Here is a 243,793-nt window from a genome sequence, read left to right as displayed (position 1 = left end):
TGATTACCTATGTGTTACTGTGTTCTTTTTTTATATACCTTTTTTTCCTTTTGGATATTTTTTATTGTCTTATCTATAGATCACTAATACAGTCTTTTTCCACATCCAGTATGCCATTAAGCACACCTAGTGATTTCTTGATTTCACAGGTGGTATTTTTTAGTTCTGGAATGTTCCTTTGATTTTTTAAAATATAATCCAATTTTCTGCAAAAGTTTATCTTTTCATCTATTATCTAGATATGATGCTTTGTTTTCTTGTACATATTATATCACTTAAAGTCTGTATCTTATAAATACACTTGAATCCTATGTTGGAGATGTTTATTGTTTCCCCCTGCCACCCAACTTAATTTTGAGAGAGAGAGAGCGAGCGAGAGAGAGAGAGAGAGAGAGCGTGTGTGTGTGCGTGCGTGTTAGCAGGTCTCATAATTTTTGTTTGTTTGTTTGTTTGTTTTTTGAGACAGAGTCTTGCTCTGTCACCCAGGCTGGAGTGCAGTGGCTCAATCTCGGCTCACTGCAAACTCCGCCTACCAGGTTCACATCCTTCTCCTGCCTCAGCCTTCCGAAAAGCTGGGACTGCAGGCTCCCGCCACCACGTCCAACTAATTTTTTTTTTTTTTTGTATTTTTAGTAGTGACAGGGTTTCACTGTGTTAGCCAGCAGGTTTCATAATTTTTAAACTGATGCTACATGTGTCTGAAATAGTGTGGAGGCTCTGGATGATGTTATTTTTATCTAAATTAGAATAAACTGTCTTCAGAAGACAAATAGAATCTAGAATATTCATTTGATCTTATCGAAGCTTGTTTTTAGGCTTTGTTAGGGCATATTTCAGATTTGTCCTTATTCCAAGACATGTTCACCTAGAGCCTTGGCTTTTGTTTTTTGTTTTTTGTTTTTTGTTTTTTTCTTAAATCCTGACATGTTTACTAGACCCTTTCTCCATGGCAGGGCTTTGGCTCCAACCTGTGGCTTCTCAGCACCATACAGCTTATTTGCCTCCTACCTGCTGTTTTCTGCCATTTCTTTTAGTGATTGGGAAGTGTCTTATATTCCATAAGCAACTGATGGATCAGCCAGTGAACTGAGGGAAATTTGTATGTAGATACATGGGTTCCTTCCCTGCAGGTCACTCCTTTATGGGGTTTTGTCTCTTAAATTCCATCTACTTTGACAACCCTGAACTACTCCTGCCTCTTAACTCCTCATAGGACTGCCACTGCATTCCTTCATTCTTGGGTTCCATTTTCTTATGTCACAATTTGGAAAATTCCCTCAGGAAAAAAGCAAGGATGTCTGTTGTGCACATTCTTTCTCTTGAGGATTGAAACCTGCAAGACCTGCCTGTATTGGTTGCTTTCATCACACAGGGAAACAGCTACTGCATCTAGGCCTGAAGAGAAGTATAGAGGAGTAAGTACTAGAATCTTGAAAGGTCATAAAAGGCAACTTTGAGAGGAGTTTCATCTTTGGTCAAGTGATACAGCTATTCCAAAGTAATCTTACATTCACCTCTTACCAGGAATCCCCTGTGGTCAAACTCAGCTAGAAACCAGAAGGCAAGAAAATACATTAATGTATTCCACACAATTTGACTTAGCAGGATGAAGATCAGGATGGAAAAGGATATAGAGTTGTTTTTGAGGGAAAAGTGGAAGATACACAGGTCACACCTTCATTCCTCAGCATGTGCTCTCTTCCTTCCTTTGGGAAGAAAGTTTATACTCCTAGCAAAGGAGACACATGAAATCTCATCAGTTATTGTATCATTATAGGGTAATGTCAATTCAGCAATATTTTTCCTGTAATCTAAAATGTTAGGTATCACCCGTGTTCTTCACATAAAGAATAAGAGATGATGTCAAGTCCAACTTGTACTTTTAGTAAAGTACAAAAATGGAGAAAAGCAAAACTGCTCAAGTCTCTTTTCTGCCTCAGTAGCTAGTCATGAAAGTTGGTTAGTACAGCTGCATTCTTCCACTACCCTTTGCATGTTCCCTTTTACCCTCTGCTATTACTTTGGTTGGGTGGCATTATTTACCTGGTAGTATACTCCGTATCTCACTTCTGTGAAATCTGAGTCTTTGATATTCTTGAATTTTAAAGATTGTTACAGTTTTCCATTGACCAATACTACTAAGGATAGAAAGCTAAGAGATGCCCCACTGAATTTCCTGAGTTCCAAATATAGTGTTACCTATTGTGTAGTCATTGACTGGTTCTATAGAAGGCACTGAATTTCCCCCTTTTCATCAAAATCAGTCACCCTGCTCAATATGGTCCTTTACGTGCTTGTTGGTTCAGCTATATGAAGAACCCCTAAATGACCAAAAGGTAATCTCAGCCATTTCATCAGTTTTCTGGTAGAAGTCAAGGCACCTGGTAGAAGAATGCCTCATTGAGCACTAAGGCCTTAAAACTGCCCAAGATAAGATTTAATGGATGAGATGTGAAAAAAAAAAAAATCTTCCAAGTGAGGTATTTAATGAGAAGGGTCCCTTTTACTTCTACTCCTTGGCAGTTTTGAAGAGAGGAACGACTCCTTCAAAGCTGCTGAAGAGGCATTCTGGTTGCCCATGTATGTTTTTAATTGTATGTTGATAACTTTTTTCCCCTTTGTTCTCTGTCTGGGGTCATCATCATCAAAAGAATCTAGGTAATCATAATTTTTATAACTGTTGTTTCTGTGGCAACTAAGTGCCACAGCCATTTGACCTCACAACATCTTGCCCTCCATCTGCATTTCATCCCATGCTACTATTGATGATAAGTTGAGTAATCATGATGCTACTACATCCCATAGATTTCCCATTTCCTATTATCCTTGTGTTCCTTGAATATATGGACAACCAGTCCCAGAATCCTATTTTGAGGGTCTCTTTTCTGGGACTATTTCTGATACAATTACTGTATCTGAGTCCCAGCAGGAAACAGATGGCATACTCAATTAAAAGGAGGATTTAATAAAAGGACTATTTAAAAAGCTATGGTCAGAGTACAGGGAAACTGCAAGGGGTGGTAAAAGTACCCTGGAGTTGCTAACAGCACACGTACCACCCTCCCTAGGCTTAAAGAGAGAAGTGGAAGGGAAGATTACCAGAATCACTTAGAAGGAAAAAGTATACAGAGTGCCACCTTGAGGTAATCTGGGTTCTTTGGTTGAGAGGCACAGCCATCCTGGGTCTACTCCACAAGGAGGGAGTCAGAGGAATCTCTTATGTTCCTCAGAGTTCCTACCAGCGCTCCCCAATGGCAGGACCCAATGGAAAGCCAAAGGGCAGGGAAGACCTTTGATATAGGCCATACAGGTGAGCCTCCTCATGGCACTGGGCAAGTTGTAAGATAATGGAGAATTCGTAGCCGCACCAAATCTGTGAAGAGTTTCAAGAATGTTTGTGTTTGGCATTTTGTTTAAGAAGAAGGAAAATATAATCTGCTAAGAGATATTCTCAGACCAGAACTAAGGGTCTGATCAGCCCTTGAAAGGACAAAGCAAGGGCCTTTGAGAAGTCTACATCTCTATTCTACATATTTCTTCAGAGGAAGAGTGACTTTTGTAAGCATCTTAGCCATACTGCAGTTCACACAAGTAACTAAGAAATATTTAAATGCTTACTCTGTGCTGTTTCCAAAATAACAAATATCCAGGCTTGTTTATATTTATCAAATTTACTAAATAGTTTTATTAACCAATCTACATATATATTATATTCAACATTCAACATAATATAAATATTTTGGGATAAATAATTTAAGTGAAACCATTTTAGAGCCCTTAGGGCTTACAAAAAGAATCTTAAAAGATCCATGTTTATAATCTTAAGATTAAGAATAATAGTTACAATAGGTAGCAAACCATACATTCAACAATAAATATAAAATTTAAATATTTAAATAAATAGAAGGCCTGGTATGTTTTAAGTGGGAAGCACTTAATTATCAGGTCAGTGTTGAGATGATGCTTTGACAAAAGGTAATCCATCTGTTCAGAAATTCTACAATGGTTGCTGTCTCATCAGCATATTCACACATCAGTGTTGTTTCAGATCCCTATAAAAGAAACATGTTAATTTTTTAAAGTACAGAGTAGTTTACCTTATATATAGTTATTCCCAATTGAAGTCTTATAGGCCTATTGCCTTTATTTTCAAGCTTACCAAACATATTAATTATTCACATTTTCTTGAAATGATCAAAATGAATGCCAAAATTACATATTTTGTTATGATACCAAATGATAGTAACATGGAAGCTGAGATTTTCCTCATTTGTTAATTCAGTCAATGCACACAAAATTTTTTTCCCTGAATTGGGTGCAAATAAACATTTAAATAAAAACAGATCTAGACAAATATTAAATGCTGGATGTGAAATAAACTTGATCGCTTTTCCTCTGAATATGTACCTATATTTGTTTAAGTTAAATGTATGAATTGATATGCACATTATACTTCTTTTCTAAATCTTGATTAGAGTCTCCTGTTTTTCTACTTAAGTGAATCTCCTTATATTTTCCCCAAAGCAGAATAGAACTAGCCTAGAGTAAGCGAGGACATGCTTCTGTTTGGGAGAAATTTGTGTGAAGAACATCTTCATAAATACTTATACCTACCCCTACCCTATAATAGTATCAATACAGGTGAATTTAACAACTTTTGAAAGTTTAAACATTGGAAATTTTGTTCTGTGGACTGGCTTTTTAGAAACTAGGCTCCTCTGCTGAAAGAAGCGATTTAAACGCTTCCTCTAGTTGATAAGCTAAGGAGGAAATATTTTGATATAAAGTAATACTTAAAAGACAGCTTTTCAAATTTGAAGTTATTCCTACCCTGGGAACAAAAAGCAAGTGAGATAGAGTGTTCCCTTTAAATAAGTATTCTCTTTAAATAAACTGTTACAGTGTTCTGTAGCCTCTTAAGCATAATTATTTAAATATTGTAATATCTTGGGTTTTTTTTATTTTAAAAAGTGTTTGGCTTTTGAAACACAGTTTTCAGATTTTTGCATGGTTTTGTCTTAAATTTGTATCAAGAGTTAAGAATGAGTTTTCTGATGTTAACTATTTTAGAGTAAAACTCTTGCCATAGATAAGGAACTGAATCTGTCAGTGTCTAGATGACATTGATCTCAATGTATTTTTTTAATTCAACTGAAACAGTCCACTAATAAGTGATTCATTTGGACACAACTGGAGTTACTTTTAGAAATGTCTTTCTATTATTATACTTATGCTGCTTATTTAGGATAGCTATTAACTCATGAATTTTATACCTTAACAGATGGGATATAAAAAGAGAGAAGGGAATGTCTTTTACATCACCTGAGTCCCTTGCATATTTTATGCTTCCTGTGCATTTAAAAATACTTGATTCTGAAAGTGGGATTGCCTCTAAAAAGGTTGTTGTTTGTTTAGTCCACTGGCCATTGTAATGGCTCCAGGTTTTTGTTTTTAAGACAAATCTCTTATGGGTAGTCCTTCTATCAAATGATAAGGAAACACCATTTGAAAAGCATTTCAGGTAATCAGTATTGACTATTCCAGTAAATGATCTGAAGGAATTGAAAAATATATAATAAAATCTGCCTGCTTTCTGTGAAACTCAATTCAGTACCTTCTCTCACTCCCAGTTTTGTGTTAATGTGAAAAGTGATGGAGTTTGGGATGAGGCTTGTCCATTAGTAGATGGTAGGTGCAAACTCTGTAGCTTATACTTCCCAGTTAGTTTATCATCTAACATTAGAAACGATTCACGTTCACAGTGTACTTAAAATGTAGGCTAATTACATGCATGGGTACGTTACAAATACCAAAAATGTTATGTCACTTTGAAATGTGGTACTTTTCCCCTTCCATTTTTTTTTTTTTTTAATTTCCAGGAGAGCAAATAAAGTAATGCCTTACCTTTAGTTCCAGAACTATTACGTTGATATTGCTGATTAAGTCCTTGGTATCTCTTAAGTGAAAGTTTTTGCTTTGAGCTAAATTTAGCACTTCCTCCAGAGGTTTGAGTTCTTCTTCTAGACACTGAAGATGTTTCAATTCTGTGGCCTAGAATAATAATTATCATCAGCTCAGTTTCCACAGAGGTCAGAATCAGAAATTAATTTCTAATTTATTTTATTTGGAGTAGCAGTATGTAGTTTTTACCATTCTCTCTGTTCTCAGTATCACTGTAAAGATGGACCAGTAGAGTTTACATTATAAAACTGGAAAAACTGGGGCTCAAGTACCTATGACTAGGGTTAAGTGATAGTTGACTCACTGGTTTTAGCTTAATTTGGCTTTGCAAAATGTTAGCATTTCTGCATCTAAATGCAAATTACAGATGTAGGCTGATTACTTTTCCAGTCTGCATAGAAAATCATTAGAACCAGATCAGTTAGAATGTGGAAATATAAAAATCACATTCTATGATTATAATATTTGATAATCTAAGAGTTAAGAATCACAGAATGTTAAGAGACAGAAGGAACTATTGGATGCCATCTATCACAATCCTGACATTTTACACTAGGTAACAATAATCATGTAGTAGTGGCTCTCGATATAGCCTGGAGCAAGACACATTTAAGTGTGTCTAAATTTTTACTTTTCTACAATCACTACATTAAGATGCATTTCAAAAATATTTGTCCCAATAAAATAAAAGATTATAGTACTTTGGAAGGACTTTTGAACAGGCCTCCTGGTTCTATATTATATATAATATTTCATATTTCTATGGTATATTATAATTTAAAAGAATTTTCTCCAAAATAGGCCCATTTACGTCTCACTTCATCTTTTGAAGTAGGCAGTGAGGGATCATCTCCATTTTTAAAATAAGGATGCCAAATCTCAGAATTTGACCACATAAGTAGGTAGAGCCAGAATTAGATTTCAGTTCTTTCTCATTATAGCATTAACATAGCATCCTTGGAATCAAATATTTTTATTAGTTTCTAAAATTTTTTGTAAATGTGCAATGAGGGTTAAACAAATGAATAGAGTTTATCATTACTTTTGTTTTCAAACTGTTAGATTTCAGTGAATTCTACCACCCCCTAAATTATGCACATAATATCATCTTTCTAACAATCTTTAGTGGGAAAGGTAGGACAAGACAATACCGATCCCCTGATATGTCCATCTATTGTGCTTTCAATTCGTCACTACAAATTCTACAAATTCGGGGTTAAGTTTTTGGCATGAACAATGAGGAGAAATTTTCTTCAGGAAACAGCATCTAGTGTCTTTATGTTGCTGGAGTTGCATTACGTGGCTCTGTTTAAACTAGAGTAACATCTGTAAGCTGTCTCCTTTACATCTTTCAGAAGAGTAGTTTGAAGCAGATTTCCCTTGAATTAATAGAATTTGAGTCAATGGGATTGCATCTGTGTCCCCTTAAATCCTGTTATTTTCTGGGCTTGGATTCACCCTGGCACAAGCCCTTTCTGGCACCAAATTTTGTTCATTCTCTCTTAACTGGCACAGCTACTAGGTAGCTTTGCATACCTAATGTAACCTAGGAACTTGGATGATTATGCTTATGCTGTATCTGAATCCAAAAACCACCTAATGAAGCTTTTAATCTTCGGAAATAAGTCATATAACATTATAAGTCTCAAGTTCTATTGGTAAAAAGATAAAAATCCAAAATTTCACTTTGTATTTCTCAGTAAGAATTTTATCTTTAATACTACTAATAATAGCTAATGCTTATATGGTATTTACCTTATGCCAGACACGGTTCTGAGTGCTTTACATTTACTTACTAATTCTCACAAAAGTGTATTAAGTATATACAGTTATTCATTTAAGTAGACATGAAACTGAATCACAAAGAGAGCAGGTAATTTGCCAAAGGTCATGAAAGCTAGGACATGGCAGAGCTGAGATTTCACTTGAGATATCTGGCCCCAGAGTCTGTGCTATTAGTTAGTGTTATGCTGCCTCTTACTTAGGAACCTTTCCTAAAACAAGAAAAGATTTTTTAAGTTGGGCTTCTTGGAAATAGATTTTGGTATTTTACATACTAAAGTGGCATAATCAAATATTTTAGAGTTTTACATTTTTAAATGAAACCATAAGTCAACATTTTTGTTTAAAATTGTCTTATCAATAAAGTGAGAATATTATTTTTATGTTTTCTTCCCACCCCCACCAATACACAAATATATGTAAAAAATATAGGTAAAACTATTTTAATAGAGGCTTCATTATCAAACTTGGGTTTTCAAAAAAACAAATTATCTGTGCAATTTTTCATATTACTTTGAATTTTATTAAAACAGAAATTGAACATAAAAAATTGTACTTACCTTCTTGGGCATGTAAAACTTAAATGTGAGCATCCTGGTGAGTTTGGGATTCTTGTAATTCTAAGAAAGTATAATACATTGTTAATTAAGAAATGATCTCCAGCTAGATTACTAAATGTAATAATTTTAGTAAGAAAGAAATATACTTACATTAATTCCATTCAAAATCATCTGTAAATCCAGCAGTAAATGCTCCAGTTGTAGCTGTGTTTTCTTTGTAGAACTTGAAGTAGGTGCACTGTTTGTGACAAGTGCAAGACTTAGTGCAATGCAAGACAGGAGTTGCATCCTGTACATTGTGGCAGCAGTTGAGGTTACTGTGAGTAGTGATTAAAGAGAGTGATAGGGAACTCTTGAACAAGAGATGCAATTTATACTGTTAATTCTGGAAAAATATTATGGGGGTGTCAAAATGTTTTACATATTACACATATTTTCAAAGACTTTACCTGTCTGAAAAAACATTACCTTCATTTTTCCTCTTCTGATGACTCTTTGGAATTTCTTTAAACCCCCAAAGACTGACTGAATGGATGTAGGTGAAATCCCTCATGGTTACATTAGCCCACACTTAGGTGATAGCTCTAATTCATGCAATTAACGCCTTCTGTATGAAACAGATTTTCCTCCTTTCTTTAAGGGGGTGGGGATACAAAAGTAACTCATGAAAATTTTCTCTTTGTCATAAAACTGCACTGAACATGTGAGTAGCATATTGTGGTGGACAAGAGCAAGAATAAATAGATGAAAAGAATAAATGTTTAGATTTGTTGATTAAACAGGAAGTATATTGGTTTCCTGTTTCAGAATGGTTTTACCTTTTTATCCACACAATGAGCTAATTGTATACAATAAGATAGATTGCTTCTTACATGTCAGCTAGAGAAATACTAAGATTAGAATACATAAAATGCTTATTGAGCTTGAGGTACTATTTTACGCTGTTTTAATTTTAAAATGTTTATATATCTGTTTAAGTGTTTTAATGTCTATTGTACGTTTTTTAAAGGGTGCAATTGTTAAATACTCAGAAAAAGGTTTGCATTCAAGAATACTGATGCTAGTTTTATAATAGACTTTGTATGTGTTATGTGTAAACCAGTCCATGTTTCTCATTTTTATGTCTTTACCTCTTTAATGGATTTTTATTTATTCTCTAAATCACCTGGGACACTATGAATGTAACCATAATAGTTATGATCTTTTTTTTAGTCAGATTGGGATATTTAGGGTAGGAGTTCATTCATCCTCAGTAGCATGCACAAACTGTCTGAACAATTGTATGGGTATATACTTGTAATTTAACCTGGGGACACTTGAGGAGATCCTCTCTCAGAGAGAGTCCTTGTAAAGCTTCCATTCTACTGCCTTATTTATTTCTTACCCGACCTTTTTTTTTTTTAAAGATGGTATTGTCTGTGTTTTTGTTTGTTTGTTTAAGACAATATTGTCTGGTATTTAAACAGACATTTATCTAGCACCTATAATGCCTTCAGGTATATAGAAAGAGAGAAAAGAGAACAGTGTACAGGCAGGCATTTAGTCTAATTTAAGTCTTACAAACTTGTGAAGTGATGGCTCCTATTTTGCAGATTAGAAAACTGAGGCTCAGAGAAGTTAAGTAATTTGCTCTAGGTCACTCAGCCCTTATTGCCAGTAAGGGGCAGAACAAGGATTTGAAAAGAGAATGCTCTGACTCCAAAAATCCACTCTCTTACCATTTGTATTTTCTCAAAGAACCTGATTTGTAATAGGGAAGATATATGCATACACAAGTGTAGTCCTGGGTGATAAGTGATTGCTGCCCCAAGGGAGGTGGATATAAGGAATTTCGAATAAGGAACAATTAATTTAAACTGGATTTTGAGGAGGGTGCATAGGCAGGAATGATTAAAGCAGTCTAAGGAACAGTCAATTGTAATCTTTTACAAAGAACAGAGAAAAATGGTTCAATAAGTTTTCTATGCATTAGGTAATGTTCAGAGAATATAAAACAAAAATAAAGATTGTAGTCCCTCAAGTAGAAAAAAAATGAAGAAAAGGTCAGATTAGGGCCAAATCTCATAAACTCTTTATTACGAAAAAATGCAAAATGTCTCTCCACATTTCAGATCAAAATCACATTAACACTGTTATAAGGGGAAGGCTATTTGGTAGTTGTGTGTCATTTATTTAATATAATAAAGTACAGCTTTATTATACTTGTTTTGCTTCTCTAAAGAGTTTCAGTGTCTAATCCCAGCATCATCACTCAGGCCTTTACCCTTCCAGAATGGAAGAATTCAGGCCCACACATTTTCCTATGTGGGGGCTTTTCCAATGAGGTCTTTGATGTTCTCCAGTCTTGATATTTATATTTCTCTGGCTATTTCCATTAGAGAATGAGGCAATATATGGCTATATTTCTGGGACCCTGTAGAAAACTGAGTTCTTAGACCCCTAGTATATCTCTACTAATGCACAGTAGGCACCATTATAGAAGTTGGCTTTTTCATTTCTTTCTTGAAATACTTGGGGGAAAAACTACATTCACTGTGACATACTTTCGCTTTCTCACATCTGACATATCAGCTGGCTTTCCTGGTTATAGTGGCAATAGTCAGTAGTAGACTGCTAACTACCACGTGTGTCATACCTCCTGCTTCTCCTTTTACTATGCAGAATTTTACTATTAAACAAGAAGCTATTTTTAGTTGCTTAGTATTGTTTGTGACAGCCTCTTAGACTCAAGAGTGGCCCAAGTCCTTTCAAAAGGGCAGCCCCTGTCCCTGAAGCTGCCTACCTAAGAGGTTGCTCAATGTGTTGCACATATTGTCAGTCCATCAAAGCTGACTTTCAAGGAGTCTGCTTCCCATAAATTTCTTCTTACCCTCTTTCACAGTTTTGTAAAACTTTAATTTGGTCTGTAGCTTGATGCCTATGTTAATTCATCTCTTGTCCGTTTCTATAAAGGCCTCTTGGTGCTTCAAGATTCAGTTTTGTTCCTTTCAAATTAGGAATATATTGTTGGACAATTTCCATACCATCCAGAGATAATTCAGCTAGAAGCTCTGTGTTTCCTAGGAAAATCTGAATGACCTCGGACATAGGTTGGTGATGCATTTGTCTTTATCAGCCCTATGGCCCTCCGTAATGAAATACCACTTTTGTAAATCTGTTTATGATCACAGTTATGTCTCTGTGGTGTGTGCTCTTCCATGTGGCAAATTTTAGTAATGTTCACAACCTTTTGGGATTGAAGAATTATTTCCCTGGTACTTTCAATTTTGCAAAGTATTTTCAAATTTATTGTCTCACATAGTCACATTTTACTGATAAGAAATTTGACATTGACAGAGGTTAAAGTGGCTTACCCAAGATCACATTCTTAATTAGTGTGAAGTTAGAGCAAAAACTCAAAGCCTCCCTGACCCCTCATAATCTCATCTTTTTCCAGTGTAAAATAGTGATGCTAAATTCTGGACCCATTAGGCTACATAGAGTAGGATGAATGATATTGTGCCCACTATTCCATCTCACTTCACTCTATCAGTGGCAGCTGATGATTCAGGGAAGGCATCATCCATCTTCACCTAAACAACCCTTTGAGTAGCCTTAGGACTTCTAAGAACTTGGAGCAGCTGAATTCACACAGAGCTACAAATGCTGAGCTTTGCTCATGTTTTTGAATCTCTTTCTGGGGTCTTTTAAAAACACCAGAACACTTGATGTTTTCTAACATTTCTCAATATCTGAAGTTAGACAATGATTGTATCCACTGTGGATTTAAGCTGCACTGTGCTTTTCAGAGTGCAGTGTTATAAGGCTAACATGGAAATACCACACTAAGCAGTTGTCTGCATTGGCAGCCAAGAGATACCTTACTACTTACATGTGATGAGAAGGGAAGAATCTTCAAAACCTTTGGAAATTTACTTTTTGTGTAAATATGAGACCCCTATGACAAGTCACACAGCAGTTACTAGAGGTAGAATATGATAGTCTTCTGACAGTAACAGTATTGGATTTGCAAAGCACTTCAAGTTTATAAAGCACATTCACAACTATTTATCTCATTTCACATCTTTTAATTTACCACAAAATAGTTAAGGAGAGAAACGTGTGTTTCATATGGCTAGTATGTTTTTTCTTCGTACATTAAGAATTAAGCCTTACAACTGATAAATACTAGCTTTCTCCTCTGCCAAGATAAATGGTTTTATTAAAATTTTGTGAAAATAAAGTTATTTATATCTGCATCTAATTGTTTTTCCTATCTTATTTCTAAGTTCTCTGTTAACAGTTTGTTCTTTTCTTCTATAGTGGCTTTGGGTGTACCATTGACAGAGAGTCTGTTGTTCGTTATTCCTAAATCGTATACATATTTTAAAGATTCTGATCTGATTTTTTTTTAATTTTAAAATTTATAACATTGTCTAGTTAGGAAATAATACGTATTGATTATAGAAAATGTGGGTGATACACAGAATCTAAAAAAAAAATCAAAAAACAAAAATCAACTGTAATCTAATCTGCTAGAGATAACCATTGTTAACATATTTCATTTCACACTTCTACAGATCAAGGGTGAACAATTTACTATAAAAAACAATAATGCTAGAGAATAGGAGGAAGTCAAGCAAATCAACACATCTATAGGACCCATTCATGTAACCCATGGATATAAGGGGAGGGGCCAGCCTCTGCAAATGAGATGCATCTATAGTTCTCGTTACTGGGAAGAGAGGGAAAGCTTTCCATCACCTCATGGTAACTGTGCATTTTTACTGGTAGAGCTTCTAGAAGTTGTTACATAGGTGGCTAATTTTAGAGTCATTTGCCTCATATATAATATTTTTAAATGTGTGAATATGCACCTCATTCTTAATTCTCTTCTCTGTCCTTGACCTGTATCAGGCTAGTCCCACAGTATTGGACAAACAGCTCTGGACTTCTCACTGGATGATATTAGGATTCCTATAGAGTTCATTTCACCTCTTAGCCCAAGTTTGTTGGCAGACTAACCCGCACAGCCTTCTGTCCCTTATAGGGTTGGATCTTCTGTTTCCTATAGTTTAGACTAATAGGGTAGACTATACTTGGATTATCTGACATCATTTCTCAATGAGGATAACTTGGGAGTATAGCTTACAACTTGTAAGAGCTGAGGTAATATAATGCTTTCCTGCCAGCAGTCCCTGCACTCTAGAATAGAGAACAACCAATTAATCAGAAAAAAAAAAAAAAAAGAAAGAACAAGCTCCACATTCATCCCAGGCTTATCTAAGTCCATTGGTACAGGGGCAGCTATGAGATACTGAATTACTTTGGAACTTCCTAAATACCTAACTCTCTTTAGTCCCAAAGATGTTTTTTTAAAAGTTACCCCCTTATTCCTGCTGTAGAGAATGCTGATTTCCTCTTAATATCTATCCCTCCTTTCTACTTATAATAAGAATCCTGATTTTTAGCTGGACATATTGCTGCTCCCCAGTAAAGACCATATTCTCTGTAGTTTCACTTGGCAGTGAGGTGTGGCCCTGCAGATTTAATGGCTAGAGCTCTAGTGGCTTTTCAGTACCTTGAGGACAGGGGACTGTTCTGGGGATGGTAGGGCTGAGAGCTGGGATACAGATAAATTCGGTGAGCTGCCAAATCAACTCTGATTGCCTAGTTTTGAATTATTTTATGTGAGAGAAACAAGCATACCTTATTTAAGCCACTGTTATTTTGGGTTTCTCATATGCAACTAACAGCACTCTGAGTATATTGTGCCAAAATAATTTTTAGAAAGTTCTATTTGTATTGTAAATGCAAAATAAGGAGCCTTATTAAATATGATTATGGGCTATGGGAGATACAAAATGTGTAGCTATAGTTTACAGAATTTTATATTTGAGTAAGAAAAACAGACATATATGCAATGCTCCAATGTAAGACAGTGACTATAAGGGATTGGATGAGGAGTTAATTCTCAAGTGTAAGATACATTTATGGCCAATTGGTTTTTAACAAGGGTGCCAAGACGATTCAATGGGAGAAGAAAAGTCTTTTCAACAGTTGATGCTTGGGATAACTGGATATCTACATGCAAAAGTGTGAGGTTGGACCCTTACTTTATACCGTATACAAACATTAACTCAAAATGAATCACAGACCTAAGTGTAAGAGCTAAAATTATATAAAATTATATTAGGTTGGAAAAAACTGCAATACTTTTGTACCAACCTAATAAAACTTTTACAATAAAACATATAAGCAAATATTCTTGACCTTGAATGAGGCGATGACTACTTAGATATGTCACCAAAAGCAAAACTAACAAAAGAAAAATAAATTGGAGCTCATCAAAGTTAGAAACTTTTATACTTCAAAGGACACCATGAAGAAAGATAATCCCAGAGTGGGAGAAAATATTTGCAAATCATGTATTTTATATGAGGTTTGTATTCAGAACATACAAATAATTCTTGCAACTTAACAGTAAAAATACAAATAGCCCAATTTAAAAATGACCAAACAATTTGAACAGACATTTCTCCAAAAAAGATGTGCATATGACCAAAAAGCACATGAAAAGATGCTCAACATTGTTAATAGTTAGGGAAAACCGAACCAAAACCACAATGAGATGCCTCTTCACACCCATTAGAATAACTAAAATAATAACACATTTTTAAAAGGACAATAACAAATATTGATAAAAATATGAAAAAAATTAGAACCATCATGCATTGCTGGTGGAAATGTAAAATAGTATAGCTGCTTTGGAAACATTGGCAATTCCTCAAAATATTAAACATAGAATTACCATGTGACCCAGCAATTCCACTCCTGGTTATATACCCAAGAGAAATGAGAACATATCTGCACACAAAGACTTGTACACAAATATTCATAGCAGCATTATTCATAAAAATCAAAAAGTGGAAGCAACCCAAGTGTCCAACAACTGATATTGGATAAATTAAATGTGGTATATCCATACAATGGAATCTTATTTAACAATAAAAATTGAAATACTGTTACATTCTACAACATGGGTGAACATTGAAAATATTATGCTAAGTGAAAGAAGCAATCACAACAGGTCAAATATTGTATGATTCCATTTATATGAAATGTCCTGAATAAACATATGCATAGTGACAGAAAGCAGATTCGTGGTTTCCAGGGGCTGCAGGGAAGGGAGAATGGAGAGTGACTGCTAATGAGTATGAGGTTTCTTTTTTGGATGATGAAAATGTTCTGAAATTAGATAGTGGTGATGGTTGTAAAACTCTTGTGAATATATAAAAACCACTGAACTTTACACTATGGTATGTAAATTATATATCAAAGCTGCTAAAAAATAATTCCTAGCTTCACAATTGTGGTTGAAACAGATGCAGTATGATTTTGGTTTTTGACCATACTGAATAATGTCCCAGAATGAAACTAAATTTATCTCTAAGAATTGGGTATATAACCAGTGTATGTAAAACAAGTATAAAGAAAATGAAATGAACAAGTTAAAATTTTAAATTGTCTCTATTGTTAAATCGTAAAATATACTATATGGTATTCAATCACTATTCTCATTGCTGATTATTGTCACCTAATTAAGTCCCAAATATCAAAAAAGTGGTAATACATTTTCTTTGATTATTAAATGACATATTTTAATACATCAGTATATGTAAATGTTTGAAAAATAAGTATATTAATAAACACTGCAGAAATATGGGAATAATTCAAGAAAACCTGGAAGCTAAAATATGGTATATGATGTTTATAAACAACCAGACCTAACTTTAGGTAACAAGTACACCTGTTCTTGTAGCCAAATGTTTGACTACTCCAACCCTTAACTGGTGTACTAAGCAGCAGAACACTTTATGAAAAGCAGAAACCCGTAGGTCAGAAGATGCAGATTGTGACTTAAATGTATTTAGCCCTCATAATGTTTGTTTCATATTTTAAGCCAACATTTAAAAATTGATAGAGGATGCAGATTGTGACTTAAATGTACTTAGCCCTCATAGTGTTTATTTGTTTTGTATTTTAATTAATACAACATTTTAAAATTTTATCATTTAACTTAAAAGTCTGGATTGGAGCTTGTGTTTAGAGTTTAAACTCTCAAGATAAGCAAAAACAAAAAAAAAACAAAAAAAAACACCTCTGAAGACATGGCAGCACTGGTAGTCATTTGCTGAAGCTGGAAGCTACTCCCTCCTTAAATACCCTCATGCAGTGGTTACCAGTGCTCTTCCAACTGGCCACTTTGCTCATTATATCATGTGATGTAGTTTGGCTGTGTCCCCACCCAGATATCATCTTAAATTGTAGCTCCCATAATCCCCATAAGTCATGGGAGGGACCCAGTGGGAAGTAATTGAATCATGGGGGTGGGTTTTTCCTGTGCTGTTCTGGTGATAGTGTATAAGTCTCACCATATCTGATGGTTTTATAAAGGGCAGTTCCCCTGCACACATTGTCTTGCCTACTTCCATGTAAGATGTTCCTTTGCCCCTTGCCTTCTGCCATAATTGTGAGGTCTCCCCAGGCATGTGGAACTGTGAGTCCATTAAACCTCTTTTTCTTTATAAATTACCCAGTCTCGGGCATGTCTTTATTAGCAGTGTGAGAACAGACTAATACACCATGGATCTAGCTTTGTAGACATTTGAGTTTGCAGTCCTAAACCTAGGGAGAAGTCTAACCTGCTTTGTGACCTTAGGCATGATGCTTCCTATTTATAAGTCTTATTTAGCTTCTATTAAATGGGTCAAAGAATACCTGTCCTTCCTCTGTTCCTCATAGTACTGTTATAAAGATTTAACAAAATGATGTATTGAATGTACTTTTACAACTAAGAAGTCCTTACTTTTGGTCTTCTCTGTGAAATGTATGATGTCAGTCTGACCATTGAACCAAAGAGATTATTTTTCCCTCAGCTTTATGGAAGTACAATAAAAAATAAATAAAAACTGTATTTAAGGTATACAACTTGATGTTTTGATATATGTGTACATTGTGAAATAATTGCCAAAATCAAACTACAGGCATACCTCATTTTATGGAGCTTTGACTTTTTGCACTACACAGACATTGCTTTTTTGTTGTTCTCTCTTTTAATAAATGAAAGGGCCAGGCGTGGTGGCTCATGCCTGTAATCCCAGCACTTTGGGAGGCCGAGGCGGGCAGATCACAAGGTCGGGAGATCGAGACCATACTGACTAACACGGTGAGACCCTGTCTCTACTAAAAATACAAAAAATTAGCCGGGCGTGGTGGCGGGCACCTGTAGTCCCAGTTACTCGGGAGGCTGAAGCAGGAGAATGGTGTGAACCTGGGAAGCGGAGCTTGCTGTGAGCCGAGATCACGCCACTGCACTCCAGCCTGGGCGACAGAGCGAGACTCCGTCTCAAAAAAAAAAAAAAAAAAAAAAAAAAAAAAAAAAAACCCGAAAGGTTTGTGGTAATTCTGTATGGAGCAAATCTAGCAGCACCATTTCGCTAATGGCATGGGCACATTTTGTGCCTCTGTCACATTTTGTTCTCACACAATTTTTCAAACTTTTTCATTATTATTATTCTGTTATAGTGCTCTGTGATTAGTGATCTTTGATGTTATTGTTGTAATTATTTTTGAGTCCCAGAAACTATCATGATATAAGACCACAAATTTATCGATATATGTTGTGTGTATTCTGACTATTCCACTGACTGGCCATTCCCCTATCTCTCTCCCTTTCCCCAGGCCTTCCTATTCCCAAAACACAACAATATTGAAATTGGACCAACTAGTGATTGGACCAACCTACAATGGGTTCTAAGTGTTCAAGTGAAAGGAGGAGTCACATGGCTCTCACTTTAATAAAAAACTAGGAATGATTAAACTTAGTGAGGAAGTCATGTTGAAAACCAAGGTAGGCTAGAAGCTAGGCCTCTTGTGCCAAACAGCCAAGTTGTAAATGCGAAGGAAAAGTTCTTAAAGGAAATTTAAAATGCTAATCCAATGAACACACGAATAATAAGAGAGCAAAACAGCCTTATTATTGATATGGAGAATGTCTGAGTGGTCTGGATAGAAGATCAAACCAGCCACAACATTTCCTTAAGTCAGTGCCTAAGTCAGAGCAAGAACTTAACTCGTTCAGTGCTGTTAAGGCTGAGAGGTGAGGATGTTGCAGAAGAAAAGTTAGAAGCTAGGAGATGTTGGCTCATGAGGTTTAAGGAAAGAAGCTGTCTCCATGACATAAAAGTGCAAGTTGAAGCAGCAAATGCTGATGTAGAAGCTGCAGCAAGTTATCCAGAGATCTAGCTAAGTTAGTTGATGAAAGTAGTTAACACTAAACAACAGATTTTCAACATAGACAAAACAGCCTTCTATGGAAGTAGATGCCATCTAGGACTTTCATAGCTAGAGAAGAGAAGTCGATGTCTAGCTTCAAATCTTCAAAGGACAAGCTGACCCTCTTGTTAGGACCTAATGCAGCTGGTGACTTTAAGTGGAAGTCGATGCTCATTTACGATTCTGAAAATACTAGGACCCTTAAATCTACTGTGCTCTATCAATGGAACAACACAGCTTGGATGACAGCACATTTTTTTCTAGCATGGCTGACTGAATATTTTAAGCTGACTGTTGAGACCTACTACTCAGGAGAAAAGACTTCTTTCAAAATACTACTGCTCATTGACAGTGCATCTAGTCATTCAAGAGCCCTGATGGAGGGATTAACTTTTTTTTAAATGCCTACTAACACAACATTTGTTCTGCAGCTCATGGATCAAGGAGTAATTTTGACTCTCAAGTCTTATAATTTAAGAAAGACATTTTGTAAGACTATAGCTGCCATAGACAGTGATTCCTCCAATGGATCTTGGCAAAGTAAGTTGAAAACCTTCTGGAAAAGATTCATCATTCTAGATGTCATTAATTAAGAACATTTTGATTCATGAGAGGAAGTCAAAATATCAACATTACTAGGATTTTGGAAGAAGTTGGTTCCAATTCCCATGGATGACCTTGAGGGATTCAAGTCTACAATAGAGGAAGTAACTGCTTTCTCCACTATAGTCTTGAATAGAGAGTTGAGATGGAAATAGCAAGAGAACTAGAATAAAAGTGGTGGACGCCTGTTATCCCAGCTACTTGGGAGGCTGAAGCAGGAGAATCGCTTGAACCCAGGAAGAGGAGGTTGCAGTGAGCTGAGATGGTGTCACTGCACTCCAGCCTGGGTGATAGAGCGAGACTCCATCTCAAATAAATAAATAAAAATAAATAAGTAAATAAAAGTGGAGCCTGAAGATGGGACTGAATTGTTGCAATCTCATGATAAAATTTGAATGGACAAGGAGTTACTTTCTGTGGCGGAGCAAACAAAGTGGTTTCTTGAGATGGAATTTATTCTGAGTGAAGAAACAACGTAAACATTGTTGAAATGACAAGGATTTAAAATAATAAACTTAATGAAACTGGGGTTTGAGGAGACTGTCTCCAATTTTGGAAGACATTCTACTGTGGATAAAATATTATCAAACAGTGTCACATGCTACAGAGAACGATTTCATGAAAGGAAGAATCAATTCATGTGGCAAACATCATTATTTTCTTATTTAAGAAAATTGCCACAGCCACACCAACTGTCAGTTGTCAGTTATAGTATAAACATAACTTTTATGCACTGGAAACCAAAAAGAATTCATGTGACTCACTTTTATTGAAATGGTTACTTTGTTGTGCTCATCTAGAGCCTAATCCTAATATCTCTCAGGTATGCCTATAATTAGCATATCCATCATCTCACGTAATTGTGATTTTGTGTCTGTGTGTTGGTGGGGTGTTGGCCATGAGAATATTTAACATCTACCCTCTTAGCAAATTTCAAGTATAGAGTATTGTTAACTATAGTCATCATGCTGTACACTAGATCTCCAGAACTTATGCATCTTGCATAACTGAAACTTTATATCTTTTGACCAACATCTCCCCATTTCACCTTCTCCCCAGTCCCTGGCAACCACCATTCTATATGATGTTTCTATGAGTTTATTTTAGATTCCATACTTAAGTGAGATAATACAGTATTCCTATATCTGTGTCTGACTAATTTCATTCAGCATAATGTCCTCCAGGTTCACACATGTCACAAATAGCAGGATTTTCTTCTTTTTAAAGGCTGAATAGTGTCCATTGTGCATGTGTGTGTGTGCACCAATCACATTTTCTTTAACCATTCATTCAAAGATGGATATTTATCTTGACTATTGTGAATAATACTAAAATGAACATGAAGTGCAGATATCTCTTTCAGATCTTGATTTCATTTCCTTTCTATATATACCCAGAAGTAGGATCAGTAGGTTATGTGGTAGTTCTAGTTTTAATTTTTTGAAGAACATCCATACTGTCTTCCAAAATGGCTGTACCAATTTACATTCCCACCAACAGTGTACAAATGTTCTACTATCTCCACAACCTCACCAACACTTGTTATCTTTTGTCTTTTTGATAATAGCCATTCTAACAGGTGTGAGGTGATATCTCCTTGTGATTTTGATTTGCATTTCTCTCATGGTTAGTGATGCTGAACACCTTTTCATATACCTGTTGGCCATTTGTATATCTTCTTTGGAGAAATGTCTATTCACATCCTTTGCCCATTTTTTAATTGGGCTATTTGTTTTTTGCTATTGAGTTGTATGAATTTCTTACAAATTTTAGAAACTTACTTCTTCTTGGATATATGGTTCGCAAGTATTTCTCCCATTCCATGAATTGCCTTTTAACTCTGTTAATTATTTCCTTTGCTGTGCAGAAACTTTTTAGCTTGATGGAACACCACTTACTGATTTTTACTTTTGTTGCCTATGCTTTTGGTGTCACAGCCAAGAAAATTGTTGCTAAGACCAATTTCAAAAAACTTTTTACCCTGCTTTTTTCTAGTAGCTTTACAGGTTCAGATCTTATATTTAAGTCTTTAATCCATTTTAAGTTTATTTTTATGTATGGTGTCAGATAAAGACCCAATTTCATTTTTCTGTGGATATCCAGTTTTCTCTATACCATTTGTTTATTTATTTTTAACTCCTGTTTTCAGTTCAAGAGTTCATGTGCAGGTTTGTTATATAGATAAATTGCATGTCATGGGGATTATGGTGTACAGATTATCACCCAGGTAATAAACATAGTGTCCAATAGGTAGTTTTTCAGTCCTCTCTCTCCTCCCACCCTCCACTCTCAAGTAGGCCCCAGTGTCTCTTATTCTCTTCTTTGTGTCTATTCATTCTGAATAACTCACTTATAAGTGAAAACATGGTATTTGGTTTTCTGTTTCTGTATTAGTTCACTTAGGATAATGGTCTCCAGCTCTATCTATGTCACTGTAAAGAGCATGATCTCATTCTTTTTTATGGCTGCATAGTATTCTATGGTTCAACACCATTTATTAAAAAGGCTATCATTTCTCCATCATGTGTTCTTGGTACTCTTGGTGACAATCAGTTGACCATAAGTGAATGGATTCATGTCTGGTCCCTCTATTCAGTTTCATTGATCTATATATCTATTAATTATTATTTCAGTATTATACTGTTTTGACTACTGTAACTTTGTAATATATTTTGAAATCTGGATGTGTGATGCCTCCATCTTTCTTTTTCTTGTTCAAGGTTGCTTTGGCAATTCAGGGTTCTTTTTGTGGTTCCATATGAATTTTCTACTTTTTTTCTATTTCTGTAAATAATATTGAAATTTTGATAGGGATTTCATTAAATCTGCAAACTGCTTTGGGTAGTGTAGACATTTTAACAATATTAATTCTTCCAGTCCATGAACACAGGATGTCTTTCTATTCATTTCTTCTTCATTATCTCATCAATGTTGTATAGTTTTCAGTGTACACATCTCTCACTTCCTTGGCTAAATTTACTCCTATTTTATATATCTATGTATTTATTTCTGGTGCTATTATAAATAAGATTATTTCCTTAATTTCCTTTTTCCATCATTTGTTGGTGGTATAGGAACACAACTGAGTTTTGTATGTTGATTTGTATATTGCAGCATAGTTCCAACAGCATTTTTTGAGTAGTATTTAGCATTTTCTACATCTACTAGAAATACTACTTCTAGATATAGATTATATCATCTACAAACAGAGATACTTTTACTTCTTCTTTCCAAATTTAATGGCTTTTATTTCTTTGTATTGCTTTATTGCTCTGACTAGGACTTCTAGTACCAGATTGAAGAGGTGAGAGTAGTCATCCTTGCCTTGTTACACATTATTGATTATGATATTAGCTGTGGGCTTTTCATGTATGGCTTTATTGTGTTGAGGTAAGTTCCTTCTGTACCTAATTTATTGAGAGTTTTTATCATGAAGGGGTGTTAATTTTTGCCAAATGCTTTTTCTGCTTTTATTGAGATGATCATGGGATTTTCATTCTTTAATCTGTTAGTGTGGTATATCACATTGATTGATTTGCAAATGCTGAACCATCCTTTCATTCCCGGGATAAATTTTGCTTGGTCATTGTACATAAACTGTGTCATTTTATTATTTCCTTATATCTGCTAACTTTGGGCATACTTTGTTCTTTTTTTTGTTGTTGTTGTAGTTCTTTGAAGTATAACATTAGGTTGTTTATTTGAGATCTTTCTTCTTCTTCTTCTTCTTTTTTTTTTTTTTTTAAACAGAGTCTCACTTTGTCACTCAGGCTGGAGTACAGTGGCATGATCTCGGCTAACTGCAGCCTCCCACTCCCAGGTTCAAGTGATTCTCCTGCCCCACCCTCCTGCATAGCTGGGATTACAAGCCCCCATCAGCCACCATGTCTGGCTAATTTTTGTATTTTTAGTAGAGACACGGTTTCGTCATGTTGGCCAGGCTGGTCACGAACTCCTGACCTCAAGTGATCCACCCACCTGGGCCTCCCAAAGTGCTGGGATTACAAGCATGAGCCAGTGTGCCTGGCCTTTTCTTCACTTTTTGATGTAGGCATTTATCTCCCAAAGTGCTGGGATTTCAGGTGTGAGCCACTGTGCCTGGCCTTTTCTTCATTTTTTGATGTAGGCATTTATTTCTATAAACTTCTCTCTTCTTACTGTTTTTGTTCTGTCCTATAAGTTTTGATATGCATGTTTTTGTCTTCATTTTTCTCAAGATTTTTATAATTTCCCTTTGATTTCTTCATTGACCCACAATGGTTATTCAAAAGTGTATTGTTTAATTAGTATGTATTTGTGAGTTTTACCATTTTCCCTTTGTTATAGATTTCTACTTTCATTCCATTGTGGTCAGAAAAGAAACTTGGGATGATTTCAATCTTCTTAATTTGTTAAGACTTGTTTTGTGACCTAACGAGTGATCTTTCCTGGAGAATGTTTCATGTGCGTTTGAGAAGACTGCATGCTGCTGCAGTGGTTCTGTATATGTCTATTAGGTTGATTTGGGCTATAGTACTGTTCCAGTCTAATGTTTCCTATTTATTTTTTTATCTGGATGACCTATTGATTATTGAAAGTGGGTACTGAAGTCTCTTACTATTATTTTATTGCTGTCTGTTTCTCCCGTCCTGTCAATTTTTAAATATATATTTAGGTGCTCTGATGATGTTAGGTGCATATATATATTTACAATTATTATAAGCTCTTGATGAATTGACACACTTATTGTTATGTAATGACCTTTTCCTGTCTCTTATAACCTCTTTTTACTTAAAAAGTCTATTTTGGGCTGGACATGGTGGCTCACACCTGTAATCCCAGCATTTTGGGAGGCCGAGGTGGTGGATCACCTGGAGTCAGTAGTTCAAGACCAGGCTGACCAACATAGTGAAACCCTGTCTCTACTAAAAATACAAAAATTAGCTGAGCATGATGGTGGGCACCTGTAATCTCAGCTACTCAGGAGGCTGAGGCAGGAGAATCACTTGAACCCAGGAGGCAGAGATTGCAGTGAGTTGAGATTGTGCCATAGCACTCCAGCCTAGGCGACAGAGTGAGACTCCATCTCAAAAAATAAATAAATAAAACAAATTTTTAAAAATTAAGTCTATTTTGTCTGATGTAAGTACAGCTACCTTTGTTTGCTTTTGGTTACCATTTGCATGGTATATCTTTTTTCATCTCTTTACTCTCAGCCTATATGTCTATAAATCTAAAATGAGTCTCTTACAGGCAGGATATAGTTGGATTTTTTTTTTTAATTTATGTAGCCACTATGTGTCTTTTGATTGGTGAATTTAATCTGTTTGCATTTAAAGTAATTACATATTGGTAAGGACTTTCTACTGCCATTAGTAGTTTTCTGGCTGTTTTATAGTTCCTTTGTTCCATTCTTTTACTCTTCCTGTTATCCTTTGTGATTTTGTGATTTTTTTTTATAGTGGTATGCTTTGATTCCTTTCACTTTATCTTTTGTGTATTTACTACAGGTTTTTTTTTTTTGTTTTATTTGGGATTACTTACTGTGAGGTTTATGATTATATAAAACACTTTATAACAGTCTATTTTAAGCCAATAACCACTTAACTTTGACCACAAACAAAAACTACACTTTAACTTCTCCTCTCCCAACATCTTATGTACATTTTTTAATTTTATGTATCTTATTTACATCTTTTAATATTATGTATCCATTACCAAATTATTGTAGCTATATTTTAACATTTATAATAGAGTTAAAAAGTATTTACACACCATCATTACAGCATTAGAATATTCTAAATTTGGCTGTATTCTAACCTTCACAGTGAGTTTTATACTTCTATATGTTTTCACGTTGTTAGTTAACATCTTTTCATTTAAGATTGAAGAATTTCCATTAGTACTTCTGGTAAAGCAGATCTAAAAGTATCAAATCACATTATAAAAGAATTCCTTTGGGTGCCTTTAGCATGAGTGTCCTTATAAGACCTTACAGATCAGCTGAGTTATCTATATTTATGGAAGAAGAAATATGCATATGTGCAATTGAGCTTCATGCCCCTTCGTGAGTGGCATGCCCCTTCAACTAGCCTGATTCACAGGTGGAGTTTTCAGTCCTTTGACATCAAAAGGTGAAGCAAAGGACATGAAAGCCCTCCCTGGGCATCCTCTATAGACAGGCCAGAACCACTCTGTGGTCAGTAGTCTCTTATCAGGAAGGAATGCTGGTTTGCTGCTGTGTCAAAACCAAAAAAGGAAGGGGGCAGTGTCAGGACAGTGAAGTCTTTTCAAAGGACTGGTTTCTGTTTAACCACAGGGAAGAGAGGCTAATGGTGGTGAGCGAGGAAGGAGGTATAATGAGATGTGTCTGACCTCCCATTCTGTCATGGTTAGAAATTTAGTTTTTAAGGTTTCTCTGGGGTCCCCTTGGTGAAGAGGTGGGGCATTCAGTCAGCTGGGGGGCTTGGAATTTTATTTTTATTTCTCAGGTGTCTAAATCTCTCTGGTGTGCCATGAGTTTGTGGCTTTATCTTTTTTTTTTTTTTCCTAATTAGATCTCATACTGATTTAAAATTGGGAAGAATGTTTCTTTTTCTGAGAAAGTGAATCTCTCTGAGGAGGAACCCTTAGGTAAGGGGAATTGAGTTTGCTCCCAAGCTCACTAATGCCAATTCCCCACCAACCCCCAGCCTTCCTGTTGTCTATCTGGAAAAATAGAAGAAATATTAAGTTGAATAATTTGGATTGAATAGTAAAGTAAAATTTGAGACAGTGGGAGAATAACCATTTTCGACTTACTTTAATAAATTTAAGGCTTTTCCTACTGTTTCTAGTTACTGACTTATTTATGACATGGATACTAATTTTAAGCCCAATTTATATGGTCAAGCAACACTAAAATCCAGGGGAATGGTTAGGGGATGAATATTTGGAGAAATGTAAAAGATTTTTAATACAGTGATTTTCTTGCTAAAATGCTACAAGACACTCAGATAAAAGTGGATAATAAAAGATTTCTTTACCTATTTTGAAGAAATGGAGATAGCATTTCAACCTGGAAATAGACTATTCCACAGAAATGGGAAAGTCATAAATAAAATTTATCTCTGTAGCTGTCATTCTTGTGGGTAACTGCAGGCTTACATAACTTGAGTAATCAATTTAAAAATAGGTGTTTCTCAATAATGTCAATTCAGCCTTAAATTAACCATTACTTCCCTAATCCATGAATCCAGTCTTATAGTCCCAATCTGGAATTTGTCTTTTAGGAAATTAAAAATAATTTCCATAATATTTAAAGTATAAACTCCCTGAATCATAAGAACAGAAAGTGAAATGTATATTTATACTAGGACAGATAAGGTTTGAATTTCACAATTACAGTTACCATTTAATGTGACATAGAGTCCATTCCGTAACTTTGTACTTTATATTAATCTATATTGCTAGTTTTCTGGCTAAGAAGAACTGAAAGAGCTCATTTTAAAATCAGATAACTAAGTGAATGACTATTGTTTCTGTCCTGCTGAGCAAATAATAGTCAAAGGAAAACCTCTTATATAGTCATCTCATTTGTGAGCTTTCTCCTTGGGCTTACTTTTATACCTGTATAAGGTAAGTATAATTATAGAGAACCTTAGTTCTAAGAGGACAGTCTCTGATTAGTGGCCATAAGGGACTTTAGTGGCTTACATGTTTAAGCAAAATGAGAACATCAAAAATTTTTAAATGACATATACTAGTGTTATGAGTAGCCTGAAAAATTATCTTGACTACATTACAGAGCAAAAATCTGACTTAAAATAGTTAAGATTTCTCATACATTCATAACTGCCTGTTTTGGATTCCATGCAGGATTAACAATGAAGGTTGCTCCATTTTGTATTCTAATAGTTAAAATTCCTGATCAGCAAATTGCTGGGCAAGATGTCAGAGTCCTGGCATTGGAAAGTGGTTGACTCATGGGTTGGTAAGAAGAATTTACAGACAACAAACAGTACAGGTTTAAAAAGGAAAGTTTTATTAGAAAGAAAGAATGCTGCAGAAGAGTGCAGGAGGAAGCCTCAGCAAGAAAGGACTGACTACACCGGATGGATTTTCCTTAGGTGCATTTGTGGACATTAAAGTGGGAGCTTAAGGGAAACTTGGACCATACTAGCCACGTAGGTGATAATAAATTATTACATTTGTAGACATTTTGGTGCCTTAATGTCAGCAAGGGTTGCACAATGAGTTCTGGCTTGCATGCATTCTGGAGATTTATAGAAATTCTAGTTACTTATAAATGTTTTGAAAAGAGGCCTGGAACCAGATGCTGGCTTTAGATAATAGGGGAGTCTAATTACTTCTAAATTCCTCAGATGAGTTTTGTCTCCAGATGGCTTTTTGATGATCACCAAGTAATCTTTGCTCACCGCAGGAATCAGTCCCTTTCGGTTTGATATTTGTGTGACTTTGCAACTTATTGATCCTCTTTCCATCCATGGACAACTTTTGATTTCTTGTCTCCTGTCTGTGGCAGCACACAGGGATTTGGGGCCTTTGTGTGTAGACAGTCAGCTGGGAAACAAAGTCTAGAGAGTATGGCTGGACAGAAATGTAAAGTTGTACTATATTTGTTGCTAGTGAAACCTTATTTGAGCTATCTTTGGGGTGGTTGTAGATCTTGTGAGGACCACTTTGAACCTCTTTAGAGTTGCCTTGTGTATTCTTGCTTAAGTCATAATCTTGGTTAAGGCTTATTGTTTTCACTTGGGAGAATACCTTTGGTAAATAAGTTCAAAAGCCAGAAATAAGAGCTCTTTGAACTAGCTAAAATATGATGATAAGAAACCTTAAAGGGTATTTATATAAATATATACAAATTATGTGTGTCTGTGTCTGTGTATAAATATATATAAAAGGCTTTTATGCTTTTTCTCCTTTTGGATTTTGTTTGGGGAATTTTTTTCAGTTGACTGAAACCATTTTTTTTTAATTATGTGCTTGGTCCCTCCATTTGCTTCTACTCATCCCTACTCCTCTTTTAACCACACAGCGAGTTCACCTTGCCCACTGCCTAGACAAAGCTGATTTAACAAGACAGGGGAATTGCAATACAGAAAAAGTAATTCTCGCAGAGCTGGCTGTGCGAGAGACCAGAGTTGTATTATTGCTCAAATCAATCTCTCCAAGCATTCAGGGATTAGAGTTTTTAAAGATAATTTGGTGTGTTGGGTAGTGGGGGCAGTGGATCAGGAATGCTAATTCGTTGGGTTGAAGATGAAATTATAGGAAGTCAAAGTTGTCCTCTTGACCCCACCATCCTGGGTGGGAGCCACAGGATCAGATGAGCCAGTTTATCAATCTAGGTGGTGCCAGCTAGTCCATCAAGTGCAGAGTCTGCAAAATATCTCAAGCACTGATCTTAGTGTCCCAGGAGCAACTTGGGGAGGGTCAGAATCTTGTTGCTTCGAGCTGCATGACTCCTAAACCATAATTTCTAATCTTGTGGCTAATTTGTTAGTCCTACAAATGCAGTCTAGTCCCCAGGAAAGACAGGGATTTGTTTTGGGAAAGGGCTGTTATCATTTTTGTTTCAAAACTAAGTTTCTCCCAAAGTTAATTCTGACTACACGCAGGAGTGAACAAGGACAGCTTGGAGGTTAGAAGCAAGATGGAGTTAGTTAGGTCAGGTCTCTTTCACTGCCTTAGTTACAATTTTGCAGTAGTGGTGTCAGTCCCTCCCTTTGAGTTTTATAACACCTTATTCTTACGATGTGGTCTATGAAGATGGGAAAAGGCTGACCACTGCTCTGGCTTTTTCTTCCTGGCAGGGGCCACAGTGGGAATAGGAGATGACCCCAAGGTGAGAAGAGTGGAACTGCTTTCCCAGATGTCTGAGTGTACTCAGTGTCGGCTGGGCTGAGGTTCCAAGGCTTGCATGATAAAGGCATTAGTATTCTCATCTTTAGTTTTAGTACAGCATTTAAGCAAGCAGCGTACTATCGGGTAAATAATGAGTCCTCGGATAAGGAGTGCAATTCCCAGTTTTAAAAATAAAGATTTGAAAGCATTAGTTTGGGGACTTGTAGTCCACAAAGAATTTAAGATTTAGTTCAAATTGTAGAAAATAATAAACACTCAAGAATAGGTAACAACAGTTGTACTATAGTTTTTGAAACAATTTTCTCTCTTCAGTGCCCATTTTTATTAAAGATACATCATTATAGGACAAATTTACTTGTTAAATAAGTTATATTTTTATTATGATTGAGCTGATTATTTGCATAAAGTGCAGTAGGAATAGTTTTTTTTGCCATATAGGCTCTTTTTTTAAATTGACTTTGCTGAAACTTTCTTCTGTAAGGAATCTCAAATTGTACCTTTTAGAGCCTTGAAACTGAGCCACGGATTTTCTTTGCCTGCAAATACCAGTATGAGTTGGGTGAATTTTCTTCCTCTTAATGTCCCCAAGATAACTTGGGGTTCCTGGGCCTGTCAGAAAGTGACATTCTTTACTTACCACGAGTCAGGAACCCTGAACAGGGAATGTGTAAACAAAGTATGAGGCCAACTTTCCCAAGGGACTTTTATTGGCTCTATAAGTCAACCTTGATCTTTAAAGAAAGTATGCCATTCCAGTCAAAAACTTGGTAAAATAACTAGTTTCTCCAATTGTGCCTTGTTACTAAAGACAACAGATTCTTATTGTACTCATGCAAATAACTATACTGCCATAAGTTGAGAATACTCACAAATAGTTTTCATATTAGGGAGAAATCACATAGAGAGAAAGCAATATGCTCCACATTTTCCTCCCAAGAGTATACTTTACTCAGTTGCTAAAAGTTTTAAATAGCTAAAAAGAGAAAAGTTTTCTTGACTCTGAGAAACAAAAGAATTAGCAATATTTAACACATCAGTTCTCCTTGAGAGTCCTAGAAGTTTGTTTTTTTCCTCTGTTCCAATAGCACAATTTCTAAGGTTATCAGAGACCTGCATTCAAGAGTACCCATCAGAGTCCTATATCTGATTATAAATTGCATTCTGAAAAGGATCAAAACAAGACAACAATTGTCCATGGATGACAGAAGTCTCAAGACAGCCGTAAAGATGCAATCAACAAGAAAATCTGTCATCTCTGTGACACATAACAAATTAACATAAGAATTATAGTTTTTGCTGATAACATATATTGAGACATATCAAGATTATAGGAATCTTATATAATTTCATAACACATACCAATACATATTTATGTAACTATAACCCAAAGAAAGTTAAATAACATTTTATATTTGACAATGCTCCCTTCATTATTTTAATACATCAAATAAGCCAAATGTGTCCTTTTTGGACTTGAGGACCTAATTTTTTTCTTTTTTTAACTTAACTTAGAATTTGATCTTAGAAGGTTTTACAAATATTAAAGGTTTAAAACACTGGATATCACAAAATAGAATCACACGTTATTCATTTAGCTGAAATGTTCAATTTATGGAAAAACTAAATAATACCTCTTTAGCTTTAGCCAATATGTTTACACACAGAATTTCTTTTATAAAATTAACCTTTCACAAACCTTTCACAACCTGCTCAAACCTTTTATATTCTATCTAACTTAAAACAATCCAATCCTTTAATCCTCAAAACTAGGCAAAACCCAAATTCCCATGCCTTTTTATAATCTTTTACCAAAAACACATTCTGTTTTCCTTACACTAACCTGGCATGTAAAACTGTTTCCCCGGTAGTCTTAATTACATGTAACAATGTTACTTTTAGCAACTTATATTTTTGGTAAAAATCTGGCAAGGAAATTTTATTTATGTACCAGGTGTGGAACCTAGAACACCAGAGAGAAGTGCAGATAAAGTTTGACTCTTTCCAGCATAGTTTGGGAGCATGGCTAACTCCACATGTCCCCAGGCCTTACCTCAAAGTCAAAGAAGCGGTTTATGACATTAAAGCATTTAGCAAATCTAATCTCTGACTTACTTTAAATGTCTAAATTTGTCAAATGCCTAAATATTTTCAAACGTTTACGTTTTATAGAGATTTTTATTTTACCAATAGTCTTAAAACCATCCTTATTTCCCAGAGATTGCTAAAGTCACATAAACTAAAAGGCATTAAAGTTTCTGTTTTTCTGACAAAACGTTTGATTTAAGCACTTATTATTTCTTAAGCCAATTAAACAGAGCACTTTTCTAAACATCACACACAACACATAAAAATACAGACAGAAGAAGATCCAGTAGTTGTGAGATTTTTTTCATTTGCCAATTTCTTAACTGGATTCCTGGCTTCAGGGTGGAGCCCTTCAAGCAACAGGGCCAGGACTAGGGCCCAATAAGCAGACATAGCTGAAAGGCAAAAACAGATCCCCAACATTTAGGGTTCCATTTTTATACAGGATCTTGGATCTTCCCTATAATGGGATTGCTGGGTTGAATGGTATTTCTGTCTTTACCTATTTGAGGAATCACCACACTGCTTTCCACAGTGGTTGAACTAATTTACCCTCCCACCAACAGTGTATAAATGTCTCCTTTTTGCTGCAACCTCACCAGCATCTGTTATTTTTTGACTTTTTAGTAATATCCATTCTGACTGGTGTGAGATGGTATCTCAGGGTGGGTTTGATTTGCATTTCTCTAATCAGTAATATTGAGCTTTGTTCATAGGTTTGTTTTCCACATGTATGTTTTCTTTTGAAAAGTGTCTGTTCATGTCATTTGCCCACTTTTCAATGGTTTTTTTTCCTTATAAATTTGTTTAAGTTCTTTATAAATGCTGGATATTAGACCTTTGTCAGATGCATTGTTTGCAAAAATTTTTCTCCCATTCTGTAGGTTGTCTCTTTACTCTGTTGATAGTTTCCTTGTGCTGTGCAGAAGCTCTTAAATTTAATTAGATCTCTTTTGTCAATTTTTGCTTTTGTTGCAATTGCTGTTAGTGTCTTTGTCATGAAATCTTTGCCATTTCTATGTCCAGAATGGTATTGCCTAGGTTATCTTCCAGGGTTTTCATAGTTTGGGGTTTTACATTTAAGTCTTCAATCCATCTTGAGTTGACTTTTGTATATAGTGTAAGGAAGGCTCATTTTCAATCTTCTGCATATGGCTAACCAGTTATCCCAGTATCATTTATTGAATACAGAGTCGTTTCCCCATAGCTTACTTTTGCCAGCTTTGTTGAAGATCACATGGTTGTAGGTGTGTGGCCTTATTTCTGCACTCTCTATTCTGTTTCATTGGTCTATGTCTCTGTTTTTATACCAGTATCATGCTGTTTTGGTTACCATAGCCCTGTAACATAGTTTGAAGCTGGGTAGGACAATGCCTCCTGCTTTGTTCTTTTTGCTTAGGATTTCCCTGTCTCTTCAGGTTGTTTTTTGGTTTCATGCAAACTTTAAAGTAGTTTTTCTAGTTCTGTGAAGAATGTCATTTGTAGTTTGATAGGAATATCATGGAATCTGTAAATTACTTTAGTCAGTATGGCCGTTTTAATGATTAATTCTTTCTATCCATGAGCATAGAATGTTTTCCCATTTGTTTATGTCCTCTCTGATTTCTTTGAGCAGTATTTTGTAATTCTCATTGTAGAGATCTTTCACCTTCCTGGTTAGCTGTATTCCTAGGCATTTATTCTTTTCATGGCAATTGTGAATGGGATTGTGTTTCCGATTTGGCTCTTGGCTTGACTGTTGATTTTTGTGATTTTTGTATGTTGCTAGTGATTTTTGTATGTTGATTTTGTATCCTGAAATTTTGCTGATGTTCTTTATCAGCTTAAGGAGTTTTTGGGCCAAGAATATGATTTTCTAGATATAGATTCCTGTGTCTGCAAATAGGGATAGTTTGACTTCCTCTCTTCCTATTTGGATGCCTTTATTTCTTTTGCCTGATTGTTCTGGCCAGGACTTCCAATACTATATTGAATAAGAGTGGTGAGAGAGGGCATCCTTGTCTTGTGACAGTTTTCAAGGGGAATTCTTCTGGCTTTTTCCCATTTAGTATGATATTTGCTGTGGGTTTGTTATAAAAGCTTTATTATTTTGAAGTATGTTTCTTCAGTACCCAGTTTATTGAGAGTTTTTAACATGAAGGGATGTTGAATGTTATCAAAAGCCTTTTCTTCATCTATTGAGATAAACATGTGGTTTTGGCTTTAGTTCTGCTTATGTGATGAATTACATTTATTGATTTGTGTATACTGAACCAACCTTGGGTCGGTTTTTTGTTGTTATCCATTCAGCCATTATATACTTTTTAATTGAGGAATTTAGTTCATTTACATTTAAGTTTACTATGGATAAGCGAAGACTTACTCCTGCCATTTTGTTAATAGCTTTCTGGTTATTTTGGTTATTTTGTATAGCTTTTGTTTCTTCTTCCCTTATTGTATATCTTTGTGGTTTGGAGGTTTTCTATAGTAGTAAGGTTTGATTAATTCCTTTTTCTCACTTGTGTATCTGCTGGGTTTTGTTTTTTTTTTCTGGTTACTGTGGGGCTTACATTAAAAATCTTATATTTAGGCTGAGGACAGTGGCTCACACCTGTAATCCTAGCACCATTGGAGGCTGAGGCAGGAGAATTGCTTGGACCCAGGAGTTTGAGACCAGCCTGGGCAACATGGCAAGACCCCAACTTTACAAAAAGTAAAAACAAATTTTGTTGAACCTCGTAGTGTGTATTTGTGGTCCCAGCTACTTGGGAGGCTGAGACAGGAGGATTGATAGAACCCAGGAGTTTGAGACTGCAGTAAACCATGTTCATGCCACTGAACTCCAACCTGGGTGAAAGAGTAAGACCCTGTCTCAACAACAACAACAAAAAAACTTGTGTTTATTACAGACTATTTTAAGCTGATAACAACTTAACTTTGGTCATATACAAATACTTTTTATTTTACCCTCCCCACACAATCTGCAATTTTGTGGCCATAATTTTTTTTTTTTTTTTTGAGATGGAGTCTGGCTCTGTGGCCCAGGCTGGAGTGCAGTGGCGCAATATTGGCTCACAGCAAGCTCCGCCTCCCGGGTTCATGCCATTCTCCTGCCTCAGCCTCCTGAGTAGCTGGGACTGCAGGCGCCCGCCACCGCACCCGGCTAAGTTTTTGTATTTTCTAGTAGAGACGGGGTTACACTGTGTTAGCCAGGATGGTCTCAATCTCCTGACCTTGTGATCCACCCGCCTCGGCCTCCCAAAGTGCTGGGATTACAGGCATGAGCCACCACGCCCAGCCTGTGGCCATAATTTTAATGTGTTCTACTTGTAGCTGTAATTTTCATTGACCATTCTGACTTTTAACCTTTATATGAGAGATTTAAAAGATATGCCACCATTACATTATTGGGGTATTCTGAGTTTGATAGTGAATTTACTCTACTAGTACTGAATTTGATTTTGAGTTTATGTGTATGAGTGACTTTTATACTTTCATGTGTTTTCATCCTTTCACATCCAGTTGTAGCACTCCCATGAACATTTCTTGTAAGGCTGCTCTAGTGGTGATGAATTCCTCCAGCTTATGCTTGTCTGGGAGACTTTATTTCTCTTTCTTTTCTGAAGGTTAGCTTTGTTGAGCATAGTATTCTTGGTTGACATGAGTTTTCTTTCCTTTTGGCACTTTGAATATATCATCTTACTCTCTCCTTGCCTTCAAGGCTTCTGCTGAGAAATCTGCTGGTAGTCTAATGAACATTCCCTTATATATAACTTGACCTTATATGTGACTTAATGCTTTTCTCTTGCTATCTTTAGAATTATCTGTCTTTGACTTTTGACAGTTTGACCATAATATGCCTTAGACAGGACTTTTTGGGTTGACTGTATTTGTGGACTTTGAGCTTCCTGGATTTGGATGTTCGTGTCTTTTTCAAGACTCGGGAAGTTTTCATTTATTGTTTCATTAAATAGGTTTTTCTATCCATTTTCCCATGTCTTTCCCTTCTTTAAAAAACCCCATAATTTGAATATTTGTTCACTTAATGGTGTCCCATAAGTTCTGTAGGCTTTCTTTATTCTTTTTCTTCTTTTTTTCCCCAAAAGAAAGTGTTATTTCAAAGGCCTGTCTTGCTTAATCTAGTCTGTTGTTGAAGCTCTTGATTGTATTTTTATTTTATTCTTGTATTCTTCAGCTTTCTGTTCCATTTTCTTAATTATTATTATGTCTATCTCTTTGCTTAATTATTCCTTCAGATTGTGAATTATTTTCCAGATTTTGTTGAATCATCATCCTGTATTCTCTTATATCTTACTGAGTTTCCTGGAGATCATAGTTTTGAATTTCTTTTCAGGCATTTCACAGATTTTCTTCTCTTTGGGGGTCTCTTACTTGAGAATTATTTTGTTCCTTTTGAGGTTTCATATTTCCTTGCCTCTTCATGTTTCTTGTGTCCCTGTATATATATATCTGCACAGCTGGAGGAACATTCTCCTCTTCCAGCTTTATCAAGTAGCTTTCACAGGGAAATATATTCCTGTAGATGGGTCCTAGATGCCAACTGGGTAGGATGTTTGATATTGGTTTGGGTAGATGCAGTAGTGTAGTCTTCATGTAGTTTCTTTAGCTACGATCAATGTTAGCAGTTTCAGCATATGCCTCCATGGTTTAGGATTTGAGTGTTTATGGAGGTGGTAGCATGGCTTTGCAGGGCCTGGTGCCATTAGGGGCGGTAGTCTTCAGCCCTGGAAGGATGTGCATAAGGCAGAGAGTGACTCCACCCATCATGGGGCAGAGTTGCTGGGTACAGTGCCACCAAGTGGGCTATTTCTCAGACCCTGGGGGGTCACAAAGTGCAGTGGCTTTGTTCACAGGAGTGATCACAGAGGAGAACTCCCTGCTGTACAGAACCACCTGTTCCTTGGGGTGCAGGATGCTGCATAAACTTTGTCACCCCGGATCACAACTATCCCCCTGGATCTAGGTTCTGAGTAGTTAGGGTCAAGGCATTGCTGCCACACTTGTTTGAGCATGGTTGAATAACAATAAGGCCTCAGGGATGAGGAGATACACTGGCTTTTGGTCCCTGGAGCAGGGCATACTTTAGTAGTGGCTCTGGCCTCAAGATGGTGTCATGGGTCACAAGAGCAACTTGGGTCGCAGGAAGTAGTGGGGGCACAATATGTGCTTATTCTCTGGAACAATTCAGCCATATGGTCTCTGAGAATCACCCTAAACTGGGCTTAGAGCTTGTGTGAAGCACCCTAAACTGGGCCCAGGGAGCCACAACACTCACCTGTAGCAAGGACTGCAGATGTTTGCAACAGTACACTATTAGAGCTGCTAGAGATCTGCCTACCTTTTCCCCACAGTGAGAAGTCTCTCCTAGTTGTGAGCCATTCCCAGAGGTTACAGAGGTAGGGTGTTTAACTTCCCTCTCTATTCTGCCACCATGAGAGTCTGTGCTTCACAGGGTTTCCATCACTTTCTTGCTATATTCGCATTTAAACACTCTACTCAAATTGTGCTTATTTACTGCATTGGTCCTTTATTTGTGGAGGTCAGTGGGGAAACAAGAGTTAGGCATATCTAGTCAGCTATCTTGCTGACATCACTAGAGTGTTCTCGGTTTTAAAATACATCTCTAGTTCCCTGAATAAACTATCAGCTGCTCAGGAATGATTCTTCGGGAGCTACAAGGGAAAAAGGGAAGGAAACTTTGCAAGTTATTTAGCTTATTTCACTGTCTCCAGAAAGAGCCTGACCCAGATTCCTTCACACAAATGGACCTCTGAATTCTATGTATCCAGCAATAAAGAGTATAGAGCTTTTGTTTTTCAGGTCATATGTTTTTCTTTTTTTCTCCCAATTAGAGCATACTGCATGTTCATTGTAGAGATTTTGGAAAATAGAAAAAAATTGGAAAAAAGAAAAAAATCATCTACAGTCTCATATGCCCAGCAACAATTACTCCTAACAATTTGATGCATTTCTTTCTATTTCTTCTCTCTCTATATTTACATGCTTTACTTAATTGGGATGATAACCATACACATGATTTTGTATTCTGCTTTTTTCATCCTACATTATATCATAGCTATTTTCTCAGGCAAATTAATATTTTTTGAAACACTCCTAACAATGCTTTGGGAATATTTTATTGAATGAATGTATCATACATAGTTTATTTAATCATTCTCTTGATAATAACCTGTTTTTTCTAAACAAGTTTTATTTTATTTTATTTTATGTTTCAGGATACATATGCGGGTTTGTTACATAGGTAAACGTGTGTTGTGGTGGTTTGCTGCACCTCTCAATCCATCACCTAGGTATTAAGCACCACATGCATTAGCTATTTATCCTGATGCTCTCCCTCCCATTATCCCCCAACAGGACCCAATGAGTGTTGTTCCCCTTTCTGTGTTCTCATGTGTTCTCATTCTGAACAAGTTTTTTTTAAAAAATTACCTTGCCTAAAATGTCACTGAACAAGTTTTAACATTATTTATAATGCCTTCCTATGGAAGCTAGATTAAAATTAAGACTTTTAATAACACCCATGAAATATGCAATGCCCTATGCTACATGCTGTAAATCATAGGAAAAACTTTAAGTCCAGTTCTCTATTCTAAAGAGATTTTAGGTGGGGCGTGGTGGCTCACGCCTGTAATCCTAGCATTTTGGGAGGCCAAGGTGGATGGATCCCATGAGGCCAGGGGTTCGAGACTAGCCTGGACAACATGGTGAAACCCCGTCTCTACTTAAAATACAAAAATTAGCCAGGCATGGTGGCAGACGCCTGTAATCCCAGCTACTCAGGAGGCTGAGGCAAGAGAATCACTTGAACCTAGGAGGCAGAGGTTACAGTGAGCCAAGATAGCACCACTGCGCTCCAGCCTGGATGACAGAGTGAGACTTTGTTTCAAAAAAAAAAAAGAAGAAACAAAAAAGAAGAGATTTTAGGTTCATTATGGTATGTTTTATTAAAAATAAAGAGTTGTATATAGCTTAATACTTAAAACATATAGCTTACAATTTAGTACTTTAATTATTTTTAAATTATATTTATTTTATATTATTTTTAATTTCTAAAACCATATGAGGCAACTTACAATAAAATAAACTGCTAAAATAAGAGTGAAGACCATTATGAGAAAAGGAAAAAGCGCAGAGTCTAGCCATAAAGGGTAAAAGAAGGAAGGAAGAAGAGACCAATGAAACCAGAAAACCTAACTTAAGAAGAAGACTGCAGTGAGCTGAGAGGTATGCAGCTTTTTATTATCTAAAGGTCATTTATTCAATTATCTATTTATTCTTCCAGTCCACGAATATTTATTGAGCACTTCCTATGTGCCAGGCACTAGGTTAGGGGCTGGGAAACAATGATGACCAACATAGACATGTTCTTTTGGAACCTATATTTCACAAAGAGAGATAAACTTTTTCCTATCTCTGAAGGATAGTGTCGTCAATGGAACAGAGATGGTCTACAACTCTTCATTTGTCTTACAAATCCCAGAAGAAGCAATAGATAGTATGTTAAGTGAAAGAATTCAGTGTAAGGTTTAAAAATAAAGTCCATTAATGTCAAAGTTTCAATAGAGATAATGAAGTTTGGATAATAAATATGAATTTATTATTCAATAGAAATATGAATGATTAATACGTTCTTTGTGAATTCTATATGTACGTTAACTGTATTAGCTAGTGTTTTGATAATAATAATGCATTTGGCCATTTTAAAATATTTCTTTTTTAAAATTAAGAAATATGAGCACATTTCTAACATTTTGAAAATGAGAGAAGAAAACTTCCCTTTAAGACCTTGACCTGACCTAATGATTATTAACATTTACATCTCATTCTAGTTTTTTAAATTGGTGTACTTTACATACTGTAATCATACCTTACATAAAATTGTTATTAAATTGTTTTTACAAAGCATTACATCATAAACATTTTTCATGATATATGGTTTTCATAAGCATAATTTATTTAGCTATCTCATTAAACTTTTTGTTATTTCCAGTTTTTTCTTCTTACAAATAACACCAGGGTGGACATGATCATCATATAACTATTTCTCTGTTTTTAAACTCTTTGTTTGGAATAGCTCCCCAAGAAGGGTTTCTTTTAGTTTGAGGGCTGAGATGTATAAGTTTCCTAGGGCTGCCATAACAAAATACTACACACTGAGTGGCTTAAAATAACAGAAATTTATTCTCTCATGGTTCTGGAGGCTAGAAGTCTGAAATCAAGGATTTGGTAGAGTTGGTTCCTTCTGGGTACTCTGAGGAGGAGTTTGATCTGTGCCTCCCTTCTAGCTTCTGGTGGTTACCAAAAATCCTTGGGGTTCCTTGGCTTATAGATGCATCACTTCAGTCTTTGTGTCTTCACATAATGTTCCCTTTTATGCATCTTTACATAAGGACATCAGTCACAGGAATTAGGGATCACTCTAATCCTGTATGACCTTATCTGAACCAATTATATCTTCAAAATCCTATTTCCAAATAACATCGCTTTCACAGATATCAGGGATTAAGATTCCAACATACCATTTAAGGGGACACAATTCAACCAATAGTAGGCATCTGGTTATTGCTGACAAATATTGTCAAAATTGCTCTCTAAAAGACCTGTACTTATTTGAAATATGCCAGAAGAGTATGAGAGTGGTTTTATTTTGTGTATTTTATATGCTTAAAATAGTTACGGTGAAATGATCCTTTTATCATCTTGTAGTGACTCCCTTCCTCTCAAGTAATGTTTTGCATTTGGGACTAACTGCTAACAGTATTCTCATAGTGAGATAATGTACAGGTTTTCACAGGCTATTCAGAGTGTAGGGGAAACTGGCAGAAAGGCACTGCATTATTTGAGTTCTTACAAGTTACAAAGAACATGTGTCAGTTACCTAAGGAGAAAAGGAATTCTTATAAGAACATGTGGCACATCTGGAGCACTCAGACACAGCAGTCTCTTGAAGACTGGTTCAAGAGAACCAGTGTTTCATTCTGGAAACAACTGCCATTACTCAGTCAGACATCCAGAAGAACAGGCACAGCAAGCTCATTCAGGATATAGTGCTGCTGCAGTGGCTGCTAATTTTATTTTATTTTTTCTAAGTAGCAGGTGTTGGCTGCTCCCTACTAGACTCTTCCACCATTGTGGGGACTCAGCTGCATCTTGTTGGTGCTTTCATTACTTTTGCTGCTAACAATAATTGACCCTAATTTCCTTACAGCTTTTGTTTACTCATGGCTTCAACTCTACTATGGCTTCTGTTATCTGCCTCCTGTTTGTGTCTCTTGGCTTCTGTCCACATTGTTGGCTGCTGATACTGATGCTGAGTGTTCTCCCTTCAAACTCCCCAAGAGAGCTGGCTCAGCCTAGATTGGGCCATACTTACCCCTGCTGAACATACTGGTAGATTAAGTAGAGCTGCTCATATGATAGGCCTCATGGGTAGGGGATAGTCTGTTGTCGGCTGTATTTGAATCTGGTGGCTCTCCCTGATGCAATCAACTATAACCATGGTGGTGGTCCTGTGTTAATACATATGGCAACTCAGGCTAATAGTCCTCTCTGAGTATGGTGGCAAAAACTCTGAGGCTTTCCCAAGTGGGTCAAGTGCATCTGGCAGGCATCTGGCGTGGTCTTCCCATCGCCAACACTTGGCTCAACCCTGAGAAGACTACCAGGAGGAGATGCTAATAGTGTCTTGAAGGGCAGTAAGAGTTGATTAAGGAGGGAGGAGAATACCAAGCAGAGGTTACAGCTTGAATGAAGGCACAGATACATGAAACATGATGGCATGTGTGCGAAACAAGTAGTTCAGTGTTACTAGAGTATAAATGTTGAGGCAAAACAGTGTAGGATATGTAGGAACCAGTTTATGAAAGTTTGGGCTTTTGGTAAATGGAAGTCGCTGCAACGTTTTTGTTTTAAGTTGAGAAAGAGAATAATCTCTAATTCAAGTACAAAACATAGGCTTAAAGGGAGCAGAACTACAGCATATTAACTGGTTGGGAAGCTATTAAAATAGCCATAAAAGAGATAGTGAGGAAAGTAGCAAGAGAGATGGAGAACAGGGGACATATTTGAGAAATATTTGGAAGATAAACTGGCAAAACTTGATAAAAGAACTGCTGTAGACAGTGATTGTCCAGTGAGTTCAGAATGACTCCCAGGATTCTGGAATGGGCAATGGATGAGTGGTGCCCCTTTAACTGAAGTTTAAGAGCATAGGACAAAAGACAGCCTTGGAGGAAAGGGTACGAATTCCGTTTGGGACATGTTGAGTTTCACATACCCCAAGTGCACACATTTGGATATATGCATTTAAGTTCAGGTGTCATTACACCTGTCATTACACATCTAACATATGTAGAGCTGACAGTTCTGGAAAATAAAGTGCTGTGTTGTGCAATCACACAATAAATGAGCTCTGGGTTGCCAGATTTAGCTATTTAAAATATAGCATGGTTAGTTAAAATTGAGTTTTAATTAAATAACGAATGCTTCTTTAGTATAAGTATGTCCAAAATACTGTATGGAATATAGTTATATGGCCCTAAATAAGTGATATTTGATTCACAATCATGTTACCACCAAAGTCCAACTGTTTCTATGTTGCCACTAAGATGGAATGACACTCCTATCCTGAAAGTCTTTGGGGGAATAATACCAGCTCTAATCCTCTTCATTACTACAAGTTGTTGTTTTATTTAGTTTCATGTTGTGTTGTTTTTAAATTCCTGCTTTGATGAAAAATAGGTCTGTTTATCCTGACTTATAAACAGATATTTCTAAAGGTTGACATTTTCACATGGTAGAAAACTTTGGGGCAGAGAGGTCTGGTAAAACCTTGAGCCAGCAACCTATTCCAAAAGTGGTGTTGGAGTTTTTCAAGGATGCCTACCTCCAAATGTAGAGGTAAACTAAAACTACTTAGACTTTCTCCAGTTTCAGAGGCAGGAAAATGAGTTAAAGGACTCTCCCTGGGTAGAAAGGCTCCCCACCCACTTCTGTGGTATTTTGAGCCACTCAGGAACTGTGGCCCCTATCAGATGACTATGTACGTCAAAGACAATGCTTTATAGTTTATGAGTTTCCTCACGGATGTTCTGAATTGTTCTGGAAACAAGATAACAATGTGGTTCTAGCAATTTTCATGAGCAATCTTTAGGGCTGTCCTGTGTGGTTAATCTGATCCGTGGAGCTGCTGCGTTATGGGTAGTTTTGAAACACAGGTTTGCTTATCTGTCTATCTGCCCAAGGTGACAACATTTAGGCACTGGTTCAAGTACCAGGCTTTGCTTGAGGGACTTAGAAAGGTTATTTCTCTCTCTCTCTCTCCATATGTATGTATTTATATGGAGACACAAGTAAGCTGTTTCCTAAAACATTAATAGTGATTTTCTAAATGGTGTGATTTGGAAATAATTTTTACTTTTCCTTTATATCTTTTTATATTTTCCTGAATTTTTGACATAAATAGTATTGCTACTTCTGTAATAACAACAATAATGACTATTTTCTTTTTGAGAGATAAAAAGTTTCAGCCTTCCCTTCGGGGACCGTGGTTGTCTTTATATCTGATACTCTTCTATTTCTTCTTCCTATTCTTCACTTATAACAGAAAGATAAAAGAGAAATAAGATAAGAATAGAATCTTCTAAAAGTTTATTTTCAATAAAGAGGCAAAAATAAAAATGAAAATGAAAAACAGCCCTTTAAAAAGCAAAATATAATACTGGTCAAAATCATCACAAAAAGAAATGTCCTTTGGTTTAAATTATAACCAGTGAAAACATGTAAGCTCAGTATTTGATATACAGACTCTTTGCAGAGAAATTTGCAAGCAAATGTTCTCAAAGGTTGACATTTCCACATGGAAGAAAATTTTGGGAATACAGAGCACCTGCTAGAACCTTGAGGCTCAGGCATTAATACTCATTACCGTAGATGAGACAAAGCAATTATCATCATTCAGTTCCTAATGTTTGATTCTTACCCAACAATATATGCCCACTTTCCAGATTAATTTCTCCTCCCTGCAGCACCCAAGCAGCTGCTATCATTTCTAAGAATTCCTGTCAAATAGTCTTTGAAACATTTATTTATAGAAAACAAATAGAATACAGAAGGCCTGGTGGGGTTCCAGAGAACAAACATTTCAACTTCAACTGTATTTTAGGCTTTGTGTCCCCAGCCCAGACTGGGGTACACACAAGTAGAGTCCCAGTAACAGTAACAGAAAACAGTATTTCTCTTGTGCTTCTACCTGCTTGCAGAAATTCCTTGCAGTTAATTCTGACAGGCCGGGTAAGAGGTCATGTGTGCTTGCTAACTCACTCTCTGCTTCTTCTTAGTACTTTCCATTTCTGTTCTCTTTGGCTCACTGTGGTGATGCCCTGAAGCTGTGGATATTGTCAAGGCCCTGTTGCTTCCACCAAAGCATTCAATGTCAGACAAAACTATCCTCTCCTGCTTTTTCTCTGGAAAACATTGCCTTAGGTTTCTTAAGGTCTACCAAGTTGGGTAAAACAACTCTCTTAGCTTTTATTCACACTTTATTGTAGCCCATCCTGCCTGCTGCCCTGGAATTAAATCCATGGAGGTTGGACTGAAGGGCATTCTGAGTGGCAGACCCTTTAGTCTACTCCCTCCCTTGACCTTCCACCTTTATCCTTTGTTTTGTTTTTGTTTTTTGTTTGTTTGTTTAAGACAGTCTCATTACATTGCCTCAGCTGATCTCCAACTCTGGGCTTCAAGCAATCCTCCCTCCTGCCTCAGTGTTGGGATTATGGACATGAGCCCCCACACATAGTCTAATCTTTTGTTCCTGAACCAAACTTGAGGATGTGGAATTGTGTATGTTTGGATGAGGTCTTTCTTCCCAGAAGGCTTTTCAGTCCTTTAGGCAAATAAGCCCATTTCAGGCCACCTGTTGGCCTTCAAGACAGGATTAGACATACCTGAATTCCAAGATGAATGTATTGTAAGGCCAAATCCACTTGGCTTTACATGAATTTAGATTTGGTGTTCTAGGTATAACAAAATGCTTAATGAGATAGAGATGTAGGAACTTCAGGCAGCACTTGAAGCAGCCAACACTTCTCTGGCATAGGTGGGCACAAGGGATTGTTTTTTCTTCAAAATAGCCATTCGCATGAACTCCACATAGTTGCGCAAACAAAAGGTACATAGGCACCCATTACCCCAGCAGACGGGTGAAACAAAATCTTAATGTGACATGACCATGAGACTCTCCCAGCAACTCCTGATGTACATAGCTGGTTGCTTGAGCAGAAGTAGGTAAGTTTGCATAAATGCCTCCTGGGAGAGCAACCTCCTGGGAGAGGTTTTGTTAAATTTGGTGTCATTAGACCCGTTCTGGTGCATTGGGATGATTCTGGCTGAGATTTTCTTGCAATTTGAAGGAATAACAACGGAGAAAGGAGCACATTATAAGAGGTGAGGAGCCTACTCTGATAGGTTCATGGGGCAAGGAGGAGATCTGTACCATGTGGCTAAGGCTGAACAGCCTTCCCAGTGAGCCCCTCTGACCTTGAGCTCACCCTTTGGAATGTCTGTGAACATGTGAACCGGCCACCTCTCTCCTTGTCTTAGTCTGTTTTCTGCTGCTATAGCAGAATGCCTGAGACTGGGTAATTTTAAAAGAACATAAATGTATTTCTCACAGGACTGGAGGCTGACAATCCAAGATCAGAGAACCAGCAGGTTCAGGGTCTGGAGAATGCCCAGTCTCTGCTTCCAAGGTGGCTCTTTGAATGCTGCATCCTCCAGAGGGAAGGAACGCTGTGTCCTCACATGGCCGAAGGCAGAAGGACAAAAAGGAACAAATTCTCTGTCAAGCCCTTTTATAATGGCATTAATCTATTCCTGAGGGTAGAGCCCTCATGACGTAAATACCTCCTAAAAGTCTCCACCTCCCAACACTGTTGCAGTGGAGATTAAGTGTCCAACACATGAATTATGGGGAATGCATTCAGATTGTAGTACTCCTTAAAGCCCCATGTGGCAATACTGTGGCCTGGGCAGGGTCTAGAAAGCAAGAGCATCCGCCCAGCAGGAAACAGTGTCTGTTGGCCTGTGAGGGACCGATGGCAACAACCAAAACAAGAATCTCTGCTACGTGGTGCTTGGAATCAAGACACTGTTTTTGAACTGAGTAGTCACTTGACTTCCTTGGCAATTCACATGAGCTAGGGACTTGGGAAGTGGAAGAGGCTCAAGGTTGAGTCATTGGACTTGCTGAAAACTTGAAGGTAAAAGGCTAAAACAATTAACTGCTAAAATAGGAGCACTATGACTGCTTTTGAGCCCCTAAACTGATAAAGCCAATCATATGGGTTATATGGGAACAAAGAAAGGGCTCAGTCACCTTTTGGAGTTTTAAGATTATTGCCCACTATAATTTAAGGCTCAAAGGAGGTTGTAGATTCATATTTTTGTCTTTAATTTCTAAAATGTTACATAATTCTGGGTTTCAGGAGTTAATATAGTTGTGTGCCCTCCCGTGGTCTCTTTAATAAACCAAACCCATCCACTCAGATCTTTGGAATTAGCCCAGCTCATCTCCTCTTTGTCTGGGGTGTCACTCACCAGTTCTTGCCCTGTGATTCTTGTTTCTTTGATCTGAGTCCATCTTCAGACCTCTCCCTATTTTCCCAGCCTACCTGGACTGACCATCTGTTCTGGGCTGGATTTTCTAGCCACACAGAGATACTCTTTTTCCAGCCAGGCCTTTGGTAAATGCCCAGCTTTTTCCTGCCTTCAGCACCCTCCTTGTTAGTGTGTGGGCATCAGCCAGAACACTGGGAATCAGAAGGCAAAGTATTCACACCGGCAATATGAATGCCTGTATGCAGGCTAGTCTTCTTGAGCTATTTCAAACTCTGTTTTTTCGCCTGTGAAATGTGGATAGTGAACTGTATGGTTCCACTATATGTTATGAATTAAGAAACAAACATTATTTTGGTGCTGCATAGTATTTGTAACAATATTGAGATACACAAACAAAAAAGTTGCCTTCAAATCAAATGTGAATTTTTGCCCTGGAGCATTTCTAGAGCATTCAAAGTTCTCAGTTTTTGACAGGTCCATAATGATGTGGAATTTTCAAAAAGTTGAAACCCCTGAAAAAAATGGAAAACTTTAACCAGTTACACAGCATTGTCGCAAACATCAGTACGTATTTTCCCTTCCAAACAGGGAAAGATGAAGGGTGATTATAGAGTTGAGATAATGGAAAGACATGCTACAATCCTGGCATGAATATTACCTTAAAAGACTGGAGTTTTTATTCACATCAAGTTGAAAATATAAGCAAAAGCAATGGAGAAATTTGCCCAAGACTTGGTCTTCCCACCTTTATTCAAATTATCCTCTTTCTTACTTTCCATATCTTAACAAGGGAAAAACTGAAAGTAAGGGAGGTGTGCGCATCAGTGATTGCAGTCATACCTTCCACCACCGAAAATGAGAATGAGCAAGCAATTTGTTTTTCCATATTCAGAAATTGTATTTTTTTAAAAAGCTCAATTTTTAATGGCATTAAGATTGAAAGCAATCAACAAAGGCAACGAAATTTACTGTGAAGGAAATGAAATTCCTTCTTAAATGACAAACCCAAGAAAACATAGTGTAATAATTTGATCATATCAGGAATCCCCTGCCCATACTCAAAAACAATCTTTTTTCCTGGTAACACGTCTTTTTAGTCAGGCAAAGAATCATCTCATACACACAATCATGAAGAGATTTTTTAAAAATCAAATTCTTAAGAGGTTTCTTAAGTTGGGGTTGTTTGTATCTTTCTCAGAGGCTCTTGTGACAAGAATTATCAAACTGCAAAAACTTTCTAAGATTTCAAACCTGAAAAGATTAAAGAAAAAAAATTTTTTTTGGTTAGTCAGTAAATACAGGTCTACTTTTTATCTGTAGTGAAATCTCGATGAGTAAACTGAAAGGAAGATTGGGTTGGGGATTATGCAAACATGGTTTCTTCCTCTCTGCTCCTCTACCCTGCCCTGTCTGCAGAGAGATGAACTTTTGCATATCTGTATTTCAGTCCTTCATTTCCAGAGCATTGCTAATTCAGTCCTGGGCAATTCTAGCATTTAATTGTATAAAGTCTTCAATTGAGTGAACATGATCAAGGTTTCTTAGAGTCAACCTGTAAAAGCAGAGTCTCCAAACTGAAAAATATTATAATACTCACTGGTCATTCTAACAGGAATCATTGGGGGGTATGTGGCCCTAACTACCAAGAAATATTTTTCAGGCACCCATTTACATATAAAACTGAACTCAATAAAATAGTGAATAGCATAGGCACAGAGCATATGTGCCTATGCATAGTGAATAGCATAGGCACAGTCTTAACCCTAGGAGGCACAGTTAATAGCAATAGTGATGATAATAGCAACTAACACTTAGCAGGTACTTACCATATGCCAGGCGTTTGTATTCTCATTTAATCCTTGTAGCCACCCTCATAATTAGATGTTACTATGGTCATTTTATAAACAAACAAACAGAAAAACCATTAAGCAATTTGCCCAAGAAGACTAAGTGAAGGTTGAGTGTGTAAGACTAGAGACACCTTCCCCACCTGTCTGCTTGATTTTAACTATGTAAGTGAATGGTGTGCTTGGATGGAGGGCAAAATGGAGAAAGTAATAGAATCTGTGCTCTAGATGGTCCAGAATACAGTCTCCTGGAATAGCTCCCTAGAAGTGGTAAGGAGGAAGCAGATACTAAAGGAATCATTAAATGTCTATATGGTTGGGTCGTTTTATTTGTAGGACAGATAGAAATATATCCTAGTTAAAAATTCAAGCAGGGCAATGTATGTATGTAAGCAAGGCTTATATATGTATAAGCATATAAAAAAGAGTCCAATCAGAGAAGATTGCTGTTAATGGTTTATGTGTATTCTAGATTTTTCCCACATATTAATACATTATCATTTTAAAATGGGATTATAAAATACACACATACATTTCATCTAATAATATGCTACTTTTTTCCATGACTCCTTAGTATCTCATATGGCTTTACCATAATTTATTAAATATTTCTATTGTCTTGAACATTTAAATTTGTTTTTAAGTTTTCATTATTACAAATAAGCTACAATAAATACTTTTATGCACACATTTTTGCAGTGTGTAAAACAAATCCCTGGAAGTGGAATCATCACATTTTTTAAAAAGGCATATTAAAAATTATAAGTGGCTGTTGTCAAATGCCCTACAAAAAGGTTGTACCATTTTATATTTCCACCATCATGTACAAGATCATCTGTTCTCCTACACCTTTCCTAACACTGGATATTATTGATATTTTTAACAATTGCTGATACGATGGGCAAAAATTGTATCTTGTTATTTTGGTTTGAATTTTTTTCTTTTTTGTGTGTGTGTTTTTGTTTTGTTTTGTTTTTTTCTTTTTTTGAGACAGGGTCTCACTCTGCTGCCTAAGTTAGAATCCAGTGCTGTGATCACAGCTTGCTATAGCCTCAAACTCCTGGGTTCAAGCCATCCTGCTGCCTCAGCCTTGTGAGTAGCTGAGACTATAGGGGGACTCCACCATGCCCAGCTAAATTTTAGATTTTTTTGTAGAGACAGGGTCTCGCTTTGATGCCTGTGAATTTTTTTCACTGTTAGGGAGTTAAAATGTCATTTTATATGTTTATTTGGAACTTGTGTTTTTTGTCTACGAATTCTTAAGTCTACATTTTCTATTGTGAATTTAATCATTTTCTTGTGAATTATTTTACTGAGTTTTCTTCTTTATTAGAGATAGTTGAGCATTTGTCTACTACATGTACTGTACATTTTTTTTTCCTAATTTGTCTTTAGGCTTCCTCCTCTTCTTTTTCCTCCTCCCTTTCCTACTTCTCTCTCTCTTTTTCTGTGTCTTTTGCTATTTATATTTTTAAATTTTTATGGATTTTGGACTTCATATATTAGAAAGATTTTATCTCCCAAGAGTATGCAAATAGCAACTCATGACTTTCTTCTGGTACTTTAATGTTTTTTTTTTTCATATTTACATATTTGATCTAACTTGCATTCATTTCCAAAAAAAGCTAGAAATCCAGGTTTTCATATGAAATCTTCTGTTTGGAAATGTCTGCTTTTTAAATATAATTTTAAAGAATAAGCCAAATAAAATAAATGTGATGGTCGGATTTAGCCATGGACTGCTGGTTTGTGACTTCTAGTTATAAAGATTCCACATAAGAGATTAAACAAGACTATACTGTTTCTATTAAAAAGTTAAACAGACCATATTGTTTCTATTATATTACTGATGCATGAAAGGAGTACATAGAGTGTATAATTAAATGCAGGAAAAATTGTACAGCTACCTGCTTGAAGATAGTAACATTTTAGCTTTATCTCTTGAGGAAAATTACTTAACCTCTCTCTGTTTTCCCATCTGCAAATTGGAGGTAATACCTTTGGGGGAACATTAATTGTGTTTTGGGCTTGTATGGGGGTCTAGCCAATGAAATAAATCATTAAGTGTAGCTATTATGAGGAGTTTTAGGGAATTATAAATGTGATATCTACCACTTGCAGCCACACTCGCAGCCATCTCTCTCACCCAGGCTGGAGTACAGTGGCATGATCTCGGCTCACTGCAACCTTTGCCTCCTGGATTCAAGCGATTGTCCTGCCTCAGCTTCCTGAGTAGCTGGGATTACAGACACCTGCCCACCACCATGCCTGGCTAATTTTTGTATTTTTATAGAGACAGGGTTTCACCATGTTGGCCAGGCTGGTCTTGAGCTCCTGACCTCAGGTGATCTGCCCTCCTCAGCCTCCCAAAGTGCTGGGATTACAGGTGTGAGCCACCGCGCCCATCACAGCCATATTTGTGGCATGTTCTAGGGTCGTTTCAGAAAGAACTGACTCAAGTGGAGATTCTATTCAAGTCAAATTCCCAGTTTGTCTGTGATTTACTAATGGATTCAATGGGAGTTAGAAGAATCCCAGAACCAATAAACATAGTTTTTACACTTAGGAAGTCTCCAGTTTTGTTGAAAAAATTAAATTTTCATAAAATACAAGTAAAGATGCTGCAATTAAGTACCTATTTGACATAGACAAGATGTGTTTTAGCTCAAGAAGATAAAGTTATAAAGGTGCTTTTCTTTAGGAATTGAAGGCCGTGATGAATGGGTAGGATTTGGTTAGTGCCAAGTAAATGGCATTTCAGGCTTGGAAAACAGGGTGACAAAAGGCATAACATGTCATTGTGTGCTACTGCAGATGATGGGGAGAGTGAGAGAGGGAGTGTGAATGGTGCTGCGAGGCTGGAACAGAGAGAAAGGGGCATGGTCAGGGCAGAATTGTGGGAGGTATGCTGGGCAGCCACATTGAACTCAATAAAGAGAGGGTTACAACTCTGAGCAGATTTTAGAGGGAGAGGCACAGGACCTGCGACAGTGCAACGATTGGTGACAAAGGCTGATCAGTAATTAGGTGCTATTGTTATTTTCGTTTTCTAATGAGAACATTGAGATGCACAGACTTGCTCAAGAAGAGAAATATGTCCCCCATTACACTAACAGGGCTGCTACTTTGGGATCTTCTTTAGGTTAGAAGTAAAGCAATTTTTATAAAAAATCAATCCAGTGGCCACATGTCAAAAGATAAATGCCAAGCCGTCATCCTCTTTTGAAGGTACCTTGGGATGCAGATCAATAGGCAAGATGAGGACGGGGTCATAGTGTATTTACCCTCACCATGTGATATGTCCAACAAAATTTCATAGGAGTCAAAATTGGAGAGACAATAAAGCTTGCAGAGCAGAGAAAGTCCATTCAGGTGAAAAATGGTTCATTTTTGACTCATTGATTTTCTGTACTATTGAGTCATGATTGCTTCATGGTTGTCAGGTGCTTCAGTAATTCCCTTCTTCCTTTTTTGACTATTAGGTACTTTCTCTCACTTTTCCTTTTCAGTTTTGGGGATTTTTCAGATTTTAATTTGCTACGAAGCAACTGAGGGAGAGAGAATAATTGATTTTTATAACTATTTAACATTTAGGTAAATGAAGTCATAGAATAATCAAGAATCTTGTCCAGGACAACAAAGTTAATCTCTGTCAGCAATAGGACTAAAATGTCTTAACATTCCTCTTTGGATTATTATTATTCAAGCACATTTTAAAGCATCAGCTTCTAGGATACTGTGCTACTTTCCTTCCTGAGAACTGATAAATGCAGCTTTTATTTCACAAGTCCCTAAAAGCTAGTCAACTAATTATCTTGATACTTGTATGTTAGCTGAATATGTCAGGTAAAAAGTGGAGAAGACAGGAATTGTGACGCATAATTTGTCCTGATGTTAAGTTTACCTCATCAAAAGGCAATTATGGGCAGGTTCTTTCATATGACGAAAGGAAATCCATTTTCCTGGTATACCAACTCACAAATCTAATGTTGCCTTCAGTGCTACTATCTAGGGCTAAACTAAATCTAGTGTTTAATAATGTGAACCCAGAATGAGCCTGGGACCCATTGTTCTACACCAAGGAATAGCAGAGCACACTCTGTGATTGTGAGTTCACTCTTCTTTTCATTCATGTTTTTAGAACAGATGATGGCAGATGTTCCAAATCTGCAATATGAATGGCCACTAGCCACCAACACAAACAGAAATTCTACTACATATTAATTCCCATGTGTCCAAAGGGGAACTGTTTTGAATTTTTGTTATTCGTTTTTGTGTAATAAAGGAATAGTTTGAGATTTGATTGTTGTCAACAAGCTTGACTTCGGCTTAGTGATATAAAAAACTAAAACATGCCTGTATATCATTTGAGACACTGGTCTCTAGGCTAAAATGTTAAAATGCTCTGATTAATCGACATGTACTTTCACTGGTAATATTTCAGTGATCTGTATTTGGTTACAAAGGGACTGTCACAAACTCAAGTGTGTTCAGAAGAAACAAGATGAAGGAATGTCTAGAAATTATGGCATTTCCATAGGGATCCACAGAGGAGGAACAGAAGATGAGGATTTTAATGTCAGCTGCAGATAGAATTATGAAAAAATGAAATAAGATGGACATCAAAGTGCTGTTATATAGAAGAGATTTAAATGTATTCAGAATTGTTCCAGAAGGAGAACTAAGGTCAGAACAACTTATTCAGATCATCATAAAGGAGGACTTTCATAGTTGTCCAAAAATAAAACAAGCCTCCTTGTGAGGAACTAAGCTTTTGTCATGACGAATGTTCAGACAAGGTTAATTATGTTTTCAAAAATATTAGTGTGGGCTGGGCGCAGGGGCTCATACCTGTAATCCCTGCACTTTCGGAGGCTGAGGTAGGCAGATTGCTTGAGCCCGGGAGTTTGAGCCCAGCCTGGGCAACATGGCAAATCTTGTCTCTACAAAAACTACAAAAATTAGCTGGGTGTGGTGGTGTACACCTGTAGTCCCAGTTACTCAGGAGGCTGAGGTGGGAGGATGGATGGAGACCAGGAGGTTGAGGCTACAGTGAGCGGTGATTGTAACACTGTGCTCCAGCCTGGGTGACAGAGCAAGACCTTGTCTCAAAAATATATGTATATATTTTTATAGTGTGTGTGTATATATATATATTTTATAGTATATATATATTTTATAGTATATAGTTTATAGTATATATATTTATAGTATAAATATACTATAAAATGCATAGTATATGACATACTATGATTTATAACTCACTATAAGATTATTCACAAATATATATATATTAGTTGTATTGTATATACAAATATATATTAGCGAATAATCTTATACATAGTGACTTATAAATCATAGATACTCAATTTATGTTTGGTAAATCAATGAGTGTATTACTATACAAGGTTGGATCAAATGACCCGAGAAGTCTGGAAGATGGCTAATACTCTTTGATTTGTCTAGTATCTACCCCGCCCCATGTGGGAGATACAGAAGGAAAACAGGCCTTGTTCCTTACTTTAAAAGTAGCTGAAAAGGTAAAGGAAATTCTTGAAACAATGAGAAATTGTAATGAATTGTTCTAACAGGGGATTTTAGAGAAAGTAAAAACCCTGAGTTGATGTAAAACTTTTCTTAACAGAAGAGTTGTACGAGTTGGTCTTCAAAATATTAAGAAAAATACAATAAAGAAGATGTGGCATTTTAGAGAATTAGTACAAAGTTCTGGAGATAAAATAGAGCATGGTGTGAGAGACTGAGCAGACAGATTAGTTGGAGTGGTATGTTTCCCCTGGGGCAGGAAGAAATGAGGCAGCAAGCACATACAAACTCAATTGGGGAGTTTGAGCTTGATGCAGGGGATGCATGGAAGTTTTGTAGATTATTAAGCAAAGGAAAGGCATAATTAACACATGTGTAAGAAACAGTCACCTAACAGATACATACTGCTCGAAATGGAGCTGTGCTTCTCAAACTGAGATGTACACTCCCCTCATATTCACACACCAAAATGTTCACAGAGCATAAATTGTACTTGAAGATTATGGGAAATGCTAACTTTCTTATAAGTAATCGAAGATATTATTTTATATCAAACAAATACAATAAAACTTTATACTTCAGAGAAATGACATTCTTGTGCTGAATGGCTGTAGGCTGTGCTCCGGAGGCCTGTGAGCTCTCTTGGGCTCTCTGCGGCCCTGAGGTCCACAGACAGGGAAGTGTGAGAAACCTGTGAGAGAAAGCCAAAGAGCAGGAGTGTCTTATTACTACACACTGAAAGCATGCTGTGCTAGGTGCTGTGCTTAAAACTGGAGGTAGAAAGATGAAGACAGCGGCACCCTGGAGAAGTTATTCGTCCGTTGGGGAGATAGATTTATAAACAGATAACTTCAATAAATTTTCGAAACCGATAAAAACCATTTATGCACATAGTGGGGTCCAGCATAAATTAGAGGACACAACTAGAGAATATAGTGGGAAATGGAATGCTAAAGGAGAAGAAAGAAAGGCCAGACTAGGATTTCTATTCTGGGAGGCCTGAAGAATGAAGCTGCTGCTAAGAAAAAAGGTAGATATGTGATTATGTGCACAAAATGGGTGTTGTTACTAAACATCATCTACACAACTGAGAACCCATGCTAGGGAGGAAAACAAGTACATGAAAAAGGCAGACACCCACTTAGAGAACTTGTTTACACCCACACTGTCTTACCTCATTCTGGAGCTCTCCCACCTATCACCACCTAAACTCATCCCTATCAGTAGTTCTGAGACACAAGTTCTGATATTTTCCAATTTTTACTTACCCTGCCTATTGAGAGTAAAACCAGTCAAAAACTTCAGATTAACCTTAAAACAAGAACTCAGAATCCTACAGCTCTTGATAAAAATTAAAATAAAGATCTAACTGGTAAAAATGGAATAGACCTTGATGAGGATGATACTTGAACTATACACATGACTTGGATTTTCAGCTTTTGCAAAGAAAATAGAATTGCAGCAAATTCAAAATACATAGTTTCTACCTTTCTTTTAGAGTAGTGGGTTTTCTTCGTAGTGTTGAATTGAATTGAATACCAGTGGAATACAGATAAATGAAGTTATTAGTTATTAACAATAGTTTTTAAATAATAGTCGTAAGTAATTAGCAATTGCTACTAGCTACGATTTTTTGAATGTTTAGTACATGCTTAGACACTGTTTTATCTCAGTGATTTTAACTGATGGTACAAAAGATAAATTCATTTAATTTTCACACAGCCAAATTTGGTGTATATCGTTATCATCTATATTTTATAAAATGAAGCAGGAGAGGTGAAGATATTTGTCCTAACTTAAAATTAGGAAGTGACATAAACTGGATTCTTTAAGAACTCCAGAGCCCAAGTACTTAAATACAGTACTTTGCTCAAACAACACTAATAATCACTACAAATGATCTATGGTTATCTCTGTATGCTTCTCTCAGTAGACGTTCCCTTGATCAGAAGGGCGAGGGAAAGAAAGAGCAGGCTGCAATGAGAACACCAGGAGTTGTACCCACCTTAGGAAAACCCATGAGAGTATATGATGAACAGGTATATCATCTGGCATGTGTATCTCAGTGAAAAAAAAAAAATTCTCAGAATTCTGCCATAGAGAATGGGGTGATGTTCAGATAAATTCTACTCCAAGTAGCATGTGAGAAAACTCAGTGAGCAACCTTTTGTGTATTACCAATAAAAAGGAACATAGCATATATTTTCTCAAAAACATATCACATTTGGCCTTATAAAATGAGTTTGGAAGTATTCCCTCTTCCTCAATTTTCTGTAAGATATTTTATTGACTGTTTAATAGAATTCTCCAGTGAAGAAATTGAGCCTGGAATTTTCTTTATGAAAAGGCTGACAATTATGAATTGAATTTCTTTACTAGATATGGAATTATTTAGTTCCCTGTTTTTTCTTGCAAACCTTTTAGTAATTTGTGTCTTTTAAAGAATTTGTGCATTTTATCTGATTATCAAATTTTTTGGCATAAAGTTGTTTGTAATATTTCCTGATTACCCTTTTAATATCTGTAAGATCTGTGTTGGTATCTCCTTTTTCATTCCTGACTTGGTAAATTAGATTTTCTTTATTTTTTGTCTTGATCATTTTAAGCTAGAGGTTTATTAATTTTATTGATTTTTCAAAGAATCAACTTTTGATTTTATTTATCTATAGTTTATATTTTTTATATTTTGTTAATTTCTGCTCTTTATTATTTTCATTCTTCCTTCTACTTACTAGCCATTGAGGAAACAGTTTTCAAGAGGAAGACTAGTGGATTTATTTGCATCTCTGAGGACAGTCCTCTAAGCTGGACTTCATACTACTTGGGCTTTAATGATTAAAAAAAAAAATAGTTCAGTTCTTTCAAAATAAACTAAGAAATTACTTACTGATGATTTGAGGAACTAGTGTTCTGATAACTTTAAGGGCCATATGAATGTCGTTTTCTGATGACTAAGTGATTTAAATGTTGACATTAGAGGAAATGAGAAAAAATACCGTGGGAAGGAGGGAGATTTGGGCAATGAACTTTTAATGAAAATTAGGACTCTTAACTTTTTTTTCTTAAGTCCTCAACAAAATGAAAGATTTAAGTTTGGAGAGAGGTATAAATTATATTCCAGCTAGAAGTCCTGTGTAAGAGGAAAGATCCTAGGTCACTTACACTTGTATTGTTATTTTTAGAATAATTTGACTTGACTAAAACCGTTTTTCCCCAATTTTCTCCACATGGTTTTATTGAATGAATCCATTCCTTTTTCATTGATTTAAGATATGGGAGCTTTTGTTTTATTTTTGTGAGTACACTGCATTTGTATATATTTACAGGGTACATGAGATGTTTTGATACAGGCATGCAATGTGAAATTAGCCTATCATGGAAAATGGGGTATTCATCCATTCAATCATTTATCCTTTGTGTTACAAACGATCCAATTAGATTATTTAAGTTATTTTAAAATATGCAATTCAGTTATTATTGACTATGGTCACCCTATTTTGTGCTATCAAATAATAGGTCTTATCCTTTTTTTTTTTTTTTAATCCATTAACCATCCCCACCTCCCCCTCAACTCCCCACTATCCTTCCAAGCCTCTGGTAACCGTATTTCTACTCTCTGTGTCCATGACTTCAATTGATTTAATTTTTAGATCCCACAAGTAAGTGAGAACATGTGATGTCTATCTTTCTGTGCCTGGCTTATTTCATTTAACATAATGATTTTCAGTTCCATCGATGTTGTCACACATAACTGGATCTCATTCTCTTTTATGCCTGAATAGTACACCATTGTATATATGTACCACATTTTCCTTTCATATATATAGAAAATCTATTCATCTGTTGATGGACACTTAGATTGCTTCCAAATCTTAGCTATTGTAAACTATTGAGAAATGTCTATTCAAATCTTTTGCCCATCTTTTCATTGGATTATTGAATCCAATAATAACTCTTCTTTCCTGTAGAGTTGAGTTCCTTATGTGTTCTAGTTATTAATCTCTTATCATAGGGGTAGTTTGCAAATATTTTCTCCCATTCTGTGGATTGTCTCTTCATTTTGTTGGTTGTTTTATATACAGTGCAGAAGCTTTGTAACTTAATATTATTACATTTATCCATGTTTGCTTTGGTTGCCTGTGCTTGTAGGTTATTGCTCAATAAGTCTTTGCCCAGTCCAATGTCCTGGAGAGTTGCCCCAGTGTTTTCTTTTAGTACTTTCATAGTTTAAGGTCTTAGATTTAAATCTTTAATACATTTTTATTTGATTTTTGTATATGACAAGAGATTTGATATGGTTTGGCTATGTCCCCACCGAAATCTCATCTTTAATTCCCACATGTTGTAGGAGAAACCCGGTGGGAGGTAATTGAATCATGGTGGCAGGTCTTTCCTGTGCTGTTCTCGTGATAGTGAATACATCTCATAAGATCCAATGGCTTCATAAGGTTGAGTTTCCCTGCACAAGATCTCTGTCTTTGCCTGTCATCATCTATGTAAGATGTAACTTGCTCCTCTCTGCCTTCCATTATGATTGCAAGGCCTCCCCAGCCATGAGGAACTGTAAGTTCTTTAAACCTCTTTATTTTGTAAATTGCCCAGTCTCAGGTATGTCCTTATTAGCAGTATGAAAATGGACTAAGACAGAGGTCTAGGTACATTCTTTTACATATGGATATCCAGTCTTCCAGGCATCATTTATTGAAGAGACTATCTTTTCCCCTATATATGTTCTTGGAACCTTTGTCAAAAATGAATTCACTGTAGGTGTGTGGATTTATTTCTGGGGTCTCTACTCTGTTCCATTGGTCTGTGTGTCTGTTTTTATGCCAGTACCATGTTGTTTTGTTTACTACAGCTCTGCAGTATAATTTGAAGTCAGGTAATGTGATTTCTCCAGTTTTATTCTTTTTACTTAGGATAGCTTTGGCTATTCTGGGTCTTTTGCAGTTCCATGTAAATTTTAAAATTGTTTTTCTATTTCTGTGAAGAATGTCATTGGTATTTTGGTGGGGATTGCATTCAATCTGTAGATTGCTTTGGGTAGTATGCACATTTTAACACTATTGATTTTTTCAATACATAAACATGGAATATTTTTCCACTTTTTTTGTCATCTTCAGTTTCATTCATCAATGTTTTATAGTTTTAATTATAGACATCTTTTAACTCTGGTTAATTCCTAAGTATTTAATTTTATGTGTTGCTACTGTATATGGTATTACTATTCTATTTCTTTTCCACGTTGTTCACAGTTGACATATAGAAATACTACTGATTTTTGTTTGCTGATTTGTATCCTGCAATTTTACTGAATCTGTTTATCAATTCTAATAGTTTTCTTGTGGAGTCTTTAGGTTTTTCCAAATATAAGATCATATCATGAGTAAATCAGGATAATTTGGCTTCTTCCTTTCCAATTTGGATGCCCTTTATACCTTTCTCTTGTCTTATTACTGTAGCTAGGAATTCTAGTACTACTAATACGTTGAATAACAGTGGTGACACTGGGCACCCTTGTTGTGTTCCAGATCTTAATGGAAAGACTTTCAACTTTTCCCCATTCAGTATGATACTAGCTGTGGGTCTGTCATATATGGCTTATATTATGTTGAGGTATGTTCATTCTATACCCAGTTTTTTGAGGGTTTTATCATGAAGGGGTGTTAAATTTTATCAAATGCTTTTCAGCATCAATTAAAATGATCATGTGGGTTTTATCCTTTGTTCTGTTGATATGATGTATCACATTGATTGATTGGTGTATGTTGAGCCATTCTTGTATCCCAGGGATAAATCTCACTTTGTCATGATGAATAATCTTTCTAATGTGTTGCTGAATTTTGTTTGTAGTATTTTGTTGAGGATTTTTGCATCAATATTCACTAGTGATATTGGCCTGTAGTTTTCCTTTTTTGATGTGTCTTTGTCTGGTTTTGGCATAAGGGTAATATCGGCGTCATAGAATGAGTTTGGAAGTATTCCTTTCTCCCCTACTTTTTAGAATTGTTTGAGTAGAATTAGTATTAGTTCTTTAAATGTTTGGTAGAATTCAGCAGTGAACCCATCAGGCCCAGGTCCTGGGCTTTTCTTTACTGGAAGACATTTTATTAGGGGCTTCAATCTCATTACTCCTTTTTTTTTTTTTTTTTTTTTTTAGACAGGGGTCTCACTTTTTCACCCAAGTTGGAGTGCAGCAGTGCAATCTTGGCTCACTGCAGCCTTGACCTCCCAGGTTCAAACTATCCTGCTGCCTCAGCCCCCGACGTAGCTGAGACTACAGGCATATGCCACCATGCCCAGCTAATTATTTTGTAATTTTTTGTAGAGACAAGGTTTCACCATGTTACCCAGGCTGGTCTCGGACTCCTGAGGTCAAGCAATCTGCTCTCCTTGGCCTTCCAAAGTGCTAGGATTACAGGCATGAACCAACCACCACCCCCTGCCTCATTAATTCTTATTAGTCTCTTTAGGTCTTAGATTTCTTCCTGGTCCAATCTTCGTAAGTTTTATGTAACTAGGAATTTGTCCATTTCGTCTAGATTTTCTAATTTATTGGCATATAGTTGCTCAGTAGCCACTAATGATCCTTTTAAATTCTGCAGCATCGGTTGTAATGTCTCCTTTTTCATTTCTGATTTTATTTATTTGGATCTTCTCTCTTCTTTTATTAGTGAGGCTGGTTAAAGGTTTGTCAATTTGTTTAACTTTTCAAAAAAACAACATTTTGTTTCACTGATCTTTTTTTCATTTCAGTATTATTTATTTCTGATCTGATCTTTGTTATTGATTTTCTTCTAATAATTTTAGGCTTGGTTTGCTCTAGCTTTTCCAGTTCTTTAAGAAGCATCAGGCTGGGTGCGGTGGCTCATGCCTCTAATCCCAGCACTTTGGGAGGCTGAGGTGGGTGGATCACGAGGTCAAGAGATCAAGACCATCCTGGCTAACACAATGAAACCCCTTCTTTACTAAAAATACAAAAAATTAGCCAGACGTGGTGACGGGCACCTGTAGTCCCAGCTACTCTGGAGTCTGAGGCAGGAGAATGGTGTGAACCCAGGAGGTAGAGCTTGCAGCGAGCCGAGATTGTGCCACTGCACTCCAGCCTGGGTGACACAGTGAGACTGTCTCAAAAAAAAAAAAAAAAAAAAAAAAAGCATCATTATATTGTTTATTGAAGTTTTTCATCTTTTTTGATGTCATCACCAATAGCTATAAACTTCCTTCTTACTACTGCTTTTGCTGTATCCCATAGGTTTTGGTATATTGTGTTTCCATTTATCATTTATTTCAAGAAATTTTCTAATTTCCTTCTTAATTTTTTCATTAATCCACTGGTCATTCAGAAGCATATTGTTTAATTTCTATGTATTTGTATAGTTTCCAAAATTTCTCTCATTATTAATTTCTAGTTTTATTCCATTGTGGTCAGAGAAGATGTTTGATATTATTTCAGGTTTTTAAAAATGTTTTAAGACTTGTTTTGAGACCCAATATATGGTCTATTCTTGAGAATGATCCATGTGTTGAGAAAAAGAATGTTTATTCCGCAGCTCTTAGATGAAATGTTCTGCAAATATCTATTAAATTCATTTAGTCTACATTATAGATTAAGTCTGATGTTTCTTTGTTGATTTTCTGTCTGGAAGATCTGTCCAATGCTAAAAGTGGGGTGTTGAAGTCTCTAGCTGTTATTGTATTGACATCCGTCTCTCTCTTCAGCTCTCATCATATTTCCTTTATATATCTGGTTGCTCCCATGTTGGGTGCATATATATTTAAAATTGTCATATTCTCTTGCTGAAATTGATGCCTTTATCAGTATACTGGCCTTATTTTTCTTTTATAGTTTTTGTCTTGAAACTTATTTTGTCTGATACAAGTATAGCAACTCATGCTCTTTTTTGGTTTCCATTGGCATGGAATATCTTTTTCCATCCTTTTATTTTCAGCCTATGTGGGTCTCTATAGGTAAAATACAGTTCTTGTGCAACAGACCAATGGGTCTTGTTTTTTCATCCATTCAGGAGTCTGTGTGTTTTGATTGGAGAGTTTAGTCCATTTACATTCAGTGTTATTATTAGTAAGTAATTACTTACTCCTGACATTTTATTATTTATTTTCTAGTTGTTTTGTTGTCTTCTTTCTTTCATTCCTGTCTTCCTCTAGTGAAGATGATTTTCTCTGGTGATATGGTTTAGTTTCCTACTTTTATTGTGTATTCATTGTATGTTTTTTGAAATGAGGTCACCATGAGGCTTGTAAATATTACCTTATAACCCATTATTTTAACCTGATAGCAACCTAACACTATTTGCGTAAGTAAACAAAAAGAAAACTAATAAAAATTTGCCTTAACTTCATTCCCCCACTTTTTAACTTTTTGTTGTTTCTATTTATCTCTTGTTGTACTATATCTTGAAAAGTTGTTGTAGTTATTATTTTTAATTGGTTCATCATTTAGTCTTTCTACTTAGGATAAGAGTAGTTTACACACCAGTTACAGTGTTATAATGTTTTGTGTTTTTCTGTGTACTCAGTATTACTAATAAGTTTTCTACGTTCAGGTGACAATTTATTGTTCATTAATGTCCTTTTTTGTCTGACTGAAGTACTCCCTTTAACATTTCTTGTTGGAGAGGTCTAGTATTGATGAAATCCCTCAGCTTTTGTTTCTCTGGGAAAGTCTTTATTTCCCCTTCATGTTTGAAGGATATTTTCGCCAGGTATACTATTCTAGGCTAGAAGTTTTTTTCTTCAGCACTTTAAATATGTCATGCCATTCTCTCCTGGCCTATAAGGTATCCATTGAAAAGTCTGCTGGAAGACATATTGGAACTCCATTGTACATTATTTGTTTCTTTTCTCTTGCCACTTTAGGATACTTTTTTTTATCCTTGACCTTTGTGAGTTTTATTATTAAATGCCTTGAGTAGTCTTCTTTGGGTTAAATCTGCTTGGTGTTCTATAACCCTCTTGTACTTGGATATTAATATATTTCTTTAGGTTTGGAAAGTTCTCTGTTATTATCTACTTGAATAACCTTTCTACCACTTTCTCTACTTCCTCTTTATGGGCAATAACTTGCTCCTTTGGGGTTATTTTTTAAACCCTGCAGGTATGCTTCATTTTTTTTTCTTTTTTCCTTTGTCTCCTCTGACTGTGTGTTTTCAAATAGCCTATTTTCATGCTCACTAATTCCTTCTTCTACTTGATCTATTCTGCTGTTGAAGGACTCTGATGCATTCTTCAGTATCCCAATTGCATTTCTCAGCTCCAGAACTTCTGCTTGATTCTTTTTAATTATTTCAATCTTTCTGTTAAATTTATCTGATAGAATTCTGAGTTCCTTTTCTGTGTTATCTTGAATTTCTTTGAACCCCCTCAACACAGCTATTTTGAATTCTCTGTCTGAAAGGTAGAACATGAGAAGAATGAGAATGAGAAGACTAGTGAAATTGAATGCCTACTAAATTGTTACTTAATCTATATAAGTACAATGGAAAACTTCTAGGTCAAGTGAACAAAAGCCTAACCAGAACTATAAAAATGGAGAGTTGTGGTCCCTCAATCGTTTCCCAGACCTGGGCCTCTTTTTTGTTGTTGTTGAGACAGTCTTGCTGTGTCACCCAGGCTGCAGTGCAGTGGTGCAGTATCTGCTCACTGCAACTTCTGCCTCCTGGATCAAGCGATTCTCATTCCTCAGTCTCCTGAGTAGCTGGGATTACAAGTATGCACCACCATGCCCAGCTATATGGACTAGTTGCACTGCTCAAAGTTCTGCTCACTTGGAGTATTTCCTTTTATCACTGTACTTCAGGGTGTCTCAGAAATGGGCTGTAGTGCTGCACCTGTCTACTTTTGGGTGTTGCCTGCACATGGTACAGAACCCTCTGTAAACCAAGCACTAGTCTTCTCATTCTCTGTCAACTGATCATAGGGTACTCCCCGTGAGGCCATAGGTGCAGGTTGGATGATAGAAGGCATTGTAGCAGGAACAGGGACCATGGGCATTTGGGCCACTTCTTCATGTAACTTGCTGTGTCTTCAGGACCTGCTTGGACCCACTCATGTATGTGCCACTTAAATTTGATAATAGAATGCTGCTATGCATGCCCAACTTTATGGCTTGGTGAGTCAAATAGTACCGAGTTCATGATGGGAAGCTCAGCTCACATGGTAAATAGAACTTGATAGCGTATGGTTAAGTGTTCAGTCTCTACTAAGGCCCAGTAGTAAGCCAAACACCATTTCTCAAAAAAAGGGAGTAGTTCTCTGAAGATGATAGTAGGACTTCACTACAAAATCGTAAAGGCCTGTGCTACAATTCACCAATAGGAACCTGCCAAAGGCTCCAAAAAGCATCCCTATCTGCTGCTGCCACTTGAAACACCATGGAATCTGGTGGCCCAGAGAAGTTTGCATAGCAGCCTGGACCTGTTGCAGAGCCTTCTCTTGTTCCAACCCCTACACAAAACTAATCAGCTTTCTTGTTCACTTAGTAAATGGACCAGAATAACACACCCAAATGAGGGAAATGTTATCTCCAAAATCCAAAGAGGCCCACCAGGTGGTGTGTCTCTTTTTTGCTTGTAGGAGGGGCCAGATGCATCAAGTTACCTTTCACCTTAGAAATAATATCTTGGCATGCCCCACACCACTAGATCCCTCAAAATTTAACTGAGGCAGAAGGCCCCTGAATTTTTGTTGGGTTTATTTTCTGACATGAAAATATCTGACACCCTCTGACATGAAAATATCTCACCAATAAATCTAGAGTAGAACTTTTTGCTCACTAGGCGCAGTTCACATAATGTCATCAGTGTAATAGATCAGTGTGGTATCTTGTCAAAGGGAAAGGTGATCAAGATCTTATAAGCTAAATCATGATACAGTGCTTGATAGTTGATATATCCCTGAGCTCATGTTGTGAAGGTTTGTCTTATCAGCTGAAAGACAATGGTTTTTTGTGGGCCTTACTGACAAGCTAGAGAAAATGGCATTTGCCAGATTGTCAACTACCTACTGTGTATCAGGGAATGTATTAAGCAATAAAACCACATCCTGTATAGCAACTGAAATTGGAGTTACCACATGGTTAAGCTTACAATAATCCACTTTCATTCTTTAAGATTCATCTGTCTTCTGCACAGACCAAATAGGCAAGTTGAATGGGGATGTGGGAATCACCACCCCTGTGTCTTTCAAGTCTTTCATAGTGACAAAAACTAATCTCTGTGATTCCCTCCAGAAATGCAGTATTGCTTTTGGGATATAAATAAATATATACATATATTAGGTAGGGGTCGTTCTGTGGCTTCCACATGGCCTTTCCCATCACAATAGCCCTCGTTCCACAGGTCAGGGAACCAGTGGGGGGCTCTGCAAGCTTCTGAGTATATCTATTCCAATTATGCATTCCAGAACTGGGGAAATAACCACAGGACGGGTTCGGAGACCCACTGAGTCCACTGTGAGACAGATCTGAATTAAAACTCCACTGATGGCTGGACACAGTGGCTAATGTCTATATTCCCAGCACTTTGGGATTCAGGGTGGGTGGATCACTTGAGGCCGCGAGTTAAGACCAGTCTGGCCAACATAGTGAAACCCTGTCTCTACTAAAAATACAAAAATTAGCTCGGTGGTGGTATGTACTTGTAATCCCAACTACTCAGGAGAGTGAGACTTGAGAATCGCTTGAATCCAGGAGGCAGAAGTTGCAGTGAGCAGAGATTGCACCACTGCACTGCAGCCTGGGTGACACAGTGAGACTGTCTCAACAACAGCCAAAAAGAGGCTCAGGTCTGGGAAACGATTAAGGAACTATGACTCTCCATTTTTATAATTCAGGTTAGGCATTTGTTCACTTGACCTAGAAGTTTTCTATTGTACTTATATAGATCAAATAACAATTTAGTAGGCATTCGATTTCACTTCTAAGAACACCATGACCAACTAGCCAATGTCATAGGTCTACATAAGTCAGACTATTCTGACTGCTGCTTTGGCTCTGCTGTCCATTATGGAAATCATTCCCACGTTAATGGTTGCGTGCTCCCACTTGGCACCTAACACCCCAGGATCTGATTAGTCCCATTGCATTTAGGTTTTCCAGTTCAGTGACTGCAGTTCCCACTGTGAGGTCTGGCCCACAGAGAAGAGCAATCACAGATCTCTTAAGGATGCCAAACCTACCCTCAGAAATTTACTTCTAATAGTTGTGGTAAAAGGTATGATACTCTCCCAGTGGAAGTGAATAGGTCTTAAATGACAAATCCACTCCAGCAATTCAGTCTCCCTAAGCCTTTGAATCCCTTCCTCTACAATAAACCAAGTCAGGTCCAGAATTTCCAACTTACTTAACTGTGGACCACCTACAAGTCTGTGTTTCAGCCAACCAACCAAATTATTAGAGCCCTTTCTAACTTCCTGAGCTGCAACTTCCTGCTCTGCCAACAAAGTTCATGCAAAATCTCATCTTATTGAACCTGTATCAATAAATTCAGCTCAAACAAACTTTATGTTCCTTCCACCATTATCTCATACTCTTAATATCCATTCCCACACATGTTCTTAGATTTGTATCTGTTTAAGTTAGAAAACCAACTAGTTCTTTTGAAGTGTAATGTACTTCCTTATGGGTCATACTTTGTGCATCTTTGGGGGCCTGCTGGAACTCGAGTCTAGTTGTAGGTCTAGAAGCAAAGAGGAATTGTAAGGTGGATCCTGAGGAGACTCAGCATTGTCTTAGCAACTGTTTCAGTGGGGGGCCATCATAGTTTCCTCAGATAATGCAGGGCTAATCCCCTCAGATAGGAATATAGAGGCTGCTCCTGCTGGGAGTGGAGAGGCTGTGCTATTGCAAGTGGGAAGGACTCTTCCACTGGCAAAAATATTTACCAGAATTTAGGAGCTCAAAATACCCAGCTTCGTAAAGGTCTTCCCACACATACCTATTTCAACTTTCAGGATCCAGTTTTTCCCAGTCAATGCACTTACTTTAACAATAGTCATGCTGTGAGGCTGGAAGTTCAACTTGCATTGCAGTTCTGCCAGTCACAGGATGAGATTCCACATTTGATTTTCAGCAATCTCAGCACTATAGTTATAGGAGATAAGGGTCTGCTTGAGGGCATAGAAGCTTTCAGGTTATTTATGCAGTGCTTGATTTGGAATTCAAATCCCTGAGCTCATACTTTTCTTTCTACACTTTGTCCTGAAATAACAAGAGTGATCAGACAATTTCATTATATTCATTAATTTGCCAAAAATATTTGAAAATATCATATACACACTCAGATTCTTGCTTCTTATAAGTGATTAATTGGGAGTACCCAATGGTGATATTTTGCATATTTCCACTGCCAGATCACACCGTGGACTATCAATGCTCTCTTTACTACTAGAAATAGGGTAATTAGCATCTTTAGATCTAAGCACACATTAGAACAAATTCTTGAATCCCCAGAACCAATTCAGAATACTCATTCTTAAAATTCTCTTCCTCTAGAACCACTGTCAGTACCAAAACCTGTATTTGTCAGGGTTCTCTAAAGAAATAGAACCAATGGGATCTGCATGTGTGTAAATGTATGAGAGAGAGAGAGAGAGAGAGAGAGAGAAGAGAGAAAGAAAGAAAGAAAGAGAGAGAGAGAAAGAAAGGAAGGAAGGAAGGAAGGAAGGAAGGAAGGAAGGAAGGAAGGAAGGAAGGAAGGAAGGAGAGGAAGAGAAAGAAAGAAAGATTTATTAAAAGGAATTGGGTCCCATGAAGGATGACAAGTCCCAAGATCTGCAGTTGGTAATCTGGAGATGCAGAAAAGCTGATGTGTGAGTTCCAGTTCAAGACACTAAAAGCAGCACTATTTCAGCCCAAGTTCAAAAGCTGAAAAAGACCAATGTCCAGCTCAAATAATCAGATAGGAGGAGCCCCCTCTTATTCAGGTTTTTGTTCTACTCAGGTCTTCAGTTGATTGAATGAAGCCCACCTGTACTAGAGAGCCAATCTACTTTACTCTGTCTACCAATTCAGATGTTAATCTCATTCAGAAACACTCTCACAGACACACCTAGAATAATATTTGACCAAATGTCTGGGCACCCTGAGGCACAGTCAAGTTGACACATAAAATTAACCATCATGGCCATTTCATTATTTTCAAAAATATTTTCTATATTTGTAGAATAGATTTGATTCAGGTTCTCATCATTTCTCACCTAAATTAATGGAATAGACTTACAAGTAATCTCATGATCTCCAGCTTCTCCTTTCTTGCATTCATCTCCTAAGCTACCACTAATAGTACAGATTAATAGTGTTTTTCACCCTTACCCTTTATCCTGAACACTGTGGAAATCTCCAATGATTCTCCTAGGCCTTGGGATCCAACCTAATCTCAGTAGCATAGCCACAAGGATGCCTTCTTAACATCTTCATCTCCACCTCTCTGCATCAGGAATGCCTGCTTATCATTCTGATACTAGACCATTGCAACACAGTATAGTAACTATTAAGTTGAACCATATGAAACTGCCATTTTTGTAAGTTAAAAAAAAAAAAAAAGGCAAATTGGTGGAACATGATTCCTTTTAACCCAATAATATAAAACAAGAAATACACTTGCAACTTGTCAAGAACAGAGCCCTTGTTTCATTCATTTCAGTTTACCTAGTAGCTAACATGATTTTTTGCACACTATAGGCCTTAAGGAAATGTTTACTGAATCAATAAATCATTTATATATTAAAGAATACTCAAAAAGTAAAAGCGTTAGAATATGTCATAAATTTTCATTATCTTCAGTTTTGCTTTGACTTTATACAAATGACTTTATCTTTTATTTTTTAGAATTATTTCAAAGATTCAAGTTAAATATCAATTATTCTTTGAGTTAAGAAGTATTTTTAGTTTTTCTAGACATTCAAAAATGTTTTTAATCTGAATGGAGAAGAAATAAACAATACATTTAACTTAAGCCACATTTTACTTCACTTGAAAAGTATTCCACCACTTGTGGCCAAAAACTATCTTCTGAAAACTAGCAGTTTGGGGTTTTTGGGATTTTTGGGTGACTCCTTTTCTGGCTTCAGAAAAATGCTAAAAATATCACCTATTGAACTCATGGGAAAAGTGAGCCACCATGATCAGATAGAGCCTGTTCAATCCATGAATGCACTGGAAACATTTTTGATTTTGACAGGAAATAGAAAGTTTTGCAGTGGAGGATCTGTCAGGGCTAATTATAATCTTACATAATTGCAGGGCTAGCAGGGAGTTTAAGAGATCAATTTATCTACTCTGTTTTTTCCAGGAGTATAATGTTTAAACCATACTCAACAAGTAAGAATCCCTATTATGTTATTTTGTATTTATTTATTTTTAAAGATCTTAACTGACTTTATTTGCAGTTCTAGAAGCAGGCAACACCTCATTCTATAAAATAAAATGAGTGTTCCCTATCCTATTTTAAAGAAATCTGTAAAACAGTGGCAATTTTAAATCATAAAGCCTCTTGTGGATGTAAATAAACAGGATGTCTCCCATAGGGATTGTCAGTACTGCAATTATCTAACACATAAAGAAGTGAAAATCAGACTCATTTTAAAGATTTGTGTATATACAGAACTACTCTTAATTCCTCCTTACCACTGTTTTGGGATGAATTCAGCATACCACAATGCGACACAGTAGAACTTGGCACACTTCTGTCATGCAGACTATGATGGCATAACTGTGGGTCTCTCATGAGCAAAGTTTCTCAACAGAGTACATACTGGCATTTTGAGTGAGGCAATTCACTGTGCAGTATTCCTGGCTCCATCCCACGAAATGCTAGCAGTGCCCCCTAGTTACTGTGACAACCAAAATAGGCCATCACCCATCTCCAAATATTACTGAGCAGAGTGGTATTACCCCAGCTTGAGAATCAATGGGCTAGTCTATGGACTTGTTATGAATGGCCAATACTATTTGTAGGCATAAGTTTATTTATTTACACATGCAAATGTATAAACAGTTTATTCAATGTAGAATACAAATGAGGTAATAGCTTTTATTTTTCAGAGATTTACTCAGTCAAATGGGGATCTGTTCATCCCACTGGGTTTCTATTCAAGCATAGTGTGACCCAGTTTGAAGGAATGTGCTTGTCCACTGTTCAGAGATGCTCATGCTGGTCCAGGGCCAGCTCTGTCACACTATCTCCTCTTGCTGAGCCACAATTTACAATGGACAAAGAAAGTAAAGCATCTGGCCTGTGACCCATTCATTTCCTTTACCAAGGGCCAACTTCTGAAAGAAAGAAAAGAGGGCAAGTGACCCAATCTGATTTTCTTATCAATTGGACCTCTAAGTAAATAGATTAATGATGTTTGTTAGCAGGAAGAGATTTCATCTGTTGAATACCATTGACTTAGTGTCAATAAATCTATGATATATGGCAACATAAGGCACAGCTCCCTGGAAAATGTAATTCTTTGAGATATAAAATGGAGATATTTTATGACTCAAATGCTCATCCTTCTGCATGAGAAAAAAAATCTTTAAATGTCACTAGAAGATCCTCATTTATTATTCGGGGCCAGGGAGTAAATGTTTGACATGAAAAGATAGGACCCAAGGAACCACCCTCAATGTCTCAGATCCCTCTTTGCTTCATTTGAGTCTCTTGATTGCCTGTATCTTGAAATTTTTGTAAAAGCTCTATATTAGGTAAAGGTTTGGATTTAGGTGAGTCTGATTTGACCAGCTATTTTTTTCTGTTATCTCATTTCCTAAATCCTCTTTTGTCTCTGGTGTAAGAGCCCAAAGGTACTCCAGCACTAGTCCCAAGACTATGCTCACAGCAACTCTCACTCATGACCATCCTCATGAGCCTTTCCTTGACCCCAGATAGCCATCCTAGACTTTACCTTTCTCAAAATAATTTCATTTCAAAGGCCTTAATTCCTTTCCGTATCTCCTGGTCTGGATTATTTCCCACAGGCTTTGAGCTCTTTAAAAACTTTATCCGTTACCAAAAAAAAAAAAAAAAAAAATGAGAGTAGACTGGGTTCAATACTAGTCACAGTGGGGTCTTGCAGAGATGTTTCAGTGAGCTGAAATACATGAAAAGTTACTTAAGATAATTGCTAATTATAAAAAGCCATGCAGGTATTTGGCAATACTCTCATTCTGAAATGAGATAAGCTGAGAATATTTTAAATATGTTATAGATAAGTTAACTTCCTTTTAAGCCAGGAAAGTAAAATTATAATAAATTCTGATTTTGAATAAAATGTGGAAAATTCAAAGAAACAAATATAATCTACCTCCTCTCCAGTGACAGGCATCTTAGGAAATGATAACACTGATTGAGTAAGTCATCATCATCAAAAAATAATAATGCCTTGTTGTATTCTAATCCATGATAACTGGTGTCTATGCTTGGGAGACAATAGAATATAGTGAGTGATAGCAAAGGCTTTAGAGCCAGACTCCTTAGGTTTAAATCCCAGCTTACCTACTTGCTGCCCAAGATATTGGGCAGGATATTTGGTCCTTTAAGTCTTAATTTTTTCATCTACAAATTGGGAAGAATAATAATATCTACTTCATAGGATTTGTTTAAGAAATGAATTAATACAGGTAAATAGCATAAAATGGTATTTGTGGTACCTGGGAATACTTGGGAGATTATAAGTCATCAATAGTTATTGACTGTAATTATTATTTGCATAATTAAGATGGTCAGAAAAAAATAAGCATATTTCCTGAAACTAAGAGAAACTAGTTTCTCTTAATTAAAAAAAAAAATAGTGTTTCTACCTATCTATGTAATTATTGTGTAACTGGATGATACACATGGTATACTGGAAAACATGTGATCAATAGAGACTTCAGAAGATGTTGGTTTAAATTCTATCTCTCCTAAATGTCTTCTTAAAATGGGTACATCTATACAAACCTACCTCGCAGGAGAACTGTTGTGCAGATTAAATACCTTGTTTGTAAAATGTTTTGTACAGTGCTTGTCCATTGCGAGTCCTTCACAAATAGTTCCTATTGCTAGTACTAGGATTCAGCATAGCATTCAACACATGCTTGCACAAAGAGTAAATAATGAATGTGTAGTACTATGCAGTCAATTTGTGAAGTGATAAGCATGACTCTACAGGGAAGGCCACATTTCTTACACAGTTCCTACAAAAGCTGGATATTCACAAATCAAGAATGTGAAAGTAGATATTCCTTCATTTGAACAGAGAGAGAACTGTATAATGGATAACAGACTGAGCTAATGCTCTGAATCACCTAGGGAGCCTTCTAAAAATACAGTTTCTGGAGCTCCAAGTCAGACCTAGAAAATCAGTATCTCCGGGGGTGGGGAGAAGAGAGAAGGAATCTTATATTTTTAAAAAGCAACAAAAAACAACCTGAGGTGATTCCCATGGTAAGTCAGTGAGATGACCTCTCTATTCCCTTCAAGATTTAAATTCTATGATTCTAATGACACCTTCTAAGTGAGTCAGAGCCCAGAATTATCAGGCAAAATGAGGTAATTTGTGGTTTCCTGTCTTTTTGATTATGGTAGAGGGACGTATCACATAATGTGCATTGTCTAAGTTGCTGTAACAGAAAAGTGAAAAATTGCCTGATTTATAAACCCTTCCGTTTTAAATCCCTAATATTCTGACTAATAAAATTAGCAAAGCAGACTACATTTTAACACTGTAGATATATTCTGCACCAATAAATAAATAAATAAATAAATAACCCTGACAAAAAGAAAAAACACCCAGGGAATACCCAAACAAGCTGCAGACATGGGAGTGATGGTGAATTAAGCTGAAGGTAATAACAGACAGGGAGACACCTCATTTTACCTTACAGTTGAACAACTGCAGTCTTGAGGCTGAATCAATAAAGAAAAAGAATAAGTCCTCAGGGGACTGGAGTGATATTCTATATAGAATTATAGGGCAAGATTGCTATCTGAAACCCATATGGTCAAGAGAAATGTTGATAAATAAGAGTTCACAAACATAGTTGATTCAATCAAAGAAAGAAATCTCATACCAATTTTGCAAGATGTCATAGACTGATGCAGCAGATTGTGACCCCCATGATAAATCGCTCTTCTCTGGAGTAAGAGCAAACTTTTATATTTCCAGCACAGGATCTGGCTTCCAGAAAGAAAGGTTTTTTTATGGCTGTCAGTTTCTAGCAAGCAGATGGATTCTCAGTGAAAGTCTAACTCTGGAAAGGAAGCAGCAAGGGTTGCCTTTCACTCCTGAGTTGCTACAGGCAAAACTAAGTCATGAACAATTGATGATGCCACTCTCAGAAACATTTGCCTACTGCACGTACATACATGGAGTCAGTGCCCTTGCACATGGGGTGGACTGGTCACACTGCACTAATCTTGGAAATAAACAGGTACCTTGAAGGCCTCAAATCTTAGCAAAACAGTGGAACCATACTATGCTTCCAACTAGGTGTGTAATTTTTAAAAAATTTCTCATTGATGTATACGATCTTAGGTTCCCATCAACAATGGTGTTAGCACACTTTGCAGAGAGCAAGTACCCATGTAGCTTTCTCTAGGACCCTGATCAGAAAAAGCCAGTCAGTCACAAGATGGAGAGGGATGTGATTCTTGAGTGTCTTACTGTGGCTAGAGCTCTTATTAAGGGTTTTCTGGCTTTACAACTGATAGGGACAGGAGGCAGGAAAATTCTGGGCAGAAGAGGGTGGGTCCTTGGCAAGGGCCCCACCCTCAAGCCTGGAACCACTGTCTAAACTTAGAACTTCACATCCCTATTTTCCTGCTCAAATGTTGTCTTTTCCAAAACTACCCATAGCCCACCCTGTCCCTAATCCTCTGCCCATAAAATCCCCAGCAGAGGGAGGAGAGGAAGAGAATAGGAGAAGCCGCTAGCAGAGGGAGGTGAGAAAGAAAAGGGGAGGAGGAGCTGGACGTCAGGGGCTATGGTTTGATGTTGGAAAGAAGCAGCTTGACTTCAGAGGGACAGCTTGATGGCATGGCTTTGGAGAGGAATCCTGCCATCCCTGGGGAAGATCACCTTCCCGCTCTATCCTCTGTCCAGCTCCCCTTCCCACTGAGAGCCACTTTCATCAGCAATAAATTCCTCCACATTCACCACCCTTCAATTCGTTCATGCCACCTGATTTTTCCTGGACATCGAACGTGAGCTTGGGTATCATGGGTGCAGATGCAAAAGGCTATCACACTGACCCTCCACTGAACTATTAACACTTAAGCCATCCATGGATGGCAAAGCTAAAAGAGCACTGACTGTAACACTTCTGGGACTTCAGGGGTCGTGAGTACTCCCCGAGAGATGCTGCTGTGGGGCCCACACGAAGTTTTGCTCCTGCCAGCACCCAAAAGCACTCACCCCATCTCCTGTACCTGCTCACCTGCATTCTCCCTTCCACAGGGGGTTGAAGGCAATGGGGTCGAGTGACTGGAGTTTGCCCCTGCCAGCACCAAAGCAGCTGGCTAGCTCCAGCACCTGCACTCCACTTCCCGCCCCATGAAGGGGTCAGGGAACATTTCCTGCTTCACAACCACACACCATCTCGTAACTAGAAAACTCTGTCCTGTCACTTGCTAATCTGCATCATGATGAACCTTTTCAGGGTTGATAAAGTTGAGGTCCGAGGCTAACATTGACTTCTCTACAGGAAAGAGTTTTCAAGAGCTCTACAGTCTGTCCTGTTTTTAACTCTCTGAAATGTACTAACCTATTCACCCCTTGCATAGATGACACAGAAAAGGAAATGATCAAGTTTTATAACTATTTATAACTTTCTGATTCATTCTCAGCCTCAGAGATATGTGGGTGTTTACTATAGCTTAGCAACTTTCTTTCATAAAGAAATGCCCAGTAAACCTCTTTTTGGACCACAGCCAGGTAAAAATGGTCTCATAGTCCTGTTTTGTGTAAGTGCTCTTGATTGCCTTCAAAGAAGGTGAGGACCCAGCAAAGAGAAATTCCTCTTGGGAGCTAACTAACCATCTTGGGAGCTTATCAAGAAAAGGATTCTTGATTACTAACACATATTTTCAATTACAACTCCTAGATTCAGGGTTGTATTTCAAGAGGCACGCTTAACGGAAGAATTTAAGTCTAGTTGTAGAGTCATTTGGGGGAAAACATACAAGGCTGTTTGCCTTCCCTGAATGTTAACTCTGGCAACAAGGGAAGAGAGTAAACCTGGCTTCCTCAGAGACGTGTCTTTGAAACAAGGCATTCAGTTTTAAAGTATTCCCAAAGTGCTTGAATCAGCACTTCTAGCAGTATTTCCTCTCTATGAATTTAAGACAGATTGTCTTGTAGGCTTTTCTCACTTTCTCTTTCTCTCTCACGCTTACACTGTACCCCCTTGTTTCCCTGCATTTCCATTATTTGCTTTTTACCCTCATTCCCTCTTTCTTATCCTTTAAAAACTTCTCAGACAGGGTGTGGGTGGGGATGGTGGGAAAAACTTGCTTATCTGACTTAAAGAACTATATAGGAAACAGCCAAATAAAGTCAAGGATTTCTGTTTGTTTTGTACATTCAAAACTTCTAAAAACCTCTAAACATGTTAGAGATCATGGTTATGAGATCCTAGTTAGATCAGCTGCACTACCCAGAAGTTGTCCTGACGAACTTTTTTTTTTTTTTTCCCCCCAGAGAGAGAGTTTCTCTCTGTTGCCCAGGCTGGAGTGTAGTGGCATGATCATAGCTCACTGCAGCCTCTAACTCCTGGCCTTCCAAAGTAGCTGCAACTACAGGCACATGCCACCATGCCTGACTAAGTTTTTAATTTTTTGTAGTGATGGAGTCTCACTATGTTGCCCAGGAGGGTCTCAAATTCCTGGCATCAAGCAATCCTCCTGCGTTAGCCTCCCAAAGTACTAGAATTTCAGGTATGAGCCACTATGCCAGGCCTTCTAATAAACTCTTTGATATTGTCTTCCAAAGTCTGCTTTTGGTTTGAGATCACTTTGGGGAAGTGCTTGGAGGCTGGCTGGCGTTATCTAAATGCCTAAATGTCTAAATAGGGGGCCTGGCAGATTGAATGGTAAAGATCTTGGCAGGCAAGAGAGTCCCCAAGGTGGTGTTGCATGAACCTGTGAAAATCCAATCTTTTTCATACAAATAAAAGAAGAATTGGTTGGAAACAATCTATTAGATTTCCCCAGCATACATGAGAATTTCAGTGAAAGTTGAGTTTTGACTGTTGGCAAATGGTACAGAATTCTCAGTTTCAAAACAAGAATCCTAAAATGGCTTGTGACATGACTTACTGCCTGAGGAATAAATTTATTGTGTCTTTCAGTGTTTGAATTATAACATCACATTGAACGGATTGACCCAGGTCTTGGGCCCTGCTAAGCCGGGTAACACTCTCTGCTTTTGTCTCACACCCTCCCCACCCTCAGCAGTAGTTTTTGCATCCACTTAAAAGCAAGAGAATTTTGAAGAGAGGAGAGAAGAGTGTTCTAGGGTCTGGGTCACAGCAAAAGAAAGAAATTGTGACAAATGGAGTGGGAAGAATATCTGTTCCCTGTCTGCTTCCTTGAACTGGTTTCAAACCTAGGTAATGAAGTAGAGATGGCACTTGTCCTCTGTTACCCTTTGGACTGAGAGAGACGAGAAACCTGGGGTCAAAAGGAGCTGTTTTTTGGATAGGCTGAGTGACAAAATGTGTACCAAGTTATAAAGAAGCCTGGTCCCCTTCTCAAGCCCAGTATGACTGTGGTGCCCTTAGGATCATCAGCTTTGGGAGCACTAGAGAAGCACCCTCGGCATAGACCTTTGTGCTTTTATGAGAGACTGTAGTGATGCTCCTTCTAGTGGCCCTCTAGACTGTGGAAGAGTGTGATAGAGCCAAGACAGACACATGTGAAGTACACCCTTTGCACTGATACAATTAACTGTGAAAGATTTTTAGGGCAAGTTGAAACCCTGCAATAAACAATAAGGACATAGTAATTTGGAAATTTCTGATGTAGCCTGATACATGCCTATTAGGTAGTAACTGAGAAAGTAACTATCTGAGAGGGTGTCCCATGTATTGAGTCCAGGGAATCCTTCAGACATTCCAAACCCTAAATGAGTCTTCACTGAGGCAAGTTCAGAGCACTCCTATGGATTTCATTTCAGAGCCCAGGAATAAGCCCAAGAATAACAAGATTTAAAACATTCTTTCATTCATTCAGTATACCTTCACTGAGCACATACTGTGTATGTAAGTCTCAATGGTGACTTTCGGGGAAATAGAATGATGTTTAAATTTTATTTCCTGCTCTTAAGGAGTCTTTTATAAGGACATAAGACATATATACACTTTAATATAGGTAAAAATAGTGTTATTACAGGTGTCCTTTTTTAAGACTGGAAGGTGCTACAGAATATTATTGATTTGAAGAGAATGTCAGAGTAGAAGGAATGATGAAAGAGTCAAGACAAAAAATTTTTTTGAGAAAATGATTTTCCTGAAGTGAAATGTGGTAGGATCAATTTTGCAGAGGGCTTAGGAAAGAGACATTAAAAGAAAGATGAGTTTGGGTGGTGAGAAATACTGAGAAAATATAACTTGAAAAAGGAAAATATAAAAGATTTATATTGAGTGGTCTTGGTTTATTTTAAATTGTATGGGAAACTATTCAGTGAATATTCAGCAGTGATTTGGAGGCTTGATTGAGGAAACATTTAGAATAAGTATCCTTAGACCTGTAATGGGGCACAACCATTAAAGAGAAAGCAAATGTAAAAATTAGCTGGGTGTGGTGGTGCATGTCTACAGTCCTAGCTGCTAGGGAGGCTGAGACCGGAGGATGGCTTGAGCCTAGGAGTTTAAGGCTGCCGTGAGCTATTGTTATACCACTGCACTCCAGCCTGGGCAACAGAGCAAGACTGATCTCAAAAAAAAAAAAAAAAAAAAAAAAAAAAAAAAAGATTTAATTTAATTTAAAAAATAAAAATAAAGAAAGCACATTATCAAGCAGGGAGGGCCAAACTAGGTAATGTAACTTGGTTTTGTTTCCGCCCAGGTTTGTAACTTTATTCTGTGCTTAAACACAGACACAGAAAGAATGGATTGAAGAATACAGCTAACTGGAGTTTGCCAAGAAGGCATAGGTAAAGAAGAGAGGGTAAGGAACTGATGCCTTCTCTGACCCTATCATATAATTTCTACCTGGTAATCTCCACTCTTTGCCTTGCCTGTGAATCTCCTCAAATCTAAGGATCTTCAGTGGGAGAAGAGGTGATTGTGTGTGGTGACAGGGCCCCAGAGGACAGAATATTAATAATGCAGTTGGTAACCTTCAACACAATTAGGGTTGCTGTGGGTATAATTCATGGAAATAAAAATGCTTGCATACTTTCCCATTAAATTTTTTAAAATGTAAATAAACAATGAAGAGCAAAACTATACATCTATATAAGTCATATGGTTAAAAATACAGAAAGATGATAATAAAAACAGGAACAACTAGGTACTTTGCAAATTCTTAGCGGTCATTAATCATTATTTAATCTTGCCCTGTGTTCATTGGGTTTACATAGATTTCTTTGTTTCTTTTCGCCTTGAATCTTTATACTTAATTGAAAACCATTCCAGAATTGAAAAAGCTACCCCAGAAATCAATATATCTTTGGCCTTTATTTTGCTATAGACTTTAGTTTCCCTGAAATGGGGATTTTTCTTTTTTCTCTGTTGTTTCTTTCTTTGTGTTCTAAAAAGAAGAAACCACTCTTCTCCATTGAAAGGGAATATGTTAAATGACTTCTGAAAGGGGATGTGTTAAGTGACTAAGTAAAACCCTGTCTTCTCCTCAGTCAAGATTTTCTAGCTACTTTTTTCTTCTTGGGAAGGACTCACTTCTGTTCCTGTCCCCCAGCCAACATCCTTTAGTGATTATTCCCTTTAGGACAGCTATATCTCCACTGGGTGAATTCTAACACAGAGTTTTGGTTATAAAGTTAGAGCCCCTAGAACATGACTTTTAAGGTGAGAATTCACCAAGCTTTTAAGGCAGAGCTTAAATCTCAGGTAGACCTGTGCTGATGGTGGAATCATTTTCACAGCCTTGGGCCACTGGGGAATCAAAGTCTATGAGACCACCTAGGACAAAACTTACAAGGTATTGTCCTTGGTCCTAACTACTTTTGGCTTATTTTATAATAATGTCTGCCCATCGCCCAGGTTCTGCTTTAGCGGTTTTGCCATGCCAGCCCTCACTGAGATCTCTGTTGCACACTCATTGCTCAGGTTCATCGATTATGTGGGTGACATTTAAAGGAAAAGAGTCTCTTTGAAAAAAGTCAATAAAAGGGATCACAACTGAATCAATGACTTTTCCCTGGAAACACTAGACAGCCCCAAGTTTGAAACCCGGTTTCCTCACTCACTCTATGAACCTATGCTGAGTACCAGGCTCATGGGAAGTCCCAGCTCTGCAGTAGCACATTATCTTTTCTTCTCAGGTCTACCTTTGGAGGAAAAACTGAGTGAAGCACTGTGAATTCCAGCTTTGTAAAGTGAAATCAATTTGGAAGGAGGGTGGCAAGGAAGAAATTTTTGCCCCTCTCCCTTGTTCTTATCTTTTGTTCTCAGAGTAGGAGTCACCCACTGTGGGGTCCCCTCCCTGGTGGATGGGATTAATATTGTTGTAAAGCCTCCTCCAAAAGGTGGCTGGCCTTCCCCAAGGTGCTGACCTTGGACCTGTTGAATTTGGGTTGAGGAGGCAGCACTAGAGGAGTAGAGTTGTGTTTCAGGTTCAACTTCAGGACAGGAAAGGTATGAAATAGAAATGGTGGAAGCCTGCAGTGTGTCCAGAGCAATGCCTCAAACTATCTGCTCTTTAGAATAAAAGGGGCTTTTGAAAAAATGCCAATGGCTGGGGTCATTTCAGATTAATTGAATTAGTATCTCTGAGAGTGGAGTCCAGGCATGGTATTTTTTGAAAAGTTCTCCAGGTGTTTCTAATACATAGGCATGTTTGAGAGTCACTGGTTGAGAGCTTGTTTTCCAGTCCCTCTTTCTTATCTTTGAGTCCTTCAGCTTACTGACCTTTCTCTCCCAAGATGCCTCAGAGGAAGTTAATCCATGTTTGCAGTGTAGCCACTGATGCCACAGATGTTCTTGAGATGATTTATCTTTGTTTCATTGTGAGCCTCAGTCCATCAGCTATCTATGGGTCATCTGGTGAATTGTTTAGTTTTCACAAAATAGTATATTGTTTATTTAGAGGAAGAATGTGTCATAGTTAAGGGCACAGGCTCTGAAATCAACCTGCCTAGTTCTAATTCCAACTTTGCCACTTATTAGCTTTGTGATCGTGAGTAATTTTTAATCTCTAGCACTTAAGTAACTGTTATATTGGGTAATAATAGCATCTTCTGTGTGTGTGTGTGTGTGTGTGTGTGTGTGTGTGTGTGTGTGAAAGAATATTTCAAGTGCCTAGAGTAGCGTTTGACAGTAATTGTTCAACAAATGGTAGTAGTGTGTTTTTTAAATTATGGATCTCTTTCCTACCAAGACTCACTGATTAGCAGCAAGAGCCCACATTTACTGACAACATTATCTTATTGACAACATTATCTTATTGACAACATTATCTTACCCAGGGAAGCATTACAACTAAACACCTCTGTGTCTTACATCTGCTAGAGTAATTCGTCTTACAAATGCTGGAGTTTTCATCAATTATGCACACCAAACAATGTATCTTAAGCCCATCCATTGTAACAACCTAAATCCACATACATCCTGTATGATTTTAATATCCTAGAGTGGTTTTCAAGGCAAACAAAATAGGGCAAGATAACTTGGCACAAGGAAGTAGCCAGGCTGATGTGGCTCAGTGTAGATAAGCACGGGACGTGTAATCCCAAGTAGTATGGATTGCATGCAATGTGTCTGAGCCTCAGTACTTCAGAATGTGTCCTTATTTGGAAATAGCATTGTTGCCAATGTGACTAGTTAAGGTGAGATCATACTGGAGTAAGGTTTGTCCCTAATCCAATATGACTAGTGTCTTTATGAGAAGATAGCCCTGTGAAGACAGAGATACATGGGAAGAACACACATGATGGTGAAGGCAAAGACTGGAGTTATGTAGCTGCAAAACAAGGAATGCCAAAGAATGACAGCAAACTACCAAAACCAAGGAAGAGGCAATGTGGTATTCTTCTGCAGGTTTCAGAGTGAGCATGGCCCTGCCAACACCTGGATTCTGGACTTCTCGCCTTTAGAAATGTGAGATAATAAATTTCTATTGCTTTAAGCCACCTCCCAGTTTGTAGTGCTTTGTTACAGAAGCCCTAGGATCTGATACACCAAGGAATACAGAAGTGAAACAGAAGGCAATACAAACCTAGCATGAAAAAAAGAGGAGGAGGGTCTGCACAGCACCTGGGCAGGTACTACCCAGCCACTTGCGGCAAGTGTTTTATTGGTGAGGACTTAACACCAGAACAACACTGCATTAGTACCTACGTATTATCCTTGTTCTGGATATATGTATAGCTATGTACATATGAGTAGAACTGTAAACAATTTTCATTCAAAATATAATTTTGTGGATTCTCAATGCAGCCTTTGGTGTAGGTACTATTATTATCTCCATTTTACAAGTAAGAAAACTGAAGTGCTGTGAGGTTAAGTAAATTTGCATGGCTAATAAGTGGCAGAGCTGAGAGTCAAGTTCCAGAGTTCATGATCCTAATCACAGCTCTTTTAACATCAGCTAAAAGGGCAACTTTGAAAGGAAAGAAGAAATCACCCAAATTGCTTGTTCGTAGTTGGGCAGGGACGGTCCATCTCGTACTTCCTAGGCGTGGGAGGCAAAGATACCACACTCAAGGAAGACATTGCCCTGTACAAGTTTCCAGTGACACGATCCCCATCAATTCTCCACTGGCTGTGAGAGATTCAGATTCAAAAGGAAAGTAATAGAGGTAAAAGCAGTTCCCAATGACAACCACTTTTGGGTTTTGAAAATTTTGCTCTATTGAGAAAATAAAAACATAACTCAGATTTTTTTAGCATAGTTGATAGAACTTTATTTTTTATTATTAATACTCAAATGTATAACATGAAACTTGCTGTATTTATACAGGGATGCTTACTGATTATACTACATTATAGGTTGAGTTCCACAAATACAGGAATTCTGGTGAACTCTATTTGTGTAGTCCTCACAAAAGTCTATGTGCATTTATAATTGTACGTGTTGCATTATTGTGACAAGCAAAACTTCTATTTTATGACTTAGTGTAAGTCAACATATAAAAAAGTTCATCACTAACCATCAGAGAAATACAAATTAAAACCACAATGAAATACTATCTCACACCAGTCAGAATGGTGATTATGAAAAAGTCAAAAACTAACAAGAGGTTGGCAAGGATGTGGTAAAAAGGGAATGCTTATACACTGTTGGTGGGAATGTAAATTAGTTCAACCCCTATGGAAACACTATGGAGATTTCTCAAAGAACTAAAAATAGAACTACCGTTCGACCCAGCAATCCCACTACTGGGTATCTACAAAAAGGAAAAGAAATCATTTTATCAAAAAGACCCCTGCACCTACATGTTTATCTCAGCACTATTGACAATAGCAAAGATATGGAATCAACCTAAGTGTCCCTCAGTGGTGGATTGGATAAGGGAAATGTGGTAAATATACAACATGGAATACCGTACAACCATAAAAAGAGTGAAATCATGTCCTTTGCTGCAACATGGATGCATTATCCTAAGTGAAGTAACTCAGAAACAGAAAATCAAATTTCACATGTTCTCACTTACAAGTGGGCACTAAACAATGGGTATATATGGACATAAAGATGGGAATAATAGACGCCAAGGACTGCAAAAGGGTAGGGGAAAGTTAAAGGTGACTTACTGGATACAATGTTCACTATTTGGGTGATGGGTTCACCAGAAGCCCAAGCCCCAGAATTATGCAGTCTACCCATGTAAGAAACCTGCCCATGTACCCCTTGAGTCTACAGTTTTGAGAAAACTGAATCTGTTATTTATACATTTACATGTCTGATAGTGAGAAGAATTTTTCACAGAGTAGCTTCTAACTTTTTACATTTCAAGCCTCTTTTCACCTCTCTGCTACCTATATCTTCTGGGGCTGGGCATGGCAGGAAATATTCATATAACATCTAGCTCTGTCATGTCATGTCATAATATAGATAAGCTTTCACAGAGGGCAATAGGAGCATTTCTGGAGACCATTCCTACAATAGGTTAAATATAAATGAAAGGGAATGCAAACCACATATGTATATGCCACCAAACCTAAACTAAATGTATTAGTATTTCCAACTTAATTTCCCCCTTGGCCCAGTGTTTCTAAACTTATTTTTCATCATCACCCCTCTCTGAGGAACATTCTTAGACTTCTTTTTTCCTAACAGTTCCCCCATGAAATTTTAATAGCAGAGATGTATTGTGTATTTGTTTATGTATTGTATGTATCTGTGCTTTATAAATAAATAAGAAGAGTAGGATGTTTTGCCCCTGATGGGTGTGTTATCACCCCATTGAGAAAGTATACCTCCGCAAAATCTCCCCAGATGTTCATGCCACTCCAGTGCCACTCAGCCCAAGGGAAATGTGATGGAGAGTAAGTGGGAAGGGAGAGAAACATAGGACCATGTAAATACATTGATAGGTGACTTCCCGGTGCCTTGGAAGGAAACAGTTTATGTGAGGAGCCCCGAGGTTTAACCTCCTTTTTCTTCATGGTAAATCCACCTCTGCTAACATGGTGTGACTTTTGTGGCATGACAGGTAAGAAAAGCACTGGAAAAATTAGAACATATTCTCCCTTCAGAAAGCCAGGCAAATGTCCTAACGTCATTCTTAGACCTCAGAAACAAGATATTTGCTTACTTCAGGACTGAAAGAGCAAAGAAATAGAGAAATAAAAGTCCCCAGAAAAGATTGTGAGAAACCTACAGATAAATGAGTATCTCAAAAGTGTGTGATTTCTCAGAGTGAATATATTTTTTATTATAATTGTGCATTTTTTCAAGATTAAGTTTTGTTGTAAAGTGTTCATTGCATTTACAATGATGATTGAAATCATTTAAAATAATGGAAATACTTTTATATTTGTCAATATATTATCCTAATCGTTAGTTTTTTAAAACAACCCTAAATTTATTTTAATAATGTATTAAGCCTTGACAAGTAATAAGAAAGCATCCAAATTATAACCAGTGTGTGTAAATATTGGTATAGTACTACTAGCAGTATTTACTGATTTTCACAAACCTTCATGCTTTGAAGGACGACTAAATCTGTAGGATGTATATATTTGATATCACTATGATTACAAAATGTGGTGTTTTGAGGATCAATAGGGTCTTATATAACTAGTTATTTAATCCCCACAATAGGGTCTAATATAACTAGTTATTTAATCTCCCCTGGGTAGTGAAATGTGGGTTGATGCAGCTGTTGTTTGCCAATTGTGGGGCCTGAGAATATTGACTGCAATGTAAAGGATCATTGAACATGTTTTTACAGACTTAAAATAGAAAGACAGGTTTTACTTTTTTTCCCATGTAGGAGAGAGTGGAACATTTAAAATTGAGAAACTTAAAAAGAATTCCAAGATAAAAGAAAGTGAGACTTGAAATTTCTAAGTAGTTCTGGGTGTCTTTTAGTCACAGTGCCCAAGCTATTTCTCATAAAGTGCTTTTATCTTTGGTAAATTGCGCACCTGCACATATAAGAAGAAATCTTATTTACAATGTTTATGAATACAAAAGAGTTTAACTTAGAAAACTGATAGTAATTATTAAATAGCATTCAGTACAGATGTGCTCATAATGAACACAGCACTATGTGCTATTTGTTGTCATTAAGATGTGAAAACAGTCCATCAGAGTAACTTAGCTTCCCTAAGCCATGGTTTCCTCATCTGTGAAGGGTTATAATAAGATATTTTTCAAAAAGCTTGTTATATAGATTAAATGAGATAATATATGTTTCAGAAGTTTAGAACTTGTCATATGCTCTGCAAGTATGAAAAATTGTGCCATTATTCTTGTTACGAGTTGGAGTATCAGGAAAAACACAGTTCTTCTTGCCAAAGCTCTTCTGATTGCTGTGTGGTAGTCTACTTGTAATCTCATCACCCTCATTTTTTAAATATAAGGATTCACGATTTGCTTTGACTATCCTGTATATAATTGCCTATCAAGTGTATTATAATTGTACTCTATTGAAATTTCTTATTTACTTGTCTGTATCTACTACTAGAGGACAGGCTAGAAAGGCAGCCTGTCTATTTCATTCATTTATATTCTATCCCAGTATCTAGCATATGGGGCTTAGCACCCAGTCCAGTAGGTGCTCGGTTATGTGTTGAATGAATACAAGAACCGATGGATAATGATGTCATGATAGGTGGTTATACACTTTGATTTCCTCAGGTAAGATGTTTTTCCCATGTGGTTTTAAAACCTGCTTCAATTGTGACCTGAAGGCCTCCATGACTCATTCAGCCCCCCATCCAAAAACACCAGGATTGCTAATTACTGTAAAAGGCAATGTCTTCAGAAAAAAAAGTTGTCTACCTACAGTAACTAAACACCCACCTACCATCTAATTTCATGTTGGCCCATCAAAGAGGGCAGGAATTTTCCATCCCCATCTAAGAAGACTGCCATTTAACAAGTGGTGTAAATCACTTTGGATGGTGTTTGGATGAGAGCAAAGAAAATGATCGTGCCATGCACTCATTAAGGCCTTCTTGAGCTCCTACTATGTGAACCACATTATACTAGGTTGCTTGTGGGTTACAAAAAAATAGAAGCCCCTTGCCCTTGCCCTGCAAGAACTTGTTACTGCTTCAAGGAGATAAGTGCATACTAGAGAAGGGATGATTGATTTAGAAGTGGCTCAAGGGATGACAGGCAAGCAAGTTATTGGTGTTGGGCTTGTGACTTCTGGTGTTTTTACTAAGGGAAAACAAAAACTGTATTGGTTTTTTAAAAAGTTTAGTCTCAGAATTTAATTATTAATTTCATTTGTATGGATGGTATATAAAAAGGTTGGGGTGATATCAGAAGAAAGAGCCTAGCAAAATTCTCCTATTCTGCTTTCTACAAATTTTTGCTTCTTCCGCATAGCACTGTAGTAGAAAAGAAACTTTGTTCCAGAGTCCTTCCTGTTCCTCTGAGGATGGAACAGTTCATAAATGTAATGCTGGCTCTGGGAAGCTGATAAAAACTTCATTCTGGTCAGAGCTAGAGATGGGGGGAAATGGAACTGGGTACTCTCATGCTCTCCAGTCCTTTCTATTCCCATTATGTTACCTCTGCTCTGTCTGAGTAAGACATGGTAAGGCAGGTGAGAGCAGCTGAGAACAGCATGGGGCAGGCTAGAACAGGCTAACAAGGCAAGGGGGGCTGAGTGCTACTGAGTGAGGACACCACTGAAGGTTAAAAGCCTGAAAGAAGATAAAAACTGGAACAGTGAGACAGTGATAGAGACAGTATTCATAGGTGGAGATAGAATGATGAATAGTTCAAATTCAAGGCAGGTAAAAAATAAGATGTCGCTGATTGATAGGATTGTACTATAGTAATTGGATTGGAGCTACACTTGAGCATTTTCCTTGTTCAGGTCACCTTTTCATAAAGGAAACATTTAGGTAAAGCAGTAGCCAGAGGCCTCCTGCACAGACTGGACTGGCCAAGGCTTAAAAGGACCCAGCCCTACTGGGATTTGCATTGCCTCTGTATCAGTTTGGACTTTCTTCCTTGTTTGTCACTTCATGTTTATAAGATGGACACTACAGCTCTGAACATCACATCCATGTTCATCTAAGACTGTAGAAGAGGAGCAGGGAGAAAGAGGTTAGTGTCAACAGATTTTCTCTAATGTTTTTGTTTTTGAGGCAGAGTCTCGCTCTGTCGTCCAGGCTGGAGTGCAGTGGTGCTATCTTGGCTCACTGCAACTTGTGCCTCCCGGGTTCAAGCGATTCTCGTGCCTCAGCCGCCCAAGTAGCTGGGATTACAGGCATGCACCACCATGCCCAGCTAATTTTTGTGTTTTTAGTAGAGACGAAGTTTCATCATGTTGGCCAGGCTGGTCTCGAATGCCTGACTCGTCTCCCAAAGTGCCTCAGCCTCCCAAAGTGCTGGGATTACAGGCATGAGTCACCGCACCTGGCCATTCTCTAGTGCTTTGTTGCCAAAACGATATCACTTGGTAATTCTAGGTATTCTGACAAAGAGGTCTGGGAAATAAACTATTTAGCTTTTGCATCCTCTCAAATAGAGATAGTCAGTAGGGAATTGAACTTGGGTGTGAGGGAGCCAGCATACAATGTCTTTCACTGGCTCTGACACATTCCTCACCACTTGCTCCCTTCTCACCCCACTCCATTACTTTAAAAATAAAAAAAAAGCAAGCGAACACCCAAGGATGCTTCTAGTGGAAATAGTCATTAAACTCATTCAAGTCCTCATCTTGCACCCACCCCCATCTGTTCAGATACCCAGAAAGCCCGTTTTTCTAGTTTTATCACATTTCATTCTTAGAACAGATGTGTTTTTCTCTCAACTTACCTCTGATTTCAACTGCAGCCATGGTGAACAGTGCTGTGCATGCCATTAATCATTACATCAGGCAGCCATTGTAAGCCTTTCCTCTTTCCTGTCCTGTGTTTTTATCAAAATCAGCAGAATTCATTAACCCACACATATGAGCAGCCCGGGAGTGCAGAGGTTTATTTTCCTGGAGATAATCTTCCTCCGGGGTAGAAAGGAGTCAGTGGATAAATGTCTCTTCTGCACTTGAACAATCTGCTGGGGCATTCTGCATTACTTCCTTGAAGGGTCTCCTTGGGATTGGGTCCCAGTTGTTCACGGTAGAAACCAGCCCAGTAAACCAGTAAACCCTTCTTTCCTGTTTTTGTTTTTGTTTTTTGTTTTTTTTTCCTCTAACTCTCCCTTATTCCTCACTCTTGCTTCCTGGGAGCACCACCCAAATAGAGAGAGACCTTCTCCCATGTTCTTGTCTCAGGCTCTGCTTTGGAGGGGACCCAAACTAAGGCAAATCGCTCTTCATTGAAACTCCTTGACAATTTTTACCTTTTGGCATTTTAATAGGATCCTTTCCTTTATGTACTTCCTTTTGAAGGGAAAGTGGGCTTGATTTCACTATAGAAATTAAAAATCTTGATTTCTCTGTAGAAATTATAGTGAGAACTATAATCCACTAGAAAAATGTTAATGTATCATATGTTTTTCTATTAGGAGAAACAAATATATCAAAGGACGTTCTTCATCCAGAATCCCTTAATGCAGCAGTCCCCAACCTTTTTTGGCACCAGGAACCAGTTTTGTTGAAGACAATTATTCCACAGACAGGGGGTTGGGGGATGGTTTTGGGATGATTCAAGTATGTTACATTTATCATGCACTTTATTTCTATTATTATTACATTGTAATATATAATGAAATAATTATACAATTCATCAAAATGTAGAATCAGTGGGAGCCGTGAGCTTATTTTCCTTCACCTAGATAGTCCCAACTGGAGGTGATGTGAGACTGTGACAGATCATCAGTCATTAGATTCTCATAAGGAGCACGCAACCTAGATCCCTTGCATGTGCAGTTCACAATGGGGTTCATACTCCTATAAGAATCTAATGCTGCCGCTGATCTGACAGGAGGTGGAGCTCAGGTCATAATGCTCCTTGGACCGCCGCTTACTTCCTGCTGTGCAGCAGGGTTCCTATTGGGCCACAGACGAATACCAGTCGCTGGCCTGAGGGTTGGGGATCTCTGCCTTATTGGACACAAGCATTGAGCAGTGCTTGTAAATTATATGTGTCCAGGAGAATCAGCAACAATACAGAAACATTGCTAATCCACTAGTATACCAAGTACCAGGCTCAGTGGTATGAACTAAGGATTCATAATTGAATAGACATAGTTTCTACTTTTGAATTGCTTATGTAGTAGAGGTGGGGCATGGGAAAGGTAAAGTCAACAAGGATCTATGTGGTATGTGCTGTAAGAATCCAGCTATCTTGGTGATTGATGAAATGTGAGGTGGGAACAAAAAAGATACAATAATCTAGGGTGACTCCAAGCTTTCCAGCCTGGGCAAGTGGGTGGATAAGATGTCATTAACCAAAATAGACAATGAAAAGACAATAGCAGATTTGAAAAGAAAATGTTGAGTTTAGAATGCCTGGAAGTTATTAAGGTAGATATAGCTGGTAGACAGAAATATAGGTCTGGAGATAAGGAAAGAAATCAGAACTGGAATGTAGATTTGGGAGTCATTTATACATAAAGTTAAAGCTAAAAAAAAAAAATAATTAGATCAGCAGGGAAAAAAAGGAGAAGAAAAGCAAATGAAGGAAAAATTCAACGAAACAGCAGGATTAATAAATGGATTAAGAAACAGGAACCAGCAATGAGTCTGAGGAGGACTGACCAAAGAGGTAGAAGAATCATATAGAAGTGTTCCTCAATTCCTTTTTAAAAAAAATACAGGGGTCTTACTATGTGGTCCAGGCTGAACTAGAACTCCTGGGCTCAAGCATTCCTCCTATCTCAACCTCCCTAGTAGTTGGAACTACAGTCCTGTGCCCCCACACCTGGCTTCAATTCTTAAAAACCAAGAGAGGAGGCTTATAGAGACTATGCAATGTATAGTGCCTGATGCTATGGAGAGGCCAGGTGGGAAGGATGAAGACAAGGACCTTCAGCATTAGTGACTTCAGTGGTGTCAATTTTGGTAGAGAGGTGGATAAAGGACCTGTAGTTTATTATTTTACTCACCTCAACCCGTGTCTCCTTAACAGCCATCAAAGTTGGGCGTCAACATTAACCTTGTAGAGATTGTATCATATGAGCCTTTCTGACCACCAAAAGCAGGTTTCTTCACTTTGCCTCTTTTGCTCCCTTCACCTCCTCAGATACATTGAGGTTTCTTTTCCTCCTATATGATGTATTTATTGTTCTCTCCATTTCTGTTTGCCATATAGAAGATGCTATTTCTTGGCTTATTTGCACAGCAAGTTCTCGTAAAAAGAACTGTTTGCTCCTATCTGAACATAAGTTCTCTGAGCCAGTGGATGGCTTCTAACATGTATTAATGAACTTTGCAAATAGCACTCCCATTAGACCCTTGCTCTACCCACAAGACTGTGTGGCACATACCAGATGATCTAATTAATACGGTTTTGATTGAGAAGACAAATTGGTGGAAACCCAGAACTAGCTGCAAAATCACATTCCCAGTCTTTTGTTTTGCATCCTTTCAAGCAGTAATGCTTATTTTACTTTCATAATGGTAAGGCATATAATGAAGCTAGTCCTGCATGTTGGGGAGGCTTTGCCAAATGCAGAAAAATTACCAAAAATATTCGGAAAAAAAGATTTTTTTACAAAAAATTATTATGGGAATTACATAATCACATAAAATCAGAAGCAGATTGTGATGTGAAGCATGATATAGGTCATAGTAATCTGTGTTGTCTGAAGGCAGTAAACACAGAGGGATCGGAAAGCTGCTTCATGTGGTATTAGTTGGTTGTGTGCCTATAGGTTTTAAGCTTCAGAGAACTATGTGAAAATTGGTTTGGGGGTTTAGAAAGATGATCATAAATTTAGTTTAGATTGTTGAATTTGAGATTCTAATCTATCTAGAGAAAGATCCGGATGGAAAACTCTACCAGGAATTTGTAAATTGGAAAGGGAAGGTTGAAGGAAAATGGAAAGGGAAGGCTGAAGGAAAAAGAGATTTGAGAGGCTATCCATGGAATGATGGGATTAGTTCAGATTACCAATGTATAATAAATATACTGTCAGATAAAAGGCTTGCAGAGACTGCTGTGTACCTACCCAATAGCCATTTCCCCCATCTTCCTTAGTAACAAAATGCTTTGATTTTTTTGAGGCAGAGTCTCGCTCTATCTCGCAGGCTGGAGTGCAATGCCGGGATGTTGGCTCACAGCAACCTCCACCTCCTGGGTTCAAGTGATTCTCCTGCCTCAGCTTCCTGTAGCTAGGATTACAGACTCCTGCCACCACCCACGGTGGCTAATTTTTTTTGTTTTGTTTTGTTTTTGTTTTTTTTTTTTGAGACGGAGTCTCGCTCTGTCGCCCAGGCTGGAGTGCAGTGGCAGGATCTCAGCTCACTGCAAGCTCCGCCTCCCGGGTTTACGCCATTCTCCTGCCTCAGCCTCCCGAGTAGCTGGGACTACAGGCGCCCGCCACCTCGCCCGGCTAGTTTTTTGTATTTTTTTAGTAGAGACGGAGTTTCACCGTGTTCGCCAGGATGGTCTTGATCTCCTGACCTCGTGATCCGCCCACCGCGGCCTCTCAATGTGCTGGGATTACAGGCTTGAGCCACCGCGCCGGCTATTTTTTGTATTTTTGGTAGAGACGGGGTTTCCCCATGTTGGCCAGGCCAGTCTCGAACTCCTGACCTCAAGTGATCTGCCTGCCTTGGCCTCCCAAAGGGCTGGGATAACAGGCTTGAGCCACTGAGCCCAGCCTACAAAATGCTTTTAGCTGAGCCTATCACCTCCTGAAATAGAAGACCACATTTCTCAGCCTTCTATGCAGTTGTTGGCCACATGACTAAGTTCTAGCCAATTATTTGTAGGCAGAAGTGTTGTATGGAAAGAGTAAGCCCTATTTCTCCACTTCTCCTTTGTGTTGCTTGGAATGCAGAGGTGATGACTGACTCTAGCATCACATTGGCCTTGGGGTGGACTTAAGGAAACCATATTTGGTGGATGGACCAAAGTAGAAAGACTTGGATTCTGTTGACTTTGTGGGGCTGTTGTATAGCAACTCTGGGCATTCTGTTACCAGATTTCTTTTACTGCAGAGAGTAAACCATGGTGTGTATAAACCATTGTGGTTAGGTCTTGGTTACTTTTAGTTGAACGTAATCTAATTAATATAAACACAAGGTGAAAAAAAAGATCCTAAAGAAAAAGACAAAGAAGACAATCAGAAAGGTAAAACAGCGTATATCAGGGAACAAATGGGGAAGAAAAATGGGAGTGGATCAACAGTATTAAATATTGAAGACAGAATATTTTTTTCCTTTTTTTAAATTATACTTTAAGTTCTAGGGTACATGTGTACAACATGCAGATTTGATACGTAGGTATACATGTGCCATGTTGGTTTGCTGCACCCATCAACTCATCATTTACATTAGGTATTTCTCCTAGGTATTTACATTAGGTATTTCCCCCCACTCCCCAGCCCCTGACAGGCCCTGGTGTATGATGTTCCCTGCCCTGTGTCCAGGTGATCTCATTGTTCAATTCCCACCTATGAGTGGGAACATGCAGTGTTTGGTTTTCTGTCCTTGTGATAGTTTGCTGAGAATGATGGTTTCCAGCTTCATCCATGTCACTGCAAAAGACATGAACTCATCTTCTTTATGACTGCATAGTATTCCATGGTGTATATGTGCCACATTTTCTTAATCCAGTCTATCATTGATGGACATTTGGGTTGGTTCCAAGTCTTTGCTATTGTGAATAGTGCCTCAATAAACATACGTGTGCATGTGTCTTTATAGTAGCATGATTTATAATCCTTTGGGTATATACCCAGTAATGGGATTGCTGGGTCAAATGATAATTCTAGTTCTAGATCCGTGAGGAATCGCCACAGTCTTCCACAATGGATGAACAAATTTACACTCCCACCAACAGTGTAAAGGCTTTCCTATTTCTTCATATCCTCTCCAGCATCTGTTGTTTCCTGACTTTTTAATGATCGCCATTCTAACTGGTGTGAGATTGTATCTCACTGTGGTTTTGATTTGCATTTCTCTGATGACCAGTGATGATGAGCATTTTTTCATGTGTCTGTTGGCTGCATAGGTGTGTTCTTTTGAGAAGTGTCTGTTCATATCCTTTGCCCACTTTTTGATGGGGTTGTTTTTTTCTTGTAAATGTGTTTAAGTTCTTTGTAGATTCTGGATATTAGCCCTTTGTCAGATGGGTAGATTGCAACAATTTTCTCCCATTCTGTAGGTTGCCTGCTCACTCTGATGGTAGTTTCTTTTGCCATGCAGAAGCGAAGAGAGAATAGTTATATTTCTTTCTATGCACATTATACTTGTGATAGAAAAATAAATCTGTTAATCATAGATTAGGCATCATTTATTTGATGTTTAAAAAGACTCAGAGCTTGGAATTTTTATTGTTTTAGAAGACTTTATAAAATATCTCTTAATTTTCTTTCAACTGAGCCACAAAACTTCATAAATTGTGTTTCATGTTTAAGTTTGACAATGACTATGTCATAGAATTGATAGTAGCAAAGAGCTACAAAAATATTCCAAGTGTGAAAAATAGAATTTACACATATCTAAATAAGTTAATTGTATAGCTTTCTAATGGATTCTAAACTATATGATCATACTGGATTTTTTTGTTTAGTTTTCAGTGTCTTTGTTCTAAGACAGAAAATTTATATCCATCTTATTGACAGTGTTCATCTTCTAAAATGAAGATATTGACTAGAACAGAATTTTATTAAGGGAGACTTTGCAATCAGTTAAAATCCAAAATTGGATAACAATCTCATACATAACAAAGAAATGAAGTGTAGGAGATTTTATCAATCAGCAAATTCCATTTCACAATCTGCTACACTTATGTCTGAAGATATGCAATAACTTTCATGGATTATATATAAAATTGATTATATACAAAATTATTTCATCTTTCCAAGGTCTCCTTCATTACTAAAATATGCTAAGACTTACCCTAATTCCTTTATTTGGTAGTCTTGCTTATTGAGAAATCCAAGAATCAGGAAAGAAACCCCAAAAGACCTTGGAGCAGGTAAAAATAGTACTTAAGCACACATGCCTGCACGGGCACCTGTGTACTTTACTTAATAGGAGATTTCCTTGGATCTCTCCTCAGGTTCTAATTATTCTGGCTTTTTAATGTAGTGCTCATAGCAGATTTTTAAAAAATGTATCATCCACGTAAGTAACATATCATACATGGCTAAAGGCAAAGCTTGGCCAGCGACCCAGTTTGTGTGTGTGTGTGTGTGTGTGTGTGTGTGTGTGTGTGTGTGTGTGTGGTGTGTGTGTGTTTCTGCAGGGTTCTGGCTATATCTCAAATCTGTCTTCCCACATAGTTGTAAGGTGTCTGTCAGCAGTACCCAGTACAAATACCTCCTCATTGATGCCCACCAGATGTCTTTTTTGCTAACTCTCAAGCATGAAAAGGGAAGCTGTTTTCTCATAAGCTCCCAGGAAATTCTCTTAATAGCTCAATCAGCCCAAATTAAGTCATGTGTACACTGCTGCACCAATCGCCATGGTCAGGAAAATGTTGTACCTTACACTAACTGACTTCAGCCTGGATCTACTCTAGAACTGAGATTTGGAGTCAATTCTACTAAAAATAAGTGACTGGAAATTTAGAGAGCTATTAGGAAGGAGGAAATGAACTTAAGGAAGAAAAGAAAAATTTATTATCAGGCTATGGAGATACCTTATGGTCCCAAGGATAAGAATGTTCTGGGTCCCAGAAGGAATGGAACTGGGAATGAGTCCATTGGCAATCCTTGTCACTTTTTCACTGCCTCTTATTTCTCCTTCTTGTTAAGCCTATCTTTTCTTTTTTTATTAGAAAGAAAGTGTCCAGGCCATGTGATGGGCAGAAGACAGCTTCTCATAGTTCCCAAGTTCACATGTTAACAATTACAGACACACAGAAAATTTATCACTCACTCTGGCTCCAGATTCCACATTACCCGGGAAGGAACCTGAATTAGCCTAAGAACAGTCAGCTGCCCACCCTTTATGCAATTAACCGTTCCCAGGAATGGGGTCATTATAAACAAACTTGGCTTCTAGAATCCTACTCCTGTGTATCAGGGAGTAAAGGGATCACAGGGAGCTAGGCAGCCTTCACACAGTGTGTCTATCACAGGCAATAACTGCTGGAGACCATTACATTGCCACAACCTGTCAGCAACAAGAGAAAAATAATTTATAAATCAGATACAGAAATAATAAGTGTATGGCACAGTATCAGGACAGACCATTTCACGAGCTTCAATTGTCCATATTCATGACAATAATTCTGGATCATTTAATGTTACACTGGCTTCACACTATTGTAGTTAAACTGAATTTTCACACAGTTAAATGTATGGCCATTATTATACTACTTTCTATAACTTACAGCTATCTTAATTTTGTCTTCTTAACATCTATACATTGTTGTTATTCATTGTTAATAAAAATCATGTTCTAAATGATCGTAGTGATTCAGAATTGTTATCAAAAATAACTGTGAATCATTATGATCATTTCTGACATGAATTATTTCAACAAACATTTCAATTTCACTAAATAGCATGCTTGCCTTCTTTCATAATGTATGCAGTTTTACTTACATAGTTTTGACTGAACTAATGAAGGTGAGGTTTATTCATCTTAGTTCCCAGGGGTGTACTTGCCATTAAACTGTTTATATATTTCCTGATTCCCAAGTTTTGGTGGCAAAACTCAATACACCTACTGAATGGTTTCTCTACACTGAAGTCAGATTCACTTGAGAAGTAATGTGGCTAGGATGAAGAAACCCTGGGCACCCTAAGCACACAGTCCTGGAATTAAATATATATATATATATAGACCTAGATATTTATTACCAAAGGGACTCAAATGAATCATATTTATCTGTCAGTGTGACAGGAATGCTGTGAAGCTAGACCCAGGACTGCCTCTATTGAGCCTCTGTTCTGCTTTTCCTTAACTGTTCTAGATTCACAGACACTTCAGGAGAGGACAGCATTATGGTTAAGAATGCAGCCCCTAGAGTCAGGAGTACATGGGAGCAGTTTGAAAGCATGGGCTGAATTAGAATCCTACCTCTTCCACTGAGGATCTTTGGGAAAATACTTACCTTCCCTAGCTCAGTTTCCTTCTTCATGCAAGAATAACGATACCTACCCCAAGTTAAGAGCTTACTAAAATGCCCATATTCAGTACACTCCCTCTATAAATTCTCCTTCGCTTCTTATTCTATCCTAACCTGTTTGCTTTGCTCTGGTCTACGTTACCTAACAGTTTGGTCCTTGCTTTCTGTTCTTAATGAATCTTTGTATACCAAGAAAAGATACCTGAAAAATCTTGCCATATTGAATACCAAATTATTCTTATTTTCTTTTTCAAATATTTTCCAAACAAAACTTTTCTGGAAACCCCATGCCTTGGTGAAATCCTGTCTTTTGCTCAATTCAGATCCCTTTCTAAGGAAAAAAAGGCCAAATTTCTTTGTAGTGACTGGTGTTCTCTTCTGATCTAAAGATTTTATTTCTGTTTTCTGGAAAGTGCCTAGTAAATCTCTGGTGCTCATTTTTTAAAATTATTTTTAATTTTATGGATACAAAGTCAGGGTATATATATTATATATGGGGTACATGAGATATTTTGATACAGGCATACATTGTGTAATAATCACATCAGGGTAAATGGGGTATCCATCACCTCAAGCATTTATCATTTCTTTGGGTTACAAACATTCTAATTACACTCTTAGTTATTTTGAAACACACAATAAATCTTTGTTTACTATAGTCACCCTGTTGTGCTATCAAATGCTAGATCTTATTCACTCTATCTAACTATATTTTTGTGCCCACTAACTATTTCCTCTTTCTCCCTCCCCTGACTACCCTTCCCAGCCTCTGGTAACCATCAATCTACTCTCTATTTCCATGAGTTCAGTTGTTTTAATTTTTAGCTCCCACAAATAAATGAGAAGATGTGAAGTTTGTCTTTCTGTGCCTGGCTTATTTCACTTAACCTAATGTCCTCCAGTTCCATTCATGTTGTTGCAAATGACAGTATCTCATTCTCTTCTATGGTTGTATAATACTCCATTGTGTATATATACCACATTTTCTTTAGCCATCTGTTGATGGAATTTTGGTTGCTTCTAAATCTTGACTATTGTGAATAGTGCTGCAGTAAACATGGGAGTACAGATATCTCTTACAGATATTGATTTCTTTGCTTTTGGGTATACGCCTAGTGGTGGGATGGCTGGATCACACAGTAGCTCCCATTTTTAATTTTTTGAGAAACATCTATACTGGTCTCCATTAGTGGGTATACTAATTTACATTCCCACCAACAGTGTACAAGAGTTTCCTTTTCTCCACATCCTTGCCAACATTCCTTATTGCCTGTCTTTTGGATATGAGCCATTTAAGCAGAGTGAGATGATATCTGATTGTAGTTTTTATTTTAATTTCTCTAATGATCAATGATGTTGAACACATTTTCATATACCTGTTTGCCATTTGTATGTCTTCTTTTGAGAAATGTGTATTCAGATCATTTGCCAAATTTTTAAAAAAATTATTAGTTTTTTGTTTTTTGTTTTTTCCTACAGAGTTGTTTGAGCTCCTTAGATATTCTGGTTATTAATCCCTTGTCAGGTGGGTAGCTTGCAAATATTTTCTCCCATTCTATGGGTTGTCTCTTCAGTTTGTTGGTTGTTTCATATACTGTGCAGAAGCTTTTTAACTTGATGTGATCCCATTTGTTCATTTTTTGCTTTGGTTGCCTGGGATTTTGGGGTATTACTCAAGAAATTTTTGCACAAAACAATGTTCTAGAGACTAGTTATCTCAATATTTTCTTTTAGCAGTTTCATAGTTTGAGGTTTTATATTTAAGTCTTTAATTCATTTTTATTTTCTTTTATTTTTGCAGATGGCAGGAGATAGGGGTCTAGTTTCATTCTTCTGCATATGGGTACCCAGTTTTCCCAGCATCATTTATTGAAGAGACTGTCCTTTCCGCCAGTGTATGTTCTTGGCACCTTTGTCAAAAATGAGGTCACTGTAGATGTATAGATTTATTTTTGAGTTTGCTCTTCTGTTCCATTGGTCTATGTGTCTGTTTTTATAGCAATACCATGCTGTTTGGGTTACTACAGCTCTGTAGTATATTTGAAGTCGGGAGATGTGATTCCTCCAGTTTTGTTCTTTTTGCTCAAGATGGCTGATATGATTTGGCTGTGTCCCCACCCAAATCTTATCTTGAATTGTAGTACCCATAATCCCCATGTGTTGTGAGAGGGACCTGGTGGGAGGTAACTGAATCATGAGGTCAGGTTTTTTCTGTGCTGTTCTCATGATAGTGAGTAAGTCTCATGAGATGTGATGGTTTTATAAAGGTCAGTTCCCCTGAACATGCCCTCTTGTCTGCCGCCATATAAGACATGGCTTTGCTTCTCCTTTGCCTTCCACCATGATTGTGGGCCTCCCAGTCATGTGTGACTGTGAGTTCATTAAACCTCTTTTTCTTTGTAAATTACCCAGTCTTGTGTATTTCTTCATAGCAGTATGAAAACGGACTACTACAATGGCTTTGGCTATTCTGGGTCTTTTGTGGTTCTATATAAATTTTAGGATTTTTTCTATTTCTGTGAAGAATGTTATTGATATTTTGATAAGGATTGCATTGAATTTATAGATTGCTGTGGGTAATATGGACATTTTAACAATATTAATTCTTCCAATCCATACACATGACATAGTTTTCCATTTTTTTGTGTCCTCTTCAATTTCTTGCATCAATGTTTTGTAGTTTTCATTAGATATACTTTGCTGCTTTGGTTAATTCCTAGGTATTTTGTTTTATTTGTAGCTATTGAAAATGGGATTACAGTCTTGATTTCTTTTTCAGATTGTTCACTGATTAGATATAGAAATACTACTGATTTTTATATGTTGATTTTGTATGCTGTAACATTACTGAATTTATCAGTTCTAATAGTTTTTTGGTGGAGTATTTAGGTTTTTCTAAATATAAGATTATGTTATCTGCAAACAAGGATAATTTGACTTCTTCCTTTTGAATTTTGATGTGGTCCATTTCTTTCTCTTGTCTGATTGCTCTAGCTAAGACTTCCAGTATTATGTTGAATAACAGTCGTGAAAGTGGGCATCCTTCTCTTGTTCCATATCTTAGAAGAAAAGCTTTCAGATTTTCCCCATTCAGTATGATACTAGCTGTGGGTCTGTCATATATGGCTTTTATTTTGTTGAGGTACGTTCCTTCTATTTTTAATTTGTTCAGAGTTTTATCATGAAGGGATGTTGAATTTTATCAAATGCTTTTTCAGCATCAATTAAAACGATCATATGGCTTTTGTCCTTCATTCAGTTGATAGAGTGTATCACATTGATTGATTTGCATTTGCTGAACCATTCTTGCATCCCTGAAATAAATCCTACTTGGTCATGATGAATGATCTTTTTAATGCGTTGTCGAATTTGGTTTGCTAGTATTTTTTTTTAAGAATGTTTGCATTAATGTTCATCAGCAATATCGGCCTGTAGTTTTCTTTTTTTAGATATGTCTTTGGTTTTGGTATCAGGGTGATACTGGCCTAATAGAATGAGTTTGGAAAAATTCTCCTCTCTTCTATTTTTTGAAATAGTTTGAGTAGGATTGGTATTAGTTCCTCTCTAACCGCTTGGTAAAATTCAGCAGTGAAGCAATTGGGTTTTGGTCTTTTCTTTGCTAGGAGACTTTTATTATGGTTTCAGTCTCATTACTTGTTATTGGTCTATTCAGGTTTTAGATTTCTTCATGGTTCAATGTTCATAGGTTTTATATTTCTAGAAATTTATCCATTTCTTCTAGATTTTACAGTTTATTGGTATACAGTCGTTCATAGTACTCTTAGGATCCTTTGACTTTCTGCAGTATCAGTTGTAATGTCTCCTTTTTTATGTCTGATTTTATTTATTTGGATCTTTTCTTTTTTTCTTAGTCTGGCTAAAGTTTTGTTGATTTTGCTTATCTTTTCAAAAAAACTAACTTTTCATTTCATTGATCTTTTGTATTGTCTTTTATCTCAATATTATTTATTTCTGATCTGGTCTTTATTGCTCCTTTTCTTCTAATTTTGGGTTTGGTTTGCTCTTGCTTTTCTAGTTCATTAAGAAGCATTGTTAGATTGTTTATTTGAAGTTTCTCTACTTTTTTGATGTAGGCACTTATTGCTTTAAGCTTTCCTCTTAGTACTGCTTTTGCTGTATCCCATAGGTTTTGGTATGGTGTGTTTCTATTTTCATTTGTAAAAGAATTTTTTCAATTTCCTTCTCAATTTCTTCATTGACTCACTGGTTCATGAGGAGCATATTGATTAATTTCCATATGTTTGTATAGTTTCCAAAGTTCCTCTTGATTTCTAGTTTTATTCCTAGTTTTATTCTAGTTTTATTTCTAGTTTTGATATTCTAGTTTTGTAGTTAGAGGAGATATTTAATGTGATTTCAATTTTTTTTTGAATTTTTAAAGACTTGTTTTGTGCCCTAACATATGGTCTATCTTTGAGAATGATTCATGTGCTGAGAAGAAGAATGTGTATTCTGCAGCCATTGGATGAAATGTTCTGTAAATATCTATTAAATCCATTTGGTCTATGGTGCAGATTAAGTCTGATGCTTCTTTGTTGATTTTCTGACTGGATGATCTGTCCAATGCTGCAAGTGGAGTGTTGAAGTCTCCAGTGATTATTTTATTGGGATCTATCTCTCTCTTTAGCTCTAATAATATTTGCTTTATATATATAATAATATTAACTCTAATAATATTTGCTTTATGTATATCCAGTGTTGAGTGCATATATACTTTAAATTGTTAATTTCTTGCTGAATTAATCACTTTATCATCATGTAATAACCTTTTTTGTCTCTTTTTATAGATTTTATCTTGAAATCTATTTTTATCTGATATAAATATAGCTACTCCTGCTTTTTTTGGGTTGCCGTTTGCATGAAATGTCTTTTTCCATCCCTTTTTTCAGTCTCTGTGTGTTTTAATAGGTGAAGGGTGTTTCTGATAGGCAGCAGATAGTTGGGTCTTATTTTTTTCCATTCAACCACTCTATGTCTTTTGACTGGAGAGTTTAGTCTATTTACATTTAATATTATTATTGATAAGTAAGGACTTATCTCTGCCATTTTATTTGTTTTCTGGTTGTTTTATGGTCTTCTTTTCCTTCCTTCCTTCCTCCCTTTCTTCCTGTCTTCCTTTTTGTGAAAGTGATTTTCTCTGGTGGTTATGTTTTAATTTCTTGCTTTTTATTTTTTGTGTATTTGTTGTAGTTTTTTTATTTAAGGTTACCATGAGCCTTGCAAATAACAACTTATAACTCATTATTTAATTTAATTTATTTATCTATTTATTTATTTGAGGCAGGGTCTTGCTCCATTGCCCAGGCTGGAGTGCAGTGGGGTGATCTTGACTTACCACAACCTCTGCTTCCTAGGCTCAAGTGATCCTCCCACCTCAGCCTGCAACTATAGGCATATGCCATCATTCCTGGCTAATTTTTGTATTTTTTGTAGAGATGGAGCTTCTCCATGTCATCCAGGCTGGTCTTGAACTCATGGTCTCCAATAATCTGCCCACCTCAGCCTTCTAAATTGCTGGGATTACAGGCATGAGCCACCAAGCCCAACCATAACCCATGATTTTAAAACTGATGACAGCTTAAGTCTGATTGCGAAAACAAACAAAGAAGCAAAGATAAAAACTAATAAAAACTCTACACTTTTACTTAATCCCCCCTTTTAACTTTTGGTTGTTTCATTTTAAATTATATTATACTATGTCTTAAAAGCTGTTGTAGTTATTTTTGATAGGTTCATCTTTTAGTGTTCCTACTCAAGATATGAGTGATTTATACACCACAATTGCAGTGTTACAATATTCTGTGTTTGTTTATGTACCCACTATTACCAATAAGTTTTATACCTTCAGATAATTTCTTATTGCTCATTAACATCCTTTTCTTTCTTAAAATGAAAGTAAAACAAATACTATGTCCACATTATGAGTAGACACCTAGTGATAATGGACCAAAGCAACTAGCCCTCAGGCAGGGCCTGGTAAGGTCACCATGTTTCACTCAGCACCTGGAGTCTGACATAGCAAGCTCAGGTGGGCCAGTTTAGAGGGTCTGACTCACATTAACCAAATTCACAATATGCTGATCAATTCCCAAGGGTCTTTATAATAAAGAGGGAAATTCCTCAACAGACTGGATATTTGTAAATATGTAATTTTTACCAATAGGAGAGTAGCTTCCTTTAAAGTTCAGAGAACCCTTTATTCTGTAGTCCTCTCACAACACTGTTTGAAAGGCTAATTCTAAAAAATACCTCATCATCCAGACTTTGTGGCTGGTACCCAAAAGAGGCCCTAATTCAATGTAATGACCTCTGGGCTTCTATTTTGATGTACATGTCACAGCACTATGTCCTAAGAGCATGTTGTAAAGAAGTCTGAGAGAATTGAAGACAACCTATTCATAGAAACATTGATATGAATATAGATGTATAAATGTGCACATCACCATAATGTGAGTTTAAAAGTAGAGAGAAAAATATCATGGAGAAAAACAAGTTTTTAAAGCACAATATACAGAATAATTTTACAACTAAAACTTTGTGGCCTAGAGCATCAAACCTGTTATTTCATCTCTTCTTTATCTGCATTGCCCCCTAGTGGTAAAATTGCATTAGTCCTTTGGAGAAATGAGGTAGATTGAGAGTACAGGAGACAGGCTGAAACAAGAAAGAGGCAACAGGTCAGATAAGAAATAAAATAGAAAAGAAGGAAAGTTTTTGTTTCCTGGAGCAGTAATCAGGAGAGCTTGGCATGAGAATGTTGGGGAGAGCCCCTAGCACCTGCAGGAGCAGCTTTTGCTGCCCATGGACATTGGTTAGGTCTCTTACGTTTCTTAGAATTGACGAGGTTTTGCTTTGCTTTGTTTTGCAGCCCTGTATAGGGTGGGTGTTGTGATACTGAATCACATTGCTCAGCCACCACTGTACCTACCCTGCACTCCCTGTCATCTCAGAGAAATGTGGCCTAGGAAATTGGATGATACAGTCCATAGTGTGCATTTAGCAGAGGAGATGTTGGCAGAATAGCTCAGTGGCCCAGAAATGCAGGGCCTTCTACCATTTTTAGCTACCCTGGGTACTCACAGACAGAAGAGGGCCTTTTAAAGAGGGTGTTTGTTTGTAATTTATGTCCATCTATTTTCAATGAGACAAGGAGACCTACAATGAATATCACAGTGAAAGGGACATTAGAAAAATAAAGAAGGCAAACTAGAAACAATCTTGAGGAAGGAGCAAAAACAGTACAGGGACTTTGGCACAAGGTGATTACCACAACTAAGCATTGCATTTAGTTCTAAATTTTCTTGTGGCTAACGCAAACTGGAAATGCAGGGAATTATATACTTTCCATTGCCTGGAGCAAGAAAACATAACTGATCTTTAGAGATACACAGTTCTGGGCGTTATTTGACAAGAGGAATTCCATAAATCCTAGATCCATAAATAAATATTGCATTGAAAGGTATCCAAATGTATAGCTGATTCTCTTCCATGAGAGCTTGCAGACCTATTACTATACCTAAATACGGTTAGTTCCCCTAACCTCTGGTGAGACCTCTAGTGGGCCATGGAGTTACTGCAAAGTGTCCATGAATCTCAATTCTAGAGGGATAGTTTCAGTAGTGAAAAAATGTTTTGTGCAAATAAAAGTACCAATATTTTTCAAAAATATTTAATATGAGGATTATTATAACTAGTAAAATACAAATGTATGTAAAAGAACTACTGAATTCACATTAGCTTTTAGTTATTACAGATTTTCTTAATTAGAGTCTACTAATAATACCATTATTTTAAAATTGTGTATTACAAGTAGGTCCCTGTGCTTGAAAAGGTTGTAAACCATCACTGGTGCAGACTATCTAGATGGTGTTATTAATCTAAGCAGAGAGGGCAGACACTGCCCACCCCTCCTTAATCATGCTCTCAATAACTTTTTCATGTTCTATGATGAGCTCCAAGGAAGGCACTTTGTGCTCAGATGCTCTGGGGCTTTGCTCAGTAGTTAGCTTTGTGGTTTTAGGAGGCCCGAGAGAACTTTAGGGCTTTCAACTCTGAGCACTTTGTTCAGGAAGCTTAAGAGACTTGTTGTGGTTTCGGAAATGACATGCTTGAAGCTGGAGTTGGCACAAACTACTGCTCCTGCTTAAACAGATGGTAGGAAGAAAGACAGCCATAGGGGCTGGTGGCGTGAAAACCAAAGCTGTGGTTGTCTCCACAGACAACTGTTCTTCAACAAGCTTGCAATTAATTGCTCCACAGAGACATACACACTTCTTTCATGTGGGCAAAGAAAGAACTTTATCAGACAAGAAGCCTCATTTCTCTTAAAACGGGATGAAGGGGAGGAAGTTAGGCAGTCAATCGGGGCAGATTTTACAACAGTGAAAATCACGTTTTTGTTGAGTTCTGCCTTAACATATGGGCGACTCCATGCTGCTAAAGATGCTTCATAGATGTTTGTGTTACTGTCAACCGCGGGCTGATGCTCTAACTGCCATAAAGCCCCCAGAAAGGGGGAGGCAGAGCTCCCTCAAGCAAGCCTGGTCTTAACCTACTGTGGTCTGACAACCAGCTTAACTTGGCTGTTTGGGAACAGAGGCTGATGGCAACAAGATTTCAAAAGTAAAATGGGCATGTGCAAAGCCTTGTAAGAAGCAAAGAATTTCAGCCTCACCTGATGCAGTGGTGCCATTAAATAAGCTACCAAATCACCATCGCGGAAACAGACTGGCATATTTGTTAAATATAGTACCAAGGTAACAAATAGTTTTTAGTCATAACTTTAAATGTATATAGAGACACATATAAATTTGAATGTTTAGACAAAAATGTCTCTCCCACAGTCTATCATGGCTCCTAAGTTATACCACTGGAAATTCATTGATTTGAGCCAAGAGTCTTTTCTATCTCAGAATGTGAACATTCTGGTGGATGTGTCTGGTAGAAATGGGGAAAATAACAGACATCTGAAGATGGGACAAGGTGCCAGTAAGGAAAATAGAATGATAAAGGAAAATAAAAGGTAAGACAGATAGTTCTTACAGCTTGGAATGTTTGGAATCTATGGTCAGAAACAAGATGGCCAAATGCAAAATCACAAACTGGGCAAGGTTCTGCCGGCTTGTGGCCCAACCTCTCAGCTCCCCTCCCCTTCCCTGCCAGGCCCTCCTCCCCTTTGGCTGACTTGATCTCAAGCTTTAAACTCTTTTTTACCCTCTTTGCTTTAGCAAACCTATCCTACAAAGAGCACTGAACCAAGGAAACACACATTCACATCTTGATTCTTTGGCTAAGGCATTCCATCTCTTTCCATGTCTCTTGTAAAATGTGTTTATTACTATCATAGTTTCTTGATGCTAAAAATATATTTTTTCTTGCATCTTAACATTACTGAAGTCTGGAAACATTTGTAAATGTGTACCTTTTTGTTTTTTTTTTCACTTTCTCACAGGTTGCTGTGAGGGCTGAATGTGAAAAACTTTTTCTAAAATGTTGGCAATGTATAACCATAGACAAATAAAATGTCATGAGATCATTCCCTTCAGCATCTGCTGTTTATGGGATGATGGTTCAAATGATTGCCAGTGACGTCTCACAGGTTCCTACACAGTATACACATGTTTTCTTTCCTAAGGTACAACATTATAGTGCTGGATTCCATTTGCTGTTGAAAAACCATTTTGTATCATAAAAATACCATGATCATTAAAATAAACACAAAGAGAGAAAATGTAAATACTTTTTAACACATTAAATTGTGTGTGTTATATTTATTGTATATAAATTATATATAGTTGACCCTCCATATCCATGTGTTCCACAGCAAGAATTCAACCCAATTACAGATCAAAAATATTAAAAAACACATATATACAGTAATAAAAACTAGCAATACAATACTACAAATAATACAAGTAAAAATACAGTATAATAACTATTTAAATAGCATTTACATTGTATTCGCTGTTATAAGTAACCTAGAGATTAAAGTATGTGGATGTGCATAGATTATATACAAATTCTACACCGTTTTATTAAAAGGGCTTGAGCATACTAGGATTTTGGTATTTGCTGAGGTCGTGGAACAAATTCCCCACAGATACTAAGGGATGACTATATATTTAAAGGGAGCATTATAAAAATCTTAAGGGATTTTTCTGCGTGGTCTAGATTGACACAAGCTTCTTAAAATGTAAATTCAATGAGATTTTGATAGAAAATATCTTTTGCTTTTCCTAAATATCACATAGAATACATAGTATTTTTTTTATTGTTCCAAGACTTATAAAGTATAAAGGCTGCTAGAAGATGAATGTTGGTCTTCTGGCAGATGAAGAAAGAGGAAGGTTTGAGGACAGGCCAGCCATGTGGTACTTTTCAGTCCTACCAGGTGGATGATCCTCACTCTTCTTCCTGGACTATTCTTCAGCAATTTTTATAGCATAGCGTCTATTGTCTTTAAAGCATTATGGTCAGGGAATGCATGGCATCAGGCCTACTGGGGGTCTGGCTGTGGTCAGCATTCTTAAATTCCAAGAGGATGAATTTCTCAAAGTCAGACAGTAAGTTATTGGCAGAGTCAGGATTCAAACTTAAAAACCCCTGTGTCCTGTGCTGATAAATATACCTTTGTGGCCAGCGAGTGGAGAGTCAACAAATATTTATTGAATGGCTGCTATATGCTAGATTCTACACCAGCCATCAGACATGCAAAAATGAATAATCCTACTACAAACTGATAATAGATAGGAGAATGGGCTAAGAGCATGAAGTAGAAATTCACAAAAGAAACTTTCAAATGACCAATAAATGTTTAAATGCATGTAATTCACTAGCAATTAAATAAATTTAAGGCCAGGCGTGGTGGCTTATGCCTGTAATCCCAGCACTTTGGAGGCTAAGGCAGGAGGAATGCTTGAGCCCAGGAATTCAAGACCAGCCTGGGGAATATAGCAAGACCCCTTCTCTTAAAAAAAATAAATAAATAAGAATTAGCGGGTGGTGGTGCATGCCTGTAGTACCAGCTACTCGGGAGGCTGTGGTGGGAGGATCACTTGAGGTCGAGGCTGCCATAATCACACCACTGCACTCCAGCCCGGATGATAGAGCAAGACCCTGTAACAAAGAAAGAAAAAGAGAAAGAGAGAGGAAGAAAGGAAGGAAGGAAGAAAGAAGAAAGGGAGAGAGAGAAATTAAGTTAAAATGAGAAACTTTTTTTTTTTTTTTGCTCCGTTTGACAAAGGTTAAAAACGTGACTATACTCAGTGTTAGGAGGGTGTGGGGTCACTTTCCTATCCAATTGATGTTAAAATACTACCTTGCTAGGGGAGTTTGACAATATGTATCAAAATAAAAGTGCCTGTCTTTATCTTGGCAAGTCCTATTTAAGGAATTTAATCAAAGGAAATAATAGAAAAGGGGCTCAAGGATGTGTATACAAATATTTTCATTGAAGTATTGTTCATAAAAATGTTGTTTACAGTATTGTTTTAGTCCATAAAGGTCCATCCTTTCTATGGAATACTGTGCAGTTGATAATGTATACCTGTGTTGGGATGGTTATCCACAATAGATCACTAAGTAAAAACGACGACATTACGCTGTATACAGCTCAATCCTATTTCTGTTTTTTAAAATGTATACATGCTTATATACATAGAAATAAATTTTAAAAATCCTCCAAGATTGTAAACATGAACTAGCCTTTCATTTTTATACTTATTTCTGTAATTTTTTGCAATGATCTTTGATTACTATTTTTTTGAGACGGAGTCTCACTCTGTCGCCCAGACTAGAGTGCAGTAGTGCAATCTTGGCTCACTGCAAGCTCCGCCTCCCGGGCTCACACCTTTCTCCTGCCTCAGCTGGGAGAGGAGTAGCTGGGACTGCAGGCACTCACCACCATGCCCAGCTAATTTTTTGTATTTTTAGTTGAGATGGGGTTTCACCATGTTAACCAGGATAGTCTCAACTCCTGACTTTGTGATCCGCCGGCCTCGGCCTCCCAAAGTGTTGGGATTACAGGTGTGAGCCACCGCGCCCAGCCTGATTACTTTCATTATCTGAAAAAAGTATTAAAATACAAATTTTAAACACTCTGCCCTAAAGGAGATCACATTTGTATATTCAGCATATTTTTTCAAGTTATAATGTGAGTTGTCTACCAAGTCTAGAATCTACAGAATTGATAGCGCTAGCAAAGCTGTGAGACTGCCCCTCTTTTCAAAAACCTAAGCCCAGTCTCATGAAGAGGGCAGGGAATCCAGAGACGACCTGCCTCCAGTCCTGTTCTCAGCATTTTTCTACTTAAGCTGAATCAGACCCAGGTGATGTAATCATTTCTCTTGAGCAGGGAAGCAACTAAAGTTTATTGGGAGGTTCTTAACTTCTAGTACTCTGCTGGATACTTCTATATCCCCCACCAGTGAGGCAAGTATCACTAGACAAAGTAACTGGCCCCAGATTGCACAGCTAGAAATTGGCAGAGTCATGACTCAAATCTAGTCCTCTGATTCCAAAACCTATGCTATTTCCCTGGGTTCCTTACTGTCTGCTTTTTTGTGTTTGTGTGTTTGCCAAGATATAGATTCCTGCTTTAGTGTGAAATAGTCTATGCATTAAAATTTGCACGTAACTGAGTCTTCCTTAGAAGAGTCCTACGGTGGACAGATTCCTGTCATGACCTGCTTTAACTGGCTAGAGACTCATATATTCTATCCATCCTTACATATATCATCTGCATCAGTCCATCCTTTTGTCTAGAATTTGTTAAGAGCAATATAGTTTATAGTTTAAAAGTATGATCCATAGAACCCAAATGGCTGGGTTCAAATTGTGACTCTACTGCTTAGTACATATAATGGACAAGTTGCTTTGTGCCTTATTTTCCTATAAAATGGAAATGATAACAGTACCTACCTCATAATGTTGCTGTGAACATTAAATGAGTTAATCAGCATAAAGTACTTAAAACAGAGCTGGCATGTAATAAGCACACCATCCGCATCATTATTATTAATACAATGCACCAGGTACTGGGCTAGATGCTGAAATTTCAAAATAGAACAAGATAGGGTTTCTGCCTTCAGGGAACTTATAGTCTAGTGAAAGAGAGAGATATGCCAATACCATAGGGACAGAGTGTTATGCTGGCAGCACTGGCGAGGGTAGGGTCAAAGGGGGCTTTCCAGGGAAGGTGCTGTCTAACCTGAAGTGAACCCAGCAAACATGGGAAAAGGAGGGACCAAGGCCTGGAAGTAAGGGTGTGTGGCCAGCTTGAGGCACAAAGTGGTAGAGAATTACTGAGATGCTGAATGCCAGAGGGGTACTAGAGAGATGGAACTGGAGAGGGGATGTCAGGTCTTGTTCTTTGGCAACATTTTTTTTTTTTTTTTAGAGACAGAGTCTCGCTCTGTTGCCTAGGCTGGAGTGCAGTGGTGCAATCTCTGCCCACTGCAACCTCTACCTCCCAGGTTCCAGTGATTCTCCTGCCTCAGCCTCCCGGGTAGCTGGGATTACAGGCACATGCCATCACACTCAGCTAATTTTTGTATTTTTAGTAGAGACAGGTTTCACCATGTTTGTGAGGCTGGTCTTGAACTCCTGACCTCAGGTGATCCGCCCGAGTTGGCCTCCCAAAGTGCTAGGATTACAGGCGTAAGCCACAGTGCATGGCCCTTTGGCAACTTTTATAAAGTCCCCTGAATCTAATGCAGTTGACCATATTCCTCTCCTTTTCTTGCTTTTAAACCTTTCTCCCTGTTACAGCCCTTAATTATATCAGACCTAAAAGATAATAAGGTCAGGGTCACAGGCAAAACTTCTCCTTTCATTATGCATTCAGTTTCTGTGGTTGAATAACTGAATGTTCCAGCTATACCTGTGTCTGGAAACTTCAGCATATTTAGAGTCTCAGACCGTGAAAGTGGGATCCAAAGTGTCCCAGGCTTTGGGGAAAACTGACTTCCCAGCCATCTGGGTATGGCAGGCTTTTCTGGACAAGCTGCCTGCCAGTACACAGAGCAACATCATATGCTGGGGGCCATACCCCTGCCTTCAGCAGAAATCACAGTGTGCCTGTGGGGCAGGCTGACCAGCTTAGGCAGACAGAGTTTATTACAGTTCTTATATCGTTCTTTTCAAAAATAATTATGTTCCAAGGACGGAATGCGAGTGATACAACTCTACTGACTGAGTTTTACAAGTCTGTCTTAATCTCAAAGATTGCTCTCCCTCTATTTCTTCATTCCCCTTTAAAGTGTAAAGTAGTACATGTTTTCAGATTGTTCAGCTTTAATTTATGCCCCATTCATCACAAAAATTGTGTATTTTTAATTTTGGTCTTCAATCATTGCATTCCACAGGTTCTCTCTGTGTAAAATATAGTTAGACCAAAAGATTCTCATTCTATTTTGAGATTCCGTTTGAAAGTGAATCAAGGGTGCTCACAAAACTGGTTACCATTTTCCAGAAACGGTTCAAACCCTGCTACCTATATTTATCTTCAAAAGGACTTTTGTAGTTTTATCATAATACCGTTTGTGTTTCTCTTTTGGCTTCAGTTGCTTTCTGTTTTTTGGTGTAACATCCTCCATCGTGTATTTTTGGCAACAGAGCTAGTCTGATTCAGTCTTCCTTTCATTTCTGAGGCAAACCGGTGATTCATCTTTAGCATGGGAACCACTTTTATAAACACGGCTGTTACTGTTTTCTATCACTGGGGTTTGAGTTAGGAAGATAGATCAAGGAAAGTTGTCTCAAGAGACATTCAAGTTTGCAATTCGTTCTTCATGGTTGCTCCTGTCTACAACACCCGAAAGAATGTGAGTGCAGGTCAGGTCCCTTTGGCCTGCCTTTGACACCACCCCTGCTTGAGGGGGAAGTTGAGCTGTGTGGAGGAAGATGGGCTAAAAGTTGCATGGAAAAGTAATAAAATCATGTGCCTCCTCATGTGCTACACTGAGACAGGCCTACCATCACCTATATTGTATTCCTGCCAAAAAAGTTTAATCGAAACCTAGTGGTGAGGAAACAATTGGGCACGTTCAAATTGAGAGGTATTTTGCAAAACAGCTGTCTTAGGCTCTTCAAAAACGTCAATGCAATGAAAAACAATGTCAACAACAGAAACTTGGGGAATTGTTCTAGATTAGTTCTCAAAATGTCGGCCCTGGACTAGCAGCATGGGTATCACCTAGGAGCTTATTGGAAAAGCATAATCTCAAACCCCACCACAGAACTATAAAGTTAGAATCTACATTTTGACAAGATCCCAGGTGATTTGTATGCACACTCAAATCTGAGAAGCTCTGCTCTAATAAACAATTAATATTCAAATTGTCCCAATAGTCTCAACAATATCACTCTTTACTGTTCCCTGTCCTACACCCTCCCCAAGTCTTAGTCTAGTCAAGTATCTCACATTACATTTAATTGTCAAGTCTTTTTTACTTTAGAACTGTGGCTCTAAAACTTGAGCATGCATCAGATTCACTTGGAGAGTTAGTGGAAACACAGATTGCCACCCCCGCCACAACCTTATTTCTTAGTGGTAGTGGTTGTTGCTGCTGACTCTGGGACCACACTTTGAATATCAAGATGTAAAATAATAGTACATATTATTTCAGTGTTAAATTTCTAAGTGTAATAATCCTGGTTATATAGGAAAAGGCCTTTGTCCCTAAGAGATTCTTGCTAAAATGTTTAGCGATTAAGTATCATGATATCTACAACTAACTCACAGATGATTCTGTAAAACAAAGAAACAACTAGATGGATGGATGGATCATGAATGCATGGAGTGGATGGATGGATGTGATATGGACAGGTGATAGGGAAATATTGGGTAGGAGAGGGTGCCTCCCTGCAAAGGTTCCACTCTCAAGCCTGAAGACCCATGGCCCTAAGTGGGAACAGGTATTTCTGTTTTCATGCCCGAAAAGTTGCCTTTCAGCCCACCACACCCCCATCCTGGACCCCATACCTATATAAACCCCAAGTTCCAGAAGCAGACGAGCTGATGAAGAGATAAGGAGACAAGCCCATGGCAGAATGACATGGCAGAGAAAGAGAAGAGAATGTCTGAACACCAAGAGGAGTTTGACTGCAGGCGGTTGGAGAGAAAGTTCGGCCACTGGACAGCCAAACACCAGGGGAAGATTATCTTCCCACTCCATCTTCCCTTCCAGCTCCCCATCCATTGTTCTGAGAGCCACCTCCACCACTCAATAAAACCCCACATTCATCCTTCAAGCCCATGTGTGACCCGATTCTTCCAGGATGCTGGGCAAGAGCTCAGAACACAAAAAGCTGTCACACTGCCCCTCTGCCCTTGAGAAAAAGCAGAGGTCCATTGAGCTGGTTAACACTTAAGCCATCTGTGGACAGCAAGGCTAAAGGAGCGTTGTAACACTGGGGCCACAGACACCCACCCCTAGACACTACTGTGGGGCCAGAGCCCAAAGCACTCACCCCAGCTCCTGCACCTGCCTGTCTGCATGCTCCCCCATTCTGTCAGGGGTTTGAGCAGCGAAAAGGCGAGCTACACCCCTGTCACACGTCCTATGAGGGGAATCAGGGAACTCTCCCTATTGGATATTGTTTTATCCAATAGATGGATAAAACAAATGTGACAAAATATTAACAATCAGTGAACATGAACATAGATGAACAGTGAACACAGTGAACAAAATAGTTGAGGGAACACATAAACAAACAAACTGTAGAGGAGGAAAAAACCTTTTCCTCTACCCTCTTAGGCTCACTGCCCGGGACTCTGCAAATTAGACTGCTAAAAGACAGTTCAACAAGTGAAAAGGCACACATATTTTATTTTATGTTAATTTTTACATAACAAGGGAGCCTTTTTTAGAAAAGAAGTGAAGACCCAAAGAAGCAGGTCTGGGAACTTATATGCCATTTTAAACGAAGAGCAATACATTGCAAGATATGTGACAAGAAAAGAAAAGGGTTTGGGGCTTCCAAGCATTGCATCCTGTGGGTAGATAAATATGTGGGGGAAACTAATGGAAGATAAAGCTATCTTAGCAAGATTTGTTTGTGCAGGTCCATCTCAGTGCTGACGTTCTGTTTTCTTCAAGGTCGTGGTACTTTTCTGGGAGAAGAGATTTATGGCAGTCCTAATTTCTCAGGAGTTTCTGCTTTTACTCAGGTAAGAGAAGCTCTGGGAAGGCTTTCTGCATCTGTTGAATCCCAAATGTCTTCAGCTTAAGATAATTTTTTATGCAAAAGTGGCATATTTTAGGGCAGCATATTCTGATCCTCTTCAAAACAATGTTGACCTAGAGGTTGTAGATTTTATGTGGAGTCTGGAAAGAGCAGTGCTTGGGTGGATCTGATTTGCAACTCCTCACTGCTTAGTGGGCAGAGTACAGTACGTGACCCAATAACCAGCCCTTATGATTTTAACCTGAAGAGCTGAATCAAAGCTGGTCTTGTAGGTGGTGTTTTGTCCCATGATGACCAATGGGAGGGGTAACCATACTGAACTGATTTCACTAATATTAAGTCTTCAACCAACATTTTCTTACCATTTGTTTATGGTGTCCGGAATATTTGACCCTTGCCATCTGTGTCCAGTCAGCAACCATCCATGGGTGTTTAGAGTAGGCAGTGGGAGGGGTGTTCCATTAATCACTGAGATGGGTAGATCAAAGCACCCTGGTCTAGTTGGGGAAGAAATGCAGATTCTGGTTCCGGCAATGCCAAGTAAGAGGTAATGTTTTCAAGGCAGGTCACTTAGGCCCTTTGGCTTGGTGTTTCCATGTCTGTAGCCTGACCATTGGACTAGTGCAGGGATTTTCAAATTGTGTTTTGTGGAACCTTCAGCGATTCCCTAAAGATACCTCAGGGACTGCTGAAAGGAGTGGGGGGTACCTGTTAGGAAGGTTTAGGGGGAAGGTACCTCCCCTACTCCAACCACACATAGTGAACCATTCACCCCTGTGTGGTGATGGCAGGTGGGACATTGATGGGAGGAATAAGGTGGTGGAGTGGGGAGAGAATACAAAGAGAGGCAGGGTGCTCCTTGGCCACCTATGAACCACCTCATTCTTGTGAAAGTTTATTGAGTGACTCCTAGTTCAGGCCAGACATCCTCATGAAGACTGAAGAGGTGGCCAAGGCAGCACAGGGTCCAAGGACACAAGGCTTCTTACAGGAGGTACTTTTCAGTCAGATCCCCAAAAGCAGCTCCAAAACCCATGACTGATTCTAAGGCTGGTGTATGCCCTATCTTGCTCTCCATAGCAAAAAGAGAGGACTCTTTTCATGTTGCCACTGTAAATGCCTTGTGTGAGCTACATGCTTCAGTAAGAAATGCCCAGTATCCCTTGGCACCAGCCAAAATTTGTCTTAAATTGTGAACTGAAATAATTCATTTTTTGTTGGATTGTTTCACTGATGCTTACACTTAGCTATAATTCTAAACAAACAACTTTGCCAGCAAGCTGTAATGTTTACACTGACCATAACCCAGTTTCTAGATGTCCAGATACTTTCTTAACAGCACCTCCTGCCACAGCATACTGTCCCACCAGTCAGGCAAGGTCTGCAGGCCAGGTCCCCTGCAGGAAGGCTTGGCAATGCTAGGTAACATGTCTTGGGTTAGGCATCTGCTTCTCCTGTGCATGCACACACACACACATGTGCGCACACATGCACACACACATGCACTGTTACTAGATACTTATTAGTCACCAAGGCATAAGTTTTAAACTCTGAAAAATATAAACTGACACCATATCTCCTATTGTTACAAGTTTAGTCCAGCAGTTAGTTCCACTTTTGCTTCTATAGGAACTAGGACATAAACCCTAATTTACATTGGTGACCCACAGTCTCAGATGCTACGGTAGGTAAGAGTTTGATACTACTTTTCTTTAAAATCACATATATACACAAGCATACACACACAAACAAGCCTCATATTAAAGATTTATTCTTAGATTTGCATTCACTTCCTCTATATCCACTGTTGTACTTGCTTCTGGTCACACTGATCTGCCATAGTCTTGCATAAGTCACTTAGCCTTTCTCAGCCTTATCATCTCTATTTATAACATGAGAGAGTTTGCAGGTTCCTGAGGGGCCATGCTGTCTTTGGCCTAATTCTGTGCCATGTTCTCTGCCTAGAAGCCTGTAGCACTCTCCAAGCTTGCCCCTCAGGAGGCATTTGGCAATATCTAAAGACATTTTTGGTTGTCACAACTTTGATGAAAGGGGATGCGACTGACATCTAAGTAGAGGCCAGAGATACTATTAATCCTATATGCAAAAGTAAGCCCTTACAACAAATACTTATCTGGTCCAAATGTCAATAGTGCCAAGGTTGAGAAACCCTTTTCTAGACCTAGTAACTCCTAAAAGTTCTTTACCTTGAAATTTAAATGTCGCTTCCCCCAAAGACCCCGGTCTAATGCCCTAAACTGAAGAAAAAAAACTATCAGAGCACTTGTCCCCCTATGCTGTAATTATTCTTTACCCTTTTTTTTCTTTTTAGGAGATGAAGGAATATTTCTTGTTTAGTGCTTTATGTATCTCTCAAGCTTAGCACATAATGTAGCAGAATAAGGGAATGGATAGATGGATGGATGCTGTCTTAGTCCATTTAGTGTTGCTATACAGAATAACTGAAACTGGGTAATTTATTTAAAAAAAGAGAGAGGTTGATTTAGCTCATGATTATACAGGCTGGAAAGTTCAAGGGCATGGCCCTGGCTTCTGGTGAGGTCTTTCATGCTGGGATGTAATATGGCAGAGAAGGTCAATGGAGAAATATACGTGTGCAAAGAAGACACAAAACCCAAGGGGAATCCTTGGCTTTATAACAAACCACTATTATGGGAACTAGTTCAGTCTTGCCAGAGTGAGAACTCACTACCATGAGAACAGCACCAAGCCTTTCATGATGGATTTACCTCCATGACCCAAACACCTCCCATTAGGCCCCACTTCCCAACACAGACACATTGTCATCTGAGACTCCAGGCAAGCTCCTTTTGGCTATAAGCCTGTAAAATAAAAAAATAAGTTACAGTTAATCATTATTGTACAACATCGGTTGGAACTTCATGGGTCCACTTATATGTGAATTTTCTTCTGCTTCTGCCACCCCTAAGACAGCAAGGCCAAACGCTTCTCTTCTTCCTCTTCCTCAGCCTACTCAAAATGAAGGATATTGACCTTTATACAAATGAAGGATAAAGACCTTTATGAGGATGAAAACCTTTATGATGATCCACTTCCACTTGATAAAGAGTAAATGTATTTTCTTTATTATTTTCTGAATAACATTTGCTTTTCTCTAGCCTACTTTATTATGAGAATATGGTATATAATACATATATAAAATATGTGTTCATTCACTGTTTATGTTATTGGCAAGGCTTCTGGTCAATAGTAGGCTATTAGTAGTTAAGTTTGGGGGAAACAAAAGTTATATGTAGATTTTTGACTTTGCAAGGGGTCAGCACCTGAACTCACACATTGTTCAGGGGGTCAACTGTATTTACTTCCGAGATAAAATGGTTGCACAGGCATTGGGTAAACATTCCCATTCCAAAAGGGAGAAATTAGTCAAAAGAAATAAATGACAAGCCCCACACAAGTCCAAAACCCAGAAAAGAAGTCATTAAATCTTAAAACTCCAGAATAAACTCTTAGATTCCATGTTTCTCATTGTGGACTCAGTGGTGCAAGGGGTGGACTCCCATGGCTTTGCTGGTGGTAGCCCACATGGCTGCTCTAACAGGCTAGAGTTAAACGTATGTGGCTTTTCCAGGCTATGGCTGAACACAGTCAGTGGCTCTACCATTGCGGGGTCCTGGCCGTAGCCCCACCTGTGTGGCTTCACTAGGCATTGCTATGGTGGGAACTCTCTGCAGCAACTCTGACCTCACATTTCTGCTCAGCATTTCCCTAGTAGTTGCACTCTGTGGTGGCTCCACTCTTTCAACAAATCTCTCCCTGGGCCCACAGGCTTTTCCATGCAGTCTATCTAGGTGGAGAAAGCCACACTTCCATAGCTGTTGCATTCTGTGAGTCTGCAGAACCACATGGAAGCCACAAAGGTTTACTGCTTCAGCCCTCCAGAGCTACAGCCTCAGCCATATGTAAGGCCATTTGAGACGTGGCTACTCTAGCTCAAGCAGCCAAGATGTGGGGAGCAGTGTCCTGAGATAGTGTAGGAGTATGGTGCCCTGGGGACTGTCCCCCAAAACCGTTCTTCCCTCTCAGGCCTTTGGACTCATGATGGGAAGGGTGTCTTCAAAGATCTTTGAAATGCCTTTGAGACCTTTTTCCCATTGTTTTGATTATTAGCACCTGCTCCCTTTTGTCAATGTGCATCTCTATAGCAAGCAGTAGTTGGGTCACACCCTTGGATTCCTCTCCTGAAAATTCCTTTTTCATTCTCTGTCACATAGCCAGGTTACAAATTCTCTAAGTTTTTAATACTCTGCTTCTCTTTTAATTTTAAGTTCTGTCTTTAGGTCATTTCTTTGCTGCCATAACTGAGCATAAGCTGTTAAAAGTAACCACACAGGTTCTTGAGTGCTTTGCTGCCTAGAAAGCTCTTCCACCAGGTATCCTAGTTCACTGACTTAAGTTCAGCCTTCCACAAGGCCCTAGGGCATAGACACAATGCAGCCAAGTTATTTTCCCTGGTGTACCATTGGTGACCTTTGCTCCAGTTCCAAATAAGTTTCTCCTCAAGAAAGGTCTCCGTCTGAGACCTTGTCAGAATGTCCTTTACTGTCCATGTTTCTATCATTATTTTGGTCATGACCACTCAGCCAGTCTTTAAGAAGTTCCAAACTTTCTCATGTCTTTGTATCTTCTGAGCCTCCACCAGAATCACCCTCAATGCTCTGTTCATGGCAATACAGACTTTCTAGCCTGCTCTTCCAAACTCTTTCAACCTCTGCCCATTACCCAGTTCCAAAGCCACCTATCTTTATAGCCACACCCATTCCTCGGTACCAATTTTCTGTCTTAGTCTGTTTTGTGTTGTTATAACAGAATACCTGAGACTATGTAATTTATAAAGAGGCTTATTTATGCCATAGTTCTGCAGGCTAAGTTCAAAGGCATGACCCTGGGTTCTGGAAAGGGCTTTCATGCTATATCATTAAATGGTGGAGAAGATGAAAGGGGAAGTGGACATGTGCAAAGAAGAGAGGTGTCCTGGCTTTATAACCCACTCTGGAAGGAACTAATTTAGTCTTGCCAGAGTGAGAATTCACTTCCACAAGAATGGCACTACGTCATTCATGAGGGACCCACCTCCGTGACACAAACACCTCCCACTAGGCCCCACCTCCCATTACTGTTACAATGGGAATCTAATTTCAATAAGAGTTTTGGTGGGGACAAACAATATCCAAACTATGGCAGATGGATGAAGTCTTGTTAGTTTGCTAGAGCTGCTATAAAATGCCATAGGGTGTGTGGCTTAACTAAAATAAGTTTATTTTCTCACAGTTTCGGAGGATGGAAATCCAAAATCGAGGTGTCAGCAGGTGTTATTGCTTGAATGTTTGTAACCTCCAAAACTCATGTTGAAACTTAGTCCCTGGTGTGGCAGTGTTACAAGATTAAGAGGTGGGGCCTTTAAGAGGTGATTGGGTCGTGAGGACTTTGATCTCATGAATGGATTAATTCATTCTTGGATTAATGAATTAATAAATTATCATAGAATGGGATGTGTGGCTTTATAAGAAAAGGAAGAGAGACCTGATCTAGCACACTCAGCCCCTTTGCCATGTGAGGCCCTGTGCTGCCTCAGGACTCTGGAGAGAGTCCCCACTGGGAAGAAGCCTTTTACCAGGTGCAGTCCTTTGTTCTTGGACTTCTCGTCCTCCATAGCTGTAAGAAATACATTCTCTTCTTTATAATTTGCCTAATTTCAGGTTTTCTGTTATGAGCAACAGAAAACAGACTAAGAAAGCAGGTTTAGTTTCTTCTGAAGCTTTTTTCCTTGAATTCCAGATTGCTGTCTTCTCACTGTGTCCTCACAGTGAGCATTTTGTACCACTTTAGAGCCTGACTTTTCTAAGTGCATCCATATTTTTCCTTCTTATAAGGACACCAGTCAGATTGGATTAAAGTCCACCCTAATTTTTAACTTGTCACCTATTTTATCTTAATCACCTCTTTACAGGCCCTATCTCCAAATAAAGCCACAGTCTGAGGTACTAAGGGTTAGGTCTTTAACATGTAAATTTGGGGGTGGGGAATGTCAGGCCTCTGAGCCCAAGCTAAGCCATCACATCCCCTGTGACCTGCACGTATACATCCAGATGGCCTGAAGCAACTAAAGAGCCACAAAAGAAGTGAAAATAGCCTTAACTGATGACATTCCACCATTGTGATTTGTTTCTGCCCCACCCTAACTGATCAATGTACTTTGTAATCTCCCCCACCCTTAAGAAGGTTCTTTGTAATCTCCCCCACCCTTCAGAATGTACTTTGTGAGATCCACCCCCTGCCCACAAAACATTGCTCCTAACTCCACCGCCTATCCCAAAACCTATAAGAACTAATGATAATCCCACCACACTTCGCTGACTTTCTTTTCGGACTCAGTCCGCCTGCACCCAGGTGAAATAAACAGCCTTGTTGCTCACACAAAGCCTGTTGGTGGACTCTCTTTACACGGACAGACGTGTGAGACAGGGAACACAATTCAGCCTGTAACAGATGGATTTTTATTATCTCTGACATTCTGAGGTTCAACTCCTTAGGAATATGTCTTAATTCAAGACAATTCTCCTGGTCTCTTCCCAGTACTAGCAGCTTTTCTTCAACAATCTCTCCACCTTTTATTTCAAATAACTGAGGACTGTGAGATCGGCAAATAAAAATTATCTGTTGTAACCTTAGAGCTCGCATCCTTAAACAGATTATCAAAGGCAGCCTCAATCCATCGTTGGATCCTGCCTCCCCTGCTTACAAACTGTGTGATCTTGGGCAATTTCAGTTTCTGCTCTGAAAAATGGTATGATAATTATAAACCTCCAAAAGATAGTGCTAGGATTCAGTAAGATAATACAAAAAATATGCCTAACATAGTGCCTGGCACATAGTAAGTATTCAATGAATGTTGTGGGGTGGGGGCGGGGGGCAGCGCGTGTTTCAGTGATTGAGTTTTTGTGTATATGTGAATTACACTTTTTTTCAATATCACTGTAAAGTTTTTCTTTCACGTTAGTAAAAACTTTGATATTTTCAAGGCAAAACATATTTTGCTTTCTAAGGCTTTCCTTTTAGTTGAAGTTACAGATAACGTAAGAAACCAAATTGTCATCAAGTTTTTACTCACAACTCCTACCCTGATACCCTGTGTAACCCCAACTCTCAGAAGCTAATGATGGGCTAATGGAAAAATGAGAGGAAAGAGTTTTTTAGGACCTAGATCCCCTCGGTCAACTTCATCATCTCCCTCTCATCCATCCCAGCATTCACTCCTGCATTAAACTTATAGATTCTTGTTCCTTACTATCTCTTAAATATTTCTGCTTCCTGATAGGCTCATCTCTCCACCTTGGCTGAGACCCTCACCACTTGTTCAGTACCACTTTAGAGCCTGACTTCCCTGATCCTGGACCATGTACCTTCACACCCATACCCTGACTCTGCCCTCAATTTGATTTTGCCGAAATATAATGCCTCAATGGCTTCCTCTAGCTTTCAGGATAAACTTCAAACTACTTAATCCATGAGCCCTTTCCAATTTGACCCCTACTTTCTTCTCTAGCTTCTTCCTCTCCCTGCCCCTCCCTCTGAAAGCACTGTGCTGTTTCACATATCTGTCCCTCTCCACATGTCACACTCTCTACTTCAAATCCCCTTCCTCTGTCCTTCATCTAGTCAACTCCTGCTTGTTCTTCAAACATCCACCTCCTCCAGGAAGCCTTCTTTACTCTTTAGGGTCCAATAGTAGCTTTTATTTATTGAGGAAAATTTGCATACAATGAAATGCACACATCTTAAGTATTAATTCAAGGAGTTTTAATAAATGTATACACACCCATGTAACCACTACCTCAATAAAAATATAGAAAAATGTTTGTGCTCCTTCCCAGTTGATCCTCACCCCCACCATTCATAAACACCCACCCCACCCTCCTAATTTCTACCACCACTGATTAGTTTTACCTATTCTTGAACTTCATATAAATGGAATCATGGAATCACACTCCTTTGTGTCTGTTTTCTTTTGCTTAATATAGTGTTATTGCAATTCATCCATGTAGTATGTTACAGTAGTTCATTCTCTTTTTTAAAATTGCTGAGTAGAATTCCATTGCATGAACATATTACAGTTTGGTTAAACATTAACTGCCCTATTGATGGGCATTTGAACTGCTTTGTTTTTTGGCTATTACAAATAAAGCTGTTATGAACACTGCTAGCATTTTTTACATATCCATGCTTTGCTCTTGATCTTAAGAGAGGAGTTTAATATTTCACCATTCAGTTTAATGTTAGCAGTAGGCTTTTAAAAATTGTCCTTTATCAGAATGAGGAAATTTTCTCCTTAGTTTGCAGAACATTTTTTTGTTTTTAAATGATGAAGAGATGCTAAATATTTTCAAAAGTTCTTTTGCATTTTTTAAAATAATAATTTTTTTTATTATTTGATTTTGGATGTTAAACAATCTTTGCATTCTTTGCATGAATCATGGTCATGATTAATACAATTTTACATATTGATGGATAAAACTTGTCCATTTAAAAGTATTTTTTTGCTTCTATGTTTATGAAGTATATTGGTCTCTGATTTTCTTTTCTCAAAAGATTTACGTAGGTTTTGGTATTGGTATTCTGCTGACCTCATAAAATAAATTTTGAAGTATTCCCCCATCCTTTGTTTTCTAGAAGAATTTTTGTACCTTGATATCATTTCTTTAATAAATGATCAATATAATTCACTAGGGAAGCCCTGGGCTGAGAGTGTTCCTGTGAGACTGTTTTTGTTATTATTATGAACTCCATTTCTTTAATAGATATAGAGCTCTTCATGTGTTCTATTTCTTCTTGTGTCAGTTTTAGTAAATTTATCTTTCAAATAATTTGTCCATTTTATCTACTTCTTAAAATGTAAACAAATTTTAAAAATTATTTTAAAAATTATAAAATTAATTTTATAATTGGTTATCTAAACCTTGTTTTTTGTCAGTCTTGCTTAGGATTTGTCTTTTTATTTTATTTTATTTTATTTTATTTTATTTTATTTTATTTTTTGAGACAGAGTCTTCTCTGTCACCCAGGCTGGAGTTCAGTGGCACAATCTTGGCTCACTGCAACCTCCCTCCCAGGTTCAAAAGATTCCTATGCCTCAGCCTCCTGAGCAGCTGAGATTACAGGCACATGCCACCACATCCAGCTAAGTTTTTGAATTTTTAGTAGAGGTAGGGTTTCGCTATGTCAGTCCTGACCTCAATTGATCCGCCCTCTTTGACCTCCCAAAGTGCTGGGATTACAGGCATGAGCCACCGTGCCAGTCTGGATTTGTTGATTTTATTACTCTTTTCAAAGAACATATTTTTGACTTTTCTTAATTTTTTTCTGTTTGTTTTCTATTTCATAGATTTCTGCTCTTTTCATTATTTTCTTCATTCTACTTACTTCAAGTTTATTTTGCTCTTCTTTTTTTAGCTTCTTAAGATGGAATCCTAGCTAAGTGATTTTAGACCTGTTTTTGTATTACAAGTATTTAATGCTGAAAAATCCCTATACAAGATGGGCGCAGTGGCTCATGCCTGTAATCCCAGCACTTTGGGAGACTGAGGCAGGCAGATCATGAGGTCAGGAGTCCGAGACCAGCCTGGCCAATATGGTGAAACCCCGACTCTACTAAGAAAAAAAAAAAAAAGAAAAGCCAGGCATGGTGGCTCATGTGCCTGTAGTCCCATCTACTCGGGAGGATGAGACAGAAGAATCATTTGAACCTGAGAGGCAGAGGTTGCAGTGAGCGAAGATCACGCCACTGCACTCCAGCCTGGGCAACAGAGCAAGACTCTGTCTCAAAAAAAAAAAAAGTCCCTGTACACACTGATTAATTAGCTGCATCCCACAATTTTGATATGTTGTGTTTGTATTCTTACTAATTCAAAATGTTTTCTAATATCTTTTGTGATTTATTCTTTGATTCGTGGGTTATTTAGAAATCTATTTAATTTCCAAATACTTAGGACTTATCTAGCTATCTTATTATTAATGATTTCTAATTTAATTTCATTGTGGTAATAAAACACATACTTTGAGATTTTGAAATTTATTGAATTTATTTTAAGGCTGAGACTATGACCTGTCTTGCTGGTCATATTCTTGAATGTTCTATGTGCAATTATAAAGAATGTGTACATTGAAGTTATTGTTAGTGTTCTGTAAATAGTAGTTGGAGTCAGTTTGATAGTTTTATTAGTCCGTTCCTGTGTCACTATAAAGAAATACCTGAGGCTGGGTCATTTATAAAGAAAAGAGGTTTAATTGACTTACAATTCTACAGACTGTACAGTGCTGGCATTTGCTTCTGGTGAGGGCCTCAGGAAGCTAAAAGCATGGCAGAAGGCGAAGTGGGAGTAGGCATGTCACATGGTGAGAGAGGAAGCAAGAGAGCAAGGTGAGAGGTGCAACACAATTTTAAACAACCTGATATCATGTGAACTAACTGAGCAGGAACTCATTTATCACCAAGGGGATGGTGCTAAACCATTCATGAAGGATCTGCTTCCATGAGCCAGTCATCTCCACCAGGCCCCACCTCCAACATTGGGAACCATATTTCAACATGAGATTTGGAGGGGACAAACATCTGAACCATATCAACAGTGATACTCAAATATTCTGTATACTCGGTGATTTTTTTTGTCTAGTTGGTCTATAGATTACCTAGGGAGGTATGTTAAAAAGTGTCAATTATAACTGTGGATTTGGTTATTTGTTCCTTTAGTTTTTTTCAGTATTTGCTTCATGTATTTTGAAGCTCTGTGTTAGATGCATACAAACTTATAATTGTAATGTATTCCTGACGAAATGATTCATTTATCATTATGAAATATTCAATGTTCATCTCTTTCACTGGTAGTACGTCTTGCTTTGAAGTCTGTTTTATCTGATATTAATATTAGAACACACCTTCTAATAATGTTTTTATCACATATCTTTTCCTGTTCCTTTAAACCTATCTGTGATTTTATGTTTAAAGTGTGTCTCTTGTAGAAAGCATATAGCTGTGTTTTGTATTTTTACAAAGTCTGTTTCTGCTTTTTAATAGTGTTTAGTCCATTTTCATTTAATATTAATTAGTTATATGGTTGGATTGAAGTCTATCATTTTCCTGTGTGTTTTCTCTTTATCCCATCTGCTTTTTATTCTCGTGTTTCTTCTTTCCTGCCTTCTTTGGGTTAATTAAATATCTTTATTGTTATATTTTAATTTTCCTCATATTTAAGTATTCCCTCTGTTTGTCTGTCTGTTTGTTTGTTTGTTGAGACGGAGTCTTGCTCTGTCACCCAGGCTGGAGTGCAGTGGCACGATCCCATCTCACTGCAACCTCCGCCTCCTGGGTTCAAGAGATTCTCTTGCCTCAGCCTCCTGAGTAGCTGGGATTACAGGCACCCGCCACCATGCCCAGCTAATTTTTGTACTCTTAGTAGAGACAGGGTTTCACTATGTTGGCCAGGCTGCTCTTGAACTCCTGACCTCAAGCGATCCACCTGCCTCGGCCTCCCATAGTGCTGGGATTATAGGTGTGAGCCACCATACCCATCCTGGTATTCCTTTTTTAATCCTTTTGAGCTACTACTAGGATTATGATATACATTTTTAATTCATCATAGTCTGTGTAGAGTTAATTTGTACCACTTCATGTTAAATTTAAGAATCCTAAACAATGTAATTTAATTTACCACTACTCCATCTTGTGTGCTGTTATTATAGATCTTTTATAATCTCCACAAGAAGATGTTATAATTTTAATTTTTGGCATTAAACAGTTACTTATCTTTGAAGGAAATTAAGAGAAGAAAAATGATGGCGTTTAATATTTACCCATATATCTACTTTTTCTAGTAGTCTTTATTTTTTCCTGTATTTCTGAATTTCTTCTGAGACCAGATACCACTGGGCATGTTCAGGGTGATATGGCCATAGACAAATTTCTATCTGCTATTATTTCCTTTAGTTTGAAGAACTTCCTTTAATAGTTTTGTAGGAAATCTATTTGCTTTTAAAACTTTTTTTGAAAATACATGTATTTTGCCAAATTTTTGAAGGATATTTTTACTGAGTATAGAATTTGGGGTTTAGTTTCTTTAAGGCATGCTAAGGATGTTTTTTCATTGTCTTGTTTTTAAATTTTTATTAGTATCTCCTCAAATTTGTTTTATCAGTTTTTTCATTTTCTTCTGTCTTTGTTTCTGATGAGAAGTCAGATATCATTCTTGTCATCTTTTTCCTATAAATAATGCATCTTTTTTTCTCTTCTGGATGCTTTAAATTTTTTTCCCTTTCCCATTGGTTTTACCAGTTTAACTATGGTAGGCATCGTCTTCTTTGCAATTACACTGCTTGAGATCCTCTAAGGTGCTTAGTTCTACACTTTAATGTTTTTTGCCCAGTTTGGAAAATTTTTGGCCACCATTTTTATAGATTTTTTTCTGCTTCATTATCTCCCTTGTTTCCCGCTGGGACTCTCATTTCACATTTTAGACCAATTGATATTATTCTGTGTCCCTAAGGTTCTAACCACTCTTCAACTTTCATTCTCTGTGTTCTTCAAATGAGAATGTTCAAATATATGTGTACAAGTCCACTGACCCTTTATTCTGCTATATTCAACCAATTAAGTCCATCCAGTGGTTTTTTTTACTTCTGATATTATACTCCTTGGTTTTATATTACCACTGCTTTTATAATTTCTGTGTCTCCTAAGACTCTCATCTGTTCACTCACTATAACCATTTTTCCTTTAAGCCCTTGAGCACATTTGTAATAGTTGCTTTAAAGTTACTATCTTCCAATGCCAATCTTTGGATTATCCTGGGGTATGTTTCTCTTAAGAGATTTCTATACTCATATTTTCCTATTTCTTTGTGTGCCTATTATTTTTTGTATATTGATATCATGCATTCTACATTATAGAGACTACAATCTGTTATCTTTCTCTAGAGATGATGCTATTTGTTGTAGTAGGCATTTAAATTACTGGCTCATCACTTGAATTTGTGGAGGAATGATTTCACATTTTTGTTAGGATATGTTTGTTTTTGTTTTGCTTTTAGTCTTAGGATTAATTCCTATATCTTGACTGCTAAGGACTAGCCTCTGTGGGATTTCAATGGAAAGCCCAAGGTGTTTACCAAGTCTCTCTAACTTAATGGGAACTATATGCCAACTCTATCTACACTGAAGTGAACCCCAGCTGAAATCTCTGCTGAGCCTTTCAGATAGTGCTGTCCATTGGGCTCCGAAGTCTCTCCTGTCCATGCACAGTTCAGGAACTGTTCAAGGATTGGAAGCAGTTTATGGGCAGGTTTGGAGGCTCCCTGCTTCAACTTTCTCCCTCAATTCCCAGCTACTCTGCCACCCCAAACTGTGTTTTCTGATCCCACGTATCAATACACTGAAGGCTTCTGCTTGAGTTCTGGTTTCCCTACATCTCATGGATTGGAGAGAGCCCCCAAGACAAAAGTCATGTAAATGTAGCTCTCACTCATTATGCTTTTCTTCTTTCAATAGTCAAACTCTCTTCACTTTTTCCCTACTTTTCACTGTTCTTGGTGAAATAGTGGCTTTTCATATTCTATTTGAGGCTTATCGTTGTTATCTGTGGGATAGTTGGTCTAAACTACATGACCATTACCAGAATCAGAGCTTTCCCATAGTATTTCTTTTAGAGATAGTTCTCACTATGTTGCCCAGGCTGAATTTGAACTCCTGGGCTCAAGCAATCCTCCAGTCTTAGCCTCCTGAGTACCTGGGACTACAGGCATCCACCACCGCACCTATGTACCCATAGTAGTGAACATTCACCTATCACAGAATGTGCCACACTTTGCTATAATTATGAATTTTAATTGTATGTCTCCCCCACTAGAATCTAAACCCTTTCCAGCAAGATCTATTTTCTGCAGTAGATTCCAGACCAGAAAAAATAGAGGACATTACACCAAATTCTGCATGTTTTAATATGGTACCAATCTGTGCTTGACAAAGTGATGTTTTCTGATTGTCAAAGGAACATAAACAGTACAAACAACTGTGGTATCTCAGAATGTTTTACTCAGTGTGACTCTTCTACATGATTAGGGACTTTTCTGCCATTTTCATGGTAATGTAGCCTTACTACAAAGCATGTTTTCAGGGAGTAGACTCAATATCTGGCTCTGTAACCTGCAAGAGGCCAAACTACTGCTGCTAAGATCTAATGCTCTAAGTTGACTGGTACGCTTCATAAACTGACCGGGCTCATTTTACAATGAGTGGGAAGGGGATTCCACATTCTTGTTTTCTACAGTTGGTTAGCCAGAGAGGATATTCCTAGAAGGGGTTTACACCTTAATTTCATTTAACTAGGGGTTTGATTAGGATCTGAATAGCATCATTCTTTTATAAAAGTTGTATGGAAGATAATTTAAAGTGTGGAATTGAGGAGTCTATGAATTCAGCACTCTTCAATTATAAGTGACAGAAATACAATTGAAACTGGCTTAAATATAAAAGGGGATTTTGGGGGGCTCACATAATTAGGTTAGTGGTGAACCTTCAGGCACAATCTATCTCCCTTTCTCTTACTCAGCTTTTGTCTGGACTCAGAAAGCATTCCCCAAAGAATGATAAAGATGGCCACTGGTACTCTAGCCCAAATCTCATCAGCTTAGCAACCCCAGTAAGAAAAGAATATGTCTTTCTCTAAATAATTACAAGAAATGGCACAGAAAGTCTTCCCATTGCTCTACCTTGTGTTACGTACTCATACCTGGAGCTGGGGATGAACTGAGACAAACCCCAGTTGACCACATAGACTGATAGTTGAGCTATGAGGGATTTGCAAAGAAAAACAGGGGTTTTGATAATGGAAGAAGGAGGATAGACATTAGGCAGACAAAAACAAGGGTTTTGGTTTTTTGTTGCTTTTCAACAGAGAAAAAGAAGTTACAACATTAAATGTAGAAGCAACAGAGGCTAGACTAGAAGTGAGCAGAAGCAAGAGATAAAAGACACTAAATAACGCAGAAATAGTTAAAACACCGAGAGTATATTGAGGAAACCTATATTACACAGAAAATAATGATAAACTTTTGGAAGAAGGAAGTGTGATCAAAGGCAGCTATAAAAAAAGATTTAATTTATGTCTTTAATTAAAATGCTGCAACCTCAAATCTTTCTTCTGTGGCAAACACTAGGAACATTTTTTAAAATGACTTCTTTTATTAAGAAATTATGCATTAAAATACAATTCAATAAGGCCAAGGTTGTGGAAAGGAGGTTCTCACGTGGGCTATTTGTTATGAAAGAAATTCCCTAAGTGGGATGAGGTGAGAATTCAGCACAAGCTATTGTCACTATAGGCAAAATAAGTCTGAAAACCAGCTTCTACATTGTTGAATGTGTAAACACTTTATAAGACATTTTCCCATGCCTTATTCCATTTTATCTTTGTGAACATTCTATGATCTTAGGCTGAACTATTACAGCTATTTCACAGATGAGGACATCTGCAGCATGTTTCTGGCTTCTTCACAAATGAAGGATAAAGCATAACAATTTCCTGGTTAAAGTACTAAAGAGAATCCCAACTAGATTAAGGTCACTTTACCAAGAGCCAGTGACCAGGCATTCTGCCAGTTTAGGATCCTGCGAGCTCCCTTCTCCGCTGTTTCTGTGTGAGCAGGTCCACCCCGAGAGGTATATCACAGCATGTTTCAAACAGTCCTGTTCTTCTTCACACTAAGTTCTGTGGGTCCAAGAAGAAATGATTTTCCTGGCCCTGAGGCTCCTTTTAGAACTGATTTAGGTAGTGGAAATCTTTGTAAACTCCAGGACAGAAAAAGTTGAGAATTTTTTTTAGAATTTATAGTTTGCTTTTCGCCAGGTACGGGGTGACAAGGTCCTGATGTTTTTAGAACTGGGTGTCTGTACGTATTTGCGTTGTTTCAATAGGTGGCAGCATGTCCTCTTCTTTAAAAGGTATCTTTTTAAAAGGACCTAGTGACAGCTTCTGTTGTTGGGAAATGAAAAAGTGACAATAAGAGAGGCAAATAGGAAATGTTCCCTGTGACACACCATACATATATTGCTCATGGTCACAACTGAAGTCATTTAACAGATTTTGATCCATCAGTAATAACTTTAGAACAAAAGTTGTAACATGACACTTCTACTTCAAACTATAATGCCACTTAGGTCTCTCCTCACTGGGGACTCAATATATTGGAAAAGTTTTGGGAAAGCAATGTGAAGCACTTTCCCACATGCCATTTTGTCAATGATTTTGTTTCCATCTTGGCCGCACCCTTTCCTTGTCTACCTTCTTCAGTGTGAGCAGCTCCAAACTCTCTTCTCCCTTCAGGATGGATTTTGTTAATCAGCAGGTGCAAATATTTTAATTCTATTTGCAATGGAGTTTCTCCCAAACGGACCCTCCAAGAAATATTTGGTTCTCACTGGGTCAAACAAGAAAGGGAGAGGCTTACTAGAAGTTTAGAAACTGTCAACTACCCTATGTTCCAATAATATCGAAAGGGGTTAGCCAGCCTGCTTTAGGCAGACAGTAAGGGAAGGGTCCCCTAGAATCTCTGACCCGTCCTACAAGTGTTTATACCGGATGTTTTGTGCAGATAAGGGAGCTTGCCTAAACATGCCCGCAGTGGAAAAGTCCATTCCTTAACACAAGTGCAGTAAGGGAAACAAATCAATATGGAGCGGCTCAATTTAAGGGCCCAAATGCACACTGAAAGGACGGGCTAGAGCCTCTAGGAATTCATGCCTTAAGCTGGGGTATTTAACTGTGAAGGAGGCAACCAGCTCTCAGGACCCCTCTCTTTGCTGAGAGCTTTCCTTTTGCTTAGTAAATCCTACTCTGCTCACTCTCTTGGTTCGGTGTACCTAATTTTTCCTGGTTGTGAGAAAAGAAACGAGACCTAGCTGAGCTAAGGAGCAAAAATCCTGCATTAATATAAATATCCCTATCTGGGAGAATTTATTCAGTTTGTGGCATGGAAGTGATGGCTGCCCTGGGGTAGAGGTTGGTTGGTCAGGAGGAAGTAGCAGGTCCTCTTGGTATGTAGGATTTAGGGTGCACATCAGTAGGGTCATATTCTCTCACTTGAGCACTCACGCTTCATGCTGCAAGTATATTCATCTCCATAAACTGGACTCCTTTAGGTTAAATGGGCTTAAAGACAAATTGTGACCAAAAAAAGAAATAATCTATATAAAATATATAATGAATATATGTAATTACACATAATTTTACGTGAACAAATATATCCTAACTTTCCTGAAACTCCCTCTATTATGACAATATAATTAATCTTTACCTTAAACCCTCTTATTTTAAAAATAAACTTTTTAAAGAAAAAAGCACTCTGCCTGCCCAGATCTCCTTGGATTCTTTTTATCAGCTCTGTATGCCCATCCCCCAATCTTCTGCATGCTTTGATACCAGCTTGTGTTTGGGACACTCAGAGGACTGCCTTCACTTTAGTATGCAATTGGTGTGCACTGGAGCAGCCTCATCAGAATTCTGAAGCTTGGTGAGTGGCTAGTGTGGGAGGACAAAAAGCCCAGCCCCTTTGCCTCCAAGCACAGCTGACAACTCCGCAGGGTAATTTATGCTCTGAGGATCCCACAGGATCAGGCTGAATCTGGGGAGTCACCTAAAAAATCACGCCCTGGCTTGGCTTTCCCCTTCCCTATCCTGCTTTTCTCACTCAGTTATTGATTTATCTGGGAGTGTCTCCTTCATAAATCACAGGCACCTGAATCCTTGACTCACCATCTACTTACCTATGATGTGTGAGGAACTTGACCTAGGACACTTATTGTTCTCTCTCTCTCTTTCAGGTTATTATTTTTCTTTTGTAAATTATTTTAGGGGAAATTACTTGAATTAAGATTATAAGGAGCCAGACGTGGTAGCTTACGCCTGTAATCCCAGCACTTTGGGAGGCTAAGGTGGGCGGATCAGTTGAGCCCAGCAGTTCAAGACCGTACTGGGCAACATGGTGAAACCCCATCTCTACTGAAAATACAAAAATTAGCTCCACATGGTGGCACTCGCCTGTAGTCCCAGCTTCTTGGGAGACCGAGGCAGGAGAATCACTTGAACTCAGGAGGTGTAGGTTGCAGTGAGCTGAGATCATATCATTGTACCCAGCCTAGGTGATGCAGCAAGACCATGTCTCAAGAATAAAAAAAGATTATAGGGGAAAAACAAGTATACATATATACACACACACACACACACAAACCCCTTTCCTCCCCAAATTGACCACTTCTCAGCCATCTCTCACCAGGAAGATGGTGACATGATCAGAGCTAGTTTTAAAAGAATCTTAAAGTTGTTCTTGTTGACTGAAGTACCACAACCTAGAATCCTGTGGCAAATACTGGGTTTTTACCTCACTCTTCCCGGTTATCACCTAGCTAATTGTTTTCCCTCTCCATAGCCTTCTCCAACTTCTTCTATGTGTCATTTATCAGATAGAACTTTAAAAAAAAAACACTTTTCCATCATTTATTTTCAATTTTTTATTGAATTATACATAGAGAAAAAATGGTATTAATCATAAGTATACAACTCAACAAATGCCATCTTCTAGATCAAGAAATACATTACTAGTACCCCAGAAGCACCCATTTATACTTTCTCTCAACTTATTGCTGTGTTCAATTCCATTGTATGATTGTTCCACAATATTTCATTTTGAGAGAAAGTAGAAATTAACTCCTTTAGAGACTCATAAATGAACATATAGATGCTTCAAATTTTCTATTTTTGTAAAGGGGGAGGAGATATAATATGGAAGAATGTTAGTTGTATGATTGGAAAACATCAAGATATTTTATTTGTCAGAAGAATTCTAGACAATATAAAGCCAGAAGTTTTCTTTAGAAAAATATTTTTGCTAGAATTTTAATGATAAGTGAAAGAATGTTTCCATTTTTATCTTTCAAGCTTCATATCGCTGAAGGCCAGGTTCAAAAATAAAGAAGAGGTGTGGTTACATCTGATAAGAGAATAGGGGAATATTTTCAGAAGATACAAGATAGAGAATAGGAAGAAGTTATAAGGGAAAAAATCAATAGCACACAAATTGCATAATACATAGAAGGCAAACTGTGTGTTAGGAATGAAAACCCTGTGAGAGACCTTCATTGCAGAACCCACCAATTCTTTCTACAAATATTTAATGAGTTTTTTCAATGTTCAGGACATTGTTCTAATAGCCAAGTATACAGCAGTGAATAAAAAAGACAAAAATTCCTGTGCACATGGAACTTATATTCTAGTGGGGGACAGAAACTATAAACACATAAATGTTTAAAATATATGTGTCCAGGGTGGTAAGTCCTATGAAGAAAAATAAAGCAGAGGGGTTTGGGCAATTTAAAGTAGGGTGGTAGTGAGGCAAGACTTAGTAGAGAAGATGACATTTGAGTAAAGTCATAAAGGAGGTGAGGGAATGGGACACATGGACATTTGGCAGGAGAGCATCCAAAACAGAGGGAATAAAAAGTGCAAATGCCTCAGGAGAGAATGTTCCTGGAATGCTGGAGAACAGAAAGAATGCCAATGTGGCTAGAGTCGAGTAAAAAGAGTGAAAACAAGGTTAGAGAGGCTGGAGGTGGAAGAGATGCGAACAAGTAGTCCTTGTAGGACTCGGGTTTTACTCTGAATTATATGGGAAGTGTTGGAAGATTTTGAGCTGCGAAGTGGCAAACTCTGATTGGTTTTTAAAGGGACCATTCAAATTGTTTTGTTGCAGATAGATTTTGGTGAGGGGCAAGGACAAAAGCAGGAAAACTATTTGGGAAGGTGACCTGGTTTGTATCTGTGTCCCCGCCAAATCTCATGTTGCATTATAATCCCCACTTGGGAGTGGGGCCTGGTGGGAGGTGACTGGATCATGGGGGCAGAGTTCTAATGAATGATTTAGCATCATCCACCCTTGGTACTGTGATAGAGTTCTCACAAGATCTGGTTGTTTGAAAGTGCGTAGCACGTCCCTCTGCCCCCTCCTCCTGCTCCAGCCATGTGAGGATGCCTGCTTTGGCTTTGCCTTCCACGAGTAAAAGCTCCCTGAAGCCTCCCCAGAAGCAAATGCAGCCATGCTTGTACAGCCTGTGGAGCCGTGAGCCAATTAAACCTCTTTTCTTGTAAATTACCCAGTCTCGGGCATTTCTTTAAAGCAATGTGACAACAGACTAATACAGAAGATATTACAATCATCTGAGTGAGAGATTATGGTGGCACCAACAACGTAGAAACTGGAGGTGGTGAGAGTGGATTCTAGAGATATTTTGAAAAGAGAATTGATTGGCTTTGGTAAGAATTAGATTCAGCATGTAAGAGGGAGTTGTCAAGAAAGACATCAATGAATAAATCATGTGTTTTGTGTTTAGTTCAATTTAATTCTGCAAACATTTGTTTTCTACTGTATGTTATTTACTGTGTGTATGAGGCACTGTGCTTGCCTCATATACAGTAATTTCTCTTTCCGTTTCTCTGGAAAGAGACACTGACATAAAAATCAATAAATCTGCCTTTACTATATTAAGTCTAATAATCAAAGTATGCTCAAGTTTTGAAAGTGGGAAGGGGTCAACACTGTCACAGAAATACAGTAACATGGTGATGGAAATCCTTTGAGAAGAATGATGACTAAGTTGAATATTGATGGACACCTGAGTGTTTTCGTTTTCAGGCTATATATATATATTTTCTTTCTTTTTTAAAATTTTACTTTAAGTTCCAGGATACATGTGCAGAACGTGCAGTTTTGTTACACAGGTATATGTGTGCCATGGTAGTTTGCTGCACCTATTGACCCATCTTCTTAAGTTCCCTCCCCTTAGCCCCCACCCACCAACAGACGCTGGTGTATGTTGTTCCCCTCCCTGTGTCCATGTGTTTTCAATGTTCAACTCCCACTTATGGGTGAGAACATGCGGTGTTTGGTTTTCTGTTTCTGTGTTAGTTTGCTGAGGATGATGGCTTCCAGCTTCATCTATGTCCCTACAAAGGACATAATCTCATTTCTTTTTATAGCTGCATAGTATTCCATGGTGTATATGCACCACATTTTCTCTATCCAGTCTATCATTGATGGGCATTTGGGTTGTCCATGACTTTGCTATTGTAAATAGCACTGCAATAAACATATGCGTGCATGTGTTTTTGTAGTAGAATAATTTGTATTCCTTTGGGTATATACCTGGTAATGGGATTGCTGGGTCAAACCTGAGTGTTTTCTAAGCATTAAAAGGGGATGGAGGAATAATATTCTATGGAGAGGTCACTGCCAGTGCAAAGTTACAGAGGAATGAAACAACGTAGTGTGTCTAGGGAACTAGAAGTGATTGGATTGGCTGGAATGTGAAGTCCAAGGTGAAGAGAAGCTGGGAGCTGAGTGCAGCATAAGAAAAAAGGTCTTACATGCCCCGCTTCAGGCCTGGGCTTTGTTCTAGAGGAGAGCTAGTGAAAGATTTTAAATAAGCGAAAGTTGTAATCATGCTTACATTTTACCAAATATCACTCCAGCGGCCATGTGAGGTGGATTGGAGAGAGTAGATGAAATGCTAGAAATCCAGTTGAAAGGTATTTTAACTATTGCAACAAGAGCTGAGAGCCTGAATTAAGGTGATGGCAGAGGTAGTAGAAAAGAAATGATGAATTTAAAAGATAGAAATAACAAGGCCCAGTTAGTGATCATGGTTATAGTGAGTAAAGGAGAAGGCAGAGTCTGGGAGGCTAGGAGGATATAGTCCCCTCAATTAAGTTTAGGGAACTCTTGAAAAGGAGAAGGTCATGGAAGTGGGGAAAGGTGAAGAGATCAATTTTAGCATGTTGAGATGAAGAGCCTGGGAGATAAAGTGAACATCTCCAGGGAGCAGTTGGATATATGACCCTGGGAATTAGTAGAGAGGTCTAGCCTTTAGCTATAGATTTAGGGGTCAACAGCATAGAGGGGGTATTTAAAAGAACAGGAGCACATTTGACTATCGAGGAGGAAGGCTTAAAGTGAAAAGATGAGCAGAAACAGAATCCTCAGGAACATCAACTTCTAAGGAGAGGACACAGGAAGGCAAATCAACAACTGACACTGAGTATGTATGGTCAGAGAGTAAGACCTCAGCCAGACAAAAAGGGGCCTTCAAAGTCATAAGGAAAAGGGAGGGGGTGAGGGGGTGGTTGAGAATAGCAAAAACCATGATAAGATCAAGTAAGCTAAGGGCTTAGATACATTGTGAATTGGTTATTAGGAGGTTATTGCTGACCAGAGACAGGGCAATTCCAGTGATACAGTGACAAGGTGTGAGATGGGTACAAATCAGATTATAGTGGTCTGATTAGTAGATAGGAGGTGAGAGAGTGTCAAGACACTTGTACAGACTATTCTTTCAATGAGCTTGACTGTTATTATGAAAATTCCTTTCCTGCACACAGGTGAGGCTATGCCAGGCTGACTGGGGACTGGAGTAGATGGAGGGATCTCTTATCCAAAGCTGTGGCAGATGTTGAAAGCAGGTGAATATTCAGAGCTGAATGTGAAGTGGGAAACTGACTCCAGAATGCCAGGAAGTGAAGTTTGAAAGGATCTCCAAAAGTGAGGGGCTGGAGCCAATGTCTGACGCTGGATTAGGGCACCAAGGATAAGATAGCCAGCTAGAATGTTTGCAGGCAGCTACTCAAGAAGAGTGAGGAGGGCGGGGGATAGTGTGTGCTGCTTGGCCTGTAGTTCAAGGGACCGATCAGGGACGTTGGTTCTGTGAGGGAGGGAGGAAAACTAATAAATTGAGAGAATGGCTAGGGGTTAAGGCCTAGTTTCAGAGTCTCAGGACAGACACAGTAGAAGTAGGGCAGTTTGAGAGCTAAAAAACTAGCAGCTGATGGTCTTATATTTACATCTATAAATCTTTACATAGATTTCTGAGAGAAAGGGGTCCCAGGTGATAAAGTGTGGGACATAGTCATGGCAGTAGACCACAGGATGGAATTAAAAAAGGCAGGTGCTCAGAACTGAGGAGGCTAAGGTTCTGAGATGCTGCAGTGCTGGTGGAATTTTCCCCGTGGGCACTGAAGTCACCCAGATGATGGCAGACGTTGGATTTGAAAGAAAGAACATCCTCAGTCCCCAATGAACATGGAGGAGTGGCCAAAAAATGACAATCATTAGTAAGAAGAGGACAGAAAAAGCTAGATAGGATAAACTTGAATGCAGGAGAGAATTTTGTGCAAGAGTGTAGGTGCAGTGGTGGCAGTGGGCATTGGGAAGTATCTCTAACTCCTCCTGAATGTGCCATACATTAGGGAGGGCTGCAAAGGAGGTGATATCCTTGAGGCAGAGACAGGATCCATTTCGTTGAGAACAGGTGAGAAGAGAAGATCATCTTTACCATGTACATGTAAAAACTATATGCTCCCAGAGACTAAGGATAATCTTTTCTTTTCAGTCAGGACTATTGAATTAAGGGTTTCCAGGGAATCACAAAAGACGGTTGTACTGAGCGGGTAGTATTTAATATGATCAGGTCTTAAATAAGAAGCCATAAACATGAACATTTAAAATCAAATATATAATAAATAATTATTAAGTTATAAACTACATAGTTCATATTAGCTAAATTCTCAGATGCATATGTAAATACAACAGAGCAATAATATAGAATAATAATGCTACAATTTTATATAAGTGTCCCAAGAAGACACTTTGAACTAAAATAATAAAGATCATGGTTAATTTTCCCTGAACTCTCATGACCTATAGTAATGTTTCCTTCTCTCCCCTCCTTCCTTCCTTTTTTATCTTGGAACATGTCCCTTGCTCCTGCAGTGAGTGTTGCTACAAATGTTATTGAAATAATATTGAGCAATTGAACATCAGACTCAGTAGAAAATTTTACTCAGAAGTGTGATCAGATGTTCCTGTAAGAATACCCAGAACTTTAGAGATTCATAGACATTTAAAGCTTTTAAAAAAAAGAAAAAATATATGTTAGAGATGGAGTCCAGCACTCTTATTCTACAGATAAGGAAATGGAAACCTAAACGGTTTAAACAGTGACCACAATTTCATAGTCAACAAAATTTCAGGTCTCCTGTATTACTGTCCATAGGTGAACAGTTATATTTATGGGTTATCTTTATATTCCTTTTAAGAACTGGCAGTCTTGAACATAGAACAGTGAAGATGGAGCTGTTCAAGTCTCACTGCTTCATCTTGTTTATTCCAATGCATTGCCTTTCCTGGAGTGCTGGTGGGTTTAACTCTGGTTAAACACCAGAGTTTATCTGGGGGTTTAAACTCTGTTTAATGAAGGCTGTTATCCAAACCCTCACTAAATTATTTTTACTTTTAAGATAGAGACCCTGATCGAAATAATTGGAACAGAAAATTTTAACAATAAACATGCCAAAAGAAATACATTATTTTAAATATAAAATACAATATCAAAGGAGTTAATAGCTATAAATTCAGAAACAAGAAATACAGATTCCATCTTTCTCACTATCTTTGTGTCTGTTTCCACCTTTTATCACAACAACCCAGGCTGGCGTATTTGAAACTGAGGCACATTTTAGATATATATTATCATCATCAGGCACATAATTCCTTTGTAATACATATTCTAAAATGTTAAAATGGAGTACCTTGTTTCTGATAAAATGTTTTTTTTTCTTTTTTCTGAGTCTACTTGCTGATGATAAAACATTTCATTGAGATTTGATTAAATAATTCTTAATATATCTTTTAGAACTGTAGGTTAAGTCTGTATTTGTTTTAAGCACATAATTTTTCTTCTCAGATCATAAAGCATTTCTCTTCCCACATCCTCTTGCACACTCACAACTATTTTAACAATAAGAGATTCTCAAATAGCTTATACCATTCTAGCGAACATTTTATTTTTCTAGAGTTTTTAACTTCATGTTTAAACAGGCTGTGCTGGAGCTGATATGAAATGGCAGCTAGAGTAGGTTGCTTACTTTTACCACCCACGTTTGAAAGATTGGAATGCTTATGCGAAAGTCTGTTTTCAACTTGGAGAGGAGTCCTGGCCTCTTGGTTTGTCTCCTGATTTTTAAATCATATAGGTTATTGAATTTGTCTTATCCAAAGTATAGTAACTATAAGTGTCCAAAATGTTAAACATGTTTTGAAATTTTGTCAAAGCAGAAGATTCATTTTAAAAAGAAGGAAGAAAAGAAGGAAGAAAGAAGGAGACAAATATTTGGTGTTATTAGCTCGCTCATAATATGATCATTATAACTGTTTGAGAAGAGAGCTACAATACTTTTAAAACTATGTTTGTTCCAGAAGACAACCTGGTATATGTCCCTCTATACGTTTAAATTGCCATTTCCATAAGCTTAAAATGTTAGCTTATAAGGGGACTGGGGACTGGAGGAAGGTAATATTAAATCCACTTCTTAATACTCTATTGCCACTGACTAAGAGTCTATTCCATAAATACATTCATACCTATAGTATTTAAATATTTTTATAAACCCCAATAAAGAAGTAAGACTTTTATAGCCACCTGGTATCCCCCAGTGCATAAATAAAGTACATATTTATATGTTAGACATTCTGAGATTTAAAAAAATATTCAGATATAAGTTTTTAAACATTCAGTTTCCATTTCCTTAAAAGAATAAAAATGTCAGCTTTTCACTTTGCTTTTGTATGTTTTGCTTCTATGCTTCTATATTTTCAGCTGGAATGAAGGTATATATGTTTTAAGTTATGATCATAATAGACCTCATTCTGGTGGTAATCAAGCTCAAGGTTAATATAAAATCAATAAATGTCAAAACTATATTTTTGGTTAAAAATTTTAACCTTCTCCTTCAACCAAGAAATGTCAAAGTTGAGCAGTGAAATAAAGTAAAAACTTCAGAAGTCATAGAAATCAATAACATAGGAAATCAGACTATTGTATGGTGATTATGGGGAAATAATCCTGACTTTGCACACTTATGAGTTTTTTTTCCCATCCCTAATATATTGTACTCCTCCACTTGGAATACAAAGAAATGAGTTTCACTACTATATTAGAGTATGTAACATAGTGTCCAGCTGCAAGTTAGATCCTCAGGAATCTTCACTTCCATGTGTTCTAGAGGACAGATGCTGATGAATCATCTGTGGAAATAGTGTACCATGAGTAACTAAGAGGCAAATCTGGATAGGTAAAGATAAAGCTGAAAATCAAATGAAACTTAAGGTAGATACCTTTTGGAGAAGTGATTTGAATCTTTCTAGGAATTCTTTGGGTGGTTTTTTCTCATAAGAATCACATGAAGGGCATGTCTAGAAATCAATGAAAAAGTAACAGTCTTCTTTAAATTTTTTTTCTTAATAAAATGTTCCTTAAAAATTTTTTTTATTAAAAACATAAATTATGTTCACTGAAAAAATTTGAGAATTACATAAAACTGGAAAGTAACAATGGAAAAAGTCCTTGTAATCCCATTCCCAGAGATAGGAATCCCACTGCAATGTTTCAATATATATTCTCTCTGTGTTTTGGGTATTTTTAATTATTATTATGCATTTACATTATTTATACCAGTTGGTGATTTGCTTTTTTTTTTTACACTTAACATATCACAGGCATTTCCTAAGTGTTAAATAGTCTTCAGAAATATGACATGTAGTGGTTATTCTGTATTCCAAAATAGGATGGAACTATTACTATTTTTGGACCCATAGGTGGCATCTAAATTTTTTTTTTTTTTTTTTTGGACAGTCTCGCTCTGTTGCCCAGGCTGGAGTGCAGTGGCGTGATCTCCACTCACTGCAACCTCCACCTCCTGGGTTCAAGCAATTATCCTGCCTCAGCCTCCCAAGTAGCTGGGATTACAGGCGCGCACGACCATGCCTGGCTAATAGTAGAGACAGGGTTTCACCATGTTGGCCAGGCTGGCCTCAACTCCTGATCTCAGGTGATCCACCTGCCTCAGCCTCCCAAAGTGCTGGGAATACAGGTGTAACCCACCACACCCAGCCGTATCTAACTTTTTACTTTTGTCTACATTACTCCAAAGAACATCACTGTAAATAATTTTTCATATATATCTTTACTTATTTGATATATTCCTAGAAGTAGAATTACTAAATAAAAGGGATAAAAAAATTTTAAGGCTTTGATGTAGAGTTTTACCTCTCTTCACTTGGAGCATTATTATTATAGGGTATTGTTTAAAATGTTTAATTGGAAAAAAAACAGGATTTCCTTGTTTTAACTCACGTGTGTGTGATTACTAGGGAGATTGAACAGTTTTTCATATATGTATTGCTCACTTGCATTTTTAAAAAAACTTTCTTAGTTTATGCTGTTTGTCTTTATTCCTATTTAGATACCAAACACCAAGCCATTGCGTGGTAGTTAGCATCTCAATGCCAGTGTGATATTGTAGTGAGAGCATTTCACTAAAAGGTAGTAGATATACAGTCTAATTCTTATCATTCTGACACTATGTATGGAACTTGGGGCTTGTGACTTAACTCCTTGGTAGATCTCACTTTCCTCATCTATAAGATGAGCATGCTTAACTGGAGAGTTCTAAGTTTAGCTCCAAAGCTACCACTTCATGAGTTTCAAAAATATGTTCAGCTCCTTTCTTTCTGAGGAAAGATTTAGAGGGACATTTTTCACATGGTCACCAGGCCAAGCAATCAAAGGAAATCAGAATCACTTTGATAATGTAATTAAGATTTCATTTGAATCACATGTGGAATTTTTTGGAGGAGAAAGAACTAATTTAAAAAATTTGAGGCCGGGCGCGATGGCTCACACCTGTAATCCCAGCACTTTGGGAGGCTGAGGTGGGCAGATGACTTGAGGTCAGGAGTTTGAGACCAGCCTGACCAACATGATGAAACTTTAGTTTAGAAATTTTTAGAAATTTAGAAATTTAGAGACTAAAAATTTAGAAAAATTTCTACTAAAAATACAAAAATTAGCCAGGCGTGGTGGTGTGCACCTGTGGTCCCAGCCACTCGGGAGGCTGAGGCAGGAGAATCGCTTGAACTGGGAGGCAGAAGCTGCAGTGAGCCAAGACCTTGCCACTGCATTCCAGCCTGGGCGAAAGACTGGGACTCCGTCTCAAAAAAAAAAAAAAAAAAAAAAAATTTTGAGAGTAATTTATTTTATGTGTTTTCCCACTGGCTTTGATTAATCTTTGAATTACTTATGTTCTTGAGTATCTGCATTGCTCATGAATTGGCATATACAAGAGGATCTCAGAGCTCCAAAAAGCTAGGGACTGTTAAAATTCCCCAGCCAAGTAATGAGGCCTGCCTATTTCAATTCAATACTGACTCTGCTAATGTACAGGATAGTAATATGATTTAAGAGAGGAGGCAAAGTTTAAGATTTGCCCTAGGCCCTTGTAGGCTCTGTTCTTGTTAGAAAGCTAGGATCTAGCTCCTGTTAATAAGAATACTGTGACCATATGAGAGGAAATATTCCTTAACTCCAAAATCACAATTGGATTCTCTGCCTAATGACTTCCTCGCCTTGAGAAGCTATATTAACATATTCCAGCTACCAAGGACTACTAGGAAATTATAGTTGGGTTTTGGAATACTTTGAAGTCTATGGACTTAAAAGAGTGACCCTACTTCTTAAAATGCACCATGTATAGGCCGGGCGTGGTGCCTCATGCCTGTAATCCCAGCACTTTGGGAGGCCGAGGCGGGCAGATCACGAGGTCAGGAGATCGAGACCATCCTGGCTAACACGGTGAAACCCCGTCTCTACTAAAAATACAAAAACAAAATTAGCTGGGCGTTGTGGCGGGCACCTGTAGTCCCAGCTACTTGGGAGGCTGAGGTGGGAGGAGAATGGCGTGAAACCAGGAGGTGGAGCTTGCGGTGAGTAGAGATCACACCACTGCACTCCAGCCTGGGCGACAGAGTGAGACTCTGTCTCAAAAAAAAAAAAAAAAAAAAATGCACCATGTATAATAAGGCATAGGTAAGGAAGACACCAGCAGCTCTGGCTACAGGTGTGCATGTGTGTTTATGCAATGCAAGATACATAGTTTATAAGTACAAATAAGATAGATGACAAATGACAGTCTTACTAGTCTGTGTTTCTGTCTTCTCTCTGCACCTGTGGAAGGTGATTTCCTCTTCAGCTTTTTAATTGATAAATTGATTATCCTTTCATTGTTTCCTGTATTTGCTGACTTTAGTTGGGCCTTCTGAAAACAGGAAATAGCTGACCACTCACAGTTTGTCTGAAAGATAAACAGTTTGTATATATGTTAACAAACATTATTCAGAAAGTAAAAGATAGCTTTCCCAATCCTCTATTTCTGTCTCTTCTGCAATGTCATGCATTACATCATTTCAACAGATGAGTGAAGTATGATTTCACCTCCTACTTAATCTTTGGGATGGGAAAAAGGGATAATCCCCTGCCTCACAGATAAGAGAGAAAGGTGCCTCACTTCTTCACAATGCTTTATTCCTGATGCTATACAGAGGACCATTTTGACATCTGGGTGGTGGACAAGACCTTTATGTTTTGTAAGGGAGAGTTAGTTCGGTTTAGGAACACATTTGCTGAATTATGAGGCTCTAAAACTTACACTGTGACTAGTGGCAGCTTTGGGTGAATTATGTTATAGTCTGATGAAGAATATTTTTCATTTGTTTGCGGTTTCTGTAATGTATCTATCCTGACATGTCTTGAGCAGCATTTTATTCTGCACAGCGCCAGGCATAGTGTCTTGCCAGTTAATGTCAACATACATTTGTGAAGTTAACAGATGAAGAAAATGAATTAAAGCCCCTCCTTTGGGGAAAAGAAATGGGTACCTACCTCTGATAGCGTATTTCACATCTAAGACTCAATATGCTTGCATAGATCACACATGACTTTTCTAAAACCCTTTTCATACTCCCAGCTCAGTTAGGGTAGGATTCTGCCTGAATCAAGCAGTTGAGGGACAGTTTGAGGCTTGCCCAACCAATGAGAAGGAAGGTAATTTCTTAGAAGGTAAGAATAGGGTCTCAGAGAATGGAGGAGTGTATAAAATAAGCATCAAACACTTATCTCTTGACTTGGAAAAATAACTAATGACTAACAAGCCAAAAGCTTAGCAATCAAACTGGAAAGGAAATGGAATTTACTGGAAGAACCAAATATATACTGACTTGTTGAAAAATGTTAATGCTGATCCAAAAGCTTATATCCAGGTTACTTGTATCCAACTTACTTTTTTCTTTCAGCAAACGTGTGTATGTGATGCTATTTTCCCCCTGAAGTTGCTATATTTTCATTTCACTAATGCATATGGAAGCTACTACCTTATAACCAGAAACCTCAATCCCTTCCAGTCCCTACAAAGGCAGGCCTATAAGTAACAATATTACCTGAATCTTCTTATGTACAATCAGCTGAACACAGCATCTGGGCTGCTTTGCATTTTCCAACCCATATGCTTACCCAATATGAATGTTGATTAATAACATGCATCTCTAAGACACAAACCTGTCAGGTTTGCTTTGCATATATAGCCACAAGCTGAGAAGCAGCTTATCTGGTTTCCTTATATCAAGGCAGATTGCCTCTCACAAGGGCAAGGTGGTGTCCTTTCCATATGTTTGCCAAAATGCTTATTTAATAGAAACTATTTATAAATGTTCAATATAGCACTTTTTTTTCCTTGAAAACCACACGTTCATGTTTGTTGAAGTTTTTTCTTTTCTCTTCTTTTTGACCACAACCGGCTTAACTTACTGGAAAAAATAATATTCATATTTAAAGAGGTAAATTTTCCAGCTGAAACTGAAAATACTGACTGCTTCATCCGTGATGATCTGAAAAACCAGCATTTCTCACAGAGGCTCATTTTGCTGAGTTAACATTTACATGTGTATGCTGAAAGAAAATTAGGTTCCAAAGAAGTAGAGGGGCCCTGCCAGCCAGATGAACTCCCTTGAGATAATATTGCCAGGAATGGTCAGTACCAGTACTCAAAGCACTGAAATTGTAAAACTACAATTTCAGTTGTAAAAACAACTGAAAATCTTTTCTGAAAGCCTTTGAATGGCACCTGGACACTGACGCCCGTATTGATGGGGCTGTGCTTCCTCTCCCACCCTTCCTTGTTTACCTGTGTTAACAGACAATGGTGTGTTGTTTTCTTTTGCTCTGCAAGCAGCAGAGCTGTGTCTGACAATATGTGGTCCAGGATAAATAACTGCTGGAATTGGCTTTATATGCACATCAAAGGCCGCCTCAAAAGAGGAAAAGAAGTGGAGAGCTGTCTCCACTAAACTGCCTTAAGGATGTATTGAGGAGAGTGAAAAGATTAACCTTGATTTAGGCAGCCTCAGGTGCCCTGTCACTCAGGAGTCTACAGGATGCCCAAGTCCATATTTAGCACCGTCTGGAAGCATAAACATTACTTTCCTTTGCTATGCCTTGGTGACAACAGACTCCAAAGGCAAGGCTTTGTTTCCCTCATGCTTTAACATGTGAGAACATGAGGAGTTTTCTGCTCCTACATTAGTTTTGCAGACTAGAAGGAGTGGTAGTGAAGTCAAAAGCAAGAATTCACAAACCATTCCTCTTCAGCTGAAGAACAAGTCAAGTGCTCCTTTTGCCAGGAGTAACACTTGCCTTTGTTGTTTTGCAATTGAATTTTTGAAATTTTTTGCCTCCTTAGGGCTTTTTTTTGTTTCTTTTATAGAAACAGGATGTCTCACTATTTTGCCCAGGTTGTTCTCAAACTCTTGACCTCAAGCAATCCTCCAACCTTGGCTTCCCAAAGGGATTACAGGCATTGGGATTATAGGCAGGAGCCACATCACCCAGCTGAGGCCTATTTTTACATTTTTTTTCTTCTGCAAAGAAAGCCCTGGCCATTCCCCCTAAGGAGTCTTGCTAATTGGGCAAGGCTACCTTTGTCCTGGCCAGGCACGGTGGCTCACGCCTGTCATCCCAGCACTTTGGGAGGCCAAGGCAGGTGGATCACGAGGTCAAGAAATTGAGACCATCCTGGCCAACATGGTGAAACCCTGTCTCTATTAAAAAATACAAAAATTAGCTGGGCATGGTGGCGTGCGACTACAGTCCCAGCTACTCAGGAGGCTGAGGTAGGAGAATCGCTTCAACCTGGGAGGCGGAGGTTGCAGTGAGCTGAGATAGCGCCACTGCACTCCAGCCTGGCAACGGAGCGAGACTCCGTCTAAAAAAAAAAAAAAAAATGATTACCTTTGTCCTACACACAAACTAGGTTTATATCAGGGTTTCTCAACGGTGATGCCACTGACATTTGGGGCTAGATAATTCTTTGTTGTCAGGGCTGTTTTGTGCATTCTAGAATGTTTAGTACCTGCCTTCTAGATGCCAGTAGCACCCCCATTTCTACCTCCACGTGTGACAACCAGAAATTTTTCCAGCCAATACCAAATGTTTTCTGGGGTACAGAAATCACCACCAGTTGAGAGCCACAGGTTATATGATTAGACATAAAGAAAAAGAGAAAAAGAAAGATGCCTGGCCAGGCCAATTAGAGATGTTAGATAATTATTACATGCATACAACATTAGATGGTTTTATTTTCATTATTCTTTTTTATTTTAATTTTTTTATTTTTTGAGACCGAGTCTCGCTCTGTCGCCCAGGCTGGAGTGCAGTGGCGCGATCTCGGCTCACTGCAAGCTCCGCCTCCCACGTTCACGCCATTCTCCTGCCTCAGCCTCCCCAGTAGCTGGGACTACAGGCGCCCACCACCACGCCTGGCTAATTTTTTGTATTTTTAGTAGAGATTGGGTTTCACCGTGTTAAAATCTCTTACAGACCCTGCTTTGAAGTTAGCTTGATATAATGCTGATGTGACCTTGAACGATTTCTTTCTTCCTGAGTTTGCCTACTAGTATAGCTTAAAGATCCAAGTTACACTATTACTCATTTGTATCATAGCCAGCATTGCTTGATCAGATTATCAGATAGATATAGTATCACTGAGACAAAATCCTCTCATTATGATGTAAGATAAAAAAAAATCTTTCATTAAAACACATCTAAAGGAAGTACCCATTGGATGAACTCAGGTTAGAAGGTGGAATCTCTTTCCTATTTCTTATTTTGCATGTTACAGACTACAGCCAGGAAACTCTGGAAAGGACTCTAACCATAACAGTTAAACAAGGTGCATGAGATGCTAGAAATGCATGTTTTGATAATTAGGCACATTGATTAAGAAGTATTTTCAGTTATTGGAAAAGTCTTTCCAATAAGCTGAATGTGCTACTTTCATTTTAGATGCTGCTTATTAGAAAAGGACCTAGTAAATGAGAGTGGTTGGGTTCAGAGCTAGAGAGTGAATTTTAGAGAAAAGCAATAGTTGTGACTCATTCACTTTCTAAACTTTTACACATAGTCATTTACGATAATTGTTTTCTTTGCAATGTATCTTCTTCAGTCTCCCCCTTTGTAGTGTCCTAATTACTGGTAGCACTTTTAGTTATTCTAATTTATGCAATTAAAGGTCTGTGACAATGAAAACATTTCCCCAATTGCATTTATACTCTCAGGGTACCAGACCAGAAGATCAGATCATAGAAGTTGCTAGAGAAAAAGATCAGCGGACAGCATTCTTGAACTACATGCCAAGCCTCTCCTTCCTGGAACTCCAATGGATTTAAATGGCTTAAGAAATGGGATGAATTGTTGAAAATGGTTCTTTCAAAAGACCTCATGGAAGGCCAAAGACAAGACTCACTGAAGCCAAGGTATATGTGAATTATATTCTAAAGGACAGCTTTGATTTCCATACCACCATTTCTCCATGCTGTCCCTGTAATCTAATTCTTCCTTTCTTTCATTTTTAAGTTTGTTATTAAAAGGTTAATTCTGCTTCCTATTGTATGTATCTATGTTTCTTAAGTAGGATAACAAAGAGGGCTCAAAAGCTTTCATGCCCTAGGGCTCTTAAAGAGTAACTAGCTGTGCATTGTTCAGAAACTGATCAGAGTATAGATTTCATTTCTAGTTTTGTTATTCTGTCTCAGCAATACTACTTAGGAGTACTCTTAGAGATTCTTGAAGATAAACATAGTTTATGAGGAATATAATATAGCATTTTTAAGTTGGTTTTTGGTAAATCAATGAATTTAACCAAAATATAAATAAATATTTCATCAATTATTAGACCAATAAGTTCATTAAAATTCAGTATACTCCTATATAATCATGCTAATGCCTTTCTTATTAGATTTTAAAAGTTATGTCAAATGTATTTTCAGAAATAAATTCAATTGGTCTTACCTCTACATCTTCTGGAGCTGGCAGAAATTCAGGGTCCTAGAGCAAAAGAAAATTTGTTCTGAGTTATTTTTGTAAGCCAAACCCTCCTTTTATATTAATTGAAAAGTATGATTTAGATTTTGTTGTGACAAGTATAGTCTTACCAAGTCATTCACATAATTTTTCAGCTGATCAACAATATCTATAAGTTGACGCATTCTAATCATGTGGCGATCTTGACCTTGGGAGCTTGATTTGTGGACCAGTGTCCCCAAGAAGATGACCATCAGACAGATGACTATCCTCTCCATGTTGCCAGGACTGGATCTCATAAGTACCAACAGTAGAGCTAGACGTTGGTCTCGTTTTCACTTCAGCTTGACTGAGAACAGGTTGTCAGTTAAGCTACCTATTTATTCATCCTTCAGGGAGAGGTAAAGCCCTCCCATTGCAGCCTGGAAATCTTTGTAAAATGGATGAATGTGAGTAACTCTTTTTTCTTTTCCACTGGCTAGGTATACGTGTGCATGTGCTAATGTGTGGGGGCAGGGATTGATGGAGTCAACGAAATGTGCCCCATCTGCATCTTTGACAGGAAAAAGAGAGAATGGGTGAATTCCAATTTCAGCATGAATCAAGAAGTATGTATAATAAACAGTAGGTACTACAAGACTTCAAAAAAGTAAACAAAAACACTTTGATCTCTTTTTCTCGGCCTCCCCTGGCATCTTACCTGTTCTCTCTGACAGTCATAAGAGCACTTCGATAATGAGTAAAATGGCAACATGTGCTTTCATGCAGGACTTTTTCTTATGGTAATAACTTTGTCTTTTGACTAAAATCATCCAGTATTCCATCATAAAAGTAGGAGGAGAGGCTACCTTTTAGGAAATTTTAAATAAAGAGGTATTTTCCAAATTAGCAAGAATATTTTCGGTTCTTACCAAGTTTCAAGGGTTTAAAATAGAATTTGCTTCCAACTGTTCACCAAAGCATCTTTAACCATTTATTTTGGCTTCTGACAAGTTATTTAACAATCTGATTTATTAATATCACAAATGATTCTAAGGGACTCGATGGAAAATCTATCCTTCCCAATCAAGATCTTACTCTACCATCATTTAAAAAACTATCTAATGTCCATCTCTTCTGTATAATGCATCAATTAAATGAGTGAAACTTGCTAATGCTCATTCTTGTGTGAACCAAAAAATATTTCCAAACAGCAAAATAAAATGTACCCATAAATGATTCGTTTTCTCTTAGGGTTGTATTACTTATTTCTATTAGATACTATTTCCTCTGGGTGTAAGCAACACATTTCTAACTGCATCTGTGACCGGGTAGAGATTAATTAAAGACCCAAAGTCCAGAAATGGTTTTATCATCCTCCTTTCTTCTGCTTCTCTTGTCCCTGAGACTCTTAACCCATTTGAGAAAGTTGAATATAATATTCTAGCTAGAAAGTCATGTACCATATAAGACCATAGGTCTTATAAATAAAACTCTTGACTATAGATTTTATTTATTCATTCATTTCATTACATACTTTAGAATACCATACTTTAGAATACCATACTTTATTCTAGACTGTTATGTAGCCACCATAAATTGGAGTTTTGACTTGATTTGCTCTGAAGTTGACTGCAATCTTTTTATTATGGAATATCTATTCAAGAGTATACAGGTTTGGCCTTACACAGTAGACAAGAGTTCATACAACATGATCAAGAATTCCTCTCTGTAATAGTTAAATTCTATATGACAGGATTCTGTGCAAACCTATGAATGCATGTGGACTAAGGGTTGCCCCTTGGTGCCTCCACATTGCCTGTATGGTCTTTGTACATGCGCTCCTTATCCACCTAAACAGATGTGCATCTCCTTGAAGACACTAACCACAGTGGTTAGGAGGTCAATTTCTAAAGCCTGAGTTCAAATCCAGGTCCTAACAATTAATAGCACATATGATCCTATTGTGTAATTGCAAAAGGAAGCTAAGTACAGAATCTAATCATAGGGTTGTGATAAGGCTTAAATGAGACATTTCAAGTAAAAGGGCTAAGTACAGCACATGATAACATCCCAGGAGGTTTGCATGCTGATCATGGATGAGGGTGAAGGGGAGAACTTAAAGAAGCCTAGGGAGGCTAAACTGATGAAAGAAGGAAGAGAATGGACAGGTCAGTGTTCAGCCAAAATACACGTGTGTGGCTGTATTGGTGGTTTAAAAAAAAAAAAAAAGTCAAATATCTTTCGTACTGCCTAGAGAGAACCATTGCTCCTGGCCCTGGAGTGCCTCACCACTGTGTTAGACACCCCAGTGCCTCCTTGAGACATCCTAGCCCTCTCCATAATTCATCCACCAGCACATCAGGGGTCTCAGAGTCTTGCCCCAGCACTATGACCAGAGGCCTTTCTGAAAGTCAGAATTTCTGCCTTAAGTGACACATCAGTTGTTAAGCATTTTTGGATATCATCTCTGGTGCAATAGGCTTACCAATGCCCGAAAGACATCCATGCCGTAATCCCTGGAACCTGTGAAAATGTTACCTCACATGACAAAGGGGACTTTGCAGATGTGAATAAATTAAAGATTTTTTACATGGTAAGATTATCCTGGATTATCCTGTGGGCCCAATGCAATCACAGGAGCCTTTATCAGAGGAAGGCAGGAGAGTCAGAGTAAAAGAAGGAACTGTTGTTTCAGAAGTAGAGGCTGGACTGATGCGGGGCCAGAAGCCAAGGAATACAGATGGCTTCTAGAGTCTGGGAAAAGTAAAAAACAAATTCTTCCCTGGAGCCTTCAGAAAGAATGCAGCCCAGCCAAAAATACCTTGAACTTAGTCCCATAAAGCTCATTTTGAGTTATTACTTCTGACCTTCAGAAATGTAAGATAATAAATTTATGCTGTTTTGTTCTTACCTGAATAGATGTGCATCTCCTTGAAGTGTTTGCGGTAATTTGTCACAGCAGCAGTGGGAGTGTAACATTCATAGATACGGAATTTTTAATTTCAGGGAAAAAGGCAGGAAAAGAGGGAGAGAGATGAAAGGGTGCTAAGAAAAGATCCAGCAAAGGTTGAAATTTTGTTGGGCTTTTGGGAGGTGCAGGTAGAGGGTATCAGAAGTGTAGACAAGAGAGGGAAGTAAGATTAGTATAGCTGCCACATGGTATGGGACATCAGGGATAAAAATGTATAATGAGGATGTTCCAGGAAGTCTGATGTGTATTGTAACAACTCCTTCCTAGCCCTGAGAAAACATCACTCAGAATTCACCGCATGGTTTAAAGTTATGGATCCAAATTTGCATTTCATTTGAATTTATCACTATGTGGAGATGAACCTTAGGGTAGGAGCAAGGAGGCCCAAAAGTATTTGAGTCACTAGGCAAAGTAAATTATTCATTGCTCAGAAATATTAACGTTATTGCTACCCTTACAGTATCATTTCATTGGGGTTTTAATGGCTGCTTACTCTTTAAATTATAATTATTTTTATAATCTAGATACAATCAGTGCTGCTATAAGGCTTATGTTGAAAATAATGATTTATTCCAATGGGGTTAATATATCAAGGAACAATTTGAGTATAACAAGAACTTTGTGTTTCCCTATGTTTAATTTCATCGGCAAGAAATGCTAGGTGAATGCAGAAAACTGCATCCAGCTGAACTGAGCCATGTAGGAATACGTAAGATGTCCTCACACCTCTGACAGCCACCAGCATCCTCAGTTCACTGCATGTAAAATGAGCCACACCCATCTACATCTGGTGTCACAATTTTCCATCCCAGAGAACTCTCCTTCGCCATGTCTCAATAACTCACAAACTGTAACCCTTCCAACACCTACCTCCATGAACAAGCTTCAAGTCTTTTTCTAGGTAAAACAATGTGTTTATTCTATTATTTATGTATACCTTAACCATTTAACATGCCTAAAACAGCTATCTTTTAAAATTAGGTTGCTATCTTCTTTTTTAGTGTCACTGATGAAGTTTTTGAATGCTGTGCTCCTAATCTCATTTTCCTGTAAGCATGTGGTTTTTGATTCTATGATTTTGTATAGTGCAGTGATTTTTAGAAACAGATGGGTCACATTATGGCAGAACTCACTGTATTTTGTCTCAGTGTGTCACACTTAAGCCCCAACAGCAACTACTTATATCCAGGCAGAAAACAAGACTAAAATATAGAATTTATTCTTAAGGCGGGGAATAAAAAGGGAAGGGAAGAGAAAGGGAAAAGGGAGAGAGAGACAATGAAAAACAATTTGCCATTTCTACACATGGCCCATCTGAGGTATTTAAAATCCCTGGGGTCCATTTCTTCCTTGGTCCTTTCCTGTTAGCACCTGGGGGCTTAGCTTGGCATCTGTGGATTTCCCAGGTTCCATACATTTGTTTCAGATATCCCCTAACCTCCTGAAATTACTTGCAAAATTTTGTATTTATATTTTGAGCAAAAGAAAACCTTAAATTTCATCAACTTCTCAATGGAAATGTCATGCAACTGCTGTTTGTTTTCCAGCCTCCAGAGACTTTGGTGAAGGGTGATGCAAACTGTGTTTCTTCAGCATGTGAGCCCCATCAGGCGTGAGTGTGGCAGCTCCAGAATGTCTATACCGGAGTGGCTAAGAGTCAGCAGCTTGGCTGGAAGCCACACTTGAATAGCAAACAAACCACTTTTACTTAGCTGCCATGTCTATTTGGTACCTTGGAGTAGAGTGATGAGTTTTACTAGATGTGGACTTCCCAGGAATATAACCAAGGTCGTCACCGTGAAAGTATGAAACTTTAGTCATTTACGCAAGGGGATTCATGGACATATTTTAAGAATTTTCTTTAAAGGGCTGTGTTTATAGAACACCTGGTCAAGGCAGTAATGAGGCCAGGGAACTAAAGGGGTGGAAGTCTGAAAAGGAATGGTTTTGCATGGGAAAGCTGTGCCAGGTCTAAAACTGGGCTAAACACTATTTGTCCCCAACTCCCTGGCCTGGTCCTCGTAGTTCCTTCTGTGATCCCTGCATGGTGAATACTCCTTTTCTGCTTTCACTGGCTTTGGCCTCTCATGGGTAGGATTAGACATTCTGCATGGCAAACTGGGAAGAGAGGCCTCCAATGTTTAGAGTGATATTATCATGTGTACCACTACTATTATACATACTAAAGGTATTCAGACAGGTGGCTTGTCTCTGGGCTTTATATCAGTCTCTGCCAAACTAGAAGAAAAATGTCACTAAAATAATTCAAGACAATTTTTGCACTTTCCAACAATGTTCAGGTAACAGCTGAAAATATTCTCACTTATTTGACTTGAGGAAGAAACTTCGAACGAGGAAAATCCTCAAGGATTTGCTAAAGTCCCCTCTGTGAAATCTTCCTTAAGGAAGTTTAAACACTCCTATTCTCTCTTCTCTCATTCTTTTGAACTCACTGCATGTATTGATATCACTGACTTGATTTCTTTTCTAGAATATATGTGAAAGTAAGTGTGTATATATAACCCATTATGTACCTAACCTTCTAATCCTTCTAATATTCAAATTTCATGACTCCAGATCACTACTGTGCATTCTAAGAAGGTCAGGGACTCTGGAGACCAAAGGGTCAATCCTGGTCATTGTTGTCTTACGAGACAAAAACAAGAGCCTTCTCAGGCCCCATGTTCTCTAGCTCGTGATGTGGCCTCTTTGGTATCACTGGCAGCCCACGGTCTGGTGGTCAGTGTGTCGCAGCAGAGGGTCACTCACTGATGCTGCTTATCCACAGCACCTTTTCTGTGGGGAATGGGGACCTCTATTCTGTTAGTAGACTCAGGTGTGTCACTCTGTGATACTCTAAGACTGGGTTCATTGAGGACAGGTGTCTTTGCTAACATTCACACAAAGTCAGTGTTTGGAAGCGCAGTCCTGCTTCTGAAATGCTGGGTCTGGAGGAGTTCCAGCAGCAGCCACATGGGCCTCTCCTCAGATCTTGGTTTCAACATGGGATACTCAGTAGTGAGGCTAGAGATCAGATATCCTTCATTCCATGACCACTAGGCCTAGAGGATGGAGAGAAAGAACTGCAACATCTGCACTCTTCAACCTGAGTCCACTCCAACTCCATACCACAAGGTGAGACAAGTTCCACCAGCCTCTCCAGCCTCCTGTCTAACATGATCAGAGAAATCCTCTTCTCTCTGGACTCAAGGGCCATCCTTGTTTCCTTCCCTAGGGTGACAGGTGGCTATACCACCCTCTGTCTTGGCCCTGCAGCCACCAACACACAGCCATAAAAATAAAGTAGTCCAATTATTAACCTTCACTGTGTCCTGTGTCCTCTTCCCAAGAGATCTGCTGAACCCTCATTTATCACCTGAATAGGAGCCTCCTCCCCATGCTTTCCCAGGGGGCAGCCATAGGACCTCACAGAGAGGTTACTGTGTATCACTCTAGACTCTTTTCCTATGTACATAGAACAATAAAGGAATAGATAGGGACACATAGACACTTAAGGAAATAGAATTATATATGGAGATAGAAACAGAAATAAATAGCACAGACATATAGATATAGAAAACTGTGGTATTTTTACATAAAAACTTAATCTCACTGTATGCAGTCTATAACTTTTTTTTTTCACTCAACCTATGTCAGGACAGCAGTCCGTACTCCATACAAGATTCACACACAGGAATATCTCATTAGATTAATATTCCATTTGGCAGTACCATATTTTATCCATTCATGCCCCTACTGATAAATATTTAGATTGTTTCCAGTCTTTATCCACTGCAAACAATGCTGCAATGAACGTCCTTAGACATCTAGATCTCTAAGCATATGTGAAATATATTCTTTTAATGTTGTATTTTAAAATACCTATCCTGAATTTCACTTCCTGAGTGGAAACATGCTTTGAAAAATTTTATAGAAACTGCCAAATTTCCTTCTGACATGCCATACCAGTTTACACTCTCAACAACATAGAGTTTCTTTTCCTTCCCTACTCTCATTAATACTTTATGTTATGAATATTTTAAATATCTACCAACAGATTGGGGCAAAAATAGTATCCTCTCATTGGTTTGTCTTTCTTTGATCGATAGTTAGATCTGGTATATTTTCATCAGTGTGTTTATTTTTCCACCAATAGTCTGATTCATATTATTTGCCCATTTATTCATTTGTTTCTTACTTACTTATAAAGGCTCTTTTTCTATTAAAGATATGTTAAACATGTAGAAATTATTTTCTCTATGGTATGTTTTGCTCTACTGAGGTTTTGAGCTTTCATTTTATTGTGTCTGAGAATCTTACGTTTTACGGCATGGACCCTAGTTTAATAGATAGGGTGTCTCACCTAACAAAACAATAAATGGCAGTAATTAATTTAGTGTTCCTTGTTGTTGAAGAATTCTAATGCCAAGGAGTCATGGTTAATTCAGGAGTGCTTTTAAATGAATTTGCATTTAACTTGTCACAAGATTAGCTACATACTTCTTTGAAATATAGTAATACATTTATGGTTGGAAGTGATTTAGTCAGTGTATAGGCAACATCCTTCCTGTGCAGCAATGAATTCATGAGCCCTGTGAACATCATTATTTTAGAAAAAAGATTGGATATAATATATACTTCTTATATAGACAGAGATCCAATCTTATACCACATTTGGTAGTGGGGAGGACAAGGGACCACAGAATCCTGAAACGGCATCTGAGCCATCAGAAGTCAATGTGCTCTCTACAGTTTCAGTGCTGAATGTTTTGTTTTACTTCAATTCTTTAAATATGGTTTCTCCATATACAGGGTGCACGGTAGTTCTAAAAACATAAATGACTAATTAACGAAGTGCAGACCAGGAAAACACAGACTCTGTGAGATTTACCCAATGGGCTCCAAGACTACCCTGAAGTCACCCTTTAAACTGAGAAATAGTTATATCTGAGAGACTCTTGCTGCTAATAAAGGGAAATGGGATGGCTCTTTCTGAAAAAAGACTTTGGGCCAATCAGAAAGATAATATCGATAATTATTCTAGTAAACACTTTTATACCTAAGTGCTTTATAGACATAATCTCATTTAAAGCAACAACCATGAGAAATAGGTATTACGATTGTGCCTCTTTACTACCGAAGCACAAAGAAGATAAGTAAGACATTGAAGTGATTGGAGGAACTACCTCCAGAGCCTGACTACTTCTCTCTACAGCAGGGAACTGCCTCCATTGCTGATGTTGGATTAAACAGAACAGCCTGTGCAGTTAGTTCATGAGATTCCATAAAGGGACTGGACCTTAATGAAGACGTTCCTGATGTGGGTTTGGGGTAAGAAGGAGAGTATGTCTGCAAAATTATTGTTGATAATATCTAGAATTTAAATGTATATCTTTTCTGGGTTAATTAAATAATATAATCAGCTTCCCATCTGGGCCAGAATATCCAATTGCTTCTCTTTCATTGACTTTAACTAGTGACAACTTGGTCCAGTGTAAGACCGAATAATAATTTTCCAGTGTTTTATATACATAAAAGAAGAGAGAAAGAAATGAATAAACTTCTGCAGTCATTTGGGTCTTGAATAGCATAGACAAAATCCATCAGGAAATCAGTTATCTTGACAACAAGAAAGGGCAACAATATGGCTTACTTACATTTACTTAATTATTGTTCATTTTCCATGCTTTTCAAGCTTTTTCATTGTTATGAGAACATCAGAACACTCATCTTTTGCTCCGTTGAGCTCTCAGAACTTTAAAATACACACCAAGGGGGAAATCAGTGCAAAAGAAGAAGGAAAACCAGGAATACAAAAGAAACATGCTTATAACAAGAATCAACTAAAAGTAAATTTTCATGAAATTAAGAGATAGATGGTTCAATGATTTTGGATATCGGCAGTTAAGTCATCACAGGTCAGATTAACGTATTTAGTCAAAGCTGTTCTGTCATCAGTATCTGCATCAACCAGAAGCTTTAATGACATGACAGGGATGAGGGACTCTCTGGCCCTTGACTTGACTTATCCAGCTCTCAGAACCTGGTCATTGCTACTGTGTTCAGAGAATTATTTTTAATGGCACTGGTGTTCAGGTCAACATTTAGAAATGTTTACATTTAGGCATTAGGAATGTCAGAATTACAGAGGCTGAGGAAGGTCAACAGTAATCGTTAAGAATGATGACTGCTAGTAGCCACCACCCAAGGGCGCCGCAGACCTGGCAAAGCTCTGCTTGTCTGCCTCCCTCTCCCCTTGTCTCCCTCCTGCTTCCTCTCTGGATCTCTCTATTCCTCCTTCCTCTTTTGTTGCTCATTCCTCCCAGAGATTTCTTCTCCTCTTGTCTTTCCTTCACTTTTTTTCTTCCACTTTGTTTCTTATTCAAATCTGCATACCATGAAGCTAAAACATATTTTAATTGTAATTGTTTTATTAAATAAAGCTTTCTAGCCTCTAAATAGTTGTTTAAAATAAAATGAATTGAATGCTATAATCTCTCTAAGGACTAGAAAGAGGCTATTTTAAATGACTTTTGGTATTTGATCTCTGGGTTTTTTCTCCCTTGAATCAATGATCCTTTGGAGAAAAACAACACTATTTGACTTCTTCTAATTTATGGAAACATAAGTCAGGAAAAAACTATAAAGAGACAATATCTGCTTAGTATCTAGGAGAAAGATGATTTGGGAATATCCTGCTTACTTTCTGAATCCCTAAAGAGCAATTTTATTTTAGAAAACATTCTCTTACCTGTTGTCAATTGTTCTTTGTGTCAAAGCTCTCTGAGTTGCCACAACCATGGGCTTCTGTGGAAACTGCCTTCAGTTAGCTCCTATTGTACATTGCACATAACTCATACTAAGCCTGAGTTGAGTTATTCACATACACACAAATCCAGCAGGCACCATCAGAGAAGAAGCACTTTATACAATTTGTGTGGGATACTGAATAGAGTATTCTATTTTCATTTATCTGCTAAGCTATATGTGAACAATCCAGGAAAAGAACGTTATGTTTCCCATAAGCTCATAATTGATACACAAAAATAGTTAAATTGGGCCAGGCTGCGGTGGCTCATGCCTGTAATCCCAGCATTTTGGGAAGCTGAGGTGGGCGGATCACCTGAGGTCAGGAGTTCGAGACCAGCCTGACCAATATGGTGAAACCCCGTGTCTACTAAAAATAAAAAAAATTAGCCAAGTGTGGCGGTGCATGCCTGTAATCCCAGCTACTCGGGAGGCTGAGGCAGGAGAATCACTTGAACCCAGAAGGTGGAGGTTGTGGTGAGCCAAGATTGCGCCATTGCACTCCAGGCTGGGCAATAAGAGCAAAACTCTGTCTCAAAAAAAAAAAAAAAAAAAGTTAAATTGAATCTGTTATTGGGTGGAGGCTTCCTGAGATGGAGCTCAAGGAGGGTTTCAAGAAGACATTAGAATAAAAAGTCCTTGAGAGCAGAAAGCTTTATATGGAATAAAAGTTCAACACCCTTCATGTTGTGTCTTCTGTGAGCATTACACTAAATCTGGGAAGGGTCATGAGGTGACCCGACTGAGATGAAAATATGGTCTCAGTTATGTTAGATGGATTGGAAGGAGTTTGGAGACCAATGTGGAGGAAAGCAAGAAAAGTATAATAGAAAATGTGTCTGTGCAGTGCACTTATTAAATACTAAATGATTCAGCCAAATAAGGTGAAATATGACAAAGTTTGGAGTAATTAATTAACAAACACCTGTAGGTGTGTTAAGAGACTCATGATCTTACTATGACAACAAGGTGAGATGACTGCCCTGAAAGGGCTCTTGGTGGGGTTTCCCTGCAGGTAAAGGGGAGGAAAGATGATAGGCAGAGCTTTGTGCTCCTCCAGCCCTGCTTTAACTGGAACAAATCCTTTGTCTGTTTTACACTTTGGGTCCTATGTAAGATTTCGTTTGGAAAAATATGTTTACCTGCTAGGAAAAAAAAAATTAAAGGCGACTAATCTAGCCCCCTATTTACAGAGGCCCAGAACAGTGGCATGACCTGCCCAGGCAAACTCAACAAGGATGTGCTCCAGGTGTTCTTCCTCAGATGAAGAATCCATATCGTGGCCCACAGGAGGCTTGACAAGCCCACTTTTACCCTGTTGCCCATGGGTTGCTAATAATCTCAGCCGACACCTATTGGACACATCCTATTGTGCCAGGCACTATTCTTAATTTCGTACTTAGATATTTTTCAGCTATTACTGTATGTCATCTATTTGTGGACATTATATTCATAAATTAATATATCTGAAACAAGCTGCCTCTTACAATCAATGGCAATGTAGATTCAATGAAGTACCATAAACCTAAGCCTCACATTTGTGAGATAGCTACTATTGTCATCCACTTTAAAGATGAGAAACTGGAGACACAGAGAGATAAGGAAACCTGCCCAAGGTCATACTTATAAGTGGTGATGGGATTGCTACTGCTAAGACACCAAGATTGCTACTGGCAAGGTGATACAGTGACCTAGGATGATTTCTATTAGTGTTAGGAATGGACGTGATTAATACAGGAACTGTGGTGAGGGTGGCAGAAAATCACTGGCATTATATAAAATGAAGAGCACCTTGTTGGGAATGGGAAGCCTGAGACTCCCATATTTGTATGTTTTCTATAAACTCTGTTCTCTCTGACTAATTCCTTTATTCCCAGTAAAAATTATCAGTCTTTAAAGAAAAAGCAAGAAACTTTGACTTTAAATGTTATATGTAAGTCCATTAAAACTTTCTTGCAAATAGCAGGGATGAACTCATTAAATGTTAGTTCCCTGCCTTTTTTCAGAAATTGAGAAAAAGATTTCTTGTGGATCATACTTTTAAAAAGAATGTGATAGTAGTTGCTGCTGTCACTGATGTTAAATGTACATGCAAAAATAGAAAGTAAGCTTTGGGAAATATAGTGGTTAGAACTTTGACAATGCCAGCTGATTTCTAAATAGATTTATAACATGTGAAAGAATTTTCCTAGCTACACAAAAGATAAGAAAAGCATTTTTGGCAAAAGAAGAGTATCTAGAATTGTTTAAGCTCACTGAAATAACATGGTGGAGGGGAGCGGTGAAGATAATTTAAATTAATTGCTACGGTCAGGTGCAGAATGTCTTAATTGCAAGAAAGGTGAATAAGAACAAGACCAAAGGGGAGCTTAGTGTACTTCCGCTATGTGTGTGTATGAGGTGGGGAAAATACATGGTTTCCCTGTCACTTAGTGAGAGCAAATAGGCAAATGACGTGTGTATAGAATACATCACCTAAGAGGTCTGCGGCTTAGGAACATGCTGAGTCAATTTGTTACTTGAGAATTTACATAACCTTGGTAATGGACTTCCCCAAAAATGGAATTCTAAGCAACCTCATATCCCTACCTGGGGAGGGCTGAGATTTCCTTTTTCCTCTATCTTGGACAGTCCAAATTATGAAGTGGATACAAATCAGACCTCATTCTCTCCACCCACATTTTCCTTTACCTAACAACAAAAAAGGTTTTTCCTACAAGCTTAGTCACTGGCAGATTAAATAGCATTCTGAAAATTAGGAGGTAAGGTGACAAAATTGCTTTCAAGGAATTTTTTAAACTCTAAGTTGAGGATTCTTAAATTCATTATTCAGCATTTACCATAAAAATGTGCCAATCTGAAACATAAAATGACTTGCCATTAAAACAATAAATAGGAAGCATTACATCATCAGAAAACATTTATTGAGCGTGTGTGTGTTTGGTATTTCTCTAGATGCTATCAGGTCACTACTCTGTGAAGACATGAGCCAAGCCATAATTACACACATGCTTGAGAAAATGAAAGCATGCTGGCCTTTATGTGTGAAGATGACAGAAATCATGATGAGACCAATATGCATTTGAGATGATTTTTCAGTTACATGGAGTTTTCCTTCCATAATTTCCGTCAGCCATTTACTGCTGGTGACCCATGTGAATGTCATGATTTTTATACGATGAGCAAGAGATAGAAGGGTAGCCTTTGCTCATAAAATGATTTTTGTCTTTGAGATCTCCATAGCAATTAAAACCATGAGCAAGCACTTAGCATCATACTATGACTGAAGCTTCAGTAAAAATAACCTAGACTTACATGTATTTGGAGAAAGGCTTGTAAAACACATATTAGTGTAAAACACTAGTAAGATATGGAAGTCATGACATTAGTTACTTTTGTGTTATTTTATTTGATTTTTATTACACTTTAAGTTCTAGGGTACATGTGCAGAACGTGCAGGTTTCTTACATAGGTATACATGTGCCATGGTGGTTTGCTGCACCCATCAAACCGTCATCTACATTAGGTATTTCTTCGATTGCTATACCTCCCCTACCCCACCCCCCACCCCCTGACACGCCCTGGTGTGTGATGTTCCCCTCCCTGTGTCCATGTGTTCTCATTGTTCAGTTCCCACTTATGAATGAGTACATGTGGTGTTTGGTTTTCTGTTCTTGTGTTAGTTTGCTGAGAATGATGGTTTCCAGCTTCATCCATGTCCCTGCAAAGGACACGAACTCATCATTTTTTATGACTGCATAGTATTCCACGGTGTATATGTGCCACATTTTCTTTATCCAGTCTATCATTGATGGACATTTGGGTTGGTTCCAAGTCTTTGCTATTGTGAACAGTGCCACAATAAACATATGTATGCATGTGTCTTTATAGTAGAATGATTTATAGTCATTTGGGTATATATTCAGGAATGAGATTGCTGGGTCAAATGATATTTTTGGTTCTAGATCCTTGAGGAATTGCCATACTGTCTTCCTCAATGGTTGAACTAATTTACACCCCCACCAACAGTGTAAAAGCTTTCCTATTTCTACACATCCTCTCCAGCATCTGTGGTTTCATAACTTTTTAATGATCGCCATTCTAACTGGCATGAGATTGTATCTTGACATTAGTTATTTTTGTATTCATCTATTGGAGAAAATTAATTGGAGACTTTATTATGGAACAAGAGCTCAGCTACATAACATGCTGTTGGCACTCCTTCATTAGGCTTCGCACTGGAATTCGTCTTGATCATATTGGGTTACGTTATTTGGCCATTTTTTTCACTTTATTTTAGGGAGGAGAACCTCAGATAACTGCCTTCTGTCACAGTGTAATGCAAGGATCTCATCTGAGTCTTGATCACTGCTGTCTTTCCATGGCCTGGCACAATGCCTGGCATGGGAAGGTCCTTACTAAATATTTGGTGCATAAACAATTGATTGGATTGATTAATTAATTGATTATTGGCATGTACAAGAAATACAGTTAGATATAGCAGGAAACCAATCACCAGCTCGATCATGATTCCTGCAGATAGAATAAGATTTAGTGAGCATCAGAATGGGAGACCACCCAGAGCCTATTAACCCAGGCGTCATGAAAATAGGTGACCCTGGTTCTAGAAAATGATGACGATGACTCCCTTATAGTTACATCCACCCAAAAAAGCCTGCAAGTGTACTTTAGATAAGTTGAACCGTTTTCATTCGTGAAGCAGATGCACTTGTTAATTAACAAAGAAGCGGTCACTTAAGCAGGGCTAGGCAAACGCCTTGAGCAGTTAAAAAATTTCCTGCAGAAAAGCATTTCTTTTGATGATAACTTTAAAAAATAATTTGTGTAGTTTCTTTTTCAGTGGCTGGGCTTGATCTGTACTGTGCAGTATTATTAGCATTTGTTAACAACAGAAGTGGTAAGGAAATTACTCACCACAATTGTTATACCGGGTTATTAGAGGCAGAGAGAGAAGAGTGGCCTTTGTGAGTACTCAGTTCAGATCACTGCAGTCAGCAGAGGTGTGGGCTACAGTGGGGAAGGATGTGAGAATGGAGGAAGCAATTGGCTTGCCTAGGTTTTGTGAAGCATTAAAATAGGTAATTGCAAGCCACCACGCTTAGCAAGGGCAATCGATTTTATTTGTTCTAGAAGAGAAAAAGTATCACTGGGGAGTAAGTTCAGATGGGGAGTAATGCAGCTGTAAAGTTTCTTGTAGTTTGAATTTCATGAAATAGAAAATAGAAGAAATATAATATGTATGTTAATATAGAAATTATAGAAATGAGGTGATAGGGAAACAGTGTACATACTATTTTTTTATTTTTTTAAGTGTGCACAAATTAGATAAGTGTGCACAAGAAACCAGTTATTTCCCATGGATGATTTGGTGCCATGGATTTGGGTTCTGGCTATGAATTTGTGTGTCCCATGTGCTTTGCTCCCTATGTGTCTGTATAATTAGGGCATCTTTGCTCATTTAAAATTCACTCATTCAACAAGTATTTACTGAGCACCAACTAGTGACACTTCTCATATTTTTTTGTGTATGAAAAATTGGGACACTTTTTAGCTGTGTTTTGTTGGGCACAATTTGCAGTGTTTTGGCAGGGACTTCCTAGTGCATGTTGTGCTTTTGTGGAAATGTGAAAAACAAAACAGCTCCTTCTCTGTGCAAAAAAAAAAAAAAAAATCTTCAAAAGTACCTCTTCCTCTGAGAGGAGGACAACCTATGCCAAGACACAGGGCTTGGTGAGGGGGGTGCACTGTAGATTTCAGACCCTACCCAACCCTCACCTGGGCACCATTTTGCAGTACACAAAAGGCAGACCTGTATGTACAAACTGATCTTAGATGAAGCCTCACAAAAATCAGTGTGAGTTTTGTTCAGCTTTTGGTGGTTTGGACCAAGAGTGGGGAGAATTCCTTTAATCCTTGTTAGTCAAAGAATCTCTACAACACCAAACACTTTTGGCTCTCAATTGTCCATCTGCCAAATGAGGGAGTTATACTAAATTCCTTTTTCTCTTTTCTAAAAAAGTATTTGGTTACAATAGTAGAGAGGTCGAGAGCATAACTCCAAAGAGTCAGATTGCCTGAATTTGATCCTGGCTGTATGACTTAAGCACAGTTCGACTTTGAAGAAGCTGTCTGAGCCTCAGTTTCATTATTTGTAAAATGGAGCTAATGATATTACCTAACACCCAGTTCATAGAGTTATTATGAGAAATGAGAGAATGCATATAAAGCATGTAGTATGACTGGAACTGAGTGCTCAATAATCGTTAGCTATCATCACCATCATTATTATGCAGTCAGTGTGATTCTGTATCTCCAGAAAACCAGGGGCAGCCAATCCCCATCTTCTACCTAAGAGTTCTAGCATCACTCATATCACCACCCCACAGTCTGTCCACATTCGCCACTCACCCTATTACAACACCCTCCAATCACTTGTCTGTAGTAAATAAGAGCATTCATTTTGTAAGCCTTGACAAGGCTACTTCCTGTTTCTCCTAACACTACTGTAATATGCGCAGATGTTTGCTGCCTTTCTAGGAGAAAGTCCAGTGGCAGACAGTTTTGCCTGAATCAAATGATTGTTGTTTATACTAAGACTACAACATGCTCCCCGAAATGGCCTCTAGAGATTCTTAAAAAATATTCCCTCAAGCAGATAAAATCCTAATGCACCTAAGAAGACAGTGTATCAGCTAGCTACAGTTGTGTAACCAACACCACCAAAACTTTAGTGGTTAAAAACAACCACCATTTATTATTTCTTATGAGTCTGTGGGATGGCTTCATAGCTCGGCTCATCTGGGGTAGACTTAACTGATCTTGGCTGAGCTTGCTCATTTATCTGGGGTCAAAGGCAGGTTGGCCTTGGCCGAGACAACTCAGTTCTTCTCAACATGGCTCTCACGTCCCTCCAGCAGGCTAGCCTGGTCATACTCTGATGGGGGTCCAAAAAAGAAAGTAGAAACAAGCAAATCCCTTTCCAAGCCTTTGCTGTTGTCTCATTAGCCAAAGCAAACCATGTGGCCAAACCCAGAGTCAGCATGGAGAGCTAGCACCAAAGGGTAAGGATAGAGGGAAGCACGAATATTGGGGCCATTATTGCAGTCTAGCACACATGATGATTATTATGTCATTTTAAAAATAATTTCAACTTTTAGTTTAGATTCAGGGGATACACGTGCAGGTTTGTTACAGATGCATATTGCATGACACTGTGGTTTGGGGTAAGAATGATCACTCCCTAGGTAGTGAGCATAATACCCAATAGGTAGGTTTTCAGCCCTTGCTCTCTTCCCTCTCTAGTAGTCTCCAGTGCTTCCCATGTTGATGTCCATATGTACCCAATGTTTAGCTCCCACTTGTAATCATAAGAGAAATGCAAATCAAAACCACAGTGAGATACTATCTCACACCAGTCACATGGCTAATAATAAAAAGTCCAAAAATAATAGATGTTGGTGAGGCTATTGATAAAAGGGCATGTAAATTAGTTCAACTACTGTAGGAAACAGTTTGGATATTTCTAAGAGAACTAAAAATAGAACTGCCATTTGACCCCGCAATCCCATACTTGTTATATACCCAAAGGAATATAGATTGTTCTACCATAAGACACATGTACATGTATGTTCATTGCAGCACTATTCACAATAGCAAAGACATGGAATCAACCTAGGTGCCCATATTCAGTGGATTGGATAAAGAAGATGTGGTACATATACACCATGTAATACTACACAGTAAATATTATTTTAAAGATTTCTAGCTTATAATTTCATCTAGTAGTCAGTTTCATTGTTTCAAACTTTAGACACTATTATAGTTTGTAAATATAGGTATATACTCGAATGTCTTGTTTTAGTCATAGAAGATGTAACTGTGAAGCAGTACAAAACCCAGTAATAGGTGTTAGTTTCTAATTAAATGATAAAATCATGTCTGAAGAGTTCTGTTTTTTTTTTTTTTTGACTTTTCTGCACAGCTCAGTTGAGGTGATCTCACAAAGGTGTAATTGCCAACTGCCAGAGCCGCTAAACAACCTCTCTGTGCCCCATACAGTGCTTTTTGGAAGTTTCAGTTTGGAAGAGCCACAGGTTGCCCCAAAAGAGCCTATGGGCTCTGTGAATGCTTTAGACGCAGAACAGAAAGCAAGCAAACAAGCAGGCATTTAAGGAATGTTAAAGATGAAGTGAAATCTTGATCAAATTCTCTTCATGGTCTTTTAATTTGTACTTTTGGAAATCAGCTAGCAAAGTTCTTCTAAGGCTGATAAAACATGAATTTCTCTCTACTGGTATAAGAATGAATCAAGCAATGAATTGTGCAGTTAAATCACCTGCTAGAAAATGCCACTTAAGACAGTGTGGAAGATGAGCTCCTCTACACACAATTGGCTGCAACATCCAACTAAGAAGGGGCAGGGGTAGAGGGCACCAATCAAAGAGCTGGCTCCAGCTGGTTTGCAAACCCACGGTTATTATGACCCACGAGTCTTCCAAGGTGGTTGTCTATTAGAATTCTCATTTGGACTTTAGCTCTAGGAGCTACAAAAATATTCTCAAGATTAGTAAACATACCTTCTAATTAACTTTATGTCTCCACCCTCTGCCACAGTGACACAATTGCTCACACCCTTAAATAAAATTCCACTTGTTTATTTGAAGACACCATGTGGTCTGTTCTCTAAATAGTTCACCAAATGGGCTTAACATTCTTTTATAGGACCTAGTTTCCAATAATACTATCGTTTTTTCCTAGTTTTTCTCTAGACATCGCACTTTGCCACATCTGCTCTTAAATGTGGTGACAGTGCTGTCCCAGGTGTGGTAAGTTGGGATAGTTCCCAGGCCCCACATTTTGTTTGCCCCCTCCCCCCACCGCCACTTCCCCCTCTCCCCACAATATAATGACAGGTGGCTAGGAAATGACTCAAGAGGTGGAGTGTGGAGGAACAAGAGGAGGCTTCCAGCACAAGTGTGGAAAAAAACTTGAGGGTTTCATAAATGTGTATTCAGTTAATAAACTCCTCCTTCCTCACCAAAGGCAAAGATAGTAGCAGAGTCCTTTCCTCATTCCGCAAGCTTTCAGAATGGACATGTCTAATTAAGATTCTTGTCTCCTTCCAAGTTTATCCTTAATAATCACTGTAACAAGAGATTGCTTATAAACTGAAAGCACCAAATGATGTGATTTGTCCCCACCTGTCTCATTGCACAAACTATAATGATCCCAGGTGATAACCAATATCTGTTACGACTCTCTTAATTGCAAAACAAAAAAAAAAAATACACAAAAAACTTCAGCTTTTCTAAGTCACTTTTCTAACAGTGCAGCCTGACAGGTTTTTCTCTTTTGATCAGTGCTCCGGTGCCCGCTATATTCAGGTTTGGTCTACTCCAACTCCCAGGTCCTTTTTTCCTTGTTTCTTTTTTCCTTATTTCTTTCCTTCACTACTGAAATCTGAGTATTTTCTCACAAAAGTAGCTGAAGTGGGTTGGTTGTGTGCATGCTGAGGAAGGATATCTCTACAGGTCCAGCTTTACATACTTGCCTAGAATGTTGCTTCATTCTATTCTAATTTGGAGTTTCTGCAAGTGTTTTTCAAGTAAACGGTAAGGAGTTATGAATAAAAGTTCTTTACAATTGAATGTGTATGGGAAAAGAATGAAAGCAGGCTCCTATATTGCAGGGCTTTTCTTAACCTCTAATACGCTATTTCAGCTATGACTATCCAAGAGTGTGAATGTGACCATGGAGGCTCCTCCTCGTGGAGCATCACTGGGACAAATCCTCCAGGATCCATTCTGGGAACTCTGGTTCTACTTGCCACAGGCACATCCCCAACAGAGATGAGGAGTAGCCCTCCCAAGGGACGCTGCTAAACAGAACAAGCTCCCTCTGGCCAGGCTTTTATCCAGTCACTGGGCCTCAATAGCCAATTTTCAGCTGCCACCCCTCAGGCAAATGGGGAGATTCTATAAAATGCCTTTAAATTGGTCTTTGTTAGTGATCTAGCATGCAAGAAAGGACACTATTTTCTCCCATTTATTTTCAGAGTCTAGAGTTTTACATCATTCACTCATTCAAACAGTATTCATCGAATACACACCTTGTGCCAGGCAAAAGGATGAAGAATCCCAGCCCTTATGGAGCTTATAGTTTTGTGAGTAGAGACAGATAATGAACAGATAATAACATAAAAAAAAAGAAATATACCAGACACAGATGATTTCCTAGGAGGAAAAATAGCAGAGGAGGATGGGGAATATGGATGCCGAGAAAGCAGTTAGATGCACAAGATGTACAAGCAGTTAGATGTACGAGCAGTTAGATGTACAAGTTTGGGAGAGAGTTCGGGATGGGAGCAATCAGCATGCTCAAAGTGCATGTTCAAAGCAGAGAAGCTGCCTGAGATCACCGAGGAAGCTAGTGTGGACTATGAAAACAGGAGGTATGAAAACTAAGCCTCAAAGTTTTAACACTTCAAAGTTTAAAGTTTGGGGTGATGAGGAGCAATTAGCAAAGGTAACTGAAAAGAAACATACGCTGACAGGGGAGGAAAACCAAGAGTGAAAGCCAAGTAAATATAGAGTGACCCCATGAAATACTGAGAAACGAAGTAAGATGTAGTCTGCTAATTGGCTGGGATATAGCAATATGGAAGTCATTAGTGAACTTGAAAATAGCTATTTCAATGAATTAGTGAGGACAAAAATTCAGTTAAAGTTGGGTTTAAGAGAGAATGGAAGGAAAGAAGAGACAGCAGGAAGAAATAATTATTTCAAAAACTTTTGCCGTAAATAGGAGCAGAGAAATTAAATAAGGAGTAAAAACTATTTTTCAAATGGGAAAAGCAATAGCCTGTTTTTATGCTAATGGAAATGACCATTAGAAATGGGAAAACTGAAGATAACAGAGGAATGGGTGGAGAATTTCTGCAGTGATGACTTTGAGTGATGAAGTGAAGATGGGACCTAGTTGTGCAGCTGGAAGGCTTGCCCTCAGGAGCACAGTGTTCTCCAGTGTGACAGGAGGTAAGGCTGAATATATGAACACAGATACAGCTAGGTGAGAAGATATGACGATGGGGGCATAACAAGTTCTCTTCTGGTTGCTTCTGTTTTCTCAGAGAAAATGGAAGCTAGGTCATTAGCTAAAAGTGGGGATGGGGAAGGAAGTACTAGAGAAGAGGATAAGATACAAAATAATATGGGAGGTGGAGAAAGTAAATGGACAAGAGAATTTAGTGAGATTAACAGGCAGCCCTAGGGCCCATTTGAGGCTGATGTTCATGTATGGATGCATATTTTTCTCCAGCCAAGTGCATTTGTGTGCATAGGAGCAAAGAGTAGGTGTAGATATGGATTTAAACATGGCTGTACTTTTGTCAAGCAAAGACAATGTCATGAGAAAGGAAATGATAATGATAGATAAGTAGAGAAGTGATGACATGAGGATGGAGTAAGGGACAATCCATAGCTGGTAGGATCAATAAGTTGTAAGTGGTGAAGAGGAGGATTTTTGGAGGTGGGGCACTAGAGAAAGTAAGCTGGAACAATAAGATGTGGTGGTCAGCAGGTTGGATGCTTGGAATTGATGTTATAAAGGGATTTAAATAATTTACAATGACAAGATCTGGTGGAATATGACTATGAAAGTGGGTGGCAGAGAATGGTGTAGACAAGATCTTTGAATGGATGAAGGCAAGACACTGACAGGCCAGAATACCAGAAGGATTATGTGAACATTTAAATCACCAAGGATTGTCAGGAGTAACGGTGAAGGGAATGACCGTTAGGAGCTAAAATTTTAAGGACTGAGAGAAAAGGATTCTGATGGTGGAGGAGTGTAGAAGACTGAAACAAGGAGACGTGGCTGGGCGTGTGGGGCTTATGGCACACAACTCCAAGCAGGTGTTGTATTTTTAAGGTGAAGGGAGCAACAATAGCCTGGAATTAGCAATGAAGGGCAAGCCATTTGCCAAGTTGTCGTCTTTCTTCTTTATTTCTAGTAACTTCTATAGTATATCCTTCCAATGAGTTATTTTAGGGGTATATTCCTTCTGGGTTTTCTTTTATTCTAAACTTTTTTCTTTTCTTTTTTTTGAGACAGAGTCTCACTCTGTTGCTCATGCTGGAGTGCAGTGGTGCGATCTTGGCTCACCGCAACCTCCATCTCCCAGGTTCAAGCAACCCTTGTGCCTCAGCCTCCTGAATAGCTGGGATCACAGGCAGGCACCACCACACTTGGCTCAGTTTTGTATTTTTAGTAGAGACAGGGTTTGCTGTGTTGCCCAGGCTGGTCTCAAATTCCTGGCCTCAAGTGACCCACCCTCCTCAGTCTCCCGAAGTTTACAGGCATGAGCCACCGTTCCCGGCCTTTTTTTCTTATTGTGTTCAATTACAGGCACTTATTCTCAGCCTTAACTATACATTAACATCACCTGAAGAGGTTTTTTAAAATTGTGCTGTGCCCAAGCCCTACTATGAGCTATACTGATTTAGTTGTTCCGGAATGGAGTCCAGGTGTGTGCAATTTTTAAAGTTCTCCAGGTGATTCTAATGAGCTGACAAGTTGAAAACCAAAGTCCTAGGGAAAAGTTTGGAAAGGTTTGTCTTTGGGGGCCTGTGCATTGTGATAGAGTGTGGTCCATACTTTTCACCACATCCTTGAAAATATTCCTGACCCAAGAAGATGAAGACAAAGCCTCTTATTTTTTTAAAGAGAAAATGTAACTTTAATTGGTTTTTTAAAATCTTTCTTAATTGGGGATGGCAGTGGGACTTGGGAATGGGAAGTTTGTTAAAATCTGGGACATACCAAATTCAATAAAACGTGATGGTATCTTTTCCATAACATTCGGGTTTTGAAACCTCCATGCAGTGGAATCCATGGGGCTAAACCACTGTTCTGTGCATCTCAGATCCTTTCTGTCCTCCCTTCCCACCCTCTAAAAATGCAAACTATGCTGGTGTAACTGACTCTGGGGTTCTCTGTCACTGCTGGTTTCTGCGTAGGAGTGTTGCACACACCAGGCTCAGTTAGCACCTGTGTTTTTATGATGTGAAAACTGCATATCCACCATATGAGCATTACCCCAAATTGTGTAATTTTTTTCTCACAAAGTGGAAAAAAGAAGTTTCAGAATATGCATTCAACCTCTTCTGGCTTCCTATAGGGACAAGGTGGGTTAAGAATGGGGTTACTAAGTTGAGGAGCCCTGAAGGCAGAGCTCCTTCTGAGGTGGTGATGTGGTGCCATTCAGCTTGCTACTGTGTCCACTTTCTTGTTCCTTCACTTCTGTGGCAAGGCTAGACCACCAGTGAACGCAGTTTCGTAAATTTACTTGCTTACTTAGTAAAATGCTGGTCCTGGTTCCTTCGCCATAGAACTTGATCCTAATTACAGCCTTCATGTTTATTTAGCCACCCTTTTCTTATTCAGTCAGGTTTCTGAGATGCCCAAACCAATCCTGGGACATTTCTAAGCAGTTAGCACAAAGACAATAGGGGACAATTTGTACCTTGTTAAGAAAGAAAGATTCTGGAGAAAACAGTGACCAGAAAATAAATCCGGAACTTATTTCCCTTAGTAATACAATTGCCCATTTCTGGCCTAATGAGCGTTGACACCTAATTGCCCCTGCATATATTGAGGGAAAATAAATAGTAGCAGATAGAACATGTCTGCTAATGCACTCAGTGAAAGCGGCTTCTCCTTTCTCTCTCCTTTCTTTCCCCTTTTTTTTAAAAAAAAAAAAATTACTATTGGCTGTCATTCTCCTCCCTTTTCTCTTTCTACTCATCTACACACTGATGTCATATGCACACTCGACTCACACTTCCACATGTCATCCACTGACACACGTTCTCACCGTCGTTGTTCCTGGGCAGTTCTAACAGGTCCATTTCTGTACAGATGCTTTGGTTTTAAGCTCTTACCTGATTCTCATCAGCAGTGGCCTGCAGATCTGCAGGCTTCTTAGCATCCAAAGCAGCCCAACCAACCACAGAACTGGGTTGACCTGTGACCCTCTCCATCCCAGTAGTATTTGGACCAACTTTTGGAGGAGCCTGCAATGATATGCAGAAAGCCATGGAAGTCATTCTCTCCGGAGTGGAATTTTTCAAATGAGCAGCTTTGAGTGCCTCTAGTCAGTGTTCTGGTTAGCCCATAAAACAGCTTAAAATACTGTTAGGACCAATTATCTTTAACAAAGGTACTGAGTCAATATTTAAAGTCAAGAGATATCACAACTTCTTTTATGTAATGCTGGGTCCTCATTCCAGCCAGAAAATCATTGGCCAGAGTTGATTAAGTCCTGTGCCTCTTAGACAAAGCACATCTCCTCAGTTTGCCACAGTCCCCACCACTTCTCATCCATCCCAACTCCCTGTCTTTTCACTCATTTATGGTATCTGCCTGGCTCAAGGAGGCATTTGTGTTAGGCACCAACTCCAGAACTACTGCAAATGGATCACCAGCCCAGCCTGACGAGAGCCCAAACCTAGAGAGATAAACTATCCAGCTGTTGGTTGTGAAAACCCAAAAGGAAGGGCAGCCTAGGGTTCTATGCTGTTCCAGGCTCTTTTAGTACAATATATAGAACATCTGCTTTGGGAACAAATACCCCTGGGTCTAAGTTCATCTGTTTGATAGTTTAACTTTGGATGATTCACTTAGCTGCTGTAACATGGAGATATTAACTGAGACATTCTTGCAAGAGTAAGAGATATAGCACAATAAGTATTAGCTATTATCCTTATTTGCTTCCCCCTCTCCTTTCTGGTCCATATACCTTCTCAAGTACTAATGAGGACATAGGCACAGTACCAATAAATGTATGTTAGCAGGGGATGAGACTGATGCCAGCAATATTGGCCAATAGTGATAAAGTCAAACAACCTCAACCATGTCCCAGAGATTTCTGGGTGCCCAAAAGAGCAAGATGGGCAATACCTTGGCATAGAAGATGACTTTCTGAAGTGTCTACAACCAGGACTTGAAACTCATGAAATGTCTTATATCTCCGCTATGCTGATAGACCAGGAAAAAGAGGCCAAGAATCTGAATTGGAGCAGTGATAACAGAGAAAGAAAGGAAGGGGTGGATATAGTTAGAAATTTGTACAAATTAAAATTGATTGATATGTAAAGAGTATGTTGGTTTTTTACTCTGTCAACTTAGTTAAACTGGAATTACATTTCCCAGGATTTCCTTCTCTGTATGGCTCTGGGTTAGGGGTGGCCACACATTTTGGTGTAATCAGGAAGGTGGAAATGAAACAGCAGCTATTATTTTATCACTGATCTGCTGGCTCCCCTGGGCTGGGCTGGCTCACAGCTGATCTAGCCCCCACCCACCTCCTCCTTCAGCTTCTCCATATGGACAGCTCTCAGACTAGTGATAATAGTTTTTTCTGCTCATTGTCAGGTGAGATGCAGTGAGAGACAAACATGAGTTCCAGTTTTTCCTTGTAGGTTCCAGTTTACATTCATGATTTTAGTTTTTCCTCACTTTTTCCCAAGTACATCCAGCTTTCCTTCCTGACTTCCAGCCCTGCTGGCCAAGAGTGACCCCAGGCCCACCACAAGATGGTTCGCTGGGATTCACAGAGACAGTTGCCACAAAGACCCAAAAACCTTTCATAGACTTCAACACCAGTCGTCTTCATAGTTCCACCGCAGCGGCTGATTAGTGGCTTTTCTTTGATCATTTTCAGGCCTTCATTTCCCTAGTTCCTCCCCAGTGTATAAGATCTAATTCCTATAATAAAATCCTCAGTTCATTATGCCCATAGTGACTCTGCTTCCCTGATGGTACTCTGACCAGTACAGGGAGTGAGGGAAGGAGATGATGGAAGACTTCTAGGCTCTGACTTGGAAGATGAACTGAGAAGATGTATATGAAGAGTGCCCAAAAGATAGCTAGAGACCTAAAGCTCTTGGAAGGACTCCCCTTATGGCTCTCAAAAGAATGAAAGAGACAGTTGAATTAACCTAAAGAACTCAGAGATCTAGGGAAGCTCTCATTCCCAACCCGGGGCTCGCTACAATTAATGCTTCATTGCTAGGTCACAGACTCATCTGCCTTACTACGCTAGCTGTGTAGAAAGAGATTCATCCCTAAAAGAATTTGACTTTGGATATATTGGACCACCACTGTCCTTGTAGGAATAATGGCCAAAAATATTTACCCTAGATCTATATTAATATAACTTTATTTATAATCCATTTCTATATTTGTTTGATATTTTTACTTTTATTTCTATATGTCTATCATACGCAACCCCAACAAACCTAATAGATAAAAAAGATTTACAGGATGTATTGCAGGGTGACTGTGTGACCTTAAGGAGACTAAACTTTATTCATTTGGGGGAAGGGGCTGCAGTGGAAGGTAGTTCCCACCCATTGTCCTTATACTCTTCTTTTGAAAGTTAAAGAGAATCTCTAAGAAGAAACGGTTAACCCAGTTTGAAATATACAGTTTATTTTCAAGATCCATTTTCAAGGCATATCATGATGGCTTCCTTTAGTTTTCTGTTACTGCTCATCCATTATACTGTCTACCACAGTTACATACTTCTGTAGTGGAGAGGAAAGGGGCATCTGAGAGATGTGCTCAAAGAGCGACATTGCATTTGGTCTAATCCTTTATTTTAACATGAAGATTTGAGGCATACATAACTCACAATCATTGCATGTGTTTCAAGGTAATTTTTTTCTAATTGGATGGGAATGGCCCTATAGTGCATGAACATTTTCTAAATATGCAAGATAATATAACCTTGTTCCTAGAAAGTTGTTTGATCAGCTGATTGTTATCTGCGAATCAACTCAGAAAAGGAAAATAGCTTAGAATAGTCTGAGCTATGTAAGGTATGCAAAATTTATCAGGCCCAGAAAGACATTAGTGTGGAATTTCGGTCACCCCCTTACTCTACTTTTTCTTTTTTCCATTGCAATTATCACCATCTAACATCCTGTATAATATATTATATACTACATTTATTATTTATTTTCTGTATCCTTCCACTAGAATGTAAGCACCTGGGGGCAGGTATCTTTGACTTTTTGTATACTGATGCAACCAAAATACCTAGAACTGTGTTTGGCACATAATAAGGGCTCAATAAATAGTGTTGGGGTTGAATTCAATGTTTACACTAGATAGTGAGGTTAGTCAACTATAGCATAATGGCCTTTATTATGATGCATTCAGAACCAGAAACAAAAGTGCAAAAAGATTTTTAAAAGACAGTCATAGAAGTTACCTCTCATATGTATGTCATGATATAAATCAAATTTTAAGTGCTTACTGCTTTTGTGTCCAGAGGTGATGGATGTTATTCACATCCATCTTGGATGTGATGACAGCCACTGTGTTGCCTGAACAATAATATAAGCAGCTTTCTATCTATCAAGACATCAAACGAATCAAACAAAGGACGTTTCAGAAGGGATGCTCAAATACTGTCATCTGAAATCAGTCACCCCTTGTGGATAATATTTAGGGACCCTGAATTTCCAATAATTTAAATGCTATTAGACTTTAGTAGCTGCTGAATGAATACAATGTGATAGGGTCTGTGTAAGGTGCTTTACGTGCTTCAATTCATTTAATGTTCCCACAAGCCAGCAAGAAGATATTATAATTTTGCAAATGAAGAAACTGAGATACAGAAATGACATCCAGCATCCTCAGTGTCACACTGAGAGTAAATGGACTGGCCTGAACCAGGCTGCCTCCTGGAACTGGTTTCTTTGGTGAGCATATAGATGAAAACTAAACTGCAGGGAATTTTTGTTTGCTTCTTTGCAGTTGTAACACAGACACTCATTTTCTCTTCCTTCTCCCTTTCTCCCCACCCAAAACAAAAAGCAACCATTCCCTTACTCAAGGAGCGTTGACTGGCAATGCTTCAAAGCATGGATGGTTTCTGGGACAGAATATATTATATTATCATATAATATAAATACATTTGTCCCTCAGTGGTTCAAGGGAAATTGGTTTCAGGACCTCCTTGGATACTAAACTCCACAGGTGCTTGAGTCTCATATAAAATTGGATAGTATTGCATATAACCTACACACATCCTCCTGTATACTTGAAATCATCTCTAGATTACTTATACCTAATATATGTATGTATGTATATTAGGTATATGTAATGTAAATGTCATGTAAATATTTGTTATACTGTATTGTTCAGAGAATAATGGCAAGAAAAAAGTCTGTACATGTTCAGTAAAGATGTAACCATCCATTATTTTCCCCAAATATTTTCAAATTGAAGTTGGTTGAATCCATGGATGAAGAACTCATGGATACAAGGGCTGACTATAATGAGAAGATATGAAAGCTGAAAAGACAAAGATTACTGCATATTTACATATGTTCAAAGAAGAAGGTAACAAAACTTACCTGACTTGAGTTTATGATACAGTTTTTTGAAAGATCTTGGAGATTGAGTTGGGTGCTAATTTGGTATCAAGGCTATATCGAGGATAAGATGGCAAAGAAGATTTGAAAGACATTTATATAAGAATTTTGAAGATAGTTCCCTCCATGTCACTTTTAGGAAAGATTGTTGTAAAAGCTTAGATAGGCCGGTCACGGTGGCTCATGCCTATAATCCCAGCACTTCGGGAGGCCGAGGCGGGCAGATCACGAGGTCAGGAGATCGAGACCGTCCTGGCTAACACGGTGAACTAAACACGGTCTGTACTAAAAATACAAAAAAAGTAGCCGGGTGTGGTGGCGGGTGCCTGTAGTCCTAGTTACTCAGGAGGCTGAGGCAGGAGAATGGCGTGAACTGGGGAGGCAGAGCTTGCAGTGAGCAGAGATCATGCCACTGCACTCCAGCCTGGGTGACAGAGGGAGACTCCATCTCAAAAAAAAAAAAAAGCTTAAATAGTGTTCATCTGCTTTTCACTTCCCAGATAGTTGTTCCTTGAATGGAAGTTCATATAAAATTGAATCACAAAGTGGCTTGTTGTTATGAATTATGTTTTGAAAAGAAAAAAAAAATAGATAATCAGCTCCATCACCACCCAAGCTTGAGATCACAAAGTAATCTAATGCCTCTCCTATTATCTATGTATTACTGCATAGTAAATTACCCCCAAACTTAGTAACTAAAAATAATACTAAGTACTTATTGTGTCTCACAGGTTCATCTCCACGTGGACCTCCCTATAGAGCTTCTTGAATGGCCTCACAACATGGCAGCTGGCTTCTCACAGAGTGAGCAATCCAAGAGTAGGTGGAAGCTGTGATGTCTTTCATGACCTAGCCTTAAGAGTCATACCTCATCACTTCTACCATATCCTACTGGTTACACAGGTCATCTCGAATGTAGGAAGGACTTACCAAAGTGTAAATACCAAGAGGTGAGGATCACTGGAGTGGGTCACCACTGGGGAGAGAGGGGTCATCTTAGGGATAGATAGCCACACCTCTTTATTTCTCCCAAATCCAAATAACCCCTGAGTGATAACTGTTCTTTCTTTACAACTTTTTCCATTTCTACCATCTCTGCTATTCAACTCCTACACCCTACCTTGATTATGAGCTAATTAATATAATGACCTCTTAATTGGTTTTCTTGCTTCCAATCTACTCCATATTTTTTTGCCATGTTTACCATTCTTCTTTAACAGAGCTTGTTTTGTAACTATATTTAGTTATATGTATTTATTTTGCTTCTCTATATTTTAAAGCTTTTCCTTCAATGAGCACATATAATTGTAAAATTAAAACAATATTGAGAAAAAGAAATCACACACATGGACACTCAAAAACCAAGCAAGCAATGTGAAGGTCGTGTTATAAAGAATGACACAGTAGAGCAGAAAGGTTGATGAATGGGCTTTGGGTCATGACAGTCCTGGGTTCAAAGCCCAGCTCTCCTGCTTACTTACAGTGTGGCTTTAGGTAAGTTTCACACCCTTGCTAAGACTCAGTTTTACCATCTATTAAAAAGGAAGGGGGTAATGCATCAAAACCACCGGGCTTTGTGAGGAAACCCAACATGAGCTGGAGGGTCTGGGATGGGATGCTGGGGATGGTGAGTATAATGTACATGGGATTAGATGTAAATGGTTTTATGTATTTCTACCCATTTATTTCCTACACTAGATTGAGAAGCTTTGAAGGTAGGGACTGATTCATACATCTGCAAATCTCCACAACTCCTAAACTGTGCCTTTGAGAGGTATGATAAAGGGAAAGGCAGTAGTGGGACATGGTTAGTACAGAGACAGTTGAGCCGGATAAATGCTGAGTTTGAATCACAGCTCTGTCATTTGCAGGCAGTGAGATCTCAGGCAAGTGATTTAACCTCTCTGAGCCTATGTTTTCTCATTTCTAAAAAGCAAGTTAATGTTAATTAACTTAGTAATTATAATATTTGTTATAATTATTATTTATCAATAGTAATAACTATTATAATAGTTAATAATGCCTGCCTTTCAGAGTGTGAGAATTGGATAATGTATGCAATGTTTTTAGCACTATGCCTTGTGCATACTAAATGCTTAATAAGTGGTAGCCATCAATATGGTACATAGTTTGCATTTAATAGTTTTTTAGGCTGGGTGTGTAGCTCATGCCTATAATCCCAGCACTTTGTGAGGCTGAGGCAGATGGATCACTTGAGGCCAGGAGTTCAAGACAATACTGGCCAACATGGCGAAACCCTGTCTCTACTAAAAATACAAAATTAGCTGGGCATAGTAGCAGGAACCTGTAATCCCAGCTGTTCAGGAGGGTGAGGCAGGAGAATGGCTTGAACCCAGGAGGCTGAGACTGCAATGAGCCAAGATCGCACCACTGCACTCCAGCCTGGGTGACAGATCGAGACTCCATCTGGAAAAAAAAGAAAAAAGTTTTTCAAATAAGTTGAAATTGAGGGAGAAAGAAGGCCCCGCCCCTGGAATTTTTCTCCAGTTTTCAGAAGCTTTCTGTGGAGTTCTAGAGCAGCACTATCCACTAGAACTTGGCAATAAGGGAAATATTCAATATCTGGGCAGTTTCACAGGTTGGCCAATCACCACCTGTGGCTATTGAGTACTTGAAATGTGGTTGGTATGAGGAACTGTGTTTTTAATTTTATTTACTTTTAATGCATTTAAATTTAAATAGTCACTACATTTAAATTTAAATAGTCACATGTAGTGAGTAGCTACATATTGTTCAAGACAGTCCTGTAGTAATCACAGTGAGGTGGGCATCCCAGTAGACCTTCTTTTCCTCTTCTTTACATCCATCTGTGATGCTACAAAACTGCTCTGTAACAATCTGAAGCTGAATGATTGCAGGTAAAGCCAGGGAGTATTATAATCCCCCTACTCAAGCAAGAAGCATTGACTGACATGCACTCTTCCCGTGCCCACGAACCAGGCATGCTGGAGAATAGAAAGAAGGTATAACTTCTATTTTGAGGAACATATGATGATCTGGGGAATTCAAATTGCATACACACCAAAACAACTACTTTGGTTAATATGTTAAATGAGAGAAAGTATTTAGTATATAATTGCTCTTTATGATTTTATTGTCAATGGAAACCATTTAAATGTAATCCCGTGTACATTATCCTCACCATCTTCAGCATCCCATCCCAGACCCTCAGGCTCATGTTGGGTTTCCTCACAAAGCCCAGTGGTTTTGATGCATTACCCCCTTCCTTTTTAATAGATGGCAAAACTGAGTCTTAGCAAGGGTGTGAAACTTACCTAAGGCCACACTGTAAGTAAGCAGGAGAGCTGGGCTTTGAACCCAGAACTGTCATGACCCGAAGCCCATTCATCAACCTTTCTGCTCTACTGTGTCATTCTTTATAACATGACCTTCACATTGCTTGCTTGGTTTTTGAGTGTCCATGTGTGTGATTTCTTTTTCTCAATATTGTTTTAATTTTACAATTACATGTGTTCATTGAAGGAAAAGTTTTATAATATAGAGAAGCAAAATAAATAAATACAGACAGCTTAACTTTGGCATTAGTGTAGCCTGGTTTACCTGTTGTCAAGAGTAATCACAGAACATAACTTCAGGAGTCCTGTCCTACCTAACCTGGCTCCCCTGGGGAGAGAGAGGCAGCCCAGTGTCAACTGTAAACTTACCAGTTCTTTGTGGGTCCAGTTTTTTATATTATCTCACATGTGCACAATGAAATGTCAGAGTCTGAAGGGAACATATTGGTTATTAAATGATTCTAAACTAATTTCCTCATTTTTTCAAATGGTCTCATCCCAGACCATTTCTTCATGATTCTAGACTATACAAGTCCCGGGCATTTAAATAACTTGGCAATGATAATTCTCAAAAAGGTAAAATTATCCCTCACCAGAGAAAAGGCAGCAAAACATTTGGAAACTATCTATGCACACACAGGTTATGTTTTATTTCATAATATTCTTAAATCCATTTGTTCATAAAGTCAAAGGGCTGGTTTACAGGCAGCCACTACTGCCATCTGTTGGTGGTGGGCAGAGTTGATGCGTTTCTACATAGATGCATAAAATGGTTCTTATCTGTGAAAGTCCTTGAGTTGAAGTTCACCACAGGAACTTCTGTGTTCAAGATAGAAAGAAAGAGATAGAGAGGGAGGGGGAGGCATGTGGAGTCAGATAGGCCTGCATTCAAACCTTGGCTATGCCTCATGCAAGAATTGTAGCCACTTTCATTCTCGGTTTTCCATTTGTAAAATGGGGATAATATCTATTTCATAGGGACGCTGTAAGAATTAAGTTTAAAAATGAGTATTCAGGTAAATGCTAGCCAAAATCTCGGTGGCCTCACAGGAGTAGTTTATTTCTTGCTCACATCACAGTTTAAAGTGGGTCCTACTGATCACCAGACAGCTCTCCAACAAGTGGTGATTTGGGACCAAGCTCATTTTATCTTAATGACTCCACCATCTTCAACTTGGGCTTCCAAGGTCACCCTGGAGCCCAACATCCATCCAACAGAGCAGGAGGAGAGGGCATGAAGGAGGCTTTTATGAGCCAAGCCTGGAGCTGCATACACCAGTTCTACACCCATTCCATTAGCCAGAACTCAGTGTCCTGGTTGCATCTCACTGCTGGGAATGCTGAGGAACATGGTCCAGCAGTCTCAGACACAGCATGCCAATTAACAAATACATGTAAAGTATTAGCTCAGCTCCTCCTTCTCAGTAAGTGATCACAAATGGTAGTAGCCACAATTTTTAGTAATGGAAACATAAGCAGCACTCTAATGCACTTGGGCACTTTTATTTATATACTATGTAATACTATTTCTAGTCTTCCACATTTTTAGCATGATATGTAAAACTAAAAGGCAATATGATGAGGTGAAAATAGCCTGGTCTTGGAGATGTGGTTTCTAATCCTGTGATCTTGGACAAATCACTCAGTCTGAACCCCAGTTTCCTCATCTGGAGAATGGCAGGGTATCTGTGTAGTCTCCTTCTAACCCCAATTCCCCAGCTCTAAAGCTTTTTGCATAGAAGTAATGCAAAATCAAGAAAATAAACACTCAGTGACTCTCAGAATAGACAAGTCACAGAACACAAGTCTTGGATGGGCTTAGATGGGAAAGATTTCTAAAGGAGAAAGAGCTTTAAGCCAGTTCTTGGAGGAGGTGGTGGTCCTGAATAGTGGGAATGAGGTATGGAATGTTAAGCAAGAAAGTTAGGAGAGGCCTGTACATAAGAAAAATGTCAGGGGTGGCCGGGCATGGTGGCTCATGCCTGTAATCCCAGCACTTTGGGAGGCTGAGGTGGGCAGATTACTTGAGGCTAGGAGTTCGTGACCAGCCTGGCCAACATGGTGAAACCCTGTGTCTACTAAAAATACAAAAAAAGTTAGTCAGGCATGGTGGCAGGTGCCTGTAATCCCAGCTACTTGGGAGGCTGAGAGAGGAGAATCACCTGAACCTGGGAGGCGGACATCGCAGTGAGCCCAGATCGTGACACTGCACTCTAGCCTGAATGACAGAGCGAGACTCCGTCCCCCGACCAAAAAAAAAAAAAGAAAGAAAGAAAAAGAAAAAGAAAAATGTAGGGGAGGGAGCATAGTAAGGAGAAAAGCCTGGCTGAAAAAGGGAATGTGTTGGGGTAGGGATGAAGAGTGAATTGAAGATGTTTGATAGGTAGAAGGAAATAAAAAGTTAACGATAGATTGCTAGGCTGAAGAGGTCATGTTTAATCCAAAAAAGTCCCATTTGGAAACCAATTATGGGTTTTAGATGGGCAACTGACATCGTGAAAATCTACTAGTCATTATGAAAAGAAATCTGATTAGATCATAGCACTTGATATGGCAGTGGCTTTCCTTAAATTGCTGAACTTCTAAAGTCTAAATGCTCCATTAAAAAATCTTCCAAATATGTCAGTTATCTGAATTCTCTATTTATTCCAAGGAAAAAGAAAGAGGTTTACATGGTAATGAAGAAAAAATGAAGGTATGCGAAGAATCAAATAATTTGTTAAAAGGGTGCCAAATTTCTCATCTTTTATTTGATTCTTTTTAATTAAGAATAAATATGTAGGTAAGACATGAGTCAGACCAAACTCAGAAAGTACCTAGAAGCTTTCAGTATTTGAGGCATGCTAGCTAGTTTCATGTGGGTGAAGTTTGGTTTTCAGGAAGAAAAATTGAAAACAGAACTTGTTTGTTTAGATTTTGCCATTCTCTAGGTGACTTACAAGGATGTTCAATGAATTATAAGAGGAAAGAATTTCTTCTTGGCAACACTATAAAGAGCCTTGTTTGGAGAGAATATGGTCCTAGAGCAGCCCTCGAGTACATGACAGTTGTTCTTGGGACCAGGTCTGGAGAGACGACGTCTTAGCTGAAATAAACACAAGCAGAAGTTCGGTCCAGTCCTCAAACCAGGTTTTCAATCAATGTCTGTGTCACCCCCTTGAGAAACAGGAGAGCTGTGAAACACTCCACAGAAAAGTTAGATGATGTCTTTGACTCTCCTTCAACTCCAAGAAGCTCTTGGGAGGCGCCTTTTTTTTTTTTTTTTTTTTTTTTTTTTTTTTTTTTTTTGAGAAAAAGGTTGCATTTTAGAAGAATATCTGTTATTTACTACATTATTAATTTACACAAATGAAATAGTCTACTATTAAATAACCACGTGACCGTACAAGGCACAAGTCTTTCCTGGGTTTCAGGTGTCAGTTTTCTTCTCTGTAAAATATGAAGATTAGATTTCAGGGCTTCTTCCTCATCTAAAATGATAAAATCCAACTCAAAGACCTTCTTCTTTCTGGTGAAGTAACATTAAGCTTGAAGTCACTTTATCACGTTGTTCTACATCTCTATTACTTTTTTTTTCTTTTTCTTTTTTTTTGAGACAGAGTCTCGCTCTGTTGCCCAGGCTGGAGTACAGTGGTGTGATCTCGGCTCACTGCAAGCTCTGCCTTCTGGGTTCATGCCATTGTCCTGCCTCAACCTCCCAAGTAGCTGGAACTACAGGTGCCCACCACCACGCCTAGATAATTTTTGTGTTTTTAGTAGAGACGGGGTTTCACCGCATTAGCCAGGATGGTCTCGATCTCCTGACCTCGTGATCTGCCCGCCTCGGCCTCCCAAAGTGCTGGGATTAACTCAAGACACAGTAGTTGGCATTGACTCTCTGATGAAGTTCCAGGTGGGAGGGTTAGTACACTTGTGTATATAGAAAGAGCAGAAGTTACAGGGATATGGATTTTGACTCCAGCTGAGGAAGAACTCTCAAATACAAAGCTTTGGTGTGCCCGGCCTCTATTACTCTTAATGTATAGGAAAACACTAGCAGACCATTGAGTAGGTACTGAGGGAAGAATCCTCCATTCAGTACAATAACACATTGGTGGGAGCCTCGAGCCTAAAGCTACTTACCCCCTACCCCAAAGACAGCAAAGGACAGGAGCTGGTCTTCATACCTTTATGCTTCTTAGAAACACCTGTGTTTTAATTGTGGCTCTACAATACAGTTTTTGGACATGGACACTTTCCAGTTTGGCAATAGTTTATTTGCTATCTATCCTTATTCCTTATTCCAATTCAATGTTTTTACGTGGGTTCTACTTTTCTCTCACGGTAATTTTTTTTCTAAAGCAAGACCGTATCCTAAGTAGAGCAATTTTATACACAGTGTCCAGGACACAGTATTTGATTATAACATGAAAATGATAAGAGCTTAAAAAATTCAAACTATAGCGCTGGTAGAGATTCTAGAGCAGCACTAATATGGTAGCCTCTAGCCACGTGTAGCTATTTAATTACAATTAAATTTAATTTAAAAATCAGTTCTTCAGTCATACAAGTGCTCAATAAGCACAGGTAGTTAGTGACTACCATTTTGGACCTCACAGATAAGGAACATTTCCATCACTGGAGAAAGTTATATAGTACAATGCTGCCTTAGCGATCAACGAGACACAGAATCATATTTGTAAAAGATGTCGGCGAACTTGGAAGCCACTTAATACATTCTTATATCTAGGACATTTCAAATATTTTCAGTATCAAATAATTTATCACCTTACAAAGTGGCCATTCCACCTTAGGAAAGCTTTGTATTTGAGAGTTCTTCCTTAAATAGAGCCAAAATCCATATCCCTGTAACTTCTGCTCTCTCTATATACACACTTTCTATATATACTAACTCTCCCACCTGGAACTTTGTCAGAGAGTCAATGCCAACTACTGTGTCTTGAGTTAATTCCTCTTTCCCAGTGAACCTGTGCCACAGGTGAGGAGGCTGAGGCTGGAGTTAGCAGTCCTCCCTGGAGACTCCATGATAGAACTCAGACTGTTGATATATTCCGGTCTAGCTGAACTGCTTTCAAGTGTAGCAACTAATTCATTAAAGAATGTGTGTGCACAAATTTATAGAGTTTAAGTTCCTTGTCTTTTATCTTTCTTTTCATTTTGTTGTTGCTGTTGTTGTTTTGCCATTGCTTTATTCTCTTTTTGCGCTGCATACTTCCTAAGAGACTCTAGGCTATTCCTTCCCCAGAAGAGCAAAGATTACTCAGGCTCTGCATGAGTGTTTCAGAATATAAAACAACTGTCCTCATCCACACCCCAAATAACCCCAGATGCCAAGCATAGAAATCACCAAATGGCTTGCTTCAGTTTGACAGTTCAAAAGCAGTTTGAGAGTAAAAGAGGAAACCAGAAGCATTAAAGATCAATATGTACTTCCACACGGTGTCTAGAAGAGAGGATGCCTTTGATAACATATCATAAAGAAAGGGCATCTACCTCTCCAAAGTGGAGACTTTGCAGGTGAGATACTGTGTGAAGTGCCAGTTACAGCTTTGTATCTGTTCAACAAATGCACATTGAAGTGTGGAGTCTGTGCTGGGGCAACAAAGATGATTGGAACATTGTGTTTACCCCCTAGTCACTGGCAGGGAGGCCAAGTGGAGACAATAAACAGTCAGTTACCACCATAGATGACTTCACTGGTCACTCCAATGGGTTTGTTTTCAAAGGAACCAGCAGGTCAGTCTTGGAAGTCAAACCGTTACAGGTGGTTGCTGTAACAGCAAAGCAACTCCTGCGTGTCACTAGATAAGGGGAACCACAGACGAAGCTTCCTAGGGAAGAAGTTTCTCTGACCAAATCAGCCTGGGCCCAGCAAGTAAGCTGGCACTGTGTGAACAGCTAGCTATATGCTTTACCAACAAAAAAACTGGTACCTGATCCAGTTCATTAACTTTGGCATATAATCAGAAATAATGCTGCCATCTGTGCAGAACTATCTTTTCCTTTTACACAATCACCAGCCTCCACCAGCAACCATTCTCCTCAATATCCAGTAGCATGCTAGGTTCATGGTTGCACATACACACACACCACATAGATAAGATTTTATATAGAATTATTGTGTATATATATATCTACACACATATAGATGTGATTTTGTTATGTTTTTATATGTTAATGATCATAATTTATACATAAATATATATTTACATAAGGCACATACATTTACATTTATAAATACTTGTAATATTTTTATGTAACCCATATGTATGTATATGTATGCACGCATATACACTGAAAACATTTCTAGAACGATATAGAAAAAAGTTTTCATGGTGGTTACCTTGGCAGGGTAAGAATGGGGTTCTCGAGATTAGAATAGGGAAGATTACATTTGTATATTACTTTGTAGCCTTTTGCATAGTTTAATTTTTTTACATTGTCTATTATTTTTAAAACAACAAAATATTTTATTAATATTTGGTTATAACAAGGACACCATCATCTATCTTCACACTCCAAAGTGAGTTTCAATGTGCAAATAGAGTTTAACTCTATTTGCTCTAGGCTGGGTTTATCAGGATGCCTTGCCTTAGACTATTTAAGTTAAGATTTCTTCTACATCTGATGACCTGAGATAAGTTAGCCTGAAATAAGATGAAATGAGGTGATATATGTGACTATGTGACAGTGCTTTGCAAACTATAAACTCCTACATGTAAGTCCATAGCCTAGCTTGTTGGAGAGTGCCCAGAACCCAACTTGATGAAATCCTCTAGGTCCTGGTACTCTTCCCTAGACTATTTTTGGAAAGAAGTGAGAGGACACTAGTATAGGCTAAGGTAGGAGAGGGAAGGGTAGGAAGCCTCCAGAAGTGCTACTGTTACCTCAATCTCCTTGTGGAGGAATGCTCCTCTCCTGCATGATGCCTGAGCTGCCAGACCTTCCCCCTATTCTTCGCTGAGGAGTGAAGACCTCTGCTGGAGCAACGAGGTATCATGCTAGGGAATTTCATAAAAATATGGTGAATTCGTTGTCTCTTTGTCTAAAGGCTGAGCCACCTGTCACTCTACTTCGTCACTCTCCTTTATTAACTCTCTGGAATCCTCTTGTTTAATTTATTAATTGAACCAACACCTACCGAGTCTCTCCTCTACACCGGCACTGTGTCCTGTCCTGGGGAGATGAGATGAATATGCTATAGTCCTACTCACTGAGATATTCACTGTTAATAGTGGATAAGGACATGGAATTTTTTTGTAATGCAATCCAGCCCATTGACTATTATAGCAAAAACATGCACAGAGTACTGTGACAGTGACTGTGCAAAGGAAAGAAGAAGGGACATTGGAGAACGGGTAGGAGTTTGCCAGGCAGGAATTTTGAACAGACAGAGCAGCACAGGCAAATGCAGAGAGGCTTGAAAATGCTTGAGAGATTCAGGAGAAAGGGAATATAGTTGAGTTTGGCTGAAATACAGAAGGAAGACAAAGTGACAGAGACAAATCTAAAAAGGCTGGACAGGGTCAGGTTGTAAATGGCATTGTATATTGTGCTAAGGAGTTTGGACTCTGCCCAGTTGTCACTAAGATGGAAGGGAGTTCACTTGATTTTGCATCTTTTGTGAAGAAAAACTTACAAGCTACACAGTTATTTACTTTGAACTGGTTAATAATTTATTCATAAGAACTTTTTTACTTACTTATTTCATTAAAAAGTAGAATTTGCCATTTATATACTTTCTATTTCTTTCCATTTATTGTATGTGTATGTGTGTGTCACACACATATGTGCGTATGTGTGTGTTTGATATACACATGTACGTATCTTAATATCATCTATTTCCTTTTCTTGTTACATTTCCTGTGTGCTAAGCTGGGGTATTTATTCTTCTGAATGATGCAATGGGTTAACAAGATAATATATCAGGAAGGAAATCTTTTAAGATACAGGGACATTGACACTACCTTTTGTTTCAGTTTGATTAAACAGATGGAATTCCACGCAAGTGGAAAGTTGTGAAGGCGGACCCTATAGTATATACAACATCAGTGAACAAAAGCAGTGGGAAGTCACTGAAAGGAAAGGCAGCAGAACGGTTTCTAGCATCTCACTCTTTACCAATGACACTCTGCTGCTTTAGGACTTATTGTTCAAAATCCAGGTTTTATATCGATAATAAAAAGTGATGTTTTTACTTGTGAAATGCTAAAACTCCTAACCATCAGAGAAAGGAGTGGGTGATTGCCTGGAAAACGACTCATACATTCCTCGAACATTTTTCTCAAAAAGTAATTATTTTGTGAACATGTAGAGGGCACTGGGAACTACAGTAAATGTGGGAGTGTTTTCTGAATAAAAACTGAAATTTTTGATAAGGATTAATCTTCATTTTGTATATAAATGCTTTGGAGACGTCAAAAGTCAACCAAAATTTTGAGCATAGTGTTTTAGAAATTTGGCATGACCTAATTTTAGTTAACTGGAAATATTTCTAATTAAAGATGAATATATTTAAAGTGACATAATGCCTTTAAGGATTTTAATGTTACAAGAATTAGTTCTAATTCTTTGCGTAATTAATGGTTACAAGAATTAGTTTTAATTCTTGTAACATTGAAATGAGAATTAATGAAAAATAGTAATATGAAGATCCAAATTTAACTAGCTTCTCCATTTTTAAAAAGAATATAAATCTTACTAATTTAACTATAACCTAATTTTTTCTCCTTAGTTGCATTTTTAGAGTACACTGAGTGGAGAAATTATCAATACTATAGTAAATATTTTAATGTTATATTAAGTTTAAATATGTTGTTTAAAAGCAGAAAAAACTTAGTCCAATATAGTGAACAGGAAATATGCTTAATGTTAAGTGGTGTATGAGTTATGATCCATCTGTAAATAAAATAGTGAAGGAAGAAGGATATGTTTTAGAAAAGTATCCATCATCCAGTAAAACACGAAATTTTGAATTTTGGCATTTGACACCTGTACCATATTATACGCTTGATTTCCCTTTGTTTCTCCTATTTGGTGGCACAGATGGTTTGCAGCCATGAAACATGCCAATTGCTTAGCTATGCGCCATCACCAAATTCACCAGCACCCTGAGAAATAGCAGGCTACTCAGCAACAGTTAACAAACACCACGAGGAAAACATTTCAAAAAACATAGGTCAGTGCCCACAAGAAGACACTTTTACTGCAAAGTACCATGTCAAATAGTAATTACTTGCATAGAGGAATGCTTAGGAAATAATGCTGTCAAGAAAGAGAAGGCACAGAAAGGAGCTTACACAATCAAAGTACCGTGTGGAGGAAAATACAGGGATTTGAAGGACTGATTGTCCTGGGTTTCCATCCCAGTTTCAGACCCAGCTAGGAAAAGTCACTAAGCTCTCTAGACCTCTGTCTTCTCATATAGAAAATCGGAGGAAGGATACATCTAAGACTGTTACAAGTATAAAATAAGCTCAGTGCCTGGACTGTGGGGAGACTTATTAGTTCCTCTTCCTAGTATTTCTGCTTAACACAAATTAATGAATACATGTATGCTGATTTGATGCTTTAACCTAATCACCTACTCATTTACATGAGCACCCATGACTTACTCAGGCCTCCCACATCTGGTGGACATGGGCCTGTAGGGTAGCATTAGCCCCCTCCAGGCAGCTCTAGAAGCCTCACATCTCTAGGCTTCCCTGGTCCACCCCTGACATGGTAATTCAGATGAATTATCTGAGCTACATCAGTTTATGATTATGTTCTGCTCATCCAGAGAACACCAAGTATTTTTAAGTACTTTCTAGAGTAACTCAGAAATAATTCACAGAGTCTTCCTTTTCTGTGGGCTTTCATTTCCCACACCTCCTTCTCCCATTTGAAAATTATTGTAGTAACAGTAAACACAATGAGAGTTGTCATTTAGTGAAGGCCTGCTACATACCAAGCACTGTACTAAGTCCTTTAGGTACATTATCCTTCAGACAATTCAGAGAGGTATGTATTTTTTATCCACACATGCACTCCTTGACAGCAGAAACCATCCCTTTCAAGGCAATCTTCCTGAAAAAGCTGGAACTTCCTTAGAAGCAAGTTTCCTGGACATTCTGGTTCTGCAGGCCAGAGGTGCCCCCACCTGCAGGGATCTCTTATGCCTTTTGCCATTAGAAAGAACACTTGACACCCAGGCCATGTGGTGAGTTCTCATCCTGCTCAGCCATGCTCTATGGCTATACTTTCTAGGCCCCTCCTTCAAGCCTAGGTTGGAGGAAAAACTCTGTTAACCCAATTCTAGACTTTCCTGTCAACCCAGGGGGGTCACCTGGTTCTTTTTAGCCCAGAGCTCCTGGACAATGTCCTCTTGACTCTCTCACCTCCTCCCACTATGCATTTTTGCTGCATGTTACACTATTGATTCTACTAAATCACACCAAGGCAGATGAGTCCCTCTCTGCAGCAAGCACTCTAACGTAAAATAATCTCTCATGCCCACAATAAAATTCTGATATTACAGATAAGATGATGACTGAGGTTCAAAGATATCGAATAGCTTTGCCTAAGATGATCCAGGTAATTACAGCCAGCACTAGAACTTAGACTTCAAATTTGGGGCTTTTTATACCATACTATTCTGTTTCCTGATCTTGTCAACTCAATATATTTCCAGAAATTTCAGAAATCAGACAGTATCCTTTCTTATCTCATTTAAATACTTAATTCTCTGGAAAATCTTTATCTTATAAAAATATTTATAAGCATTCATAAATAGTAACAGCAAATTTATTGAATGTTAAATGCTCAGGAACATTAAGTACTTTAAACATTTTAAAAGAGTGATTCACTAGCATTCCTAAGAAACTGCAATGGGGATGATTCACTACAGAAAGTTTAAATGAGACTTTGAAATAGACTGTATACGAATCATAAATTATAAAAAAAGAGAGAGAGTAAAGATAAAAAAAAAAACCCTTTGTGGTTGCTTTTCTTACAGCTGAATATCATTTTACTAGAAAAGGGGTTGGCCAACCTATTGATTCATCCTGGACGGATGCCACTTTTTGTTTTACATATCTTTTAAAGAACTATTGTTTATTTCACCTTCTTCTACTGCTGCTTCTCTTCCCCTTCTTTCTTCTCTATCTCCTCCGCCCTTTTCTCTTTTTTTGCATGGGGGGAGGGTAATTAAAATTAGTTCACACAAAAAAATCACATATTGTGCTACACAATATCTATCAAAATGAACTTTATATTGGCTTCATTTGCCCTTTCTCCTTGTCCACAGATAATGCTTACAATTTTTTTCCAAGGGAGGTAAAGATATTAGAATGATCTGCTTCTAAAGGTAGAATGGAAGTAAGGTCAGTGTTGAGATGTTATGAATTCACTCTTCAGGGCAGTTTCCAAGTTTATGTAGAATAATAAATTAGGGTTCTCCAGAGAAAGAGAACCAACAGAATGTAGATAGATGACAGATAGACAGATGATTGATTGATAGATAGATAGACAGATAGATAGATAGATAGATAGATAGATCAATTGATCTTCATCTATCTATATCTCTATTGAGAAAGAGAGAGAGGTTTTAAGGAATTGACTCACATGTAATTGTAGGACTGGCAAGTTCAAAATCTGCAAGGAGGCTATCAGGCTGGAGACCCAGAGAACAGTCCGTGCTGCAGTTTAAGTCAGAAGGCCGACTGCCCACAGAATTCAGAAACCAAGCTTCTTAAAGCCTTTCACTGATTAAATGAGGCACACCCACATTATTGAGGGCAATCTACTTCACTCAAAATATACCAATTTAAATGTAAATGTCATCTAGAAAACACTTTTTTATAATACAGAAACATCTAGAATAATGTATTAAATATCTGGGTAATGCAACCTGGCCAACTTGACACATAAAATTAACCAATACCCTATGTCCCATTTTCGACCTGGTCAGAATAATTTTCAGTTTTCGAAATGTCCCATTTTCAACCTGGTCGCATAATAAACTCTACTGGACACACTCTTTTTCTCTCCTGGCTTAGTCAGAAATTTTTATGGTTTTCACAAACTAAAATCTGGTTTCTACATTTATGAGAATTTAGAAGGGAAATTATTGCCTCAACTCTTAACTGTAGTGTTACAAATCAATAGCAATTTTCTTTGCTAGCATAAGTGGGAAAAGTATTTTCTTCAAGCTCCAAAGATTTGACAATTCCTTCCCTGCTAGTCGCTATGAACAACGGCATAAATTTATGGGATTATGGGAGTCACTTTCCCAGCATTTTAAAATAATTCCAGTTCTCTAATTCCTTTCTTTAAACTTCTAATATTGACTCATCCCTTACTCGGTTCCCTACTCTGTCTTATTCTAACAGATGTAAGAAGAGCCCAAAGCAATTGAGTCAGAGCTGGGGAAAGATGAGAAGTCTGTGGGTCCCAACTCCCCTGATCCTAAATAATCTCCTTCTCACCAGGGATTCCACCCATGAAAGTTACCGCTCTGAGTGTGTGCATGCGTGTTTGTGTGTGTGTGCCTGTGTGTCTGTGTATGTCTGTGTTTTGAAGGGAGGAGAGCAGAAATTAAGAGAAAGATGCAGAGGACATAGAAAAAAGAGGAGATTGATATTTCTTCTTTTTCTTGGCTGTTTGTCCCTAAATGCTTGAAAAATTAGGATTTAAAAGACGTAAGATTTTGAAAACATATGTTTGCTGTCATCTAAATTTTTCACCATCAAGATTGACATTGTGCTGGTACCATGAAGAATGGGATGTAAAGGATGGAGTCAAAAGAGGAAAAGGCATCCCAGACACAGGAGTGGTGAAGATTTGTGGGAAAGCGAACTGGCCAGAGTGGAGAATAGCAAACAATGAGGCTGAACAGGCAGCCTAAAGCCATGTTTTGAAGGGCCTCCAGAGCCCTACAGAGATGAAACTTGTCACAGCAGTGTTGCCATGAGACAGGAGACATGATGGGGAGAGGGGTGGAATGAGAAGGAATGAACAGAAGTCCAAGGATAGAACTTCGAGAAACCTGCTCCTAGAGTGTGAGGGGAGGAGAGTGGAGTTGTGTGTATCTTGTCCCAGGTCTGATTTTCTCTCTGAAGTTAGAAGGCAGGTCGAATGCTACAGGCAAGGGGAGAGAGTAGGATTGAAAGAAGATCATTCAGTTCAATTCCACAAGGGTTTTGAAGCTCCTGCTCTGGACTGGCCGCAATGCTAGGTGTTAGGAATACAAAGATGGGTAAACTGTGGCCTGTCTTTTCAAGAAGCTTTCGATCTTCAAGCAATCAAAAAAACAATTGTGTAATAAAAAAAAACTTAGTGTCACAAGGCTTGGTCTCCTCCTTGACTCTGAAGGAAACCAGATTACGCCACCTCAAAATATGCCTCTTTGACATAAATTTTTACACTAAAGCAATTAAGAAGCAGACGCAGGAGAGCTCTGTCTTCCCTCTGTTTGCCTAAAAACAGGACAGATAATTATAAAGACAAAATATCTGTCTATTCTACCCCCTCCCACCTAAAGACAGGACATAAATTCTCCTTCACAACCTTTATTAGCTTAGAGATGCCACCAGGGAAACCTGAGCAGATTCTATTAGTTTATCCTTACATTTACTTTCCCATGGTTTTCCTGCTTTTAGAAGCCTGAGACTACTTTCTTCTATCTTGTCATTTCTCTAAAATGTACTATTCTTTCTTGAAGGTAATGCGTATGCCAGACTCTAAGCCACTGCCTTGAGTTACTTTTTTTTTCACATGATGTGCAACACATGCATGAATAAGCTTGCTTTTCTCTTGTTAATGTCTTTTGTTGCAGGATTCGTCTCAACTATAAACTAATGAGGGTTGAGGAAAAATTGTTTTTTCTCCCCTTCAACTGGGATCATTGAACCTTGGCAGTCTAATGTGAGGGTGAGGGCAGCTTACCATGGAGGCCAGGCTCTTGGGGACATATCACGTGGTCAAGACTGAGCAAATGTGCTTGAGAGGCCAAGGCAGGAGGATTGCTTGAGCCCGGGAGTTTGAGGCTGCAGTGAGCAATGGTGGTGCCACTGCACTCCAGCCTGGGTGAGAAGAGTGAGACCTTGTCTCCAAATAAATAAATAAATAAACACTTAAAAAGTAGAGTGAGCTAACAACTGAAGCTGGATGATTAGAGTTTCTGGTGGAATAGCAAGTTCTGTGCATGCAGAGGGTTGGGTGAGGCATGTGTATAAGAAGGTTATAGCTTGAGATTCATTGTAAATTCTGAGATTTCATAATGAGGCCCAGGGAGTTCATATGCCGATGTGTTGCTACTGTGTAATGAGAATGGAGGTCAAGAAAAAGAGCAGGTGAAGAGCCTTGAGATCCAAGAGACAAATGGGTTGTTAATGGGCAATAATACTTTCATGTACTTGTGGCAAGGTGAGATTGCTCCACTATGCTCAGAATGTATTCTATATGTCTCCATAAATCATCTCAATTTCTTCATTACTTACTCCATTCTCTAGATCGTGGGAGGGCAACCCTAAATATTTAGGTTAGTTTCTAAGTAAACTCAGCACACTGTAATAAAAAAAAAATGGCTACATAACTTGCAGGGCTCAGTGAAAAATGAAAATGCATGGCCCCTTGCTCAAAAATTAAGAGTTTCAAGATGGTGACAGTAGAGTGTGTAAACAAGGGCGGGGCACTTCTGATCACACACCCACAAAGCTGGTCCTAGTAATGAGGTCAACAATCCCTTTTGTTGATGACTCTCTCTCTTTAAAGTGCTTAGGGTCTCAGAGTTCCTCTTCCTCCGGCTGCTGCTCCACAGATGGGACAGAGATTTGGGGGAAAAGAATACGTGATGCAGCTGCTTTTTGTGTTTCCTGCACTGGTGACCACTGAGGTGCAGCCAGCTCATCTAATTTTGAGTGTAAAGTGGCGGCTGACATGCTGAAGCCTGTGAGTCCAACCACTTCAGTGGCACAGTCTTGGCCAGGGCAGGACAAACCAGTCCACCAGTGCTTTTGGCGCCTCCATGTGTTCTCACTGGGGCACATGAGAAACATTCAATCCCCCAAATTCCACAGTGACCTGTGGGCACTGCCTGCACCTCTGAACCCTGTCTCCACTGTTCCCACACTCCACACAGGGTCCCCATCAATCCGTGATTGGTGCAACTCCTCTCTGGGTCACCTGAGAAAGTGGGTCATGTGTACTGATGCTTCAAAAGCAGCTACCAGGTTGGGCTTTTTTTTTTTTTTTTTTTTTTTTTTTGAGACGGAGTCTCGCTCTGTTGCCCATGCTGGAGTGCGGTGGCGGATCTCGGCTCACTGCAACCTCTGCCTCCCGGGTTCAAGTGATTCTTCTGCCTCAACCTCCCGAGTACCTGGGACTACACGCGAGCACCACCACGCCCGGCTATTTTTTGTATTTTTAGTAGAGACGGGGTTTCACCATATTGGCCAGGCTGGTCTCAAACTCCTGACCTCGTGATCTGCCCGCCTCAGCCTCCCAAAGTGCTGGGATTACAGGTGTGAGCCACTGTGCCCGGCCCAGTTTAGGCTTTTAAGTCGGGGTGCAAGAACCTATCTGCCCTGTGCCCATCTCTACTGACAGCTTCTGGATCTTCTCCTTCCCACCATTTCTCCAGCTAAAGAGATATTTTGAGCTTTTTGACATTCTGTATGATATATATCACTTTCTTACCTGGTTGTCAGTCACACAGAATTGGATTAATCAGAATTTTTCATTCATAATGTATTGCTTTCATTGGTTTCATGCATGTCCCTCTTTTATTTTCAGTGGTTCATTTATTAATTAAATAATATAATGAACATCATGAAATCACCACCCAGTCCAGAAACTAAAACATTACCAATAACTTATACCTATCTCTGTGCTTGCCGTCATCCTACTCCTCCACCTCTCCTCTAGAAGTAATTATTATCCGGAATTTTACATTATTTCACTCTCTCTTTCTTTCTCTCTCTCTCTCTCTCTCACACACACACACAGTTCTATCACTTATATAGGCATCTGTGTACTATAACCAGTTCATACTAGTTCAAGAGAACCAGGTGTGTACATCCCTTCTGAACTCCATTTGGTGAGATCATGTTGGTAATTTGAAATCAGCCATGGTGGGAATATTTACAACATAAAATTAGCAAGTACTACACAGCAGAGCCCTTTTCTCCATAGGGCCAGTTTTAAACCTTTACCAACACACCACTGCATGCATGTTCCTAAACAAAGAATGTTTGCCTCTTTTATTCACTTGCTGTATTCCTAACACTTAGAACAATGCCCAGCACATAATAGACAGGAAGTTGTTGAATGTGTGAGTAAGTATCTTTCTCTATCTCTGTTCCTGGACCAAACTGAGGGTGGGGCTGCTATATCTTGTGGCCCAGTAACGAGATGCCGATGAAGTGGAGAGAAAGAGAGTTTTTATTTCTGTAACTGGCTACAGGGAGAAGGCCTGGAAATTATCGCCAGAGCAACTCAAAATTACAAATTTTTCCAGAGCTTACATACCTTCTAAGCTATATGTCTATGTGTTAGTGTGCATTCATCTAAAGACATACGTGATTAACTTCTTTTAGTCTATGACTAAGGTCTGAGTCCTGAAGACCTTCCTCTGGAGCCTCAGTCAATTTACTTCATCTAAATGGGTCCAGGTGCTGGGGTGATTCCCCTTATCTTGTCTCCGGCTAAATCATGGAGGTTTGGAGAGTTCCTACAGACCCCCAGTAAACTTGCTTCTGGAGGCCTGAGGAGTTTCTTCAGACCCACAGTAAAACTTGTTTAATCCTAAATTGGTCCTGTTAATAATTCCTTCATTATTTCATCGTGCTTTAAGGCCTGGGAAGGGCCTAGGCAAAACTCTTGGTGGGCTTTTGTTACATTCCAGCCTTTGTATAAGGGCACCGGCTTTTTTTAGCTTTTAGCATTTAACTTAAACACTCAGTCAGTACTGAACCAGTTGTTATGGAGGCCCGCATGAGTGAGACCTGGCCTGCCACAGCCCTAGGGCAGTAAGTCTCATGACCTATAAGGCACAAGTGGAGGGTATTTTCTCTGCCCCCAGAAGAATTTCCATCTGGGAGCTAAGTGAATTTAGAAAATTCGATCTCCTTCAGCAAAGCCTGGCTTTGGCAACTATTGTCTTCCACATAAATCCCTATTAGATATGATAAACTGAGTATTAGTATTATATGACTTTCTCCTCAGTTCTGCTAAAAACTGGTTTCTTGTCAAATGACCAGGAAACTAGAAAAAAAAAAAAAAAAAAAAAGACTCTCAGCAAAGCAACAGGGTTTCCTGTTAATAGGCCCGCATCTCACAGACTGAATCCCAGATTCCCACACAGGAACAGGAGAGACCAGGCTCTACCCGCTGCAAACAGAATGAACTTCCCAAGGCCCCACCCATCCTCCAAGTACACAGGCTGGTTGGAGATTCTCCGAGAAGCCCTTTTTACTTGACTGTCTCATTAGTGCTTCTGTTTTCTTTGCATTCCTGCTGGAACAGTACTAACCCTCTGTTAGGCAATAGATGCCTCTAGAAAAATGAGGTGGGTGGGTAGTCTGTACAACAGAATGCAAAGAAAAAATATTTCAAAAAATATTATGCCAGATACATATTACTTTTCCCAAGGACCGAAACCGAAAAGAAGGACACCATGGCAGGCAATTGCAGACACTGAAGAGGGTAGGATATAGTGAAAGAAGCCAAGGAGGAGAGAGTATGTTTCCAGCAGGGATGTGTCTTGGAATCATGCAAATCATTTCGCAAAGGTTGGGGGTCTATTACTGTTAGCAGGACCAACTATGCTTCGCTATGTGTGTGAGGCCACAGTCTTTGCAAGAAGTGCAGAATTAATGAATTGCTGTTTGAATTTTAAATAGTTTATCTAAAACCTCAAAACACAAATGTCATAGGTCTTACCACTATGACTTTTTTCTGCCTCCTCTACCCTCTCTCTCCCTGTGTGTCCCCATCTCTTCTTATTCCCTGCTCTTTTTCATTCTCCCCTTTTTCCTCTGTACTTCTCTCTTTGGCTTCTCCATTTTTTAGACAGTCCGCAATAAGGCAGGTTGCTGCGTGTGGATGAAAGGAAAAATAAGGAAATGGATCAGAATTTCATTGTGGAGAGTTTTACATCCCTGGTGTTATCAAACTGAACCTGGGACTGCTCGCACAGCACACAGCAGAACCAAATACTGACACAGGGATTTGTAGCCAGAGAAGGCAAGGTGTTTATTGTAGTGCTCCAAACAAGAACGGTGGCCAGTGCTTAAGACCTGAGCTCCCCGGTGACTTACAAGTAAGTGTTTATAAAGCAGGTATGAAGGGGTTTCCAAAGTGAGTTAGGGGCTAAGGAATTTCTGGAATTCTTTTTCCATTTTCTGGTCTCAGTTTCTCTGAGGTCTGTATTACAGTGGTTGGTAGTTTCCATTTTCCATCTTTTGGTGGTCCTGGTTTCTGAAAAGCAACTCAAGGACATATGTTAAGATGTTATCTTTAGTTTTTACAGGAAACCAAACATCTTGTGGCTCTAACTTGCTGTTGGATGACTATTGTTTATGCTGTGATCACCTTCTTGCTTACCAAGTTACTTACTCACTTTTCTAATTGCTGGTTGCAGAACTAGCTAGGTGCCTGGAATTTATTTTGAAGGGATTCAAAGTTTTTATTTGTTTTAATTTCCATGCTTAGGAAGGAGGGCCAGCAGGCCCCAGAAAGGGGTCCGTATTCCATCTCACTAGGAATTGAACCACTGGATATGTTGAGTGAACACGGATGTGCTTGTGATTCTTTCTGAGTCTACTGTACATTTCTGGGGTGGGGAGCCATATATTGGATGTTTGTGGAAATAAAAGATTAATCCTGATATTTTGATGTCTTTAAGTGACTCTACAACTTTACTTTTTTCTATACTACCCCACCCCACCCTCATCATGTAACTGAAACAATCCAATGTGTTTATCAAATCTTATTTCATTTTCCTCTCCTCTTCCTAGGCACATAGAAAGACAGTATTTTCCACCTCTCTTGGAACTAGGTTGAAGCCATGTACACGTCTCTCTTTTGCATCCCTTGTTTAAGACGGCAGTGTACAGGGTGCTAGATCACTGAGTCACCATTTAGAGGAGAGCCCCAAAGGGGATCCTCTAACCCATCAGACTGTGACATGAGCAAAAAACATATTTGGTTAAGCCACTGAGCTTTCATATTTGTTACTGAAGACTAGTTGATCCTAGTCTGACACTTTTCTCAGGAACATCCTCACAAGTCCTAGATTAATTTGAATTGAACAAATATGGATCATATGTCCATTTTTGGACAGAAAATTATTGTGGCCAGAAAAATATGATGCACTGATTGGCCAAGCTTGGGTCACATGCTCTATTCCTGGAGTTGAACATGAACTTTGACAAACAAATGGATTGATATTGAGGTAAGAGTTGATATTGCCAGAAAGAAATCATGGAATTGTTTTTTGTTTTGTTTATTTATTTATTTATTTTTTTTTTTTTTTTGAGACGGAGTCTCGCTCTGTTGCCCAGGCTGGAGTGCAGTGGCCGGATCTCAGCTCACTGAAAGCTCCGCCTCCCGAGTTTACGCCATTCTCCTGCCTCAGCCTCCCGAGTAGCTGGGACTACAGGCGCCCGCCACCTCGCCCGGCTAGTTTTTTGTATATTTTAGTAGAGACGGGGTTTCACCGGGTTAGCCAGGATGGTCTCGATCTCCTGACCTCGTGATCCGCCCGTCTCGGCCTCCCAAAGTGCTGGGATTACAGGCTTGAGCCACCGCGCCCGGCCGTTGGTTTGTTTATTAAGGAGTAGGAGAGGGCAAGGAGTGGACACTAATGTCTAAAAATATCATGAGCTTTCAGGAATTATGAGCAGGCTATTTTATTTTAATAAATATTAATGTTAAGAATTAGTTTTAGGCAAGTCTGAAAGGTCAAATTAAATCCAGTTTTAAAACTCTAACCCTGGAATGCCAAACTAAGGTGGGTTTTCTCTTCTTAGGAAATCACGTATGATTTTGTGTTGAGCAGTAATTTGATGAGTTTGATGAGAGGGTTTATTTAAGAATAATAACTTGGTGGTAGTTTGAGAATAGTTTGAGATGGGAGAAAACTGGAGTTTAGAAAATTATAATAATTCGAGAATGAGAGAATGAGTGACAGTAGTAGAGATTGTAGAGGAAATTGATGCACATTGAGTTATATAAGAAAGGAAGAATTGACAGGTCTTTGTGAGGAGATAAGCAGGAAACAAAATTCAGAGGTTTGAAACTTGCCCAGGGAGATTTTATTTGGGAAAAATGATATGCTTCAGGATGTTGAGTCTAAGATGCCTTTTAGATACTCAAATGTACCTTGTCTGCAAAACTACCAATAAGTGGGAGTTGAATAATGAGAACAAATGGACACAGGGAGGGGAACACCACACACTTGGGCCTGTCAGGGGGTGGGATGGGGGTAATGAGAGCATTAGGGAAAATACTAACACATGCTGGGCTTAATACCTAGGTGATGGATTGATAGGTACAGCAAATCACCATGGCACATGTTTACCTATATAGCAAACCTGCACATCTTGCACATGTACCCCAGAACTAAAAATAAAAATTAGAAGAAAAAAAAAGGCTAACTCCTTGGCCAATAACCACCATTGTGACCCAGCAGAGGTAGGAGAAATTGACTGAAAAAGAGAGAAGTAAAGATAAGTAGGAAGACAATAAAATAGTGTGGAATCAAGGAATGGGAAAATCTCAAGATCTCTTAAAATTGCCAAATGCTGCAGAGTTAACACTAAGGAAGTCACTGGAATCTTGAAGCTTCAATCGAATGAAAATGAAGTTTCAGGAAAGCCAAATTTTGAAGTGTTAATGAGATAGCAAGTGGTAAGGAAATAGCATTAAAAGGCAGGTCGGAAATAAATTAGTAGATTGAAGGTATACTACACTCAAACAAAGGTTTCTGCAGAACTAAGGAGATCTGTGCCTTTTTAAATGAGAGGAAAAGAAGCCACAGAGGAGAGCTTTAGCTGTTGATGTTCTAGGGTTTTTTGATTTTTTGACTGTTTCTTTGGTTTTGTTTGGTTTTGTTTCCCAGAAAACTAATGATAATGTTACCATTTATTGCCACCTAATATGTGTCAAGCACTGCAATAGATACTTTTCACTTATATTTTACCAATTATTGTACCTATTTTATAGATGCGGAAAATGAAAAATTAGGGAAATATTCTGACAAAATCAGCCATCTGTTAAGTGGTGGAGCAGATAATCTACTACTTGGTATGCATTCACTTTCCATTATGCCTCCCAGTCTCTGAAATGCCAATAGTGCTGGCATGAGATCATCTATCAGAAAGTATTCAGGAAATGATAGATGAAATGAGATAGCCTGGATATAATCCAAAAAGATTTCCAGAGATTTCTAATAAGGGCCCTAAGAATTTATCTCAGCAAAATGAAGTCCCCTGAGGCTTCTATTCTGTGCCCATTTACTATAGGTGATAACATGTAGTTATGGCTTAAAATTTGTATCAGGAATGAATTAGTTTGAAGGTAAGCAAGCTTACTTTCTTTTATCAGATAAAAGAATACATATTCTTTTTGCCTTTTAAATTAGGAAAAAACAGAAACCAAATTAATTACTCTGCTGAGATAAGAGATGGACTCCAATACTCAAACATACATATTCCCCAGCAACTTTGTTTTTCTTTCATTTTTTCCTGTTTTACACTTATTTTTAATTTTTTAAGTTCCTTGGGGACCCTTTGGGAAAGTGAGTGGTATATATGTGGGTTTGTGTTTTATATACTATCTCATTGTTTCATTGTTCTCTCTGGAGAGAGCTGAAGAATTGATAGGTTTTTAACAGGAACATATGCTAGTGAGGATATTCCAGGTGGAAAGATAGTATAGACAAATGAGCAGAAGCAAGCTAACCCTGAGAGTTTCAGAGCACAAGGAGTTTGATGATGTTATAGAAACACAGAGTAGAATTTTCAAATTAATATTTTGTGGCTTACCATGCAGAAAGAAGAGTCTAAAAATCCCCTCGATAGATAGAGTGGACAGCTGTATACTCTCAGCTCACCTTAAAGTTACAAATGACATTGTGTGTATTCTTATGCAAATCAATATACAGAACTAGACTAACAGTGCAAACAAGCCATCCAGAATCTTTATCCAAGAATTCTTTGTCTCTTCCCAAGAAACTCTTTGGTGTCCTCAGGGGTTATTGTAACATAGTGAAGTTTTGGGCAGGGATACCTTGAACCCAGAAGGGAGGGTTTTGAACAAGGTATCTTGTGACACAGGGAAGTATGGATACTTCTGGAAGGGAAGGAGTTCATAAGGACGTCATCGATGGTTCATGAGACACATGTAGGGGAATAGTAGGAGATGGGGGCTAGAAAGGAAAGTTTAGGTCATAACTGAGGACTGTGAATGCCAGATAGAGGAATCTGTACAGCAGAAGCTCTTTTAATGCATGCCCAATCAGTTCACTCCTTAGATAATCAATGCTTCTCATTCTGTCTGTAGAACTTGTTCACTGATGCCTTCTGTGCCTGAGCTTGGGAGAGTAGTCAGCCCTTCTCCACAGCTCCTGGCATTTCCGATCCCATTATCTGAATTAAAGACTTACCAATAATCCATTGCCTTTGCTCCTAAGCCTGTTGTGCCTTCTGTATTTGTAACTGGAATTACATAATGTAATTTAATGCTATGTAAATTGATAAAATATGAACGTAGAGGAAATGATCAAAGAATAGTTTCTGTGATAGTTAAGTACAATGCTTTGGAGATAATTGATAAAAGTGATTACCTAAAATAATTGATGTCAAATTAACTGTGAATGAGAAAGTTATTTTTTTAATTGGAGAAAATAACTAAAACCCCAGAAGGAGGCCTGGTGCAGTGGTTCATGCCTGTAATCCTAGCACTTGGGAAGCCAAGGTAGGAGAATTGCTTGAGCCAAATCGCTTGAGCCCAGGAATTGAACACCAGCCTGGACAACATAGCAAGACCCATCTCCAATATATTTTAAAATAATAATAATAAATAAAAATAAAACTCCAGAAGCATTCTGGGCTTAGATTGCTTTACAGGTATCTTTAAAGGTTTATTCCACTTTAAAGCAGTTGAAACCACAGATCATAAGATGATGAAGTCTGAGTGTGGTTAGATAAGGAGACACCTTTGAACTCCACCAGAGGACTCATGCTCAAGACTGAGCCCTGGCTCCTAGCACATGTGGCTACCCATGTTTCACATCAAATATAAAATATTAGGGTGTTTACACAGCATTTCTATGATTCCTTATTTTAACTGATTTGTTTTATTAATCACTTGAGAAGCCACTAAAGATTTTCAAGCAAGGAAGTGACATATTTAAGACAATTAAGGTATAATTTGTTTCTATTTATTTAACATTTTAGGCCATGTGCAGTGGTTTATATCTGTAATCCCAGCACTTTGGGAGGTCTAGGCAAGATTGTTTGAGGCCAGGTGTTGGAGATCAGCCTGGACAACAGCATGAGACCTCGTCTCTTAAAAAAAAAATTAATCTGCCTTTCAACATGAAAATTTCAATACAGTAGAACTAAAATTATGTTCACTTGAAGGATGACTTAAATAGAATTCCTTCCATAATTTGATATGAAATCAAGGTACAAAGACAGCAAGACGTTGTGGGTAAGAAATGAGGTGCTCAAGGCTGACTAATAGCTTTAAATCCTGGCATTACCACTGATATGGTTTGGCTCTGTGTCTCCACCCAAATCTCATGTTGAATTGTAATTCCCAGTGTTGGAGGAGGAGCCTGGTGGGAGGTGATTGAATCATGGGGAAGGATATCCCCCTTGCTGTTCTTGTGATAGAGTTCTCATGAGATCTGGTTGTCTGAAAGTGTATAGCACCTTCCCCTTCTCTCTCAGTCTGTCTTCTGCTGGCCATGTGAAGATGTGCTTACTTCCCCTTCACCTTCCTCCATGATTGTAAGTTTCCTGAGGCCTTCCCAGAAGCAGAAGCCTGTACAGCCCACAGAACCATACCAATTAAAACTTTTTTCTTTATACTCAGTGTCAGGTATGTCTTTATAGCAGTGTGAGAATGGATTAATAAAGAAAATTTGTACTAGACAAGTAGAGCACTGCTATAAAGATACCTGAAAATGTGGAAGCAACATTGGAACTGTGTAATGGGCAGAGGTTGGAACAGTTTGGAGGATTCAGAAGAAAACAAGAAAATGAAGGAAAGTTTGGAACTTCCTAGAGACTTGTTGAATGATTGTAACCAAAATACTGATAGTAAGATGGACAATGAAGTCCAGGCTGAAGAAGTCTCAGATGGAGATGAGGAACTTATTGGGAACTGGAGTAAAGGTCACTGTTTCTATGCTTTAGCAAAGGGACTGACTGCATTGTACCCCTGCTCTAGGGATCTGTGGAACTTTGAACTTGAGAGAGATGATTTAGGGTAATCTGACAGAAGAAATTTCTAAGCAGCAAAGCATTCAAGATGTGACCTGGCTTCTGCTAACAGCATAGGCTCATATGCATGCACAAAGAGATTATCTGAGGCTGGAACTTATATTTAAAAGGGAAGCAGAGTGCAAAAGTTTGCAAGATTTGCAACCTCACCATGTGGTAGAAAAGAATATATTTTCTATGAAGGAATTCAAGCCAGCTGCAGAAATTTGCAAAAGTAAAGAGGAGCCAAATGTTAATACTCAAGACAATGGGGAAAATGCCTCAAAGTCATTTCAGAAACCTTCTCCGCAGCCCCTCCCATCACAGGCCCAGAGGCCTAGGAGGGAAAAATGGTTTTGTGAGCCAGGTCCAGGGCCCCACTGCTCTGCACAGCTTCAGGACATGGCGCCCTGTGTCCCAGACACTCTACCTGTGGCTAAAAGGGGCCAACATACAGCTCATGCTGCTGTTCCAGAGGGTGCAAGCCACCAAGCTGAAAGCCACCAAGGCTTCCACATGGTGTTAAGCTTGTAGGTGCACAGAGGGCAAGAGCTGATTTTTGGAAGTCTCTGCCTAGATTTCATAGGATGTATGGAAACACCTGGATGTTCAGGCAGAAGTCTACTGCAAGAGCAGAGCTCTTATGGAGAATCTCTATTAGGGCAGTGAGGAGGGGAAATATGTGGTTGCAGCCCCCACACAGAGTCCTCACTGGGGTACTGCCTACTGGAGCTGTGAGAAGAGGGCCACCATTCTCCACACCCCAGAATGGAAAAGCCACAGGCATTGAACACCAGCCTGTGAAAGTAGCCATGGGGGTTGTACCCCTGCAGAGCCACAGGGACAGAGTTTCCCAACATCTTGGGAGCCCACCTCTTGCATCAGTATTGCCTGGATATGAGACATGGAATCAAAGGAGATAATTTTGGAGCTTTAATATTTAATGACTGCCCTGCTGGGTTTCAGACTTGCATGGGGCCTGTAGCTTCTTTGTTTTGGCCAATTTCTGCCCTTTGAAATGGGAACATTTACCCAATGCCTGTACACCCATTGTATGTTGGAAGTAACTAACTTGTTTTTGATTTTCCAGGTTCATAGACAGAAGGGACTTGGCTTGTCTCAGGTGAGAATTTGGGCTTGGATTTTTGGGTTAATACTGGAATGACTTAAGACTTTGGGGGACTGTTGGTAAGGCATGATTTTGTTTTGAAATGTGAAAAGGAAATGAAATTTGGAAGGGGCTGGTGTTACCAAAAAGGGGTCCAAATTGAGACCCCAAGAGAGGGTTCTTGAATCTTGCACAAGAAAGAATTCAGGGTGAATCCATGGAGTAAAGTGAAAGCAAGTTTATTAAGAAAGTGAAGGAATAAAAGAATGGCTACTCTATAGACAGAGCAACCCCAAGGACTACTGGTTGCCCATTTTTATAGTTATTTCTTGATGATATGCTAAACTAGTGGTGGATCATTCATGTCCTCCCTTTTTAGACATATAGAGTAACTTCCTGACGTTGCCATGGCATTTGTAAACTGTCATGGCACTGGTGGGAGTATAGCAGTGAGGACGATCAAATGTCACTCTTATTGCCATCTTGGTTTTGGTGGGTTTTAGCAGGCTACTGCAACCTGTTTTATCAGCAAGGTCTCTATGAACTGTATCTTGTGCTGACCTCCTATTTCATCTTGTGACTTAGAATGCCTTAACCACCTGGGAATGTAGCCCAGTATGTCTTAGCCTCATTTTACCCAGCCTCTATTCAAGATGGAGTTGCTCTGGTACACACACCTCTGACACTGGGGCAGAATTATATGGTTCGGCTCTATGTCCCCACCCAAATCTCATGCTGAATTGTAATTCCAAATGTTGAGTGAGGGACCTAGTGAGAGGTGATTAGATCATGGGGGCAATCTCCCCCTTGCTGTTCTCATGATAGTCAATGAGTTCTTTTGAGATCTGATGGTTTAAAAGCATGTAGCATTTCCTCCTTAGCTCTCTCTCTCTTCTCCTCTGCCATCTGAAGCTTGTGCCTGCCTCCCCTTTACCTTCTACCATGACCGTAAGTTTCCTGAGGCCTCCCCAGCCATGCCTTCTGTAAAGCCTGTGGAACTGTGAGTGAACTGAACCTCTACTCTCCATAAGTTACCCAATCTCAGGTATGTCTTTATAGCAGTGTGAGCATAGACTAATACAATTGACAATAGGTTCTTGCTGTCACCCCTAGGATCTCAGAAAGGGAATGGGGCCAAGAGTGTGTTCCCTCCCTGAAACAGTTCATTTTCACAGTCTTCCAGGTGCTCTCTATATTCGATTAAGGGGTTGAGAGGGTCGTTATGCTCTCCCATGGCCTAAATTGTACATTTCTCCAGTGGGAAAGTGAACCAAAGAAACATACTCACTCACTCTCTCTTGTACTGGGGACTCACCTTCCAGTTCCTAGCCAGCCCCAGCCACACAGGCTTACTGGTTTCATTTTCCTTTCCAGATTTTGGAGTTATTTTTCACTTTTGTGGGAGGTGATTGAATCATGGGAGCAGACTTCCCCCTTGCTGTTCTTGTGAGAGAGTTCTCACAAGATCTGGTTGTTGAAAGTGTGTAGCACCTCCCTATTCTCTATCTCTGTCTCTCCTGCAAGCCATGTGAAGATGTGCCTGCTTCCCCTTGACCTTTTGCCATGATTGTAAGTTTCCTGAGGCCTCCCCAGAAGCAGAAGCTTGTACAACCCACAGAACCATGAGCTGATTAAACTTCTTTTCTTTATAAATTACCCAGTGTCAGGTATGTCTTTATAGCAGTGTGAGAATGGACTAATACAACCCCCTACCAGTGCTTGGCTTTGGGCAAGTTAGTTGGCCTCTCTTTGCCTCGGGTTTCTCATGCCTTAAAGGAGGATAAGAATAGAACCTACTTGAGAGGAATAAAGCAAGCACTTTTACTATTACTGTTATTATTAAAGAAAAGTTAGGATGGATATGTCTGTTGACCACAGAGTGGGGCAAAGATTAAAGATACTCATGCCAGACTCAAGAGTATATAATACTGTGCCTAACACAAGAAGGTAAGGATTTTGGTGAATTTGCACTGTACCTTTCTATAACAAAATATTACTAGAAAATAACCCCAGTGAACACGCAAACCCCCAGAAAACACTACTTTATCACCCTGATGCTTTACTTTTTACCAGACTGATCAATTTTCAGCTCCTCTGAGCATCTGTTCTTGTACAAGGATGATCTATCTAGTCAAGTGGGAGTCTCCTCCATGGCCAATGACGTTTTGACCTTCCCCCAGCTTCTTATATTGAGGTCATGTTTTTCTCTGGTATTATTTTAGATACAGATGTGCTACATAAACTTTAGCCCAGAAGAGAATTATTTAGTAAGTCAAAAGCAATTACTAAAATCTGTCGTTGACTGAAAGTCACATTGTAAGTAAAAAGCCAAGTTTTCCATTATGCTGCAGCTACTTAAAAAGCAGAAAAAAATACCAGATTATTTTCAGTAAAGAAATTTTGTAGGACCACCAGTTTCCATTGCCCATTACATAACAAACCAATACACCAAAATAAGGAGAGCTGCAGCAGAGAGTTTAATGATCATATGGCAGCCAAATGAGGAGGTGGGTGGTAACCTCAAATCTGCTTCCCTGAGAAGTTTTGGGCTGGGGTTTTTTAGGGAATTTTGATGAGTAAGGGGCTGACGAGCTGGGAGTAACTGATTGGTTAGGGTGTGGGGAATGAAATCGTAAGGATATAGAAGTTACATTCTTGCACTGGGTCAGTTCCTCAGAGAGAGTCTTCAGATTGGCTGGTGTCAGTGAACCCATTGGAATGCAGGATCTGGAAATATCTCAAAATAGAAATCTGAGGTTCCTTAATGTTAAAGATGTTATCTATAGAACTTAGGACCTCGTAACAGGGACCAGGTGATTTCTAAGCAGTAAACAGCTATAAGAAAGCAGGCTACAGGGCAAGCTGCTATGCTTCTACTCCAATCTTATGCTTTTGTTAAAAACATACTAATTTAGTTTTATTAATTTTATGAGGATGGTTTCAGAAATAAAATGTAATATATCAAAATACTGATTTTTCTCAAAACAATTGAACTCACAGAGATAGAGAACAGAAGGAGGGTTACCAGAGAAAGGGCAGTGGGTGGGTGGGGAAAGGTGGTGATGGCTAATGTGTACAAAAAAAAATAGAAAGAATAAGTGAGGCTGGATGTGATGGCTCATGGCTGTAATCCCAGAAATTTGGGAGGCTGAGGTAGTTGGATCACTTGAGGTCAGGAGTTCGAGACTGGCCTGGCCAACATGGTGAAACCCCGTCTGTATTAAAAATACAAAATAATTAGCTAGGCATGGTGGTGTGTGCCTGTAATCCCAGCTACTTTACAGGAGGTTGAGGCAGGAGAATCGCTTGAACCTGGGAGGCAGAAGTTGCGGTGAGCTGAGATCATGCCATTGCACTCCAGCCTGGGCAATAGAGCGAGACTCCATCTCAAAAAAATAAATTAAATAACTGAGACATAGTATTTGATAGCACAACACAGGAACTATAGTCAATCGTAATTCAATTGTACATTTTAAAATAAAAGAGCATAACTGGATTGTTTGTAACACAAAGGATTAATACTTGAGGAGATGAATACCCAATTTTCCATGATGTGATTATTATAAATTACATGCCTGTACCAAAATATCTCATGTACCCAATAAATATAAATACCAGCCAGGCACAGTGGCTCACGCCAGTAATCCCAGTGAGAGGTGACAACGTGCTAGCAGCCCTCGCTCGCTCTCAGCGCCTCCTCGGCCTTGGAGTCCTCTCTGGCCAGGCTTGAGGAGCCCTTCAGCCTGCTGCTGTGCTATGAGGGCCCCTGTCAGGGGCTGGCTGAGGCGGGAGCGGGCTCCCTCTGCTCACCGGGAAGTGTGAAGGGAGAGGCGCGGGCAGGAGCCGGGGCTGCACCCGGTGCGCTCGTGGGCTGGCATGGGTTCCGGGTGGGCGTGGGCTCAGCGGGCCAACAGCTGCCTGGTAGGCTTGATCAGGGGACGAGCTCCCTCTGGGCTGCCGGAATTCCCCCGGCTAGGTGTTGCAAAGTCCAGTGGTGAATGCCAATGAGAGGTGAAGCCAGCAGGGATTCTTGGATGGGTGGGGACTTGGAGAACTCTTCTGTCTAGCTAAAGGATTGTAAACGCACCAATCAGCACTCTGTATCTAGCTAAAGGTTTGTAAACATGCCAATCAGCACTCTGTCTAGCTAAAGGTTTGCAAACACACCAATCAGCGCTCTGTGTCTAGGTAATCTGGTGGGGACTTGGAAAACATTTCTGTCTAGCTAAAGGATTGCAAACACACCAATCAGCACTCTGTATCTAGCTGAAGGTTTGTAAACGCACCAATCAGCACTCTGTGTCTAGCTAAAGGATTGTAAATGCACCAACCAGCACTCTGTCAAAACAGACCAATCAGCTCTCTGTAAAATGGACCAATCAGCTCTCTGAAAAATGGACCAATCAGCAGGATGTGGGTAGGGCCAGATAAGGGAATAAAAGCAGGCCACCCCCCAGCCAGTAGTGGCAACCTGCTCCCGTCCATTTCCAAGTGGTGGGAGGTTTGTTCTTTTGGTCTTAACAGTAAATCTTGCTGCTGCTCACTCTTTGGGTTCATGCCCCCTTTATGAACTGTAACACTCACTGCGAAGGTCTGCAGCTTCACTCCTGAGGCCAGTGAGACCACGAACCCACTGGAAGGAAGGAACAACTCCAGACATGCTGCCTTTAAGAGTTGTAACACTCCCTGCGAAGGTCTGCAGCTTCACTCCTGAGGCCAGCAAGACCACGAAACCACCGGAAGGAACAAGCAACTACAGATGTGCCGCCTTTAAGAGCTGTAACACTCCTTGTGAAGGTCTGCCCTTCACTGCTGAAGTCAGTGAGACCACAAACCAACCAGAAGGAAGAAACTCCGGACACATCCGAACATCTGAAGGAAGAGACTGTGGACACACCATCTTTAGGAACTGTAACACTCATCGCGAGGGTCTGTGACGTCATTCTTTAAATCAGTGAGACCAAGAACCCACCAATTCTGGACACACCAGCACTTTGGGAGGCCGAGGCGGGCAAATCACCTGAGGCCAGGAGTTTGAGACCATCCTGACCAACATGGAGAAACTGTGTCTCTACTAAAAATACAAAATTAGCCAGGCGTGGTGGCATGTGCCTGTAATCCCAGTTACTCAGGAAGATGAGGCAGGAGAATCTCTTGAACTCGGGAGGCGGAGGTTGCAGTGAGCTGAGATCGTGCCATTGCACTCCAGCCAAGCAACAAGTGCGAAACTCTGTCTCGAAATAAATAAATACATATGTACCCACAAACAACTGAAAATGAAAATAAAATATTGAATTTTCTGAGGACCCAGTCTTGCTATGATTCTCCAAGACTCAGAAATATTTTTGAACGTTCGTGTGTGTGTGTGTGTGTGCACATGGACTTAAATATGCACATTAGCATAAACAGAATAAAAGACACACAAAATTCAGAACTCCTCACATCCTTAAGATATTCTGAGTCACATGTGCTACATCTTTCATGGTTAAAAGGGCTTTTATGGATGTTCCTGTAGCATAATAAGAAATACGTATTTGGTCTCTGCCCCTGGTTCCTGGCACAGAGCTTGTAAACTCTCATAACTTCCTTAGTGATGGAGTGATGGGAGTATCTTTTGTTATTTTTGGTATTAGTCTCAGGTTTCTGATGCCAGAACTTCTAAAACCCTTAGAATCTCTAGAGTGGTAAGAGTGTCTTTTTGTTTATATTAATGATATGACTGGTGACTGAAAGCACCTAGATATCTTCAGAATGAGGGCTGACTGCCAGAGCAACCAACAATGTAATTAGAAGATTAGAAATTTCTGCCCTTATACCTGCTACCCCACCTCTGAGGGCAGGGAGAAGGAATGGAGATTGAAATCAACCACCAATGGTCTATGGTTTATCATGCTCACATATTGGAACCTCCACAAAACCCTAATCAATGGAGTTTGGAGGATTCCTGGCTTGGTGAATACAAGAGGTGCTGGGAGGGTGGCACGCCCAGAGAGAGCCTGGAAGCTCCCTGCCCCTCTTCCATACTTTGCCCTATACATCTCTTTGTCTGGCTGTTCATTTGTGTCCTTTAGAATATCCTTTGTAATAAATCCGTAATAGTAAATAAAGCACTCTATCTGAATTCCGTGAGCTGTTCTTACAAATGATCAGACCTAAGGAGGGAGTCATGAGAAACCCTAATTTATAGCCAATTGGTCAGAAACACAGTTCACAACCTGGGACTTTCAACTGATTTCTGAAATAGGAGGCAGTCTTGTGGGACTAAGCCCTTAACCTTTGGGGCCTGCCCTAGATCTGGGTGGGTAGCATCATAATTGAATTGAAGGATACTCAATTGGTGTGTCAAGAGTTGGAAAATTGCTTAATTTAAAAGAAAGACGCACACATTTGGTGTCAAATGTGAAGTGGTGAATAGCAGAGAAGAAGAGTTTTATTTTTAGTCCCTGAGCTGTGTGGATATCTGCCACATTGTAAGTCAAATAAAATATGTAGAGATGAATATCTAAATTGAATTTTTCAAAATTCAAGCATTGCAATTCAGGACATACACACAAACCCCACAGACCAAGTGGTCTTTGGTATGTTTGAAGAACAAAGAGGAGGTTGGAAGTTTTATGAAAAGGTGAAGTGGTGTGTTATTGGTTTTCTAGAAAATTCATTGGCACTAGTAAGGTTCTGGGGAGCTGGCTTGCTCTGAGTGGCGAATGATGAAAGTGGTGGGTAAAACTATTCTTAGAATCACAGCACATTGTTTCAGTAGCCATTAGATCAGACTGGTTTCAGATTACAGCAGGCAGTTTCAGCAACCAGGGTTACAGAGAATGACATTCTTGGAGCAATTTTATGTGCCCCGAGTCCTTTTCCCCACTGGCTTCTGGACTCTGGGTTAGTTAGGTGTCAGAAGAATGACCCAGTTCATCTGGTCAGTTTTCACAACATTCAATCATGGACAAGGTTCTGTATCTTACTAAGTTTCACAATAAACAGTGATGAGAAATCTAAAAAGAAAAAAATGAGAGGGAAGGAGGGAGGGAAGGACAGAAGGGAGAAATGGAGGGAGGGAAGAAGAAAGGGAGGAAGGGAGGGAAATTCATTGCCCATTATTACCATAAGTGAAAAGTAACAGAAACTGTAGGTGGGGATAGTCTTTCTGGGACATTCCAGCATATAAACAACCCCCAAATAGCAGAAGCTCTTTTTGGGGCATCTCGCCTTCTCCCTAGCTCCATCCTGGTTAAGCTGGAGCTCACTGCAGGGAGAACCCACAGAGAGAGGGCGAGAATGGTGTGTCAGTCTGGCTTTTCCATTTCCTCTCTTTGTTTCTATGTTTCCACTTTGCAGTTTCCTTGATTCAGAGCAAGAAGATAAAAACACATACAAAAAGGCAGCACCAGGTCCTTTCCCAGTTGTGACCAGATTGCACGATACCCAAGCCATGGCTCCAAAGAGTGTGTGTACTGAAGCCTGGCAATTCATTACAGACTCATTTCCACACCTGGGTCCAGTTTTGCTCTGTGAGTGTTGGGCTTTCTCCAAGGGAATGGCTGGAGCTGTTGCGAGCGAACTTCCTGACTGCCACAGAGTTGTTCGGATTCTTTGGAACACTCACAGGCTGCTGCTCGTTAAAGCTGGCTCCTTCACTGGCCATGATTCTCCTGTCTCATTAGCCGTTGTGTATGACCCTGTGTCGTTTTCTCCTTTGACTCATCAACACCCAAATCCACAGGGTTGTTATGGTTTAGCAACCTTTCTTATTAGTGAGAAGCTCTGTGGCCTCAGAGACAAAATGAATCGTGGTTAGAAATCTCCATCTCTTCCCTCTCTTAGTTTGATGTCATCATTTAAACATCTGAAAATAGAGAAGACTTCGTTCCATTTGTAAAGCCCTAAGGAGAAAAACTGAGTTTGAAACTTTCCTTAATAATGCTGATATTTAACAATAAACTTTGTAATATGAAAATCTCATCTCACTGTCCAGTGTATTCTTTCACTTTCGTTTTAAATCAAGAGAAAAATGTGTTTGAACTTCCTTGAGCTATGGCAAGTTTAAAATATGTATGTGTGTGCATATATATATATATGTTGCAAATATATGTGTGTGAATATATATATAGATATATATATGTATACACACAATCTAAAAATCTACTGAATAGATTTTGAATTAAAAAATCACTACTCAATATATTCATTATTTGTTTAAAGGTTTGAAGATATAAGAAGAGAGTAATGTTATTAATGCCACTTTCTGCCAATGTCTATAATTGGTACTTGCGGGTAAGTTTGCTTTGTTTTGTTTTTCCTTCTGGTCTTGGAGTGTCATGGAAGGAGTGGGGTTTTATTTGTTTTGTAAGAATCCTCTATTTATCAGTATTATCAGTTTCTTGGGTGAGCGGGAAAAATAGACACCTCTCCCTTACTCCTGTGTCCTTCCATGTGGAGCGTGCACCCTTCCCCTCGCACGCTACCCCTTTACTCATCTGTCCATTAGAGGAAGATGGACTTTGTGGAAGATTTTTTGCAAAGGCGGTCACAATAATTCTTCCCTCCCCAGGACCTTTACAATGTGGATTTGGCACTCCTCCCATCAAGAGGTGAAATTAATTTCTCCACCCTTTCCATCTGGCTGGCGCTGTGACTTGCTTTCACCCATAGTATGTGTGCAAGTGATGGGCTGTAGCTTCAGAACCTCTCGACCTCCAGTGGCCTTGCAGCTTCTGCTCTCAACCTTGTGTGCTGCTTCTGTGTAAGGAAACCCAGACTAGACTTCTTTATGATGAGAGGCTGCATGAGAGAGGGCCCAGCCAACAGCCAAAACCAATAGCCAGATGTGGGTTTCTACCCGTTTTCTACCCTCCAGCCCCAGTTGAGCTGCAGATGACTGCAGCTACATGTGTGCCCCAGACAAGACCAGCAGAATGGCCTCCCAAATGGGCCCAGAGAAAACTGCTGACATTGTGAACAGAAAGAATGGTGGTTGTTTGAAACCACTAAGTTTTCAGGTGGTTTTTAAACAGCAGTAGATAATGGATACAGACTTAATCTGATTGGTGATCAGAAAGAGAATGAGGGTGTGCAGCCCAACCCCTTTCTCTCACTCTCTGTTTGACAGGAGGCAGCCCACTGAAAATCCAAGTTCTCTTCCTCCCCTAGACCATAATCTTACAGTGCATCACTACTGATGATATATATATTTTTCCAAGTGCTAAAGGGCTGGAAATTAAAGTCAATATTTGGCTGAAGCCAAGGCCAAAACCGAATATTGCCATTAAAAACTTCTAGGAATCAAGAATCAGTCTGAAAAATAATATAACCTGTAAACTTATTGTAATAATTTTAATTATGTAGTCATCGTTTTGAAATTCTATTAGTAAAATTAAGATATGTTTTAAATACTTCATTTGCTTCTAACAATGTATTCCACTTTGCATGACAGAATTGAAAGTAAGTTATCAAGATTTTGAATGTTTCTCTCCTCATGAAATTTTAAGGTATCTATAATGAGAATTTAATGCATCCTTATAAGATGTAAAAAATTCCCAAATAGGACTTTTTATTGAAAACACATAGTATCCTTATATGGGATTTGGCCATGACACTTTCAGTTACTCATGTGAATTTCATCTTCCTGATTCTTAGGAGATTTTGTCTAAACAACTCCGATTATTTCTGTATAGTGCTAAAACTAACATAAGATAAAGTGATTTCTTTTTCTGAATTTTTCTTACTCTATTTGCCTGCCTCACTTTCATCTGGACCTTCTTTTTTCTTCTTCTCTTGTTCGTTCCTGGTCCATTTTGATTCAGCTCCCACTGTTTTGATTCAGTGTGGACCCGGTCAGGAAGGTGGGAAGCCGGTGCAGCCGGGCTCCCCACAGGTCCCTTGTCTCTCCTGCAAATCGAGGGCAAACCCAACCCTGTTCCTGCTACTGCTCTCACATGGGCCCCCACCTCCCCATACCTGCTGACCATGTTGGGGTCTTCCATTGTGAGGCTGTCATTTGTTCCTGTGGCTGCCTCCTGCTTTCCCCTGCACAGATGCTTACAATGTACAGGTTTTATGGCTCTTAATGGTTTATATTTTGGGACTCAGTGGGTACCTTGTGACTTGGGTTGTGTTGCAAATGTTGTCCATTGGTTTTTTTAATTTTACTGTCTTTTTTAATGTGGGGATTCAAGAAGATCTAAAAGCTATGCCACTTCTACCACCATCTTTTCTACCATCATCTTTTCAGATTTGTTAAGAAGTTTTAACACAAGTTCAATGTAGACTACTTGCCCATAATTTGAAACTGAATATTCAGATATTTATTCAAATCAGGGTAAATCCAAATGGCAGCTCCTGTTCACATCTGTTAGTTGTGTTACTGTTACTGTTACACTGATTAGCTCCGATGGTTACCTCGTGATGGTATCACATGATCTCTGATTACCAGTAAGTTCCAGGATGTAAGAAATAACCTGAAAGTGGGATCTGTCAGTGAGCCCCTTGATAAAACGTGAAAGCCAGGATAGAACTTCGGGGCATCCTTATTAATCAGTGATGTATGTGTGGTGTGGTTGCCTGCCACTGGGTGGGTAAATTGAATTCTGGGCTTCAGTATTAGGAAGCCCCCCTGCACATAAATAGAAACCATGTCTTCCAGCCAAGATTTTATCAGTTTAAAAAGAAAGCTTCGTTTTATGTTCAGATGCCAACAAACACCTTTATATCTGTTTTTTATGACTTCGGAACTTGTATAGGGAGATTTTTATTATTATTATTATTATTTGAAAACTAAACTACTAGTAGAATACTGGAGTTTATCTTAACATCTGGAGATAAAAGCATCTGGCAGGGCCAGGGAGAGTAACTTTAAGTTTCTGTAGGTCTTACTGAGTGTTAGGGGTTGTGAATTGTGCCTCCCACACCCTGGCAAAGAAACACTGTGTTGATATCCTAATCCCCAGTACCTCAGAATGTGACCTTATTTGAAGACAGGGTTGTTGCAGATAAAATTCGTTAAGATGAAGTCATGCGTCGAGTAGAGCCCTAATCCAATGTGACTGATGTCCTTATGAGAAGATGGCCATGAAGACAGAGACAGAGGGAACAATTAAAGCAGAAATCAAAGTTGTGTTGTTGCAAGTTAAGGAATGCCAAAGATTGCCAGCAAACAAACCATCGGAAGTTAGGAAGAAGCATGGAGAGATTTTTTTACAGATTTTGGAAGGAGCACCGTCCTCCTGATGCCTTGATTTTAGCCTTCTACCTCCACAACTGTGAGACAATAGGTTTTTATTGTTTGAAGCCACCCAGTTTGTGGTACTTTGTTAAGGCCACCCTAAGAAATTAATACATTAAGTCAAGTCTATGGGGGTGTTGTAGTCAGCTTTGGCTGCTATAACGAAATATCATAGACTAGGTGACTTAAAGAACAGACATTTATTTCTCACCATTCTGGAGGCTGAGAAGTCCATCATTAAGGAGCTGGTAGATTTTATTGCTGGTAAGGGCCCTCTTTCTAGCTTGCACATGGCTACCTTCTCAATGTGTCCTCACATGGCAAACAGAGAGAGACAGAGATGTGTAGGGAGCTCTCAGGTGTCTCTTCTTTGTACAAGGACACTCATCCCACCATGGGGGTCCCACCCTTATGACCTCATCTAACGTAATTACTTCCCAAAGGTTCCACCTCCAGATCACATCACACTGGGAGTTAGGGCTTCAATATGTGAATTTTGGGGGGCACAAACATTCAGGGGAACAGTGAACTTCTTAACTTTGTGGTCTTCAGCCTGTGTTGGGCAATACAGCTGGGTTTTGCAGTCACAGAGAGGGCTTTTAACTACTACAGCCTAGACAAGAGACTCTAAACCTTGGGCCACATGGAGGTTTTCACCTTGGCTGGTCACTGCAACTTCTGGCATCTTTATCCACAAGTAAGTAATTGTTTTCCTACAAAAGAGTGGTTCTTTTTAAAATAGGCTGCTAGAGTGTGAGCAAAGCTTTGGGTCTCAGATTTCCACAAAAGATATGATACAAAGAATCTCACTTGCTTTTATGTTGAACTCAAAACTCAATATCCAAGAATTTGAAAGCAGCTAATATTTACTAACGTCTTTATGCAGAAAAATGTCACTTTTTCCTTTCATTGACTGTTTACTTTAGTCACAGCAGCTAAGATAAAGCTTTACTCAGACAGTTCTGTGTCAAATTGCCGCAGTTTGAGCCTAGAGACATCCTTAAAGCATATATATTTTCGTAATAATCCTATTAAGTAACTCTGAATTATTACACAAGAATTCTCACTCACTCTCTGTGGAGAAGAAATACTTTTGCAAATTTTGCCAAGTATCTACCTAATAGCTGTCACCTGGGCTTTGCTCAAGTATCATCTCTTCAATTTCAGAGTCAATCTCATAGCTTACCAACAACATTTTCATGGAGCTAATTCCCTGAAATTTTGGTTGGAATATGACTACGCTAATGCTATAATTACCTAAAACATGAAAGCATGTTAATTTTTTTCTTTTATTTAGAAAATATTCATTAAATGTCTCATATTCTAAACACTGCTAGGTACTATCTTTATGAAATAGACACACATTAGTTGAATAAGGAATAATTGAATTTGCACAAAGAAATATATAACTGTGTTTATGGTAAGTACATAAAGCAAAAGTAAATGGTGAATTATGAGCATATACTAGAGGGCTTTGACCTTATATGAAAAGTCTGGGAAGGCTTCCATAAGGAAACGGCAACTGAGCTGAGATCAGAAAGATAGGAGGTAAATATGTAAACATACAAGGAAAAATATTACCGGAGAAGGGGATAGCATGGGCAAAGAGTCATGTGGCAGAAATCAACAGAGATAGCAACCAATGTGACTGGAGCCATAAAAATACCTTTTGGGGCAAAAAATTTACACTGGAATTTTAAGTGACTCAGATTCATCATCTACATCACTTATGTGATTCATCTAGTATTTATGCAACTTGTTGTTCATGTCTATCAATCTGATGAAGGAGGTCATGAAGGTTTTCTAGAGCATTTTAATGGAGCCAGTGCAGCATAATCTGGGATCTTTAGTGTCCAATTACTCAAGGCATCAGCATTTCTAGGCTTATATATGACCCTATAGTCATATGCATCAAGCAAAAGTTTCTAGAACTGCAAAAGTGGTAACCTAAGAGCAAAGGCATATTCTTGCCAGAGGAATAGCAACGAAAGTTACCAAGAGGGTTTCTTCATCAAACTTTATGTGTTTAGTATAGTGCCACTGTTATTATTCTTAAGAAAAAGGTTGTTGATACTTCAATGAGACCTGGCATTTTGTGGCAAGACCTTCCCTACAGAAGGAAAATAAAATGATTAGAGGAACCAGAAAGAAAAAAATTGTTAGAGGCCATTGTAATTTACAAAGGCAGTTGATAAAGTCAAATAACAGCTGTTAGTGGTGGAAAGTATCTTCATTATGGTGAGTCCAATTTCACAGAATTTCTTTTCCAGTGGGCAAAAAGTAGTTCCATGATATTTACAATTGAGGGGAAAAGGAACAGAGAAAATAGTCATGAAAGAAAGAGTCTTGTTTCTGGGTATGTGTACGATGAATTACGTGTATCTTGTTTTACATGGTAGGGGCAGGTTGGGAGGAAAAGATATGGTAACTACAAACAGCACTAGTGCAATAATCAAATATACTTATCATGGAAGGTAGCATTTCTCATTTCTCTCTTGTTCATTTAGATGTCAAAATGTTGTATTAAAATGTTGCAGATGTTTCTAAAGTCTTTCTACTAGCTAATCTTGTATTGATTTCATTAATTGACATTGCTGTACCTAAAATCTAAGAAGTGATGATCTCTCTGATACATTGAAAAAATTCCAGAGAGAACAAATTTCTGGTGTTTTATATCATAATGCCCTTCTGCGAGTAAAGGTCATATGATTGTTTACAGTAGTGTCATCAATAATTAGCTATTAGTAAGTTTGAGCAAAGTGATGCTTTGGAAGACGATTTCCCAGCAAAAACCTCAAGAAATGTCTGGTCAAGTGTACTGCTTAAATGTCTTTTTTTTTTTTTTTACAAATCACTTGATGTCTTAATAAAATGTTGCCTTTTAATTCAGATTCAGTAATGTGCCCCTTTAATATAAATTACTGGTGCAATATGTAACAGACTTTTTTGACTGCCTACTGTAGTCCTTGCTGATGAAACTTTGATTTGGATAGGGGTGGGAGGCTGTTTTCTCCTCTCCATCATGACTAAAGTAGACACTGATTAATTAAAGCTTGTCACAGTACTTTCATTTCCCTTGTCAATGATTGGTTTTTGTGATGCAGTTCTGGCCAGTTAAACAAAATGGGAGTCTGCTGGAGAAATTCTGGAAAAGGTTACTGTTATGGTTTGGCTCTGCGTCCCCACCCAAATCTCATCTTGAACTGTAATACCCACATGTTGGAGGAGGGGCCTGGTGGGAGGTGATTGAATTATGGATGGACATCCCCCTTGCTGTTCTTGTGATAGTAAGTGAGTTATTGCAAGATCTGGATGTTTGAAAATGTGTGGCACTTCCACCTTTGTTCTCTTTCTCTCCTGCCATCATGTGAGACATGTCTTGCTTCCCTTTTGACTTCACCATGAATGTAAGTTTCCTGAGGCCTTCCCAGCCATGTGGAACTGTGAGTCAATTAAACCTCTTTTCCTTATAAATTACACAGTTTTAGGTAGTTCTTTACAGCAATGTAAAAATGGACTAATACAGTTACCTTTCTGATTAAAAGGGAAGCAAGATTTTTTCTTCCTGACATTGTTAAATTTGGACGTTACCTAACTATCTTATGACAATAAGGAATACTATCTCAAGAACAAACCAACATGTTAATGATGATAGAAAGATGAACTTGGGTCCCTGATAATGTTGTTGAAGTATTAAATTAACCAGCCTTGAAGACACCCTATCTCTGAATTCTTTCTGTATAAGAGCATTTATTTCCCTCATTGTGTAAGCTAGTTAAGTAGGGACTTTTGTTTCTTGTAACAGAGAACATGCCAAATAACACAATGTAAATGAGTTTGAGGACAAATTTGGGGAAATATAAATTAAAAACAAAATCTTCTGGCAACCAAGAAAAATTCTCCATAAAAACAGAAACGAAAGAAAACAGTTTTACTATTGAATAATCACTAAACGAAAATATGATGCGTATCACAGGCAATCCACTAAGAGATTGCAAAAACAGAAACAAATCTCACCCTTTTATATAGCCAGGCAGAAACATCCCTTTACGTACATGTTTTCAAGATAAATGATAATTAGTCTTCAAGTAAGAGGACTAAACAACACCTATTATTTGTAACACATAATTCATCTTAAATTCACCTGGTATTTGGGGTGACCATCTATGTGAGCTAAATTGGCTTTATACAAATGAAAAACAAACTTCTTAAAGCTTTATGACAGGAGATAGTTCTGCGATTTGGAGCAAGGGATCTCGTGGAGTTTGGCTCTGATTTTCCCACAGAACAGGGGATGTGGGAGCTCTATCTTTCTATCATTCTGGATAATTACATTTCAAAGAGATGGCTTCCAGGTGCTTGAGGAAACATTCCTGGGTTGTAAAATTGGCAAGAGTCTTATTTAGCTTTTAAAAAGATTTACATACATCTCAATGGGGGCAAAGAAAGAATTCACAATTACAAGTGTTCTTAAGTAATAGAGAGCAGAAGGATGATTACCAGAGGCTGGGAAGGCTAGTAGGGGGAGGGGAGGTTGGTTAATGAGTATTAAAAAAAATAATGAATAAGACTTAGTATTTGATAACACAACAGGGTGATTGTAATCAATAATAATTTAATTCTACATTTAAAAATAAAAGAGTGTAATTGGATTGTTTGTAACACAACGGATAAACACTTGAGGAGATGGAGACTGCTTTCTACATGATGTGATTATTACGCATTGCATGCCCGTATCAAAACCTCTCACGTACCCCATAAATATATACACCTACTGTGTACCCACAAAAAATAAAAGTAAAAAGAAACAAAAAACAAGATTTTTAAGTAAATGCTCTAGGAAAAGAGATTGGAAGGGGCACTTCTTTCCCTTTCTTGCACTGGGGAGAATTAAATCTCTTTCTTACTTGTGATTTTATTCACTCTTACAACAAACTTACAGTTATCTCCTGAAGTCCTTGAGCATTTGCCCACTCACAGTTCTCACTCGTGCCCTCCAGCCCCCTCAGCCAGGATATCCGTTATTTAATTCTCAGGCAGCTCAGGTTGAGGGTATAGTAATGTGATTTTCGGTGGGCAGCTGGAGGAGTTGGGCAGAAAGGAGGGAAGGGAATGACTGGTCTTTAATTCCAGTGGAGTCTGTGTCTTACTAAGGAATCATCTTCACATCTTGGTGGCACCAGGGCCTCTGAGCACAGCTGTGTAGTTACTGCTCTACATCGAGGCCAGCCAAGGGGGTGAGAGAGGCTAGAAGCCCAAATCCAGCCCATTCTTCCCTCACTAAGCCTTGTCCCCAGAGGAAGGTGCACCTGCTTCTTCACACAAAAGTGTTGTGTGGTTGCCAAGTCTTTAAGCCAAGGGGGTATGTCCTTATCCACCACCCTGGCCCTCTACCCTATATTCTTAGTGATTAAAGCACATTCAGGAAGTATTAGTTTACTGGGGTTGCTACAATGAAGTGTCATGGACTGGGAGGCTTGAACAACAGAATTTTATTTCCTCACAATTCGGGAGGCTGGAAGTTGGAGATAAGGTGTCAGCAAGGTTGTTTCTTTTTAAGGCATCTTTCCTTGGATTGCAGATGGCTGCCTTCTTACTGTGTTTTCAAATGGTCTTCTCTTTGTGTGTGACTGTTTCTTAATTTTTTCCTCTTATAAGGACACCCATCGTGTTGGATTAGGGCCCACTCTTACTACCTCATTTTAACTGAATTACTGTTTTTTGTTTTTTTGTTTTTTTCTGAGACAGACTCTCTCTCTGTTGCCCAGGCTGGAGTGCAGCAGTGCGATTTCAGCTCACTGAAACCTCCATCTCCCAGGTTCAAGCAATTCTCCTGCCTCAGCCTCCTGAGTAGCTAGAATTACAGGCATGCGCTACCACACCTGGCTAATTTTTGTATTTTTAGTAGAGACGGGGGTTTCACCATGTTGGCCAGGCTGGTCTCGAACTCCTAACCTCCTGATCTGCCTGCTTCGGCCTCCCAAAGTGCTGGGATTACAGGTGTGTGGAAGGACTCAACTGAGTTTGTAACAAAGGGCAATCTCTTTATTGTATTCTGGAGGTAAACAGATATTTAAAAATCCATTTTATAGGTAGACAAAGTGAGGCCCAAAGCAAAGCAGGAATTTCCTGTGGCCTTATAGTTAGAAGTAGCCGCTTTGGAGTCTGACCAATTTAGGTTCAAATTCTGGCTCTATCACTTCCAGCTGTGGACAAACCACTTATTTCACCCAAGCCTCAATCTCCTAATCTATAAAATTAAGACTAATAATATATACTTCATGGTGTGATTATGAGACTAAAATAAGAAAATATACGTAAAGCACTTAGAAATAGTAAATGTCTAATACCTGGCTTTATCATTGATAAAAATAATTGATAGATTTCATTTAGTATTCCAATCAGATGTTGCAGGTAGATGTTAAAGGATTTTTTTTAAAAAGTAAAGTCATGACTCTCATACAGATATAAAATAAGCACATATCTCATGCCTGTAATCCCAGCACTTTGAGAAGCTGAGGCGGGCAGATCACAAGATCAGGAGTTCAAGACCAGCCTGACCAACACGATGAAACCCCGTCTCTGCTAAAAATACAAAAATTAGCTGGACGTGGTGGCACACACCTGTAATCCCAGCTACTCAGGAGGCTGAGGCAAGAGAATCGCTTGAACCAGGAGGTGGAGGCTGCAGTGAACCGAGTGGCAGGCTGCACTCCAGCCTGGCAGCAGAACGAGATTCTGTCTCGAAAGAAAAAAAAAAGAAGAAAAAAAAAGCACATATCAAATATTTTATTTAACTAATCAACAAAGAAACCAGTAAGAAGATATAACCAGTTCCAAAGTATGCATTAATCAGCTACTGGTAATGCTGAAATGAATTTGCAAACAGATAGAAAACTGTCAATATCCACAGAGCCATAGCCAGTTTTATTCCACGTGAAAATATTCCTTTGCTTTTCTTTGGGGAAAAATCATTTTCATTACTGAGTTATAAAATTGTTCAAAGACTGAAGTCTCAGACCCTCTGTAGAACCAGATGATGTGGAAGGGTGTGCTAGAAAGGATGTCCAGTGATCTTTATTTTTTTTCCATTCTTTCACAATTTTTCCTGATACAAAGGATTAAATTTCCTTATTAGTAAAATGAGAGATTTGGAGTAGTGATTTTTGAGACCTTTTCAGTTCCAACATGCTATGACTCCGATTCCTTGCCCATTATCTTTGTGTGTGCATAAAGGCTCTTGGAATCTTTCGTTGTTATGTTAGAACTATTGTAATAGATACTATTGTACTAGTTGAAATCAGTCATAACTATGAGTGCATCCTTAGGCTTTCTCTGTGTAAAAATAAAATCAAACCAAGATCCTATTTAATTTCCAGTTACTTTTAGGGTCTGTGTGTGTGCCCACACAAGGGTCAATGGAAGCAGATCCTGAGAGCAGGCATTCCAGATGTATTTGTTTACTTACGGCTACCTAAGGAAGACACTTGGTAACCTGATTAATATGACAAACCAGAAAAATATTATGTAGACTTTGCAGATGATAAAATTTAGGATGCAGTTAATCAAGTTTTCTCGAATTCTTATAGGCTTTGATCTGCAGGGCAAATATAGCAGATCTTCCTGAGACTGCTTTGGGATAATGGAGGTGGTCATAGTAGTGTTGGTGCAGGACAGTTCTCCAGGCAGCCTTGGACTGGCCCAGTTCTCTCCCTTTTTCACTTGCAGTTCTCAATAATAACTGCAGAATGTGCTGGGAACGCACCATCCTGAGATAAGGGAGGAGCTGGCCGGAACAGCCTGGGCTCTGTTCCAGGCCTTCCCACAGCCAGAACAGGATGTCCTCCACACTTCAGCCCAGTATATCATGTGACCCTGAAGTATATCACCTGGGACTGGCTGCCTTTCAGGGTCCCTTTCCTGCGTTGCAAGTAGGGCAGCACAGTCCGTGCTCTGTCCATCCTGGGCAGCTTTCTTGGGCCTTGAGGGAACAGCTCACAGTGAATCAGGATTCTGTTGTCCTTTGCTGCCTATTGGTGAGTAATAAACCCTCTTCACATAACTCGTTGTGTGTGTGGGTGCTCTGCCTCACTGGGCTCAGACAAGTTGGTGACTGGTGCGCAGTAAAACTGCTTCCCAGTTGAGGGTGTCAAAATTGGTGTTGGAGCTGGTGGTACCCATGTTAGGTAATGAAGGAGGATGGAAGGAGATGGGAGTGTGATTTTGTTGTTGTTGTTTATTTCTCCTCTATTAGACTCTAGTCTCTAAACTTTAAAGCAGTGGAGAAGAGAGTCAGAAGCTTGTAAGTTATGTAATTTGATGCTTAATAAATGTTTGTTGAATGATTGTACTTCTTCCTTTCTCTAAACATAGAGCCCATGTAACCTAAAAAGCTCTCGATCTACTAAGCTTTTAGAAAACCTACCATATTTAAGGGTATAAAAACATGAGTAGTGATGCTGTGTGACTGATATATTTTGAGGATAAATATTCTGCTTTGTAGATTTTGTCAGGTAAAACCCTACTCAGTTTAGAAATCAACATCAAAACTTCTTTTTTATTTAAATTTGTTTATTCTTATTTAAATAATCTCATTTTAACTAAAAGGATATTCTTGATGGTAAAACATGAAAACAATCACATTTCTTAGTTTTAATCTTCCTTTTCTTTCATCCTAGTCATTTCTGTAGAAACAGAGGCTGAAATGACTGGGTAGCATTATGGAGGATTTCTGGTAATAACAACACCTACACAGTGTGCTGCAGGAAATAGCGAGTCCATACCCGATAATTATGACTTGATGAATCATAGAAGAATTTAGGAGCATTGCGACTGAATGTTGAAGATTTACATTCCAAATATTTTTTTATTGCACCAATAACATAACTTACACATTCAAGGGGAAAAAATATCAAAGATCTAGGTTTTATACATGCACATGTACACATTTATGTCTATCTACATAGATCTAGACATGCACAAATGTGGGGCAAGCAAGGAGCAGGGGGCGGACATGGAGGATGAGGTGGTGAGAGAAGATAGTGATTTTTCGTTAACAGTGATGAATACCTCTAATGTGGATGTCAAGTGACGTTTATTCATTTATTCTATCATTGAAATAACCCTGAGAAGTAGGCACTAGTGACACCACTTTATAGATGAAGAAAATGAGACTTAATAGTAAGTAGCAGAGCCCAGTTTTGAACCAAGATAAGCCTGGTTCCAAAGCTGACAGGACACATCATAAGACCTTTCCTGTTGTTCCTGAACTGCAACTGGGGCCCCAAACTAAAGTAAAAAACCAGTGAGTACCTCTACATTTTAAAAACAGAGATCTGCCAGAAGCTGTAGCCTATCACATTCTCCTGGGGCTTCAAGCAGCACGATTGCTCCTGCTACTAATCCTAAGCTTCTCCCATCTCTGCTTCCTGTCCACAGAAAGGACTGAGAGGAAAAGAGGTATAGCTTTCCTCTCCCCAAAGCTCATGGAAAGGGAGAGAAAAAAGCAACCAGAATTTCTTCTAAAGATCAATTTCTTCCTAGAAGAAGAGGAAATCAACATTCTTTTTTTAAGACAGGGTCTTGCTCTGTCACCCAGGCTAGAGTGCAGTTGCATAATAACAGCTCACTGCAGCCTTGAACTCCTGGGCTCAAGTGATCCTCCTGCCTCAGCACCCACAGTAGCTGGAACTACAGGCACATGCCACCAGCTGATTTTTTCAAATTGTTTAGTAGAGATGTAGTCTTGCTCTGTTACCCAGGCTGGAGACCAGCATTTTTATCATCATAATGGGGATTTGCTTCAAGAGTGGACATGTTGCTTAACCCCCATGTAGCTGGAATAGGAGCAAAGAGATCTGGAGAGAGAGAGCATGGTGAGGTCCAAGGACCACTCTGTTCTTAATTTGTCAGTCTCTGATAGAAGATGGATCCTATATGTTCCTGCTGACCTAACACTTTGCTGAAAAGTGAGAATTAGGGCTAGTCTTGAACAATGTCTGCAGTGTAGGCTATGTGTGTATTGGAAAAGAGGATGCTGGCTAAGAAGCACATGCATTGCAGGCCATCAACTGGGCCTGCCTGGAATAGATGGCCAAGCCTGGCAAAGGAGAGCCAGTGCCTAAGGAATCTTCACCCAAATAACCCCTTCATTTGCAAAGGATGTTAGCACCTCCTCATCAGGATGTTGACTGCATTGAATAGAAATGCATCATGGCCAGCCAAGAAGAGGTCTGTAAGTCTGCCCTTCCTCCCTCATCCCCAGTTGCAATTAGGAAAAGAGGAGGAGAAAAATGGATACAGAACAGATCTTTTCAGGCAGAACTACCCTGAGTTAGAGGAAGGAGAAGACACCTTTCAATGAGTTTGAGAACAGGACTGAATATTATATAGGAGAATTAGAATGCTTTAATAATCAAAATGCGCTAAAAATTTGTAAAATTTTTGTTCCATAATTGTTATAGTAAAGTACAAAACTTTTATATTTATACCATCCCAATAAAAGCAAGCATAGTCACCAAGCCAATTACTCTACCATTCTCTCCTCTTGTAATCCTGATTAGGATTACATTATATATCCAGAGGCATATCGCCAGCTCCTTCTCTCTTCCTTGTTTGCTCATTTCAGAGGAAGAGAAGGGGCTGGTTGGTTAACGTTTATTGGGTCTCCTTTCCTAAGTAGGCAGAATCACTGTATTGAAAGGCTATGAGGACCTGCCACTATCTTTCAGGTCTATGTCCTCCTACACAACATTTGTCTTCATGGACTTGGAGTCTGCCCTGCAATCAATCAGTCTCTCTCTCTCTCTCTCTCTCTCTCTCTCATAATCCAGATTAGGTAGGGAGCCAGAGGCATATCGCCAGCACTTCATGGCGCTTCTTAAGACTTCTCCAGCCAAGGGTAGTGGTGAATAGCTGTAGTCCCAGCTATTCAGGAGGCTGGGGCAGGAGGATCACCTGATCCCAGAAGTTTGACGTTAGGGTGAGCTATGGTGCCACTGCACTGCAGCCTGGGCAACAGACTGAGATTCCGTCTCTAAAAAAAACAAAAATTAAAAATAGACTTCCCCAATTAATTGGAATTTTTCAAAGCTCATGAGAAGGTGCACATGCTTCCCATAGTACCTCCCTCAGTGCTTCTGCCTCCGTTGGGCATCCACTACCCATTAGCCTGACTTAATGGGAAAGTTCCTAGCTGGCTCTATTTGCCACAGTTCTGAGATGAAGAAAGAGGGATGCAGCAACCACTGCAGGACTAGTGGATCAAACTTTTAAAATTCAAATTCAGGAAAATCTTGAGTCTTTTATTTTTTAATTAATTTATTTACTTATGCATGTATTAATTAATTTATTCATTTATTTATTGATACAGAGTCATACTCTGTTGCCCAGGTTGGAGGGCGGGGTGTGATGATAGCTCATTGCAACCTCAAACTCTTGGGCTGAAGCCCTTTTCCTGCCTCAGCCTCTCAAACAGCTGGGACCACAGGTTTGCATCACCACACCCAGATAATTCTTAATTGTTTTTGTAGAGACGGTGTCTCACTATGTAGCCCAGGCTGGTTATTAACTTTTGGGCTCAAGTGATGCTCCCACCTCAGCATACCAAAGTGCCAAGATTACAACCGTAAGTCACCATGCCTGGCCAGGTCTTGAATCTTCAAATGGCAGGGTTAGGCACTGTGCCTTTGCAAGGCATGCCACTCAAAAGGTAACAGTAAAACAGCAAAAGGACTAACACAACTAACTCCATTTTTGTTTAAGGGGCTTCCCCATTCTTACATGTAAACTAGGATAATTTTAGAGCACCGAGATAAAATGCAAAAACAATAATCATGCAGTTTTAAAAACTAACTCTGGGATTAAAGGCAAAGTATATAAACAATTGGCTATGTTTTGTTAAAGATTTACAGGAGCATTGTGACCTGACCAAGGACAAAGAAGATCCCAACTTCGTCGGACCCTAGCTGGCATCCAGATGCCTGCAATTGTCATCACCTCTTGATCTAAACCACCTTTTCCTCCTCATATTCACCTACCATAAAAACCTTCTTGCCAGCCAGGAAAATTTAAGACAGTACTTTAGAAGTTAAGTTCTAAGCTAGTTCACCATTTTCTCTGTTTTGCTGGCTTTATGAATAAGCCTGCTTTTTCTGCCACCAATTCTTCTCTCTCATGTTTGGCTTTTAAGCAGCCAAAACTGGGTTCAGTTACAAAGAGCTTGCCCTGTTTCTTTTGCCCTTATCCCCAAACATGGACACCTGACTCTCCAAGTAGAACTAATTTAAGTCCATTGGGTTCATAATCATTGTGGTAGATTGCAGCATTGACTTCAATTCTAAGTCAGCAAGGAACTCTCCCATCAAGTCAGCCCCTTCCTGTGTCTACAATCATTTCAATGAACTTTGCAGTTCTTCCCACTAATGAAGCAGAATATATTTCTCCACACCTTAACTTTGGGTTCAGCCATATGACTTGGTTTGGGCAACTGAAGAAAGTGGAAATGACGAAGGTCCATGATGAGCTTAGGGCTTAAGATGCCTTGAATTTGCTTCATGATCTCTTGCACATCTGCTGTCACCATAAGAAGAACTTCCCCGAACATTCTGTCCCCTCTACCTAGGCACAAGAATGAGCATGTTGGAGGCCAACCTGAACCCAAATCATTGTGAGCAGCCAAGACTAGCTGGATACATAACTTGAAAGGGCACTGCCCAGATAGCTCAGCCTCAATCAGTCAGTCCTCAGACACATGAGTCATATAAATAGTTTTTATTTTAAGCCACTGAATTTTGGGGTGGAGCTTATAAGATACCAAAAGCTAATTGAGGCCAGGTGCAGTGGCTTATGCGTGTAGTCCTAGCACTTTGGGAGGCCAAGGTGGGAGGATTGTTTGAGCCCAGGAGTTTGAGACCAGCTTTGGTAACACAGCAAAACCCTACCTCTACCAAAAACAAAACAAAAAATTTTTAAAGCTAACTGATAAAATCATTTATCTAATTCAGTGAGTAAGTGTGGTAGAAGTTAAGCCAGAAAAAAATGCTATATTATTTCTTGAATAATTTCCCCTTGGACTGCATTTGTTAAATTAACAAGTGATTAAATTAATCCTAGTTTGTATTATTTGCTGAAATGTGTATGTTTCCTAGCATAGCCTAAGAAGAAAAGTGTATCTTCACTCTCATTTTGTAGAACTCTGACAGGACCGTACAGTCATTGCTGACAAAGCCCAGTCCTACATATCATCATAGTACATGAGGTGCGTGTACAGTTAATGTGAAAAATAAGCTCAATTGTCTTGATATGTTGCAGTCCAAAACGTCATTTATGAGTCATTTATTTAGAACTCAGAACACTCTTTCCCATAGAAACAATATTATACTGTTTCCAGGCAAACAACAAAAACCCATTTAACCCCAAAATATAACTGACTGATATCAGTAGTCTGTTGGGAGATGACTTCTTCCTCATTGCTTGGATTTCCTTCTCCCTTTATGCTTCCTCTCTTTTCCTTGTTTGCTCTTTCCAGAGGAAGAGGAGGGGCTGGTTGGTCAAATTTTATTGGGCCTCCTTTCCTAAGTGGGTAGAATCGCCGTATTGAAAGGCTATGAGGACCTGCCACTATCTTTCAGGTCTGTGTCCTCCCACACAACGTTTGCCTTCATGAACTTGGAGTCTGCTCTGCAATCTCTCTCTCTCCCTCTCTCTCTCTCTGTCACTCTTCCTCCCTCCCTCCCTCTCCTTCCTTCCCAGATATACCTGAGCCTATGTTTCCCATGATATCTCTCTCTCTCTTCCTCCCTCCCTCTCTCTCCTTCCTTCCCAGACACACCTGAGCCTATGGTTCCCATGATTCATATTTACAAAGGAAATTCCACTGTAGTCTCAGGCCTAAGATGAATTCTCCATCCCAAAATACTGAAAATCCTTTATTCAGGCAGTTGTGCAGATTTTTAATAAATCAATGCTTAATGTCTCTCATTTGGCTGGTGATCCTTTGCTGGATACAACATCAGTCCGAATGCTGGAGGGATCGGGGTAACCAGCATTTAGAATTCCTAAGACTCTTCTTGGGAGGCTGAGGCAGGAGGACTCCTTGAGCCCGGGAGTGCAGGAGCAGCCTGAGTAACATGGCAAGACCCCATCTCAGAAAAGAAAAAAAATTCCTAAGACTCATTCCTCTTCTGTTCATCATTCCTTTGGGAAAAATTTTTCCTATGTTCCAACTGTGGAAGACTAGATACACCTTGAATGCAACCTCCTTTCATATCTTCAAGGTAAGACTCTCATTTTGCAATGACTCACCTTTTGGAAGAATCTCTAGTTCTTTCATGGAAGAGTAATGGTTATGTTTTGTTAGAAGAAAAGTTGATTTTGAAGAAACTAAGAGAGGCAGTAGAAACCATGTGTGTGTTCCATTTCTTTGAAAATTCCATAAACATGCATTAACTTACACAGTTCAGAGCTCAGAGATTAAATTTTTCTCTAACCTTAGGATATAAATTTATTCTAATAAAAACTCGCAACATTACCTTTCTAATTCTGAGACTGTTCAGCAACATCACTATTTTAACTAACTTTTTTCCTCCGTTAAAACTGTATAACTTTATTCATTTTATCTCTCCCCCTCCTTTTTTTTTTTTTTTTTTTAGAGAGAGAGATGGGGCCTTGCTATGTTGTCCAAGCTGTCCTCCAACTCATGGGCTCCAGCAATCCTCACGTGGCTTGTCTCATAGTTTTAAAAACCAAACTATTCAATATAGACATGTAGTTTCCCTGTTTATCACTAGAATTTTCTTTTTCAATTCATTCCGAAAGCAATTTCCCTCCACAGTCTATGTCTCACATCCTAAAAGAGATCATGTAAATTATCACTTAACTAGTTTCCCCACAAATTTTATAGCCAGCAAAATATATTATTGATAACTATATATTTTAACTATAAAAATTTAATAAAATTGTTAAAACTTTGAGATTTTCCAGCCTTCCTTTTTTATAACTGGCACTTAAAAATGAATACAGATCTATATATCACATCTTACATACAATTCAAATACTTCTTAAGGCTTTACCTTCAGATAACAGTGGCTTGAACCATGGGCTTACAAATTGAGACCACCAAGTGAATCAATTCTGCATATCTACTACCAAAACCACTTTTAATATTCCCTCAGGAATGCATGCTCTTACACATTGTTGAGTAGCTCAGGGCTAATCGCCACTCACTCTGGGCCAGTGGAAGCCCCCACCCACAGCCAGGCCAGTTGCACAGGTGCTAGCTCTTCTTTGAGGTAGGTAGAGATGGGAGGCTCTGGTACGGTAGAAGGCCAAATTCTCCTGGTTGGAAGAAGCTCCCCTGCTCTGCTGTGGGAGAGCATAAATGTTCTGAGAGAAGCAGGGACAAGAGAGGAAAGGGGAAAACACTGGCAAAATTTCATCCTAGCTCCATGTACCCAAAGACCGGATTCATCCCTGCCCCTGCCACAGTTACATTCTCTTTAAAACACATTAAGACACTCCTTTCCTTTTCTCTCTCTCTCTTTCTTTCTCTTTCTTTCTCTTTCTTTCTTTCTTTCTTTCTTTCTTTTTTTCTTCTTTCTTTCTTTCTTTTCTTTCTCTTTCTCTCTCTCTCTCTTTTTTTTTTTTTTTTTTTTTTAAACAAGGTCCTGCTCTTTTGCCCAGGCTGGAGTACAGCAGGGTAATCAAGGCTTACTGAAGCCTTCACCTCTCTGGCTCAAGTGATCCTCCCACATCAGCTTCCCAAGTAGCTGGAATCACAGGCATGGGCCACCACACCTGGCTAATTTTTCTATTTTTAGTAGAGACAGCATTTCAACATGTTGCCCAAGCTGGTCTTGAACTCCTGGGCTCAAGTGATCCACCTGCCTCAGCAAGACACCCTTTTCTTTGAATTACAGAAATGGGCATATGTCTGAGCCTGATCACTACTTTTGGCCACTTCATGAGCTCCCCTATCCGAGAGCCACCAACTGTTAGGAGGCCAGGAAGGAGGGTCCCAGGTACAGGTCAAAATCCCGTAGAGTTCCTGGACACCAGCATACTCTCTTTTGAGATGCCCACCCTCTTAAGCTTTGGAGGAGATGGGGATGACACTCTGGCCCTAACACTGCTCAAATTTCACCTGACATATATGGTATATTTCCTTAAGAAATCATAGCAAAAGTCATAGCAGTAGTAGTAATTTAAAAATCATAGTAAAATTTTTTTAATGTCTTGTAGAATTTGGGATGTAGTATTATAAATATAAAAAAAGTCACTAACAGAATAAATTTAAAATGCCTCATCATAAAAAATGATAGTTAATCAAGGTGATGGATATGTTAAGTAGCTTGATTTAATCATTGCCACATTCTATACAAACTGTATAATAAAACATCACATTGTGCCCCATACATGCATAAAATTAAAATTTGTCCATTAAAAATATTAATAATAAGTTTTAAAAATCATACAGCAACTCAAAAAGCTGTCAATTAATAAATATTTTAATATTGAACTAAGGCTCATTGTTATAACTATCAACGGTATTAACAAACAATGATAAAACATGTAAAATACTTTGTCCTTTAAGGTTATAAGGATGAAAAAAAGCATGTGCCTAAGAAAGCAAAACAACACCAAGAAACTGAAGATACAAACGATTTGTTTTATGAGTGTCTGTGTAGATACATGTATGTGTATATATATATATATCTATATATATGCACTAATATTTGTATAATAATCAACAAAAATGTAACATAGAAATGATATCTGCAAACATACAATTCCTTTTTAGTGTTTGACCACTAAAGAAAGGTAGATCTTTATGTTAACATCTTGATTGACATAACTTTAAGGAAAAATTTTGCCTAACTACTTACAGGGTTTTGTGCTTTTGGTCCATTTATGTCGGAAATTCCCTTCAGGACTTACAATGGCAGAGTTTACTCAGTGTTTCTAAAAAATTATTAGAAGTTGTGAGAAATAAAGAAACTTGATAAATGAACACTAAGAAATAATAAATGGGAGCTAAAAACATAGACTACAGGATAACTATGTTGCAATAATACAAATTAGGGGTTTCCCTCTTGCTGGATAACTACCTTAATTCTCTGTCTCACTCTGAGCCCCTGATAAATAAGTTGATGATGTCATGGATTTCAGTAGGTTATTCAGTGACTTTGAAAGAAATGTCTTAATGATGATCTTTATAAAAATAGTGTCTCAATTTAATTGCTAGCTATAAAAATGACAGATTTTTGCAATTATGTGTGTGTGTGTGTGTGTGTGTGTGTGTGTGTGTGTGTATATATATATACTTTTTTTTTTTTTTTTTTTTTTTTGAGACAGAGTCTCACTCTGTTGCCTAGGCTGGGTTACAGTGGCGTGACCTTGGCTCACTGCAACCTCCACTTCCTGGGTTCAAGCTATTCTCCTGCCTCAGTCTCCCGAGTAGCCAGGATTACAGGCATGTGCCACCACGCCTGGCTAATTTTTTGTATTTTTAGTAGAGATGGGATTTCACCATATTGGCCAGGCTGGTCTCAAACTCCTAACCTCAATTGATCCACCCCTCTCGGCCTCCCAAACTGCTGGGATTGCAGGCATGAGCTACTGCGCCTGGCAATACATTCTTTTCAAAACCCTCAGATCCTTTTTACATAACACAGTTGCTAGGAAATAAAAAGTAAGATGTGGCTGAAAAAACCCAAACAGCTTGATATGTAGAAGTGCTCAAGTTTTTATCAGTTTTCCTCTGAAGGCTGCAACAACCTTAAGCCGAAGTCTTTTCATGGGGATTATGTATATTGCCTAACTGTGGCGTAGACACATCATCCCTCTACCCCCACAGTAGGGGACATTTTAGTGACTTATTGATTTTTCATGCCAAAGGTGACGGTAGATTATCCAAACAAATCTTATTTGACTTTCCAATGTGTTTTACAATTGTATTTGACTATGAAAGAAATGCTCTAAAAATTCAGTCTTTGAAATTAAATAAAAATAATAAAAATCGAAGGCAGGAGAAACTGGAAAGCCATTCAACTTCCCGTGTTGACTCCTGCTCAGGAAACTTTCTTTTCCCAAGATAATGCAGGGAATCTGCATAGCACAACCTGGGCAGTATTTACTGGTCCGTTGCTCAGAGAGCCCCATAAATGTATGGAATTATTCATATCCATTTGTACCTTTTAGCTGTTAAGTATTTTTCCAGTTCTGCTGAGTTAGAGAGGCATCGTGTTACAGTGGAAAGAAAAAGGCATGGATAGACTGACAGTTATGGAAAGAAGACGGAGCAGGGGACAGTGAAGAGGAAATGGATTCGTTATGACACACAAATGTAAAATTCCCTAGTTAAGAACAGTACAGCATTTGTGCGTTTTTTTTTTTTTAATACGTAAAGGTATTGTTCAGTACTTTTCCATTAATTTTTCAAAGGTCTTGACCTCCTAATGAAAAATTTCTGACTAAAAGGGGTTTTCCTCACCACTCAGTTCCTTCTTCTGCTGGGTCCTACAGTGAATCAATATCTCGTATTTGGTCCTTCAGACAGTTGCCACGGAAATGAGAACTGCAAACACTTTCAGCTTTCTGGCTTCACTGTGGGATCCAGCATAGAACATGATTGAGCTGTCAGAGAACCTCCTGAAGGAAAGTTGTACCTGATAAGTAAGAGTTTCCAGAAAAATGGTGACACATACAGGAAGAAAAATAGATTGTTTAACTCAGTCTGAAAAATCCCTTTTGATTCATAGACTGTCTACATGATTGAAACATACGAAACCATCTCTTTCTCTAAGCAGGTTCTTCTCAATTCACATACGAGCACCTCCGGGGGCAAATAAAACTTCTCTGTGTAGGCATGAGGAGGAATCACATTAGCAGAAGGAAAATAAGGTGCTGTAGAAATGAGAAAGTGCTGTAGAAATGAGAACGCAAATTGCTAACCTGGAGGAGAGAGAGTGGCAGGGTGAGTAAAAGAGAGGGCATCTGATGCCATTTAAACCATTTTTAAGGAAACCTAAATATCCTGATTGAAAAAGGAAGAAAAGGGAAGTCACTGTAGATGTCAACGAACACACGGGCTTTCCACAACTGGAATCAGAGACAATTTGGAGCTTGATGGACTCCCCTGCAATAGACTTGAAACTTTATTTGTGTCATTTGGTCGCAGCAAATGGGACCTGGCTTTTCTGGGAAAGAATTCCAGCTGCCAGTTTGAATCCACTGAGTAGTTCTTTCCAGTGCCAATTATAATCTTGAAAGATGCAGTCCCAAATACCCTAATTCTGAATGTTGAAATCCCAAAAGATCAAAATCCCTAACATCCAAAATCCCCAAAATCACAACCATGAAAGATTAAAACCCTGAATGCTGAATTCTGGGGGAAAGGATTAGTGTGTGTTCAGTTGCACGCTGGATAGTTACATCATGTTAGTTGCATCAAGTTAGTCAGAACTATTATCTTGCTGTCTTTATTTGGAAATTAAATGTGGTTTAAGGTGATGCATATGGGTGACAAAGGGTGGACTTGTGTATAGCCTACAAGCCTGGTAAAGCATTATTTTGGATGTGTCTGTAAGGGTTTTCTCAGAGGAGATTAGTGTGTGAGTCTGAGTGGGTTAACTAGGTGTGGGGGATCTGCTGTCAATGTTGAAGGACACCATCCAATCAGCTGGAGGCCAGGAGAGAGAAGAAACACATAAGGCAAATTGGTCTCTCTCTGAGAGCTGGGGTAGACCTTCTGCTGCCTTGGACACTAGAACTCCAGGTTCACCAGTCTTCGGACTCAGGACTTTCACAAGCCATCTCCTAGGTGCTGAGGCTTCCAGCCACAAACTGAGTTACAATATCAGCTTTCCTAGTTCTGTGAACTTCAGACTTGGACTGAACCAAGTCTCTAGCTTGCAGATGGCCTGTTGTGGAACTTCTCAGCCTCCATAACTGTGTGAGCCCATCTTACTGATAAAGCTCCTGTCCTCTATCTATACACATATCCTATTTGTTCTGTCTCTCTGGAGAACCTTGACTAAAATAGATTTGGTATTAAGGAAGCCAAATGTCATTCCTCCTTACTATATTACTTGCAACATAACGGGAGAGATTCTGTGAAATTTTTCTCTCACAAAAGGCTATGATGATCTAAGTGTATGAGGCCTCTTAATAGTGAAAGATAAAACTTTAAAAGCTAATTACTATTGGCATTGTGAAAGCAGAAAATCACTTAATTGCAATGACTGAGCAATAACCAGACTTTCAAATGGACTGTGCATACTTACAAAATTTGTAGACCACAGTCACTCTTCAAGTACAAGTGCAGTGAGTGTTTCAAAAATCATAGAAGAAGTAAAAATGCAAATGAAAAATACAGAAATCTCCCTTGCCAAATTATTCAATCATATACAACTTATACTCTTTCACATATAGTGCCAATTTCCTATGCTATGTTTGCTTCATTTCCAGTACTGGAGATATAAGTTGTGTAAAGACTTCTGTAGAGTTCTAATTTGTTTTATGCATTTTTTGCAAATTTGACTCTATGAAAGTGCAATATCGGAACGTTGACTTTGTGTGTAAGCATTGTGCGTGTATATGAAAATGTCAAAACTTCCTTAATAATGAAGAGATGTCCTTTCTGTACATCTGAATTTGTGAAAGATAAAATATCTCAAGATGTCAGCTACTTGGGCAACTGCATATGTGGTGGTGACTCAGTGTGGTTTTTGATGGGTCTCATTGAAACATGCAGGTTGTCCATCATAGTATTTCAGATGACTGCATTTATAAAGCTGGGTGCACATAGTTACCAACCATAGTGACATGTGTTTATACATTTCACTTTTTGACTTATTTATTAATGAATATGGTTTATCTGTTATATGCATGTGGCTATCATTAGAATACTTGAGTGCTTATGCTTGCAAAAATGTGTATGTTATTATTGCCTATTTTATGGTGTAAAGTGGCCTATGATGTGTTCTGTCATGTTTTTATATGTTTCTCAAATAAATTCCCTTTAAAATGTAAATAAATGTATTTTTTTAATTTTTTTAAATTATTTTTTCTACCTGGGTTTAGTGGCACATGCCTGTAGTCCCACCCAGCTATATGGGAGGCTGAAGCAGGAGGATTACTTGAGCCCAGGAGTTCGAGGCTGCCATATGCTATGCTCGTGCCTGTGAATAGCCATTGCACTCCAACCTGAGCAACAAACAAGACCCTATCGCTAAATAAATAAGTTTTTCTCCGAATTATATATTTGGTATTTTGATCTTTCGGGATTTCAACATTTGGAATTAAGGCAATAGGGATTGTATCTTTTGGGATTATGCCCCAACTCAACTCTATCCTATGTCATTGACCTCTAGAGATATTCTACTGGATTGAGTAAGGTCAGTGTTTTTCATACTGGGATTAGAGAACAGATCACTCCTCGTGGTGTCATGGCTGTAAAAGATGAGATTTGATTGGCAGAAGCCAATTAGACAACTGCTTGGAAGACTTGCCAGATGTCAGTGCAATGGGAAGGAGAAATTGCAATTTGAAAAGATTATACCCTTTTTCATTTGGGATTTTTAAGTTCTTCCAGGTAAAAATATCTCATGTATACAGTTGCTGATGGGTATGTAAATTTTACAACCACTTTGGGGAATAATTTGGAAGTACCTAGAAAAGTTGAAGATGCACGTCCCATACAACCCAGCAATTTCACTTCCAAGTGGCTGCTATGGACTGAATTGTGTCCTCTCAAATTCACATGTTAAAGCCTTAACCTTCAATGTATCTAGTCACAGGGTCTTTAGGAGATATTTAAGGTTAAATGTGGTAATAAGGATGAGGCCCTGATTCAGTAACACTGTGTCTTTCTAACAAGAGGAAGAGAAAGAGATCTCATTCTCCCTCTCTTTCTGCCACATAAAGACACAGTGGGTGGCCACCTACAAGGCAGCAAAAGGGGCCTCACCAGAGCCCAGTTCTCCTTTGTACCTTGATCTCAGACTTCCGTCCTCCAGAACTGTGAGAAAATAAGTTTTGCTTGTTTAATCTACTCAGTCTATGGTGTTTTGTATTTGCATTTGCATGGTATTTTGCAGCCTGAGCAGTCCAAGACAGTGGCTATCCTAGAAAAGCTTTTATGTGTGTCCAGGAAGACAAAATACAAAGTACATATTCATCATACCATTGTTCCTAATAATAAAATTACAGAAACTGGCCAGGCATGGTGACTCATGCCAATAATACCAGCACTTTGGGAGGTCGAGGTGGACGGATCACTTGAGGTCAGGAGTTCAAGACCAGCTTGGCCAACAAGGTGAAACCCCGTCTCTACCAAAAAAAAAAAATACACACACACACACACACACACACACACACACACACATATGTATGTATAAACAAGCTAACTTCCTGTAAAGAAACTATTTATATAACCAAATTCCGTACAACAGTTGAAATGAATGAACTCCAATAACAGGTAATCATATAAATAAACCTCAAAAATATAGTGTCAAGAAATGTCAAGCTGTAAAAGAATGCTTATACATGATATCTTGTAAAATTTAAAACATAAAACAATAGTTTTGGAAACATACTTGTATAAACAAAAATAAGCATTATTTAATGCATGCTTATCATGACAATACATGGTTATCATGTTTTACATAGTTGAGGAAACAGAATTTTGGCTTTTTTAATTCGTTAGGGCCACCTACCACCAGATACCCGATGAGATTCTTTAACCTGTAGTTCATGAAAAATAAATAAAGACTTGAAGGAGAATTCCCAATTATTCTGAGGAATAAAGGCTAAATACACAACTTATGTGTGCGTAATTTCATACTACACAGTTGGAGGCATGATACTAGATAATATTTACACACACACACACAAACTACATGCTTAGCCAGCATAGGTAAGAAAATGGTCTTTATACTTGCTCAAATTAGATTGCTGTCTTTTTTCATTTTCCAGGCTTTGTGAATTCTCTAGTATGTCCTAAACTATTCTCATCCATCACTTTCACCAACAGAGTCCTTATCTCTATTTGGAAAAAAAAAAAAAACTCAGTCTCCTGCTTATCTGATTGTCCAAAATTCACTTAAAATCCTGCTTTGACAAGTAGTATTTCTAAGGATGTTCTCTACTTTCAACATGCTTTGTGGTTCTCTGACCGGGTACCTGTTTGATATTCCCCTCCCGGGTAGATTAAAGGGGTGTTTTAACTCTGATGTTTGGCAGGAAGAGTGCCTTTTCATTTGGGCTAGCAGTGAAAACATCAATGTGTGTGATTTCTTGTCTTCCACCACGAAACACTCCTCGGGGCACAGCAGTTCAAGGGTGCTTTGTAAGTGATATTCTGGAATCACTACTTGCATTTATAGATTTTTACATCATTTTATATGGTTTCATGTTTTATTTATCCATGATATACTTCCAAAAGAAGTAAAAGAAACCTACATATTTCCAATAAAAACACAGAAATAAAAAAATATAATGCAGTGCACCTATTTTTTCCATCAGCTTAAAATTAATATAAAGAATCTTATCCCAGGACATAATTTACTTTGACTTGGGTCACATTTTTTACATACAGTTTGTTCTTTTGTTTATGTCGGTTTTTCCCAAACTGAGTTTTATACAACTGTTATTAAGTCTTTTGTTAAGTGTGAAGAAAAAAAGTGTTTCATTGTCAAATAAACTGGTATAATTGGGGTTAGAACAAATTCAGTAAGTTTCACTTTTGAAGACCTTCTCAGAGGCTATATGTGGCTATACATTAGAAACCCCAAGAGTTGCTAAAGTATACAGTGTAACAACACCCTCACTTCCTTTTCAATGTTGTATTATAGAATGCTTATTGATGTCACAGATTCTGTATTATTTCATATTTAGGCAGATTATAGTTCAAATCCCTTGGATTTATTGTTCAAATCCATTTTTATAATTAGTTTCCTAATCTCATTTTTAAATACAATTGAATTTTATACTTCTTTTAATTTAAATTATGAAATTTACGTTCATAAAAATTCAAATCACACAGAGGTACAGTGAATAAAAAATAAACATTTTCACCCTCTCCAGAATCACATTCTTTTCCCTCAGAAGTAACCATTGACTAGAGTTTGGTGAGTCTCTTTTTAAGTCACTTTTTACAAAACAATCAAGTTACTATTTCAAATCGTCTGAGGAAAACAACAGATATCTTCAAAATTGGATTAGAAAAAAATAGTTTTACAAGTATCTTCAAATTTTATTTATTTATTTATTTCACTGATAATTCATTGGCTACATTTCAAATAGTGTCACATTTGGTTTTAGGTGAAACTTTTGACTTTTCATTAACATAAGTGGTTACCAAGAAAATAAGTTGAAGAATATATAATTTCTTTACATTTTCCCATAAATTATACTAGATAAATTAAATCTTTAACTTTAGTCTTTCTTTAAACCCTTCACTAATTTATGTCAAACTATCAAAATAAGCATAAATCAAACCATACCCTCACTCCCCGAACAGACAAGACCTCAACGCCCTCTAGTGGAGTGGCCTCCATGCTCCATTGTAGGGCACGGATCCCTATCCTAGTGGGTAAGCCAAAGTGAATGAGCTCTTAATGACGATGAAATTATAACTCGTCAAGGTTAGAATGGTACTCCCTCTTTCATTCATTTAACAAATAGTTAGACTTGCTTTAAAAGAAATTAAGTTAAAATGAGCCATCACCAAGAAAACAAGAAAAAACTATGAGGGGAAATATCCACATATAAGATATCAAAGAATAACTTTATCATTATAGAAAATCAGTCTCTGATCTTCCAAGTATCTGTTTGTCTTGACTTCTTACTCTTGGTCACATCACAACTCTTTACTACTGAATTTACAGAGATTTAAATCTATTCTGTCATTTTTTTTAAGTGCTTAGCTTATGTTTGTCTTTAATTTCACTTCTCTGGATTTATCACTTTTCCTTAAGAATTACTTCACTCACTTTCCCAAACAACAACAAAAAATAACCATTTAATTCACTTTTCTGCTTTTCTTTCTCTTTTCTTGGAGACAAAGTCTCACTTTGTTGCCCAGGCTGGAGTGCAATGGCGTGATCACAGCTCACTGTAACCTCGACCACCTGGGCTCAGACGATCCTCCCATCTCAGCCTCCTAAGTAGCTGGGACCACAGCTGTGCACCACCGTGCCCAGCTAGTTTTTTAATTTTTGCAGAAATGGGGGTCTCACTATGTTGCTCTGGCTGGTCTTGAACTCCTGGCTTCAAGCAATCCTCCCACCTTGGCCTCCCAAAGTGCTGGGATTACAGGCATGAGCCATCACACCAAGCCACTTTTCTGATTTTATCCCCCTGAGAATGTGAGCTATCAGATTCTCCCATTTAAAAGATAACTCCTATTCCAGGGAATAATGAGAGGTAGTAGAGGATCGTAGTTAAAAGCGTAGAGTGTGGAGCCAGCAGGCCTGCTTTCAAAGCCTAGAAGAGCCATTTGCTGTCCATGTGATGTTGAGCTAGTCGTTTAAAACCTAAGCATCTCAGTTTTCTCATCTGTAAAATCAGAATGATGGATGATAATAGCATCCAATAGGCATTTGGCTTAAGTAAGAAAATCCATGTAAAGGAGGTAGAAAAGTGCATAAAACATAGTAATCACTCAATAACTGTTACTTGATATTACTACTTCATCAGAGTAAATAAAAATAAGACACCATGAATGAAAGATTTTAATCCAACCTTTCTTTTCAAAACCAAAGGCAAACTGTTCATTAGCCAAACCCCACCATTCCTTGTTTAAATGATTGCATTCACCTCCTAACTAGCCTTGTAGCCAGCAGTCTCTCCCAATTCATCTACTGTCATCAGATTTCTTTTCCTAAAAATAATATTGACATTTCTAGTTCAGGATATGATGAACTAACTTCCTGCTGAAAACAAGTATAAAAACTAATATATAAAACAACTGTGTGAAGAAACTGGAAATCACCCAAATCCTGCAGGGTTGGAAAGGACAGGCTACAATACTTGAGAGGAAAAGCACAGGTGAACTCTACTCTCAACAAGACTTTTTCCCTGATGGCATTTCCAAATTCATAAAATAGGGGACTAGATCCAAGTTGAAATTTTAATGGATTGAAGAGAAACAGATTGGAATCTAGGGCTGCCAAACTGGGCTAAGACTTGAGAGGAAAAAATTATAGAGAACAGGGATTTGATGTGAAATGAAATGAAATGAAATGAAATGAAATGAAATGAAATGAAGAAATGAAAAAGGTCATTCAAACCCCACCCCACTACTCTTTTTGGTTCCTGACTCTCTCTTTAGTTTCATATGCACAAGGTGAGACTGAGAGGTGAAGGCGGCTGGGCTTCTGAGTCGGGTGGGGACTTGGAGAACTTTTCTGTCTAGCTAAAGGATTGTAAATGCACCAATCAGCACTCTGTGTCTAGCTAAAGGATTGTAAATGCACCAATCAGCACTCTGTAAAATGGACCAATCAGCACTCTGTAAAATGGACTGATCAGCACTCTGTAAAATGGACTGATCAGCACTCTGTAAAATGGATCAATCAGCACTCTGTAAAATGTACCAGTCAGCAGGACCTGGGCGGGGCCAAATAAGGGAATGAAAGCTGGCCACCTGAGCCAGCAGCGGCAACCCGCTCCGGTCTCCTTCCACACTGTGGAAGCTTTTTTCTTTTGCTCTTCACAATAAATATTGCTGCTGCTCACTCTTTGGGTCCACGCTACCTTTATGAGCTGTAACACTCACCATGAGGGTCTGTGGCTTCATTCTTGAAGTCAGAGAAACTACGAACCCACCAGGAGCAACAACCAACTCTGGATGCGCCACCTTTAAGAGCTGTAACACTAACTGCGAAGGTCTGCAGCATCACTCCTGAAGTCAGTGAGACCACAAACCCACCGGAAGGAAGAAACTCTGGACACATCTGAACATCTGAAGGAACAAACTCCAGACCCACCATCTTTAAGAGCTATAACACTCACCGCAAGGGTCCGTGACTTCATTCTTGAAGCCAGTGAGACCAAGAACCCACCAGAAGGAACCAATTCCGGACATATTTTGGCGACCGTGGCCCTACTATCACCAAGCAGTGAGTACCATTGGACCCCTTTTGCTTGCTAGTCTGTCCTATTTTTCCTTAGAATTCGGGAGCTAAATACAGGGCACCTGTCAGCCAGTTAAAAGTGACTAGTGCAGCCACCGGACTAAAGACACGGGTGTCAGGCTTTCTGGGAAAGGGCTCTATAACAACCCCCGACTCTTCAGAGTTGGGAACATTAGTTTGCCTGGAACCAGCTTCCGCTTTTCCTGTACTTCTGGGCAGAGCCGAGGGTCGACAGAGAGGAAAGCCATTCAGCTCTGGGGTCCCGACAAGAAGTTGGTTGACCCTGCAGCCATGAGGGGAGCTCTCAAAGTCAGGTCACCCAAGCGAGATTTGCCTATCCATCCTATCTATCCTGACCCTTGCCTCCTGGGTCCTAATGCCTGCCAGACAAACTTCCTCTCACCTCTCTTCTCCGAGGCTAATCCCTCTTCTAAAAACCACTTCCTGTCTCTGGTGCTTTTCTAGTTTCTTCTATAAGAATGATTTCTAGTATAAACTTCAGGACTCTGTTACCTTCTTTTGGCACCCAGGCTCACCAATCAGAAAGACATAATTTTTGCCCAAAGCCCTACAGGTGGAGGGGAACTATCTGGAATTTTAGGATCCCTCCTCAGACTAGCAGGCCTAACAAAAGCTATTCCTGAAGCTACGATATGGGGAGCCTCAGAAACGATATCCTTCCTCTTCATATGATGAGAAGTGAGAACAAAAGTGGTCACTCTTCCAACCCTGGAGATCCCTTCCCTCCCTCAGGGTATGGCCCTCTACTTCATTTTGGGGCATAACACCTTTATAGGACAGGGGTAAAGTCCCAATACTAACAGGAGAATGCTTAGGACTCTAACAGGTTTTCGAGAATGTGTCGGTAAGGGCCACTAAATCTGATTTTTCTCAGACCTCTTTGTGGTCTAGGAGGACAGGCAAGGGTGCAGGTTTTCGAGAATGCGTCGGTAAAGACCACTAACTCTGACCTTCCTCAGGCCTCCTTATGGTCTAGGAGGAAAACTAGTGTTTCTGCTGCTGCATGATGAGCACAACTATTCCAATCAGCAGGGTCCAGGGACTGTTGCGGGTTCTTGGGCAAGGGGTGTTTCTGCTGCTGCATCGGTGAGTGTAACTATTCTGATCAGCAAGGTCCAGGTTGCAGGTTCTAGGGCAGGGGGAGAAACAAACAAACCAAAACCGTGAGTGGTTTTGTCTTTTAGATGGGAAACATTCAGGCATTAACAGGCTCACCCTTGAAATGCAATCTAAGCCATCAGGACCAATTTGACCCGCAAGCCCTGAAAAAGAGGCAGCTCATTTTTTTCTGCACTATGGCCTGGCCCCAACATTCTCTCTCTGATGGGGAAAAATGACCACCTGAGGGAAGTATAAATTATAATACTATCCTGCAGCTTGACCTTTTCTGTAAGAAGGAAGGCAAATGGAGTGAAATACCTTATGTCTAAGATTTCTTTTCATTGAAGGAGAATCCATAACTATGCAAAGCTTGCAATTTATATCCCACAGGAGGAACTCTCAGCTTACCCCTGTATCCTAGCCTCCCTATAG

General features: G+C 38.6%; 2 protein-coding genes and 2 long non-coding RNA genes across 4 annotated transcripts; 2 read left to right on the top strand and 2 right to left on the bottom strand.

Annotated features, from left to right (window-relative positions):
• The first annotated feature begins 1,054 nt into the window (after positions 1-1,054).
• LOC105486138 (uncharacterized) lies at positions 1,055-186,667 on the top strand. Its single transcript, XR_011620997.1, has 14 exons — positions 1,055-2,336; positions 77,236-77,337; positions 112,295-112,365; positions 115,373-115,472; positions 146,012-146,209; positions 146,912-147,115; positions 147,239-147,364; positions 150,362-150,610; positions 150,711-150,758; positions 151,257-151,512; positions 154,928-155,040; positions 174,835-174,948; positions 175,712-175,930; positions 186,277-186,667. It is a non-coding gene; the product is annotated as an uncharacterized lncRNA (long non-coding RNA).
• IL2 (interleukin 2) lies at positions 3,942-8,600 on the bottom strand. Its single transcript, NM_001305898.1, is given in 4 exon segments — positions 3,942-4,052; positions 5,905-6,051; positions 8,304-8,363; positions 8,454-8,600. Coding segments are annotated over 4 exon segments (465 nt in total).
• On the bottom strand, positions 135,951-147,055 carry LOC105486137 (interleukin 21). The gene is made up of 5 exons (XM_011748831.3): positions 146,888-147,055; positions 146,745-146,780; positions 141,544-141,699; positions 138,686-138,763; positions 135,951-138,595 (listed from the first exon to the last, which is right to left on the bottom strand). The coding sequence occupies exons 1-5, from the start codon at positions 147,053-147,055 to the stop codon at positions 138,545-138,547; spliced, it is 489 nt and encodes a 162-aa protein (XP_011747133.1). The 3' UTR covers positions 135,951-138,544.
• Positions 186,668-223,007: 36,340 nt separating the features above from the next.
• Positions 223,008-235,979, top strand: LOC139362329 (uncharacterized). The gene is made up of 3 exons (XR_011620996.1): positions 223,008-223,138; positions 224,541-225,332; positions 233,909-235,979. It is a non-coding gene; the product is annotated as an uncharacterized lncRNA (long non-coding RNA).
• The last annotated feature ends 7,814 nt before the right edge of the window (positions 235,980-243,793 follow it).

The sequence above is a fragment of the Macaca nemestrina genome, chromosome 3, assembly GCF_043159975.1.
Source record: "Macaca nemestrina isolate mMacNem1 chromosome 3, mMacNem.hap1, whole genome shotgun sequence".
NCBI lineage: Eukaryota > Metazoa > Chordata > Mammalia > Primates > Cercopithecidae > Macaca > Macaca nemestrina.
This window is presented reverse-complemented; position numbering and strand designations above follow the sequence as displayed.

Bases quoted from the DNA above. Each gene is read 5' to 3' on its own strand.
- LOC105486137 (XM_011748831.3), bottom strand. From the start codon at position 147,055: ATGAGATCCAGTCCTGGCAACATGGAGAGGATAGTCATCTGTCTGATG. The intron at 138,764-141,543 runs GTAAGACTGTCA...ATTGATTTCTAG, and splicing joins GAAGACAGAAACACAGACTA to ACATGCCCTTCATGTGATTC. The intron at 138,596-138,685 runs GTATCTACCTTA...CTATTTCCACAG, and splicing joins TCAAATCACTTCTCCAAAAG to ATGATTCATCAGCATCTGTC.